Source organism: Theobroma cacao, chromosome 4, assembly GCF_053813885.1.
Source record: "Theobroma cacao isolate CCN51 chromosome 4, ASM5381388v1, whole genome shotgun sequence".
Lineage (NCBI taxonomy): Eukaryota > Viridiplantae > Streptophyta > Magnoliopsida > Malvales > Malvaceae > Theobroma > Theobroma cacao.
Window position 1 is genome coordinate 13,230,232 of NC_142642.1, and position 288,358 is coordinate 13,518,589.

Genomic DNA, 288,358 nt, shown 5'->3' on the forward strand with positions numbered 1-288,358 from the left:
ATTCAAATCAATAATAAGATTATAAAACCATTTAACGTGAGTAATAGGGCTTTCAAAGGCATAGGTGACTATAAATGGACTTTTCTGGTCAATGGATGGCTTTTGCTTCGCGTTTCTCGAGGTAAACATTTATTTATAACCTTTCTTAATCGAAAACATAAAAAAATTTAATGCAAAATCAATAATAAGATTATAAAACCATTTAACGTGAGTAATAAGGCTTTCAAAGGCATAAGTGACTATAAATGGACTTTTCTGGTCAATGGATGGCTTTTGCTTCGCGTTTCTCGAGGTAAACATTTATTTATAACCTTTCTTAACCAAAAACATAAAAAAATTCAACTTAAAATCAATAATGAGATTATAAAACCATTTAAAGCGACTAATAAGGCTTTGAAAGGCATAGGTGACTATAAATTGACTTTTCTTATCAATGGATGGCTTTTGCTTCGCGTTTCTCAAGGTAAACATTTATTTATAACCTTTCTTAACCGAAAACATAAAAAAATTCAACTTAAAATCAATAATGAGATTATAAAACCATTTAAAGCGAGTAATAAGGCTTTCAAAGGCATAGGTGACTATAAATGGACTTTTCTTGTCAATGGATGGCTTTTGCTTCACGTTTCTCGAGGTAAACATTTATTTATAACCTTTCTTATCCGAAAATATAAAAAAATTCAACTTAAAATCAATAATGAGATTATAAAACCATTTAAAGCGAGTAATAAGGCTTTCAAAGGTATAAGTGACTATAAATGGACTTTTCTTGTCAATGGATGGCTTTTGCTTCACGTTTCTCGAGGTAAACATTTATTTATAACCTTTCTTAACCGAAAACATAAAAACATTCAACTTAAAATCAATAATGAGATTATAAAACCATTTAAAGCGAGTAATAAGGCTTTGAAAGGCATAGGTGACTATAAATGGACTTTTCTTGTCAATGGATGGCTTTTGCTTCACGTTTCTCGAGGTAAACATTTATTTATAACCTTTCCTATCCGAAAATATAAAAAAATTCAACTTAAAATCAATAACGAGATTATAAAACCATTTAAAGCGAGTAATAAGGCTTTCAAAGGCATAGGTGACTATAAAAGGACTTTTCTTGTCAATGGATGGCTTTTGCTTCACGTTTCTCGAGGTAAACATTTATTTATAACCTTTCTTATCCGAAAATATAAAAAAAATCAACTTAAAATCAATAATCAGATTATAAAACCATTTAAAGCGAGTAATAAGGCTTTCAAAGGTATAAGTGACTATAAATGGACTTTTCTTGTCAATCGATGGCTTTTGCTTCACGTTTCTCGAGGTAAACATTTATTTATAACCTTTCTTAACCGAAAACATAAAAACATTCAACTTAAAATAAATAATGAGATTATAAAACCATTTAAAGCGAGTAATAAGGCTTTCAAAGGCATAGGTGACTATAAATGGACTCTTCTTGTCAATGGATGGCTTTTGCTTAACATTTCTCGATGTAAACATTTATTTAGAACCTTTCTTAATCGAAAACATAAAAAAATTCAACTGAAAATCAATAACGAGATTATAAAACCATTTAAAGTGACTAATAAGGCTTTGAAAGGCATAGGTGACTATAAATGGACTTTTTTTGTCAATGGATGGCTTTTGCTTCACATTTCTCGAGGTAAACATTTATTTTGAACCTTTCTTAACCAAAAACATAAACAAATTCAACTTAAAATCAATAATGAGATTATAAAACCATTTAAAGCGAGTAATAAGGCTTTCAAAGGTATAAGTGACTATAAATGGACTTTTCTAGTCAATGGATGGCTTTTGCTTCATGTTTCTCAAGGTAAACATTTATTTAGAACCTTTCTTAACTGAAAACATAAAAAAATTCAACTGAAAATCAATAACGAGATTATAAAACCATTTAAAGTGACTAATAAGGCTTTCAAAGGTATAAGTGACTATAAATAGACTTTTCTTGTCAATGGATGGCTTTTGCTTCACGTTTCTCGAGGTAAACATTTATTTATAACCTTTCTTAACCGAAAACATAAAAAAATTCAACTTAAAATCAATAATGAGATTATAAAACCATTTAAAGCGAGTAATAAGGCTTTCAAAGCTATAGGTGACGATAAATGGACTTTTCTTGTCAATGGATGGCTTTTGCTTCACGTTTCTCGAGGTAAACATTTATTTATAACCTTTCTTATCCGAAAATATAAAAAAATTCAACTTAAAATCAATAATGAGATTATAAAACCATTTAAAGCGAGTAATAAGGCTTTCAAAGGTATAGGTGACTATAAATGGACTTTTCTTGTCAATGGATGGCTTTTGCTTCGCGTTTCTCGAGGTAAACATTTATTTATAATCTTTCTTAACAAAAAACATAAAAAAATTCAACTTAAAATCAATAATGAAATTATAAAACCATTGAAAGCGAGTAATAAGGCTTTGAAAGGCATAGGTGACTATAAATAGACTTTTCTTGCCAATGGATGGCTTTTGCTTCGCGTTTCTTAAGGTAAACATTTATTTATAACCTTTCTTAATCGAAAACATAAAAAAATTTAATTCAAATCAATAATAAGTTTATAAAACCATTTAACGTGAGTAATAGAGCTTTCAAAGGCATAGGTGACTATAAATGGACTTTTCTTGTCAATGGATGGCTTTTGCTTCACGTTTCTCGAGGTCAACATTTATTTATAACCTTTCTTAATTGAAAACATAAAAAAATTGAATTCAAAATCAATAATAAGATTATAAAACCATTTAACTTGAGTAATAAGGCTTTCAAAGGCATAGGTGACTATAAATGGACTTTTCTTGTCAATGGATGGCTTTTGCTTGGCGTTTCTCGAGGTAAACATTTATTTATAACCTTTCTTAACCAAAAACATAAAAAAATTCAACTTAAAATCAATAATGAGATTATAAAACCATTTAAAGCGAGTAATAAGGCTTTGAAAGGCATAGGTGACTATAAATTGACTTTTCTTGTCAATGGATGGCTTTTGCTTCACGTTTCTCGAGGTACACATTTATTTATAACCTTTTTTATCCGAAAATATAAAAAAATTCAACTTAAAATCAATAACGAGATTATAAAACCATTTAAAGCGAGTAATAAGGCTTTCAAAGGTATAAGTGACTATAAATGGACTTTTCTTGTCAATGGATGGCTTTTGCTTCACGTTTCTCGAGGTAAACATTTATTTATAACCTTTCTTAACCGAAAACATAAAAACATTCAACTTAAAATCAATAATGAGATTATAAAACCATTTAAAGCGAGTAATAAGGCTTTGAAAGGCATAGGTGACTATAAATGGACATTTCTTGTCAATGGATGGCTTTTGCTTCACGTTTCTCGAGGTAAACATTTATTTATAACCTTTCTTATCCGAAAATATAAAAAAATTCAACTTAAAATCAATAACGAGATTATAAAACCATTTAAAGCGAGTAATAAGGCTTTCAAAGGCATAGGTGACTATAAAAGGACATTTCTTGTCAATGGATGGCTTTTGCTTCACGTTTCTCGAGGTAAACGTTTATTTATAACCTTCTTAACCGAAAACATAAAAAAAATCAACTTAAAATCAATAATGAGATTATAAAACCATTTAAAGCGAGTAATAAGGCTTTCAAAGGTATAAGTGACTATAAATGGACTTTTCTTGTCAATGGATGGCTTTTGCTTCACGTTTCTCGAGGTAAACATTTATTTATAACCTTTCTTAATTGATAACATAAAAAAATTTAATTCAAAATCAATAATAAGATTATAAAACCATTTAAAGCGAGTAATAAGGCTTTCAAAGGTATAAGTGACTATAAATGGACTTTTCTTGTCAATGGATGGCTTTTGCTTCACGTTTCTCAAGGTAAACATTTATTTAGAACCTTTCTTAACCGAAAACATAAAAAAATTCAACTGAAAATCAATAACGAGATTATAAAACCATTTAAAGTGACTAATAAGGCTTTCAAAGGTATAAGTGACTATAAATGGACTTTACTTGTCAACGGAAGGCTTTCGCTTGGCGTTTCTCAAGGTAAACATTTATTTATAACCTTTCTTAACCGAAAACATAAAAAAATTCAACTATAAATCAATAATGAAATTATAAAACCATTTAAAGCGAGTAATAAGGCTTTGAAAGGCATAGGTGACTATAAATGGACTTTTCTTGTCAATGGATGGCTTTTGCTTCACGTTTCTCGAGGTAAACATTTATTTATAACCTTTCTTATCCGAAAATATAAAAAAAATCAACTTAAAATCAATAATCAGATTATAAAACCATTTAAAGCGAGTAATAAGGCTTTCAAAGGTATAAGTGACTATAAATGGACTTTTCTTGTCAATCGATGGCTTTTGCTTCACGTTTCTCGAGGTAAACATTTATTTATAACCTTTCTTAACCGAAAACATAAAAACATTCAACTTAAAATAAATAATGAGATTATAAAACCATTTAAAGCGAGTAATAAGGCTTTCAAAGGCATAGGTGACTATAAATGGACTCTTCTTGTCAATGGATGGCTTTTGCTTCACATTTCTCGATGTAAACATTTATTTAGAACCTTTCTTAATCGAAAACATAAAAAAATTCAACTGAAAATCAATAACGAGATTATAAAACCATTTAAAGTGACTAATAAGGCTTTGAAAGGCATAGGTGACTATAAATGGACTTTTCTTGTCAATGGATGGCTTTTGCTTCACATTTCTCGAGGTAAACATTTATTTAGAACCTTTCTTAACCGAAAACATAAAAAAATTCAACTTAAAATCAATAACGAGATTATAAAACCATTTAAAGTGACTAATAAGGCTTTGAAAGGCATAGGTGACTATAAATGGACTTTTTTTGTCAATGGATGGCTTTTGCTTCACATTTCTCGAGGTAAACATTTATTTTGAACCTTTCTTAACCAAAAACATAAACAAATTCAACTTAAAATCAATAATGAGATTATAAAACCATTTAAAGCGAGTAATAAGGCTTTCAAAGGTATAAGTGACTATAAATGGACTTTTCTAGTCAATGGATGGCTTTTGCTTCATGTTTCTCAAGGTAAACATTTATTTAGAACCTTTCTTAACTGAAAACATAAAAAAATTCAACTGAAAATCAATAACGAGATTATAAAACCATTTAAAGTGACTAATAAGGCTTTCAAAGGTATAAGTGACTATAAATAGACTTTTCTTGTCAATGGATGGCTTTTGCTTCACGTTTCTCGAGGTAAACATTTATTTATAACCTTTCTTAACCGAAAACATAAAAAAATTCAACTTAAAATCAATAATGAGATTATAAAACCATTTAAAGCGAGTAATAAGGCTTTCAAAGCTATAGGTGACGATAAATGGACTTTTCTTGTCAATGGATGGCTTTTGCTTCACGTTTCTCGAGGTAAACATTTATTTATAACCTTTCTTATCCGAAAATATAAAAAAATTCAACTTAAAATCAATAATGAGATTATAAAACCATTTAAAGCGAGTAATAAGGCTTTCAAAGGTATAGGTGACTATAAATGGACTTTTCTTGTCAATGGATGGCTTTTGCTTCGCGTTTCTCGAGGTAAACATTTATTTATAATCTTTCTTAACAAAAAACATAAAAAAATTCAACTTAAAATCAATAATGAAATTATAAAACCATTGAAAGCGAGTAATAAGGCTTTGAAAGGCATAGGTGACTATAAATAGACTTTTCTTGCCAATGGATGGCTTTTGCTTCGCGTTTCTTAAGGTAAACATTTATTTATAACCTTTCTTAATCGAAAACATAAAAAAATTTAATTCAAATCAATAATAAGTTTATAAAACCATTTAACGTGAGTAATAGAGCTTTCAAAGGCATAGGTGACTATAAATGGACTTTTCTTGTCAATGGATGGCTTTTGCTTCACGTTTCTCGAGGTCAACATTTATTTATAACCTTTCTTAATTGAAAACATAAAAAAATTGAATTCAAAATCAATAATAAGATTATAAAACCATTTAACTTGAGTAATAAGGCTTTCAAAGGCATAGGTGACTATAAATGGACTTTTCTTGTCAATGGATGGCTTTTGCTTGGCGTTTCTCGAGGTAAACATTTATTTATAACCTTTCTTAACCAAAAACATAAAAAAATTCAACTTAAAATCAATAATGAGATTATAAAACCATTTAAAGCGAGTAATAAGGCTTTGAAAGGCATAGGTGACTATAAATTGACTTTTCTTGTCAATGGATGGCTTTTGCTTCACGTTTCTCGAGGTACACATTTATTTATAACCTTTTTTATCCGAAAATATAAAAAAATTCAACTTAAAATCAATAACGAGATTATAAAACCATTTAAAGCGAGTAATAAGGCTTTCAAAGGTATAAGTGACTATAAATGGACTTTTCTTGTCAATGGATGGCTTTTGCTTCACGTTTCTCGAGGTAAACATTTATTTATAACCTTTCTTAACCGAAAACATAAAAACATTCAACTTAAAATCAATAATGAGATTATAAAACCATTTAAAGCGAGTAATAAGGCTTTGAAAGGCATAGGTGACTATAAATGGACATTTCTTGTCAATGGATGGCTTTTGCTTCACGTTTCTCGAGGTAAACATTTATTTATAACCTTTCTTATCCGAAAATATAAAAAAATTCAACTTAAAATCAATAACGAGATTATAAAACCATTTAAAGCGAGTAATAAGGCTTTCAAAGGCATAGGTGACTATAAAAGGACATTTCTTGTCAATGGATGGCTTTTGCTTCACGTTTCTCGAGGTAAACGTTTATTTATAACCTTCTTAACCGAAAACATAAAAAAAATCAACTTAAAATCAATAATGAGATTATAAAACCATTTAAAGCGAGTAATAAGGCTTTCAAAGGTATAAGTGACTATAAATGGACTTTTCTTGTCAATGGATGGCTTTTGCTTCACGTTTCTCGAGGTAAACATTTATTTATAACCTTTCTTAATTGATAACATAAAAAAATTTAATTCAAAATCAATAATAAGATTATAAAACCATTTAAAGCGAGTAATAAGGCTTTCAAAGGTATAAGTGACTATAAATGGACTTTTCTTGTCAATGGATGGCTTTTGCTTCACGTTTCTCAAGGTAAACATTTATTTAGAACCTTTCTTAACCGAAAACATAAAAAAATTCAACTGAAAATCAATAACGAGATTATAAAACCATTTAAAGTGACTAATAAGGCTTTCAAAGGTATAAGTGACTATAAATGGACTTTACTTGTCAACGGAAGGCTTTCGCTTGGCGTTTCTCAAGGTAAACATTTATTTATAACCTTTCTTAACCGAAAACATAAAAAAATTCAACTATAAATCAATAATGAAATTATAAAACCATTTAAAGCGAGTAATAAGGCTTTGAAAGGCATAGGTGACTATAAATGGACTTTTCTTGTCAATGGATGGCTTTTGCTTCACGTTTCTCGAGGTAAACATTTATTTATAACCTTTCTTATCCGAAAATATAAAAAAAATCAACTTAAAATCAATAATCAGATTATAAAACCATTTAAAGCGAGTAATAAGGCTTTCAAAGGTATAAGTGACTATAAATGGACTTTTCTTGTCAATCGATGGCTTTTGCTTCACGTTTCTCGAGGTAAACATTTATTTATAACCTTTCTTAACCGAAAACATAAAAACATTCAACTTAAAATAAATAATGAGATTATAAAACCATTTAAAGCGAGTAATAAGGCTTTCAAAGGCATAGGTGACTATAAATGGACTCTTCTTGTCAATGGATGGCTTTTGCTTCACATTTCTCGATGTAAACATTTATTTAGAACCTTTCTTAATCGAAAACATAAAAAAATTCAACTGAAAATCAATAACGAGATTATAAAACCATTTAAAGTGACTAATAAGGCTTTGAAAGGCATAGGTGACTATAAATGGACTTTTCTTGTCAATGGATGGCTTTTGCTTCACATTTCTCGAGGTAAACATTTATTTAGAACCTTTCTTAACCGAAAACATAAAAAAATTCAACTTAAAATCAATAACGAGATTATAAAACCATTTAAAGTGACTAATAAGGCTTTGAAAGGCATAGGTGACTATAAATGGACTTTTTTTGTCAATGGATGGCTTTTGCTTCACATTTCTCGAGGTAAACATTTATTTTGAACCTTTCTTAACCAAAAACATAAACAAATTCAACTTAAAATCAATAATGAGATTATAAAACCATTTAAAGCGAGTAATAAGGCTTTCAAAGGTATAAGTGACTATAAATGGACTTTTCTAGTCAATGGATGGCTTTTGCTTCATGTTTCTCAAGGTAAACATTTATTTAGAACCTTTCTTAACTGAAAACATAAAAAAATTCAACTGAAAATCAATAACGAGATTATAAAACCATTTAAAGTGACTAATAAGGCTTTCAAAGGTATAAGTGACTATAAATGGACTTTTCTTGTCAATGGATGGCTTTTGCTTCACGTTTCTCGAGGTAAACATTTATTTATAACCTTTCTTAACCGAAAACATAAAAAAATTCAACTTAAAATCAATAATGAGATTATAAAACCATTTAAAGCGAGTAATAAGGCTTTCAAAGGTATAGGTGACGATAAATGGACTTTTCTTGTCAATGGATGGCTTTTGCTTCACGTTTCTCGAGGTAAACATTTATTTATAACCTTTCTTATCCGAAAATATAAAAAAATTCAACTTAAAATCAACAATGAGATTATAAAACCATTCAAAGCGAGTAATAAGGCTTTCAAAGGCATAGGTGACAATAAATAGACTTTACTTGTCAACGGAAGGCTTTCGCTTGGCGTTACTCAAGGTAAACATTTATTTATAACCTTTCTTAACTGAAAACATAAAAAAATTCAACTTAAAATCAATAAGGAGATTATAAAACCATTTAAAGTGAGTAATAAGGCTTTCAAAGGCATAGGTGACTATAAATGGACTTTTCTGGTCAATGCATGGCTTTTGCTTCGCGTTTCTCGAGGTAAACATCTATTTATAACCTTTCTTAATTGAGAACATAAAAATATTCAATTCAAAATCAATAATAAGATTATAAAACCATTTAACGTGAGTAATAAGGCTTTCAAAGGCATAGGTGACTATAAATGGACTTTACTTGTCAATGGAAGGCTTTCGCTTGGCGTTTCTCAAGGTAAACATTTATTTATAACCTTTCTTAATCGAAAACATAAAAAAATTCAACTTAAAATCAATAATGAGATTATAAAACCATTTAAAGCGAGTAATAAGGCTTTCAAAGGCATAGGTGACTATAAATGGACTTTTCTGGTCAATGGATGGCTTTTGCTTCGCGTTTCTCGAGGTAAACATTTATTTATAACCTTTCTTAATCGAAAACACAAAAAAATTTAATGCAAAATCAATAATAAGATTATAAAACCATTTAACGTGAGTAATAAGGCTTTCAAAGGCATAGGTGACTATAAATGGACTTTTCTTGTCAATGGATGGCTTTTGCTTCGCGTTTCTCGAGGTAAACATTTATTTATAACCTTTCTTAACCGAAAATATAAAAAAATTTAACTTAAAATCAATAATGAGATTATAAAACCATTTAAAGCGAGTAATAAGGCTTTCAAAGGTATAGGTGACTATAAATGGACTTTTCTTGTCAATGGATGGCTTTTGCTTCGCGTTTCTCAAGGTAAACATTTATTTATAATCTTTCTTAACAAAAAACATAAAAAAATTCAACTTAAAATCAATAATGAAATTATAAAACCATTTAAAGCGAGTAATAAGGCTTTGAAAGGCATAGGTGACTATAAATAGACTTTTCTTGTCAATGGATGGCTTTTGCTTCACGTTTCTCGAGGTAAACATTTATTTACAACCTTGCTTAATCGAAAACGTAAACAAATTCAACTTAAAATAAATAATGAGATTATAAAACCATTTAAAGCGAGTAATAAGGCTTTAAAAGGCATAGGTGACTATAAATGGACTTTACTTGTCAATGGAAGGCTTTCGCTTGGCGTTTCTCAAGGTAAACATTTATTTATAACCTTTCTTAACCGAAAACATAAAAAAATTCAACTTAAAATCAATAATGAAATTATAAAACCATTTAAAGCGAGTAATAAGGCTTTAAAAGGTATAGGTGACTATAAATAGACTTTTCTTGTCAATGGATGGCTTTTGCTTTGCGTTTCTCGAGGTAAACATCTATTTATAACCTTTCTTAATTGAGAACATAAAAATATTCAATTCAAAATCAATAATAAGATTATAAAACCATTTAACGTGAGTAATAAGGCTTTCAAAGGCATAGGTGACTATAAATGGACTTTACTTGTCAATGGAAGGCTTTCGCTTGGCGTTTCTCAAGGTAAACAATTAGTTATAACCTTTCTTAACCGAAAACATAAAAAAATTCAACTATAAATCAATAATGAAATTATAAAACCATTTAAAGCGAGTAATAAGGCTTTCAAAGGCATAGGTGACTATAAATGGACTTTTCTAGTCAATGGATGGCTTTTGCTTCGCGTTTCTCGAGGTAAACATTTATTTATAACCTTTCTTAATCGAAAACATAAAAAAATTTAATTCAAAATCAATAATAAGATTATAAAACCATTTAACGTGAGTAATAAGGCTTTCAAAGGCATAGGTGACTATAAATGGACTTTTCTTGTCAATGGATGGCTTTTGCTTCGCGTTTCACGAGGTAAACATTTATTTATAACCTTTCTTAACCGAAAATATAAAAAAATTCAACTTAAAATCAATAATGAGATTATAAAACCATTTAAAGCGAGTAATAAGGCTTTCAAAGGTATAGGTGACTATAAATGGACTTTTCTTGTCAATGGATGGCTTTTGCTTCGCGTTTCTCGAGGTAAACATTTATTTATAATCTTTCTTAACAAAAAACATAAAAAAATTCAACTTAAAATCAATAATGAAATTATAAAACCATTGAAAGCGAGTAATAAGGCTTTGAAAGGCATAGGTGACTATAAATAGACTTTTCTTGCCAATGGATGGCTTTTGCTTCGCGTTTCTTAAGGTAAACATTTATTTATAACCTTTCTTAATCGAAAACATAAAAAAATTTAATTCAAATCAATAATAAGTTTATAAAACCATTTAACGTGAGTAATAGAGCTTTCAAAGGCATAGGTGACTATAAATGGACTTTTCTTGTCAATGGATGGCTTTTGCTTCACGTTTCTCGAGGTAAACATTTATTTATAACCTTTCTTAATTGAAAACATAAAAAAATTGAATTCAAAATCAATAATAAGATTATAAAACCATTTAACTTGAGTAATAAGGCTTTCAAAGGCATAGGTGACTATAAATGGACTTTTCTTGTCAATGGATGGCTTTTGCTTGGCGTTTCTCGAGGTAAACATTTATTTATAACCTTTCTTAACCAAAAACATAAAAAAATTCAACTTAAAATCAATAATGAGATTATAAAACCATTTAAAGCGAGTAATAAGGCTTTGAAAGGCATAGGTGACTATAAATTGACTTTTCTTGTCAATGGATGGCTTTTGCTTCACGTTTCTCGAGGTACACATTTATTTATAACCTTTTTTATCCGAAAATATAAAAAAATTCAACTTAAAATCAATAACGAGATTATAAAACCATTTAAAGCGAGTAATAAGGCTTTCAAAGGTATAAGTGACTATAAATGGACTTTTCTTGTCAATGGATGGCTTTTGCTTCACGTTTCTCGAGGTAAACATTTATTTATAACCTTTCTTAACCGAAAACATAAAAACATTCAACTTAAATTCAATAATGAGATTATAAAACCATTTAAAGCGAGTAATAAGGCTTTGAAAGGCATAGGTGACTATAAATGGACATTTCTTGTCAATGGATGGCTTTTGCTTCACGTTTCTCGAGGTAAACATTTATTTATAACCTTTCTTATCCAAAAATATAAAAAAATTCAACTTAAAATCAATAACGAGATTATAAAACCATTTAAAGCGAGTAATAAGGCTTTCAAAGGCATAGGTGACTATAAAAGGACATTTCTTGTCAATGGATGGCTTTTGCTTCACGTTTCTCGAGGTAAACATTTATTTATAACCTTTCTTAACCGAAAACATAAAAACATTCAACTTAAAATCAATAATGAGATTATAAAACCATTTAAAGCGAGTAATAAGGCTTTGAAAGGCATAGGTGACTATAAATGGACATTTCTTGTCAATGGATGGCTTTTGCTTCACGTTTCTCGAGGTAAACATTTATTTATAACCTTTCTTATCCGAAAATATAAAAAAATTCAACTTAAAATCAATAACGAGATTATAAAACCATTTAAAGCGAGTAATAAGGCTTTCAAAGGCATAGGTGACTATAAAAGGACATTTCTTGTCAATGGATGGCTTTTGCTTCACGTTTCTCGAGGTAAACGTTTATTTATAACCTTCTTAACCGAAAACATAAAAAAAATCAACTTAAAATCAATAATGAGATTATAAAACCATTTAAAGCGAGTAATAAGGCTTTCAAAGGTATAAGTGACTATAAATGGACTTTTCTTGTCAATGGATGGCTTTTGCTTCACGTTTCTCGAGGTAAACATTTATTTATAACCTTTCTTAATTGATAACATAAAAAAATTTAATTCAAAATCAATAATAAGATTATAAAACCATTTAAAGCGAGTAATAAGGCTTTCAAAGGTATAAGTGACTATAAATGGACTTTTCTTGTCAATGGATGGCTTTTGCTTCACGTTTCTCAAGGTAAACATTTATTTAGAACCTTTCTTAACCGAAAACATAAAAAAATTCAACTGAAAATCAATAACGAGATTATAAAACCATTTAAAGTGACTAATAAGGCTTTCAAAGGTATAAGTGACTATAAATGGACTTTACTTGTCAACGGAAGGCTTTCGCTTGGCGTTTCTCAAGGTAAACATTTATTTATAACCTTTCTTAACCGAAAACATAAAAAAATTCAACTATAAATCAATAATGAAATTATAAAACCATTTAAAGCGAGTAATAAGGCTTTGAAAGGCATAGGTGACTATAAATGGACTTTTCTTGTCAATGGATGGCTTTTGCTTCACGTTTCTCGAGGTAAACATTTATTTATAACCTTTCTTATCCGAAAATATAAAAAAAATCAACTTAAAATCAATAATCAGATTATAAAACCATTTAAAGCGAGTAATAAGGCTTTCAAAGGTATAAGTGACTATAAATGGACTTTTCTTGTCAATCGATGGCTTTTGCTTCACGTTTCTCGAGGTAAACATTTATTTATAACCTTTCTTAACCGAAAACATAAAAACATTCAACCTAAAATAAATAATGAGATTATAAAACCATTTAAAGCGAGTAATAAGGCTTTCAAAGGCATAGGTGACTATAAATGGACTCTTCTTGTCAATGGATGGCTTTTGCTTCACATTTCTCGATGTAAACATTTATTTAGAACCTTTCTTAATCGAAAACATAAAAAAATTCAACTGAAAATCAATAACGAGATTATAAAACCATTTAAAGTGACTAATAAGGCTTTGAAAGGCATAGGTGACTATAAATGGACTTTTCTTGTCAATGGATGGCTTTTGCTTCACATTTCTCGAGGTAAACATTTATTTAGAACCTTTCTTAACCGAAAACATAAAAAAATTCAACTTAAAATCAATAACGAGATTATAAAACCATTTAAAGTGACTAATAAGGCTTTGAAAGGCATAGGTGACTATAAATGGACTTTTTTTGTCAATGGATGGCTTTTGCTTCACATTTCTCGAGGTAAACATTTATTTTGAACCTTTCTTAACCAAAAACATAAACAAATTCAACTTAAAATCAATAATGAGATTATAAAACCATTTAAAGCGAGTAATAAGGCTTTCAAAGGTATAAGTGACTATAAATGGACTTTTCTAGTCAATGGATGGCTTTTGCTTCATGTTTCTCAAGGTAAACATTTATTTAGAACCTTTCTTAACTGAAAACATAAAAAAATTCAACTGAAAATCAATAACGAGATTATAAAACCATTTAAAGTGACTAATAAGGCTTTCAAAGGTATAAGTGACTATAAATGGACTTTTCTTGTCAATGGATGGCTTTTGCTTCACGTTTCTCGAGGTAAACATTTATTTATAACCTTTCTTAACCGAAAACATAAAAAAATTCAACTTAAAATCAATAATGAGATTATAAAACCATTTAAAGCGAGTAATAAGGCTTTCAAAGGTATAGGTGACGATAAATGGACTTTTCTTGTCAATGGATGGCTTTTGCTTCACGTTTCTCGAGGTAAACATTTATTTATAACCTTTCTTATCCGAAAATATAAAAAAATTCAACTTAAAATCAACAATGAGATTATAAAACCATTCAAAGCGAGTAATAAGGCTTTCAAAGGCATAGGTGACAATAAATAGACTTTACTTGTCAACGGAAGGCTTTCGCTTGGCGTTTCTCAAGGTAAACATTTATTTATAACCTTTCTTAACTGAAAACATAAAAAAATTCAACTTAAAATCAATAAGGAGATTATAAAACCATTTAAAGTGAGTAATAAGGCTTTCAAAGGCATAGGTGACTATAAATGGACTTTTCTGGTCAATGCATGGCTTTTGCTTCGCGTTTCTCGAGGTAAACATCTATTTATAACCTTTCTTAATTGAGAACATAAAAATATTCAATTCAAAATCAATAATAAGATTATAAAACCATTTAACGTGAGTAATAAGGCTTTCAAAGGCATAGGTGACTATAAATGGACTTTACTTGTCAATGGAAGGCTTTCGCTTGGCGTTTCTCAAGGTAAACATTTATTTATAACCTTTCTTAATCGAAAACATAAAAAAATTCAACTTAAAATCAATAATGAGATTATAAAACCATTTAAAGCGAGTAATAAGGCTTTCAAAGGCATAGGTGACTATAAATGGACTTTTCTGGTCAATGGATGGCTTTTGCTTCGCGTTTCTCGAGGTAAACATTTATTTATAACCTTTCTTAATCGAAAACATAAAAAAAATTTAATGCAAAATCAATAATAAGATTATAAAACCATTTAACGTGAGTAATAAGGCTTTCAAAGGCATAGGTGACTATAAATGGACTTTTCTTGTCAATGGATGGCTTTTGCTTCGCGTTTCTCGAGGTAAACATTTATTTATAACCTTTCTTAACCGAAAATATAAAAAAATTTAACTTAAAATCAATAATGAGATTATAAAACCATTTAAAGCGAGTAATAAGGCTTTCAAAGGTATAGGTGACTATAAATGGACTTTTCTTGTCAATGGATGGCTTTTGCTTCGCGTTTCTCAAGGTAAACATTTATTTATAATCTTTCTTAACAAAAAACATAAAAAAATTCAACTTAAAATCAATAATGAAATTATAAAACCATTTAAAGCGAGTAATAAGGCTTTGAAAGGCATAGGTGACTATAAATAGACTTTTCTTGTCAATGGATGGCTTTTGCTTCACGTTTCTCGAGGTAAACATTTATTTACAACCTTGCTTAATCGAAAACGTAAACAAATTCAACTTAAAATAAATAATGAGATTATAAAACCATTTAAAGCGAGTAATAAGGCTTTAAAAGGCATAGGTGACTATAAATGGACTTTACTTGTCAATGGAAGGCTTTCGCTTGGCGTTTCTCAAGGTAAACATTTATTTATAACCTTTCTTAACCGAAAACATAAAAAAATTCAACTTAAAATCAATAATGAAATTATAAAACCATTTAAAGCGAGTAATAAGGCTTTAAAAGGTATAGGTGACTATAAATAGACTTTTCTTGTCAATGGATGGCTTTTGCTTTGCGTTTCTCGAGGTAAACATCTATTTATAACCTTTCTTAATTGAGAACATAAAAATATTCAATTCAAAATCAATAATAAGATTATAAAACCATTTAACGTGAGTAATAAGGCTTTCAAAGGCATAGGTGACTATAAATGGACTTTACTTGTCAATGGAAGGCTTTCGCTTGGCGTTTCTCAAGGTAAACAATTAGTTATAACCTTTCTTAACCGAAAACATAAAAAAATTCAACTATAAATCAATAATGAAATTATAAAACCATTTAAAGCGAGTAATAAGGCTTTCAAAGGCATAGGTGACTATAAATGGACTTTTCTAGTCAATGGATGGCTTTTGCTTCGCGTTTCTCGAGGTAAACATTTATTTATAACCTTTCTTAACCGAAAACATAAAAAAATTCAACTTAAAATCAATAATGAGATTATAAAACCATTTAAAGCGAGTAATAAGGCTTTCAAAGGTATAGGTGACGATAAATGGACTTTTCTTGTCAATGGATGGCTTTTGCTTCACGTTTCTCAAGGTAAACATTTATTTATAACCTTTCTTATCCGAAAATATAAAAAAATTCAACTTAAAATCAACAATGAGATTATAAAACCATTCAAAGCGAGTAATAAGGCTTTCAAAGGCATAGGTGACTATAAATAGACTTTACTTGTCAAGGAAGGCTTTCGCTTGGCGTTTCTCAAGGTAAACATTTATTTATAACCTTTCTTAACCGAAAACATAAAAAAATTCAACTTAAAATCAATAAGGGGATTATAAAACCATTTAAAGCGAGTAATAAGGCTTTCAAAGGCATAGGTGACTATAAATGGACTTTTCTGGTCAATGCATGGCTTTTGCTTCGCGTTTCTCGAGGTAAACATCTATTTATAACCTTTCTTAATTGAGAACATAAAAATATTCAATTCAAAATCAATAATAAGATTATAAAACCATTTAACGTGAGTAATAAGCCTTTCAAAGGCATAGGTGACTATAAATGGACTTTACTTGTACATGGAAGGCTTTCGCTTGGCGTTTCTCAAGGTAAACATTTATTTATAACCTTTCTTAATCGAAAACATAAAAAAATTCAACTTAAAATCAATAATGAGATTATAAAACCATTTAAAGCGAGTAATAAGGCTTTCAAAGGCATAGGTGACTATAAATGGACTTTTCTGGTCAATGGATGGCTTTTGCTTCGCGTTTCTCGAGGTAAACATTTATTTATAACCTTTCTTAATCGAAAACATAAAAAAATTTAATGCAAAATCAATAATAAGATTATAAAACCATTTAACGTGAGTAATAAGGCTTTGAAAGGCATAGGTGACTATAAATTGACTTTTCTTATCAATGGATGGCTTTTGCTTCGCGTTTCTCAAGGTAAACATTTATTTATAACCTTTCTTAACCGAAAACATAAAAAAATTCAACTTAAAATCAATAATGAGATTATAAAACCATTTAAAGCGAGTAATAAGGCTTTCAAAGGCATAGGTGACTATAAAAGGACTTTTCTTGTCAATGGATGGCTTTTGCTTCACGTTTCTCGAGGTAAACATTTATTTACAACCTTTCTTATCCGAAAATATAAAAAAAATCAACTTAAAATCAATAATCAGATTATAAAACCATTTAAAGCGAGTAATAAGGCTTTCAAAGGTATAAGTGACTATAAATGGACTTTTCTTGTCAATCGATGGCTTTTGCTTCACGTTTCTCAAGGTAAACATTTATTTATAACCTTTCTTAACCGAAAACATAAAAACATTCAACTTAAAATAAATAATGAGATTATAAAACCATTTAAAGCGAGTAATAAGGCTTTCAAAGGCATAGGTGACTATAAATGGACTCTTCTTGTCAATGGATGGCTTTTGCTTCACATTTCTCGATGTAAACATTTATTTAGAACCTTTCTTAATCGAAAACATAAAAAAATTCAACTGAAAATCAATAACGAGATTATAAAACCATTTAAAGTGACTAATAAGGCTTTGAAAGGCATAGGTGACTATAAATGGACTTTTCTTGTCAATGGATGGCTTTTGCTTCACATTTCTCGAGGTAAACATTTATTTAGAACCTTTCTTAACCGAAAACATAAAAAAATTCAACTTAAAATCAATAACGAGATTATAAAACCATTTAAAGTGACTAATAAGGCTTTGAAAGGCATAGGTGACTATAAATGGACTTTTTTTGTCAATGGATGGCTTTTGCTTCACATTTCTCGAGGTAAACATTTATTTTGAACCTTTCTTAACCAAAAACATAAACAAATTCAACTTAAAATCAATAATGAGATTATAAAACCATTTAAAGCGAGTAATAAGGCTTTCAAAGGTATAAGTGACTATAAATGGACTTTTCTAGTCAATGGATGGCTTTTGCTTCATGTTTCTCAAGGTAAACATTTATTTAGAACCTTTCTTAACTGAAAACATAAAAAAATTCAACTGAAAATCAATAACGAGATTATAAAACCATTTAAAGTGACTAATAAGGCTTTCAAAGGTATAAGTGACTATAAATGGACTTTTCTTGTCAATGGATGGCTTTTGCTTCACGTTTCTCGAGGTAAACATTTATTTATAACCTTTCTTAACCGAAAACATAAAAAAATTCAACTTAAAATCAATAATGAGATTATAAAACCATTTAAAGCGAGTAATAAGGCTTTCAAAGGTATAGGTGACGATAAATGGACTTTTCTTGTCAATGGATGGCTTTTGCTTCACGTTTCTCGAGGTAAACATTTATTTATAACCTTTCTTATCCGAAAATATAAAAAAATTCAACTTAAAATCAACAATGAGATTATAAAACCATTCAAAGCGAGTAATAAGGCTTTCAAAGGCATAGGTGACTATAAATAGACTTTACTTGTCAACGGAAGGCTTTCGCTTGGCGTTTCTCAAGGTAAACATTTATTTATAACCTTTCTTAACCGAAAACATAAAAAAATTCAACTTAAAATCAATAAGGAGATTATAAAACCATTTAAAGTGAGTAATAAGGCTTTCAAAGGCATAGGTGACTATAAATGGACTTTTCTGGTCAATGCATGGCTTTTGCTTCGCGTTTCTCGAGGTAAACATCTATTTATAACCATTCTTAATTGAGAACATAAAAATATTCAATTCAAAATCAATAATAAGATTATAAAACCATTTAACGTGAGTAATAAGGCTTTCAAAGGCATAGGTGACTATAAATGGACTTTACTTGTACATGGAAGGCTTTCGCTTGGCGTTTCTCAAGGTAAACATTTATTTATAACCTTTCTTAATCGAAAACATAAAAAAATTCAACTTAAAATCAATAATGAGATTATAAAACCATTTAAAGCGAGTAATAAGGCTTTCAAAGGCATAGGTGACTATAAATGGACTTTTCTGGTCAATGGATGGCTTTTGCTTCGCGTTTCTCGAGGTAAACATTTATTTATAACCTTTCTTAATCGAAAACATAAAAAAATTTAATGCAAAATCAATAATAAGATTATAAAACCATTTAACGTGAGTAATAAGGCTTTGAAAGGCATAGGTGACTATAAATTGACTTTTCTTATCAATGGATGGCTTTTGCTTCACGTTTCTCGAGGTAAACATTTATTTATAACCTTTCTTATCCGAAAATATAAAAAAAATCAACTTAAAATCAATAATCAGATTATAAAACCATTTAAAGCGAGTAATAAGGCTTTCAAAGGTATAAGTGACTATAAATGGACTTTTCTTGTCAATCGATGGCTTTTGCTTCACGTTTCTCGAGGTAAACATTTATTTATAACCTTTCTTAACCGAAAACATAAAAACATTCAACTTAAAATAAATAATGAGATTATAAAACCATTTAAAGCGAGTAATAAGGCTTTCAAAGGCATAGGTGACTATAAATGGACTCTTCTTGTCAATGGATGGCTTTTGCTTCACATTTCTCGATGTAAACATTTATTTAGAACCTTTCTTAATCGAAAACATAAAAAAATTCAACTGAAAATCAATAACGAGATTATAAAACCATTTAAAGTGACTAATAAGGCTTTGAAAGGCATAGGTGACTATAAATGGACTTTTCTTGTCAATGGATGGCTTTTGCTTCACATTTCTCGAGGTAAACATTTATTTAGAACCTTTCTTAACCGAAAACATAAAAAAATTCAACTTAAAATCAATAACGAGATTATAAAACCATTTAAAGTGACTAATAAGGCTTTGAAAGGCATAGGTGACTATAAATGGACTTTTTTTGTCAATGGATGGCTTTTGCTTCACATTTCTCGAGGTAAACATTTATTTTGAACCTTTCTTAACCAAAAACATAAACAAATTCAACTTAAAATCAATAATGAGATTATAAAACCATTTAAAGCGAGTAATAAGGCTTTCAAAGGTATAAGTGACTATAAATGGACTTTTCTAGTCAATGGATGGCTTTTGCTTCATGTTTCTCAAGGTAAACATTTATTTAGAACCTTTCTTAACTGAAAACATAAAAAAATTCAACTGAAAATCAATAACGAGATTATAAAACCATTTAAAGTGACTAATAAGGCTTTCAAAGGTATAAGTGACTATAAATGGACTTTTCTTGTCAATGGATGGCTTTTGCTTCACGTTTCTCGAGGTAAACATTTATTTATAACCTTTCTTAACCGAAAACATAAAAAAATTCAACTTAAAATCAATAATGAGATTATAAAACCATTTAAAGCGAGTAATAAGGCTTTCAAAGGTATAGGTGACGATAAATGGACTTTTCTTGTCAATGGATGGCTTTTGCTTCACGTTTCTCGAGGTAAACATTTATTTATAACCTTTCTTATCCGAAAATATAAAAAAATTCAACTTAAAATCAACAATGAGATTATAAAACCATTCAAAGCGAGTAATAAGGCTTTCAAAGGCATAGGTGACTATAAATAGACTTTACTTGTCAACGGAAGGCTTTCGCTTGGCGTTTCTCAAGGTAAACATTTATTTATAACCTTTCTTAACCGAAAACATAAAAAAATTCAACTTAAAATCAATAAGGAGATTATAAAACCATTTAAAGTGAGTAATAAGGCTTTCAAAGGCATAGGTGACTATAAATGGACTTTTCTGGTCAATGCATGGCTTTTGCTTCGCGTTTCTCGAGGTAAACATCTATTTATAACCTTTCTTAATTGAGAACATAAAAATATTCAATTCAAAATCAATAATAAGATTATAAAACCATTTAACGTGAGTAATAAGCCTTTCAAAGGCATAGGTGACTATAAATGGACTTTACTTGTCAATGGAAGGCTTTCGCTTGGCGTTTCTCAAGGTAAACATTTATTTATAACCTTTCTTAATCGAAAACATAAAAAAATTCAACTTAAAATCAATAATGAGATTATAAAACCATTTAAAGCGAGTAATAAGGCTTTCAAAGGCATAGGTGACTATAAATGGACTTTTCTGGTCAATGGATGGCTTTTGCTTGGCGTTTCTCGAGGTAAACATTTATTTATAACCTTTCTTAATCGAAAACATAAAAAAATTTAATGCAAAATCAATAATAAGATTATAAAACCATTTAACGTGAGTAATAAGGCTTTCAAAGGCATAGGTGACTATAAATGGACTTTTCTTGTCAATGGATGGCTTTTGCTTCGCGTTTCTCGAGGTAAACATTTATTTATAACCTTTCTTAACCGAAAATATAAAAAAATTTAACTTAAAATCAATAATGAGATTATAAAACCATTTAAAGCGAGTAATAAGGCTTTCAAAGGTATAGGTGACTATAAATGGACTTTTCTTGTCAATGGATGGCTTTTGCTTCACGTTTCTCGAGGTAAACATTTATTTATAACCTTTCTTAACCGAAAACATAAAAAAACTCAACTTAAAATCAATAATGAAATTATAAAACCATTTAAAGCGAGTAATAAGGCTTTCAAAGGTATAAGTGACTATAAATGGACTTTTCTTGTCAATGGATGGCTTTTGCTTCACGTTTCTCGAGGTCAACATTTATTTATAACCTTTCTTAATTGAAAACATAAAAAAATTGAATTCAAAATCAATAATAAGATTATAAAACCATTTAACTTGAGTAATAAGGCTTTCAAAGGCATAGGTGACTATAAATGGACTTTTCTTGTCAATGGATGGCTTTTGCTTCACGTTTCTCGAGGTAAACGTTTATTTATAACCTTCTTAACCGAAAACATAAAAAAAATCAACTTAAAATCAATAATGAGATTATAAAACCATTTAAAGCGAGTAATAAGGCTTTCAAAGGTATAAGTGACTATAAATGGACTTTTCTTGTCAATGGATGGCTTTTGCTTCACGTTTCTCGAGGTAAACATTTATTTATAACCTTTCTTAATTGATAACATAAAAAAATTTAATTCAAAATCAATAATAAGATTATAAAACCATTTAAAGCGAGTAATAAGGCTTTCAAAGGTATAAGTGACTATAAATGGACTTTTCTTGTCAATGGATGGCTTTTGCTTCACGTTTCTCAAGGTAAACATTTATTTAGAACCTTTCTTAACCGAAAACATAAAAAAATTCAACTGAAAATCAATAACGAGATTATAAAACCATTTAAAGTGACTAATAAGGCTTTCAAAGGTATAAGTGACTATAAATGGACTTTACTTGTCAACGGAAGGCTTTCGCTTGGCGTTTCTCAAGGTAAACATTTATTTATAACCTTTCTTAACCGAAAACATAAAAAAATTCAACTATAAATCAATAATGAAATTATAAAACCATTTAAAGCGAGTAATAAGGCTTTGAAAGGCATAGGTGACTATAAATGGACTTTTCTTGTCAATGGATGGCTTTTGCTTCACGTTTCTCGAGGTAAACATTTATTTATAACCTTTCTTATCCGAAAATATAAAAAAAATCAACTTAAAATCAATAATCAGATTATAAAACCATTTAAAGCGAGTAATAAGGCTTTCAAAGGTATAAGTGACTATAAATGGACTTTTCTTGTCAATCGATGGCTTTTGCTTCACGTTTCTCGAGGTAAACATTTATTTATAACCTTTCTTAACCGAAAACATAAAAACATTCAACCTAAAATAAATAATGAGATTATAAAACCATTTAAAGCGAGTAATAAGGCTTTCAAAGGCATAGGTGACTATAAATGGACTCTTCTTGTCAATGGATGGCTTTTGCTTCACATTTCTCGATGTAAACATTTATTTAGAACCTTTCTTAATCGAAAACATAAAAAAATTCAACTGAAAATCAATAACGAGATTATAAAACCATTTAAAGTGACTAATAAGGCTTTGAAAGGCATAGGTGACTATAAATGGACTTTTCTTGTCAATGGATGGCTTTTGCTTCACATTTCTCGAGGTAAACATTTATTTAGAACCTTTCTTAACCGAAAACATAAAAAAATTCAACTTAAAATCAATAACGAGATTATAAAACCATTTAAAGTGACTAATAAGGCTTTGAAAGGCATAGGTGACTATAAATGGACTTTTTTTGTCAATGGATGGCTTTTGCTTCACATTTCTCGAGGTAAACATTTATTTTGAACCTTTCTTAACCAAAGACATAAACAAATTCAACTTAAAATCAATAATGAGATTATAAAACCATTTAAAGCGAGTAATAAGGCTTTCAAAGGTATAAGTGACTATAAATGGACTTTTCTAGTCAATGGATGGCTTTTGCTTCATGTTTCTCAAGGTAAACATTTATTTAGAACCTTTCTTAACTGAAAACATAAAAAAATTCAACTGAAAATCAATAACGAGATTATAAAACCATTTAAAGTGACTAATAAGGCTTTCAAAGGTATAAGTGACTATAAATGGACTTTTCTTGTCAATGGATGGCTTTTGCTTCACGTTTCTCGAGGTAAACATTTATTTATAACCTTTCTTAACCGAAAACATAAAAAAATTCAACTTAAAATCAATAATGAGATTATAAAACCATTTAAAGCGAGTAATAAGGCTTTCAAAGGTATAGGTGACGATAAATGGACTTTTCTTGTCAATGGATGGCTTTTGCTTCACGTTTCTCGAGGTAAACATTTATTTATAACCTTTCTTATCCGAAAATATAAAAAAATTCAACTTAAAATCAACAATGAGATTATAAAACCATTCAAAGCGAGTAATAAGGCTTTCAAAGGCATAGGTGACAATAAATAGACTTTACTTGTCAACGGAAGGCTTTCGCTTGGCGTTTCTCAAGGTAAACATTTATTTATAACCTTTCTTAACTGAAAACATAAAAAAATTCAACTTAAAATCAATAAGGAGATTATAAAACCATTTAAAGTGAGTAATAAGGCTTTCAAAGGCATAGGTGACTATAAATGGACTTTTCTGGTCAATGCATGGCTTTTGCTTCGCGTTTCTCGAGGTAAACATCTATTTATAACCTTTCTTAATTGAGAACATAAAAATATTCAATTCAAAATCAATAATAAGATTATAAAACCATTTAACGTGAGTAATAAGGCTTTCAAAGGCATAGGTGACTATAAATGGACTTTACTTGTCAATGGAAGGCTTTCGCTTGGCGTTTCTCAAGGTAAACATTTATTTATAACCTTTCTTAATCGAAAACATAAAAAAATTCAACTTAAAATCAATAATGAGATTATAAAACCATTTAAAGCGAGTAATAAGGCTTTCAAAGGCATAGGTGACTATAAATGGACTTTTCTGGTCAATGGATGGCTTTTGCTTCGCGTTTCTCGAGGTAAACATTTATTTATAACCTTTCTTAATCGAAAACATAAAAAAAATTTAATGCAAAATCAATAATAAGATTATAAAACCATTTAACGTGAGTAATAAGGCTTTCAAAGGCATAGGTGACTATAAATGGACTTTTCTTGTCAATGGATGGCTTTTGCTTCGCGTTTCTCGAGGTAAACATTTATTTATAACCTTTCTTAACCGAAAATATAAAAAAATTTAACTTAAAATCAATAATGAGATTATAAAACCATTTAAAGCGAGTAATAAGGCTTTCAAAGGTATAGGTGACTATAAATGGACTTTTCTTGTCAATGGATGGCTTTTGCTTCGCGTTTCTCAAGGTAAACATTTATTTATAATCTTTCTTAACAAAAAACATAAAAAAATTCAACTTAAAATCAATAATGAAATTATAAAACCATTTAAAGCGAGTAATAAGGCTTTGAAAGGCATAGGTGACTATAAATAGACTTTTCTTGTCAATGGATGGCTTTTGCTTCACGTTTCTCGAGGTAAACATTTATTTACAACCTTGCTTAATCGAAAACGTAAACAAATTCAACTTAAAATAAATAATGAGATTATAAAACCATTTAAAGCGAGTAATAAGGCTTTAAAAGGCATAGGTGACTATAAATGGACTTTACTTGTCAATGGAAGGCTTTCGCTTGGCGTTTCTCAAGGTAAACATTTATTTATAACCTTTCTTAACCGAAAACATAAAAAAATTCAACTTAAAATCAATAATGAAATTATAAAACCATTTAAAGCGAGTAATAAGGCTTTAAAAGGTATAGGTGACTATAAATAGACTTTTCTTGTCAATGGATGGCTTTTGCTTTGCGTTTCTCGAGGTAAACATCTATTTATAACCTTTCTTAATTGAGAACATAAAAATATTCAATTCAAAATCAATAATAAGATTATAAAACCATTTAACGTGAGTAATAAGGCTTTCAAAGGCATAGGTGACTATAAATGGACTTTACTTGTCAATGGAAGGCTTTCGCTTGGCGTTTCTCAAGGTAAACAATTAGTTATAACCTTTCTTAACCGAAAACATAAAAAAATTCAACTATAAATCAATAATGAAATTATAAAACCATTTAAAGCGAGTAATAAGGCTTTCAAAGGCATAGGTGACTATAAATGGACTTTTCTAGTCAATGGATGGCTTTTGCTTCGCGTTTCTCGAGGTAAACATTTATTTATAACCTTTCTTAACCGAAAACATAAAAAAATTCAACTTAAAATCAATAATGAGATTATAAAACCATTTAAAGCGAGTAATAAGGCTTTCAAAGGTATAGGTGACGATAAATGGACTTTTCTTGTCAATGGATGGCTTTTGCTTCACGTTTCTCAAGGTAAACATTTATTTATAACCTTTCTTATCCGAAAATATAAAAAAATTCAACTTAAAATCAACAATGAGATTATAAAACCATTCAAAGCGAGTAATAAGGCTTTCAAAGGCATAGGTGACTATAAATAGACTTTACTTGTCAAGGAAGGCTTTCGCTTGGCGTTTCTCAAGGTAAACATTTATTTATAACCTTTCTTAACCGAAAACATAAAAAAATTCAACTTAAAATCAATAAGGGGATTATAAAACCATTTAAAGCGAGTAATAAGGCTTTCAAAGGCATAGGTGACTATAAATGGACTTTTCTGGTCAATGCATGGCTTTTGCTTCGCGTTTCTCGAGGTAAACATCTATTTATAACCTTTCTTAATTGAGAACATAAAAATATTCAATTCAAAATCAATAATAAGATTATAAAACCATTTAACGTGAGTAATAAGCCTTTCAAAGGCATAGGTGACTATAAATGGACTTTACTTGTACATGGAAGGCTTTCGCTTGGCGTTTCTCAAGGTAAACATTTATTTATAACCTTTCTTAATCGAAAACATAAAAAAATTCAACTTAAAATCAATAATGAGATTATAAAACCATTTAAAGCGAGTAATAAGGCTTTCAAAGGCATAGGTGACTATAAATGGACTTTTCTGGTCAATGGATGGCTTTTGCTTCGCGTTTCTCGAGGTAAACATTTATTTATAACCTTTCTTAATCGAAAACATAAAAAAATTTAATGCAAAATCAATAATAAGATTATAAAACCATTTAACGTGAGTAATAAGGCTTTGAAAGGCATAGGTGACTATAAATTGACTTTTCTTATCAATGGATGGCTTTTGCTTCGCGTTTCTCAAGGTAAACATTTATTTATAACCTTTCTTAACCGAAAACATAAAAAAATTCAACTTAAAATCAATAATGAGATTATAAAACCATTTAAAGCGAGTAATAAGGCTTTCAAAGGCATAGGTGACTATAAAAGGACTTTTCTTGTCAATGGATGGCTTTTGCTTCACGTTTCTCGAGGTAAACATTTATTTACAACCTTTCTTATCCGAAAATATAAAAAAAATCAACTTAAAATCAATAATCAGATTATAAAACCATTTAAAGCGAGTAATAAGGCTTTCAAAGGTATAAGTGACTATAAATGGACTTTTCTTGTCAATCGATGGCTTTTGCTTCACGTTTCTCAAGGTAAACATTTATTTATAACCTTTCTTAACCGAAAACATAAAAACATTCAACTTAAAATAAATAATGAGATTATAAAACCATTTAAAGCGAGTAATAAGGCTTTCAAAGGCATAGGTGACTATAAATGGACTCTTCTTGTCAATGGATGGCTTTTGCTTCACATTTCTCGATGTAAACATTTATTTAGAACCTTTCTTAATCGAAAACATAAAAAAATTCAACTGAAAATCAATAACGAGATTATAAAACCATTTAAAGTGACTAATAAGGCTTTGAAAGGCATAGGTGACTATAAATGGACTTTTCTTGTCAATGGATGGCTTTTGCTTCACATTTCTCGAGGTAAACATTTATTTAGAACCTTTCTTAACCGAAAACATAAAAAAATTCAACTTAAAATCAATAACGAGATTATAAAACCATTTAAAGTGACTAATAAGGCTTTGAAAGGCATAGGTGACTATAAATGGACTTTTTTTGTCAATGGATGGCTTTTGCTTCACATTTCTCGAGGTAAACATTTATTTTGAACCTTTCTTAACCAAAAACATAAACAAATTCAACTTAAAATCAATAATGAGATTATAAAACCATTTAAAGCGAGTAATAAGGCTTTCAAAGGTATAAGTGACTATAAATGGACTTTTCTAGTCAATGGATGGCTTTTGCTTCATGTTTCTCAAGGTAAACATTTATTTAGAACCTTTCTTAACTGAAAACATAAAAAAATTCAACTGAAAATCAATAACGAGATTATAAAACCATTTAAAGTGACTAATAAGGCTTTCAAAGGTATAAGTGACTATAAATGGACTTTTCTTGTCAATGGATGGCTTTTGCTTCACGTTTCTCGAGGTAAACATTTATTTATAACCTTTCTTAACCGAAAACATAAAAAAATTCAACTTAAAATCAATAATGAGATTATAAAACCATTTAAAGCGAGTAATAAGGCTTTCAAAGGTATAGGTGACGATAAATGGACTTTTCTTGTCAATGGATGGCTTTTGCTTCACGTTTCTCGAGGTAAACATTTATTTATAACCTTTCTTATCCGAAAATATAAAAAAATTCAACTTAAAATCAACAATGAGATTATAAAACCATTCAAAGCGAGTAATAAGGCTTTCAAAGGCATAGGTGACTATAAATAGACTTTACTTGTCAACGGAAGGCTTTCGCTTGGCGTTTCTCAAGGTAAACATTTATTTATAACCTTTCTTAACCGAAAACATAAAAAAATTCAACTTAAAATCAATAAGGAGATTATAAAACCATTTAAAGTGAGTAATAAGGCTTTCAAAGGCATAGGTGACTATAAATGGACTTTTCTGGTCAATGCATGGCTTTTGCTTCGCGTTTCTCGAGGTAAACATCTATTTATAACCATTCTTAATTGAGAACATAAAAATATTCAATTCAAAATCAATAATAAGATTATAAAACCATTTAACGTGAGTAATAAGGCTTTCAAAGGCATAGGTGACTATAAATGGACTTTACTTGTACATGGAAGGCTTTCGCTTGGCGTTTCTCAAGGTAAACATTTATTTATAACCTTTCTTAATCGAAAACATAAAAAAATTCAACTTAAAATCAATAATGAGATTATAAAACCATTTAAAGCGAGTAATAAGGCTTTCAAAGGCATAGGTGACTATAAATGGACTTTTCTGGTCAATGGATGGCTTTTGCTTCGCGTTTCTCGAGGTAAACATTTATTTATAACCTTTCTTAATCGAAAACATAAAAAAATTTAATGCAAAATCAATAATAAGATTATAAAACCATTTAACGTGAGTAATAAGGCTTTGAAAGGCATAGGTGACTATAAATTGACTTTTCTTATCAATGGATGGCTTTTGCTTCACGTTTCTCGAGGTAAACATTTATTTATAACCTTTCTTATCCGAAAATATAAAAAAAATCAACTTAAAATCAATAATCAGATTATAAAACCATTTAAAGCGAGTAATAAGGCTTTCAAAGGTATAAGTGACTATAAATGGACTTTTCTTGTCAATCGATGGCTTTTGCTTCACGTTTCTCGAGGTAAACATTTATTTATAACCTTTCTTAACCGAAAACATAAAAACATTCAACTTAAAATAAATAATGAGATTATAAAACCATTTAAAGCGAGTAATAAGGCTTTCAAAGGCATAGGTGACTATAAATGGACTCTTCTTGTCAATGGATGGCTTTTGCTTCACATTTCTCGATGTAAACATTTATTTAGAACCTTTCTTAATCGAAAACATAAAAAAATTCAACTGAAAATCAATAACGAGATTATAAAACCATTTAAAGTGACTAATAAGGCTTTGAAAGGCATAGGTGACTATAAATGGACTTTTCTTGTCAATGGATGGCTTTTGCTTCACATTTCTCGAGGTAAACATTTATTTAGAACCTTTCTTAACCGAAAACATAAAAAAATTCAACTTAAAATCAATAACGAGATTATAAAACCATTTAAAGTGACTAATAAGGCTTTGAAAGGCATAGGTGACTATAAATGGACTTTTTTTGTCAATGGATGGCTTTTGCTTCACATTTCTCGAGGTAAACATTTATTTTGAACCTTTCTTAACCAAAAACATAAACAAATTCAACTTAAAATCAATAATGAGATTATAAAACCATTTAAAGCGAGTAATAAGGCTTTCAAAGGTATAAGTGACTATAAATGGACTTTTCTAGTCAATGGATGGCTTTTGCTTCATGTTTCTCAAGGTAAACATTTATTTAGAACCTTTCTTAACTGAAAACATAAAAAAATTCAACTGAAAATCAATAACGAGATTATAAAACCATTTAAAGTGACTAATAAGGCTTTCAAAGGTATAAGTGACTATAAATGGACTTTTCTTGTCAATGGATGGCTTTTGCTTCACGTTTCTCGAGGTAAACATTTATTTATAACCTTTCTTAACCGAAAACATAAAAAAATTCAACTTAAAATCAATAATGAGATTATAAAACCATTTAAAGCGAGTAATAAGGCTTTCAAAGGTATAGGTGACGATAAATGGACTTTTCTTGTCAATGGATGGCTTTTGCTTCACGTTTCTCGAGGTAAACATTTATTTATAACCTTTCTTATCCGAAAATATAAAAAAATTCAACTTAAAATCAACAATGAGATTATAAAACCATTCAAAGCGAGTAATAAGGCTTTCAAAGGCATAGGTGACTATAAATAGACTTTACTTGTCAACGGAAGGCTTTCGCTTGGCGTTTCTCAAGGTAAACATTTATTTATAACCTTTCTTAACCGAAAACATAAAAAAATTCAACTTAAAATCAATAAGGAGATTATAAAACCATTTAAAGTGAGTAATAAGGCTTTCAAAGGCATAGGTGACTATAAATGGACTTTTCTGGTCAATGCATGGCTTTTGCTTCGCGTTTCTCGAGGTAAACATCTATTTATAACCTTTCTTAATTGAGAACATAAAAATATTCAATTCAAAATCAATAATAAGATTATAAAACCATTTAACGTGAGTAATAAGCCTTTCAAAGGCATAGGTGACTATAAATGGACTTTACTTGTCAATGGAAGGCTTTCGCTTGGCGTTTCTCAAGGTAAACATTTATTTATAACCTTTCTTAATCGAAAACATAAAAAAATTCAACTTAAAATCAATAATGAGATTATAAAACCATTTAAAGCGAGTAATAAGGCTTTCAAAGGCATAGGTGACTATAAATGGACTTTTCTGGTCAATGGATGGCTTTTGCTTGGCGTTTCTCGAGGTAAACATTTATTTATAACCTTTCTTAATCGAAAACATAAAAAAATTTAATGCAAAATCAATAATAAGATTATAAAACCATTTAACGTGAGTAATAAGGCTTTCAAAGGCATAGGTGACTATAAATGGACTTTTCTTGTCAATGGATGGCTTTTGCTTCGCGTTTCTCGAGGTAAACATTTATTTATAACCTTTCTTAACCGAAAATATAAAAAAATTTAACTTAAAATCAATAATGAGATTATAAAACCATTTAAAGCGAGTAATAAGGCTTTCAAAGGTATAGGTGACTATAAATGGACTTTTCTTGTCAATGGATGGCTTTTGCTTCACGTTTCTCGAGGTAAACATTTATTTATAACCTTTCTTAACCGAAAACATAAAAAAACTCAACTTAAAATCAATAATGAAATTATAAAACCATTTAAAGCGAGTAATAAGGCTTTCAAAGGTATAAGTGACTATAAATGGACTTTTCTTGTCAATGGATGGCTTTTGCTTCACGTTTCTCGAGGTCAACATTTATTTATAACCTTTCTTAATTGAAAACATAAAAAAATTGAATTCAAAATCAATAATAAGATTATAAAACCATTTAACTTGAGTAATAAGGCTTTCAAAGGCATAGGTGACTATAAATGGACTTTTCTTGTCAATGGATGGCTTTTGCTTGGCGTTTCTCGAGGTAAACATTTATTTATAACCTTTCTTAACCAAAAACATAAAAAAATTCAACTTAAAATCAATAATGAGATTATAAAACCATTTAAAGCTAGTAATAAGGCTTTGAAAGGCATAGGTGACTATAAATTGACTTTTCTTGTCAATGGATGGCTTTTGCTTCACGTTTCTCGAGGTACACATTTATTTATAACCTTTTTTATCCGAAAATATAAAAAAATTCAACTTAAAATCAATAACGAGATTATAAAACCATTTAAAGCGAGTAATAAGGCTTTCAAAGGTATAAGTGACTATAAATGGACTTTTCTTGTCAATGGATGGCTTTTGCTTCACGTTTCTCGAGGTAAACATTTATTTATAACCTTTCTTGACCGAAAACATAAAAACATTCAACTTAAAATCAATAATGAGATTATAAAACCATTTAAAGCGAGTAATAAGGCTTTGAAAGGCATAGGTGACTATAAATGGACATTCTTGTCAATGGATGGCTTTTGCTTCACGTTTCTCGAGGTAAACATTTATTTATAACCTTTCTTATCCGAAAATATAAAAAAATTCAACTTAAAATCAATAACGAGATTATAAAACCATTTAAAGCGAGTAATAAGGCTTTCAAAGGCATAGGTGACTATAAAAGGACTTTTCTTGTCAATGGATGGCTTTTGCTTCACGTTTCTCGAGGTAAACATTTATTTATAACCTTTCTTATCCGAAAATATAAAAAAAATCAACTTAAAATCAATAATCATATTATAAAACCATTTAAAGCGAGTAATAAGGCTTTCAAAGGTATAAGTGACTATAAATGGACTTTTCTTGTCAATGGATGGCTTTTGCTTCACGTTTCTCGAGGTAAACATTTATTTATAACCTTTCTTAACCGAAAACATAAAAACATTCAACTTAAAATCAATAATCAGATTATAAAACCATTTAAAGCGAGTAATAAGGCTTTGAAAGGCATAGGTGACTATAAATGGACATTTCTTGTCAATGGATGGCTTTTGCTTCACGTTTCTCGAGGTAAACATTTATTTATAACCTTTCTTATCCGAAAATATAAAAAAATTCAACTTAAAATCAATAACGAGATTATAAAACCATTTAAAGCGAGTAATAAGGCTTTCAAAGGCATAGGTGACTATAAAAGGACATTTCTTGTCAATGGATGGCTTTTGCTTCACGTTTCTCGAGGTAAACGTTTATTTATAACCTTCTTAACCGAAAACATAAAAAAAATCAACTTAAAATCAATAATGAGATTATAAAACCATTTAAAGCGAGTAATAAGGCTTTCAAAGGTATAAGTGACTGTAAATGGACTTTTCTTGTCAATGGATGGCTTTTGCTTCACGTTTCTCGAGGTAAACATTTATTTATAACCTTTCTTAATTGATAACATAAAAAAATTTAATTCAAAATCAATAATAAGATTATAAAACCATTTAAAGCGAGTAATAAGGCTTTCAAAGGTATAAGTGACTATAAATGGACTTTACTTGTCAACGGAAGGCTTTCGCTTGGCGTTTCTCAAGGTAAACATTTATTTATAACATTTCTTAACCGAAAACATAAAAAAATTCAACTATAAATCAATAATGAAATTATAAAACCATTTAAAGCGAGTAATAAGGCTTTGAAAGGCATAGGTGACTATAAATGGACTTTTCTTGTCAATGGATGGCTTTTGCTTCACGTTTCTCGAGGTAAACATTTATTTATAACCTTTCCTATCCGAAAATATAAAAAAATTCAACTTAAAATCAATAACGAGATTATAAAACCATTTAAAGCGAGTAATAAGGCTTTCAAAGGCATAGGTGACTATAAAAGGACTTTTCTTGTGAATGGATGGCTTTTGCTTCACGTTTCTCGAGGTAAACATTTATTTATAACCTTTCTTATCCGAAAATATAAAAAAAATCAACTTAAAATCAATAATCAGATTATAAAACCATTTAAAGCGAGTAATAAGGCTTTCAAAGGTATAAGTGACTATAAATGGACTTTTCTTGTCAATCGATGGCTTTTGCTTCACGTTTCTCGAGGTAAACATTTATTTATAACCTTTCTTAACCGAAAACATAAAAACATTCAACTTAAAATAAATAATGAGATTATAAAACCATTTAAAGCGAGTAATAAGGCTTTCAAAGGCATAGGTGACTATAAATGGACTCTTCTTGTCAATGGATGGCTTTTGCTTCACATTTCTCGATGTAAACATTTATTTAGAACCTTTCTTAATCGAAAACATAAAAAAATTCAACTGAAAATCAATAACGAGATTATAAAACCATTTAAAGTGACTAATAAGGCTTTGAAAGGCATAGGTGACTATAAATGGACTTTTCTTGTCAATGGATGGCTTTTGCTTCACATTTCTCGAGGTAAACATTTATTTAGAACCTTTCTTAACCGAAAACATAAAAAAATTCAACTTAAAATCAATAACGAGATTATAAAACCATTTAAAGTGACTAATAAGGCTTTGAAAGGCATAGGTGACTATAAATGGACTTTTTTTGTCAATGGATGGCTTTTGCTTCACATTTCTCGAGGTAAACATTTATTTTGAACCTTTCTTAACCAAAAACATAAACAAATTCAACTTAAAATCAATAATGAGATTATAAAACCATTTAAAGCGAGTAATAAGGCTTTCAAAGGTATAAGTGACTATAAATGGACTTTTCTAGTCAATGGATGGCTTTTGCTTCATGTTTCTCAAGGTAAACATTTATTTAGAACCTTTCTTAACTGAAAACATAAAAAAATTCAACTGAAAATCAATAACGAGATTATAAAACCATTTAAAGTGACTAATAAGGCTTTCAAAGGTATAAGTGACTATAAATAGACTTTTCTTGTCAATGGATGGCTTTTGCTTCACGTTTCTCGAGGTAAACATTTATTTATAACCTTTCTTAACCGAAAACATAAAAAAATTCAACTTAAAATCAATAATGAGATTATAAAACCATTTAAAGCGAGTAATAAGGCTTTCAAAGGTATAGGTGACGATAAATGGACTTTTCTTGTCAATGGATGGCTTTTGCTTCACGTTTCTCGAGGTAAACATTTATTTATAACCTTTCTTATCCGAAAATATAAAAAAATTCAACTTAAAATCAACAATGAGATTATAAAACCATTCAAAGCGAGTAATAAGGCTTTCAAAGGCATAGGTGACTATAAATAGACTTTACCTGTGAAGGAAGGCTTTCGCTTGGCGTTTCTCAAGGTAAACATTTATTTATAACATTTCTTAACCGAAAACATAAAAAAATTCAACTATAAATCAATAATGAAATTATAAAACCATTTAAAGCGAGTAATAAGGCTTTCAAAGGCATAGGTGACTATAAATGGACTTTACTTGTACATGGAAGGCTTTCGCTTGGCGTTTCTCAAGGTAAACATTTATTTATAACCTTTCTTAATCGAAAACATAAAAAAATTCAACTTAAAATCAATAATGAGATTATAAAACCATTTAAAGCGAGTAATAAGGCTTTCAAAGGCATAGGTGACTATAAATGGACTTTTCTGGTCAATGGATGGCTTTTGCTTCGCGTTTCTCGAGGTAAACATTTATTTATAACCTTTCTTAACCGAAAACATAAAAAAATTCAACTTAAAATCAATAAGGAGATTATAAAACCATTTAAAGTGAGTAATAAGGCTTTCAAAGGCATAGGTGACTATAAATGGACTTTTCTGGTCAATGGATGGCTTTTGCTTCGCGTTTCTCGAGGTAAACATTTATTTATAACCTTTCTTAATCGAAAACATAAAAAAATTTAAAGCAAAATCAATAATAAGATTATAAAACCATTTAACGTGAGTAATAAGGCTTTCAAAGGCATAGGTGACTATAAATGGACTTTTCTTGTCAATGGATGGCTTTTGCTTCGCGTTTCTCGAGGTAAACATTTATTTATAACCTTTCTTAACCGAAAATATAAAAACATTTAACTTAAAATCAATAATGAGATTATAAAACCATTTAAAGCGAGTAATAAGGCTTTCAAAGGTATAGGTGACTATAAATGGACTTTTCTTGTCAATGGATGGCTTTTGCTTCACGTTTCTCGAGGTAAACATTTATTTATAACCATTCTTAACCGAAAACATAAAAAAACTCAACTTAAAATCAATAATGAAATTATAAAACCATTTAAATCGAGTTATAAGGCTTTCAAAGGTATAAGTGACTATAAATGGACTTTTCTTGTCAATGGATGGCTTTTGCTTCACGTTTCTCGAGGTAAACATTTATTTATAACCTTTCTTAATTGAAAACATAAAAAAATTGAATTCAAAATCAATAATAAGATTATAAAACCATTTAAAGCGAGTAATAAGGCTTTCAAAGGTATAGGTGACGATAAATGGACTTTTCTTGTCAATGGATGGCTTTTGCTTCACGTTTCTCGAGGTAAACATTTATTTATAACCTTTCTTATCCGAAAATATAAAAAAATTCAACTTAAAATCAACAATGAGATTATAAAACCATTCAAAGCGAGTAATAAGGCTTTCAAAGGCATAGGTGACTATAAATAGACTTTACTTGTCAAGGAAGGCTTTCGCTTGGCGTTTCTCAAGGTAAACATTTATTTATAACCTTTCTTAACCGAAAACATAAAAAAATTCAACTGAAAATCAATAACGAGATTATAAAACCATTTAAAGTGACTAATAAGGCTTTCAAAGGTATAAGTGACTATAAATGGACTTTTCTTGTCAATGGATGGCTTTTGCTTCACGTTTCTCGAGGTAAACATTTATTTATAACCTTTCTTAACCGAAAACATAAAAAAATTCAACTTAAAATCAATAATGAGATTATAAAACCATTTAAAGCGAGTAATAAGGCTTTCAAAGGTATAGGTGACGATAAATGGACTTTTCTTGTCAATGGATGGCTTTTGCTTCACGTTTCTCGAGGTAAACATTTATTTATAACCTTTCTTATCCGAAAATATAAAAAAATTCAACTTAAAATCAACAATGAGATTATAAAACCATTCAAAGCGAGTAATAAGGCTTTCAAAGGCATAGGTGACTATAAATAGACTTTACTTGTCAACGGAAGGCTTTCGCTTGGCGTTTCTCAAGGTAAACATTTATTTATAACATTTCTTAACCGAAAACATAAAAAAATTCAACTATAAATCAATAATGAAATTATAAAACCATTTAAAGCGAGTAATAAGGCTTTGAAAGGCATAGGTGACTATAAATGGACTTTTCTTGTCAATGGATGGCTTTTGCTTCACGTTTCTCGAGGTAAACATTTATTTATAACCTTTCCTATCCGAAAATATAAAAAAATTCAATTTAAAATCAATAACGAGATTATAAAACCATTTAAAGCGAGTAATAAGGCTTTCAAAGGCATAGGTGACTATAAAAGGACTTTTCTTGTCAATGGATGGCTTTTGCTTCACGTTTCTCGAGGTAAACATTTATTTATAACCTTTCTTATCCGAAAATATAAAAAAAATCAACTTAAAATCAATAATCATATTATAAAACCATTTAAAGCGAGTAATAAGGCTTTCAAAGGTATAAGTGACTATAAATGGACTTTTCTTGTCAATGGATGGCTTTTGCTTGGCGTTTCTCGAGGTAAACATTTATTTATAACCTTTCTTAACCAAAAACATAAAAAAATTCAACTTAAAATCAATAATGAGATTATAAAACCATTTAAAGCGAGTAATAAGGCTTTGAAAGGCATAGGTGACTATAAATTGACTTTTCTTGTCAATGGATGGCTTTTGCTTCACGTTTCTCGAGGTACACATTTATTTATAACCTTTTTTATCCGAAAATATAAAACAATTCAACTTAAAATCAATAACGAGATTATAAAACCATTTAAAGCGAGTAATAAGGCTTTCAAAGGTATAAGTGACTATAAATGGACTTTTCTTGTCAATGGATGGCTTTTGCTTCACGTTTCTCGAGGTAAACATTTATTTATAACCTTTCTTAACCGAAAACATAAAAACATTCAACTTAAAATCAATAATGAGATTATAAAACCATTTAAAGCGAGTAATAAGGCTTTGAAAGGCATAGGTGACTATAAATGGACATTTCTTGTCAATGGATGGCTTTTGCTTCACGTTTCTCGAGGTAAACATTTATTTATAACCTTTCTTATCCGAAAATATAAAAAAATTCAACTTAAAATCAATAACGAGATTATAAAACCATTTAAAGCGAGTAATAAGGCTTTCAAAGGCATAGGTGACTATAAAAGGACATTTCTTGTCAATGGATGGCTTTTGCTTCACGTTTCTCGAGGTAAACGTTTATTTATAACTTTCTTAACCGAAAACATAAAAAAAATCAACTTAAAATCAATAATGAGATTATAAAACCATTTAAAGCGAGTAATAAGGCTTTCAAAGGTATAAGTGACTATAAATGGACTTTTCTTGTCAATGGATGGCTTTTGCTTCACGTTTCTCGAGGTAAACATTTATTTATAACCTTTCTTAATTGATAACATAAAAAAATTTAATTCAAAATCAATAATAAGATTATAAAACCATTTAAAGCGAGTAATAAGGCTTTCAAAGGTATAAGTGACTATAAATGGACTTTTCTTGTCAATGGATGGCTTTTGCTTCACGTTTCTCAAGGTAAACATTTATTTAGAACCTTTCTTAATCGAAAACATAAAAAAATTCAACTGAAAATCAATAACGAGATTATAAAACCATTTAAAGTGACTAATAAGGCTTTCAAAGGTATAAGTGACTATAAATGGACTTTACTTGTCAACGGAAGGCTTTCGCTTGGCGTTTCTCAAGGTAAACATTTATTTATAACATTTCTTAACCGAAAACATAAAAAAATTCAACTATAAATCAATAATGAAATTATAAAACCATTTAAAGCGAGTAATAAGGCTTTGAAAGGCATAGGTGACTATAAATGGACTTTTCTTGTCAATGGATGGCTTTTGCTTCACGTTTCTCGAGGTAAACATTTATTTATAACCTTTCCTATCCGAAAATATAAAAAAATTCAACTTAAAATCAATAACGAGATTATAAAACCATTTAAAGCGAGTAATAAGGCTTTCAAAGGCATAGGTGACTATAAAAGGACTTTTCTTGTCAATGGATGGCTTTTGCTTCACGTTTCTCGAGGTAAACATTTATTTATAACCTTTCTTATCCGAAAATATAAAAAAAATCAACTTAAAATCAATAATCAGATTATAAAACCATTTAAAGCGAGTAATAAGGCTTTCAAAGGTATAAGTGACTATAAATGGACTTTTCTTGTCAATCGATGGCTTTTGCTTCACGTTTCTCGAGGTAAACATTTATTTATAACCTTTCTTAACCGAAAACATAAAAATATTCAACTTAAAATAAATAATGAGATTATAAAACCATTTAAAGCGAGTAATAAGGCTTTGAAAGGCATAGGTGACTATAAATGGACTCTTCTTGTCAATGGATGGCTTTTGCTTCACATTTCTCGATGTAAACATTTATTTAGAACCTTTCTTAATCGAAAACATAAAAAAATTCAACTGAAAATCAATAACGAGATTATAAAACCATTTAAAGTGACTAATAAGGCTTTGAAAGGCATAGGTGACTATAAATGGACTTTTCTTGTCAATGGATGGCTTTTGCTTCACATTTCTCGAGGTAAACATTTATTTAGAACCTTTCTTAACCGAAAACATAAAAAAATTCAACTTAAAATCAATAACGAGATTATAAAACCATTTAAAGTGACTAATAAGGCTTTGAAAGGCATAGGTGACTATAAATGGACTTTTTTTGTCAATGGATGGCTTTTGCTTCACATTTCTCGAGGTAAACATTTATTTTGAACCTTTCTTAACCAAAAACATAAACAAATTCAACTTAAAATCAATAATGAGATTATAAAATCATTTAAAGCGAGTAATAAGGCTTTCAAAGGTATAAGTGACTATAAATGGACTTTTCTAGTCAATGGATGGCTTTTGCTTCATGTTTCTCAAGGTAAACATTTATTTAGAACCTTTCTTAACTGAAAACATAAAAAAATTCAACTGAAAATCAATAACGAGATTATAAAACCATTTAAAGTGACTAATAAGGCTTTCAAAGGTATAAGTGACTATAAATAGACTTTTCTTGTCAATGGATGGCTTTTGCTTCACGTTTCTCGAGGTAAACATTTATTTATAACCTTTCTTAACCGAAAACATAAAAAAATTCAACTTAAAATCAATAATGAGATTATAAAACCATTTAAAGCGAGTAATAAGGCTTTCAAAGGTATAGGTGACGATAAATGGACTTTTCTTGTCAATGGATGGCTTTTGTTTCACGTTTCTCGAGGTAAACATTTATTTATAACCTTTCTTATCCGAAAATATAAAAAAATTCAACTTAAAATCAACAATGAGATTATAAAACCATTCAAAGCGAGTAATAAGGTTTTCAAAGGCATAGATGACTATAAATAGACTTTACTTGTCAAGGAAGGCTTTCGCTTGGCGTTTCTCAAGGTAAACATTTATTTATAACCTTTCTTAACCGAAAACATAAAAAAATTCAACTTAAAATCAATAAGGAGATTATAAAACCATTTAAAGCGAGTAATAAGGCTTTCAAAGGCATAGGTGACTATAAATGGACTTTTCTGGTCAATGCATGGCTTTTGCTTCGCGTTTCTCGAGGTAAACATCTATTTATAACCATTCTTAATTGAGAACATAAAAATATTCAATTCAAAATCAATAATAAGATTATAAAACCATTTAACGTGAGTAATAAGGCTTCCAAAGGCATCGGTGACTATAAATGGACTTTACTTGTACATGGAAGGCTTTCGCTTGGCGTTTCTCAAGGTAAACATTTATTTATAACCTTTCTTAATCGAAAACATAAAAAAATTCAACTTAAAATCAATAATGAGATTATAAAACCATTTAAAGCGAGTAATAAGGCTTTCAAAGGCATAGGTGACTATAAATGGACTTTTCTGGTCAATGGATGGCTTTTGCTTCGCGTTTCTCAAGGTAAACATTTATTTATAACCTTTCTTAATCGAAAACATAAAAAAATTTAATGCAAAATCAATAATAAGATTATAAAACCATTTAACGTGAGTAATAAGGCTTTCAAAGGCATAAGTGACTATAAATGGACTTTTCTGGTCAATGGATGGCTTTTGCTTCGCGTTTCTCGAGGTAAACATTTATTTATAACCTTTCTTAACCAAAAACATAAAAAAATTCAACTTAAAATCAATAATGAGATTATAAAACCATTTAAAGCGACTAATAAGGCTTTGAAAGGCATAGGTGACTATAAATTGACTTTTCTTATCAATGGATGGCTTTTGCTTCGCGTTTCTCAAGGTAAACATTTATTTATAACCTTTCTTAACCGAAAACATAAAAAAATTCAACTTAAAATCAATAATGAGATTATAAAACCATTTAAAGCGAGTAATAAGGCTTTCAAAGGCATAGGTGACTATAAATGGACTTTTCTTGCCAATGGATGGCTTTTGCTTCACGTTTCTCGAGGTAAACATTTATTTATAACCTTTCTTAACCGAAAACATAAAAACATTCAACTTAAAATCAATAATGAGATTATAAAACCATTTAAAGCGAGTAATAAGGCTTTAAAAGGCATAGGTGACTATAAATGGACTTTTCTTGTCAATGGATGGCTTTTGCTTCACGTTTCTCGAGGTAAACATTTATTTATAACCTTTCCTATCCGAAAATATAAAAAAATTCAACTTAAAATCAATAACGAGATTATAAAACCATTTAAAGCGAGTAATAAGGCTTTCAAAGGCATAGGTGACTATAAAAGGACTTTTCTTGTCAATGGATGGCTTTTGCTTCACGTTTCTCGAGGTAAACATTTATTTACAACCTTTCTTATCCGAAAATATAAAAAAAATCAACTTAAAATCAATAATCAGATTATAAAACCATTTAAAGCGAGTAATAAGGCTTTCAAAGGTATAAGTGACTATAAATGGACTTTTCTTGTCAATCGATGGCTTTTGCTTCACGTTTCTCGAGGTAAACATTTATTTATAACCTTTCTTAACCGAAAACATAAAAACATTCAACTTAAAATAAATAATGAGATTATAAAACCATTTAAAGCGAGTAATAAGGCTTTCAAAGGCATAGGTGACTATAAATGGACTCTTCTTGTCAATGGATGGCTTTTGCTTCACATTTCTCGATGTAAACATTTATTTAGAACCTTTCTTAATCGAAAACATAAAACAATTCAACTGAAAATCAATAACGAGATTATAAAACCATTTAAAGTGACTAATAAGGCTTTGAAAGGCATAGGTGACTATAAATGGACTTTTCTTGTCAATGGATGGCTTTTGCTTCACATTTCTCGAGGTAAACATTTATTTAGAACCTTTCTTAACCGAAAACATAAAAAAATTCAACTTAAAATCAATAACGAGATTATAAAACCATTTAAAGCGACTAATAAGGCTTTGAAAGGCATAGGTGACTATAAATTGACTTTTCTTATCAATGGATGGCTTTTGCTTCGCGTTTCTCAAGGTAAACATTTATTTATAACCTTTCTTAACCGAAAACATAAAAAAATTCAACTTAAAATCAATAATGAGATTATAAAACCATTTAAAGCGAGTAATAAGGCTTTCAAAGGCATAGGTGACTATAAATGGACTTTTCTTGTCAATGGATGGCTTTTGCTTCACGTTTCTCGAGGTAAACATTTATTTATAACCTTTCTTATCCGAAAATATAAAAAAATTCAACTTAAAATCAATAATGAGATTATAAAACCATTTAAAGCGAGTAATAAGGCTTTCAAAGGTATAAGTGACTATAAATGGACTTTTCTAGTCAATGGATGGCTTTTGCTTCATCTTTCTCAAGGTAAACATTTATTTAGAACCTTTCTTAACTGAAAACATAAAAAAATTCAACTGAAAATCAATAACGAGATTATAAAACCATTTAAAGTGACTAATAAGGCTTTCAAAGGTATAAGTGACTATAAATAGACTTTTCTTGTCAATGGATGGCTTTTGCTTCACGTTTCTCGAGGTAAACATTTATTTATAACCTTTCTTAACCGAAAACATAAAAAAATTCAACTTAAAATCAATAATGAGATTATAAAACCATTTAAAGCGAGTAATAAGGCTTTAAAAGGTATAGGTGACGATAAATGGACTTTTCTTGTCAATGGATGGCTTTTGCTTCACGTTTCTCGAGGTAAACATTTATTTATAACCTTTCGTATCCGAAAATATAAAAAAATTCAACTTAAAATCAACAATGAGATTATAAAACCATTCAAAGCGAGTAATAAGGCTTTCAAAGGCATAGGTGACTATAAATAGATTTTACTTGTCAAGGAAGGCTTTCGCTTGGCGTTTCTCAAGGTAAACATTTATTTATAACCTTTCTTAACCGAAAACATAAAAAAATTCAACTTAAAATCAATAAGGAGATTATAAAACCATTTAAAGCGAGTAATAAGGCTTTCAAAGGCATAGGTGACTATAAATGGACTTTTCTGGTCAATGCATGGCTTTTGCTTCGCGTTTCTCGAGGTAAACATCTATTTATAACCATTCTTAATTGAGAACATAAAAATATTCAATTCAAAATCAATAATAAGATTATAAAACCATTTAACGTGAGTAATAAGGCTTTCAAAGGCATAGGTGACTATAAATGGACTTTACTTGTACATGGAAGGCTTTCGCTTGGCGTTTCTCAAGGTAAACATTTATTTATAACCTTTCTTAATCGAAAACATAAAAAAATTCAACTTAAAATCAATAATGAGATTATAAAACCATTTAAAGCGAGTAATAAGGCTTTCAAAGGCATAGGTGACTATAAATGGACTTTTCTGGTCAATGGATGGCTTTTGCTTCACGTTTCTCGAGGTAAACATTTATTTATAACCTTTCTTAATCGAAAACATAAAAAAATTTAATGCAAAATCAATAATAAGATTATAAAACCATTTAACGTGAGTAATAAGGCTTTCAAAGGCATAGGTGACTATAAATGGACTTTTCTTGTCAATGGATGGCTTTTGCTTCGCGTTTCTCGAGGTAAACATTTATTTATAACCTTTCTTAACCGAAAATATAAAAAAATTTAACTTAAAATCAATAATGAGATTATAAAACCATTTAAAGCGAGTAATAAGGCTTTCAAAGGTATAGGTGACTATAAATGGACTTTTCTTGTCAATGGATGGCTTTTGCTTCGCGTTTCTCAAGGTAAACATTTATTTATAATCTTTCTTAACAAAAAACATAAAAAAATTCAACTTAAAATCAATAATGAAATTATAAAACCATTTAAAGCGAGTAATAAGGCTTTGAAAGGCATAGGTGACTATAAATAGACTTTTCTTGTCAATGGATGGCTTTTGCTTCACGTTTCTCGAGGTAAACATTTATTTACAACCTTGCTTAATCGAAAACGTAAACAAATTCAACTTAAAATAAATAATGAGATTATAAAACCATTTAAAGCGAGTAATAAGGCTTTAAAAGGCATAGGTGACTATAAATGGACTTTACTTGTCAATGGAAGGCTTTCGCTTGGCGTTTCTCAAGGTAAACATTTATTTATAACCTTTCTTAACCGAAAACATAAAAAAATTCAACTTAAAATCAATAATGAAATTATAAAACCATTTAAAGCGAGTAATAAGGCTTTAAAAGGTATAGGTGACTATAAATGGACTTTTCTTGTCAATGGATGGCTTTTGCTTTGCGTTTCTCGAGGTAAACATCTATTTATAACCTTTCTTAATTGAGAACATAAAAATATTCAATTCAAAATCAATAATAAGATTATAAAACCATTTAACGTGAGTAATAAGGCTTTCAAAGGCATAGGTGACTATAAATGGACTTTACTTGTCAATGGAAGGCTTTCGCTTGGCGTTTCTCAAGGTAAACAATTAGTTATAACCTTTCTTAACCGAAAACATAAAAAAATTCAACTATAAATCAATAATGAAATTATAAAACCATTTAAAGCGAGTAATAAGGCTTTCAAAGGCATAGGTGACTATAAATGGACTTTTCTAGTCAATGGATGGCTTTTGCTTCGCGTTTCTCGAGGTAAACATTTATTTATAACCTTTCTTAATCGAAAACATAAAAAAATTTAATTCAAAATCAATAATAAGATTATAAAACCATTTAACGTGAGTAATAAGGCTTTCAAAGGCATAGGTGACTATAAATGGACTTTTCTTGTCAATGGATGGCTTTTGCTTCGCGTTTCACGAGGTAAACATTTATTTATAACCTTTCTTAACCGAAAATATAAAAAAATTCAACTTAAAATCAATAATGAGATTATAAAACCATTTAAAGCGAGTAATAAGGCTTTCAAAGGTATAGGTGACTATAAATGGACTTTTCTTGTCAATGGATGGCTTTTGCTTCGCGTTTCTCGAGGTAAACATTTATTTATAATCTTTCTTAACAAAAAACATAAAAAAATTCAACTTAAAATCAATACTGAAATTATAAAACCATTGAAAGCGAGTAATAAGGCTTTGAAAGGCATAGGTGACTATAAATAGACTTTTCTTGCCAATGGATGGCTTTTGCTTCGCGTTTCTTAAGGTAAACATTTATTTATAACCTTTCTTAATCGAAAACATAAAAAAATTTAATTCAAAATCAATAATGAGATTATAAAACCATTTAACGTGAGTAATAAGGCTTTCAAAGGCATAGGTGACTATAAATGGACTTTTCTTGTCAATGGATGGCTTTTGCTTCAAATTTCTCGAGGTAAACATTTATTTATAACCTTTCTTAACCGAAAACATAAAAAAATTCAACTTAAAATCAATAATGAGATTATAAAACCATTTAAAGCGAGTAATAAGGCTTTCAAAGGCATAGGTGACTATAAATGGACTTTACTTGTCAATGGAAGGCTTTCGCTTGGCGTTTCTCAAGGTAAACATTTATTTATAACCTTTCTTAACCGAAAACATAAAAAAATTCAACTATAAATCACTAATGAAATTATAAAACCATTTAAAGCGAGTAATAAGGCTTTCGAAGGCATAGGTGACTATAAATGGACTTTTCTTGTCAATGGATGGCTTTTGCTTCACGTTTCTCGAGGTAAACATTTATTTACAACCTTTCTTATCCGAAAATATAAAAAAAATCAACTTAAAATCAATAATCAGATTATAAAACCATTTAAAGCGAGTAATAAGGCTTTCAAAGGAATAAGTGACTATAAATGGACTTTTTTTGTCAATGGATGGCTTTTGCTTCACATTTCTCGAGGTAAACATTTATTTTGAACCTTTCTTAACCAAAAACATAAACAAATTCAACTTAAAATCAATAATGAGATTATAAAACCATTTAAAGCGAGTAATAAGGCTTTCAAAGGTATAAGTGACTATAAATGGACTTTTCTAGTCAATGGATGGCTTTTGCTTCATGTTTCTCAAGGTAAACATTTATTTAGAACCTTTCTTAACTGAAAACATAAAAAAATTCAACTGAAAATCAATAACGAGATTATAAAACCATTTAAAGTGACTAATAAGGCTTTCAAAGGTATAAGTGACTATAAATAGACTTTTCTTGTCAATGGATGGCTTTTGCTTCACGTTTCTCGAGGTAAACATTTATTTATAACCTTTCTTAACCGAAAACATAAAAACATTCAACTTAAAATAAATAATGAGATTATAAAACCATTTAAAGCGAGTAATAAGGCTTTCAAAGGCATAGGTGACTATAAATGGACTCTTCTTGTCAATGGATGGCTTTTGCTTCACATTTCTCGATGTAAACATTTATTTAGAACCTTTCTTAATCGAAAACATAAAAAAATTCAACTGAAAATCAATAACGAGATTATAAAACCATTTAAAGTGACTAATAAGGCTTTGAAAGGCATAGGTGACTATAAATGGACTTTTCTTGTCAATGGATGGCTTTTGCTTCACATTTCTCGAGGTAAACATTTATTTAGAACCTTTCTTAACCGAAAACATAAAAAAATTCAACTTAAAATCAATAACGAGATTATAAAACCATTTAAAGTGACTAATAAGGCTTTGAAAGGCATAGGTGACTATAAATGGACTTTTTTTGTCAATGGATGGCTTTTGCTTCACATTTCTCGAGGTAAACATTTATTTTGAACCTTTCTTAACCAAAAACATAAACAAATTCAACTTAAAATCAATAATGAGATTATAAAACCATTTAAAGCGAGTAATAAGGCTTTCAAAGGTATAAGTGACTATAAATGGACTTTTCTAGTCAATGGATGGCTTTTGCTTCATCTTTCTCAAGGTAAACATTTATTTAGAACCTTTCTTAACTGAAAACATAAAAAAATTCAACTGAAAATCAATAACGAGATTATAAAACCATTTAAAGTGACTAATAAGGCTTTCAAAGGTATAAGTGACTATAAATAGACTTTTCTTGTCAATGGATGGCTTTTGCTTCACGTTTCTCGAGGTAAACATTTATTTATAACCTTTCTTAACCGAAAACATAAAAAAATTCAACTTAAAATCAATAATGAGATTATAAAACCATTTAAAGCGAGTAATAAGGCTTTAAAAGGTATAGGTGACGATAAATGGACTTTTCTTGTCAATGGATGGCTTTTGCTTCACGTTTCTCGAGGTAAACATTTATTTATAACCTTTCTTATCCGAAAATATAAAAAAATTCAACTTAAAATCAACAATGAGATTATAAAACCATTCAAAGCGAGTAATAAGGCTTTCAAAGGCATAGGTGACTATAAATAGATTTTACTTGTCAAGGAAGGCTTTCGCTTGGCGTTTCTCAAGGTAAACATTTATTTATAACCTTTCTTAACCGAAAACATAAAAAAATTCAACTTAAAATCAATAAGGAGATTATAAAACCATTTAAAGCGAGTAATAAGGCTTTCAAAGGCATAGGTGACTATAAATGGACTTTTTTGGTCAATGCATGGCTTTTGCTTCGCGTTTCTCGAGGTAAACATCTATTTATAACCATTCTTAATTGAGAACATAAAAATATTCAATTCAAAATCAATAATAAGATTATAAAACCATTTAACGTGAGTAATAAGGCTTTCAAAGGCATAGGTGACTATAAATGGACTTTACTTGTACATGGAAGGCTTTCGCTTGGCGTTTCTCAAGGTAAACATTTATTTATAACCTTTCTTAATCGAAAACATAAAAAAATTCAACTTAAAATCAATAATGAGATTATAAAACCATTTAAAGCGAGTAATAAGGCTTTCAAAGGCATAGGTGACTATAAATGGACTTTTCTGGTCAATGGATGGCTTTTGCTTCACGTTTCTCGAGGTAAACATTTATTTATAACCTTTCTTAATCGAAAACATAAAAAAATTTAATGCAAAATCAATAATAAGATTATAAAACCATTTAACGTGAGTAATAAGGCTTTCAAAGGCATAAGTGACTATAAATGGACTTTTCTGGTCAATGGATGGCTTTTGCTTCGCGTTTCTCGAGGTAAACATTTATTTATAACCTTTCTTAACCAAAAACATAAAAAAATTCAACTTAAAATCAATAATGAGATTATAAAACCATTTAAAGCGACTAATAAGGCTTTGAAAGGCATAGGTGACTATAAATTGACTTTTCTTATCAATGGATGGCTTTTGCTTCGCGTTTCTCAAGGTAAACATTTATTTATAACCTTTCTTAACCGAAAACATAAAAAAATTCAACTTAAAATCAATAATGAGATTATAAAACCATTTAAAGCGAGTAATAAGCCTTTCAAAGGCATAGGTGACTATAAATGGACTTTTCTTGTCAATGGATGGCTTTTGCTTCACGTTTCTCGAGGTAAACATTTATTTATAACCTTTCTTATCCGAAAATATAAAAAAATTCAACTTAAAATCAATAATGAGATTATAAAACCATTTAAAGCGAGTAATAAGGCTTTCAAAGGTATAAGTGACTATAAATGGACTTTTCTTGTCAATGGATGGCTTTTGCTTCACGTTTCTCGAGGTAAACATTTATTTATAACCTTTCTTAACCGAAAACATAAAAACATTCAACTTAAAATCAATAATGAGATTATAAAACCATTTAAAGCGAGTAATAAGGCTTTAAAAGGCATAGGTGACTATAAATGGACTTTTCTTGTCAATGGATGGCTTTTGCTTCGCGTTTCTCGAGGTAAACATTTATTTATAACCTTTCCTATCCGAAAATATAAAAAAATTCAACTTAAAATCAATAACGAGATTATAAAACCATTTAAAGCGAGTAATAAGGCTTTCAAAGGCATAGGTGACTATAAAAGGACTTTTCTTGTCAATGGATGGCTTTTGCTTCACGTTTCTCGAGGTAAACATTTATTTACAACCTTTCTTATCCGAAAATATAAAAAAAATCAACTTAAAATCAATAATCAGATTATAAAACCATTTAAAGCGAGTAATAAGGCTTTCAAAGGTATAAGTGACTATAAATGGACTTTTCTTGTCAATCGATGGCTTTTGCTTCACGTTTCTCGAGGTAAACATTTATTTATAACCTTTCTTAACCGAAAACATAAAAACATTCAACTTAAAATAAATAATGAGATTATAAAACCATTTAAAGCGAGTAATAAGGCTTTCAAAGGCATAGGTGACTATAAATGGACTCTTCTTGTTAATGGATGGCTTTTGCTTCACATTTCTCGATGTAAACATTTATTTAGAACCTTTCTTAATCGAAAACATAAAAAAATTCAACTGAAAATCAATAACGAGATTATAAAACCATTTAAAGTGACTAATAAGGCTTTGAAAGGCATAGGTGACTATAAATGGACTTTTCTTGTCAATGGATGGCTTTTGCTTCACATTTCTCGAGGTAAACATTTATTTAGAACCTTTCTTAACCGAAAACATAAAAAAATTCAACTTAAAATCAATAACGAGATTATAAAACCATTTAAAGTGACTAATAAGGCTTTGAAAGGCATAGGTGACTATAAATGGACTTTTTTTGTCAATGGATGGCTTTTGCTTCACATTTCTCGAGGTAAACATTTATTTTGAACCTTTCTTAACCAAAAACATAAACAAATTCAACTTAAAATCAATAATGAGATTATAAAACCATTTAAAGCGAGTAATAAGGCTTTCAAAGGTATAAGTGACTATAAATGGACTTTTCTAGTCAATGGATGGCTTTTGCTTCATGTTTCTCAAGGTAAACATTTATTTAGAACCTTTCTTAACTGAAAACATAAAAAAATTCAACTGAAAATCAATAACGAGATTATAAAACCATTTAAAGTGACTAATAAGGCTTTCAAAGGTATAAGTGACTATAAATGGACTTTTCTTGTCAATGGATGGCTTTTGCTTCACGTTTCTCGAGGTAAACATTTATTTATAACCTTTCTTAACCGAAAACATAAAAAAATTCAACTTAAAATCAATAATGAGATTATAAAACCATTTAAAGCGAGTAATAAGGCTTTCAAAGGTATAGGTGACGATAAATGGACTTTTCTTGTCAATGGATGGCTTTTGCTTCACGTTTCTCGAGGTAAACATTTATTTATAACCTTTCTTATCCGAAAATATAAAAAAATTCAACTTAAAATCAACAATGAGATTATAAAACCATTCAAAGCGAGTAATAAGGCTTTCAAAGGCATAGGTGACTATAAATAGACTTTACTTGTCAACGGAAGGCTTTCGCTTGGCGTTTCTCAAGGTAAACATTTATTTATAACCTTTCTTAACCGAAAACATAAAAAAATTCAACTTAAAATCAATAAGGAGATTATAAAACCATTTAAAGTGAGTAATAAGGCTTTCAAAGGCATAGGTGACTATAAATGGACTTTTCTGGTCAATGCATGGCTTTTGCTTCGCGTTTCTCGAGGTAAACATCTATTTATAACCTTTCTTAATTGAGAACATAAAAATATTCAATTCAAAATCAATAATAAGATTATAAAACCATTTAACGTGAGTAATAAGGCTTTCAAAGGCATAGGTGACTATAAATGGACTTTACTTGTCAATGGAAGGCTTTCGCTTGGCGTTTCTCAAGGTAAACATTTATTTATAACCTTTCTTAATCGAAAACATAAAAAAATTCAACTTAAAATCAATAATGAGATTATAAAACCATTTAAAGCGAGTAATAAGGCTTTCAAAGGCATAGGTGACTATAAATGGACTTTTCTGGTCAATGGATGGCTTTTGCTTCGCGTTTCTCGAGGTAAACATTTATTTATAACCTTTCTTAATCGAAAACATAAAAAAATTTAATGCAAAATCAATAATAAGATTATAAAACCATTTAACGTGAGTAATAAGGCTTTCAAAGGCATAGGTGACTATAAATGGACTTTTCTTGTCAATGGATGGCTTTTGCTTCGCGTTTCTCGAGGTAAACATTTATTTATAACCTTTCTTAACCGAAAATATAAAAAAATTTAACTTAAAATCAATAATGAGATTATAAAACCATTTAAAGCGAGTAATAAGGCTTTCAAAGGTATAGGTGACTATAAATGGACTTTTCTTGTCAATGGATGGCTTTTGCTTCGCGTTTCTCAAGGTAAACATTTATTTATAATCTTTCTTAACAAAAAACATAAAAAAATTCAACTTAAAATCAATAATGAAATTATAAAACCATTTAAAGCGAGTAATAAGGCTTTGAAAGGCATAGGTGACTATAAATAGACTTTTCTTGTCAATGGATGGCTTTTGCTTCACGTTTCTCGAGGTAAACATTTATTTACAACCTTGCTTAATCGAAAACGTAAACAAATTCAACTTAAAATAAATAATGAGATTATAAAACCATTTAAAGCGAGTAATAAGGCTTTAAAAGGCATAGGTGACTATAAATGGACTTTACTTGTCAATGGAAGGCTTTCGCTTGGCGTTTCTCAAGGTAAACATTTATTTATAACCTTTCTTAACCGAAAACATAAAAAAATTCAACTTAAAATCAATAATGAAATTATAAAACCATTTAAAGCGAGTAATAAGGCTTTAAAAGGTATAGGTGACTATAAATGGACTTTTCTTGTCAATGGATGGCTTTTGCTTTGCGTTTCTCGAGGTAAACATCTATTTATAACCTTTCTTAATTGAGAACATAAAAATATTCAATTCAAAATCAATAATAAGATTATAAAACCATTTAACGTGAGTAATAAGGCTTTCAAAGGCATAGGTGACTATAAATGGACTTTACTTGTCAATGGAAGGCTTTCGCTTGGCGTTTCTCAAGGTAAACAATTAGTTATAACCTTTCTTAACCGAAAACATAAAAAAATTCAACTATAAATCAATAATGAAATTATAAAACCATTTAAAGCGAGTAATAAGGCTTTCAAAGGCATAGGTGACTATAAATGGACTTTTCTAGTCAATGGATGGCTTTTGCTTCACGTTTCTCGAGGTAAACATTTATTTATAACCTTTCTTAATCGAAAACATAAAAAAATTTAATTCAAAATCAATAATAAGATTATAAAACCATTTAACGTGAGTAATAAGGCTTTCAAAGGCATAGGTGACTATAAATGGACTTTTCTTGTCAATGGATGGCTTTTGCTTCGCGTTTCACGAGGTAAACATTTATTTATAACCTTTCTTAACCGAAAATATAAAAAAATTCAACTTAAAATCAATAATGAGATTATAAAACCATTTAAAGTGAGTAATAAGGCTTTCAAAGGTATAGGTGACTATAAATGGACTTTTCTTGTCAATGGATGGCTTTTGCTTCGCGTTTCTCGAGGTAAACATTTATTTATAATCTTTCTTAACAAAAAACATAAAAAAATTCAACTTAAAATCAATAATGAAATTATAAAACCATTGAAAGCGAGTAATAAGGCTTTGAAAGGCATAGGTGACTATAAATAGACTTTTCTTGCCAATGGATGGCTTTTGCTTCGCGTTTCTTAAGGTAAACATTTATTTATAACCTTTCTTAATCGAAAACATAAAAAAATTTAATTCAAAATCAATAATGAGATTATAAAACCATTTAACGTGAGTAATAAGGCTTTCAAAGGCATAGGTGACTATAAATGGACTTTTCTTGTCAATGGATGGCTTTTGCTTCAAATTTCTCGAGGTAAACATTTATTTATAACCTTTCTTAACCGAAAACATAAAAAAATTCAACTTAAAATCAATAATGAGATTATAAAACCATTTAAAGCGAGTAATAAGGCTTTGAAAGGCATAGGTGACTATAAATTGACTTTTCTTGTCAATGGATGGCTTTTGCTTCACGTTTCTCGAGGTACACATTTCTTTATAACATTTTTTATCCGAAAATATAAAAAAATTCAACTTAAAATCAATAACGAGATTATAAAACCATTTAAAGCGAGTAATAAGGCTTTCAAAGGTATAGGTGACGATAAATGGACTTTTCTTGTCAATGGATGGCTTTTGCTTCATGTTTCTCGAGGTAAACATTTATTTATAACCTTTCTTATCCGAAAATATAAAAAAATTCAACTTAAAATCAATAACGAGATTATAAAACCATTTAAAGCGAGTAATAAGGCTTTCAAAGGCATAGGTGACTATAAAAGGACATTTCTTGTCAATGGATGGCTTTTGCTTCACGTTTCTCGAGGTAAACGTTTATTTATAACCTTCTTAACCGAAAACATAAAAAAAATCAACTTAAAATCAATAATGAGATTATAAAACCATTTAAAGCGAGTAATAAGGCTTTCAAAGGTATAAGTGACTATAAATGGACTTTTCTTGTCAATGGATGGCTTTTGCTTCACGTTTCTCGAGGTAAACGTTTATTTATAACCTTTCTTAACCGAAAACATAAAAAAATTCAACTTAAAATCAATAATGAGATTATAAAACCATTTAAAGCGAGTAATAAGGCTTTCAAAGGTATAAGTGACTATAAATGGACTTTTCTTGTCAATGGATGGCTTTTGCTTCACGTTTCTCAAGGTAAACATTTATTTAGAACCTTTCTTAATCGAAAACATAAAAAAATTCAACTGAAAATCAATAACGAGATTATAAAACCATTTAAAGTGACTAATAAGGCTTTCAAAGGTATAAGTGACTATAAATGGACTTTACTTGTCAACGGAAGGCTTTCGCTTGGCGTTTCTCAAGGTAAACATTTATTTATAACCTTTCTTAACCGAAAACATAAAAAAATTCAACTATAAATCAATAATGAAATTATAAAACCATTTAAAGCGAGTAATAAGGCTTTCAAAGGCATAGGTGACTATAAATGGACTTTTCTTGTCAATGGATGGCTTTTGCTTCGCGTTTCTCGAGGTAAACATTTATTTATAACCTTTCTTAATCGAAAACATAAAAAATTTTAATTCAAAATCAATAATAAGATTATAAAACCATTTAACGTGAGTAATAAGGCTTTCAAAGGCATAGGTGACTATAAATGGACTTTTCCTGTCAATGGATGGCTTTTGCTTCACGTTTCTCAAGGTAAACATTTATTTATAACCTTTCTTAATTCAAAACATAAAAAAATTTAATTCAAAATCAATAATAAGATTATAAAACCGTTTAAAGCGAGTAATAAGGCTTTCAAAGGTATAGGTGACTATAAATGGATATTTCTTGTCAATGGATTGCTTTTGCTTCACGTTTCTCGAGGTAAACATTTATTTATAACCTTTCTTAATTGAAAACATAAAAAAATTTAATTCAAAATCAATAATAAGATTATAAAACAATTTAAAGCGAGTAATAAGGCTTTCAAAGGTATAGGTGACTATAAATGGACATTTCTTGTCAATGGATTGCTTTTGCTTCACGTTTCTCGAGGTAAACATTTATTTATAACCTTTCTTAATTGAAAACATAAAACAATTTAATTCAAAATCAATAATAAGATTATAAAACCATTTAAAGCGAGTAATAAGGCTTTCAAAGGTATAGGTGACTATAAATCGACTTTTCTTGTCAATGGATTGCTTTTGCTTCATGTTTCTCGAGGTAAACATTTATTTATAATCTTTCTTAACGAAAAACATAAAAAAATTCAACTTAAAATCAATAATGAAATTATAAAACCATTTAAAGCAAGTAATATGGCTTTGAAAGGCATATGCGACAATAAATAGACTTTTCTTGTCAATGGATGGCTTTTGCTTCGCGTTTCTCGAGGTAAACATTTATTTATAACCTTTCTTATCCGAAAATATAAAAAAATTCAACTTAAAATCAACAATGAGATTATAAAACCATTCAAAGCGAGTAATAAGGCTTTCAAAGGCATAGGTGACTATAAATGGACTTTACTTGTCAACGGAAGGCTTTCGCTTGGCGTTTCTCAAGGTAAACATTTATTTACAACCTTTCTTAACCGAAAACATAAAAAAATTCAACTATAAATCAATAATGAAATTATAAAACCATTTAAAGCGAGTAATAAGGCTTTCAAAGGCATAGGTGACTATAAATGGACTTTTCTGGTCAATGGATGGCTTTTGCTTCGCGTTTCTCGAGGTAAACATTTATTTATAACCTTTCTTAATCGAAAACATAAAAAATTTTAATTCAAAATCAATAATAAGATTATAAAACCATTTAACGTGAGTAATAAGGCTTTCAAAGGCATAGGTGACTATAAATGGACTTTTCCTTTCAATGGATGGCTTTTGCTTCGCGTTTCCCGAGGTAAATAATTATTTATAACCTTTCTTAATTGAAAACATAAAAAAATTTAATTCAAAATCAATAATAAGATTATAAAACCATTTAAAGCGAGTAATAAGGCTTTCAAAGGTATAGGTGACTATAAATGGATATTTCTTGTCAATGGATTGCTTTTGCTTCACGTTTCTCGAGGTAAACATTTATTTATAACCTTTCTTAATTGAAAACATAAAAAAATTTAATTCAAAATCAATAATAAGATTATAAAACCATTTAAAGCGAGTAATAAGGCTTTCAAAGGTATAGGTGACTATAAATGGATATTTCTTATCAATGGATGGCTTTTGCTTCACGTTTCTCGAGGTAAACATTTATTTATAACCTTTCTTATCCGAAAATATAAAAAAATTCAACTTAAAATAAACAATGAGATTATAAAACCATTCAAAGCGAGTAATAAGGCTTTCAAAGGCATAGGTGACTATAAATAGACTTTACTTGTCAACGGAAGGCTTTCGCTTGGCGTTTCTCAAGGTAAACATTTATTTATAACCTTTGTTAACCGAAAACATAAAAACATTCAACTTAAATTCAATAATGAGATTATAAAACCATTTAAAGCGAGTAATAAGGCTTTGAAAGGCATAGGTGACTATAAATGGACTTTTCTTGTCAATGGATGGCTTTTGCTTCACGTTTCTCGAGGTAAACATTTATTTATAACCTTTCTTATCCGAAAATATAAAAAAATTCAACTTAAAATAAACAATGAGATTATAAAACCATTCAAAGCGAGTAATAAGGCTTTCAAAGGCATAGGTGACTATAAATAGACTTTACTTGTCAACAGAAGGCTTTTGCTTCACGTTTCTGAAGGTAAACATTTATTTATAACCTTTCTTAACCGAAAACATAAAAACATTCAACTTAAAATCAATAATGAGATTATAAAACCATTTAAAGCGAGTAATAAGGCTTTGAAAGGCATAGGTGACTATAAATGGACTTTTCTTGTCAATGGATGGCTTTGCTTCACGTTTCTCGAGGTAAACATTTATTTATAACCTTTCTTATCCGAAAATATAAAAAAATTCAACTTAAAATCAATAACGAGATTATAAAACCATTTAAAGCGAGTAATAAGGCTTTCAAAGGCATAGGTGACTATAAAAGGACTTTTCTTGTCAATGGATGGCTTTTGCTTCACGTTTCTCTTGGTAAATATTTATTTATAACCTTTCTTATCCGAAAATATAAAAAAAATCAACTTAAAATCAATAATCAGATTATAAAACCATTTAAAGCGAGTAATAAGGCTTTCAAAGGTATAAGTGACTATAAATGGACTTTTCTTGTCAATCGATGGCTTTTGCTTCACGTTTCTCGAGGTAAACATTTATTTATAACCTTTCTTAACCGAAAACATAAAAACATTCAACTTAAAATAAATAACGAGATTATAAAACCATTTAAAGCGAGTAATAAGGCTTTCAAAGGCATAGGTGACTATAAATGGACTCTTCTTGTCAATGGATGGCTTTTGCTTCACATTTCTCGATGTAAACATTTATTTAGAACCTTTCTTAATCGAAAACATAAAAAAATTCAACTGAAAATCAATAACGAGATTATAAAACCATTTAAAGTGACTAATAAGGCTTTGAAAGGCATAGGTGACTATAAATGGACTTTTCTTGTCAATGGATGGCTTTTGCTTCACATTTATCGAGGTAAACATTTATTTAGAACCTTTCTTAACCGAAAACATAAAAAAATTCAACTTAAAATCAATAACGAGATTATAAAACCATTTAAAGTGACTAATAAGGCTTTGAAAGGCATAGGTGACTATAAATGGACTTTTTTTGTCAATGGATGGCTTTTGCTTCACATTTCTCGAGGTAAACATTTATTTTGAACCTTTCTTAACCAAAAACATAAACAAATTCAACTTAAAATAAATAATGAGATTATAAAACCATTTAAAGCGAGTAATAAGGCTTTCAAAGGTATAAGTGACTATAAATGGACTTTTCTTGTTAATGGATGGCTTTTGCTTCACGTTTCTCAAGGTAAACATTTATTTATAACCTTTCTTATCCGAAAACATAAAAAAATTCAACTTAAAATCAATAAGGAGATTATAAAACCATTTAAAGTGAGTAATAAGGCTTTCAAAGGCATAGGTGACTATAAATGGACTTTTCTGGTCAATGCATGGCTTTTGCTTCGCGTTTCTCGAGGTAAACATCTATTTATAACCTTTCTTAATTGAGAACATAAAAATATTCAATTCAAAATCAATAATAAGATTATAAAACCATTTAACGTGAGTAATAAGGCTTTCAAAGGCATAGGTGACTATAAATGGACTTTACTTGTCAATGGAAGGCTTTCGCTTGGCGTTTCTCAAGGTAAACATTTATTTATAACCTTACTTAATCGAAAACATAAAAAAATTCAACTTAAAATCAATAATGAGATTATAAAACCATTTAAAGCGAGTAATAAGGCTTTCAAAGGCATAGGTGACTATAAATGGACTTTTCTGGTCAATGGATGGCTTTTGCTTCGCGTTTCTCGAGGTAAACATTTATTTATAACCTTTCTTAATCGAAAACATAAAAAAATTTAATGCAAAATCAATAATAAGATTATAAAACCATTTAACGTGAGTAATAAGGCTTTCAAAGGCATAGGTGACTATAAATGGACTTTTCTTGTCAATGGATGGCTTTTGCTTCGCGTTTCTCGAGGTAAACATTTATTTATAACCTTTCTTAACCGAAAATATAAAAAAATTTAACTTAAAATCAATAATGAGATTATAAAACCATTTAAAGCGAGTAATAAGGCTTTCAAAGGTATAGGTGACTATAAATGGACTTTTCTTGTCAATGGATGGCTTTTGCTTCGCGTTTCTCAAGGTAAACATTTATTTATAATCTTTCTTAACAAAAAACATAAAAAAATTCAACTTAAAATCAATAATGAAATTATAAAACCATTTAAAGCGAGTAATAAGGCTTTGAAAGGCATAGGTGACTATAAATAGACTTTTCTTGTCAATGGATGGCTTTTGCTTCACGTTTCTCGAGGTAAACATTTATTTACAACCTTGCTTAATCGAAAACGTAAACAAATTCAACTTAAAATAAATAATGAGATTATAAAACCATTTAAAGCGAGTAATAAGGCTTTAAAAGGCATAGGTGACTATAAATGGACTTTACTTGTCAATGGAAGGCTTTCGCTTGGCGTTTCTCAAGGTAAACATTTATTTATAACCTTTCTTAACCGAAAACATAAAAAAATTCAACTTAAAATCAATAATGAAATTATAAAACCATTTAAAGCGAGTAATAAGGCTTTAAAAGGTATAGGTGACTATAAATGGACTTTTCTTGTCAATGGATGGCTTTTGCTTTGCGTTTCTCGAGGTAAACATCTATTTATAACCTTTCTTAATTGAGAACATAAAAATATTCAATTCAAAATCAATAATAAGATTATAAAACCATTTAACGTGAGTAATAAGGCTTTCAAAGGCATAGGTGACTATAAATGGACTTTACTTGTCAATGGAAGGCTTTCGCTTGGCGTTTCTCAAGGTAAACAATTAGTTATAACCTTTCTTAACCGAAAACATAAAAAAATTCAACTATAAATCAATAATGAAATTATAAAACCATTTAAAGCGAGTAATAAGGCTTTCAAAGGCATAGGTGACTATAAATGGACTTTTCTAGTCAATGGATGGCTTTTGCTTCACGTTTCTCGAGGTAAACATTTATTTATAACCTTTCTTAATCGAAAACATAAAAAAATTTAATTCAAAATCAATAATAAGATTATAAAACCATTTAACGTGAGTAATAAGGCTTTCAAAGGCATAGGTGACTATAAATGGACTTTTCTTGTCAATGGATGGCTTTTGCTTCGCGTTTCACGAGGTAAACATTTATTTATAACCTTTCTTAACCGAAAATATAAAAAAATTCAACTTAAAATCAATAATGAGATTATAAAACCATTTAAAGTGAGTAATAAGGCTTTCAAAGGTATAGGTGACTATAAATGGACTTTTCTTGTCAATGGATGGCTTTTGCTTCGCGTTTCTCGAGGTAAACATTTATTTATAATCTTTCTTAACAAAAAACATAAAAAAATTCAACTTAAAATCAATAATGAAATTATAAAACCATTGAAAGCGAGTAATAAGGCTTTGAAAGGCATAGGTGACTATAAATAGACTTTTCTTGCCAATGGATGGCTTTTGCTTCGCGTTTCTTAAGGTAAACATTTATTTATAACCTTTCTTAATCGAAAACATAAAAAAATTTAATTCAAAATCAATAATGAGATTATAAAACCATTTAACGTGAGTAATAAGGCTTTCAAAGGCATAGGTGACTATAAATGGACTTTTCTTGTCAATGGATGGCTTTTGCTTCAAATTTCTCGAGGTAAACATTTATTTATAACCTTTCTTAACCGAAAACATAAAAAAATTCAACTTAAAATCAATAATGAGATTATAAAACCATTTAAAGCGAGTAATAAGGCTTTGAAAGGCATAGGTGACTATAAATTGACTTTTCTTGTCAATGGATGGCTTTTGCTTCACGTTTCTCGAGGTACACATTTCTTTATAACATTTTTTATCCGAAAATATAAAAAAATTCAACTTAAAATCAATAACGAGATTATAAAACCATTTAAAGCGAGTAATAAGGCTTTCAAAGGTATAGGTGACGATAAATGGACTTTTCTTGTCAATGGATGGCTTTTGCTTCATGTTTCTCGAGGTAAACATTTATTTATAACCTTTCTTATCCGAAAATATAAAAAAATTCAACTTAAAATCAATAACGAGATTATAAAACCATTTAAAGCGAGTAATAAGGCTTTCAAAGGCATAGGTGACTATAAAAGGACATTTCTTGTCAATGGATGGCTTTTGCTTCACGTTTCTCGAGGTAAACGTTTATTTATAACCTTCTTAACCGAAAACATAAAAAAAATCAACTTAAAATCAATAATGAGATTATAAAACCATTTAAAGCGAGTAATAAGGCTTTCAAAGGTATAAGTGACTATAAATGGACTTTTCTTGTCAATGGATGGCTTTTGCTTCACGTTTCTCGAGGTAAACGTTTATTTATAACCTTTCTTAACCGAAAACATAAAAAAATTCAACTTAAAATCAATAATGAGATTATAAAACCATTTAAAGCGAGTAATAAGGCTTTCAAAGGTATAAGTGACTATAAATGGACTTTTCTTGTCAATGGATGGCTTTTGCTTCACGTTTCTCAAGGTAAACATTTATTTAGAACCTTTCTTAATCGAAAACATAAAAAAATTCAACTGAAAATCAATAACGAGATTATAAAACCATTTAAAGTGACTAATAAGGCTTTCAAAGGTATAAGTGACTATAAATGGACTTTACTTGTCAACGGAAGGCTTTCGCTTGGCGTTTCTCAAGGTAAACATTTATTTATAACCTTTCTTAACCGAAAACATAAAAAAATTCAACTATAAATCAATAATGAAATTATAAAACCATTTAAAGCGAGTAATAAGGCTTTCAAAGGCATAGGTGACTATAAATGGACTTTTCTTGTCAATGGATGGCTTTTGCTTCGCGTTTCTCGAGGTAAACATTTATTTATAACCTTTCTTAATCGAAAACATAAAAAATTTTAATTCAAAATCAATAATAAGATTATAAAACCATTTAACGTGAGTAATAAGGCTTTCAAAGGCATAGGTGACTATAAATGGACTTTTCCTGTCAATGGATGGCTTTTGCTTCACGTTTCTCAAGGTAAACATTTATTTATAACCTTTCTTAATTCAAAACATAAAAAAATTTAATTCAAAATCAATAATAAGATTATAAAACCGTTTAAAGCGAGTAATAAGGCTTTCAAAGGTATAGGTGACTATAAATGGATATTTCTTGTCAATGGATTGCTTTTGCTTCACGTTTCTCGAGGTAAACATTTATTTATAACCTTTCTTAATTGAAAACATAAAAAAATTTAATTCAAAATCAATAATAAGATTATAAAACAATTTAAAGCGAGTAATAAGGCTTTCAAAGGTATAGGTGACTATAAATGGACATTTCTTGTCAATGGATTGCTTTTGCTTCACGTTTCTCGAGGTAAACATTTATTTATAACCTTTCTTAATTGAAAACATAAAACAATTTAATTCAAAATCAATAATAAGATTATAAAACCATTTAAAGCGAGTAATAAGGCTTTCAAAGGTATAGGTGACTATAAATCGACTTTTCTTGTCAATGGATTGCTTTTGCTTCATGTTTCTCGAGGTAAACATTTATTTATAATCTTTCTTAACGAAAAACATAAAAAAATTCAACTTAAAATCAATAATGAAATTATAAAACCATTTAAAGCAAGTAATATGGCTTTGAAAGGCATATGCGACAATAAATAGACTTTTCTTGTCAATGGATGGCTTTTGCTTCGCGTTTCTCGAGGTAAACATTTATTTATAACCTTTCTTATCCGAAAATATAAAAAAATTCAACTTAAAATCAACAATGAGATTATAAAACCATTCAAAGCGAGTAATAAGGCTTTCAAAGGCATAGGTGACTATAAATGGACTTTACTTGTCAACGGAAGGCTTTCGCTTGGCGTTTCTCAAGGTAAACATTTATTTACAACCTTTCTTAACCGAAAACATAAAAAAATTCAACTATAAATCAATAATGAAATTATAAAACCATTTAAAGCGAGTAATAAGGCTTTCAAAGGCATAGGTGACTATAAATGGACTTTTCTGGTCAATGGATGGCTTTTGCTTCGCGTTTCTCGAGGTAAACATTTATTTATAACCTTTCTTAATCGAAAACATAAAAAATTTTAATTCAAAATCAATAATAAGATTATAAAACCATTTAACGTGAGTAATAAGGCTTTCAAAGGCATAGGTGACTATAAATGGACTTTTCCTTTCAATGGATGGCTTTTGCTTCGCGTTTCCCGAGGTAAATAATTATTTATAACCTTTCTTAATTGAAAACATAAAAAAATTTAATTCAAAATCAATAATAAGATTATAAAACCATTTAAAGCGAGTAATAAGGCTTTCAAAGGTATAGGTGACTATAAATGGATATTTCTTGTCAATGGATTGCTTTTGCTTCACGTTTCTCGAGGTAAACATTTATTTATAACCTTTCTTAATTGAAAACATAAAAAAATTTAATTCAAAATCAATAATAAGATTATAAAACCATTTAAAGCGAGTAATAAGGCTTTCAAAGGTATAGGTGACTATAAATGGATATTTCTTATCAATGGATGGCTTTTGCTTCACGTTTCTCGAGGTAAACATTTATTTATAACCTTTCTTATCCGAAAATATAAAAAAATTCAACTTAAAATAAACAATGAGATTATAAAACCATTCAAAGCGAGTAATAAGGCTTTCAAAGGCATAGGTGACTATAAATAGACTTTACTTGTCAACGGAAGGCTTTCGCTTGGCGTTTCTCAAGGTAAACATTTATTTATAACCTTTCTTAACCGAAAACATAAAAACATTCAACTTAAATTCAATAATGAGATTATAAAACCATTTAAAGCGAGTAATAAGGCTTTGAAAGGCATAGGTGACTATAAATGGACTTTTCTTGTCAATGGATGGCTTTTGCTTCACGTTTCTCGAGGTAAACATTTATTTATAACCTTTCTTATCCGAAAATATAAAAAAATTCAACTTAAAATAAACAATGAGATTATAAAACCATTCAAAGCGAGTAATAAGGCTTTCAAAGGCATAGGTGACTATAAATAGACTTTACTTGTCAACAGAAGGCTTTTGCTTCACGTTTCTGAAGGTAAACATTTATTTATAACCTTTCTTAACCGAAAACATAAAAACATTCAACTTAAAATCAATAATGAGATTATAAAACCATTTAAAGCGAGTAATAAGGCTTTGAAAGGCATAGGTGACTATAAATGGACTTTTCTTGTCAATGGATGGCTTTGCTTCACGTTTCTCGAGGTAAACATTTATTTATAACCTTTCTTATCCGAAAATATAAAAAAATTCAACTTAAAATCAATAACGAGATTATAAAACCATTTAAAGCGAGTAATAAGGCTTTCAAAGGCATAGGTGACTATAAAAGGACTTTTCTTGTCAATGGATGGCTTTTGCTTCACGTTTCTCTTGGTAAACATTTATTTATAACCTTTCTTATCCGAAAATATAAAAAAAATCAACTTAAAATCAATAATCAGATTATAAAACCATTTAAAGCGAGTAATAAGGCTTTCAAAGGTATAAGTGACTATAAATGGACTTTTCTTGTCAATCGATGGCTTTTGCTTCACGTTTCTCGAGGTAAACATTTATTTATAACCTTTCTTAACCGAAAACATAAAAACATTCAACTTAAAATAAATAACGAGATTATAAAACCATTTAAAGCGAGTAATAAGGCTTTCAAAGGCATAGGTGACTATAAATGGACTCTTCTTGTCAATGGATGGCTTTTGCTTCACATTTCTCGATGTAAACATTTATTTAGAACCTTTCTTAATCGAAAACATAAAAAAATTCAACTGAAAATCAATAACGAGATTATAAAACCATTTAAAGTGACTAATAAGGCTTTGAAAGGCATAGGTGACTATAAATGGACTTTTCTTGTCAATGGATGGCTTTTGCTTCACATTTATCGAGGTAAACATTTATTTAGAACCTTTCTTAACCGAAAACATAAAAAAATTCAACTTAAAATCAATAACGAGATTATAAAACTATTTAAAGTGACTAATAAGGCTTTGAAAGGCATAGGTGACTATAAATGGACTTTTTTTGTCAATGGATGGCTTTTGCTTCACATTTCTCGAGGTAAACATTTATTTTGAACCTTTCTTAACCAAAAACATAAACAAATTCAACTTAAAATAAATAATGAGATTATAAAACCATTTAAAGCGAGTAATAAGGCTTTCAAAGGTATAAGTGACTATAAATGGACTTTTCTTGTTAATGGATGGCTTTTGCTTCACGTTTCTCAAGGTAAACATTTATTTAGAACCTTTCTTAACTGAAAACATAAAAAAATTCAACTGAAAATCAATAACGAGATTATAAAACCATTTAAAGTGACTAATAAGGCTTTCAAAGGTATAAGTGACTATAAATGGACTTTTCTTGTCAATGGATGGCTTTTGCTTCACGTTTCTCGAGGTAAACATTTATTTATAACCTTTCATAACCGAAAACATAAAAAAATTCAACTTAAAATCAATAATGAGATTATAAAACCATTTAAAGCGAGTAATTAGGCTTTCAAAGGTATAGGTGACGATAAATGGACTTTTCTTGTCAATGGATGGCTTTTGCTTCACGTTTCTCGAGGTAAACATTTATTTATAACCTTTCTTATCCGAAAATATAAAAAAATTCAACTTAAAATAAACAATGAGATTATAAAACCATTCAAAGCGAGTAATAAGGCTTTCAAAGGCATAGGTGACTATAAATAGACTTTACTTGTCAACGGAAGGCTTTCGCTTGGCGTTTCTCAAGGTAAACATTTATTTATAACCTTTCTTAACCGAAAACATAAAAAAATTCAACTTAAAATCAATAATGAGATTATAAAACCATTTAAAGCGAGTAATAAGGCTTTCAAAGGCATAGGTGACTATAAATGGACTTTACTTGTCAACCGAAGGTTTTCGCTTGGCGTTTCTCAAGGTAAACATTTATTTACAACCTTTCTTAACCGAAAACATAAAAAAATTCAACTATAAATCAATAATGAAATTATAAAACCATTTAAAGCGAGTAATAAGGCTTTCAAAGGCATAGGTGACTATAAATGGACTTTTCTGGTCAATGGATGGCTTTTGCTTCGCGTTTCTCGAGGTAAACATTTATTTATAACCTTTCTTAATCGAAAACATAAAAAATTTTAATTCAAAATCAATAATAAGATTATAAAACCATTTAACGTGAGTAATAAGGCTTTCAAAGGCATAGGTGACTATAAATGGACTTTTCCTGTCAATGGATGGCTTTTGCTTCGCGTTTCTCGAGGTAAATATTTATTTATAACCTTTCTTAATTGAAAACATAAAAAAATTTAATTCAAAATCAATAATAAGATTATAAAACCATTTAAAGCGAGTAATAAGGCTTTCAAAGGTATAGGTGACTATAAATGGATATTTCTTGTCAATGGATTGCTTTTGCTACACGTTTCTCGAGGTAAACATTTATTTATAACCTTTCTTAATTGAAAACATGAAAAAATTTAATTCAAAATCAATAATAAGATTATAAAACCATTTAAAGCGAGTAATAAGGCTTTCAAAGGTATAGGTGACTATAAATGGACTTTTCTTTTCAATGGATTGCTTTTGCTTCACGTTTCTCGAGGTAAACATTTATTTATAATCTTTCTTAACGAAAAACATCAAAAAATTCAACTGAAAATCAATAATGAAATTATAAAACCATTTAAAGCAAGTAATATGGCTTTGAAAGGCATATGTGACAATAAATAGACTTTTTTTGTCAATGGATGGCTTTTGCTTCGCGTTTCTCGAGGTAAACATTTATTTATAACCTTTCTTTTCCGAAAATATAAAAAAATTCAACTTAAAATCAACGATGAGATTATAAAACCATTCAAAGCAAGTAATTAGGCTTTCAAAGGCATAGGTGACTATAAATAGACTTTACTTGTCAACGGAAGGCTTTCTCTTGGCGTTTCTCAAGGTAAACATTTATTTATAACCTTTCTTAACCGAAAACATAAAAAAATTCAACTTAAAATCAATAATGAGATTATAAAACCATTTAAAGCGAGTAATAAGGCTTTCAAAGGCATAGGTGACTATAAATGGACTTTACTTGTCAATGGAAGGCTTTCGCTTGGCGTTTCTCAAGGTAAACATTTATTTATAATCTTTCTTAATCGAAAACATAAAAAAATTCAACTATAAATCAATAATGAAATTATAAAACCATTTAAAGCGAGTAATAAGGCTTTCAAAGGCACAGGTGACTATAAATGGACTTTTCTGGTCAGTGGATGGCTTTTGCTTCACGTTTCTCGAGGAAAACATTTATTTATAACCTTTCTTAATCGAAAACATAAAAAAATTTAATTCAAATCAATAATAAGATTATAAAACCATTTAACGTGAGTAATAGGGCTTTCAAAGGCATAGGTGACTATAAATGGACTTTTCTTGTCAATGGATGGCTTTTGCTTCACGTTTCTCGAGGTAAACATTTATTTATAACCTTTCTTATTTGAAAACATAAACAAATTCAATTCAAAATCAATAATAAGATTATAAAACCATTTAACGTGAGTAATAAGGCTTTCAAAGGCATAGGTGACTATAAATGGACTTTTCTGGTCAATGGATGGCTTTTGCTTCGCGTTTCTCGAGGTAAACATTTATTTATAACCTTTCTTAACCAAAAACATAAAAAAATTCAACTTAAAATCAATAATGAGATTATAAAACCATTTAAAGCGACTAATAAGTCTTTGAAAGGCATAGGTGACTATAAATTGACTTTTCTTATCAATGGATGGCTTTTGCTTCGCGTTTCTCAAGGTAAACATTTATTTATAACCTTTCTTAACCGAAAACATAAAAAAATTCAACTTAAAATCAATAATGAGATTATAAAACCATTTAAAGCGAGTAATAAGGCTTTCAAAGGCATAGGTGACTATAAATGGACTTTTCTTGTCAATGGATGGCTTTTGCTTCACGTTTCTCGAGGTAAACATTTATTTATAACCTTTCTTATCCGAAAATATAAAAAAATTCAACTTAAAATCAATAATGAGATTATAAAACCATTTAAAGTGAGTTATAAGGCTTTCAAAGGTATAAGTGACTATAAATGGACTTTTCTTGTCAATGGATGGCTTTTGCTTCACGTTTCTCGAGGTAAACATTTATTTATAACCTTTCTTAACCGAAAACATAAAAACATTCAACTTAAAATCAATAATGAGATTATAAATCCATTTAAAGCGAGTAATAAGGCTTTGAAAGGCATAGGTGACTATAAATGGACTTTTCTTGTCAATGGATGGCTTTTGCTTCACGTTTCTCGAGGTAAACATTTATTTATAACCTTTCTTATCCGAAAATATAAAAAAATTCAACTTAAAATCAATAACGAGATTATAAAACCATTTAAAGCGAGTAATAAGGCTTTCAAAGGCATAGGTGACTATAAAAGGACTTTTCTTGTCAATGGATGGCTTTTGCTTCACGTTTCTCTTGGTAAACATTTATTTATAACCTTTCTTATCCGAAAATATAAAAAAAATCAACTTAAAATCAATAATCAGATTATAAAACCATTTAAAGCGAGTAATAAGGCTTTCAAAGGTATAAGTGACTATAAATGGACTTTTCTTGTCAATCGATGGCTTTTGCTTCACGTTTCTCGAGGTAAACATTTATTTATAACCTTTCTTAACCGAAAACATAAAAACATTCAACTTAAAATAAATAACGAGATTATAAAACCATTTAAAGCGAGTAATAAGGCTTTCAAAGGCATAGGTGACTATAAATGGACTCTTCTTGTCAATCGATGGCTTTTGCTTCACATTTCTCGATGTAAACATTTATTTAGAACCTTTCTTAATCGAAAACATAAAAAAATTCAACTGAAAATCAATAACGAGATTATAAAACCATTTAAAGTGACTAATAAGGCTTTGAAAGGCATAGGTGACTATAAATGGACTTTTCTTGTCAATGGATGGCTTTTGCTTCACATTTCTCGAGGTAAACATTTATTTAGAACCTTTCTTAACCGAAAACATAAAAAAATTCAACTTAAAATCAATAACGAGATTATAAAACTATTTAAAGTGACTAATAAGGCTTTGAAAGGCATAGGTGACTATAAATGGACTTTTTTTGTCAATGGATGGCTTTTGCTTCACATTTCTCGAGGTAAACATTTATTTTGAACCTTTCTTAACCAAAAACATAAACAAATTCAACTTAAAATAAATAATGAGATTATAAAACCATTTAAAGCGAGTAATAAGGCTTTCAAAGGTATAAGTGACTATAAATGGACTTTTCTTGTCAATGGATGGCTTTTGCTTCACGTTTCTCAAGGTAAACATTTGTTTAGAACCTTTCTTAGCTGAAAACATAAAAAAATTCAACTGAAAATCAATAACGAGATTATAAAACCATTTAAAGTGACTAATAAGGCTTTCAAAGGTATAAGTGACTATAAATGGACTTTTCTTGTCAATGGATGGCTTTTGCTTCACGTTTCTCGAGGTAAACATTTATTTATAACCTTTCATAACCGAAAACATAAAAAAATTCAACTTAAAATCAATAATGAGATTATAAAACCATTTAAAGCGAGTAATTAGGCTTTCAAAGGTATAGGTGACGATAAATGGACTTTTCTTGTCAATGGATGGCTTTTGCTTCACGTTTCTCGAGGTAAACATTTATTTATAACCTTTCTTATCCGAAAATATAAAAAAATTCAACTTAAAATCAACAATGAGATTATAAAACCATTCAAAGCGAGTAATAAGGCTTTCAAAGGCATAGGTGACTATAAATAGACTTTACTTGTCAACGGAAGGCTTTCGCTTGGCGTTTCTCAAGGTAAACATTTATTTATAACCTTTCTTAACCGAAAACATAAAAAAATTCAACTTAAAATCAATAATGAGATTATAAAACCATTTAAAGTGAGTAATAAGGCTTTCAAAGGCATAGGTGACTATAAATGGACTTTACTTGTCAACGGAAGGATTTCGCTTGGCGTTTCTCAAGGTAAACATTTATTTACAACCTTTCTTAACCGAAAACATAAAAAAATTCAACTATAAATCAATAATGAAATTATAAAACCATTTAAAGCGAGTAATAAGGCTTTCAAAGGCATAGGTGACTATAAATGGACTTTTCTGGTCAACGGAAGGCTTTCGCTTGGCGTTTCTCAAGGTAAACATTTATTTACAACCTTTCTTAACCGAAAACATAAAAAAATTCAACTATAAATCAATAATGAAATTATAAAACCATTTAAAGCGAGTAATAAGGCTTTCAAAGGCATAGGTGACTATAAATGGACTTTTCTGGTCAATGGATGGCTTTTGCTTCGCGTTTCTCGAGGTAAACATTTATTTATAACCTTTCTTAATCGAAAACATAAAAAATTTTAATTCAAAATCAATAATAAGATTATAAAACCATTTAACGTGAGTAATAAGGCTTTCAAAGGCATAGGTGACTATAAATGGACTTTTCTGGTCAATGGATGGCTTTTGCTTCGCGTTTCTCGAGGTAAATATTTATTTATAACCTTTCTTAATCGAAAACATAAAAAATTTTAATTCAAAATCAATAATAAGATTATAAAACCATTTAACGTGAGTAATAAGGCTTTCAAAGGCATAGGTGACTATAAATGGACTTTTCCTGTCAATGGATGGCTTTTGCTTCGCGTTTCTCGAGGTAAATATTTATTTATAACCTTTCTTAATTGAAAACATAAAAAAATTTAATTCAAAATCAATAATAAGATTATAAAACCATTTAAAGCGAGTTATAAGGCTTTCAAAGGTATAAGTGACTATAAATGGACTTTTCTTGTCAATGGATGGCTTTTGCTTCACGTTTCTCGAGGTAAACATTTATTTATAACCTTTCTTATCCGAAAATATAAAAAAATTCAACTTAAAATCAATAACGAGATTATAAAACCATTTAAAGCGAGTAATAAGGCTTTCAAAGGCATAGGTGACTATAAAAGGACTTTTCTTGTCAATGGATGGCTTTTGCTTCACGTTTCTCTTGGTAAACATTTATTTATAACCTTTCTTATCCGAAAATATAAAAAAAATCAACTTAAAATCAATAATCAGATTATAAAACCATTTAAAGCGAGTAATAAGGCTTTCAAAGGTATAAGTGACTATAAATGGACTTTTCTTGTCAATCGATGGCTTTTGCTTCACGTTTCTCGAGGTAAACATTTATTTATAACCTTTCTTAACCGAAAACATAAAAACATTCAACTTAAAATAAATAACGAGATTATAAAACCATTTAAAGCGAGTAATAAGGCTTTCAAAGGCATAGGTGACTATAAATGGACTCTTCTTGTCAATGGATGGCTTTTGCTTCACATTTCTCGATGTAAACATTTATTTAGAACCTTTCTTAATCGAAAACATAAAAAAATTCAACTGAAAATCAATAACGAGATTATAAAACCATTTAAAGTGACTAATAAGGCTTTGAAAGGCATAGGTGACTATAAATGGACTTTTCTTGTCAATGGATGGCTTTTGCTTCACATTTCTCGAGGTAAACATTTATTTAGAACCTTTCTTAACCGAAAACATAAAAAAATTCAACTTAAAATCAATAACGAGATTATAAAACTATTTAAAGTGACTAATAAGGCTTTGAAAGGCATAGGTGACTATAAATGGACTTTTTTTGTCAATGGATGGCTTTTGCTTCACATTTCTCGAGGTAAACATTTATTTTGAACCTTTCTTAACCAAAAACATAAACAAATTCAACTTAAAATAAATAATGAGATTATAAAACCATTTAAAGCGAGTAATAAGGCTTTCAAAGGTATAAGTGACTATAAATGGACTTTTCTTGTCAATGGATGGCTTTTGCTTCACGTTTCTCAAGGTAAACATTTGTTTAGAACCTTTCTTAGCTGAAAACATAAAAAAATTCAACTGAAAATCAATAACGAGATTATAAAACCATTTAAAGTGACTAATAAGGCTTTCAAAGGTATAAGTGACTATAAATGGACTTTTCTTGTCAATGGATGGCTTTTGCTTCACGTTTCTCGAGGTAAACATTTATTTATAACCTTTCATAACCGAAAACATAAAAAAATTCAACTTAAAATCAATAATGAGATTATAAAACCATTTAAAGCGAGTAATTAGGCTTTCAAAGGTATAGGTGACGATAAATGGACTTTTCTTGTCAATGGATGGCTTTTGCTTCACGTTTCTCGAGGTAAACATTTATTTATAACCTTTCTTATCCGAAAATATAAAAAAATTCAACTTAAAATCAACAATGAGATTATAAAACCATTCAAAGCGAGTAATAAGGCTTTCAAAGGCATAGGTGACTATAAATAGACTTTACTTGTCAACGGAAGGCTTTCGCTTGGCGTTTCTCAAGGTAAACATTTATTTATAACCTTTCTTAACCGAAAACATAAAAAAATTCAACTTAAAATCAATAATGAGATTATAAAACCATTTAAAGCGAGTAATAAGGCTTTCAAAGGCATAGGTGACTATAAATGGACTTTACTTGTCAACGGAAGGATTTCGCTTGGCGTTTCTCAAGGTAAACATTTATTTACAACCTTTCTTAACCGAAAACATAAAAAAATTCAACTATAAATCAATAATGAAATTATAAAACCATTTAAAGCGAGTAATAAGGCTTTCAAAGGCATAGGTGACTATAAATGGACTTTTCTGGTCAACGGAAGGCTTTCGCTTGGCGTTTCTCAAGGTAAACATTTATTTACAACCTTTCTTAACCGAAAACATAAAAAAATTCAACTATAAATCAATAATGAAATTATAAAACCATTTAAAGCGAGTAATAAGGCTTTCAAAGGCATAGGTGACTATAAATGGACTTTTCTGGTCAATGGATGGCTTTTGCTTCGCGTTTCTCGAGGTAAACATTTATTTATAACCTTTCTTAATCGAAAACATAAAAAATTTTAATTCAAAATCAATAATAAGATTATAAAACCATTTAACGTGAGTAATAAGGCTTTCAAAGGCATAGGTGACTATAAATGGACTTTTCTGGTCAATGGATGGCTTTTGCTTCGCGTTTCTCGAGGTAAATATTTATTTATAACCTTTCTTAATCGAAAACATAAAAAATTTTAATTCAAAATCAATAATAAGATTATAAAACCATTTAACGTGAGTAATAAGGCTTTCAAAGGCATAGGTGACTATAAATGGACTTTTCCTGTCAATGGATGGCTTTTGCTTCGCGTTTCTCGAGGTAAATATTTATTTATAACCTTTCTTAATTGAAAACATAAAAAAATTTAATTCAAAATCAATAATAAGATTATAAAACCATTTAAAGCGAGTTATAAGGCTTTCAAAGGTATAAGTGACTATAAATGGACTTTTCTTGTCAATGGATGGCTTTTGCTTCACGTTTCTCGAGGTAAACATTTATTTATAACCTTTCTTATCCGAAAATATAAAAAAATTCAACTTAAAATCAATAACGAGATTATAAAACCATTTAAAGCGAGTAATAAGGCTTTCAAAGGCATAGGTGACTATAAAAGGACTTTTCTTGTCAATGGATGGCTTTTGCTTCACGTTTCTCTTGGTAAACATTTATTTATAACCTTTCTTATCCGAAAATATAAAAAAAATCAACTTAAAATCAATAATCAGATTATAAAACCATTTAAAGCGAGTAATAAGGCTTTCAAAGGTATAAGTGACTATAAATGGACTTTTCTTGTCAATCGATGGCTTTTGCTTCACGTTTCTCGAGGTAAACATTTATTTATAACCTTTCTTAACCGAAAACATAAAAACATTCAACTTAAAATAAATAACGAGATTATAAAACCATTTAAAGCGAGTAATAAGGCTTTCAAAGGCATAGGTGACTATAAATGGACTCTTCTTGTCAATCGATGGCTTTTGCTTCACATTTCTCGATGTAAACATTTATTTAGAACCTTTCTTAATCGAAAACATAAAAAAATTCAACTGAAAATCAATAACGAGATTATAAAACCATTTAAAGTGACTAATAAGGCTTTGAAAGGCATAGGTGACTATAAATGGACTTTTCTTGTCAATGGATGGCTTTTGCTTCACATTTCTCGAGGTAAACATTTATTTAGAACCTTTCTTAACCGAAAACATAAAAAAATTCAACTTAAAATCAATAACGAGATTATAAAACTATTTAAAGTGACTAATAAGGCTTTGAAAGGCATAGGTGACTATAAATGGACTTTTTTTGTCAATGGATGGCTTTTGCTTCACATTTCTCGAGGTAAACATTTATTTTGAACCTTTCTTAACCAAAAACATAAACAAATTCAACTTAAAATAAATAATGAGATTATAAAACCATTTAAAGCGAGTAATAAGGCTTTCAAAGGTATAAGTGACTATAAATGGACTTTTCTTGTCAATGGATGGCTTTTGCTTCACGTTTCTCAAGGTAAACATTTGTTTAGAACCTTTCTTAGCTGAAAACATAAAAAAATTCAACTGAAAATCAATAACGAGATTATAAAACCATTTAAAGTGACTAATAAGGCTTTCAAAGGTATAAGTGACTATAAATGGACTTTTCTTGTCAATGGATGGCTTTTGCTTCACGTTTCTCGAGGTAAACATTTATTTATAACCTTTCATAACCGAAAACATAAAAAAATTCAACTTAAAATCAATAATGAGATTATAAAACCATTTAAAGCGAGTAATTAGGCTTTCAAAGGTATAGGTGACGATAAATGGACTTTTCTTGTCAATGGATGGCTTTTGCTTCACGTTTCTCGAGGTAAACATTTATTTATAACCTTTCTTATCCGAAAATATAAAAAAATTCAACTTAAAATCAACAATGAGATTATAAAACCATTCAAAGCGAGTAATAAGGCTTTCAAAGGCATAGGTGACTATAAATAGACTTTACTTGTCAACGGAAGGCTTTCGCTTGGCGTTTCTCAAGGTAAACATTTATTTATAACCTTTCTTAACCGAAAACATAAAAAAATTCAACTTAAAATCAATAATGAGATTATAAAACCATTTAAAGCGAGTAATAAGGCTTTCAAAGGCATAGGTGACTATAAATGGACTTTACTTGTCAACGGAAGGATTTCGCTTGGCGTTTCTCAAGGTAAACATTTATTTACAACCTTTCTTAACCGAAAACATAAAAAAATTCAACTATAAATCAATAATGAAATTATAAAACCATTTAAAGCGAGTAATAAGGCTTTCAAAGGCATAGGTGACTATAAATGGACTTTTCTGGTCAACGGAAGGCTTTCGCTTGGCGTTTCTCAAGGTAAACATTTATTTACAACCTTTCTTAACCGAAAACATAAAAAAATTCAACTATAAATCAATAATGAAATTATAAAACCATTTAAAGCGAGTAATAAGGCTTTCAAAGGCATAGGTGACTATAAATGGACTTTTCTGGTCAATGGATGGCTTTTGCTTCGCGTTTCTCGAGGTAAACATTTATTTATAACCTTTCTTAATCGAAAACATAAAAAATTTTAATTCAAAATGAATAATAAGATTATAAAACCATTTAACGTGAGTAATAAGGCTTTCAAAGGCATAGGTGACTATAAATGGACTTTTCTGGTCAATGGATGGCTTTTGCTTCGCGTTTCTCGAGGTAAATATTTATTTATAACCTTTCTTAATCGAAAACATAAAAAATTTTAATTCAAAATCAATAATAAGATTATAAAACCATTTAACGTGAGTAATAAGGCTTTCAAAGGCATAGGTGACTATAAATGGACTTTTCCTGTCAATGGATGGCTTTTGCTTCGCGTTTCTCGAGGTAAATATTTATTTATAACCTTTCTTAATTGAAAACATAAAAAAATTTAATTCAAAATCAATAATAAGATTATAAAACCATTTAAAGCGAGTTATAAGGCTTTCAAAGGTATAAGTGACTATAAATGGACTTTTCTTGTCAATGGATGGCTTTTGCTTCACGTTTCTCGAGGTAAACATTTATTTATAACCTTTCTTATCCGAAAATATAAAAAAATTCAACTTAAAATCAATAACGAGATTATAAAACCATTTAAAGCGAGTAATAAGGCTTTCAAAGGCATAGGTGACTATAAAAGGACTTTTCTTGTCAATGGATGGCTTTTGCTTCACGTTTCTCTTGGTAAACATTTATTTATAACCTTTCTTATCCGAAAATATAAAAAAAATCAACTTAAAATCAATAATCAGATTATAAAACCATTTAAAGCGAGTAATAAGGCTTTCAAAGGTATAAGTGACTATAAATGGACTTTTCTTGTCAATCGATGGCTTTTGCTTCACGTTTCTCGAGGTAAACATTTATTTATAACCTTTCTTAACCGAAAACATAAAAACATTCAACTGAAAATAAATAACGAGATTATAAAACCATTTAAAGCGAGTAATAAGGCTTTCAAAGGCATAGGTGACTATAAATGGACTCTTCTTGTCAATGGATGGCTTTTGCTTCACATTTCTCGATGTAAACATTTATTTAGAACCTTTCTTAATCGAAAACATAAAAAAATTCAACTGAAAATCAATAACGAGATTATAAAACCATTTAAAGTGACTAATAAGGCTTTGAAAGGCATAGGTGACTATAAATGGACTTTTCTTGTCAATGGATGGCTTTTGCTTCACATTTCTCGAGGTAAACATTTATTTAGAACCTTTCTTAACCGAAAACATAAAAAAATTCAACTTAAAATCAATAACGAGATTATAAAACTATTTAAAGTGACTAATAAGGCTTTGAAAGGCATAGGTGACTATAAATGGACTTTTTTTGTCAATGGATGGCTTTTGCTTCACATTTCTCGAGGTAAACATTTATTTTGAACCTTTCTTAACCAAAAACATAAACAAATTCAACTTAAAATAAATAATGAGATTATAAAACCATTTAAAGCGAGTAATAAGGCTTTCAAAGGTATAAGTGACTATAAATGGACTTTTCTTGTCAATGGATGGCTTTTGCTTCACGTTTCTCAAGGTAAACATTTGTTTAGAACCTTTCTTAGCTGAAAACATAAAAAAATTCAACTGAAAATCAATAACGAGATTATAAAACCATTTAAAGTGACTAATAAGGCTTTCAAAGGTATAAGTGACTATAAATGGACTTTTCTTGTCAATGGATGGCTTTTGCTTCACGTTTCTCGAGGTAAACATTTATTTATAACCTTTCATAACCGAAAACATAAAAAAATTCAACTTAAAATCAATAATGAGATTATAAAACCATTTAAAGCGAGTAATTAGGCTTTCAAAGGTATAGGTGACGATAAATGGACTTTTCTTGTCAATGGATGGCTTTTGCTTCACGTTTCTCGAGGTAAACATTTATTTATAACCTTTCTTATCCGAAAATATAAAAAAATTCAACTTAAAATCAACAATGAGATTATAAAACCATTCAAAGCGAGTAATAAGGCTTTCAAAGGCATAGGTGACTATAAATAGACTTTACTTGTCAACGGAAGGCTTTCGCTTGGCGTTTCTCAAGGTAAACATTTATTTATAACCTTTCTTAACCGAAAACATAAAAAAATTCAACTTAAAATCAATAATGAGATTATAAAACCATTTAAAGCGAGTAATAAGGCTTTCAAAGGCATAGGTGACTATAAATGGACTTTACTTGTCAACGGAAGGATTTCGCTTGGCGTTTCTCAAGGTAAACATTTATTTACAACCTTTCTTAACCGAAAACATAAAAAAATTCAACTATAAATCAATAATGAAATTATAAAACCATTTAAAGCGAGTAATAAGGCTTTCAAAGGCATAGGTGACTATAAATGGACTTTTCTGGTCAACGGAAGGCTTTCGCTTGGCGTTTCTCAAGGTAAACATTTATTTACAACCTTTCTTAACCGAAAACATAAAAAAATTCAACTATAAATCAATAATGAAATTATAAAACCATTTAAAGCGAGTAATAAGGCTTTCAAAGGCATAGGTGACTATAAATGGACTTTTCTGGTCAATGGATGGCTTTTGCTTCGCGTTTCTCGAGGTAAACATTTATTTATAACCTTTCTTAATCGAAAACATAAAAAATTTTAATTCAAAATCAATAATAAGATTATAAAACCATTTAACGTGAGTAATAAGGCTTTCAAAGGCATAGGTGACTATAAATGGACTTTTCTGGTCAATGGATGGCTTTTGCTTCGCGTTTCTCGAGGTAAATATTTATTTATAACCTTTCTTAATCGAAAACATAAAAAATTTTAATTCAAAATCAATAATAAGATTATAAAACCATTTAACGTGAGTAATAAGGCTTTCAAAGGCATAGGTGACTATAAATGGACTTTTCCTGTCAATGGATGGCTTTTGCTTCGCGTTTCTCGAGGTAAATATTTATTTATAACCTTTCTTAATTGAAAACATAAAAAAATTTAATTCAAAATCAATAATAAGATTATAAAACCATTTAAAGCGAGTTATAAGGCTTTCAAAGGTATAAGTGACTATAAATGGACTTTTCTTGTCAATGGATGGCTTTTGCTTCACGTTTCTCGAGGTAAACATTTATTTATAACCTTTCTTATCCGAAAATATAAAAAAATTCAACTTAAAATCAATAACGAGATTATAAAACCATTTAAAGCGAGTAATAAGGCTTTCAAAGGCATAGGTGACTATAAAAGGACTTTTCTTGTCAATGGATGGCTTTTGCTTCACGTTTCTCTTGGTAAACATTTATTTATAACCTTTCTTATCCGAAAATATAAAAAAAATCAACTTAAAATCAATAATCAGATTATAAAACCATTTAAAGCGAGTAATAAGGCTTTCAAAGGTATAAGTGACTATAAATGGACTTTTCTTGTCAATCGATGGCTTTTGCTTCACGTTTCTCGAGGTAAACATTTATTTATAACCTTTCTTAACCGAAAACATAAAAACATTCAACTTAAAATAAATAACGAGATTATAAAACCATTTAAAGCGAGTAATAAGGCTTTCAAAGGCATAGGTGACTATAAATGGACTCTTCTTGTCAATCGATGGCTTTTGCTTCACATTTCTCGATGTAAACATTTATTTAGAACCTTTCTTAATCGAAAACATAAAAAAATTCAACTGAAAATCAATAACGAGATTATAAAACCATTTAAAGTGACTAATAAGGCTTTGAAAGGCATAGGTGACTATAAATGGACTTTTCTTGTCAATGGATGGCTTTTGCTTCACATTTCTCGAGGTAAACATTTATTTAGAACCTTTCTTAACCGAAAACATAAAAAAATTCAACTTAAAATCAATAACGAGATTATAAAACTATTTAAAGTGACTAATAAGGCTTTGAAAGGCATAGGTGACTATAAATGGACTTTTTTTGTCAATGGATGGCTTTTGCTTCACATTTCTCGAGGTAAACATTTATTTTGAACCTTTCTTAACCAAAAACATAAACAAATTCAACTTAAAATAAATAATGAGATTATAAAACCATTTAAAGCGAGTAATAAGGCTTTCAAAGGTATAAGTGACTATAAATGGACTTTTCTTGTCAATGGATGGCTTTTGCTTCACGTTTCTCAAGGTAAACATTTATTTAGAACCTTTCTTAACTGAAAACATAAAAAAATTCAACTGAAAATCAATAACGAGAATATAAAACCATTTAAAGTGACTAATAAGGCTTTCAAAGGTATAAGTGACTATAAATGGACTTTTCTTGTCAATGGATGGCTTTTGCTTCACGTTTCTCGAGGTAAACATTTATTTATAACCTTTCATAACCGAAAACATAAAAAAATTCAACTTAAAATCAATAATGAGATTATAAAACCATTTAAAGCGAGTAATAAGGCTTTCAAAGGTATAGGTGACGATAAATGGACTTTTCATGTCAATGGATGGCTTTTGCTTCACGTTTCTCGAGGTAAACATTTATTTATAACCTTTCTTATCCGAAAATATAAAAAAATTCAACTTAAAATCAACAATGAGATTATAAAACCATTCAAAGCGAGTAATAAGGCTTTCAAAGGCATAGGTGACTATAAATAGACTTTACTTGTCAACGGAAGGCTTTCGCTTGGCGTTTCTCGAGGTAAACATTTATTTATAACCTTTCTTAACCGAAAACATAAAAAAATTCAACTTAAAATCAATAAGGAGATTATAAAACCATTTAAAGCGAGTAATAAGGCTTTCAAAGGCATAGGTGACTATAAATGAAATTTTCTGGTCAATGCATGGCTTTTGCTTCGCGTTTCTCGAGGTAAACATCTATTTATAACCTTTCTTAATTGGGAACATAAAAATATTCAATTCAAAATCAATAATAAGATTATAAAACCATTTAACGTGAGTAATAAGGATTTCAAAGGCATAGGTGACTATAAATGGACTTTACTTGTCAATGGAAGGCTTTCGCTTGGCGTTTCTCAAGGTAAACATTTATTTATAACCTTTCTTAATCGAAAACATAAAAAAATTCAACTTAAAATCAATAATGAGATTATAAAACCATTTAAAGCGAGTAATAAGGCTTTCAAAGGCATAGGTGACTATAAATGGACTTTTCTGGTCAATGGATGGCTTTTGCTTCGCGTTTCTCGAGGTAAACATTTATTTATAACCTTTCTTAATCGAAAACATAAAAAAATTTAATGCAAAATCAATAATAAGATTATAAAACCATTTAACGTGAGTAATAAGGCTTTCAAACGCATAGGTGACTATAAATGGACTTTTCTTGTCAATGGATGGCTTTTGCTTCGCGTTTCTCGAGGTAAACATTTATTTATAACCTTTCTTAACCGAAAACATAAAAAAATTCAACTTAAAATCAATAATGAGATTATAAAACCATTTAAAGCGAGTAATAAGGCTTTCAAAGGTATAGGTGATCATAAATGGACTTTTCTTGTCAATGGATGGCTTTTGCTTCATGTTTCTCAGAGTAAACATTTATTTACAACCTTTCTTAACCAAAAACATAAAAAAATTCAACTTAAAATCAATAATGAGATTATAAAACCATTTAAAGCGAGTAATAAGGCTTTCAAAGGCATAGGTGACTATAAATGGACTTTTCTTGTCAATGGATGGCTTTTGCTTCACGTTTCTCAGAGTAAACATTTATTTATAACCTTTCTTAACCGAAAACAAAAAAAAATTCAACTTAAAATCAATAATGAGACTATAAAACCATTCAAAGTGAGTAATAAGGCTTTCAAAGGCATAGGTGACTATAAATAGACTTTTCTTGTCAATGGATGGCTTTTGCTTCACGTTTCTCAGAGTAAACATTTATTTATAACCTTTCTTAACTGAAAACATAAAAAAATCCAACTTAAAATCAATAATGAGATTATAAAACCATTTAAAGCGAGTAATAAGGCTTTAAAAGGTATAGGTGACTATAAATGGACTTTTCTTGTCAATGGATGGCTTTTGCTTTGCGTTTCTCGAGGTAAACATCTATTTATAACCTTTTTTAATTGAGAACATAAAAATATTCAATTCAAAATCAATAATAAGATTATAAAACCATTTAACGTGAGTAATAAGGCTTTCAAAGGCATAGGTGACTATAAATGGACTTTACTTGTCAATGGAAGGCTTTCGCTTGGCGTTTCTCAAGGTAAACAATTAGTTATAACCTTTCTTAACCGAAAACATAAAAAAATTCAACTATAAATCAATAATGAAATTATAAAACCATTTAAAGCGAGTAATAAGGCTTTCAAAGGCATAGGTGACTATAAATGGACTTTTCTGGTCAATCGATGGCTTTTGCTTCGCGTTTCTCGAGGTAAACATTTATTTATAACCTTTCTTAATCGAAAACATAAAAAAATTTAATTCAAAATCAATAATAAGATTATAAAACCATTTAACGTGAGTAATAAGGCTTTCAAAGGCATAGGTGACTATAAATGGACTTTTCTTGTCAATGGATGGCTTTTGCTTCGCGTTTCACGAGGTAAACATTTATTTATAACCTTTCTTAACCGAAAATATAAAAAAATTCAACTTAAAATCAATAATGAGATTATAAAACCATTTAAAGCGAGTAATAAGGCTTTCAAAGGTATAGGTGACGATAAATGGACTTTTCTTGTCAATGGATGGCTTTTGCTTCGCGTTTCTCGAGGTAAACATTTATTTATAATCTTTCTTAACAAAAAATATAAAAAAAATCAACTTAAAATCAATAATGAAATTATAAAACCATTGAAAGCGAGTAATAAGGCTTTGAAAGGAATAGGTGACTATAAATAGACTTTTCTTGCCAATGGATGGCATTTGCTTCGCGTTTCTCGAGGTAAACATTTATTTATAACCTTTCGTAATCGAAAACATAAAAAAATTTAATTCAAAATCAATAATGAGATTATAAAACCATTTAACGTGAGTAATAAGGCTTTCAAAGGCATAGGTGACTATAAATGGACTTTTCTTGTCAATGGATGGCTTTTGCTTCAAATTTCTCGAGGTAAACATTTATTTATAACCTTTCTTAACCGAAAACATAAAAAAATTCAACTTAAAATCAATAATGAGATTATAAAACCATTCAAAGCGAGTAATAAGGCTTTCAAAGGCATAGGTGACTATAAATGGACTTTTCTTCTCAATGGATGGCTTTTGCTTCACATTTCTCGATGTAAACATTTATTTAGAACCTTTATTAACCGAAAACATGAAAAAATTCAACTGAAAATCAATAACGAGATTATAAAACCATTTAAAGTGACTAATAAGGCTTTGAAAGGCATAGGTGACTATAAACAGACTTTTCTTGTCAATGGATGGCTTTTGCTTCACATTTCTCGAGGTAAACATTTATTTACAACCTTTCTTAACCAAAAACATAAAAAAATTCAACTTAAAATCAATAATGAGATTATAAAACCATTTAAAGCGAGTAATAAGGCTTTCAAAGGCATAGGTGACTATAAATGGACTTTTCTTGTCAATGGATGGCTTTTGCTTCACATTTCTCGAGGTAAACATTTATTTACAACCTTTCTTAACCAAAAACATAAAAAAATTCAACTTAAAATCAATAATGAGATTATAAAACCATTTAAAGCGAGTAATAAGGCTTTCAAAGGCAAAGGTGACTATAAATGGACTTTTCTTGTCAATGGATGGCTTTTGCTTCATGTTTCTCAGAGTAAACATTTATTTATAACCTTTCTTAACCGAAAACAAAAAAAAATTCAACTTAAAATCAATAATGAGATTATAAAACCATTTAAAGCGAGTGATAAGGCTTTCGAAGGCATAGGTGACTATAAATGGACTTTTCTTGTCAATGGATGGCTTTTGCTTCACATTTCTCGAGGTAAACATTTATTTAGAACCTTTCTTAACCGAAAACATAAAAAAATTCAACTTAAAATCAATAATGAGATTATAAAACCATTTAAAGCGAGTAATAAGGCTTTCAAAGGTATAGGTGATCATAAATGGACTTTTCTTGTCAATGGATAGCTTTTGCTTCACGTTTCTCAGGGTAAATATTTATTTATATCCTTTCTTAACCGAAAACATAAAAAAATTCAACTTAAAATCAATAATGAGTTTAGAAAACCATTTAAAGCGAGTAATAAGGCTTTGAAAGGCATAGGTGACTATAAATGGACTTTTCTTGTCAATGGATGGCTTTCGCTTCACATTTCTCGAGGTAAACATTGATTTAGAACCTTTCTTAACCAAAAACAAAAAAAAATTCAACTTAAAATCAATAATGAGATTATAAAACCATTTAAAGCGAGTGATAAGGCTTTCGAAGGCATAGGTGACTATAAATGGACTTTTCTTGTCAATGGATGGCTTTTGCTTCAGATTTCTCGATGTAAACATTTATTTAGAACCTTTCTTAACAAAAAACATAAAAAAACTCAACTTAAAATCAATAATGAAAATATAAAACCATTTAAAGCGAGTAATAAGGCTTTCAAAGGTATAAGTGACTATAAATGGACTTTTCTTGTCAATGGATGGCTTTTGCTTCACGTTTCTCGAGGTAAACATTTATTTATAACCTTTCTTAACCGAAAACATAAAAAAAGTCAACTGAAAATCAATAACGAGATTATAAAACCATTTAAAGTGACTAATAAGGCTTTGAAAGGCATAGGTGACTATAAATGGACTTTTCTTGTCAATGGATGGCTTTTGCTTCACATTTCTTGAGGTAAACATTTATTTACAACCTTTCTTAACCAAAAACATAAAAAAATTCAACTTAAAATCAATAATGAGATTATAAAACCATTTAAAGCGAGTAATAAGGCTTTCAAAGGCATAGGTGACTATAAATGGACTTTTCTTGTCAATGGATGGCTTTTGCTTCACGTTTCTCAGAGTAAACATTTATTTATAACCTTTCTTAACCGAAAACAAAAAAAAATTCAACTTAAAATCAATAATGAGACTATAAAACCATTCAAAGCGAGTAATAAGGCTTTCAAAGGCATAGGTGACTATAAATAGACTTTTCTTGTCAATGGATGGCTTTTGCTTCACGTTTCTCAGAGTAAACATTTATTTATAACCTTTCTTAACCGAAAACATAAAAAAATTCAACTTAAAATCAATAATGAGATTATAAAACCATTCAAAGCGAGTAATAAGGCTTTCAAAGGCATAGGTGACTATAAATGGACTTTTCTTCTCAATGGATGGCTTTTGCTTCACATTTCTCGATGTAAACATTTATTTAGAACCTTTATTAACCGAAAACATGAAAAAATTCAACTGAAAATCAATAACGAGATTATAAAACCATTTAAAGTGACTAATAAGGCTTTGAAAGGCATAGGTGACTATAAATGGACTTTTCTTGTCAATGGATGGCTTTCGCTTCCCGTTTCTCAGGGTAAACATTTATTTATAACCTTTCTTAACCGAAAACATAAAAAAATTCAACTTAAAATCAATAATGAGATTATAAAACCATTTAAAGCGAGTAATAAGGCTTTCAAAGGCATAGGTGACTATAAATGGACTTTTCTTGTCAATGGATGGCTTTTGCTTCACATTTCTCAGGGTAAACATTTATTTATATCCTTTCTTAACCGAAAACATAAAAAAATTCAACTTAAAATCAATAATGAGTTTAGAAAACCATTTAAAGCGAGTAATAAGGCTTTGAAAGGCATAGGTGACTATAAATGGACTTTTCTTGTCAATGGATGGCTTTCGCTTCACATTTCTCGAGGTAAACATTAATTTAGAACCTTTCTTATCCAAAAACAAAAAAAAAATCAAGTTAAAATCAATAATGAGATTATAAAACCATTTAAAGCGAGTGATAAGGCTTTCGAAGGCATAGGTGACTATAAATGGACTTTTCTTGTCAATGGATGGCTTTTGCTTCAGATTTCTCGATGTAAACATTTATTTAGAACCTTTCTTAACAAAAAACATAAAAAAACTCAACTTAAAATCAGTAATGAAATTATAAAACCATTTAAAGCGAGTAATAAGGCTTTCAAAGGTATAAGTGACTATAAATGGACTTTTCTTGTCAATGGATGGCTTTTGCTTCACGTTTCTCGATGTAAACATTTATTTAGAACCTTTATTAACCGAAAACATGAAAAAATTCAACTGAAAATCAATAACGAGATTATAAAACCATTTAAAGTGACTAATAAGGCTTTGAAAGGCATAGGTGACTATAAATGGACTTTTCTTGTCAATGGATGGCTTTTGCTTCACATTTCTTGAGGTAAACATTTATTTACAACCTTTCTTAACCAAAAACATAAAAAAATTCAACTTAAAATCAATAATGAGATTATAAAACCATTTAAAGCGAGTAATAAGGCTTTCAAAGGCATAGGTGACTATAAATGGACTTTTCTTGTCAATGGATGGCTTTTGCTTCGCATTTCTCGATGTAAACATTTATTTAGAACCTTTATTAACCGAAAACATGAAAAAATTCAACTGAAAATCAATAACGAGATTATAAAACCATTTAAAGTGACTAATAAGGCTTTGAAAGGCATAGGTGACTATAAATGGACTTTTCTTGTCAATGGATGGCTTTTGCTTCACATTTCTTGAGGTAAACATTTATTTACAACCTTTCTTAACCAAAAACATAAAAAAATTCAACTTAAAATCAATAATGAGATTATAAAACCATTTAAAGCGAGTAATAAGGCTTTCAAAGGCATAGGTGACTATAAATGGACTTTTCTTGTCAATGGATGGTTTTTGCTTCATGTTTCTCAGAGTAAACATTTATTTATAACCTTTCTTAACCGAAAACAAAAAAAAATTCAACTTAAAATCAATAATGAGACTATAAAACCATTCAAAGCGAGTAATAAGGCTTTGAAAGGCATAGGTGACTATAAATGGACTTTTCTTGTCAATGGATGGCTTTCGCTTCCCGTTTCTCAGGGTAAACATTTATTTATAACCTTTCTTAACCGAAAACATAAAAAAATTCAACTTAAAATCAATAATGAGATTATAAAACCATTTAAAGCGAGTAATAAGGCTTTCAAAGGCATAGGTGACTATAAATGGACTTTTCTTGTCAATGGATGGCTTTTGCTTCACATTTCTCGAGGTAAACATTTATTTACAACCTTTCTTAATCGAAAACATAAAAAAATTCAACTTAAAATCAATAATGAGATTATAAAACCATTTAAAGCGAGTAATAAGGCTTTCAAAGGTATAGGTGATCGTAAATGGACTTTTCTTGTCAATGGATGGCTTTTGCTTCACGTTTCTCAGGGTAAACATTTATTTATATCCTTTCTTAACCGAAAACATAAAAAAATTCAACTTAAAATCAATAATGAGTTTAGAAAACCATTTAAAGCGAGTAATAAGGCTTTGAAAGGCATAGGTGACTATAAATGGACTTTTCTTGTCAATGGATGGCTTTCGCTTCACATTTCTCGAGGTAAACATTAATTTAGAACCTTTCTTATCCCAAAACAAAAAAAAAATCAAGTTAAAATCAATAATGAGATTATAAAACCATTTAAAGCGAGTGATAAGGCTTTCGAAGGCATAGGTGACTATAAATGGACTTTTCTTGTCAATGGATGGCTTTTGCTTCAGATTTCTCGATGTAAACATTTATTTAGAACCTTTCTTAACAAAAAACATAAAAAAACTCAACTTAAAATCAGTAATGAAATTATAAAACCATTTAAAGCGAGTAATAAGGCTTTCAAAGGTATAAGTGACTATAAATGGACTTTTCTTGTCAATGGATGGCTTTTGCTTCACGTTTCTCGAGGTAAACATTTATTTATAACCTTTCTTAACCGAAAACATAAAAAAAGTCAACTTAAAATCAATAATGAGATTATAAAACCATTCAAAGCGAGTAATAAGGCTTTCAAAGGCATAGGTGACTATAAATGGACTTTTCTTGTCAATGGATGGCTTTTGCTTCACGTTTCTCAGAGTAAACATTTATTTATAACCTTTCTTAACCGAAAACATAAAAAAATTCAACTTAAAATCAATAATGAGATTATAAAACCATTCAAAGCGAGTAATAAGGCTTTCAAAGGCATAGGTGACTATAAATGGACTTTTCTTCTCAATGGATGGCTTTTGCTTCACATTTCTCGATGTAAACATTTATTTAGAACCTTTATTAACCGAAAACATGAAAAAGTTCAACTGAAAATCAATAACGAGATTATAAAACCATTTAAAGTGACTAATAAGGCTTTGAAAGGCATAGGTGACTATAAATGGACTTTTCTTGTCAATGGATGGCTTTTGCTTCACATTTCTCGAGGTAAACATTTATTTACAACCTTTCTTAACCAAAAACATAAAAAAAGTCAACTTAAAATCAATAATGAGATTATAAAACCATTTAAAGCGAGTAATAAGGCTTTCAAAGGCATAGGTGACTATAAATGGACTTTTCTTGTCAATGGATGGCTTTTGCATCACATTTCTCGAGGTAAACATTTATTTAGAACCTTTCTTAACCGAAAACATAAAAAAATTCAACTTAAAATCAATAATGAGATTATAAAACCATTTAAAGCGAGTAATAAGGCTTTCAAAGGCATAGGTGACTATAAATGGACTTTTCTTGTCAATGGATGGCTTTTGCATCACATTTCTCGAGGTAAACATTTATTTAGAACCTTTCTTAACCGAAAACATAAAAAAATTCAACTTAAAATCAATAATGAGATTATAAAACCATTTAAAGCGAGTAATAAGGCTTTCAAAGGCATAGGTGACTATAAATGGACTTTTCTTGTCAATGGATGGCTTTTGCTTCACATTTCTCGAGGTAAACATTTATTTACAACCTTTCTTAACCAAAAACATAAAAAAATTCAACTTAAAATCAATAATGAGATTATAAAACCATTTAAAGCGAGTAATAAGGCTTTCAAAGGCATAGGTGACTATAAATGGACTTTTCTTGTCAATGGATGGCTTTTGCTTCATGTTTCTCAGAGTAAACATTTATTTATAACCTTTCTTAACCGAAAACAAAAAAAAATTCAACTTAAAATCAATAATGAGACTATAAAACCATTTAAAGCGAGTAATAAGGCTTTCAAAGGCATAGGTGACTACAAATAGACTTTTCTTGTCAATGGATGGCTTTTGCTTCACGTTTCTCAGAGTAAACATTTATTTATAACCTTTCTTAACCGAAAACATAAAAAAATTCAACTTAAAATCAATAATGAGATTATAAAACCATTCAAAGCGAGTAATAAGGCTTTCAAAGGCATAGGTGACTATAAATGGACTTTTCTTCTCAATGGATGGCTTTTGCTTCACATTTCTGGAATTAAACATTTATTTAGAACCTTTATTAACCGAAAAGATGAAAAAATTCAACTGAAAATCAATAACGAGATTATAAAACCATTTAAAGTGACTAATAAGGCTTTGAAAGGCATAGGTGACTATAAATGGACTTTTCTTGTCAATGGATGGCTTTTGCTTCACATTTCTCGAGGTAAACATTTATTTACAACCTTTCTTAACCAAAAACATAAAAAAATTCAACTTAAAATCAATAATGAGATTATAAAACCATTTAAAGCGAGTAATAAGGCTTTCAAAGGCATAGGTGACTATAAATGGACTTTTCTTGTCAATGGATGGCTTTTGCTTCGCATTTCTCGATGTAAACATTTATTTAGAACCTTTATTAACCGAAAACATGAAAAAATTCAACTGAAAATCAATAACGAGATTATAAAACCATTTAAAGTGACTAATAAGGCTTTGAAAGGCATAGGTGACTATAAATGGACTTTTCTTGTCAATGGATGGCTTTTGCTTCACATTTCTTGAGGTAAACATTTATTTACAACCTTTCTTAACCAAAAACATAAAAAAATTCAACTTAAAATCAATAATGAGATTATAAAACCATTTAAAGCGAGTAATAAGGCTTTCAAAGGCATAGGTGACTATAAATGGACTTTTCTTGTCAATGGATGGTTTTTGCTTCATGTTTCTCAGAGTAAACATTTATTTATAACCTTTCTTAACCGAAAACAAAAAAAAATTCAACTTAAAATCAATAATGAGACTATAAAACCATTCAAAGCGAGTAATAAGGCTTTGAAAGGCATAGGTGACTATAGATGGACTTTTCTTGTCAATGGATGGCTTTCGCTTCCCGTTTCTCAGGGTAAACATTTATTTATAACCTTTCTTAACCGAAAACATAAAAAAATTCAACTTAAAATCAATAATGAGATTATAAAACCATTTAAAGCGAGTAATAAGGCTTTCAAAGGCATAGGTGACTATAAATGGACTTTTCTTGTCAATGGATGGCTTTTGCTTCACATTTCTCGAGGTAAACATTTATTTACAACCTTTCTTAATCGAAAACATAAAAAAATTCAACTTAAAATCAATAATGAGATTATAAAACCATTTAAAGCGAGTAATAAGGCTTTCAAAGGTATAGGTGATCGTAAATGGACTTTTCTTGTCAATGGATGGCTTTTGCTTCACGTTTCTCAGGGTAAACATTTATTTATATCCTTTCTTAACCGAAAACATAAAAAAATTCAACTTAAAATCAATAATGAGTTTAGAAAACCATTTAAAGCGAGTAATAAGGCTTTGAAAGGCATAGGTGACTATAAATGGACTTTTCTTGTCAATGGATGGCTTTCGCTTCACATTTCTCGAGGTAAACATTAATTTAGAACCTTTCTTATCCCAAAACAAAAAAAAAATCAAGTTAAAATCAATAATGAGATTATAAAACCATTTAAAGCGAGTGATAAGGCTTTCGAAGGCATAGGTGACTATAAATGGACTTTTCTTGTCAATGGATGGCTTTTGCTTCAGATTTCTCGATGTAAACATTTATTTAGAACCTTTCTTAACAAAAAACATAAAAAAACTCAACTTAAAATCAGTAATGAAATTATAAAACCATTTAAAGCGAGTAATAAGGCTTTCAAAGGTATAAGTGACTATAAATGGACTTTTCTTGTCAATGGATGGCTTTTGCTTCACGTTTCTCGAGGTAAACATTTATTTATAACCTTTCTTAACCGAAAACATAAAAAAAGTCAACTTAAAATCAATAATGAGATTATAAAACCATTCAAAGCGAGTAATAAGGCTTTCAAAGGCATAGGTGACTATAAATGGACTTTTCTTGTCAATGGATGGCTTTTGCTTCACGTTTCTCAGAGTAAACATTTATTTATAACCTTTCTTAACCGAAAACATAAAAAAATTCAACTTAAAATCAATAATGAGATTATAAAACCATTCAAAGCGAGTAATAAGGCTTTCAAAGGCATAGGTGACTATAAATGGACTTTTCTTCTCAATGGATGGCTTTTGCTTCACATTTCTCGATGTAAACATTTATTTAGAACCTTTATTAACCGAAAACATGAAAAAGTTCAACTGAAAATCAATAACGAGATTATAAAACCATTTAAAGTGACTAATAAGGCTTTGAAAGGCATAGGTGACTATAAATGGACTTTTCTTGTCAATGGATGGCTTTTGCTTCACATTTCTCGAGGTAAACATTTATTTACAACCTTTCTTAACCAAAAACATAAAAAAAGTCAACTTAAAATCAATAATGAGATTATAAAACCATTTAAAGCGAGTAATAAGGCTTTCAAAGGCATAGGTGACTATAAATGGACTTTTCTTGTCAATGGATGGCTTTTGCATCACATTTCTCGAGGTAAACATTTATTTAGAACCTTTCTTAACCGAAAACATAAAAAAATTCAACTTAAAATCAATAATGAGATTATAAAACCATTTAAAGCGAGTAATAAGGCTTTCAAAGGCATAGGTGACTATAAATGGACTTTTCTTGTCAATGGATGGCTTTTGCATCACATTTCTCGAGGTAAACATTTATTTAGAACCTTTCTTAACCGAAAACATAAAAAAATTCAACTTAAAATCAATAATGAGATTATAAAACCATTTAAAGCGAGTAATAAGGCTTTCAAAGGCATAGGTGACTATAAATGGACTTTTCTTGTCAATGGATGGCTTTTGCTTCACATTTCTCGAGGTAAACATTTATTTACAACCTTTCTTAACCAAAAACATAAAAAAATTCAACTTAAAATCAATAATGAGATTATAAAACCATTTAAAGCGAGTAATAAGGCTTTCAAAGGCATAGGTGACTATAAATGGACTTTTCTTGTCAATGGATGGCTTTTGCTTCATGTTTCTCAGAGTAAACATTTATTTATAACCTTTCTTAACCGAAAACAAAAAAAAATTCAACTTAAAATCAATAATGAGACTATAAAACCATTTAAAGCGAGTAATAAGGCTTTCAAAGGCATAGGTGACTACAAATAGACTTTTCTTGTCAATGGATGGCTTTTGCTTCACGTTTCTCAGAGTAAACATTTATTTATAACCTTTCTTAACCGAAAACATAAAAAAATTCAACTTAAAATCAATAATGAGATTATAAAACCATTCAAAGCGAGTAATAAGGCTTTCAAAGGCATAGGTGACTATAAATGGACTTTTCTTCTCAATGGATGGCTTTTGCTTCACATTTCTGGAATTAAACATTTATTTAGAACCTTTATTAACCGAAAAGATGAAAAAATTCAACTGAAAATCAATAACGAGATTATAAAACCATTTAAAGTGACTAATAAGGCTTTGAAAGGCATAGGTGACTATAAATGGACTTTTCTTGTCAATGGATGGCTTTTGCTTCACATTTCTCGAGGTAAACATTTATTTACAACCTTTCTTAACCAAAAACATAAAAAAATTCAACTTAAAATCAATAATGAGATTATAAAACCATTTAAAGCGAGTAATAAGGCTTTCAAAGGCATAGGTGACTATAAATGGACTTTTCTTGTCAATGGATGGCTTTTGCTTCACATTTCTCGAGGTAAACATTTATTTAGAACCTTTCTTAACCGAAAACATAAAAAAATTCAACTTAAAATCAATAATGAGATTATCAAACCATTTAAAGCGAGTAATAAGGCTTTCAAAGGTATAGGTGATCATAAATGGACTTTTCTTGTCAATGGATGGCTTTTGCTTCACGTTTCTCAGGGTAAACATTTATTTATATCCTTTCTTAACCGAAAACATAAAAAAATTCAACTTAAAATCAATAATGAGTTTAGAAAACCATTTAAAGCGAGTAATAAGGCTTTGAAAGGCATAGGTGACTATAAATGGACTTTTCTTGTCAATGGATGGCTTTCGCTTCACATTTCTCGAGGTAAACATTAATTTAGAACCTTTCTTAACCAAAAACAAAAAAAAATTCAACTTAAAATCAATAATGAGATTATAAAACCATTTAAAGCGAGTGATAAGGCTTTCGAAGGCATAGGTGACTATAAATGGACTTTTCTTGTCAATGGATGGCTTTTGCTTCAGATTTCTCGATGTAAACATTTATTTAGAACCTTTCTTAACAAAAAACATAAAAAAACTCAACTTAAAATCAATAATGAAATTATAAAACCATTTAAAGCGAGTAATAAGGCTTTCAAAGGTATAAGTGACTATAAATGGACTTTTCTTGTCAATGGATGGCTTTTGCTTCACGTTTCTCGAGCTAAACATTTATTTATAACCTTTCTTAACCGAAAACATAAAAAAATTCAACTTAAAATCAATAATGAGATTATAAAACCATTCAAAGCGAGTAATAAGGCTTTCAAAGGCATAGGTGACTATAAATGGACTTTTCTTGTCAATGGATGGCTTTTGCTTCACATTTCTTGAGGTAAACATTTATTTACAACCTTTCTTAACCAAAAACATAAAAAAATTCAACTTAAAATCAATAATGAGATTATAAAACCATTTAAAGCGAGTAATAAGGCTTTCAAAGGCATAGGTGACTATAAATGGACTTTTCTTGTCAATGGATGGCTTTTGCTTCATGTTTCTCAGAGTAAACATTTCTTTATAACCTTTCTTAACCGAAAACAAAAAAAAATTCAACTTAAAATCAATAATGAGACTATAAAACCATTCAAAGCGAGTAATAAGGCTTTCAAAGGCATAGGTGACTACAAATGGACTTTTCTTCTCAATGGATGGCTTTTGCTTCACATTTCTCGATGTAAACATTTATTTAGAACTTTTATTAACCGAAAACATGAAAAAATTCAACTGAAAATCAATAACGAGATTATAAAACCATTTAAAGTGACTAATAAGGCTTTAAAAGGCATAGGTGACTATAAATGGACTTTTCTTGTCAATGGATGGCTTTTGCTTCACATTTCTCGAGGTAAACATTTATTTACAACCTTTCTTAACCAAAAACATAAAAAAATTCAACTTAAAATCAATAATGAGATTATAAAACCATTTAAAGCGAGTAATAAGGCTTTCAAAGGCATAGGTGACTATAAATGGACTTTTCTTGTCAATGGATGGCTTTTGCTTCACATTTCTCGAGGTAAACATTTATTTAGAACCTTTCTTAACCGAAAACATAAAAAAATTCAACTTAAAATCAATAATGAGATTATAAAACCATTTAAAGCGAGTAATAAGGCTTTCAAAGGTATAGGTGATCATAAATGGACTTTTCTTGTCAATGGATGGCTTTTGCTTCACGTTTCTCAGGGTAAACATTTATTTATATCCTTTCTTAACCGAAAACATAAAAAAATTCAACTTAAAATCAATAATGAGTTTAGAAAACCATTTAAAGCTAGTAATAAGGCTTTGAAAGGCATAGGTGACTATAAATGGACTTTTCTTGTCAATGGATGGCTTTCGCTTCACATTTCTCGAGGTAAACATTAATTTAGAACCTTTCTTAACCAAAAACAAAAAAAAATTCAACTTAAAATCAATAATGAGATTATAAAACCATTTAAAGCGAGTGATAAGGCTTTCGAAGGCATAGGTGACTATAAATGGACTTTTCTTGTCAATGGATGGCTTTTGCTTCAGATTTCTCGATGTAAACATTTATTTAGAACCTTTCTTAACAAAAAACATAAAAAAACTCAACTTAAAATCAATAATGAGATTATAAAACCATTCAAAGCGAGTAATAAGGCTTTCAAAGGCATAGGTGACTATAAATGGACTTTTCTTGTCAATGGATGGCTTTTGCTTCACATTTCTTGAGGTAAACATTTATTTACAACCTTTCTTAACCGAAAACATAAAAAAATTCAACTTAAAATCAATAATGAGATTATAAAACCATTCAAAGCGAGTAATAAGGCTTTCAAAGGCATAGGTGACTATAAATGGACTTTTCTTGTCAATGGATGGCTTTTGCTTCACATTTCTTGAGGTAAACATTTATTTACAACCTTTCTTAACCAAAAACATAAAAAAATTCAACTTAAAATCAATAATGAGATTATAAAACCATTTAAAGCGAGTAATAAGGCTTTCAAAGGCATAGGTGACTATAAATGGACTTTTCTTGTCAATGGATGGCTTTTGCTTCATGTTTCTCAGAGTAAACATTTCTTTATAACCTTTCTTAACCGAAAACAAAAAAAAATTCAACTTAAAATCAATAATGAGACTATAAAACCATTCAAAGCGAGTAATAAGGCTTTCAAAGGCATAGGTGACTATAAATAGACTTTTCTTGTCAATAGATGGCTTTTGCTTCACGTTTCTCAGAGTAAACATTTATTTATAACCTTTCTTAACCGAAAACATAAAAAAATTCAACTTAAAATCAATAATGAGATTATAAAACCATTCAAAGCGAGTAATAAGGCTTTCAAAGGCATAGGTGACTATAAATGGACTTTTCTTCTCAATGGATGGCTTTTGCTTCACATTTCTCGATGTAAACATTTATTTAGAACCTTTATTAACCGAAAACATGAAAAAATTCAACTGAAAATCAATAACGAGATTATAAAACCATTTAAAGTGACTAATAAGGCTTTGAAAGGCATAGGTGACTATAAATGGACTTTTCTTGTCAATGGATGGCTTTTGCTTCACATTTCTCGAGGTAAACATTTATTTACAACCTTTCTTAACCAAAAACATAAAAAAATTCAACTTAAAATCAATAATGAGATTATAAAACCATTTAAAGCGAGTAATAAGGCTTTCAAAGGCATAGGTGACTATAAATGGACTTTTCTTGTCAATGGATGGCTTTTGCTTCACATTTCTCGAGGTAAACATTTATTTAGAACCTTTCTTAACCGAAAACATAAAAAAATTCAACTTAAAATCAATAATGAGATTATAAAACCATTTAAAGCGAGTAATAAGGCTTTCAAAGGTATAGGTGATCATAAATGGACTTTTCTTGTCAATGGATGGCTTTTGCTTCACGTTTCTCAGGGTAAACATTTATTTATATCCTTTCTTAACCGAAAACATAAAAAAATTCAACTTAAAATCAATAATGAGTTTAGAAAACCATTTAAAGCGAGTAATAAGGCTTTGAAAGGCATAGGTGACTATAAATGGACTTTTCTTGTCAATGGATGGCTTTCGCTTCACATTTCTCGAGGTAAACATTAATTTAGAACCTTTCTTAACCAAAAACAAAAAAAAATTCAACTTAAAATCAATAATGAGATTATAAAACCATTTAAAGCGAGTGATAAGGCTTTCGAAGGCATAGGTGACTATAAATGGACTTTTCTTGTCAATGGATGGCTTTTGCTTCAGATTTCTCGATGTAAACATTTATTTAGAACCTTTCTTAACAAAAAACATAAAAAAACTCAACTTAAAATCAATAATGAGATTATAAAACCATTCAAAGCGAGTAATAAGGCTTTCAAAGGCATAGGTGACTATAAATGGACTTTTCTTGTCAATGGATGGCTTTTGCTTCACATTTCTTGAGGTAAACATTTATTTACAACCTTTCTTAACCGAAAACATAAAAAAATTCAACTTAAAATCAATAATGAGATTATAAAACCATTCAAAGCGAGTAATAAGGCTTTCAAAGGCATAGGTGACTATAAATGGACTTTTCTTGTCAATGGATGGCTTTTGCTTCACATTTCTTGAGGTAAACATTTATTTACAACCTTTCTTAACCAAAAACATAAAAAAATTCAACTTAAAATCAATAATGAGATTATAAAACCATTTAAAGCGAGTAATAAGGCTTTCAAAGGCATAGGTGACTATAAATGGACTTTTCTTGTCAATGGATGGCTTTTGCTTCATGTTTCTCAGAGTAAACATTTCTTTATAACCTTTCTTAACCGAAAACAAAAAAAAATTCAACTTAAAATCAATAATGAGACTATAAAACCATTCAAAGCGAGTAATAAGGCTTTCAAAGGCATAGGTGACTATAAATAGACTTTTCTTGTCAATAGATGGCTTTTGCTTCACGTTTCTCAGAGTAAACATTTATTTATAACCTTTCTTAACCGAAAACATAAAAAAATTCAACTTAAAATCAATAATGAGATTATAAAACCATTCAAAGCGAGTAATAAGGCTTTCAAAGGCATAGGTGACTATAAATGGACTTTTCTTCTCAATGGATGGCTTTTGCTTCACATTTCTCGATGTAAACATTTATTTAGAACCTTTATTAACCGAAAACATGAAAAAATTCAACTGAAAATCAATAACGAGATTATAAAACCATTTAAAGTGACTAATAAGGCTTTGAAAGGCATAGGTGACTATAAATGGACTTTTCTTGTCAATGGATGGCTTTTGCTTCACATTTCTCGAGGTAAACATTTATTTACAACCTTTCTTAACCAAAAACATAAAAAAATTCAACTTAAAATCAATAATGAGATTATAAAACCATTTAAAGCGAGTAATAAGGCTTTCAAAGGCATAGGTGACTATAAATGGACTTTTCTTGTCAATGGATGGCTTTTGCTTCACATTTCTCGAGGTAAACATTTATTTAGAACCTTTCTTAACCGAAAACATAAAAAAATTCAACTTAAAATCAATAATGAGATTATAAAACCATTTAAAGCGAGTAATAAGGCTTTCAAAGGTATAGGTGATCATAAATGGACTTTTCTTGTCAATGGATGGCTTTTGCTTCACGTTTCTCAGGGTAAACATTTATTTATATCCTTTCTTAACCGAAAACATAAAAAAATTCAACTTAAAATCAATAATGAGTTTAGAAAACCATTTAAAGCGAGTAATAAGGCTTTGAAAGGCATAGGTGACTATAAATGGACTTTTCTTGTCAATGGATGGCTTTCGCTTCACATTTCTCGAGGTAAACATTAATTTAGAACCTTTCTTAACCAAAAACAAAAAAAAATTCAACTTAAAATCAATAATGAGATTATAAAACCATTTAAAGCGAGTGATAAGGCTTTCGAAGGCATAGGTGACTATAAATGGACTTTTCTTGTCAATGGATGGCTTTTGCTTCAGATTTCTCGATGTAAACATTTATTTAGAACCTTTCTTAACAAAAAACATAAAAAAACTCAACTTAAAATCAATAATGAGATTATAAAACCATTCAAAGCGAGTAATAAGGCTTTCAAAGGCATAGGTGACTATAAATGGACTTTTCTTGTCAATGGATGGCTTTTGCTTCACATTTCTTGAGGTAAACATTTATTTACAACCTTTCTTAACCGAAAACATAAAAAAATTCAACTTAAAATCAATAATGAGATTATAAAACCATTCAAAGCGAGTAATAAGGCTTTCAAAGGCATAGGTGACTATAAATGGACTTTTCTTGTCAATGGATGGCTTTTGCTTCACATTTCTTGAGGTAAACATTTATTTACAACCTTTCTTAACCAAAAACATAAAAAAATTCAACTTAAAATCAATAATGAGATTATAAAACCATTCAAAGCGAGTAATAAGGCTTTCAAAGGCATAGGTGACTATAAATGGACTTTTCTTGTCAATGGATGGCTTTTGCTTCATGTTTCTCAGAGTAAACATTTATTTATAACCTTTCTTAACCGAAAACAAAAAAAAATTCAACTTAAAATCAATAATGAGACTATAAAACCATTCAAAGCGAGTAATAAGGCTTTCAAAGGCATAGGTGACTATAAATAGACTTTTCTTGTCAATAGATGGCTTTTGCTTCACGTTTCTCAGAGTAAACATTTATTTATAACCTTTCTTAACCGAAAACATAAAAAAATTCAACTTAAAATCAATAATGAGATTATAAAACCATTCAAAGCGAGTAATAAGGCTTTCAAAGGCATAGGTGACTATAAATGGACTTTTCTTCTCAATGGATGGCTTTTGCTTCACATTTCTCGATGTAAACATTTATTTAGAACCTTTATTAACCGAAAACATGAAAAAATTCAACTGAAAATCAATAACGAGATTATAAAACCATTTAAAGTGACTAATAAGGCTTTGAAAGGCATAGGTGACTATAAATGGACTTTTCTTGTCAATGGATGGCTTTTGCTTCACATTTCTCGAGGTAAACATTTATTTACAACCTTTCTTAACCAAAAACATAAAAAAATTCAACTTAAAATCAATAATGAGATTATAAAACCATTTAAAGCGAGTAATAAGGCTTTCAAAGGCATAGGTGACTATAAATGGACTTTTCTTGTCAATGGATGGCTTTTGCTTCACATTTCTCGAGGTAAACATTTATTTAGAACCTTTCTTAACCGAAAACATAAAAAAATTCAACTTAAAATCAATAATGAGATTATAAAACCATTTAAAGCGAGTAATAAGGCTTTCAAAGGTATAGGTGATCATAAATGGACTTTTCTTGTCAATGGATGGCTTTTGCTTCACGTTTCTCAGGGTAAACATTTATTTATATCCTTTCTTAACCGAAAACATAAAAAAATTCAACTTAAAATCAATAATGAGTTTAGAAAACCATTTAAAGCGAGTAATAAGGCTTTGAAAGGCATAGGTGACTATAAATGGACTTTTCTTGTCAATGGATGGCTTTCGCTTCACATTTCTCGAGGTAAACATTAATTTAGAACCTTTCTTAACCAAAAACAAAAAAAAATTCAACTTAAAATCAATAATGAGATTATAAAACCATTTAAAGCGAGTGATAAGGCTTTCGAAGGCATAGGTGACTATAAATGGACTTTTCTTGTCAATGGATGGCTTTTGCTTCAGATTTCTCGATGTAAACATTTATTTAGAACCTTTCTTAACAAAAAACATAAAAAAACTCAACTTAAAATCAATAATGAGATTATAAAACCATTCAAAGCGAGTAATAAGGCTTTCAAAGGCATAGGTGACTATAAATGGACTTTTCTTGTCAATGGATGGCTTTTGCTTCACATTTCTTGAGGTAAACATTTATTTACAACCTTTCTTAACCGAAAACATAAAAAAATTCAACTTAAAATCAATAATGAGATTATAAAACCATTCAAAGCGAGTAATAAGGCTTTCAAAGGCATAGGTGACTATAAATGGACTTTTCTTGTCAATGGATGGCTTTTGCTTCACATTTCTTGAGGTAAACATTTATTTACAACCTTTCTTAACCAAAAACATAAAAAAATTCAACTTAAAATCAATAATGAGATTATAAAACCATTTAAAGCGAGTGATAAGGCTTTCGAAGGCATAGGTGACTATAAATGGACTTTTCTTGTCAATGGATGGCTTTTGCTTCAGATTTCTCGATGTAAACATTTATTTAGAACCTTTCTTAACAAAAAACATAAAAAAACTCAACTTAAAATCAATAATGAGATTATAAAACCATTCAAAGCGAGTAATAAGGCTTTCAAAGGCATAGGTGACTATAAATGGACTTTTCTTGTCAATGGATGGCTTTTGCTTCACATTTCTTGAGGTAAACATTTATTTACAACCTTTCTTAACCAAAAACATAAAAAAATTCAACTTAAAATCAATAATGAGATTATAAAACCATTTAAAGCGAGTAATAAGGCTTTCAAAGGCATAGGTGACTATAAATGGACTTTTCTTGTCAATGGATGGCTTTTGCTTCATGTTTCTCAGAGTAAACATTTCTTTATAACCTTTCTTAACCGAAAACAAAAAAAAATTCAACTTAAAATCAATAATGAGACTATAAAACCATTCAAAGCGAGTAATAAGGCTTTCAAAGGCATAGGTGACTATAAATAGACTTTTCTTGTCAATAGATGGCTTTTGCTTCACGTTTCTCAGAGTAAACATTTATTTATAACCTTTCTTAACCGAAAACATAAAAAAATTCAACTTAAAATCAATAATGAGATTATAAAACCATTCAAAGCGAGTAATAAGGCTTTCAAAGGCATAGGTGACTATAAATGGACTTTTCTTCTCAATGGATGGCTTTTGCTTCACATTTCTCGATGTAAACATTTATTTAGAACCTTTATTAACCGAAAACATGAAAAAATTCAACTGAAAATCAATAACGAGATTATAAAACCATTTAAAGTGACTAATAAGGCTTTGAAAGGCATAGGTGACTATAAATGGACTTTTCTTGTCAATGGATGGCTTTTGCTTCACATTTCTCGAGGTAAACATTTATTTACAACCTTTCTTAACCAAAAACATAAAAAAATTCAACTTAAAATCAATAATGAGATTATAAAACCATTTAAAGCGAGTAATAAGGCTTTCAAAGGCATAGGTGACTATAAATGGACTTTTCTTGTCAATGGATGGCTTTTGCTTCACATTTCTCGAGGTAAACATTTATTTAGAACCTTTCTTAACCGAAAACATAAAAAAATTCAACTTAAAATCAATAATGAGATTATAAAACCATTTAAAGCGAGTAATAAGGCTTTCAAAGGTATAGGTGATCATAAATGGACTTTTCTTGTCAATGGATGGCTTTTGCTTCACGTTTCTCAGGGTAAACATTTATTTATATCCTTTCTTAACCGAAAACATAAAAAAATTCAACTTAAAATCAATAATGAGTTTAGAAAACCATTTAAAGCGAGTAATAAGGCTTTGAAAGGCATAGGTGACTATAAATGGACTTTTCTTGTCAATGGATGGCTTTCGCTTCACATTTCTCGAGGTAAACATTAATTTAGAACCTTTCTTAACCAAAAACAAAAAAAAATTCAACTTAAAATCAATAATGAGATTATAAAACCATTTAAAGCGAGTGATAAGGCTTTCGAAGGCATAGGTGACTATAAATGGACTTTTCTTGTCAATGGATGGCTTTTGCTTCAGATTTCTCGATGTAAACATTTATTTAGAACCTTTCTTAACAAAAAACATAAAAAAACTCAACTTAAAATCAATAATGAGATTATAAAACCATTCAAAGCGAGTAATAAGGCTTTCAAAGGCATAGGTGACTATAAATGGACTTTTCTTGTCAATGGATGGCTTTTGCTTCACATTTCTTGAGGTAAACATTTATTTACAACCTTTCTTAACCGAAAACATAAAAAAATTCAACTTAAAATCAATAATGAGATTATAAAACCATTCAAAGCGAGTAATAAGGCTTTCAAAGGCATAGGTGACTATAAATGGACTTTTCTTGTCAATGGATGGCTTTTGCTTCACATTTCTTGAGGTAAACATTTATTTACAACCTTTCTTAACCAAAAACATAAAAAAATTCAACTTAAAATCAATAATGAGATTATAAAACCATTTAAAGCGAGTAATAAGGCTTTCAAAGGCATAGGTGACTATAAATGGACTTTTCTTGTCAATGGATGGCTTTTGCTTCATGTTTCTCAGAGTAAACATTTCTTTATAACCTTTCTTAACCGAAAACAAAAAAAAATTCAACTTAAAATCAATAATGAGACTATAAAACCATTCAAAGCGAGTAATAAGGCTTTCAAAGGCATAGGTGACTATAAATAGACTTTTCTTGTCAATAGATGGCTTTTGCTTCACGTTTCTCAGAGTAAACATTTATTTATAACCTTTCTTAACCGAAAACATAAAAAAATTCAACTTAAAATCAATAATGAGATTATAAAACCATTCAAAGCGAGTAATAAGGCTTTCAAAGGCATAGGTGACTATAAATGGACTTTTCTTCTCAATGGATGGCTTTTGCTTCACATTTCTCGATGTAAACATTTATTTAGAACCTTTATTAACCGAAAACATGAAAAAATTCAACTGAAAATCAATAACGAGATTATAAAACCATTTAAAGTGACTAATAAGGCTTTGAAAGGCATAGGTGACTATAAATGGACTTTTCTTGTCAATGGATGGCTTTTGCTTCACATTTCTCGAGGTAAACATTTATTTACAACCTTTCTTAACCAAAAACATAAAAAAATTCAACTTAAAATCAATAATGAGATTATAAAACCATTTAAAGCGAGTAATAAGGCTTTCAAAGGCATAGGTGACTATAAATGGACTTTTCTTGTCAATGGATGGCTTTTGCTTCACATTTCTCGAGGTAAACATTTATTTAGAACCTTTCTTAACCGAAAACATAAAAAAATTCAACTTAAAATCAATAATGAGATTATAAAACCATTTAAAGCGAGTAATAAGGCTTTCAAAGGTATAGGTGATCATAAATGGACTTTTCTTGTCAATGGATGGCTTTTGCTTCACGTTTCTCAGGGTAAACATTTATTTATATCCTTTCTTAACCGAAAACATAAAAAAATTCAACTTAAAATCAATAATGAGTTTAGAAAACCATTTAAAGCGAGTAATAAGGCTTTGAAAGGCATAGGTGACTATAAATGGACTTTTCTTGTCAATGGATGGCTTTCGCTTCACATTTCTCGAGGTAAACATTAATTTAGAACCTTTCTTAACCAAAAACAAAAAAAAATTCAACTTAAAATCAATAATGAGATTATAAAACCATTTAAAGCGAGTGATAAGGCTTTCGAAGGCATAGGTGACTATAAATGGACTTTTCTTGTCAATGGATGGCTTTTGCTTCAGATTTCTCGATGTAAACATTTATTTAGAACCTTTCTTAACAAAAAACATAAAAAAACTCAACTTAAAATCAATAATGAGATTATAAAACCATTCAAAGCGAGTAATAAGGCTTTCAAAGGCATAGGTGACTATAAATGGACTTTTCTTGTCAATGGATGGCTTTTGCTTCACATTTCTTGAGGTAAACATTTATTTACAACCTTTCTTAACCGAAAACATAAAAAAATTCAACTTAAAATCAATAATGAGATTATAAAACCATTCAAAGCGAGTAATAAGGCTTTCAAAGGCATAGGTGACTATAAATGGACTTTTCTTGTCAATGGATGGCTTTTGCTTCACATTTCTTGAGGTAAACATTTATTTACAACCTTTCTTAACCAAAAACATAAAAAAATTCAACTTAAAATCAATAATGAGATTATAAAACCATTCAAAGCGAGTAATAAGGCTTTCAAAGGCATAGGTGACTATAAATGGACTTTTCTTGTCAATGGATGGCTTTTGCTTCATGTTTCTCAGAGTAAACATTTATTTATAACCTTTCTTAACCGAAAACAAAAAAAAATTCAACTTAAAATCAATAATGAGACTATAAAACCATTCAAAGCGAGTAATAAGGCTTTCAAAGGCATAGGTGACTATAAATAGACTTTTCTTGTCAATAGATGGCTTTTGCTTCACGTTTCTCAGAGTAAACATTTATTTATAACCTTTCTTAACCGAAAACATAAAAAAATTCAACTTAAAATCAATAATGAGATTATAAAACCATTCAAAGCGAGTAATAAGGCTTTCAAAGGCATAGGTGACTATAAATGGACTTTTCTTCTCAATGGATGGCTTTTGCTTCACATTTCTCGATGTAAACATTTATTTAGAACCTTTATTAACCGAAAACATGAAAAAATTCAACTGAAAATCAATAACGAGATTATAAAACCATTTAAAGTGACTAATAAGGCTTTGAAAGGCATAGGTGACTATAAATGGACTTTTCTTGTCAATGGATGGCTTTTGCTTCACATTTCTCGAGGTAAACATTTATTTACAACCTTTCTTAACCAAAAACATAAAAAAATTCAACTTAAAATCAATAATGAGATTATAAAACCATTTAAAGCGAGTAATAAGGCTTTCAAAGGCATAGGTGACTATAAATGGACTTTTCTTGTCAATGGATGGCTTTTGCTTCACATTTCTCGAGGTAAACATTTATTTAGAACCTTTCTTAACCGAAAACATAAAAAAATTCAACTTAAAATCAATAATGAGATTATAAAACCATTTAAAGCGAGTAATAAGGCTTTCAAAGGTATAGGTGATCATAAATGGACTTTTCTTGTCAATGGATGGCTTTTGCTTCACGTTTCTCAGGGTAAACATTTATTTATATCCTTTCTTAACCGAAAACATAAAAAAATTCAACTTAAAATCAATAATGAGTTTAGAAAACCATTTAAAGCGAGTAATAAGGCTTTGAAAGGCATAGGTGACTATAAATGGACTTTTCTTGTCAATGGATGGCTTTCGCTTCACATTTCTCGAGGTAAACATTAATTTAGAACCTTTCTTAACCAAAAACAAAAAAAAATTCAACTTAAAATCAATAATGAGATTATAAAACCATTTAAAGCGAGTGATAAGGCTTTCGAAGGCATAGGTGACTATAAATGGACTTTTCTTGTCAATGGATGGCTTTTGCTTCAGATTTCTCGATGTAAACATTTATTTAGAACCTTTCTTAACAAAAAACATAAAAAAACTCAACTTAAAATCAATAATGAGATTATAAAACCATTCAAAGCGAGTAATAAGGCTTTCAAAGGCATAGGTGACTATAAATGGACTTTTCTTGTCAATGGATGGCTTTTGCTTCACATTTCTTGAGGTAAACATTTATTTACAACCTTTCTTAACCGAAAACATAAAAAAATTCAACTTAAAATCAATAATGAGATTATAAAACCATTCAAAGCGAGTAATAAGGCTTTCAAAGGCATAGGTGACTATAAATGGACTTTTCTTGTCAATGGATGGCTTTTGCTTCACATTTCTTGAGGTAAACATTTATTTACAACCTTTCTTAACCAAAAACATAAAAAAATTCAACTTAAAATCAATAATGAGATTATAAAACCATTTAAAGCGAGTAATAAGGCTTTCAAAGGCATAGGTGACTATAAATGGACTTTTCTTGTCAATGGATGGCTTTTGCTTCATGTTTCTCAGAGTAAACATTTATTTATAACCTTTCTTAACCGAAAACAAAAAAAAATTCAACTTAAAATCAATAATGAGACTATAAAACCATTCAAAGCGAGTAATAAGGCTTTCAAAGGCATAGGTGACTATAAATAGACTTTTCTTGTCAATAGATGGCTTTTGCTTCACGTTTCTCAGAGTAAACATTTATTTATAACCTTTCTTAACCGAAAACATAAAAAAATTCAACTTAAAATCAATAATGAGATTATAAAACCATTCAAAGCGAGTAATAAGGCTTTCAAAGGCATAGGTGACTATAAATGGACTTTTCTTCCCAATGGATGGCTTTTGCTTCACATTTCTCGATGTAAACATTTATTTAGAACCTTTATTAACCGAAAACATGAAAAAATTCAACTGAAAATCAATAACGAGATTATAAAACCATTTAAAGTGACTAATAAGGCTTTGAAAGGCATAGGTGACTATAAATGGACTTTTCTTGTCAATGGATGGCTTTTGCTTCACATTTCTCGAGGTAAACATTTATTTACAACCTTTCTTAACCAAAAACATAAAAAAATTCAACTTAAAATCAATAATGAGATTATAAAACCATTTAAAGCGAGTAATAAGGCTTTCAAAGGCATAGGTGACTATAAATGGACTTTTCTTGTCAATGGATGGCTTTTGCTTCACATTTCTCGAGGTAAACATTTATTTAGAACCTTTCTTAACCGAAAACATAAAAAAATTCAACTTAAAATCAATAATGAGATTATAAAACCATTTAAAGCGAGTAATAAGGCTTTCAAAGGCATAGGTGACTATAAATGGACTTTTCTTGTCAATGGATGGCTTTTGCTTCATGTTTCTCAGAGTAAACATTTATTTATAACCTTTCTTAACCGAAAACAAAAAAAAATTCAACTTAAAATCAATAATGAGACTATAAAACCATTCAAAGCGAGTAATAAGGCTTTCAAAGGCATAGGTGACTATAAATAGACTTTTCTTGTCAATAGATGGCTTTTGCTTCACGTTTCTCAGAGTAAACATTTATTTATAACCTTTCTTAACCGAAAACCTAAAAAAATTCAACTTAAAATCAATAATGAGATTATAAAACCATTCAAAGCGAGTAATAAGGCTTTCAAAGGCATAGGTGACTATAAATGGACTTTTCTTCTCAATGGATGGCTTTTGCTTCACATTTCTCGATGTAAACATTTATTTAGAACCTTTCTTAACCGAAAACATAAAAAAATTCAACTTAAAATCAATAATGAGATTATCAAACCATTTAAAGCGAGTAATAAGGCTTTCAAAGGTATAGGTGATCATAAATGGACTTTTCTTGTCAATGGATGGCTTTTGCTTCACGTTTCTCAGGGTAAACATTTATTTATATCCTTTCTTAACCGAAAACAAAAAAAAATTCAACTTAAAATCAATAATGAGTTTAGAAAACCATTTAAAGCGAGTAATAAGGCTTTGAAAGGCATAGGTGACTATAAATGGACTTTTCTTGTCAATGGATGGCTTTCGCTTCACATTTCTCGAGGTAAACATTAATTTAGAACCTTTCTTAGCCAAAAACAAAAAAAAATTCAACTTAAAATCAATAATGAGATTATAAAACCATTTAAAGCGAGTAATAAGGCTTTCAAAGGCATAGGTGACTATAAATGGACTTTTCTTGTCAATGGATGGCTTTTGCTTCACATTTCTCGAGGTAAACATTTATTTAGAACCTTTCTTAACCGAAAACATAAAAAAATTCAACTTAAAATCAATAATGAGATTATAAAACCATTTGAAGCGAGTAATAAGGCTTTCAAAGGTATAGGTGATCATAAATGGACTTTTCTTGTTAATGGATGGCTTTTGCTTCACGTTTCTCAGGGTAAACATTTATTTATATCCTTTCTTAACCGAAAACATAAAAAAATTCAACTTAAAATCAATAATGAGTTTAGAAAACCATTTAAAGCGAGTAATAAGGCTTTGAAAGGCATAGGTGACTATAAATGGACTTTTCCTATCAATGGATGGCTTTCGCTTCACATTTCTCGAGGTAAACATTAATTTAGAACCTTTCTTAACCAAAAACAAAAAAAAAATCAAGTTAAAATCAATAATGAGATTATAAAACCATTTAAAGCGAGTGATAAGGCTTTCGAAGGCATAGGTGACTATAAATGGACTTTTCTTGTCAATGGATGGCTTTTGCTTCAGATTTCTCGATGTAAACATTTATTTAGAACCTTTCTTAACAAAAAACATAAAAAAACTCAACTTAAAATCAATAATGAAATTATAAAACCATTTAAAGCGAGTAATAAGGCTTTCAAAGGTATAAGTGACTATAAATGGACTTTTCTTGTCAATGGATGGCTTTTGCTTCACGTTTCTCGAGGTAAACATTTATTTATAACCTTTCTTAACCGAAAACATAAAAAAAGTCAACTTAAAATCAATAATGAGATTATAAAACCATTCAAAGCGAGTAATAAGGCTTTCAAAGGCATAGGTGACTATAAATGGACTTTTCTTGTCAATGGATGGCTTTTGCTTCACGTTTCTCAGAGTAAACATTTATTTATAACCTTTCTTAACCGAAAACATAAAAAAATTAAACTTAAAATCAATAATGAGATTATAAAACCATTCAAAGCGAGTAATAAGGCTTTCAAAGGCATAGGTGACTATAAATGGACTTTTCTTCTCAATGGATGGCTTTTGCTTCACATTTCTCGATGTAAACATTTATTTAGAACCTTTATTAACCGAAAACATGAAAAAATTCAACTGAAAATCAATAACGATATTATAAAACCATTTAAAGTGACTAATAAGGCTTTGAAAGGCATAGGTGACTATAAATGGACTTTTCTTGTCAATGGATGGCTTTTGCTTCACATTTCTCGAGGTAAACATTTATTTACAACCTTTCTTAACCGAAAACATAAAAAAATTCAACTTAAAATCAATAATGAGATTATAAAACCATTTAAAGCGAGTAATAAGGCTTTCAAAGGCATAGGTGACTATAAATGGACTTTTCTTGTCAATGGATGGCTTTTGCTTCACATTTCTCGAGGTAAACATTTATTTAGAACCTTTCTTAACCGAAAACATAAAAAAATTCAACTTAAAATCAATAATGAGATTATAAATCCATTTAAAGCGAGTAATAAGGCTTTCAAAGGTATAGGTGATCATAAATGGACTTTTCTTGTCAATGGATGGCTTTTGCTTCACGTTTCTCAGGGTAAACATTTATTTATATCCTTTCTTAACCGAAAACATAAAAAAATTCAACTTAAAATCAATAATGAGTTTAGAAAACCATTTAAAGCGAGTAATAAGGCTTTGAAAGGCATAGGTGACTATAAATGGACTTTTCTTGTCAATGGATGGCTTTCGCTTCACATTTCTCGAGGTAAACATTAATTTAGAACCTTTCTTAGCCAAAAACAAAAAAAAATTCAACTTAAAATCAATAATGAGACTATAAAACGATTCAAAGCGAGTAATAAGGCTTTCAAAGGCATAGGTGACTATAAATGGACTTTTCTTGTCAGTGGATGGCTTTTGCTTCACGTTTCTCAGAGTAAACATTTATTTATAACCTTTCTTAACCGAAAACATAAAAAAATTCAACTTAAAATCAATAATGAGATTATAAAACCATTCAAAGCGAGTAATAAGGCTTTCAAAGGCATAGGTGACTATAAATGGACTTTTCTTGTCAATGGATGGCTTTCGCTTCACATTTCTCGAGGTAAACATTAATTTAGAACCTTTCTTAGCCAAAAACAAAAAAAAATTCAACTTAAAATCAATAATGAGACTATAAAACAATTCAAAGCGAGTAATAAGGCTTTCAAAGGCATAGGTGACTATAAATAGACTTTTCTTGTCACTGGATGGCTTTTGCTTCACGTTTCTCAGAGTAAACATTTATTTATAACCTTTCTTAACCGAAAACATAAAAAAATTCAACTTAAAATCAATAATGAGATTATAAAACCATTCAAAGCGAGTAATAAGGCTTTCAAAGGCATAGGTGATCATAAATGGACTTTTCTTGTCAATGGGTGGCTTTTGCTTCATGTTTCTCAGAGTAAACATTTATTTATAACCTTTCTTAACCGAAAACAAAAAAAAATTCAACTTAAAATCAATAATGAGACTATAAAACCATTCAAAGCGAGTAATAAGGCTTTCAAAGGCATAGGTGACTATAAATAGACTTTTCTTGTCAATGGATGGCTTTTGCTTCACGTTTCTCAGAGTAAACATTTATTTATAACCTTTCTTAACCGAAAACATAAAAATATTCAACTTAAAATCAATAATGAGATTATAAAACCATTCAAAGCGAGTAATAAGGCTTTCAAAGGCATAGGTGACTATAAATGGACTTTTCTTGTCAATGGATGGCTTTCGCTTCATGTTTCTCAGAGTAAACATTTATTTATAACCTTTCTTAGCCAAAAACAAAAAAAAATTCAACTTAAAATCAATAATGAGATTATAAAACCATTTAAAGCGAGTGATAAGGCTTTCGAAGGCATAGGTGACTATAAATGGACTTTTCTTGTCAATGGATGGCTTTCGCTTCACATTTCTCGAGGTAAACATTAATTTAGAACCTTTCTTAACCAAAAACAAAAAAAAATTCAACTTAAAATCAATAATGAGATTATAAAACCATTTAAAGCGAGTGATAAGGCTTTCGAAGGCATAGGTGACTATAAATGGACTTTTCTTGTCAATGGATGGCTTTTGCTTCAGATTTCTCGATGTAAACATTTATTTAGAACCTTTCTTAACAAAAAACATAAAAAAACTCAACTTAAAATCAATAATGAGATTATAAAACCATTCAAAGCGAGTAATAAGGCTTTCAAAGGCATAGGTGACTATAAATGGACTTTTCTTGTCAATGGATGGCTTTTGCTTCACATTTCTTGAGGTAAACATTTATTTACAACCTTTCTTAACCGAAAACATAAAAAAATTCAACTTAAAATCAATAATGAGATTATAAAACCATTCAAAGCGAGTAATAAGGCTTTCAAAGGCATAGGTGACTATAAATGGACTTTTCTTGTCAATGGATGGCTTTTGCTTCACATTTCTTGAGGTAAACATTTATTTACAACCTTTCTTAACCAAAAACATAAAAAAATTCAACTTAAAATCAATAATGAGATTATAAAACCATTTAAAGCGAGTAATAAGGCTTTCAAAGGCATAGGTGACTATAAATGGACTTTTCTTGTCAATGGATGGCTTTTGCTTCATGTTTCTCAGAGTAAACATTTATTTATAACCTTTCTTAACCGAAAACAAAAAAAAATTCAACTTAAAATCAATAATGAGACTATAAAACCATTCAAAGCGAGTAATAAGGCTTTCAAAGGCATAGGTGACTATAAATAGACTTTTCTTGTCAATGGATGGCTTTTGCTTCACGTTTCTCAGAGTAAACATTTATTTATAACCTTTCTTAACCGAAAACATAAAAAAATTCAACTTAAAATCAATAATGAGATTATAAAACCATTCAAAGCGAGTAATAAGGCTTTCAAAGGCATAGGTGACTATAAATGGACTTTTCTTCTCAATGGATGGCTTTTGCTTCACATTTCTCGATGTAAACATTTATTTAGAACCTTTATTAACCGAAAACATGAAAAAATTCAACTGAAAATCAATAACGAGATTATAAAACCATTTAAAGTGACTAAAAGGCTTTGAAAGGCATAGGTGACTATAAATGGACTTTTCTTGTCAATGGATGGCTTTTGCTTTACATTTCTCGAGGTAAACATTTATTTACAACCTTTCTTAACCAAAAACATAAAAAAATTCAACTTAAAATCAATAATGAGATTATAAAACCATTTAAAGCGAGTAATAAGGCTTTCAAAGGCATAGGTGACTATAAATGGACTTTTCTTGTCAATGGATGGCTTTTGCTTCACATTTCTCGAGGTCAACATTTATTTAGAACCTTTCTTAACCGAAAACATAAAAAAATTCAACTTAAAATCAATAATGAGATTATAAAACAATTTAAAGCGAGTAATAAGGCTTTCAAAGGTATAGGTGATCATAAATGGACTTTTCTTCTCAATGGATGGCTTTTGCTTCACGTTTCTCAGGGTAAACATTTATTTATATCCTTTCTTAACCGAAAACATAAAAAAATTCAACTTAAAATCAATAATGAGTTTAGAAAACCATTTAAAGCGAGTAATAAGGCTTTCAAAGGCATAGGTGACTATAAATGGACTTTTCTTGTCAATGGATGGCTTTCGCTTCACATTTCTCGAGGTAAACATTAATTTAGAACCTTTCTTAACCAAAAACAAAAAAAAATTCAACTTAAAATCAATAATGAGATTATAAAACCATTTAAAGCGAGTGATAAGGCTTTCGAAGGCATAGGTGACTATAAATGGACTTTTCTTCTCAATGGATGGCTTTTGCTTCACATTTCTCGATGTAAACATTTATTTAGAACCTTTATTAACCGAAAACATGAAAAAATTCAACTGAAAATCAATAACGAGATTATAAAACCATTCAAAGCGAGTAATAAGGCTTTCAAAGGCATAGGTGACTATAAATGGACTTTTCTTCTCAATGGATGGCTTTTGCTTCACATTTCTGGAATTAAACATTTATTTAGAACCTTTATTAACCGAAAAGATGAAAAAATTCAACTGAAAATCAATAACGAGATTATAAAACCATTTAAAGTGACTAATAAGGCTTTGAAAGGCATAGGTGACTATAAATGGACTTTTCTTGTCAATGGATGGCTTTTGCTTCACATTTCTCGAGGTAAACATTTATTTACAACCTTTCTTAACCAAAAACATAAAAAAATTCAACTTAAAATCAATAATGAGATTATAAAACCATTTAAAGCGAGTAATAAGGCTTTCAAAGGCATAGGTGACTATAAATGGACTTTTCTTGTCAATGGATGGCTTTTGCTTCACATTTCTCGAGGTAAACATTTATTTAGAACCTTTCTTAACCGAAAACATAAAAAAATTCAACTTAAAATCAATAATGAGATTATCAAACCATTTAAAGCGAGTAATAAGGCTTTCAAAGGTATAGGTGATCATAAATGGACTTTTCTTGTCAATGGATGGCTTTTGCTTCACGTTTCTCAGGGTAAACATTTATTTATATCCTTTCTTAACCGAAAACATAAAAAAATTCAACTTAAAATCAATAATGAGTTTAGAAAACCATTTAAAGCGAGTAATAAGGCTTTGAAAGGCATAGGTGACTATAAATGGACTTTTCTTGTCAATGGATGGCTTTCGCTTCACATTTCTCGAGGTAAACATTAATTTAGAACCTTTCTTAACCAAAAACAAAAAAAAATTCAACTTAAAATCAATAATGAGATTATAAAACCATTTAAAGCGAGTGATAAGGCTTTCGAAGGCATAGGTGACTATAAATGGACTTTTCTTGTCAATGGATGGCTTTTGCTTCAGATTTCTCGATGTAAACATTTATTTAGAACCTTTCTTAACAAAAAACATAAAAAAACTCAACTTAAAATCAATAATGAAATTATAAAACCATTTAAAGCGAGTAATAAGGCTTTCAAAGGTATAAGTGACTATAAATGGACTTTTCTTGTCAATGGATGGCTTTTGCTTCACGTTTCTCGAGCTAAACATTTATTTATAACCTTTCTTAACCGAAAACATAAAAAAATTCAACTTAAAATCAATAATGAGATTATAAAACCATTCAAAGCGAGTAATAAGGCTTTCAAAGGCATAGGTGACTATAAATGGACTTTTCTTGTCAATGGATGGCTTTTGCTTCACATTTCTTGAGGTAAACATTTATTTACAACCTTTCTTAACCAAAAACATAAAAAAATTCAACTTAAAATCAATAATGAGATTATAAAACCATTTAAAGCGAGTAATAAGGCTTTCAAAGGCATAGGTGACTATAAATGGACTTTTCTTGTCAATGGATGGCTTTTGCTTCATGTTTCTCAGAGTAAACATTTCTTTATAACCTTTCTTAACCGAAAACAAAAAAAAATTCAACTTAAAATCAATAATGAGACTATAAAACCATTCAAAGCGAGTAATAAGGCTTTCAAAGGCATAGGTGACTACAAATGGACTTTTCTTCTCAATGGATGGCTTTTGCTTCACATTTCTCGATGTAAACATTTATTTAGAACTTTTATTAACCGAAAACATGAAAAAATTCAACTGAAAATCAATAACGAGATTATAAAACCATTTAAAGTGACTAATAAGGCTTTAAAAGGCATAGGTGACTATAAATGGACTTTTCTTGTCAATGGATGGCTTTTGCTTCACATTTCTCGAGGTAAACATTTATTTACAACCTTTCTTAACCAAAAACATAAAAAAATTCAACTTAAAATCAATAATGAGATTATAAAACCATTTAAAGCGAGTAATAAGGCTTTCAAAGGCATAGGTGACTATAAATGGACTTTTCTTGTCAATGGATGGCTTTTGCTTCACATTTCTCGAGGTAAACATTTATTTAGAACCTTTCTTAACCGAAAACATAAAAAAATTCAACTTAAAATCAATAATGAGATTATAAAACCATTTAAAGCGAGTAATAAGGCTTTCAAAGGTATAGGTGATCATAAATGGACTTTTCTTGTCAATGGATGGCTTTTGCTTCACGTTTCTCAGGGTAAACATTTATTTATATCCTTTCTTAACCGAAAACATAAAAAAATTCAACTTAAAATCAATAATGAGTTTAGAAAACCATTTAAAGCGAGTAATAAGGCTTTGAAAGGCATAGGTGACTATAAATGGACTTTTCTTGTCAATGGATGGCTTTCGCTTCACATTTCTCGAGGTAAACATTAATTTAGAACCTTTCTTAACCAAAAACAAAAAAAAATTCAACTTAAAATCAATAATGAGATTATAAAACCATTTAAAGCGAGTGATAAGGCTTTCGAAGGCATAGGTGACTATAAATGGACTTTTCTTGTCAATGGATGGCTTTTGCTTCAGATTTCTCGATGTAAACATTTATTTAGAACCTTTCTTAACAAAAAACATAAAAAAACTCAACTTAAAATCAATAATGAGATTATAAAACCATTCAAAGCGAGTAATAAGGCTTTCAAAGGCATAGGTGACTATAAATGGACTTTTCTTGTCAATGGATGGCTTTTGCTTCACATTTCTTGAGGTAAACATTTATTTACAACCTTTCTTAACCGAAAACATAAAAAAATTCAACTTAAAATCAATAATGAGATTATAAAACCATTCAAAGCGAGTAATAAGGCTTTCAAAGGCATAGGTGACTATAAATGGACTTTTCTTGTCAATGGATGGCTTTTGCTTCACATTTCTTGAGGTAAACATTTATTTACAACCTTTCTTAACCAAAAACATAAAAAAATTCAACTTAAAATCAATAATGAGATTATAAAACCATTTAAAGCGAGTAATAAGGCTTTCAAAGGCATAGGTGACTATAAATGGACTTTTCTTGTCAATGGATGGCTTTTGCTTCATGTTTCTCAGAGTAAACATTTATTTATAACCTTTCTTAACCGAAAACAAAAAAAAATTCAACTTAAAATCAATAATGAGACTATAAAACCATTCAAAGCGAGTAATAAGGCTTTCAAAGGCATAGGTGACTATAAATAGACTTTTCTTGTCAATGGATGGCTTTTGCTTCACGTTTCTCAGAGTAAACATTTATTTATAACCTTTCTTAACCGAAAACATAAAAAAATTCAACTTAAAATCAATAATGAGATTATAAAACCATTCAAAGCGAGTAATAAGGCTTTCAAAGGCATAGGTGACTATAAATGGACTTTTCTTCTCAATGGATGGCTTTTGCTTCACATTTCTCGATGTAAACATTTATTTAGAACCTTTATTAACCGAAAACATGAAAAAATTCAACTGAAAATCAATAACGAGATTATAAAACCATTTAAAGTGACTAAAAGGCTTTGAAAGGCATAGGTGACTATAAATGGACTTTTCTTGTCAATGGATGGCTTTTGCTTTACATTTCTCGAGGTAAACATTTATTTACAACCTTTCTTAACCAAAAACATAAAAAAATTCAACTTAAAATCAATAATGAGATTATAAAACCATTTAAAGCGAGTAATAAGGCTTTCAAAGGCATAGGTGACTATAAATGGACTTTTCTTGTCAATGGATGGCTTTTGCTTCACATTTCTCGAGGTAAACATTAATTTAGAACCTTTCTTAACCGAAAACATAAAAAAATTCAACTTAAAATCAATAATGAGATTATAAAACCATTCAAAGCGAGTAATAAGGCTTTCAAAGGCATAGGTGACTATAAATGGACTTTTCTTCTCAATGGATGGCTTTTGCTTCACATTTCTCGATGTAAACATTTATTTAGAACCTTTATTAACCGAAAACATGAAAAAATTCAACTGAAAATCAATAACGAGATTATAAAACCATTCAAAGCGAGTAATAAGGCTTTCAAAGGCATAGGTGACTATAAATGGACTTTTCTTCTCAATGGATGGCTTTTGCTTCACATTTCTGGAATTAAACATTTATTTAGAACCTTTATTAACCGAAAAGATGAAAAAATTCAACTGAAAATCAATAACGAGATTATAAAACCATTTAAAGTGACTAATAAGGCTTTGAAAGGCATAGGTGACTATAAATGGACTTTTCTTGTCAATGGATGGCTTTTGCTTCACATTTCTCGAGGTAAACATTTATTTACAACCTTTCTTAACCAAAAACATAAAAAAATTCAACTTAAAATCAATAATGAGATTATAAAACCATTTAAAGCGAGTAATAAGGCTTTCAAAGGCATAGGTGACTATAAATGGACTTTTCTTGTCAATGGATGGCTTTTGCTTCACATTTCTCGAGGTAAACATTTATTTAGAACCTTTCTTAACCGAAAACATAAAAAAATTCAACTTAAAATCAATAATGAGATTATCAAACCATTTAAAGCGAGTAATAAGGCTTTCAAAGGTATAGGTGATCATAAATGGACTTTTCTTGTCAATGGATGGCTTTTGCTTCACGTTTCTCAGGGTAAACATTTATTTATATCCTTTCTTAACCGAAAACATAAAAAAATTCAACTTAAAATCAATAATGAGTTTAGAAAACCATTTAAAGCGAGTAATAAGGCTTTGAAAGGCATAGGTGACTATAAATGGACTTTTCTTGTCAATGGATGGCTTTCGCTTCACATTTCTCGAGGTAAACATTAATTTAGAACCTTTCTTAACCAAAAACAAAAAAAAATTCAACTTAAAATCAATAATGAGATTATAAAACCATTTAAAGCGAGTGATAAGGCTTTCGAAGGCATAGGTGACTATAAATGGACTTTTCTTGTCAATGGATGGCTTTTGCTTCAGATTTCTCGATGTAAACATTTATTTAGAACCTTTCTTAACAAAAAACATAAAAAAACTCAACTTAAAATCAATAATGAAATTATAAAACCATTTAAAGCGAGTAATAAGGCTTTCAAAGGTATAAGTGACTATAAATGGACTTTTCTTGTCAATGGATGGCTTTTGCTTCACGTTTCTCGAGCTAAACATTTATTTATAACCTTTCTTAACCGAAAACATAAAAAAATTCAACTTAAAATCAATAATGAGATTATAAAACCATTCAAAGCGAGTAATAAGGCTTTCAAAGGCATAGGTGACTATAAATGGACTTTTCTTGTCAATGGATGGCTTTTGCTTCACATTTCTTGAGGTAAACATTTATTTACAACCTTTCTTAACCAAAAACATAAAAAAATTCAACTTAAAATCAATAATGAGATTATAAAACCATTTAAAGCGAGTAATAAGGCTTTCAAAGGCATAGGTGACTATAAATGGACTTTTCTTGTCAATGGATGGCTTTTGCTTCATGTTTCTCAGAGTAAACATTTCTTTATAACCTTTCTTAACCGAAAACAAAAAAAAATTCAACTTAAAATCAATAATGAGACTATAAAACCATTCAAAGCGAGTAATAAGGCTTTCAAAGGCATAGGTGACTACAAATGGACTTTTCTTCTCAATGGATGGCTTTTGCTTCACATTTCTCGATGTAAACATTTATTTAGAACTTTTATTAACCGAAAACATGAAAAAATTCAACTGAAAATCAATAACGAGATTATAAAACCATTTAAAGTGACTAATAAGGCTTTAAAAGGCATAGGTGACTATAAATGGACTTTTCTTGTCAATGGATGGCTTTTGCTTCACATTTCTCGAGGTAAACATTTATTTACAACCTTTCTTAACCAAAAACATAAAAAAATTCAACTTAAAATCAATAATGAGATTATAAAACCATTTAAAGCGAGTAATAAGGCTTTCAAAGGCATAGGTGACTATAAATGGACTTTTCTTGTCAATGGATGGCTTTTGCTTCACATTTCTCGAGGTAAACATTTATTTAGAACCTTTCTTAACCGAAAACATAAAAAAATTCAACTTAAAATCAATAATGAGATTATAAAACCATTTAAAGCGAGTAATAAGGCTTTCAAAGGTATAGGTGATCATAAATGGACTTTTCTTGTCAATGGATGGCTTTTGCTTCACGTTTCTCAGGGTAAACATTTATTTATATCCTTTCTTAACCGAAAACATAAAAAAATTCAACTTAAAATCAATAATGAGTTTAGAAAACCATTTAAAGCGAGTAATAAGGCTTTGAAAGGCATAGGTGACTATAAATGGACTTTTCTTGTCAATGGATGGCTTTCGCTTCACATTTCTCGAGGTAAACATTAATTTAGAACCTTTCTTAACCAAAAACAAAAAAAAATTCAACTTAAAATCAATAATGAGATTATAAAACCATTTAAAGCGAGTGATAAGGCTTTCGAAGGCATAGGTGACTATAAATGGACTTTTCTTGTCAATGGATGGCTTTTGCTTCAGATTTCTCGATGTAAACATTTATTTAGAACCTTTCTTAACAAAAAACATAAAAAAACTCAACTTAAAATCAATAATGAGATTATAAAACCATTCAAAGCGAGTAATAAGGCTTTCAAAGGCATAGGTGACTATAAATGGACTTTTCTTGTCAATGGATGGCTTTTGCTTCACATTTCTTGAGGTAAACATTTATTTACAACCTTTCTTAACCGAAAACATAAAAAAATTCAACTTAAAATCAATAATGAGATTATAAAACCATTCAAAGCGAGTAATAAGGCTTTCAAAGGCATAGGTGACTATAAATGGACTTTTCTTGTCAATGGATGGCTTTTGCTTCACATTTCTTGAGGTAAACATTTATTTACAACCTTTCTTAACCAAAAACATAAAAAAATTCAACTTAAAATCAATAATGAGATTATAAAACCATTCAAAGCGAGTAATAAGGCTTTCAAAGGCATAGGTGACTATAAATGGACTTTTCTTGTCAATGGATGGCTTTTGCTTCATGTTTCTCAGAGTAAACATTTATTTATAACCTTTCTTAACCGAAAACAAAAAAAAATTCAACTTAAAATCAATAATGAGACTATAAAACCATTCAAAGCGAGTAATAAGGCTTTCAAAGGCATAGGTGACTATAAATAGACTTTTCTTGTCAATAGATGGCTTTTGCTTCACGTTTCTCAGAGTAAACATTTATTTATAACCTTTCTTAACCGAAAACATAAAAAAATTCAACTTAAAATCAATAATGAGATTATAAAACCATTCAAAGCGAGTAATAAGGCTTTCAAAGGCATAGGTGACTATAAATGGACTTTTCTTCTCAATGGATGGCTTTTGCTTCACATTTCTCGATGTAAACATTTATTTAGAACCTTTATTAACCGAAAACATGAAAAAATTCAACTGAAAATCAATAACGAGATTATAAAACCATTTAAAGTGACTAATAAGGCTTTGAAAGGCATAGGTGACTATAAATGGACTTTTCTTGTCAATGGATGGCTTTTGCTTCACATTTCTCGAGGTAAACATTTATTTACAACCTTTCTTAACCAAAAACATAAAAAAATTCAACTTAAAATCAATAATGAGATTATAAAACCATTTAAAGCGAGTAATAAGGCTTTCAAAGGCATAGGTGACTATAAATGGACTTTTCTTGTCAATGGATGGCTTTTGCTTCACATTTCTCGAGGTAAACATTTATTTAGAACCTTTCTTAACCGAAAACATAAAAAAATTCAACTTAAAATCAATAATGAGATTATAAAACCATTTAAAGCGAGTAATAAGGCTTTCAAAGGTATAGGTGATCATAAATGGACTTTTCTTGTCAATGGATGGCTTTTGCTTCACGTTTCTCAGGGTAAACATTTATTTATATCCTTTCTTAACCGAAAACATAAAAAAATTCAACTTAAAATCAATAATGAGTTTAGAAAACCATTTAAAGCGAGTAATAAGGCTTTGAAAGGCATAGGTGACTATAAATGGACTTTTCTTGTCAATGGATGGCTTTCGCTTCACATTTCTCGAGGTAAACATTAATTTAGAACCTTTCTTAACCAAAAACAAAAAAAAATTCAACTTAAAATCAATAATGAGATTATAAAACCATTTAAAGCGAGTGATAAGGCTTTCGAAGGCATAGGTGACTATAAATGGACTTTTCTTGTCAATGGATGGCTTTTGCTTCAGATTTCTCGATGTAAACATTTATTTAGAACCTTTCTTAACAAAAAACATAAAAAAACTCAACTTAAAATCAATAATGAGATTATAAAACCATTCAAAGCGAGTAATAAGGCTTTCAAAGGCATAGGTGACTATAAATGGACTTTTCTTGTCAATGGATGGCTTTTGCTTCACATTTCTTGAGGTAAACATTTATTTACAACCTTTCTTAACCGAAAACATAAAAAAATTCAACTTAAAATCAATAATGAGATTATAAAACCATTCAAAGCGAGTAATAAGGCTTTCAAAGGCATAGGTGACTATAAATGGACTTTTCTTGTCAATGGATGGCTTTTGCTTCACATTTCTTGAGGTAAACATTTATTTACAACCTTTCTTAACCCAAAACATAAAAAAATTCAACTTAAAATCAATAATGAGATTATAAAACCATTTAAAGCGAGTAATAAGGCTTTCAAAGGCATAGGTGACTATAAATGGACTTTTCTTGTCAATGGATGGCTTTTGCTTCATGTTTCTCAGAGTAAACATTTATTTATAACCTTTCTTAACCGAAAACAAAAAAAAATTCAACTTAAAATCAATAATGAGACTATAAAACCATTCAAAGCGAGTAATAAGGCTTTCAAAGGCATAGGTGACTATAAATAGACTTTTCTTGTCAATAGATGGCTTTTGCTTCACGTTTCTCAGAGTAAACATTTATTTATAACCTTTCTTAACCGAAAACATAAAAAAATTCAACTTAAAATCAATAATGAGATTATAAAACCATTCAAAGCGAGTAATAAGGCTTTCAAAGGCATAGGTGACTATAAATGGACTTTTCTTCTCAATGGATGGCTTTTGCTTCACATTTCTCGATGTAAACATTTATTTAGAACCTTTATTAACCGAAAACATGAAAAAATTCAACTGAAAATCAATAACGAGATTATAAAACCATTTAAAGTGACTAATAAGGCTTTGAAAGGCATAGGTGACTATAAATGGACTTTTCTTGTCAATGGATGGCTTTTGCTTCACATTTCTCGAGGTAAACATTTATTTACAACCTTTCTTAACCAAAAACATAAAAAAATTCAACTTAAAATCAATAATGAGATTATAAAACCATTTAAAGCGAGTAATAAGGCTTTCAAAGGCATAGGTGACTATAAATGGACTTTTCTTGTCAATGGATGGCTTTTGCTTCACATTTCTCGAGGTAAACATTTATTTAGAACCTTTCTTAACCGAAAACATAAAAAAATTCAACTTAAAATCAATAATGAGATTATAAAACCATTTAAAGCGAGTAATAAGGCTTTCAAAGGCATAGGTGACTATAAATGGACTTTTCTTGTCAATGGATGGCTTTTGCTTCATGTTTCTCAGAGTAAACATTTATTTATAACCTTTCTTAACCGAAAACAAAAAAAAATTCAACTTAAAATCAATAATGAGACTATAAAACCATTCAAAGCGAGTAATAAGGCTTTCAAAGGCATAGGTGACTATAAATAGACTTTTCTTGTCAATAGATGGCTTTTGCTTCACGTTTCTCAGAGTAAACATTTATTTATAACCTTTCTTAACCGAAAACCTAAAAAAATTCAACTTAAAATCAATAATGAGATTATAAAACCATTCAAAGCGAGTAATAAGGCTTTCAAAGGCATAGGTGACTATAAATGGACTTTTCTTCTCAATGGATGGCTTTTGCTTCACATTTCTCGATGTAAACATTTATTTAGAACCTTTCTTAACCGAAAACATAAAAAAATTCAACTTAAAATCAATAATGAGATTATCAAACCATTTAAAGCGAGTAATAAGGCTTTCAAAGGTATAGGTGATCATAAATGGACTTTTCTTGTCAATGGATGGCTTTTGCTTCACGTTTCTCAGGGTAAACATTTATTTATATCCTTTCTTAACCGAAAACAAAAAAAAATTCAACTTAAAATCAATAATGAGTTTAGAAAACCATTTAAAGCGAGTAATAAGGCTTTGAAAGGCATAGGTGACTATAAATGGACTTTTCTTGTCAATGGATGGCTTTCGCTTCACATTTCTCGAGGTAAACATTAATTTAGAACCTTTCTTAGCCAAAAACAAAAAACAATTCAACTTAAAATCAATAATGAGATTATAAAACCATTTAAAGCGAGTAATAAGGCTTTCAAAGGCATAGGTGACTATAAATGGACTTTTCTTGTCAATGGATGGCTTTTGCTTCACATTTCTCGAGGTAAACATTTATTTAGAACCTTTCTTAACCGAAAACATAAAAAAATTCAACTTAAAATCAATAATGAGATTATAAAACCATTTGAAGCGAGTAATAAGGCTTTCAAAGGTATAGGTGATCATAAATGGACTTTTCTTGTTAATGGATGGCTTTTGCTTCACGTTTCTCAGGGTAAACATTTATTTATATCCTTTCTTAACCGAAAACATAAAAAAATTCAACTTAAAATCAATAATGAGTTTAGAAAACCATTTAAAGCGAGTAATAAGGCTTTGAAAGGCATAGGTGACTATAAATGGACTTTTCCTGTCAATGGATGGCTTTCGCTTCACATTTCTCGAGGTAAACATTAATTTAGAACCTTTCTTAACCAAAAACAAAAAAAAAATCAAGTTAAAATCAATAATGAGATTATAAAACCATTTAAAGCGAGTGATAAGGCTTTCGAAGGCATAGGTGACTATAAATGGACTTTTCTTGTCAATGGATGGCTTTTGCTTCAGATTTCTCGATGTAAACATTTATTTAGAACCTTTCTTAACAAAAAACATAAAAAAACTCAACTTAAAATCAATAATGAAATTATAAAACCATTTAAAGCGAGTAATAAGGCTTTCAAAGGTATAAGTGACTATAAATGGACTTTTCTTGTCAATGGATGGCTTTTGCTTCACGTTTCTCGAGGTAAACATTTATTTATAACCTTTCTTAACCGAAAACATAAAAAAAGTCAACTTAAAATCAATAATGAGATTATAAAACCATTCAAAGCGAGTAATAAGGCTTTCAAAGGCATAGGTGACTATAAATGGACTTTTCTTGTCAATGGATGGCTTTTGCTTCAAGTTTCTCAGAGTAAACATTTATTTATAACCTTTCTTAACCGAAAACATAAAAAAATTAAACTTAAAATCAATAATGAGATTATAAAACCATTCAAAGCGAGTAATAAGGCTTTCAAAGGCATAGGTGACTATAAACGGACTTTTCTTCTCAATGGATGGCTTTTGCTTCACATTTCTCGATGTAAACATTTATTTAGAACCTTTATTAACCGAAAACATGAAAAAATTCAACTGAAAATCAATAACGAGATTATAAAACCATTTAAAGTGACTAATAAGGCTTTGAAAGGCATAGGTGACTATAAATGGACTTTTCTTGTCAATGGATGGCTTTTGCTTCACATTTCTCGAGGTAAACATTTATTTACAACCTTTCTTAACCGAAAACATAAAAAAATTCAACTTAAAATCAATAATGAGATTATAAAACCATTTAAAGCGAGTAATAAGGCTTTCAAAGGCATAGGTGACTATAAATGGACTTTTCTTGTCAATGGATGGCTTTTGCTTCACATTTCTCGAGGTAAACATTTATTTAGAACCTTTCTTAACCGAAAACATAAAAAAATTCAACTTAAAATCAATAATGAGATTATAAATCCATTTAAAGCGAGTAATAAGGCTTTCAAAGGTATAGGTGATCATAAATGGACTTTTCTTGTCAATGGATGGCTTTTGCTTCACGTTTCTCAGGGTAAACATTTATTTATATCCTTTCTTAACCGAAAACATAAAAAAATTCAACTTAAAATCAATAATGAGTTTAGAAAACCATTTAAAGCGAGTAATAAGGCTTTGAAAGGCATAGGTGACTATAAATGGACTTTTCTTGTCAATGGATGGCTTTCGCTTCACATTTCTCGAGGTAAACATTAATTTAGAACCTTTCTTAGCCAAAAACAAAAAAAAATTCAACTTAAAATCAATAATGAGACTATAAAACGATTCAAAGCGAGTAATAAGGCTTTCAAAGGCATAGGTGACTATAAATGGACTTTTCTTGTCAGTGGATGGCTTTTGCTTCACGTTTCTCAGAGTAAACATTTATTTATAACCTTTCTTAACCGAAAACATAAAAAAATTCAACTTAAAATCAATAATGAGATTATAAAACCATTCAAAGCGAGTAATAAGGCTTTCAAAGGCATAGGTGACTATAAATGGACTTTTCTTGTCAATGGATGGCTTTCGCTTCACATTTCTCGAGGTAAACATTAATTTAGAACCTTTCTTAGCCAAAAACAAAAAAAAATTCAACTTAAAATCAATAATGAGACTATAAAACCATTCAAAGCGAGTAATAAGGCTTTCAAAGGCATAGGTGACTATAAATAGACTTTTCTTGTCACTGGATGGCTTTTGCTTCACGTTTCTCAGAGTAAACATTTATTTATAACCTTTCTTAACCGAAAACATAAAAAAATTCAACTTAAAATCAATAATGAGATTATAAAACCATTCAAAGCGAGTAATAAGGCTTTCAAAGGCATAGGTGATCATAAATGGACTTTTCTTGTCAATGGGTGGCTTTTGCTTCATGTTTCTCAGAGTAAACATTTATTTATAACCTTTCTTAACCGAAAACAAAAAAAAATTCAACTTAAAATCAATAATGAGACTATAAAACCATTCAAAGCGAGTAATAAGGCTTTCAAAGGCATAGGTGACTATAAATAGACTTTTCTTGTCAATGGATGGCTTTTGCTTCACGTTTCTCAGAGTAAACATTTATTTATAACCTTTCTTAACCGAAAACATAAAAAAATTCAACTTAAAATCAATAATGAGATTATAAAACCATTCAAAGCGAGTAATAAGGCTTTCAAAGGCATAGGTGACTATAAATGGACTTTTCTTGTCAATGGATGGCTTTCGCTTCATGTTTCTCAGAGTAAACATTTATTTATAACCTTTCTTAGCCAAAAACAAAAAAAAATTCAACTTAAAATCAATAATGAGATTATAAAACCATTTAAAGCGAGTGATAAGGCTTTCGAAGGCATAGGTGACTATAAATGGACTTTTCTTGTCAATGGATGGCTTTCGCTTCACATTTCTCGAGGTAAACATTAATTTAGAACCTTTCTTAACCAAAAACAAAAAAAAATTCAACTTAAAATCAATAATGAGATTATAAAACCATTTAAAGCGAGTGATAAGGCTTTCGAAGGCATAGGTGACTATAAATGGACTTTTCTTGTCAATGGATGGCTTTTGCTTCAGATTTCTCGATGTAAACATTTATTTAGAACCTTTCTTAACAAAAAACATAAAAAAACTCAACTTAAAATCAATAATGAGATTATAAAACCATTCAAAGCGAGTAATAAGGCTTTCAAAGGCATAGGTGACTATAAATGGACTTTTCTTGTCAATGGATGGCTTTTGCTTCACATTTCTTGAGGTAAACATTTATTTACAACCTTTCTTAACCGAAAACATAAAAAAATTCAACTTAAAATCAATAATGAGATTATAAAACCATTCAAAGCGAGTAATAAGGCTTTCAAAGGCATAGGTGACTATAAATGGACTTTTCTTGTCAATGGATGGCTTTTGCTTCACATTTCTTGAGGTAAACATTTATTTACAACCTTTCTTAACCAAAAACATAAAAAAATTCAACTTAAAATCAATAATGAGATTATAAAACCATTTAAAGCGAGTAATAAGGCTTTCAAAGGCATAGGTGACTATAAATGGACTTTTCTTGTCAATGGATGGCTTTTGCTTCATGTTTCTCAGAGTAAACATTTATTTATAACCTTTCTTAACCGAAAACAAAAAAAAATTCAACTTAAAATCAATAATGAGACTATAAAACCATTCAAAGCGAGTAATAAGGCTTTCAAAGGCATAGGTGACTATAAATAGACTTTTCTTGTCAATGGATGGCTTTTGCTTCACGTTTCTCAGAGTAAACATTTATTTATAACCTTTCTTAACCGAAAACATAAAAAAATTCAACTTAAAATCAATAATGAGATTATAAAACCATTCAAAGCGAGTAATAAGGCTTTCAAAGGCATAGGTGACTATAAATGGACTTTTCTTCTCAATGGATGGCTTTTGCTTCACATTTCTCGATGTAAACATTTATTTAGAACCTTTATTAACCGAAAACATGAAAAAATTCAACTGAAAATCAATAACGAGATTATAAAACCATTTAAAGTGACTAAAAGGCTTTGAAAGGCATAGGTGACTATAAATGGACTTTTCTTGTCAATGGATGGCTTTTGCTTTACATTTCTCGAGGTAAACATTTATTTACAACCTTTCTTAACCAAAAACATAAAAAAATTCAACTTAAAATCAATAATGAGATTATAAAACCATTTAAAGCGAGTAATAAGGCTTTCAAAGGCATAGGTGACTATAAATGGACTTTTCTTGTCAATGGATGGCTTTTGCTTCACATTTCTCGAGGTCAACATTTATTTAGAACCTTTCTTAACCGAAAACATAAAAAAATTCAACTTAAAATCAATAATGAGATTATAAAACAATTTAAAGCGAGTAATAAGGCTTTCAAAGGTATAGGTGATCATAAATGGACTTTTCTTGTCAATGGATGGCTTTTGCTTCACGTTTCTCAGGGTAAACATTTATTTATATCCTTTCTTAACCGAAAACATAAAAAAATTCAACTTAAAATCAATAATGAGTTTAGAAAACCATTTAAAGCGAGTAATAAGGCTTTCAAAGGCATAGGTGACTATAAATGGACTTTTCTTGTCAATGGATGGCTTTCGCTTCACATTTCTCGAGGTAAACATTAATTTAGAACCTTTCTTAACCAAAAACAAAAAAAAATTCAACTTAAAATCAATAATGAGATTATAAAACCATTTAAAGCGAGTGATAAGGCTTTCGAAGGCATAGGTGACTATAAATGGACTTTTCTTGTCAATGGATGGCTTTTGCTTCAGATTTCTCGATGTAAACATTTATTTAGAACCTTTCTTAACAAAAAACATAAAAAAACTCAACTTAAAATCAATAATGAAATTATAAAACCATTTAAAGCGAGTAATAAGGCTTTCAAAGGTATAAGTGACTATAAATGGACTTTTCTTGTCAATGGATGGCTTTTGCTTCACGTTTCTCGAGGTAAACATTTATTTATAACCTTTCTTAACCGAAAACATAAAAAAAGTCACCTTAAAATCAATAATGAGATTATAAAACCATTCAAAGCGAGTAATAAGGCTTTCAAAGGAATAGGTGACTATAAATGGACTTTTCTTGTCAATGGATGGCTTTTGCTTCACATTTCTCGATGTAAACATTTATTTAGAACCTTTATTAACCGAAAACATGAAAAAATTCAACTGAAAATCAATAACGAGATTATAAAACCATTTAAAGTGACTAATAAGGCTTTGAAAGGCATAGGTGACTATAAATGGACTTTTCTTGTCAGTGGATGGCTTTTGCTTCACATTTCTTGAGGTAAACATTTATTTACAACCTTTCTTAACCAAAAACATAAAAAAATTCAACTTAAAATCAATAATGAGATTATAAAACCATTTAAAGCGAGTAATAAGGCTTTCAAAGGCATAGGTGACTATAAATGGACTTTTCTTGTCAATGGATGGCTTTTGCTTCATGTTTCTCAGAGTAAACATTTATTTATAACCTTTCTTAACCGAAAACAAAAAAAAATTCAACTTAAAATCAATAATGAGACTATAAAACCATTCAAAGCGAGTAATAAGGCTTTCAAAGGCATAGGTGACTATAAATAGACTTTTCTTGTCAATGGATGGCTTTTGCTTCACGTTTCTCAGAGTAAACATTTATTTATAACCTTTCTTAACCGAAAACATAAAAAAATTCAACTTAAAATCAATAATGAGATTATAAAACCATTCAAAGCGAGTAATAAGGCTTTCAAAGGCATAGGTGATCATAAATGGACTTTTCTTGTCAATGGGTGGCTTTTGCTTCATGTTTCTCAGAGTAAACATTTATTTATAACCTTTCTTAACCGAAAACAAAAAAAAATTCAACTTAAAATCAATAATGAGACTATAAAACCATTCAAAGCGAGTAATAAGGCTTTCAAAGGCATAGGTGACTATAAATAGACTTTTCTTGTCAATGGATGGCTTTTGCTTCACGTTTCTCAGAGTAAACATTTATTTATAACCTTTCTTAACCGAAAACATAAAAAAATTCAACTTAAAATCAATAATGAGATTATAAAACCATTCAAAGCGAGTAATAAGGCTTTCAAAGGCATAGGTGACTATAAATGGACTTTTCTTGTCAATGGATGGCTTTCGCTTCACATTTCTCGAGGTAAACATTAATTTAGAACCTTTCTTAGCCAAAAACAAAAAAAAATTCAACTTAAAATCAATAATGAGATTATAAAACCATTTAAAGCGAGTGATAAGGCTTTCGAAGGCATAGGTGACTATAAATGGACTTTTCTTGTCAATGGATGGCTTTCGCTTCACATTTCTCGAGGTAAACATTAATTTAGAACCTTTCTTAACCAAAAACAAAAAAAAATTCAACTTAAAATCAATAATGAGATTATAAAACCATTTAAAGCGAGTGATAAGGCTTTCGAAGGCATAGGTGACTATAAATGGACTTTTCTTGTCAATGGATGGCTTTTGCTTCAGATATCTCGATGTAAACATTTATTTAGAACCTTTCTTAACAAAAAACATAAAAAAACTCAACTTAAAATCAATAATGAAATTATAAAACCATTTAAAGCGAGTAATAAGGCTTTCAAAGGTATAAGTGACTATAAATGGACTTTTCTTGTCAATGGATGGCTTTTGCTTCACGTTTCTCGAGGTAAACATTTATTTATAACCTTTCTTAACCGAAAACATAAAAAAAGTCAACTTAAAATCAATAATGAGATTATAAAACCATTCAAAGCGAGTAATAAGGCTTTCAAAGGCATAGGTGACTATAAATGGACTTTTCTTGTCAATGGATGGCTTTTGCTTCACATTTCTTGAGGTAAACATTTATTTACAACCTTTCTTAACCAAAAACATAAAAAAATTCAACTTAAAATCAATAATGAGATTATAAAACCATTTAAAGCGAGTAATAAGGCTTTCAAAGGCATAGGTGACTATAAATGGACTTTTCTTGTCAATGGATGGCTTTTGCTTCATGTTTCTCAGAGTAAACATTTATTTATAACCTTTCTTAACCGAAAACAAAAAAAAAAATCAACTTAAAATCAATAATGAGACTATAAAACCATTCAAAGCGAGTAATAAAGCTTTCAAAGGCATAGGTGACTATAAATAGACTTTTCTTGTCAATGGATGGCTTTTGCTTCACGTTTCTCAGAGTAAACATTTATTTATAACCTTTCTTAACCGAAAACATAAAAAAATTCAACTTAAAATCAATAATGAGATTATAAAACCATTCAAAGCGAGTAATAAGGCTTTCAAAGGCATAGGTGACTATAAATGGACTTTTCTTCTCAATTGATGGCTTTTGCTTCACATTTCTCGATGTAAACATTTATTTAGAACCTTTATTAACCGAAAACATGAAAAAATTCAACTGAAAATCAATAACGAGATTATAAAACCATTTAAAGTGACTAATAAGGCTTTGAAAGGCATAGGTGACTATAAATGGACTTTTCTTGTCAATGGATGGCTTTTGCTTTACATTTCTCGAGGTAAACATTTATTTACAACCTTTCTTAACCAAAAACATAAAAAAATTCAACTTAAAATCAATAATGAGATTATAAAACCATTTAAAGTGAGTAATAAGGCTTTCAAAGGCATAGGTGACTATAAATGGACTTTTCTTGTCAATGGATGGCTTTTGCTTCACATTTCTCGAGGTCAACATTTATTTAGAACCTTTCTTAACCGAAAACATAAAAAAATTCAACTTAAAATCAATAATGAGATTATAAAACAATTTAAAGCGAGTAATAAGGCTTTCAAAGGTATAGGTGATCATAAATGGACTTTTCTTGTCAATGGATGGCTTTTGCTTTACGTTTCTCAGGGTAAACATTTATTTATATCCTTTCTTAACCGAAAACATAAAAAAATTCAACTTAAAATCAATAATGAGTTTAGAAAACCATTTAAAGCGAGTAATAAGGCTTTCAAAGGCATAGGTGACTATAAATGGACTTTTCTTGTCAATGGATGGCTTTCGCTTCACATTTCTCGAGGTAAACATTAATTTAGAACCTTTCTTAACCAAAAACAAAAAAAAATTCAACTTAAAATCAATAATGAGATTATAAAACCATTTAAAGCGAGTGATAAGGCTTTCGAAGGCATAGGTGACTATAAATGGACTTTTCTTGTCAATGGATGGCTTTTGCTTCAGATTTCTCGATGTAAACATTTATTTAGAACCTTTCTTAACAAAAAACATAAAAAAACTCACCTTAAAATCAATAATGAAATTATAAAACCATTTAAAGCGAGTAATAAGGCTTTCAAAGGTATAAGTGACTATAAATGGACTTTTCTTGTCAATGGATGGCTTTTGCTTCACGTTTCTCGAGGTAAACATTTATTTATAACCTTTCTTAACCGAAAACATAAAAAAAGTCACCTTAAAATCAATAATGAGATTATAAAACCATTCAAAGCGAGTAATAAGGCTTTCAAAGGAATAGGTGACTATAAATGGACTTTTCTTGTCAATGGATGGCTTTTGCTTCACATTTCTCGATGTAAACATTTATTTAGAACCTTTATTAACCGAAAACATGAAAAAATTCAACTGAAAATCAATAACGAGATTATAAAACCATTTAAAGTGACTAATAAGGCTTTGAAAGGCATAGGTGACTATAAATGGACTTTTCTTGTCAGTGGATGGCTTTTGCTTCACATTTCTTGAGGTAAACATTTATTTACAACCTTTCTTAACCAAAAACATAAAAAAATTCAACTTAAAATCAATAATGAGATTATAAAACCATTTAAAGCGAGTAATAAGGCTTTCAAAGGCATAGGTGACTATAAATGGACTTTTCTTGTCAATGGATGGCTTTTGCTTCATGTTTCTCAGAGTAAACATTTATTTATAACCTTTCTTAACCGAAAACAAAAAAAAATTCAACTTAAAATCAATAATGAGACTATAAAACCATTCAAAGCGAGTAATAAGGCTTTCAAAGGCATAGGTGACTATAAATAGACTTTTCTTGTCAATGGATGGCTTTTGCTTCACGTTTCTCAGAGTAAACATTTATTTATAACCTTTCTTAACCGAAAACATAAAAAAATTCAACTTAAAATCAATAATGAGATTATAAAACCATTCAAAGCGAGTAATAAGGCTTTCAAAGGCATAGGTGATCATAAATGGACTTTTCTTGTCAATGGGTGGCTTTTGCTTCATGTTTCTCAGAGTAAACATTTATTTATAACCTTTCTTAACCGAAAACAAAAAAAAATTCAACTTAAAATCAATAATGAGACTATAAAACCATTCAAAGCGAGTAATAAGGCTTTCAAAGGCATAGGTGACTATAAATAGACTTTTCTTGTCAATGGATGGCTTTTGCTTCACGTTTCTCAGAGTAAACATTTATTTATAACCTTTCTTAACCGAAAACATAAAAAAATTCAACTTAAAATCAATAATGAGATTATAAAACCATTCAAAGCGAGTAATAAGGCTTTCAAAGGCATAGGTGACTATAAATGGACTTTTCTTGTCAATGGATGGCTTTCGCTTCACATTTCTCGAGGTAAACATTAATTTAGAACCTTTCTTAGCCAAAAACAAAAAAAAATTCAACTTAAAATCAATAATGAGATTATAAAACCATTTAAAGCGAGTGATAAGGCTTTCGAAGGCATAGGTGACTATAAATGGACTTTTCTTGTCAATGGATGGCTTTCGCTTCACATTTCTCGAGGTAAACATTAATTTAGAACCTTTCTTAACCAAAAACAAAAAAAAATTCAACTTAAAATCAATAATGAGATTATAAAACCATTTAAAGCGAGTGATAAGGCTTTCGAAGGCATAGGTGACTATAAATGGACTTTTCTTGTCAATGGATGGCTTTTGCTTCAGATTTCTCGATGTAAACATTTATTTAGAACCTTTCTTAACAAAAAACATAAAAAAACTCAACTTAAAATCAATAATGAAATTATAAAACCATTTAAAGCGAGTAATAAGGCTTTCAAAGGTATAAGTGACTATAAATGGACTTTTCTTGTCAATGGATGGCTTTTGCTTCACGTTTCTCGAGGTAAACATTTATTGATAACCTTTCTTAACCGAAAACATAAAAAAAGTCAACTTAAAATCAATAATGAGATTATAAAACCATTCAAAGCGAGTAATAAGGCTTTCAAAGGCATAGGTGACTATAAATGGACTTTTCTTGTCAATGGATGGCTTTTGCTTCACATTTCTTGAGGTAAACATTTATTTACAACCTTTCTTAACCAAAAACATAAAAAAATTCAACTTAAAATCAATAATGAGATTATAAAACCATTTAAAGCGAGTAATAAGGCTTTCAAAGGCATAGGTGACTATAAATGGACTTTTCTTGTCAATGGATGGCTTTTGCTTCATGTTTCTCAGAGTAAACATTTATTTATAACCTTTCTTAACCGAAAACAAAAAAAAAAAATCAACTTAAAATCAATAATGAGACTATAAAACCATTCAAAGCGAGTAATAAAGCTTTCAAAGGCATAGGTGACTATAAATAGACTTTTCTTGTCAATGGATGGCTTTTGCTTCACGTTTCTCAGAGTAAACATTTATTTATAACCTTTCTTAACCGAAAACATAAAAAAATTCAACTTAAAATCAATAATGAGATTATAAAACCATTCAAAGCGAGTAATAAGGCTTTCAAAGGCATAGGTGACTATAAATGGACTTTTCTTCTCAATTGATGGCTTTTGCTTCACATTTCTCGATGTAAACATTTATTTAGAACCTTTATTAACCGAAAACATGAAAAAATTCAACTGAAAATCAATAACGAGATTATAAAACCATTTAAAGTGACTAAAAGGCTTTGAAAGGCATAGGTGACTATAAATGGACTTTTCTTGTCAATGGATGGCTTTTGCTTTACATTTCTCGAGGTAAACATTTATTTACAACCTTTCTTAACCAAAAACATAAAAAAATTCAACTTAAAATCAATAATGAGATTATAAAACCATTTAAAGCGAGTAATAAGGCTTTCAAAGGCATAGGTGACTATAAATGGACTTTTCTTGTCAATGGATGGCTTTTGCTTCACATTTCTCGAGGTCAACATTTATTTAGAACCTTTCTTAACCGAAAACATAAAAAAATTCAACTTAAAATCAATAATGAGATTATAAAACAATTTAAAGCGAGTAATAAGGCTTTCAAAGGTATAGGTGATCATAAATGGACTTTTCTTGTCAATGGATGGCTTTTGCTTCACGTTTCTCAGGGTAAACATTTATTTATATCCTTTCTTAACCGAAAACATAAAAAAATTCAACTTAAAATCAATAATGAGTTTAGAAAACCATTTAAAGCGAGTAATAAGGCTTTCAAAGGCATAGGTGACTATAAATGGACTTTTCTTGTCAATGGATGGCTTTCGCTTCACATTTCTCGAGGTAAACATTAATTTAGAACCTTTCTTAACCAAAAACAAAAAAAAATTCAACTTAAAATCAATAATGAGATTATAAAACCATTTAAAGCGAGTGATAAGGCTTTCGAAGGCATAGGTGACTATAAATGGACTTTTCTTGTCAATGGATGGCTTTTGCTTCAGATTTCTCGATGTAAACATTTATTTAGAACCTTTCTTAACAAAAAACATAAAAAAACTCAACTTAAAATCAATAATGAAATTATAAAACCATTTAAAGCGAGTAATAATGCTTTCAAAGGTATAAGTGACTATAAATGGACTTTTCTTGTCAATGGATGGCTTTTGCTTCACGTTTCTCGAGGTAAACATTTATTTATAACCTTTCTTAACCGAAAACATAAAAAAAGTCACCTTAAAATCAATAATGAGATTATAAAACCATTCAAAGCGAGTAATAAGGCTTTCAAAGGAATAGGTGACTATAAATGGACTTTTCTTGTCAATGGATGGCTTTTGCTTCACATTTCTCGATGTAAACATTTATTTAGAACCTTTATTAACCGAAAACATGAAAAAATTCAACTGAAAATCAATAACGAGATTATAAAACCATTTAAAGTGACTAATAAGGCTTTGAAAGGCATAGGTGACTATAAATGGACTTTTCTTGTCAGTGGATGGCTTTTGCTTCACATTTCTTGAGGTAAACATTTATTTACAACCTTTCTTAACCAAAAACATAAAAAAATTCAACTTAAAATCAATAATGAGATTATAAAACCATTTAAAGCGAGTAATAAGGCTTTCAAAGGCATAGGTGACTATAAATGGACTTTTCTTGTCAATGGATGGCTTTTGCTTCATGTTTCTCAGAGTAAACATTTATTTATAACCTTTCTTAACCGAAAACAAAAAAAAATTCAACTTAAAATCAATAATGAGACTATAAAACCATTCAAAGCGAGTAATAAGGCTTTCAAAGGCATAGGTGACTATAAATAGACTTTTCTTGTCAATGGATGGCTTTTGCTTCACGTTTCTCAGAGTAAACATTTATTTATAACCTTTCTTAACCGAAAACATAAAAAAATTCAACTTAAAATCAATAATGAGATTATAAAACCATTCAAAGCGAGTAATAAGGCTTTCAAAGGCATAGGTGATCATAAATGGACTTTTCTTGTCAATGGGTGGCTTTTGCTTCATGTTTCTCAGAGTAAACATTTATTTATAACCTTTCTTAACCGAAAACAAAAAAAAATTCAACTTAAAATCAATAATGAGACTATAAAACCATTCAAAGCGAGTAATAAGGCTTTCAAAGGCATAGGTGACTATAAATAGACTTTTCTTGTCAATGGATGGCTTTTGCTTCACGTTTCTCAGAGTAAACATTTATTTATAACCTTTCTTAACCGAAAACATAAAAAAATTCAACTTAAAATCAATAATGAGATTATAAAACCATTCAAAGCGAGTAATAAGGCTTTCGAAGGCATAGGTGACTATAAATGGACTTTTCTTGTCAATGGATGGCTTTCGCTTCACATTTCTCGAGGTAAACATTAATTTAGAACCTTTCTTAGCCAAAAACAAAAAAAAATTCAACTTAAAATCAATAATGAGATTATAAAACCATTTAAAGCGAGTGATAAGGCTTTCGAAGGCATAGGTGACTATAAATGGACTTTTCTTGTCAATGGATGGCTTTCGCTTCACATTTCTCGAGGTAAACATTAATTTAGAACCTTTCTTAACCAAAAACAAAAAAAAATTCAACTTAAAATCAATAATGAGATTATAAAACCATTTAAAGCGAGTGATAAGGCTTTCGAAGGCATAGGTGACTATAAATGGACTTTTCTTGTCAATGGATGGCTTTTGCTTAAGATTTCTCGATGTAAACATTTATTTAGAACCTTTCTTAACAAAAAACATAAAAAAACTCAACTTAAAATCAATAATGAAATTATAAAACCATTTAAAGCGAGTAATAAGGCTTTCAAAGGTATAAGTGACTATAAATGGACTTTTCTTGTCAATGGATGGCTTTTGCTTCACGTTTCTCGAGGTAAACATTTATTGATAACCTTTCTTAACCGAAAACATAAAAAAAGTCAACTTAAAATCAATAATGAGATTATAAAACCATTCAAAGCGAGTAATAAGGCTTTCAAAGGCATAGGTGACTATAAATGGACTTTTCTTGTCAATGGATGGCTTTTGCTTCACATTTCTTGAGGTAAACATTTATTTACAACCTTTCTTAACCAAAAACATAAAAAAATTCAACTTAAAATCAATAATGAGATTATAAAACCATTTAAAGCGAGTAATAAGGCTTTCAAAGGCATAGGTGACTATAAATGGACTTTTCTTGTCAATGGATGGCTTTTGCTTCATGTTTCTCAGAGTAAACATTTATTTATAACCTTTCTTAACCGAAAACAAAAAAAAAAAATCAACTTAAAATCAATAATGAGACTATAAAACCATTCAAAGCGAGTAATAAAGCTTTCAAAGGCATAGGTGACTATAAATAGACTTTTCTTGTCAATGGATGGCTTTTGCTTCACGTTTCTCAGAGTAAACATTTATTTATAACCTTTCTTAACCGAAAACATAAAAAAATTCAACTTAAAATCAATAATGAGATTATAAAACCATTCAAAGCGAGTAATAAGGCTTTCAAAGGCATAGGTGACTATAAATGGACTTTTCTTCTCAATTGATGGCTTTTGCTTCACATTTCTCGATGTAAACATTTATTTAGAACCTTTATTAACCGAAAACATGAAAAAATTCAACTGAAAATCAATAACGAGATTATAAAACCATTTAAAGTGACTAAAAGGCTTTGAAAGGCATAGGTGACTATAAATGGACTTTTCTTGTCAATGGATGGCTTTTGCTTTACATTTCTCGAGGTAAACATTTATTTACAACCTTTCTTAACCAAAAACATAAAAAAATTCAACTTAAAATCAATAATGAGATTATAAAACCATTTAAAGCGAGTAATAAGGCTTTCAAAGGCATAGGTGACTATAAATGGACTTTTCTTGTCAATGGATGGCTTTTGCTTCACATTTCTCGAGGTCAACATTTATTTAGAACCTTTCTTAACCGAAAACATAAAAAAATTCAACTTAAAATCAATAATGAGACTATAAAACCATTCAAAGCGAGTAATAAGGCTTTCAAAGGCATAGGTGACTATAAATGGACTTTTCTTGTCAATGGATGGCTTTTGCTTCACATTTCTTGAGGTAAACATTGATTTACAACCTTTCTTAACCAAAAACATAAAAAAATTCAACTTAAAATCAATAATGAGATTATAAAACCATTTAAAGCGAGTAATAAGGCTTTCAAAGGCATAGGTGACTATAAATGGACTTTTCTTGTCAATGGATGGCTTTTGCTTCATGTTTCTCAGAGTAAACATTTATTTATAACCTTTCTTAACCGAAAACAAAAAAAAATGCAACTTAAAATCAATAATGAGACTATAAAACCATTCAAAGCGAGTAATAAGGCTTTCAAAGGCATAGGTGACTATAAATAGACTTTTCTTGTCAATGGATGGCTTTTGCTTCACGTTTCTCAGAGTAAACATTTATTTATAACCTTTCTTAACCGAAAACATAAAAAAAGTCAACTTAAAATCAATAATGAGATTATAAAACCATTCAAAGCGAGTAATAAGGCTTTCAAAGGCATAGGTGACTATAAATGGACTTTTCTTGTCAATGGATGGCTTTTGCTTCACATTTCTTGAGGTAAACATTTATTTACAACCTTTCTTAACCAAAAACATAAAAAAATTCAACTTAAAATCAATAATGAGATTATAAAACCATTTAAAGCGAGTAATAAGGCTTTCAAAGGTATAAGTGACTATAAATGGACTTTTCTTGTCAATGGATGGCTTTTGCTTCACGTTTCTCGAGGTAAACATTTATTTATAACCTTTCTTAACCGAAAACGTAAAAAAAGTCAACTTAAAATCAATAATGAGATTATAAAACCATTCAAAGCGAGTAATAAGGCTTTCAAAGGCATAGGTGACTATAAATGGACTTTTCTTGTCAATGGATGGCTTTTGCTTCACATTTCTTGAGGTAAACATTTATTTACAACCTTTCTTAACCAAAAACATAAAAAAATTCAACTTAAAATCAATAATGAGATTATAAAACCATTTAAAGCGAGTAATAAGGCTTTCAAAGGTATAAGTGACTATAAATGGACTTTTCTTGTCAATGGATGGCTTTTGCTTCACGTTTCTCGAGGTAAACATTTATTTATAACCTTTCTTAACCGAAAACATAAAAAAAGTCAACTTAAAATCAATAATGAGATTATAAAACCATTCAAAGCGAGTAATAAGGCTTTCAAAGGCATAGGTGACTATAAATGGACTTTTCTTGTCAATGGATGGCTTTTGCTTCACATTTCTTGAGGTAAACATTTATTTACAACCTTTCTTAACCAAAAACATAAAAAAATTCAACTTAAAATCAATAATGAGATTATAAAACCATTTAAAGCGAGTAATAAGGCTTTCAAAGGCATAGGTGACTATAAATGGACTTTTCTTGTCAATGGATGGCTTTTGCTTTACATTTCTCGAGGTAAACATTTATTTACAACCTTTCTTAACCAAAAACATAAAAAAATTCAACTTAAAATCAATAATGAGATTATAAAACCATTTAAAGCGAGTAATAAGGCTTTCAAAGGCATAGGTGACTATAAATGGACTTTTCTTGTCAATGGATGGCTTTTGCTTCACATTTCTCGAGGTCAACATTTATTTAGAACCTTTCTTAACCGAAAACATAAAAAAATTCAACTTAAAATCAATAATGAGATTATAAAACAATTTAAAGCGAGTAATAAGGCTTTCAAAGGTATAGGTGATCATAAATGGACTTTTCTTGTCAATGGATGGCTTTTGCTTCACGTTTCTCAGGGTAAACATTTATTTATATCCTTTCTTAACCGAAAACATAAAAAAATTCAACTTAAAATCAATAATGAGTTTAGAAAACCATTTAAAGCGAGTAATAAGGCTTTCAAAGGCATAGGTGACTATAAATGGACTTTTCTTGTCAATGGATGGCTTTCGCTTCACATTTCTCGAGGTAAACATTAATTTAGAACCTTTCTTAACCAAAAACAAAAAAAAATTCAACTTAAAATCAATAATGAGATTATAAAACCATTTAAAGCGAGTGATAAGGCTTTCGAAGGCATAGGTGACTATAAATGGACTTTTCTTGTCAATGGATGGCTTTTGCTTCAGATTTCTCGATGTAAACATTTATTTAGAACCTTTCTTAACAAAAAACATAAAAAAACTCAACTTAAAATCAATAATGAAATTATAAAACCATTTAAAGCGAGTAATAAGGCTTTCAAAGGTATAAGTGACTATAAATGGACTTTTCTTGTCAATGGATGGCTTTTGCTTCACGTTTCTCGAGGTAAACATTTATTTATAACCTTTCTTAACCGAAAACATAAAAAAAGTCACCTTAAAATCAATAATGAGATTATAAAACCATTCAAAGCGAGTAATAAGGCTTTCAAAGGAATAGGTGACTATAAATGGACTTTTCTTGTCAATGGATGGCTTTTGCTTCACATTTCTCGATGTAAACATTTATTTAGAACCTTTATTAACCGAAAACATGAAAAAATTCAACTGAAAATCAATAACGAGATTATAAAACCATTTAAAGTGACTAATAAGGCTTTGAAAGGCATAGGTGACTATAAATGGACTTTTCTTGTCAGTGGATGGCTTTTGCTTCACATTTCTTGAGGTAAACATTTATTTACAACCTTTCTTAACCAAAAACATAAAAAAATTCAACTTAAAATCAATAATGAGATTATAAAACCATTTAAAGCGAGTAATAAGGCTTTCAAAGGCATAGGTGACTATAAATGGACTTTTCTTGTCAATGGATGGCTTTTGCTTCATGTTTCTCAGAGTAAACATTTATTTATAACCTTTCTTAACCGAAAACAAAAAAAAATTCAACTTAAAATCAATAATGAGACTATAAAACCATTCAAAGCGAGTAATAAGGCTTTCAAAGGCATAGGTGACTATAAATAGACTTTTCTTGTCAATGGATGGCTTTTGCTTCACGTTTCTCAGAGTAAACATTTATTTATAACCTTTCTTAACCGAAAACATAAAAAAATTCAACTTAAAATCAATAATGAGATTATAAAACCATTCAAAGCGAGTAATAAGGCTTTCAAAGGCATAGGTGATCATAAATGGACTTTTCTTGTCAATGGGTGGCTTTTGCTTCATGTTTCTCAGAGTAAACATTTATTTATAACCTTTCTTAACCGAAAACAAAAAAAAATTCAACTTAAAATCAATAATGAGACTATAAAACCATTCAAAGCGAGTAATAAGGCTTTCAAAGGCATAGGTGACTATAAATAGACTTTTCTTGTCAATGGATGGCTTTTGCTTCACGTTTCTCAGAGTAAACATTTATTTATAACCTTTCTTAACTGAAAACATAAAAAAATTCAACTTAAAATCAATAATGAGACTATAAAACCATTCAAAGCGAGTAATAAGGCTTTCAAAGGCATAGGTGACTATAAATGGACTTTTCTTCTCAATGGATGGCTTTTGCTTCACATTTCTCGATGTAAACATTTATTTAGAAACTTTATTAACCGAAAACATGAAAAAATTCATCTGAAAATCAATAACGAGATTATAAAACCATTTAAAGTGACTAATAAGGATTTGAAAGGCATAGGTGACTATAAATGGACTTTTCTTGTCAGTGGATGGCTTTTGCTTCACATTTCATGAGGTAAACATTTATTTACAACCTTTCTTAACCAAAAACATAAAAAAATTCAACTTAAAATCAATAATGAGATTATAAAACCATTTAAAGCGAGTAATAAGGCTTTCAAAGGCATAGGTGACTATAAATGGACTTTTCTTGTCAATGGATGGCTTTTGCTTCATGTTTCTCAGAGTAAACATTTATTTATAACCTTTCTTAACCGAAAACAAAAAAAAATTCAACTTAAAATCAATAATGAGACTATAAAACCATTCAAAGCGAGTAATAAGGCTTTCAAAGGCATAGGTGACTATAAATAGACTTTTCTTGTCAATGGATGGCTTTTGCTTCACGTTTCTCGGAGTAAACATTTATTTATAACCTTTCTTAACCGAAAACATAAAAAAATTCAACTTAAAATCAATAATGAGATTATAAAACCATTCAAAGCGAGTAATAAGGCTTTCAAAGGCATAGGTGACTATAAATGGACTTTTCTTGTCAATGGGTGGCTTTTGCTTCATGTTTCTCAGAGTAAACATTTATTTATAACCTTTCTTAACCGAAAACAAAAAAAAATTCAACTTAAAATCAATAATGAGACTATAAAACCATTCAAAGCGAGTAATAAGGCTTTCAAAGGCATAGGTGACTATAAATAGACTTTTCTTGTCAATGGATGGCTTTTGCTTCACGTTTCTCAGAGTAAACATTTATTTATAACCTTTCTTAACCGAAAACATAAAAAAATTCAACTTAAAATCAATAATGAGATTATAAAACCATTCAAAGCGAGTAATAAGGCTTTCAAAGGCATAGGTGATCATAAATGGACTTTTCTTGTCAATGGGTGGCTTTTGCTTCATGTTTCTCAGAGTAAACATTTATTTATAACCTTTCTTAACCGAAAACAAAAAAAAATTCAACTTAAAATCAATAATGAGACTATAAAACCATTCAAAGCGAGTAATAAGGCTTTCAAAGGCATAGGTGACTATAAATAGACTTTTCTTGTCAATGGATGGCTTTTGCTTCACGTTTCTCAGAGTAAACATTTATTTATAACCTTTCTTAACTGAAAACATAAAAAAATTCAACTTAAAATCAATAATGAGACTATAAAACCATTCAAAGCGAGTAATAAGGCTTTCAAAGGCATAGGTGACTATAAATGGACTTTTCTTCTCAATGGATGGCTTTTGCTTCACATTTCTCGATGTAAACATTTATTTAGAAACTTTATTAACCGAAAACATGAAAAAATTCATCTGAAAATCAATAACGAGATTATAAAACCATTTAAAGTGACTAATAAGGATTTGAAAGGCATAGGTGACTATAAATGGACTTTTCTTGTCAGTGGATGGCTTTTGCTTCACATTTCATGAGGTAAACATTTATTTACAACCTTTCTTAACCAAAAACATAAAAAAATTCAACTTAAAATCAATAATGAGATTATAAAACCATTTAAAGCGAGTAATAAGGCTTTCAAAGGCATAGGTGACTATAAATGGACTTTTCTTGTCAATGGATGGCTTTTGCTTCATGTTTCTCAGAGTAAACATTTATTTATAACCTTTCTTAACCGAAAACAAAAAAAAATTCAACTTAAAATCAATAATGAGACTATAAAACCATTCAAAGCGAGTAATAAGGCTTTCAAAGGCATAGGTGACTATAAATAGACTTTTCTTGTCAATGGATGGCTTTTGCTTCACGTTTCTCGGAGTAAACATTTATTTATAACCTTTCTTAACCGAAAACATAAAAAAATTCAACTTAAAATCAATAATGAGATTATAAAACCATTCAAAGCGAGTAATAAGGCTTTCAAAGGCATAGGTGACTATAAATGGACTTTTCTTGTCAATGGGTGGCTTTTGCTTCATGTTTCTCAGAGTAAACATTTATTTATAACCTTTCTTAACCGAAAACAAAAAAAAATTCAACTTAAAATCAATAATGAGACTATAAAACCATTCAAAGCGAGTAATAAGGCTTTCAAAGGCATAGGTGACTATAAATAGACTTTTCTTGTCAATGGATGGCTTTTGCTTCACGTTTCTCAGAGTAAACATTTATTTATAACCTTTCTTAACCGAAAACAAAAAAAAATTCAACTTAAAATCAATAATGAGACTATAAAACCATTCAAAGCGAGTAATAAGGCTTTCAAAGGCATAGGTGACTATAAATGGACTTTTCTTGTCAATGGATGGCTTTTGCTTCATGTTTCTCAGAGTAAACATTTATTTATAACCTTTCTTAACCGAAAACAAAAAAAAATTCAACTTAAAATCAATAATGAGACTATAAAACCATTCAAAGCGAGTAATAAGGCTTTCAAAGGCATAGGTGACTATAAATAGACTTTTCTTGTCAATGGATGGCTTTTGCTTCACGTTTCTCGGAGTAAACATTTATTTATAACCTTTCTTAACCGAAAACATAAAAAAATTCAACTTAAAATCAATAATGAGATTATAAAACCATTCAAAGCGAGTAATAAGGCTTTCAAAGGCATAGGTGATCATAAATGGACTTTTCTTGTCAATGGGTGGCTTTTGCTTCATGTTTCTCAGAGTAAACATTTATTTATAACCTTTCTTAACCGAAAACAAAAAAAAATTCAACTTAAAATCAATAATGAGACTATAAAACCATTCAAAGCGAGTAATAAGGCTTTCAAAGGCATAGGTGACTATAAATAGACTTTTCTTCTCAATGGATGGCTTTTGCTTCACGTTTCTCAGAGTAAACATTTATTTATAACCTTTCTTAACCGAAAACATAAAAAAATTCAACTTAAAATCAATAATAAGATTATAAAACCATTCAAAGCGAGTAATAAGGCTTTCAAAGGCATAGGTGACTATAAATGGACTTTTCTTCTCAATGGATGGCTTTTGCTTCACATTTCTCGAGGTCAACATTTATTTAGAACCTTTCTTAACCGAAAACATAAAAAAATTCAACTTAAAATCAATAATGAGATTATAAAACCATTTAAAGCGAGTAATAAGGCTTTCAAAGGTATAGGTGATCATAAATGGACTTTTCTTGTCAATGGATGGCTTTTGCTTCACGTTTCTCAAGGTAAACATTTATTTAGAACCTTTCTTAACCGAAAACATAAAAAAATTCAACTTAAAATCAATAATGAGATTATAAAACCATTTAAAGCGAGTAATAAGGCTTTCAAAGGTATAGGTGATCATAAATGGACTTTTCTTGTCAATGGATGGCTTTTGCTTCACGTTTCTCAAGGTAAACATTTATTTATATCCTTTCTTAACCGAAAACATAAAAAAATTCAACTTAAAATCAATAATGAGTTTAGAAAACCATTTAAAGCGAGTAATAAGGCTTTGAAAGGCATAGGTGACTATAAATGGACTTTTCTTGTCAATGGATGGCTTTCGCTTCACATTTCTCGTGGTAAACATTAATTTAGAACCTTTCTTAACCAAAAACAAAAAAAAATTCAACTTAAAATCAATAATGAGATTATAAAACCATTTAAAGCGAGTGATAAGGCTTTCGAAGGCATAGGTGACTATAAATGGACTTTTCTTGTCAATGGATGGCTTTTGCTTCAGATTTCTCGATGTAAACATTTATTTAGAACCTTTCTTAACAAAAAACATAAAAAAACTCAACTTAAAATCGATAATGAAATTATAAAACCATTTAAAGCGAGTAATAAGGCTTTCAAAGGTATAAGTGACTATAAATGGACTTTTCTTGTCAATGGATGGCTTTTGCTTCATGTTTCTCGAGGTAAACATTTATTTAGAACCTCTCTTAACCGAAAACATAAAAAAAGTCAACTTAAAATCAATAATGAGATTATAAAACCATTCAAAGCGAGTAATAAGGTTTCAAAGGCATAGGTGACTATAAATGGACTATTCTTCTCAATGGATGGCTTTTGCTTCACATTTCTCGATGTAAACATTTATTTAGAACCTTTATTAACCGAAAACATGAAAAAATTCAACTGAAAATCAATAACGAGATTATAAAACCATTTAAAGTGACTAATAAGGCTTTGAAAGGCATAGGTGACTATAAATGGACTTTTCTTGTAAGTGGATGGCTTTTGCTTCACATTTCTTGAGGTAAACATTTATTTACAACCTTTCTTAACCAAAAATATAAAAAAATTCAACTTAAAATCAATAATGAGATTATAAAACCATTTAAAGCGAGTAATAAGGCTTTCAAAGGCATAGGTGACTATAAATGGACTTTTCTTGTCAATGGATGGCTTTTGCTTCATGTTTCTCAGAGTAAACATTTATTTATAACCTTTCTTAACCGAAAACAAAAAAAAATTCAACTTAAAATCAATAATGAGACTATAAAACCATTCAAAGCGAGTAATAAGGCTTTCAAAGGCATAGGTGACTATAAATAGACTTTTCTTGTCAATGGATGTCTTTTGCTTCACGTTTCTCAGAGTAAACATTTGTTTATAACCTTTCTTAACCGAAAACATAAAAAAATTCAACTTAAAATCAATAATGAGATTATAAAACCATTCAAAGCGAGTAATAAGGCTTTCAAAGGCATAGGTGACTATAAATGGACTTTTCTTCTCAATGGATGGCTTTTGCTTCACATTTCTCGATGTAAACATTTATTTAGAACCTTTATTAACCGAAAACATAAAAAAATTCAACTGAAAATCAATAACGAGATTATAAAACCATTTAAAGTGACTAATAAGGCTTTGAAAGGCATAGGTGACTATAAATGGACTTTTCTTGTCAATGGATGGCTTTTGCTTCACATTTCTCGAGGTAAACATTTATTTACAACCTTTCTTAACCAAAAACATAAAAAAATTCAACTTAAAATCAATAATGAGATTATAAAACCATTTAAAGCGAGTAATAAGGCTTTCAAAGGCATAGGTGACTATAAATGGACTTTTCTTGTCAATGGATGGCTTTTGCTTCACATTTCTAGAGGTAAACATTTATTTAGAACCTTTCTTAACCGAAAACATAAAAAAATTCAACTTAAAATCAATAATGAGATTATAAAACCATTTAAAGCGAGTAATAAGGCTTTCAAAGGTATAGGTGATCATAAATGGACTTTTCTTGTCAATGGATGGCTTTTGCTTCACGTTTCTCAAGGTAAACATTTATTTATATCCTTTCTTAACCGAAAACATAAAAAAATTCAACTTAAAATCAATAATGAGTTTAGAAAACCATTTAAAGCGAGTAATAAGGCTTTGAAAGGCATAGGTGACTATAAATGGACTTTTCTTGTCAATGGATGGCTTTCGCTTCACATTTCTCGTGGTAAACATTAATTTAGAACCTTTCTTAACCAAAAACAAAAAAAAATTCAACTTAAAATCAATAATGAGATTATAAAACCATTTAAAGCGAGTGATAAGGCTTTCGAAGGCATAGGTGACTATAAATGGACTTTTCTTGTCAATGGATGGCTTTTGCTTCAGATTTCTCGATGTAAACATTTATTTAGAACCTTTCTTAACAAAAAACATAAAAAAACTCAACTTAAAATCGATAATGAAATTATAAAACCATTTAAAGCGAGTAATAAGGCTTTCAAAGGTATAAGTGACTATAAATGGACTTTTCTTGTCAATGGATGGCTTTTGCTTCATGTTTCTCGAGGTAAACATTTATTTAGAACCTTTCTTAACCGAAAACATAAAAAAGTCAACTTAAAATCAATAATGAGATTATAAAACCATTCAAAGCGAGTAATAAGGTTTCAAAGGCATAGGTGACTATAAATGGACTTTTCTTCTCAATGGATGGCTTTTGCTTCACATTTCTCGATGTAAACATTTATTTAGAACCTTTATTAACCGAAAACATGAAAAAATTCAACTGAAAATCAATAACGAGATTATAAAACCATTTAAAGTGACTAATAAGGCTTTGAAAGGCATAGGTGACTATAAATGGACTTTTCTTGTAAGTGGATGGCTTTTGCTTCACATTTCTTGAGGTAAACATTTATTTACAACCTTTCTTAACCAAAAATATAAAAAAATTCAACTTAAAATCAATAATGAGATTATAAAACCATTTAAAGCGAGTAATAAGGCTTTCAAAGGCATAGGTGACTATAAATGGACTTTTCTTGTCAATGGATGGCTTTTGCTTCATGTTTCTCAGAGTAAACATTTATTTATAACCTTTCTTAACCGAAAACAAAAAAAAATTCAACTTAAAATCAATAATGAGACTATAAAACCATTCAAAGCGAGTAATAAGGCTTTCAAAGGCATAGGTGACTATAAATAGACTTTTCTTGTCAATGGATGTCTTTTGCTTCACGTTTCTCAGAGTAAACATTTGTTTATAACCTTTCTTAACCGAAAACATAAAAAAATTCAACTTAAAATCAATAATGAGATTATAAAACCATTCAAAGCGAGTAATAAGGCTTTCAAAGGCATAGGTGACTATAAATTGACTTTTCTTCTCAATGGATGGCTTTTGCTTCACATTTCTCGATGTAAACATTTATTTAGAACCTTTATTAACCGAAAACATAAAAAAATTCAACTGAAAATCAATAACGAGATTATAAAACCATTTAAAGTGACTAATAAGGCTTTGAAAGGCATAGGTGACTATAAATGGACTTTTCTTGTCAATGGATGGCTTTTGCTTCACATTTCTCGAGGTAAACATTTATTTACAACCTTTCTTAACCAAAAACATAAAAAAATTCAACTTAAAATCAATAATGAGATTATAAAACCATTTAAAGCGAGTAATAAGGCTTTCAAAGGCATAGGTGACTATAAATGGACTTTTCTTGTCAATGGATGGCTTTTGCTTCACATTTCTAGAGGTAAACATTTATTTAGAACCTTTCTTAACCGAAAACATAAAAAAATTCAACTTAAAATCAATAATGAGATTATAAAACCATTTAAAGCGAGTAATAAGGCTTTCAAAGGTATAGGTGATCATAAATGGACTTTTCTTGTCAATGGATGGCTTTTGCTTCACGTTTCTCAAGGTAAACATTTATTTATATCCTTTCTTAACCGAAAACATAAAAAAATTCAACTTAAAATCAATAATGAGTTTAGAAAACCATTTAAAGCGAGTAATAAGGCTTTGAAAAGCATAGGTGACTATAAATGGACTTTTCTTGTCAATGGATGGCTTTCGCTTCACATTTCTCGTGGTAAACATTAATTTAGAACCTTTCTTAACCAAAAACAAAAAAAAATTCAACTTAAAATCAATAATGAGATTATAAAACCATTTAAAGCGAGTGATAAGGCTTTCGAAGGCATAGGTGACTATAAATGGACTTTTCTTGTCAATGGATGGCTTTTGCTTCAGATTTCTCGATGTAAACATTTATTTAGAACCTTTCTTAACAAAAAACATAAAAAAACTCAACTTAAAATCGATAATGAAATTATAAAACCATTTAAAGCGAGTAATAAGGCTTTCAAAGGTATAAGTGACTATAAATGGACTTTTCTTGTCAATGGATGGCTTTTGCTTCATGTTTCTCGAGGTAAACATTTATTTAGAACCTTTCTTAACCGAAAACATAAAAAAAGTCAACTTAAAATCAATAATGAGATTATAAAACCATTCAAAGCGAGTAATAAGGTTTCAAAGGCATAGGTGACTATAAATGGACTTTTCTTCTCAATGGATGGCTTTTGCTTCACATTTCTCGATGTAAACATTTATTTAGAACCTTTATTAACCGAAAACATGAAAAAATTCAACTGAAAATCAATAACGAGATTATAAAACCATTTAAAGTGACTAATAAGGCTTTGAAAGGCATAGGTGACTATAAATGGACTTTTCTTGTAAGTGGATGGCTTTTGCTTCACATTTCTTGAGGTAAACATTTATTTACAACCTTTCTTAACCAAAAATATAAAAAAATTCAACTTAAAATCAATAATGAGATTATAAAACCATTTAAAGCGAGTAATAAGGCTTTCAAAGGCATAGGTGACTATAAATGGACTTTTCTTGTCAATGGATGGCTTTTGCTTCATGTTTCTCAGAGTAAACATTTATTTATAACCTTTCTTAACCGAAAACAAAAAAAAATTCAACTTAAAATCAATAATGAGACTATAAAACCATTCAAAGCGAGTAATAAGGCTTTCAAAGGCATAGGTGACTATAAATAGACTTTTCTTGTCAATGGATGTCTTTTGCTTCACGTTTCTCAGAGTAAACATTTGTTTATAACCTTTCTTAACCGAAAACATAAAAAAATTCAACTTAAAATCAATAATGAGATTATAAAACCATTCAAAGCGAGTAATAAGGCTTTCAAAGGCATAGGTGACTATAAATGGACTTTTCTTCTCAATGGATGGCTTTTGCTTCACATTTCTCGATGTAAACATTTATTTAGAACCTTTATTAACCGAAAACATAAAAAAATTCAACTGAAAATCAATAACGAGATTATAAAACCATTTAAAGTGACTAATAAGGCTTTGAAAGGCATAGGTGACTATAAATGGACTTTTCTTGTCAATGGATGGCTTTTGCTTCACATTTCTCGAGGTAAACATTTATTTACAACCTTTCTTAACCAAAAACATAAAAAAATTCAACTTAAAATCAATAATGAGATTATAAAACCATTTAAAGCGAGTAATAAGGCTTTCAAAGGCATAGGTGACTATAAATGGACTTTTCTTGTCAATGGATGGCTTTTGCTTCACATTTCTAGAGGTAAACATTTATTTAGAACCTTTCTTAACCGAAAACATAAAAAAATTCAACTTAAAATCAATAATGAGATTATAAAACCATTTAAAGCGAGTAATAAGGCTTTCAAAGGTATAGGTGATCATAAATGGACTTTTCTTGTCAATGGATGGCTTTTGCTTCACGTTTCTCAAGGTAAACATTTATTTATATCCTTTCTTAACCGAAAACATAAAAAAATTCAACTTAAAATCAATAATGAGTTTAGAAAACCATTTAAAGCGAGTAATAAGGCTTTGAAAAGCATAGGTGACTATAAATGGACTTTTCTTGTCAATGGATGGCTTTCGCTTCACATTTCTCGTGGTAAACATTAATTTAGAACCTTTCTTAACCAAAAACAAAAAAAAATTCAACTTAAAATCAATAATGAGATTATAAAACCATTTAAAGCGAGTGATAAGGCTTTCGAAGGCATAGGTGACTATAAATGGACTTTTCTTGTCAATGGATGGCTTTTGCTTCAGATTTCTCGATGTAAACATTTATTTAGAACCTTTCTTAACAAAAAACATAAAAAAACTCAACTTAAAATCGATAATGAAATTATAAAACCATTTAAAGCGAGTAATAAGGCTTTCAAAGGTATAAGTGACTATAAATGGACTTTTCTTGTCAATGGATGGCTGTTGCTTCATGTTTCTCGAGGTAAACATTTATTTAGAACCTTTCTTAACCGAAAACATAAAAAAAGTCAACTTAAAATCAATAATGAGATTATAAAACCATTCAAAGCGAGTAATAAGGTTTCAAAGGCATAGGTGACTATAAATGGACTTTTCTTCTCAATGGATGGCTTTTGCTTCACATTTCTCGATGTAAACATTTATTTAGAACCTTTATTAACCGAAAACATGAAAAAATTCAACTGAAAATCAATAACGAGATTATAAAACCATTTAAAGTGACTAATAAGGCTTTGAAAGGCATAGGTGACTATAAATGGACTTTTCTTGTAAGTGGATGGCTTTTGCTTCACATTTCTTGAGGTAAACATTTATTTACAACCTTTCTTAACCAAAAATATAAAAAAATTCAACTTAAAATCAATAATGAGATTATAAAACCATTTAAAGCGAGTAATAAGGCTTTCAAAGGCATAGGTGACTATAAATGGACTTTTCTTGTCAATGGATGGCTTTTGCTTCATGTTTCTCAGAGTAAACATTTATTTATAACCTTTCTTAACCGAAAACAAAAAAAAATTCAACTTAAAATCAATAATGAGACTATAAAACCATTCAAAGCGAGTAATAAGGCTTTCAAAGGCATAGGTGACTATAAATAGACTTTTCTTGTCAATGGATGTCTTTTGCTTCACGTTTCTCAGAGTAAACATTTGTTTATAACCTTTCTTAACCGAAAACATAAAAAAATTCAACTTAAAATCAATAATGAGATTATAAAACCATTCAAAGCGAGTAATAAGGCTTTCAAAGGCATAGGTGACTATAAATTGACTTTTCTTCTCAATGGATGGCTTTTGCTTCACATTTCTCGATGTAAACATTTATTTAGAACCTTTATTAACCGAAAACATAAAAAAATTCAACTGAAAATCAATAACGAGATTATAAAACCATTTAAAGTGACTAATAAGGCTTTGAAAGGCATAGGTGACTATAAATGGACTTTTCTTGTCAATGGATGGCTTTTGCTTCACATTTCTCGAGGTAAACATTTATTTACAACCTTTCTTAACCAAAAACATAAAAAAATTCAACTTAAAATCAATAATGAGATTATAAAACCATTTAAAGCGAGTAATAAGGCTTTCAAAGGCATAGGTGACTATAAATGGACTTTTCTTGTCAATGGATGGCTTTTGCTTCACATTTCTAGAGGTAAACATTTATTTATAACCTTTCTTAACCGAAAACATAAAAAAAGTCAACTTAAAATCAATAATGAGATTATAAAACCATTCAAAGCGAGTAATAAGGCTTTCAAAGGCATAGGTGACTATAAATGGACTTTTCTTATCAATGGATGGCTTTTGCTTCACATTTCTCGATGTAAACATTTATTTAGAACCTTTATTAACCGAAAACATGAAAAAATTCAACTGAAAATCAATAACGAGATTATAAAACCATTTAAAGTGACTAATAAGGCTTTGAAAGGCATAGGTGACTATAAATGGACTTTTCTTGTCAGTGGATGGCTTTTGCTTCACATTTCTTGAGGTAAACATTTATTTACAACCTTTCTTAACCAAAAACATAAAAAAATTCAACTTAAAATCAATAATGAGATTATAAAACCATTTAAAGCGAGTAATAAGGCTTTCAAAGGCATAGGTGACTATAAATGGACTTTTCTTGTCAAAGGATGGCTTTTGCTTCATGTTTCTCAGAGTAAACATTTATTTATAACCTTTCTTAACCGAAAACAAAAAAAAATTCAACTTAAAATCAATAATGAGACTATAAAACCATTCAAAGCGAGTAATAAGGCTTTCAAAGGCATAGGTGACTATAAATAGACTTTTCTTGTCAATGGATGGCTTTTGCTTCACGTTTCTCAGAGTAAACATTTATTTATAACCTTTCTTAACCGAAAACATAAAAAAATTCAACTTAAAATCAATAATGAGATTATAAAACCATTCAAAGCGAGTAATAAGGCTTTCAAAGGCATAGGTGACTATAAATGGACTTTTCTTCTCAATGGTTGGCTTTTGCTTCACATTTCTCGATGTAAACATTTATTTAGAACCTTTATTAACCGAAAACATGAAAAAATTCAACTGAAAATCAATAACGAGATTATAAAACCATTTAAAGTGACTAATAAGGCTTTGAAAGGCATAGGTGACTATAAATGGACTTTTCTTGTCAATGGATGGCTTTTGCTTCACATTTCTCGAGGTAAACATTTATTTACAACCTTTCTTAACCAAAAACATAAAAAAATTCAACTTAAAATCAATAATGAGATTATAAAACCATTTAAAGCGAGTAAGAAGGCTTTCAAAGGCATAGGTGACTATAAATGGACTTTTCTTGTCAATGGATGGCTTTTGCTTCACATTTCTCGAGGTAAACATTTATTTAGAACCTTTCTTAACCGAAAACATAAAAAAATTCAACTTAAAATCAATAATGAGATTATAAAACCATTTAAAGCGAGTAATAAGGCTTTCAAAGGTATAGGTGATCATAAATGGACTTTTCTTGTCAATGGATGGCTTTTGCTTCACGTTTCTCAGGGTAAACATTTATTTATAACCTTTCTTAACCGAAAACATAAAAAAATTCAACTTAAAATCAATAATGAGTTTAGAAAACCATTTAAAGCGAATAATAAGGCTTTCAAAGGCATAGGTGACTATAAATGGACTTTTCTTGTCAATGGATGGCTTTCGCTTCACATTTCTCGAGGTCAACATTAATTTAGAACCTTTCTTAACCAAAAACAAAAAAAAATTCAACTTAAAATCAATAATGAGATTATAAAACCATTTAAAGCGAGTGATAAGGCTTTCGAAGGCATAGGTGACTATAAATGGACTTTTCTTGTCAATGGATGGCTTTTGCTTCACATTTCTCGATGTAAACATTTATTTAGAACCTTTATTAACCGAAAACATGAAAAAATTCAACTGAAAATCAATAACGAGATTATAAAACCATTTAAAGTGACTAATAAGGCTTTGAAAGGCATAGGTGACTATAAATGGACTTTTCTTGTCAATGGATGGCTTTTGCTTCACATTTCTTGAGGTAAACATTTATTTACAACCTTTCTTAACCAAAAACATAAAAAAATTCAATTTAAAATCAATAATGAGATTATAAAACCATTTAAAGCGAGTAATAAGGCTTTCAAAGGCATAGGTGACTATAAATGGACTTTTCTTGTCAATGGATGGCTTTTGCTTCACGTTTCTCAGAGTAAACATTTATTTATAACCTTTCTTAACCGAAAACATAAAAAAATTCAACTTAAAATCAATAATGAGATTATAAAACCATTCAAAGCGAGCAGTAAGGCTTTCAAAGGCATAGGTGACTATAAATGGACTTTTCTTGCCAACGCATGGCTTTCGCTTCACATTTCTCGAGGTAAACATTTATTTAGAACCTTTATTAACCGAAAACATGAAAAAATTCAACTGAAAATCAATAACGAGATTATAAAACCATTTAAAGTGACTAATAAGGCTTTGAAAGGCATAGGTGACTATAAATGGACTTTTCTTGTCAATGGATGGCTTTTGCTTCACATTTCTGGAGGTAAACATTTATTTACAACCTTTCTTAACCAAAAACATAAAAAAATTCAATTTAAAATCAATAATGAGATTATAAAACCATTTAAAGCGAGTAATAAGGCTTTCAAAGGCATAGGTGACTATAAATGGACTTTTCTTTTCAATGGATGGCTTTTGCTTCACATTTCTCGATGTAAACGTTTATTTAGAACCATTATTAACCGAAAACATGAAAACATTCAACTGAAAATCAATAACGAGATTATAAAACCATTTAAAGTGACTAATAAGGCTTTGAAAGGCATAGGTGACTATAAATGGACTTTTCTTGTCAATGGATGGCTTTTGCTTCACATTTCTCGAGGTAAACATTTATTTACAACCTTTCTTAACCCAAAACATAAAAAAATTCAACTTAAAATCAATAATGAGATTATAAAACCATTTAAAGCGAGTAATAAGGCTTTCAAAGGCATAGGTGACTATAAATGGACTTTTCTTGTCAATGGATGGTTTTGCTTCACGTTTCTCAGGGTAAACATTTATTTATAACCTTTCTTAACCGAAAACATAAAAAAATTCAACTTAAAATCAATAATGAGTTTAGAAAACCATTTAAAGCGAGTAATAAGGCTTTCAAAGGCATAGGTGACTATAAATGGACTTTTCTTGTCAATGGATGGCTTTCGCTTCACATTTCTCGAGGTAAACATTAATTTAGAACCTTTCTTAACCAAAAACAAAAAAAAATTCAACTTAGAATCAATAATGAGATTATAAAACCATTTAAAGCGAGTGATAAGGCTTTCGATGGCATAGGTGACTATAAATGGACTTTTCTTGTCAATGGATGGCTTTTGCTTCACATTTCTCGATGTAAACATTTATTTAGAACCTTTCTTAACAAAAAACATAAAAAAACTCAACTTAAAATCAATAATGAAATGATAAAACCATTTAAAGCGAGTAATAAGGCTTTCAAAGGTATAAGTGACTATAAATGGACTTTTCTTGTCAATGGATGGCTTTTGCTTCACGTTTCTCGAGGTAAACATTTATTTATAACCTTTCTTAACCGAAAACATAAAAAAAGTCAACTTAAAATCAATAATGAGATTATAAAACCATTCAAAGCGAGTAATAAGGCTTTCAAAGGCATAGGTGACTATAAATGGACTTTTCTTGTCAATGGATGGCTTTTGCTTCACATTTCTCGATGTAAACATTTATTTAGAACCTTTATTAACCGAAAACATGAAAAAATTCAACTGAAAAATCAATAACGAGATTATAAAACCATTTAAAGTGACTAATAAGGCTTTGAAAGGCATAGGTGACTATAAATGGACTTTTCTTGTCAATGGGTGGCTTTTGCTTCACATTTCTTGAGGTAAACATTTATTTACAACCTTTCTTAACCAAAAACATAAAAAAATTCAATTTAAAATCAATAATGAGATTATAAAACCATTTAAAGCGAGTAATAAGGCTTTCAAAGGCATAGGTGACTATAAATGGACTTTTCTTGTCAATGGATGGCTTTTGCTTCACGTTTCTCAGAGTAAACATTTATTTAGAACCTTTCTTAACCGAAAACATAAAAAAATTCAACTTAAAATCAATAATGAGTTTATAAAACCATTTAAAGCGAGTAATAAGGCTTTCAACGGTATAAGTGAATATGAATGGACTTTTCTTGTCAATGGATGGCTTTTGCTTCACATTTCTCAAGGTAAACATTTATTTAGAACCTTTCTTAACCAAAAACATAAAAAAAGTCAACTTAAAATCAATAATGAGATTATAAAACCATTTAAAGCGAGTAATAAGGCTTTCAAAGGCATAGGTGACTATAAATGGACTTTTCTTGTCAATGGAGGGCTTTTGCTTCACATTTCTCGAGGTAAACATTTATTTAGAACCTTTCTTAGCCGAAAACATAAAAAAATTCAATTGAAAATCAATAATGAGATTATAAAACCATTTAAAGCGAGTAATAAGGCTTTATAAGGCATAGGTGACTATTAATGGACTTTTCTTGTCAATGGATGGCTTTTGCTTCACATTTCTCGAGGTAAACATTTATTTAGAACCTTTCTTAACCGAAAATATAAAAGAATTCAACTTAAAATCAATAATGAGATTATAAAACCATTTAAAGCGAGTAATAAGGCTTTCAAAGGTATAGGTGACTATAAATGGACTTTTCTTGTCAATGGATGGCTTTTGCTTCACGTTTCTCGAGGTAAACATTTATTTATAACCTTTCTTATCCAAAAATATAAAAAAATTCAACTTAAAATCAATAATGAGATTATAAAACCATTTAAAGCGAGTAATAAGGCTTTCAAAGGTATAGGTGACTATAAATGGACTTTTCTTGTCAATGACGGCTTTTGCTTCACGTTTATCGAGGTAAACATTTATTTATAACCTTTCTTAACCGAAAACATAAAAACATTCAACTTAAAATCAATAATGAGATTATAAAATCATTTGAAGCGAGTAATAAGGCTTTCAAAGGCATAGGTGACTATAAATGGACTTTTCTTGTCAATGACGGCTTTTGCTTCACGTTTATCGAGGTAAACATTTATTTATAACCTTTCTTAACCGAAAACATAAAAACATTCAACTTAAAATCAATAATGAGATTATAAAACCATTTGAAGCGAGTAATAAGGCTTTCAAAGGCATAGGTGACTATAAATGGACTTTTCTTGTCAGTGGATGGCTTTTGCTTCACATTTCTCAATGTAAACATTTATTTAGAACCTTTCTTAATCGAAAACATAAAAAAATTCAACTTAAAATCAATAATGAGATTATAAAACCATTTAAAGCGAGTAATAAGGCTTTCAAAGGCATAGGTGACTATAAATGGACTTTTCTTGTCAATGGAAGGATTTCGCTTGGCGTTTCTCAGGGTAAACATTTATTTATAACCTTTCTTAACCGAAAACATAAAAAAATTCAACTTAAAATCAATAATGAGATTATAAAACCATTCAAAGCGAGTAGTAAGGCTTTGAAAGGCATAGGTGACTATAAATGGACTTTTCTTGTCAATGGATGGCTTTTGCTTCACATTTCTCGAGGTAAACATTTATTTAGAACCTTTCTTAACCGAAAATATAAAAAAATTCAACTTAAAATCAATAATGAGATTATAAAACCATTTAAAGCGAGTAATAAGGCTTTCGAAGGCATAGGTGACTATAAATGGACTTTTCTTGTCAATGGATGGCTTTTGCTTCACGTTTCTCGAGGTAAACATTTATTTATAACCTTTCTTAACCGAAAATATAAAAAAAGTCAACTTAAAATCAATGATGAGGTTATAAAACCATTCAAAGCGAGTAATAAGGCTTTCAAAGGCATAGGTGACTATAAATGGAATTTTCTTGTCAATGGATGGCTTTTGCTTCACATTTCTCGATGTAAACATTTATTTAGAACCTTTATTAACCGAAAACATGAAAAAATTCAACTGAAAAATCAATAACGAGATTATAAAACCATTTAAAGTGACTAATAAGGCTTTGAAAGGCATAGGTGACTATAAATGGACTTTTCTTGTCAATGGGTGGCTTTTGCTTCACATTTCTTGAGGTAAACATTTATTTACAACCTTTCTTAACCAAAAACATAAAAAAATTCAATTTAAAATCAATAATGAGATTATAAAACCATTTAAAGCGAGTAATAAGGCTTTCAAAGGCATAGGTGACTATAAATGGACTTTTCTTGTCAATGGATGGGTTTTGCTTCACGTTTCTCAGAGTAAACATTTATTTAGAACCTTTCTTAACCGAAAACATAAAAAAATTCAACTTAAAATCAATAATGAGTTTATAAAACCATTTAAAGCGAGTAATAAGGCTTTCAACGGTATAAGTGAATATGAATGGACTTTTCTTGTCAATGGATGGCTTTTGCTTCACATTTCTCAAGGTAAACATTTATTTAGAACCTTTCTTAACCAAAAACATAAAAAAAGTCAACTTAAAATCAATAATGAGATTATAAAACCATTTAAAGCGAGTAATAAGGCTTTCAAAGGCATAGGTGACTATAAATGGACTTTTCTTGTCAATGGAGGGCTTTTGCTTCACATTTCTCGAGGTAAACTTTTATTTAGAACCTTTCTTAGCCGAAAACATAAAAAAATTCAATTGAAAATCAATAATGAGATTATAAAACCATTTAAAGCGAGTAATAAGGCTTTATAAGGCATAGGTGACTATTAATGGACTTTTCTTGTCAATGGATGGCTTTTGCTTCACATTTCTCGAGGTAAACATTTATTTAGAACCTTTCTTAACCGAAAATATAAAAAAATTCAACTTAAAATCAATAATGAGATTATAAAACCATTTAAAGCGAGTAATAAGGCTTTCAAAGGTATAGGTGACTATAAATGGACTTTTCTTGTCAATGGATGGCTTTTGCTTCACGTTTCTCGAGGTAAACATTTATTTATAACCTTTCTTATCCAAAAATATAAAAAAATTCAACTTAAAATCAATAATGAGATTATAAAACCATTTAAAGCGAGTAATAAGGCTTTCAAAGGTATAGGTGACTATAAATGGACTTTTCTTGTCAATGACGGCTTTTGCTTCACGTTTATCGAGGTAAACATTTATTTATAACCTTTCTTAACCGAAAACATAAAAACATTCAACTTAAAATCAATAATGAGATTATAAAATCATTTGAAGCGAGTAATAAGGCTTTCAAAGGCATAGGTGACTATAAATGGACTTTTCTTGTCAATGACGGCTTTTGCTTCACGTTTATCGAGGTAAACATTTATTTATAACCTTTCTTAACCGAAAACATAAAAACATTCAACTTAAAATCAATAATGAGATTATAAAACCATTTGAAGCGAGTAATAAGGCTTTCAAAGGCATAGGTGACTATAAATGGACTTTTCTTGTCAGTGGATGGCTTTTGCTTCACATTTCTCAATGTAAACATTTATTTAGAACCTTTCTTAATCGAAAACATAAAAAAATTCAACTTAAAATCAATAATGAGATTATAAAACCATTTAAAGCGAGTAATAAGGCTTTCAAAGGCATAGGTGACTATAAATGGACTTTTCTTGTCAATGGATGGCTTTTGCTTCACATTTCTCGAGGTAAACATTTATTTATAACCTTTCTTATCCGAAAATATAAAAAAATTCAACTTAAAATCAATAATGAGTTTATAAAACCATTTAAAGCGAGTAATAAGGCTTTCAACGGTATAAGTGAATATAAATGGACTTTTCTTGTAAATGGATGGCTTTTGCTTCGTGTTTCTCAAGGTAAACATTTATTTATAACCTTTCTTAACCGAAAACATAAAGAATTTCGACTTAAAACCAATAATGAGATTATAAAACCATTTAAAGTGACTAATAAAGCTTTGAAAGGCATAGGTGACTGTAAATGGACTTTTTTTGTCAATGGATGGCTTTTGCTTCACATTTCTCGAGGTAAACATTTATTTAGAACCTTTCTTAACCAAAAACATAAAAAAATTCAACATAAAATAAATAATGAGATTATAAAACGATTTAAAGCGAGTAATAAGGCTTTGAAAGGCATAGGTGACTATAAATGGACTTTTCTTGTCAATGGATGGCTTTTGCTACACATTTCTCGAGGTAAACAATTATTTATAACCTTTCTTAACCGAAAACATAAAAAAATTCAACTTAAAATCAATAATGAGATTATAAAACCATTTAAAGCGAGTAATAAGGCTTTCAAAGGTATAGGTGACCATAAATGGACTTCTCTTGTCAATGGATGGCTTTTGCTTCACATTTCTCGAGGTAAACATTTATTTAGAACCTTTCTTAACCAAAAACATAAAAAAATTCAACTTAAAATCAATAATGAGGTTATAAAACCATTTAAAGCGAGTAATAAGGCTTTCAAAGGCATAGGTGACTATAAATGGACTTTTCTGGTCAATGGATGGCTTTTGTTTCGCGTTGCTCGAGGTAAACATTTATTTATAACCTTTCTTAATCGAAAACATAAAAAAATTTAATTCAAAATCAATAATAAGATTATAAAACCATTTAACATGAGTAATAAGGCTTTGAAAGGCATAGGTGACTATAAATGGACTTTTCTTGTCAATGGATGGCTTTTGCTTCAAATTTCTCGATGTAAACTTTTATTTAGAACCTTTCTTAACCGAAAAAATAAAAAAATTCAACTGAAAATCAATAACGAGATTATAAAACCATTTAAAGTGACTAATAAGGCTTTGAAAGGCATAGGTCACTATAAATGGACTTTTCTTGTCAATGGATGGCTTTCGCTTCACATTTCTCGAGGTAAACATTAATTTAGAACCTTTCTTAACCAAAAACAAAAAAAAATTCAACTTAAAATCAATAATGAGATTATAAAACCATTTAAAGCGAGTGATAAGGCTTTCGAAGGCATAGGTGACTATAAATGGTCTTTTCTTGTCAATGGATGGCTTTTGCTTCACATTTCTCGATGTAAACATTTATTTAGAACCTTTCTTAACAAAAAACATAAAAAAACTCAACTTAAAATCAATAATGAAATTATAAAACCATTTAAAGCGAGTAATAAGGCTTTCAAAGGTATAAGTGACTATAAATGGACTTTTCTTGTCAATGGATGGCTTTTGCTTCACGTTTCTCGAGGTAAACATTTATTTATAACCTTTCTTAACCGAAAACATAAAAAAATTCAACTTAAAATCAATAATGAGATTATAAAACCATTCAAAGCGAGTAGTAAGGCTTTGAAAGGCATAGGTGACTATAAATGGACTTTTCTTGTCAATGGATGGCTTTTGCTTCACATTTCTCGAGGTAAACATTTATTTAGAACCTTTCTTAACCGAAAATATAAAAAAATTCAACTTAAAATCAATAATGAGATTATAAAACCATTTAAAGCGAGTAATAAGGCTTTCGAAGGCATAGGTGACTATAAATGGACTTTTCTTGTCAATGGATGGCTTTTGCTTCACGTTTCTCGAGGTAAACATTTATTTATAACCTTTCTTAACCGAAAATATAAAAAAAGTCAACTTAAAATCAATGATGAGGTTATAAAACCATTCAAAGCGAGTAATAAGGCTTTCAAAGGCATAGGTGACTATAAATGGAATTTTCTTGTCAATGGATGGCTTTTGCTTCACATTTCTCGATGTAAACATTTATTTAGAACCTTTATTAACCGAAAACATGAAAAAATTCAACTGAAAAATCAATAACGAGATTATAAAACCATTTAAAGTGACTAATAAGGCTTTGAAAGGCATAGGTGACTATAAATGGACTTTTCTTGTCAATGGGTGGCTTTTGCTTCACATTTCTTGAGGTAAACATTTATTTACAACCTTTCTTAACCAAAAACATAAAAAAATTCAATTTAAAATCAATAATGAGATTATAAAACCATTTAAAGCGAGTAATAAGGCTTTCAAAGGCATAGGTGACTATAAATGGACTTTTCTTGTCAATGGATGGCTTTTGCTTCACGTTTCTCAGAGTAAACATTTATTTAGAACCTTTCTTAACCGAAAACATAAAAAAATTCAACTTAAAATCAATAATGAGTTTATAAAACCATTTAAAGCGAGTAATAAGGCTTTCAACGGTATAAGTGAATATGAATGGACTTTTCTTGTCAATGGATGGCTTTTGCTTCACATTTCTCAAGGTAAACATTTATTTAGAACCTTTCTTAACCAAAAACATAAAAAAAGTCAACTTAAAATCAATAATGAGATTATAAAACCATTTAAAGCGAGTAATAAGGCTTTCAAAGGCATAGGTGACTATAAATGGACTTTTCTTGTCAATGGAGGGCTTTTGCTTCACATTTCTCGAGGTAAACTTTTATTTAGAACCTTTCTTAGCCGAAAACATAAAAAAATTCAATTGAAAATCAATAATGAGATTATAAAACCATTTAAAGCGAGTAATAAGGCTTTATAAGGCATAGGTGACTATTAATGGACTTTTCTTGTCAATGGATGGCTTTTGCTTCACATTTCTCGAGGTAAACATTTATTTAGAACCTTTCTTAACCGAAAATATAAAAAAATTCAACTTAAAATCAATAATGAGATTATAAAACCATTTAAAGCGAGTAATAAGGCTTTCAAAGGTATAGGTGACTATAAATGGACTTTTCTTGTCAATGGATGGCTTTTGCTTCACGTTTCTCGAGGTAAACATTTATTTATAACCTTTCTTATCCAAAAATATAAAAAAATTCAACTTAAAATCAATAATGAGATTATAAAACCATTTAAAGCGAGTAATAAGGCTTTCAAAGGTATAGGTGACTATAAATGGACTTTTCTTGTCAATGACGGCTTTTGCTTCACGTTTATCGAGGTAAACATTTATTTATAACCTTTCTTAACCGAAAACATAAAAACATTCAACTTAAAATCAATAATGAGATTATAAAATCATTTGAAGCGAGTAATAAGGCTTTCAAAGGCATAGGTGACTATAAATGGACTTTTCTTGTCAATGACGGCTTTTGCTTCACGTTTATCGAGGTAAACATTTATTTATAACCTTTCTTAACCGAAAACATAAAAACATTCAACTTAAAATCAATAATGAGATTATAAAACCATTTGAAGCGAGTAATAAGGCTTTCAAAGGCATAGGTGACTATAAATGGACTTTTCTTGTCAGTGGATGGCTTTTGCTTCACATTTCTCAATGTAAACATTTATTTAGAACCTTTCTTAATCGAAAACATAAAAAAATTCAACTTAAAATCAATAATGAGATTATAAAACCATTTAAAGCGAGTAATAAGGCTTTCAAAGGCATAGGTGACTATAAATGGACTTTTCTTGTCAATGGATGGCTTTTGCTTCACGTTTCTCGAGGTAAACATTTATTTATAACCTTTCTTATCCGAAAATATAAAAAAATTCAACTTAAAATCAATAATGAGTTTATAAAACCATTTAAAGCGAGTAATAAGGCTTTCAACGGTATAAGTGAATATAAATGGACTTTTCTTGTAAATGGATGGCTTTTGCTTCGTGTTTCTCAAGGTAAACATTTATTTATAACCTTTCTTAACCGAAAACATAAAGAATTTCGACTTAAAATCAATAATGAGATTATAAAACCATTTAAAGTGACTAATAAAGCTTTGAAAGGCATAGGTGACTATAAATGGACTTTTTTTGTCAATGGATGGCTTTTGCTTCACATTTCTCGAGGTAAACATTTATTTAGAACCTTTCTTAACCAAAAACATAAAAAAATTCAACATAAAATAAATAATGAGATTATAAAACGATTTAAAGCGAGTAATAAGGCTTTCAAAGGCATAGGTGACTATAAATGGACTTTTCTTGTCAATGGATGGCTTTTGCTACACATTTCTCGAGGTACACAATTATTTATAACCTTTCTTAACCGAAAACATAAAAAAATTCAACTTAAAATCAATAATGAGATTATAAAACCATTTAAAGCGAGTAATAAGGCTTTCAAAGGTATAGGTGACCATAAATGGACTTTTCTTGTCAATGGATGGCTTTTGCTTCACATTTCTCGAGGTAAACATTTATTTAGAACCTTTCTTAACCAAAAACATAAAAAAATTCAACTTAAAATCAATAATGATGTTATAAAACCATTTAAAGCGAGTAATAAGGCTTTCAAAGGCATAGGTGACTATAAATGGACTTTTCTAGTCAATGGATGGCTTTTGTTTCGCGTTGCTCGAGGTAAACATTTATTTATAACCTTTCTTAATCGAAAACATAAAAAAATTTAATTCAAAATCAATAATAAGATTATAAAACCATTTAACATGAGTAATAAGGCTTTGAAAGGCATAGGTGACTATAAATGGACTTTTCTTGTCAATGGATGGATTTTGCTTCAAATTTCTCGATGTAAACTTTTATTTAGAACCTTTCTTAACCGAAAAAATAAAAAAATTCAACTGAAAATCAATAACGAGATTATAAAACCATTTAAAGTGACTAATAAGGCTTTGAAAGGCATAGGTCACTATAAATGGACTTTTCTTGTCAATGGATGGCTTTCGCTTCACATTTCTCGAGGTAAACATTAATTTAGAACCTTTCTTAACCAAAAACAAAAAAAAATTCAACTTAAAATCAATAATGAGATTATAAAACCATTTAAAGCGAGTGATAAGGCTTTCGAAGGCATAGGTGACTATAAATGGTCTTTTCTTGTCAATGGATGGCTTTTGCTTCACATTTCTCGATGTAAACATTTATTTAGAACCTTTCTTAACAAAAAACATAAAAAAAAACTCAACTTAAAATCAATAATGAAATTATAAAACCATTTAAAGCGAGTAATAAGGCTTTCAAAGGTATAAGTGACTATAAATGGACTTTTCTTGTCAATGGATGGCTTTTGCTTCACGTTTCTCGAGGTAAACATTTATTTATAACCTTTCTTAACCGAAAACATAAAAAAATTCAACTTAAAATCAATAATGAGATTATAAAACCATTCAAAGCGAGTAGTAAGGCTTTGAAAGGCATAGGTGACTATAAATGGACTTTTCTTGTCAATGGATGGCTTTTGCTTCACATTTCTCGAGGTAAACATTTATTTAGAACCTTTCTTAACCGAAAATATAAAAAAATTCAACTTAAAATCAATAATGAGATTATAAAACCATTTAAAGCGAGTAATAAGGCTTTCGAAGGCATAGGTGACTATAAATGGACTTTTCTTGTCAATGGATGGCTTTTGCTTCACGTTTCTCGAGGTAAACATTTATTTATAACCTTTCTTAACCGAAAATATAAAAAAAGTCAACTTAAAATCAATGATGAGATTATAAAACCATTCAAAGCGAGTAATAAGGCTTTCAAAGGCATAGGTGACTATAAATGGACTTTTCTTGTCAATGGATGGCTTTTGCTTCACATTTCTCGATGTAAACATTTATTTAGAACCTTTATTAACCGAAAACATGAAAAAATTCAACTGAAAATCAATAACGAGATTATAAAACCATTTAAAGTGACTAATAAGGCTTTGAAAGGCATAGGTGACTATAAATGGACTTTTCTTGTCAATGGATGGCTTTTGCTTCACATTTCTTGAGGTAAACATTTATTTACAACCTTTCTTAACCAAAAACATAAACAAATTCAATTTAAAATCAATAATGAGATTATAAAACCATTTAAAGCGTGTAATAAGGCTTTCAACGGTATAAGTGAATATGAATGGACTTTTCTTGTCAATGGATGGCTTTTGCTTCACATTTCTCAAGGTAAACATTTATTTAGAACCTTTCTTAACCAAAAACATAAAAAAAGTCAACTTAAAATCAATAATGAGATTATAAAACCATTTAAAGCGAGTAATAAGGCTTTCAAAGGCATAGGTGACTATAAATGGACTTTTCTTGTCAATGGATGGCTTTTGCTTCACATTTCTCGAGGTAAACATTTATTTAGAACCTTTCTTAGCCGAAAACATAAAAAAATTCAATTTAAAATCAATAATGAGATTATAAAACCATTTAAAGCGAGTAATAAGGCTTTCAAAGGCATAGGTGACTATTACTGGACTTTTCTTGTCAATGGATGGCTTTTGCTTCACATTTCTCGAGGTAAACATTTATTTAGAACCTTTCTTAATCGAAAACATAAAACAATTCAACTTAAAATCAATAATGAGATTATAAAACCATTTAAAGCGAGTAATAAGGCTTTCAAAGGCATAGGTGACTATAAATGGACTTTTCTTGTCAATGGATGGCTTTTGCTTCACGTTTCTCGAGGTAAACATTTATTTATAACCTTTCTTATCCAAAAATATAAAAAAATTCAACTTAAAATCAATAATGAGATTATAAAACCATTCAAAGCGAGTAGTAAGGCTTTGAAAGGCATAGGTGACTATAAATGGTCTTTTCTTGTCAATGACGGCTTTTGCTTCACGTTTATCGAGGTAAACATTTATTTATAACCTTTCTTAACCGAAAACATAAAAACATTCAACTTAAAATCAATAATGAGATTATAAAACCATTTGAAGCGAGTAATAAGGCTTTCGAAGGCATAGGTGACTATAAATGGTCTTTTCTTGTCAATGGATGGCTTTTGCTTCACATTTCTCGATGTAAACATTTATTTAGAACCTTTCTTAACAAAAAACATAAAAAAAAACTCAACTTAAAATCAATAATGAAATTATAAAACCATTTAAAGCGAGTAATAAGGCTTTCAAAGGTATAAGTGACTATAAATGGACTTTTCTTGTCAATGGATGGCTTTTGCTTCACGTTTCTCGAGGTAAACATTTATTTATAACCTTTCTTAACCGAAAACATAAAAAAATTCAACTTAAAATCAATAATGAGATTATAAAACCATTCAAAGCGAGTAGTAAGGCTTTGAAAGGCATAGGTGACTATAAATGGACTTTTCTTGTCAATGGATGGCTTTTGCTTCACATTTCTCGAGGTAAACATTTATTTAGAACCTTTCTTAACCGAAAATATAAAAAAATTCAACTTAAAATCAATAATGAGATTATAAAACCATTTAAAGCGAGTAATAAGGCTTTCGAAGGCATAGGTGACTATAAATGGACTTTTCTTGTCAATGGATGGCTTTTGCTTCACGTTTCTCGAGGTAAACATTTATTTATAACCTTTCTTAACCGAAAATATAAAAAAAGTCAACTTAAAATCAATGATGAGATTATAAAACCATTCAAAGCGAGTAATAAGGCTTTCAAAGGCATAGGTGACTATAAATGGACTTTTCTTGTCAATGGATGGCTTTTGCTTCACATTTCTCGATGTAAACATTTATTTAGAACCTTTATTAACCGAAAACATGAAAAAATTCAACTGAAAATCAATAACGAGATTATAAAACCATTTAAAGTGACTAATAAGGCTTTGAAAGGCATAGGTGACTATAAATGGACTTTTCTTGTCAATGGATGGCTTTTGCTTCACATTTCTTGAGGTAAACATTTATTTACAACCTTTCTTAACCAAAAACATAAACAAATTCAATTTAAAATCAATAATGAGATTATAAAACCATTTAAAGCGTGTAATAAGGCTTTCAACGGTATAAGTGAATATGAATGGACTTTTCTTGTCAATGGATGGCTTTTGCTTCACATTTCTCAAGGTAAACATTTATTTAGAACCTTTCTTAACCAAAAACATAAAAAAAGTCAACTTAAAATCAATAATGAGATTATAAAACCATTTAAAGCGAGTAATAAGGCTTTCAAAGGCATAGGTGACTATAAATGGACTTTTCTTGTCAATGGATGGCTTTTGCTTCACATTTCTCGAGGTAAACATTTATTTAGAACCTTTCTTAGCCGAAAACATAAAAAAATTCAATTTAAAATCAATAATGAGATTATAAAACCATTTAAAGCGAGTAATAAGGCTTTCAAAGGCATAGGTGACTATTACTGGACTTTTCTTGTCAATGGATGGCTTTTGCTTCACATTTCTCGAGGTAAACATTTATTTAGAACCTTTCTTAATCGAAAACATAAAACAATTCAACTTAAAATCAATAATGAGATTATAAAACCATTTAAAGCGAGTAATAAGGCTTTCAAAGGCATAGGTGACTATAAATGGACTTTTCTTGTCAATGGATGGCTTTTGCTTCACGTTTCTCGAGGTAAACATTTATTTATAACCTTTCTTATCCAAAAATATAAAAAAATTCAACTTAAAATCAATAATGAGATTATAAAACCATTTAAAGCGAGTAATAAGGCTTTCAAAGGTATAAGTGACTATAAATGGACTTTTCTTGTCAATGACGGCTTTTGCTTCACGTTTATCGAGGTAAACATTTATTTATAACCTTTCTTAACCGAAAACATAAAAACATTCAACTTAAAATCAATAATGAGATTATAAAACCATTTGAAGCGAGTAATAAGGCTTTCAAAGGCATAGGTGACTATAAATGGACTTTTCTTGTCAATGGATGGCTTTTGCTTCACGTTTATCGAGGTAAACATTTGTTTATAACCTTTCTTAACCGAAAACATAAAAAAATTCAACTTAAAATCAATAATGAGATTATAAAACCATTTAAAGCGAGTAATAAGGCTTTGAAAGGCATAGGTGACTATAAATGGACTTTTCTTGTCAATGGATGGCTTTTGCTTCACATTTCTTGAGGTAAACATTTATTTACAACCTTTCTTAACCAAAAACATAAACAAATTCAATTTAAAATCAATAATGAGATTATAAAACTATTTAAAGCGTGTAATAAGGCTTTCAACGGTATAAGTGAATATGAATGGACTTTTCTTGTCAATGGATGGCTTTTGCTTCACATTTCTCAAGGTAAACATTTATTTAGAACCTTTCTTAACCGAAAACATAAAAAAATTCAACTTAAAATCAATAATGAGATTATAAAACCATTTAAAGCGAGTAATAAGGCTTTCAAAGGTATAGGTGACCATAAATGGACTTTTCTTGTCAATGGATGGCTTTTGCTTCACATTTCTCGAGGTAAACATTTATTTAGAACCTTTCTTAACCAAAAACATAAAAAAATTCAACTTAAAATCAATAATGAGGTTATAAAACCATTTAAAGCGAGTAATAAGGCTTTCAAAGGCATAGGTGACTATAAATGGACTTTTCTGGTCAATGGATGGCTTTTGTTTCGCGTTGCTCGAGGTAAACATTTATTTATAACCTTTCTTAATCGAAAACATAAAAAAATTTAATTCAAAATCAATAATAAGATTATAAAAGCATTTAACATGAGTAATAAGGCTTTGAAAGGCATAGGTGACTATAAATGGACTTTTCTGGTCAATGGATGGCTTTTGTTTCGCGTTGCTCGAGGTAAACATTTATTTATAACCTTTCTTAATCGAAAACATAAAAAAATTTAATTCAAAATCAATAATAAGATTATAAAAGCATTTAACATGAGTAATAAGGCTTTCAAAGGCATAGGTGACTATAAATGGACTTTTCTTGTCAATGGATGGCTTTTGCTTCACATTTCTCGATGTAAACATTTATTTAGAACCTTTATTAACCGAAAACATGAAAAAATTCAACTGAAAATCAATAACGAGATTATAAAACCATTTAAAGTGACTAATAAGGCTTTGAAAGGCATAGGTGACTATAAATGGACTTTTCTTGTCAATGGATGGCTTTTGCTTCACATTTCTTGAGGTAAACATTTATTTACAACCTTTCTTAACCAAAAACATAAACAAATTCAATTTAAAATCAATAATGAGATTATAAAACTATTTAAAGCGTGTAATAAGGCTTTCAACGGTATAAGTGAATATGAATGGACTTTTCTTGTCAATGGATGGCTTTTGCTTCACATTTCTCAAGGTAAACATTTATTTAGAACCTTTCTTAACCGAAAACATAAAAAAATTCAACTTAAAATCAATAATGAGATTATAAAACCATTTAAAGCGAGTAATAAGGCTTTCAAAGGTATAGGTGACCATAAATGGACTTTTCTTGTCAATGGATGGCTTTTGCTTCACATTTCTCGAGGTAAACATTTATTTAGAACCTTTCTTAACCAAAAACATAAAAAAATTCAACTTAAAATCAATAATGAGGTTATAAAACCATTTAAAGCGAGTAATAAGGCTTTCAAAGGCATAGGTGACTATAAATGGACTTTTCTGGTCAATGGATGGCTTTTGTTTCGCGTTGCTCGAGGTAAACATTTATTTATAACCTTTCTTAATCGAAAACATAAAAAAATTTAATTCAAAATCAATAATAAGATTATAAAAGCATTTAACATGAGTAATAAGGCTTTCAAAGGTATAAGTGACTATAAATGGACTTTTCTTGTCAATGACGGCTTTTGCTTCACGTTTATCGAGGTAAACATTTATTTATAACCTTTCTTAACCGAAAACATAAAAACATTCAACTTAAAATCAATAATGAGATTATAAAACCATTTGAAGCGAGTAATAAGGCTTTCAAAGGCATAGGTGACTATAAATGGACTTTTCTTGCCAATGACGGCTTTTGCTTCACGTTTATCGAGGTAAACATTTGTTTATAACCTTTCTTAACCGAAAACATAAAAAAATTCAACTTAAAATCAATAATGAGATTATAAAACCATTTAAAGCGAGTAATAAGGCTTTCAAAGGCATAGGTGACTATAAATGGACTTTTCTTGTCAATGGATGGCTTTTGCTTCACGTTTCTCGAGGTAAACATTTATTTATAACCTTTCTTATCCGAAAATATAAAAAAATTCAACTTAAAATCAATAATGAGATTATAAAACCTTTTAAAGCGAGTAATAAGGCTTTAAAAGGCATAGGTGACTATAAACTGACTTTTCTTGTCAATGGATGGCTTTTGCTTCACGTTTCTCAGGGTAAACATTTATTTATAACCTTTTTTAATCGAAAACATAAAAAAATTCAACTTAAAATCAATAATGAGTTTATAAAACCATTTAAAGCGAGTAATAAGGCTTTCAACGGTATAAGTGAATATAAATGGACTTTTCTTGTCAATGGATGGCTTTTGCTTCGTGTTTCTCAAGGTAAACATTTATTTATAACCTTTCTTAACCGAAAACATAAAGAATTTCGACTTAAAATCAATAATGAGATTATAAAACCATTTAAAGTGACTAATAAAGCTTTGAAAGGCATAGGTGACTATAAATGGACTTTTTTTGTCAATGGATGGCTTTTGCTTCACATTTCTCGAGGTAAACATTTATTTAGAACCTTTCTTAACCAAAAACATAAAAAAATTCAACATAAAATAAATAATGAGATTATAAAACCATTTAAAGCGAGTAATAAGGCTTTCAAAGGCATAGGTGACTATAAATGGACTTTTCTTGTCAATGGATGGCTTTTGCTACACATTTCTCGAGGTAAACAATTATTTAGAACCTTTCTTAACCGAAAACATAAAAAAATTCAACTTAAAATCAATAATGAGATTATAAAACCATTTAAAGCGAGTAATAAGGCTTTCAAAGGTATAGGTGACCATAAATGGACTTTTCTTGTCAATGGATGGCTTTTGCTTCACATTTCTCGAGGTAAACATTTATTTAGAACCTTTCTTAACCAAAAACATAAAAAAATTCAACTTAAAATCAATAATGAGGTTATAAAACCATTTAAAGCGAGTAATAAGGCTTTCAAAGGCATAGGTGACTATAAATGGACTTTTCTGGTCAATGGATGGCTTTTGTTTCGCGTTGCTCGAGGTAAACATTTATTTATAACCTTTCTTAATCGAAAACATAAAAAAATTTAATTCAAAATCAATAATAAGATTATAAAAGCATTTAACATGAGTAATAAGGCTTTGAAAGGCATAGGTGACTATAAATGGACTTTTCTGGTCAATGGATGGCTTTTGTTTCGCGTTGCTCGAGGTAAACATTTATTTATAACCTTTCTTAATCGAAAACATAAAAAAATTTAATTCAAAATCAATAATAAGATTATAAAAGCATTTAACATGAGTAATAAGGCTTTCAAAGGCATAGGTGACTATAAATGGACTTTTCTTGTCAATGGATGGCTTTTGCTTCACATTTCTCGATGTAAACATTTATTTAGAACCTTTATTAACCGAAAACATGAAAAAATTCAACTGAAAATCAATAACGAGATTATAAAACCATTTAAAGTGACTAATAAGGCTTTGAAAGGCATAGGTGACTATAAATGGACTTTTCTTGTCAATGGATGGCTTTTGCTTCACATTTCTTGAGGTAAACATTTATTTACAACCTTTCTTAACCAAAAACATAAACAAATTCAATTTAAAATCAATAATGAGATTATAAAACTATTTAAAGCGTGTAATAAGGCTTTCAACGGTATAAGTGAATATGAATGGACTTTTCTTGTCAATGGATGGCTTTTGCTTCACATTTCTCAAGGTAAACATTTATTTAGAACCTTTCTTAACCGAAAACATAAAAAAATTCAACTTAAAATCAATAATGAGATTATAAAACCATTTAAAGCGAGTAATAAGGCTTTCAAAGGTATAGGTGACCATAAATGGACTTTTCTTGTCAATGGATGGCTTTTGCTTCACATTTCTCGAGGTAAACATTTATTTAGAACCTTTCTTAACCAAAAACATAAAAAAATTCAACTTAAAATCAATAATGAGGTTATAAAACCATTTAAAGCGAGTAATAAGGCTTTCAAAGGCATAGGTGACTATAAATGGACTTTTCTGGTCAATGGATGGCTTTTGTTTCGCGTTGCTCGAGGTAAACATTTATTTATAACCTTTCTTAATCGAAAACATAAAAAAATTTAATTCAAAATCAATAATAAGATTATAAAAGCATTTAACATGAGTAATAAGGCTTTCAAAGGTATAAGTGACTATAAATGGACTTTTCTTGTCAATGACGGCTTTTGCTTCACGTTTATCGAGGTAAACATTTATTTATAACCTTTCTTAACCGAAAACATAAAAACATTCAACTTAAAATCAATAATGAGATTATAAAACCATTTGAAGCGAGTAATAAGGCTTTCAAAGGCATAGGTGACTATAAATGGACTTTTCTTGCCAATGACGGCTTTTGCTTCACGTTTATCGAGGTAAACATTTGTTTATAACCTTTCTTAACCGAAAACATAAAAAAATTCAACTTAAAATCAATAATGAGATTATAAAACCATTTAAAGCGAGTAATAAGGCTTTCAAAGGCATAGGTGACTATAAATGGACTTTTCTTGTCAATGGATGGCTTTTGCTTCACGTTTCTCGAGGTAAACATTTATTTATAACCTTTCTTATCCGAAAATATAAAAAAATTCAACTTAAAATCAATAATGAGATTATAAAACCTTTTAAAGCGAGTAATAAGGCTTTAAAAGGCATAGGTGACTATAAACTGACTTTTCTTGTCAATGGATGGCTTTTGCTTCACGTTTCTCAGGGTAAACATTTATTTATAACCTTTTTTAATCGAAAACATAAAAAAATTCAACTTAAAATCAATAATGAGTTTATAAAACCATTTAAAGCGAGTAATAAGGCTTTCAACGGTATAAGTGAATATAAATGGACTTTTCTTGTCAATGGATGGCTTTTGCTTCGTGTTTCTCAAGGTAAACATTTATTTATAACCTTTCTTAACCGAAAACATAAAGAATTTCGACTTAAAATCAATAATGAGATTATAAAACCATTTAAAGTGACTAATAAAGCTTTGAAAGGCATAGGTGACTATAAATGGACTTTTTTTGTCAATGGATGGCTTTTGCTTCACATTTCTCGAGGTAAACATTTATTTAGAACCTTTCTTAACCAAAAACATAAAAAAATTCAACATAAAATAAATAATGAGATTATAAAACCATTTAAAGCGAGTAATAAGGCTTTCAAAGGCATAGGTGACTATAAATGGACTTTTCTTGTCAATGGATGGCTTTTGCTACACATTTCTCGAGGTAAACAATTATTTAGAACCTTTCTTAACCGAAAACATAAAAAAATTCAACTTAAAATCAATAATGAGATTATAAAACCATTTAAAGCGAGTAATAAGGCTTTCAAAGGTATAGGTGACCATAAATGGACTTTTCTTGTCAATGGATGGCTTTTGCTTCACATTTCTCGAGGTAAACATTTATTTAGAACCTTTCTTAACCAAAAACATAAAAAAATTCAACTTAAAATCAATAATGAGGTTATAAAACCATTTAAAGCGAGTAATAAGGCTTTCAAAGGCATAGGTGACTATAAATGGACTTTTCTGGTCAATGGATGGCTTTTGTTTCGCGTTGCTCGAGGTAAACATTTATTTATAACCTTTCTTAATCGAAAACATAAAAAAATTTAATTCAAAATCAATAATAAGATTATAAAAGCATTTAACATGAGTAATAAGGCTTTGAAAGGCATAGGTGACTATAAATGGACTTTTCTTGTCAATGGATGGCTTTTGCTTCAAATTTCTCGATGTAAACTTTTATTTAGAACCTTTCTTAACCGAAAAAATAAAAAAATTCAACTGAAAATCAATAACGAGATTATAAAACCATTTAAAGTGACTAATAAGGCTTTGAAAGGCATAGGTCACTATAAATGGACTTTTCTTGTCAATGGATGGCTTTCGCTTCACATTTCTCGAGGTAAACATTAATTTAGAACCTTTCTTAACCAAAAACAAAAAAAAATTCAACTTAAAATCAATAATGAGATTATAAAACCATTTAAAGCGAGTGATAAGGCTTTCGAAGGCATAGGTGACTATAAATGGACTTTTCTTGTCAATGGATGGCTTTTGCTTCACATTTCTCGATGTAAACATTTATTTAGAACCTTTCTTAACAAAAAACATAAAAAAACTCAACTTAAAATCAATAATGAAATTATAAAACCATTTAAAGCGAGTAATAAGGCTTTCAAAGGTATAAGTGACTATAAATGGACTTTTCTTGTCAATGGATGGCTTTTGCTTCACGTTTCTCGAGGTAAACATTTATTTATAACCTTTCTTAACCGAAAACATAAAAAAATTCAACTTAAAATCAATAATGAGATTATAAAACCATTCAAAGCGAGTAGTAAGGCTTTGAAAGGCATAGGTGACTATAAATGGACTTTTCTTGTCAATGGATGGCTTTTGCTTCACATTTCTCGAGGTAAACATTTATTTAGAACCTTTCTTAACCGAAAATATAAAAAAATTCAACTTAAAATCAATAATGAGATTATAAAACCATTTAAAGCGAGTAATAAGGCTTTCGAAGGCATAGGTGACTATAAATGGACTTTTCTTGTCAATGGATGGCTTTTGCTTCACGTTTCTCGAGGTAAACATTTATTTATAACCTTTCTTAACCGAAAACATAAAAAAAGTCAACTTAAAATCAATAATGAGATTATAAAACCATTCAAAGCGAGTAATAAGGCTTTCAAAGGCATAGGTGACTATAAATGGACTTTTCTTGTCAATGGATGGCTTTTGCTTCACATTTCTCGATGTAAACATTTATTTAGAACCTTTATTAACCGAAAACATGAAAAAATTCAACTGAAAATCAATAACGAGATTATAAAACCATTTAAAGTGACTAATAAGGCTTTGAAAGGCATAGGTGACTATAAATGGACTTTTCTTGTCAATGGATGGCTTTTGCTTCACATTTCTTGAGGTAAACATTTATTTACAACCTTTCTTAACCAAAAACATAAACAAATTCAATTTAAAATCAATAATGAGATTATAAAACTATTTAAAGCGTGTAATAAGGCTTTCAACGGTATAAGTGAATATGAATGGACTTTTCTTGTCAATGGATGGCTTTTGCTTCACATTTCTCAAGGTAAACATTTATTTAGAACCTTTCTTAACCAAAAACATAAAAAAAGTCAACTTAAAATCAATAATGAGATTATAAAACCATTTAAAGCGAGTAATAAGGCTTTCAAAGGCATAGGTGACTATAAATGGACTTTTCTTGTCAATGGATGGCTTTTGCTTCACATTTCTCGAGGTAAACATTTATTTAGAACCTTTCTTAGCCGAAAACATAAAAAAATTCAATTTAAAATCAATAATGAGATTATAAAACCATTTAAAGCGAGTAATAAGGCTTTCAAAGGCATAGGTGACTATTAATGGACTTTTCTTGTCAATGGATGGCTTTTGCTTCACGTTTATCGAGGTAAACATTTGTTTATAACCTTTCTTAACCGAAAACATAAAAAAATTCAACTTAAAATCAATAATGAGATTATAAAACCATTTAAAGCGAGTAATAAGGCTTTGAAAGGCATAGGTGACTATAAATGGACTTTTCTTGTCAATGGATGGCTTTTGCTTCACATTTCTTGAGGTAAACATTTATTTACAACCTTTCTTAACCAAAAACATAAACAAATTCAATTTAAAATCAATAATGAGATTATAAAACTATTTAAAGCGTGTAATAAGGCTTTCAACGGTATAAGTGAATATGAATGGACTTTTCTTGTCAATGGATGGCTTTTGCTTCACATTTCTCAAGGTAAACATTTATTTAGAACCTTTCTTAACCGAAAACATAAAAAAATTCAACTTAAAATCAATAATGAGATTATAAAACCATTTAAAGCGAGTAATAAGGCTTTCAAAGGTATAGGTGACCATAAATGGACTTTTCTTGTCAATGGATGGCTTTTGCTTCACATTTCTCGAGGTAAACATTTATTTAGAACCTTTCTTAACCAAAAACATAAAAAAATTCAACTTAAAATCAATAATGAGGTTATAAAACCATTTAAAGCGAGTAATAAGGCTTTCAAAGGCATAGGTGACTATAAATGGACTTTTCTGGTCAATGGATGGCTTTTGTTTCGCGTTGCTCGAGGTAAACATTTATTTATAACCTTTCTTAATCGAAAACATAAAAAAATTTAATTCAAAATCAATAATAAGATTATAAAAGCATTTAACATGAGTAATAAGGCTTTGAAAGGCATAGGTGACTATAAATGGACTTTTCTGGTCAATGGATGGCTTTTGTTTCGCGTTGCTCGAGGTAAACATTTATTTATAACCTTTCTTAATCGAAAACATAAAAAAATTTAATTCAAAATCAATAATAAGATTATAAAAGCATTTAACATGAGTAATAAGGCTTTCAAAGGCATAGGTGACTATAAATGGACTTTTCTTGTCAATGGATGGCTTTTGCTTCACATTTCTCGATGTAAACATTTATTTAGAACCTTTATTAACCGAAAACATGAAAAAATTCAACTGAAAATCAATAACGAGATTATAAAACCATTTAAAGTGACTAATAAGGCTTTGAAAGGCATAGGTGACTATAAATGGACTTTTCTTGTCAATGGATGGCTTTTGCTTCACATTTCTTGAGGTAAACATTTATTTACAACCTTTCTTAACCAAAAACATAAACAAATTCAATTTAAAATCAATAATGAGATTATAAAACTATTTAAAGCGTGTAATAAGGCTTTCAACGGTATAAGTGAATATGAATGGACTTTTCTTGTCAATGGATGGCTTTTGCTTCACATTTCTCAAGGTAAACATTTATTTAGAACCTTTCTTAACCGAAAACATAAAAAAATTCAACTTAAAATCAATAATGAGATTATAAAACCATTTAAAGCGAGTAATAAGGCTTTCAAAGGTATAGGTGACCATAAATGGACTTTTCTTGTCAATGGATGGCTTTTGCTTCACATTTCTCGAGGTAAACATTTATTTAGAACCTTTCTTAACCAAAAACATAAAAAAATTCAACTTAAAATCAATAATGAGGTTATAAAACCATTTAAAGCGAGTAATAAGGCTTTCAAAGGCATAGGTGACTATAAATGGACTTTTCTGGTCAATGGATGGCTTTTGTTTCGCGTTGCTCGAGGTAAACATTTATTTATAACCTTTCTTAATCGAAAACATAAAAAAATTTAATTCAAAATCAATAATAAGATTATAAAAGCATTTAACATGAGTAATAAGGCTTTCAAAGGTATAAGTGACTATAAATGGACTTTTCTTGTCAATGACGGCTTTTGCTTCACGTTTATCGAGGTAAACATTTATTTATAACCTTTCTTAACCGAAAACATAAAAACATTCAACTTAAAATCAATAATGAGATTATAAAACCATTTGAAGCGAGTAATAAGGCTTTCAAAGGCATAGGTGACTATAAATGGACTTTTCTTGCCAATGACGGCTTTTGCTTCACGTTTATCGAGGTAAACATTTGTTTATAACCTTTCTTAACCGAAAACATAAAAAAATTCAACTTAAAATCAATAATGAGATTATAAAACCATTTAAAGCGAGTAATAAGGCTTTCAAAGGCATAGGTGACTATAAATGGACTTTTCTTGTCAATGGATGGCTTTTGCTTCACGTTTCTCGAGGTAAACATTTATTTATAACCTTTCTTATCCGAAAATATAAAAAAATTCAACTTAAAATCAATAATGAGATTATAAAACCTTTTAAAGCGAGTAATAAGGCTTTAAAAGGCATAGGTGACTATAAACTGACTTTTCTTGTCAATGGATGGCTTTTGCTTCACGTTTCTCAGGGTAAACATTTATTTATAACCTTTTTTAATCGAAAACATAAAAAAATTCAACTTAAAATCAATAATGAGTTTATAAAACCATTTAAAGCGAGTAATAAGGCTTTCAACGGTATAAGTGAATATAAATGGACTTTTCTTGTCAATGGATGGCTTTTGCTTCGTGTTTCTCAAGGTAAACATTTATTTATAACCTTTCTTAACCGAAAACATAAAGAATTTCGACTTAAAATCAATAATGAGATTATAAAACCATTTAAAGTGACTAATAAAGCTTTGAAAGGCATAGGTGACTATAAATGGACTTTTTTTGTCAATGGATGGCTTTTGCTTCACATTTCTCGAGGTAAACATTTATTTAGAACCTTTCTTAACCAAAAACATAAAAAAATTCAACATAAAATAAATAATGAGATTATAAAACCATTTAAAGCGAGTAATAAGGCTTTCAAAGGCATAGGTGACTATAAATGGACTTTTCTTGTCAATGGATGGCTTTTGCTACACATTTCTCGAGGTAAACAATTATTTAGAACCTTTCTTAACCGAAAACATAAAAAAATTCAACTTAAAATCAATAATGAGATTATAAAACCATTTAAAGCGAGTAATAAGGCTTTCAAAGGTATAGGTGACCATAAATGGACTTTTCTTGTCAATGGATGGCTTTTGCTTCACATTTCTCGAGGTAAACATTTATTTAGAACCTTTCTTAACCAAAAACATAAAAAAATTCAACTTAAAATCAATAATGAGGTTATAAAACCATTTAAAGCGAGTAATAAGGCTTTCAAAGGCATAGGTGACTATAAATGGACTTTTCTGGTCAATGGATGGCTTTTGTTTCGCGTTGCTCGAGGTAAACATTTATTTATAACCTTTCTTAATCGAAAACATAAAAAAATTTAATTCAAAATCAATAATAAGATTATAAAAGCATTTAACATGAGTAATAAGGCTTTGAAAGGCATAGGTGACTATAAATGGACTTTTCTGGTCAATGGATGGCTTTTGTTTCGCGTTGCTCGAGGTAAACATTTATTTATAACCTTTCTTAATCGAAAACATAAAAAAATTTAATTCAAAATCAATAATAAGATTATAAAAGCATTTAACATGAGTAATAAGGCTTTCAAAGGCATAGGTGACTATAAATGGACTTTTCTTGTCAATGGATGGCTTTTGCTTCACATTTCTCGATGTAAACATTTATTTAGAACCTTTATTAACCGAAAACATGAAAAAATTCAACTGAAAATCAATAACGAGATTATAAAACCATTTAAAGTGACTAATAAGGCTTTGAAAGGCATAGGTGACTATAAATGGACTTTTCTTGTCAATGGATGGCTTTTGCTTCACATTTCTTGAGGTAAACATTTATTTACAACCTTTCTTAACCAAAAACATAAACAAATTCAATTTAAAATCAATAATGAGATTATAAAACTATTTAAAGCGTGTAATAAGGCTTTCAACGGTATAAGTGAATATGAATGGACTTTTCTTGTCAATGGATGGCTTTTGCTTCACATTTCTCAAGGTAAACATTTATTTAGAACCTTTCTTAACCGAAAACATAAAAAAATTCAACTTAAAATCAATAATGAGATTATAAAACCATTTAAAGCGAGTAATAAGGCTTTCAAAGGTATAGGTGACCATAAATGGACTTTTCTTGTCAATGGATGGCTTTTGCTTCACATTTCTCGAGGTAAACATTTATTTAGAACCTTTCTTAACCAAAAACATAAAAAAATTCAACTTAAAATCAATAATGAGGTTATAAAACCATTTAAAGCGAGTAATAAGGCTTTCAAAGGCATAGGTGACTATAAATGGACTTTTCTGGTCAATGGATGGCTTTTGTTTCGCGTTGCTCGAGGTAAACATTTATTTATAACCTTTCTTAATCGAAAACATAAAAAAATTTAATTCAAAATCAATAATAAGATTATAAAAGCATTTAACATGAGTAATAAGGCTTTCAAAGGTATAAGTGACTATAAATGGACTTTTCTTGTCAATGACGGCTTTTGCTTCACGTTTATCGAGGTAAACATTTATTTATAACCTTTCTTAACCGAAAACATAAAAACATTCAACTTAAAATCAATAATGAGATTATAAAACCATTTGAAGCGAGTAATAAGGCTTTCAAAGGCATAGGTGACTATAAATGGACTTTTCTTGCCAATGACGGCTTTTGCTTCACGTTTATCGAGGTAAACATTTGTTTATAACCTTTCTTAACCGAAAACATAAAAAAATTCAACTTAAAATCAATAATGAGATTATAAAACCATTTAAAGCGAGTAATAAGGCTTTCAAAGGCATAGGTGACTATAAATGGACTTTTCTTGTCAATGGATGGCTTTTGCTTCACGTTTCTCGAGGTAAACATTTATTTATAACCTTTCTTATCCGAAAATATAAAAAAATTCAACTTAAAATCAATAATGAGATTATAAAACCTTTTAAAGCGAGTAATAAGGCTTTAAAAGGCATAGGTGACTATAAACTGACTTTTCTTGTCAATGGATGGCTTTTGCTTCACGTTTCTCAGGGTAAACATTTATTTATAACCTTTTTTAATCGAAAACATAAAAAAATTCAACTTAAAATCAATAATGAGTTTATAAAACCATTTAAAGCGAGTAATAAGGCTTTCAACGGTATAAGTGAATATAAATGGACTTTTCTTGTCAATGGATGGCTTTTGCTTCGTGTTTCTCAAGGTAAACATTTATTTATAACCTTTCTTAACCGAAAACATAAAGAATTTCGACTTAAAATCAATAATGAGATTATAAAACCATTTAAAGTGACTAATAAAGCTTTGAAAGGCATAGGTGACTATAAATGGACTTTTTTTGTCAATGGATGGCTTTTGCTTCACATTTCTCGAGGTAAACATTTATTTAGAACCTTTCTTAACCAAAAACATAAAAAAATTCAACATAAAATAAATAATGAGATTATAAAACCATTTAAAGCGAGTAATAAGGCTTTCAAAGGCATAGGTGACTATAAATGGACTTTTCTTGTCAATGGATGGCTTTTGCTACACATTTCTCGAGGTAAACAATTATTTAGAACCTTTCTTAACCGAAAACATAAAAAAATTCAACTTAAAATCAATAATGAGATTATAAAACCATTTAAAGCGAGTAATAAGGCTTTCAAAGGTATAGGTGACCATAAATGGACTTTTCTTGTCAATGGATGGCTTTTGCTTCACATTTCTCGAGGTAAACATTTATTTAGAACCTTTCTTAACCAAAAACATAAAAAAATTCAACTTAAAATCAATAATGAGGTTATAAAACCATTTAAAGCGAGTAATAAGGCTTTCAAAGGCATAGGTGACTATAAATGGACTTTTCTGGTCAATGGATGGCTTTTGTTTCGCGTTGCTCGAGGTCAACATTTATTTATAACCTTTCTTAATCGAAAACATAAAAAAATTTAATTCAAAATCAATAATAAGATTATAAAAGCATTTAACATGAGTAATAAGGCTTTGAAAGGCATAGGTGACTATAAATGGACTTTTCTTGTCAATGGATGGCTTTTGCTTCAAATTTCTCGATGTAAACTTTTATTTAGAACCTTTCTTAACCGAAAAAATAAAAAAATTCAACTGAAAATCAATAACGAGATTATAAAACCATTTAAAGTGACTAATAAGGCTTTGAAAGGCATAGGTCACTATAAATGGACTTTTCTTGTCAATGGATGGCTTTCGCTTCACATTTCTCGAGGTAAACATTAATTTAGAACCTTTCTTAACCAAAAACAAAAAAAAATTCAACTTAAAATCAATAATGAGATTATAAAACCATTTAAAGCGAGTGATAAGGCTTTCGAAGGCATAGGTGACTATAAATGGACTTTTCTTGTCAATGGATGGCTTTTGCTTCACATTTCTCGATGTAAACATTTATTTAGAACCTTTCTTAACAAAAAACATAAAAAAACTCAACTTAAAATCAATAATGAAATTATAAAACCATTTAAAGCGAGTAATAAGGCTTTCAAAGGTATAAGTGACTATAAATGGACTTTTCTTGTCAATGGATGGCTTTTGCTTCACGTTTCTCGAGGTAAACATTTATTTATAACCTTTCTTAACCGAAAACATAAAAAAATTCAACTTAAAATCAATAATGAGATTATAAAACCATTCAAAGCGAGTAGTAAGGCTTTGAAAGGCATAGGTGACTATAAATGGACTTTTCTTGTCAATGGATGGCTTTTGCTTCACATTTCTCGAGGTAAACATTTATTTAGAACCTTTCTTAACCGAAAATATAAAAAAATTCAACTTAAAATCAATAATGAGATTATAAAACCATTTAAAGCGAGTAATAAGGCTTTCGAAGGCATAGGTGACTATAAATGGACTTTTCTTGTCAATGGATGGCTTTTGCTTCACGTTTCTCGAGGTAAACATTTATTTATAACCTTTCTTAACCGAAAACATAAAAAAAGTCAACTTAAAATCAATAATGAGATTATAAAACCATTCAAAGCGAGTAATAAGGCTTTCAAAGGCATAGGTGACTATAAATGGACTTTTCTTGTCAATGGATGGCTTTTGCTTCACATTTCTCGATGTAAACATTTATTTAGAACCTTTATTAACCGAAAACATGAAAAAATTCAACTGAAAATCAATAACGAGATTATAAAACCATTTAAAGTGACTAATAAGGCTTTGAAAGGCATAGGTGACTATAAATGGACTTTTCTTGTCAATGGATGGCTTTTGCTTCACATTTCTTGAGGTAAACATTTATTTACAACCTTTCTTAACCAAAAACATAAACAAATTCAATTTAAAATCAATAATGAGATTATAAAACTATTTAAAGCGTGTAATAAGGCTTTCAACGGTATAAGTGAATATGAATGGACTTTTCTTGTCAATGGATGGCTTTTGCTTCACATTTCTCAAGGTAAACATTTATTTAGAACCTTTCTTAACCAAAAACATAAAAAAAGTCAACTTAAAATCAATAATGAGATTATAAAACCATTTAAAGCGAGTAATAAGGCTTTCAAAGGCATAGGTGACTATAAATGGACTTTTCTTGTCAATGGATGGCTTTTGCTTCACATTTCTCGAGGTAAACATTTATTTAGAACCTTTCTTAGCCGAAAACATAAAAAAATTCAATTTAAAATCAATAATGAGATTATAAAACCATTTAAAGCGAGTAATAAGGCTTTCAAAGGCATAGGTGACTATTAATGGACTTTTCTTGTCAATGGATGGCTTTTGCTTCACGTTTATCGAGGTAAACATTTGTTTATAACCTTTCTTAACCGAAAACATAAAAAAATTCAACTTAAAATCAATAATGAGATTATAAAACCATTTAAAGCGAGTAATAAGGCTTTGAAAGGCATAGGTGACTATAAATGGACTTTTCTTGTCAATGGATGGCTTTTGCTTCACATTTCTTGAGGTAAACATTTATTTACAACCTTTCTTAACCAAAAACATAAACAAATTCAATTTAAAATCAATAATGAGATTATAAAACTATTTAAAGCGTGTAATAAGGCTTTCAACGGTACAAGTGAATATGAATGGACTTTTCTTGTCAATGGATGGCTTTTGCTTCACATTTCTCAAGGTAAACATTTATTTAGAACCTTTCTTAACCGAAAACATAAAAAAATTCAACTTAAAATCAATAATGAGATTATAAAACCATTTAAAGCGAGTAATAAGGCTTTCAAAGGTATAGGTGACCATAAATGGACTTTTCTTGTCAATGGATGGCTTTTGCTTCACATTTCTCGAGGTAAACATTTATTTAGAACCTTTCTTAACCAAAAACATAAAAAAATTCAACTTAAAATCAATAATGAGGTTATAAAACCATTTAAAGCGAGTAATAAGGCTTTCAAAGGCATAGGTGACTATAAATGGACTTTTCTGGTCAATGGATGGCTTTTGTTTCGCGTTGCTCGAGGTAAACATTTATTTATAACCTTTCTTAATCGAAAACATAAAAAAATTTAATTCAAAATCAATAATAAGATTATAAAAGCATTTAACATGAGTAATAAGGCTTTGAAAGGCATAGGTGACTATAAATGGACTTTTCTGGTCAATGGATGGCTTTTGTTTCGCGTTGCTCGAGGTAAACATTTATTTATAACCTTTCTTAATCGAAAACATAAAAAAATTTAATTCAAAATCAATAATAAGATTATAAAAGCATTTAACATGAGTAATAAGGCTTTCAAAGGCATAGGTGACTATAAATGGACTTTTCTTGTCAATGGATGGCTTTTGCTTCACATTTCTCGATGTAAACATTTATTTAGAACCTTTATTAACCGAAAACATGAAAAAATTCAACTGAAAATCAATAACGAGATTATAAAACCATTTAAAGTGACTAATAAGGCTTTGAAAGGCATAGGTGACTATAAATGGACTTTTCTTGTCAATGGATGGCTTTTGCTTCACATTTCTTGAGGTAAACATTTATTTACAACCTTTCTTAACCAAAAACATAAACAAATTCAATTTAAAATCAATAATGAGATTATAAAACTATTTAAAGCGTGTAATAAGGCTTTCAACGGTATAAGTGAATATGAATGGACTTTTCTTGTCAATGGATGGCTTTTGCTTCACATTTCTCAAGGTAAACATTTATTTAGAACCTTTCTTAACCGAAAACATAAAAAAATTCAACTTAAAATCAATAATGAGATTATAAAACCATTTAAAGCGAGTAATAAGGCTTTCAAAGGTATAGGTGACCATAAATGGACTTTTCTTGTCAATGGATGGCTTTTGCTTCACATTTCTCGAGGTAAACATTTATTTAGAACCTTTCTTAACCAAAAACATAAAAAAATTCAACTTAAAATCAATAATGAGGTTATAAAACCATTTAAAGCGAGTAATAAGGCTTTCAAAGGCATAGGTGACTATAAATGGACTTTTCTGGTCAATGGATGGCTTTTGTTTCGCGTTGCTCGAGGTAAACATTTATTTATAACCTTTCTTAATCGAAAACATAAAAAAATTTAATTCAAAATCAATAATAAGATTATAAAAGCATTTAACATGAGTAATAAGGCTTTCAAAGGTATAAGTGACTATAAATGGACTTTTCTTGTCAATGACGGCTTTTGCTTCACGTTTATCGAGGTAAACATTTATTTATAACCTTTCTTAACCGAAAACATAAAAACATTCAACTTAAAATCAATAATGAGATTATAAAACCATTTGAAGCGAGTAATAAGGCTTTCAAAGGCATAGGTGACTATAAATGGACTTTTCTTGCCAATGACGGCTTTTGCTTCACGTTTATCGAGGTAAACATTTGTTTATAACCTTTCTTAACCGAAAACATAAAAAAATTCAACTTAAAATCAATAATGAGATTATAAAACCATTTAAAGCGAGTAATAAGGCTTTCAAAGGCATAGGTGACTATAAATGGACTTTTCTTGTCAATGGATGGCTTTTGCTTCACGTTTCTCGAGGTAAACATTTATTTATAACCTTTCTTATCCGAAAATATAAAAAAATTCAACTTAAAATCAATAATGAGATTATAAAACCTTTTAAAGCGAGTAATAAGGCTTTAAAAGGCATAGGTGACTATAAACTGACTTTTCTTGTCAATGGATGGCTTTTGCTTCACGTTTCTCAGGGTAAACATTTATTTATAACCTTTTTTAATCGAAAACATAAAAAAATTCAACTTAAAATCAATAATGAGTTTATAAAACCATTTAAAGCGAGTAATAAGGCTTTCAACGGTATAAGTGAATATAAATGGACTTTTCTTGTCAATGGATGGCTTTTGCTTCGTGTTTCTCAAGGTAAACATTTATTTATAACCTTTCTTAACCGAAAACATAAAGAATTTCGACTTAAAATCAATAATGAGATTATAAAACCATTTAAAGTGACTAATAAAGCTTTGAAAGGCATAGGTGACCATAAATGGACTTTTTTTGTCAATGGATGGCTTTTGCTTCACATTTCTCGAGGTAAACATTTATTTAGAACCTTTCTTAACCAAAAACATAAAAAAATTCAACATAAAATAAATAATGAGATTATAAAACCATTTAAAGCGAGTAATAAGGCTTTCAAAGGCATAGGTGACTATAAATGGACTTTTCTTGTCAATGGATGGCTTTTGCTACACATTTCTCGAGGTAAACAATTATTTAGAACCTTTCTTAACCGAAAACATAAAAAAATTCAACTTAAAATCAATAATGAGATTATAAAACCATTTAAAGCGAGTAATAAGGCTTTCAAAGGTATAGGTGACCATAAATGGACTTTTCTTGTCAATGGATGGCTTTTGCTTCACATTTCTCGAGGTAAACATTTATTTAGAACCTTTCTTAACCAAAAACATAAAAAAATTCAACTTAAAATCAATAATGAGGTTATAAAACCATTTAAAGCGAGTAATAAGGCTTTCAAAGGCATAGGTGACTATAAATGGACTTTTCTGGTCAATGGATGGCTTTTGTTTCGCGTTGCTCGAGGTAAACATTTATTTATAACCTTTCTTAATCGAAAACATAAAAAAATTTAATTCAAAATCAATAATAAGATTATAAAAGCATTTAACATGAGTAATAAGGCTTTGAAAGGCATAGGTGACTATAAATGGACTTTTCTTGTCAATGGATGGCTTTTGCTTCAAATTTCTCGATGTAAACTTTTATTTAGAACCTTTCTTAACCGAAAAAATAAAAAAATTCAACTGAAAATCAATAACGAGATTATAAAACCATTTAAAGTGACTAATAAGGCTTTGAAAGGCATAGGTCACTATAAATGGACTTTTCTTGTCAATGGATGGCTTTCGCTTCACATTTCTCGAGGTAAACATTAATTTAGAACCTTTCTTAACCAAAAACAAAAAAAAATTCAACTTAAAATCAATAATGAGATTATAAAACCATTTAAAGCGAGTGATAAGGCTTTCGAAGGCATAGGTGACTATAAATGGACTTTTCTTGTCAATGGATGGCTTTTGCTTCACATTTCTCGATGTAAACATTTATTTAGAACCTTTCTTAACAAAAAACATAAAAAAACTCAACTTAAAATCAATAATGAAATTATAAAACCATTTAAAGCGAGTAATAAGGCTTTCAAAGGTATAAGTGACTATAAATGGACTTTTCTTGTCAATGGATGGCTTTTGCTTCACGTTTCTCGAGGTAAACATTTATTTATAACCTTTCTTAACCGAAAACATAAAAAAATTCAACTTAAAATCAATAATGAGATTATAAAACCATTCAAAGCGAGTAGTAAGGCTTTGAAAGTCATAGGTGACTATAAATGGACTTTTCTTGTCAATGGATGGCTTTTGCTTCACATTTCTCGAGGTAAACATTTATTTAGAACCTTTCTTAACCGAAAATATAAAAAAATTCAACTTAAAATCAATAATGAGATTATAAAACCATTTAAAGCGAGTAATAAGGCTTTCGAAGGCATAGGTGACTATAAATGGACTTTTCTTGTCAATGGATGGCTTTTGCTTCACGTTTCTCGAGGTAAACATTTATTTATAACCTTTCTTAACCGAAAACATAAAAAAAGTCAACTTAAAATCAATAATGAGATTATAAAACCATTCAAAGCGAGTAATAAGGCTTTCAAAGGCATAGGTGACTATAAATGGACTTTTCTTGTCAATGGATGGCTTTTGCTTCACATTTCTCGATGTAAACATTTATTTAGAACCTTTATTAACCGAAAACATGAAAAAATTCAACTGAAAATCAATAACGAGATTATAAAACCATTTAAAGTGACTAATAAGGCTTTGAAAGGCATAGGTGACTATAAATGGACTTTTCTTGTCAATGGATGGCTTTTGCTTCACATTTCTTGAGGTAAACAGTTATTTACAACCTTTCTTAACCAAAAACATAATCAAATTCAATTTAAAATCAATAATGAGATTATAAAACTATTTAAAGCGTGTAATAAGGCTTTCAACGGTATAAGTGAATATGAATGGACTTTTCTTGTCAATGGATGGCTTTTGCTTCACATTTCTCAAGGTAAACATTTATTTAGAACCTTTCTTAACCAAAAACATAAAAAAAGTCAACTTAAAATCAATAATGAGATTATAAAACCATTTAAAGCGAGTAATAAGGCTTTCAAAGGCATAGGTGACTATAAATGGACTTTTCTTGTCAATGGATGGCTTTTGCTTCACATTTCTCGAGGTAAACATTTATTTAGAACCTTTCTTAGCCGAAAACATAAAAAAATTCAATTTAAAATCAATAATGAGATTATAAAACCATTTAAAGCGAGTAATAAGGCTTTCAAAGGCATAGGTGACTATTAATGGACTTTTCTTGTCAATGGATGGCTTTTGCTTCACATTTCTCGAGGTAAACATTTATTTAGAACCTTTCTTAACCGAAAACATAAAACAATTCAACTTAAAATCAATAATGAGATTATAAAACCATTTAAAGCGAGTAATAAGGCTTTCAAAGGCATAGGTGACTATAAATGGACTTTTCTTGTCAATGGATGGCTTTTGCTTCACGTTTCTCGAGGTAAACATTTATTTATAACCTTTCTTATCCAAAAATATAAAAAAATTCAACTTAAAATCAATAATGAGATTATAAAACCATTTAAAGCGAGTAATAAGGCTTTCAAAGGTATAAGTGACTATAAATGGACTTTTCTTGTCAATGACGGCTTTTGCTTCACGTTTATCGAGGTAAACATTTATTTATAACCTTTCTTAACCGAAAACATAAAAACATTCAACTTAAAATCAATAATGAGATTATAAAACCATTTGAAGCGAGTAATAAGGCTTTCAAAGGCATAGGTGACTATAAATGGACTTTTCTTGTCAATGACGGCTTTTGCTTCACGTTTATCGAGGTAAACATTTGTTTATAACCTTTCTTAACCGAAAACATAAAAAAATTCAACTTAAAATCAATAATGAGATTATAAAACCATTTAAAGCGAGTAATAAGGCTTTCAAAGGCATAGGTGACTATAAATGGACTTTTCTTGTCAATGGATGGCTTTTGCTTCACGTTTCTCGAGGTAAACATTTATTTATAACCTTTCTTATCCGAAAATATAAAAAAATTCAACTTAAAATCAATAATGAGATTATAAAACCTTTTAAAGCGAGTAATAAGGCTTTAAAAGGCATAGGTGACTATAAACTGACTTTTCTTGTCAATGGATGGCTTTTGCTTCACGTTTCTCAGGGTAAACATTTATTTATAACCTTTTTTAATCGAAAACATAAAAAAATTCAACTTAAAATCAATAATGAGTTTATAAAACCATTTAAAGCGAGTAATAAGGCTTTCAACGGTATAAGTGAATATAAATGGACTTTTCTTGTCAATGGATGGCTTTTGCTTCGTGTTTCTCAAGGTAAACATTTATTTATAACCTTTCTTAACCGAAAACATAAAGAATTTCGACTTAAAATCAATAATGAGATTATAAAACCATTTAAAGTGACTAATAAAGCTTTGAAAGGCATAGGTGACTATAAATGGACTTTTTTTGTCAATGGATGGCTTTTGCTTCACATTTCTCGAGGTAAACATTTATTTAGAACCTTTCTTAACCAAAAACATAAAAAAATTCAACATAAAATAAATAATGAGATTATAAAACCATTTAAAGCGAGTAATAAGGCTTTCAAAGGCATAGGTGACTATAAATGGACTTTTCTTGTCAATGGATGGCTTTTGCTACACATTTCTCGAGGTAAACAATTATTTAGAACCTTTCTTAACCGAAAACATAAAAAAATTCAACTTAAAATCAATAATGAGATTATAAAACCATTTAAAGCGAGTAATAAGGCTTTCAAAGGTATAGGTGACCATAAATGGACTTTTCTTGTCAATGGATGGCTTTTGCTTCACATTTCTCGAGGTAAACATTTATTTAGAACCTTTCTTAACCAAAAACATAAAAAAATTCAACTTAAAATCAATAATGAGGTTATAAAACCATTTAAAGCGAGTAATAAGGCTTTCAAAGGCATAGGTGACTATAAATGGACTTTTCTGGTCAATGGATGGCTTTTGTTTCGCGTTGCTCGAGGTAAACATTTATTTATAACCTTTCTTAATCGAAAACATAAAAAAATTTAATTCAAAATCAATAATAAGATTATAAAAGCATTTAACATGAGTAATAAGGCTTTGAAAGGCATAGGTGACTATAAATGGACTTTTCTTGTCAATGGATGGCTTTTGCTTCAAATTTCTCGATGTAAACTTTTATTTAGAACCTTTCTTAACCGAAAAAATAAAAAAATTCAACTGAAAATCAATAACGAGATTGTAAAACCATTTAAAGTGACTAATAAGGCTTTGAAAGGCATAGGTCACTATAAATGGACTTTTCTTGTCAATGGATGGCTTTCGCTTCACATTTCTCGAGGTAAACATTAATTTAGAACCTTTCTTAACCAAAAACAAAAAAAAATTCAACTTAAAATCAATAATGAGATTATAAAACCATTTAAAGCGAGTGATAAGGCTTTCGAAGGCATAGGTGACTATAAATGGACTTTTCTTGTCAATGGATGGCTTTTGCTTCACATTTCTCGATGTAAACATTTATTTAGAACCTTTCTTAACAAAAAACATAAAAAAACTCAACTTAAAATCAATAATGAAATTATAAAACAATTTAAAGCGAGTAATAAGGCTTTCAAAGGTATAAGTGACTATAAATGGACTTTTCTTGTCAATGGATGGCTTTTGCTTCACGTTTCTCGAGGTAAACATTTATTTATAACCTTTCTTAACCGAAAACATAAAAAAATTCAACTTAAAATCAATAATGAGATTATAAAACCATTCAAAGCGAGTAGTAAGGCTTTGAAAGGCATAGGTGAATATAAATGGACTTTTCTTGTCAATGGATGGCTTTTGCTTCACATTTCTCGAGGTAAACATTTATTTAGAACCTTTCTTAACCGAAAATATAAAAAAATTCAACTTAAAATCAATAATGAGATTATAAAACCATTTAAAGCGAGTAATAAGGCTTTCGAAGGCATAGGTGACTATAAATGGACTTTTCTTGTCAATGGATGGCTTTTGCTTCACGTTTCTCGAGGTAAACATTTATTTATAACCTTTCTTAACCGAAAACATAAAAAAAGTCAACTTAAAATCAATAATGAGATTATAAAACCATTCAAAGCGAGTAATAAGGCTTTGAAAGGCATAGGTGACTATAAATGGACTTTTCTTGTCAATGGATGGCTTTCGCTTCACATTTCTCGAGGTAAACATTAATTTAGAACCTTTCTTAACCAAAAACAAAAAAAAATTCAACTTAAAATCAATAATGAGATTATAAAACCATTTAAAGCGAGTGATAAGGCTTTCGAAGGCATAGGTGACTATAAATGGACTTTTCTTGTCAATGGATGGCTTTTGCTTCACATTTCTCGATGTAAACATTTATTTAGAACCTTTCTTAACAAAAAACATAAAAAAACTCAACTTAAAATCAATAATGAAATTATAAAACAATTTAAAGCGAGTAATAAGGCTTTCAAAGGTATAAGTGACTATAAATGGACTTTTCTTGTCAATGGATGGCTTTTGCTTCACGTTTCTCGATGTAAACATTTATTTAGAACCTTTATTAACCGAAAACATGAAAAAATTCAACTGAAAATCAATAACGAGATTATAAAACCATTTAAAGTGACTAATAAGGCTTTGAAAGGCATAGGTGACTATAAATGGACTTTTCTTGTCAATGGATGGCTTTTGCTTCACATTTCTCGATGTAAACATTTATTTAGAACCTTTCTTAACAAAAAACATAAAAAAACTCAACTTAAAATCAATAATGAAATTATAAAACCATTTAAAGCGAGTAATAAGGCTTTCAAAGGTATAAGTGACTATAAATGGACTTTTCTTGTCAATGGATGGCTTTTGCTTCACGTTTCTCGAGGTAAACATTTATTTATAACCTTTCTTAACCGAAAACATAAAAAAATTCAACTTAAAATCAATAATGAGATTATAAAACCATTCAAAGCGAGTAGTAAGGCTTTGAAAGGCATAGGTGACTATAAATGGACTTTTCTTTTCAATGGATGGCTTTTGCTTCACGTTTCTCGAGGTAAACATTTATTTATAACCTTTCTTAACCGAAAACATAAAAAAATTCAACTTAAAATCAATAATGAGATTATAAAACCATTCAAAGCGAGTAGTAAGGCTTTGAAAGGCAAAGGTGACTATAAATGGACTTTTCTTTTCAATGGATGGCTTTTGCTTCACATTTCTCGATGTAAACATTTATTTAGAACCTTTATTAACCGAAAACATGAAAAAATTCAACTGAAAATCAATAACGAGATTATAAAACCATTTAAAGTGACTAATAAGGCTTTGAAAGGCATAGGTGACTATAAATGGACTTTTCTTGTCAATGGATGGCTTTTGCTTCACATTTCTCGAGGTAAACATTTATTTACAACCTTTCTTAACCAAAAACATAAAAAAATTCAACTTAAAATCAATAATGAGATTATAAAACCATTTAAAGCGAGTAATAAGGCTTTCAAAGGCATAGGTGGCTATAAATGGACTTTTCTTGTCAATGGATGGCTTTTGCTTCACGTTTCTCGAGGTAAACATTTATTTATAACCTTTCTTAACCGAAAACATAAAAAAATTCAACTTAAAATCAATAATGAGATTATAAAACCATTCAAAGCGAGTAGTAAGGCTTTCAAAGGCATAAGTGACTATAAATGGACTTTTCTTTTCAATGGATGGCTTTTGCTTCACATTTCTCGATGTAAACATTTATTTAGAACCTTTATTAACCGAAAACATGAAAAACTTCAACTGAAAATCAATAACGAGATTATAAAACCATTTAAAGTGACTAATAAGGCTTTGAAAGGCATAGGTGACTATAAATGGACTTTTCTTGTCAATGGATGGCTTTTGCTTCACATTTCTCGAGGTAAACATTTATTTACAACCTTTCTTAACCAAAAACATAAAAAAATTCAACTTAAAATCAATAATGAGATTATAAAACCATTTAAAGCGAGTAATAAGGCTTTCAAAGGCATAGGTGACTATAAATGGACTTTTCTTGTCAATGGATGGCTTTTGCTTCACGTTTCTCGAGGTAAACATTTATTTATAACCTTTCTTAACCGAAAACATAAAAAAATTCAACTTAAAATCAATAATGAGATTATAAAACCATTCAAAGCGAGTAGTAAGGCTTTCAAAGGCATAGGTGACTATAAATGGACTTTTCTTTTCAATGGATGGCTTTTGCTTCACATTTCTCGATGTAAACATTTATTTAGAACCTTTATTAACCGAAAACATGAAAAAATTCAACTGAAAATCAATAACGAGATTATAAAACCATTTAAAGTGACTAATAAGGCTTTGAAAGGCATAGGTGACTATAAATGGACTTTTCTTGTCAATGGATGGCTTTTGCTTCACATTTCTTGAGGTAAACATTTATTTACAACCTTTCTTAACCAAAAACATAAAAAAATTCAACTTAAAATCAATAATGAGATTATAAAACCATTTAAAGCGAGTAATAAGGCTTTCAAAGGCATAGGTGACTATAAATGGACTTTTCTTGTCAATGGATGGCTTTTGCTTCACGTTTCTTAGAGTAAACATGTATTTATAATTTTTCTTAACCGAAAACATAAAAAAATTCAACTTAAAATCAATAATGAGTTTAGAAAACCATTTAAAGCGAGTAATAAGGCTTTCAAAGGCATAGGTGACTATAAATGGACTTTTCTTGTCAATGGATGGCTTTCGCTTCACATTTCTCGAGGTAAACATTAATTTAGAACCTTTCTTAACCAAAAACAAAAAAAAATTCAACTTAAAATCAATAATGAGATTATAAAACCATTTAAAGCTAGTGATAAGGCTTTCGAAGGCATAGGTGACTATAAATGGACTTTTCTTGTCAATGGATGGCTTTTGCTTCAGATTTCTCGGTGTAAACATTTATTTAGAACCTTTCTTAACCAAAAACATAAAAAAATTCAACTTAAAATCAATAATGAGATTATAAAACCATTTAAAGCGAGTAATAAGGCTTTCAAAGGTATAAGTGACTGTAAATGGACTTTTCTTGTCAATGGATGGCTTTTGCTTCACGTTTCTCGAGGTAAACATTTATTTAGAACCTTTCTTAACCGAAAACATAAAAAAATTCAACTTAAAATCAATAATGAGATTATAAAACCATTTAAAGCGAGTAATAACGCTTTCAAAGGTATAGGTGATCATAAATGGACTTTTCTTGTCAATGGATGGCTTTTGCTTCACGTTTCTCAGGGTAAACATTTATTTATAACCTTTCTTAACCGAAAACATAAAAAAATTCAACTTAAAATCAATAATGAGTTTAGAAAACCAGTTAAAGCGAGTAATAAGGCTTTCAAAGGCATAGGTGACTATAAATGGACTTTTCTTGCCAACGCATGGCTTTCACTTCACATTTCTCGAGGTAAACATTAATTTAGAACCTTTCTTAACCAAAAACAAAAAAAAATTCAACTTAAAATCAATAATGAGATTATAAAACCATGTAAAGCGAGTGATAAGGCTTTCAAAGGCATAGGTGACTATAAATGGACTTTTCTTGTCAATGGATGGCTTTTGCTTCACACTTCTCGATGTAAACAATTATTTAGAACCTTTCTTAACAAAAAACATAAAAAAACTCAACTTAAAATCAATAATGAAATTATAAAACCATTTAAAGCGAGTAATAAGGCTTTCAAAGGTATAAGTGACTATAAATGGACTTTTCTTGTCAATGGATGGCTTTTGCTTCACGTTTCTCGAGATAAACATTTATTTATAACCTTTCTTAACCGAAAACATAAAAAAATTCAACTTAAAATCAATAATGAGTTTAGAAAACCATTTAAAACGAGTAATAAGGCTTTCAAAGGCATAGGTGACTATAAATGGACTTTTCTTGTCAATGGATGGCTTTCGCTTCACATTTCTCGAGGTAACCATTAATTTAGAACCTTTCTTAACCAAAAACAAAAAAAAATTCAACCTAAAATCAATAATGAGATTATAAAACCATGTAAAGCGAGTGATAAGGCTTTCAAAGGCATAGGTGACTATAAATGGACTTTTCTTGTCAATGGATGGCTTTTGCTTCACACTTCTCGATGTAAACAATTATTTAGAACCTTTCTTAACAAAAAACATAAAAAAACTCAACTTAAAATCAATAATGAAATTATAAAACCATTTAAAGCGAGTAATAAGGCTTTCAAAGGTATAAGTGACTATAAATGGACTTTTCTTGTCAATGGATGGCTTTTGCTTCACGTTTCTCGAGATAAACATTTATTTATAACCTTTCTTAACCGAAAACATAAAAAAATTCAACTTAAAATCAATAATGAGTTTAGAAAACCATTTAAAACGAGTAATAAGGCTTTCAAAGGCATAGGTGACTATAAATGGACTTTTCTTGTCAATGGATGGCTTTTGCTTCACATTTCTCGATGTAAACATTTATTTAGAACCTTTCTTAACAAAAAACATAAAAAAACTCAACTTAAAATCAATAATGAAATTATAAAACAATTTAAAGCGAGTAATAAGGCTTTCAAAGGTATAAGTGACTATAAATGGACTTTTCTTGTCAATGGATGGCTTTTGCTTCACGTTTCTCGAGGTAAACATTTATTTATAACCTTTCTTAACCGAAAACATAAAAAAATTCAACTTAAAATCAATAATGAGATTATAAAACCATTTAAAGCGAGTAGTAAGGCTTTGAAAGGCATAGGTGACTATAAATGGACTTTTCTTGTCAATGGATGGCTTTTGCTTCACATTTCTCGAGGTAAACATTTATTTAGAACCTTTCTTAACCGAAAATATAAAAAAATTCAACTTAAAATCAATAATGAGATTATAAAACCATTTAAAGCGAGTAATAAGGCTTTCGAAGGCATAGGTGACTATAAATGGACTTTTCTTGTCAATGGATGGCTTTTGCTTCACGTTTCTCGAGGTAAACATTTATTTATAACCTTTCTTAACCGAAAACATAAAAAAAGTCAACTTAAAATCAATAATGAGATTATAAAACCATTCAAAGCGAGTAATAAGGCTTTGAAAGGCATAGGTGACTATAAATGGACTTTTCTTGTCAATGGATGGCTTTCGCTTCACATTTCTCGAGGTAAACATTAATTTAGAACCTTTCTTAACCAAAAACAAAAAAAAATTCAACTTAAAATCAATAATGAGATTATAAAACCATTTAAAGCGAGTGATAAGGCATTCGAAGGCATAGGTGACTATAAATGGACTTTTCTTGTCAATGGATGGCTTTTGCTTCACATTTCTCGATGTAAACATTTATTTAGAACCTTTCTTAACAAAAAACATAAAAAAACTCAACTTAAAATCAATAATGAAATTATAAAACCATTTAAAGCGAGTAATAAGGCTTTCAAAGGTATAAGTGACTATAAATGGACTTTTCTTGTCAATGGATGGCTTTTGCTTCACGTTTCTCGAGGTAAACATTTATTTATAACCTTTCTTAACCGAAAACATAAAAAAAATTCAACTTAAAATCAATAATGAGATTATAAAACCATTCAAAGCGAGTAGTAAGGCTTTGAAAGGCATAGGTGACTATAAATGGACTTTTCTTTTCAATGGATGGCTTTTGCTTCACGTTTCTCGAGGTAAACATTTATTTATAACCTTTCTTAACCGAAAACATAAAAAAATTCAACTTAAAATCAATAATGAGATTATAAAACCATTCAAAGCGAGTAGTAAGGCTTTGAAAGGCATAGGTGACTATAAATGGACTTTTCTTTTTAATGGATGGCTTTTGCTTCACATTTCTCGATGTAAACATTTATTTAGAACCTTTATTAACCGAAAACATGAAAAAATTCAACTGAAAATCAATAACGAGATTATAAAACCATTTAAAGTGACTAATAAGGCTTTGAAAGGCATAGGTGACTATAAATGGACTTTTCTTGTCAATGGATGGCTTTTGCTTCACATTTCTCGAGGTAAACATTTATTTACAACCTTTCTTAACCAAAAACATAAAAAAATTCAACTTAAAATCAATAATGAGATTATAAAACCATTTAAAGCGAGTAATAAGGCTTTCAAAGGCATAGGTGGCTATAAATGGACTTTTCTTGTCAATGGATGGCTTTTGCTTCACGTTTCTCGAGGTAAACATTTATTTATAACCTTTCTTAACCGAAAACATAAAAAAATTCAACTTAAAATCAATAATGAGATTATAAAACCATTCAAAGCGAGTAGTAAGGCTTTCAAAGGCATAAGTGACTATAAATGGACTTTTCTTTTCAATGGATGGCTTTTGCTTCACATTTCTCGATGTAAACATTTATTTAGAACCTTTATTAACCGAAAACATGAAAAACTTCAACTGAAAATCAATAACGAGATTATAAAACCATTTAAAGTGACTAATAAGGCTTTGAAAGGCATAGGTGACTATAAATGGACTTTTCTTGTCAATGGATGGCTTTTGCTTCACATTTCTCGAGGTAAACATTTATTTACAACCTTTCTTAACCAAAAACATAAAAAAATTCAACTTAAAATCAATAATGAGATTATAAAACCATTTAAAGCGAGTAATAAGGCTTTCAAAGGTATAGGTGACTATAAATGGACTTTTCTTGTCAATGGATGGCTTTTGCTTCACGTTTCTCGAGGTAAACATTTATTTACAACCTTTCTTAACCGAAAACATAAAAAAATTCAACTTAAAATCAATAATGAGATTATAAAACCATTTAAAGCGAGTAATAAGGCTTTCAAAGGCATAGGTGACTATAAATGGACTTTTCTTGTCAATGGATGGCTTTTGCTTCACGTTTCTTAGAGTAAACATGTATTTATAATTTTTCTTAACCGAAAACATAAAAAAATTCAACTTAAAATCAATAATGAGTTTAGAAAACCATTTAAAGCGAGTAATAAGGCTTTCAAAGGCATAGGTGACTATAAATGGACTTTTCTTGTCAATGGATGGCTTTCGCTTCACATTTCTCGAGGTAAACATTAATTTAGAACCTTTCTTAACCAAAAACAAAAAAAAATTCAACTTAAAATCAATAATGAGATTATAAAACCATTTAAAGCTAGTGATAAGGCTTTCGAAGGCATAGGTGACTATAAATGGACTTTTCTTGTCAATGGATGGCTTTTGCTTCAGATTTCTCGGTGTAAACATTTATTTAGAACCTTTCTTAACCAAAAACATAAAAAAATTCAACTTAAAATCAATAATGAGATTATAAAACCATTTAAAGCGAGTAATAAGGCTTTCAAAGGTATAAGTGACTGTAAATGGACTTTTCTTGTCAATGGATGGCTTTTGCTTCACGTTTCTCGAGGTAAACATTTATTTAGAACCTTTCTTAACCGAAAATATAAAAAAATTCAACTTAAAATCAATAATGAGATTATAAAACCATTTAAAGCGAGTAATAACGCTTTCAAAGGTATAGGTGATCATAAATGGACTTTTCTTGTCAATGGATGGCTTTTGCTTCACGTTTCTCAGGGTAAACATTTATTTATAACCTTTCTTAACCGAAAACATAAAAAAATTCAACTTAAAATCAATAATGAGTTTAGAAAACCAGTTAAAGCGAGTAATAAGGCTTTCAAAGGCATAGGTGACTATAAATGGACTTTTCTTGCCAACGCATGGCTTTCACTTCACATTTCTCGAGGTAAACATTAATTTAGAACCTTTCTTAACCAAAAACAAAAAAAAATTCAACTTAAAATCAATAATGAGATTATAAAACCATGTAAAGCGAGTGATAAGGCTTTCAAAGGCATAGGTGACTATAAATGGACTTTTCTTGTCAATGGATGGCTTTTGCTTCACACTTCTCGATGTAAACAATTATTTAGAACCTTTCTTAACAAAAAACATAAAAAAACTCAACTTAAAATCAATAATGAAATTATAAAACCATTTAAAGCGAGTAATAAGGCTTTCAAAGGTATAAGTGACTATAAATGGACTTTTCTTGTCAATGGATGGCTTTTGCTTCACGTTTCTCGAGATAAACATTTATTTATAACCTTTCTTAACCGAAAACATAAAAAAATTCAACTTAAAATCAATAATGAGTTTAGAAAACCATTTAAAACGAGTAATAAGGCTTTCAAAGGCATAGGTGACTATAAATGGACTTTTCTTGTCAATGGATGGCTTTCGCTTCACATTTCTCGAGGTAAACATTAATTTAGAACCTTTCTTAACCAAAAACAAAAAAAAATTCAACTTAAAATCAATAATGAGATTATAAAACCATTTAAAGCGAGTGATAAGGCTTTCGAAGGCATAGGTGACTATAAATGGACTTTTCTTGTCAATGGATGGCTTTTGCTTCACATTTCTCGATGTAAACATTTATTTAGAACCTTTCTTAACAAAAAACATAAAAAAACTCAACTTAAAATCAATAATGAAATTATAAAACCATTTAAAGCGAGTAATAAGGCTTTCAAAGGTATAAGTCACTATAAATGGACTTTTCTTGTCAATGGATGGCTTTTGCTTCACGTTTCTCGAGGTAAACATTTATTTATAACCTTTCTTAACCGAAAACATAAAAAAATTCAACTTAAAATCAATAATGAGATTATAAAACCATTCAAAGCGAGTAGTAAGGCTTTCAAAGGCATAGGTGACTATAAATGGACTTTTCTTTTCAATGGATGGCTTTTGCTTCACATTTCTCGATGTAAACATTTATTTAGAACCATTATTAACCGAAAACATGAAAAAATTCAACTGAAAATCAATAACGAGATTATAAAACCATTTAAAGTGACTAATAAGGCTTTGAAAGGCATAGGTGACTATAAATGGACTTTTCTTGTCAATGGATGGCTTTTGCTTCACATTTCTCGAGGTAAACGTTTATTTACAACCTTTCTTAACCAAAAACATAAAAAAATTCAACTTAAAATCAATAATGAGATTATAAAACCATTTAAAGCGAGTAATAAGGCTTTCAAAGGCATAGGTGACTATAAATGGACTTTTCTTGTCAATGGATGGTTTTGCTTCACGTTTCTCAGGGTAAACATTTATTTATAACCTTTCTTAACCGAAAACATAAAAAAATTCAACTTAAAATCAATAATGAGTTTAGAAAACCATTTAAAGCGAGTAATAAGGCTTTCAAAGGCATAGGTGACTATAAATGGACTTTTCTTGTGAATGGATGGCTTTCGCTTCACATTTCTCGAGGTAAACATTAATTTAGAACCTTTCTTAACCAAAAACAAAAAAAAATTCAACTTAAAATCAATAATGAGATTATAAAACCATTTAAAGCTAGTGATAAGGCTTTCGAAGGCATAGGTGACTATAAATGGACTTTTCTTGTCAATGGATGGCTTTTGCTTCAGATTTCTCGGTGTAAACATTTATTTAGAACCTTTCTTAACCAAAAACATAAAAAAATTCAACTTAAAATCAATAATGAGATTATAAAACCATTTAAAGCGAGTAATAAGGCTTTCAAAGGTATAAGTGACTGTAAATGGACTTTTCTTGTCAATGGATGGCTTTTGCTTCACGTTTCTCGAGGTAAACATTTATTTAGAACCTTTCTTAACCGAAAACATAAAAAAATTCAACTTAAAATCAATAATGAGATTATAAAACCATTTAAAGCGAGTAATAACGCTTTCAAAGGTATAGGTGATCATAAATGGACTTTTCTTGTCAATGGATGGCTTTTGCTTCACGTTTCTCAGGGTAAACATTTATTTATAACCTTTCTTAACCGAAAACATAAAAAAGTTCAACTTAAAATCAATAATGAGTTTAGAAAACCAGTTAAAGCGAGTAATAAGGCTTTCAAAGGCATAGGTGACTATAAATGGACTTTTCTTGCCAACGCATGGCTTTCACTTCACATTTCTCGAGGTAAACATTAATTTAGAACCTTTCTTAACCAAAAACAAAAAAAAATTCAACTTAAAATCAATAATGAGATTATAAAACCATGTAAAGCGAGTGATAAGGCTTTCAAAGGCATAGGTGACTATAAATGGACTTTTCTTGTCAATGGATGGCTTTTGCTTCACACTTCTCGATGTAAACAATTATTTAGAACCTTTCTTAACAAAAAACATAAAAAAACTCAACTTAAAATCAATAATGAAATTATAAAACCATTTAAAGCGAGTAATAAGGCTTTCAAAGGTATAAGTGACTATAAATGGACTTTTCTTGTCAATGGATGGCTTTTGCTTCACGTTTCTCGAGATAAACATTTATTTATAACCTTTCTTAACCGAAAACATAAAAAAATTCAACTTAAAATCAATAATGAGTTTAGAAAACCATTTAAAACGAGTAATAAGGCTTTCAAAGGCATAGGTGACTATAAATGGACTTTTCTTGTCAATGGATGGCTTTCGCTTCACATTTCTCGAGGTAAACATTAATTTAGAACCTTTCTTAACCAAAAACAAAAACAAATTCAACTTAAAATCAATAATGAGATTATAAAACCATTTAAAGCTAGTGATAAGGCTTTCGAAGGCATAGGTGACTATAAATGGACTTTTCTTGTCAATGGATGGCTTTTGCTTCAGATTTCTCGGTGTAAACATTTATTTAGAACCTTTCTTAACCAAAAACATAAAAAAATTCAACTTAAAATCAATAATGAGATTATAAAACCATTTAAAGCGAGTAATAAGGCTTTCAAAGGTATAAGTGACTGTAAATGGACTTTTCTTGTCAATGGATGGCTTTTGCTTCACGTTTCTCGAGGTAAACATTTATTTAGAACCTTTCTTAACCGAAAACATAAAAAAATTCAACTTAAAATCAATAATGAGATTATAAAACCATTTAAAGCGAGTAATAACGCTTTCAAAGGTATAGGTGATCATAAATGGACTTTTCTTGTCAATGGATGGCTTTTGCTTCACGTTTCTCAGGGTAAACATTTATTTATAACCTTTCTTAACCGAAAACATAAAAAAATTCAACTTAAAATCAATAATGAGTTTAGAAAACCAGTTAAAGCGAGTAATAAGGCTTTCAAAGGCATAGGTGACTATAAATGGACTTTTCTTGCCAACGCATGGCTTTCACTTCACATTTCTCGAGGTAAACATTAATTTAGAACCTTTCTTAACCAAAAACAAAAAAAAATTCAACTTAAAATCAATAATGAGATTATAAAACCATGTAAAGCGAGTGATAAGGCTTTCAAAGGCATAGGTGACTATAAATGGACTTTTCTTGTCAATGGATGGCTTTTGCTTCACACTTCTCGATGTAAACAATTATTTAGAACCTTTCTTAACAAAAAACATAAAAAAACTCAACTTAAAATCAATAATGAAATTATAAAACCATTTAAAGCGAGTAATAAGGCTTTCAAAGGCATAGGTGACTATAAATGGACTTTTCTTGTCAATGGATGGCTTTCGCTTCACATTTCTCGAGGTAAACATTAATTTAGAACCTTTCTTAACCAAAAACAAAAAAAAATTCAACTTAGAATCAATAATGAGATTATAAAACCATTTAAAGCGAGTGATAAGGCTTTCGAAGGCATAGGTGACTATAAATGGACTTTTCTTGTCAATGGATGGCTTTTGCTTCAGATTTCTCGATGTAAACATTTATTTAGAACCTTTCTTAACAAAAAACATAAAAAAACTCAACTTAAAATCAATAATGAAATGATAAAACCATTGAAAGCGAGTAATAAGGCTTTCAAAGGTATAAGTGACTATAAATGGACTTTTCTTGTCAATGGATGGCTTTTGCTTCACGTTTCTCGAGGTAAACATTTATTTATAACCTTTCTTAACTGAAAACATAAAAAAAGTCAACTTAAAATCAATAATGAGATTATAAAACCATTCAAAGCTAGTAATAAGGCTTTCAAAGGCATAGGTGACTATAAATGGACTTTTCTTGTCAATGGATGGCTTTTGCTTCACATTTCTCGATGTAAACATTTATTTAGAACCTTTATTAACCGAAAACATGAAAAAATTCAACTGAAAATCAATAACGAGATTATAAAACCATTTAAAGTGACTAATAAGGCTTTGAAAGGCATAGGTGACTATAAATGGACTTTTCTTGTCAATGGATGGCTTTTGCTTCACATTTCTTGAGGTAAACATTTATTTACAACCTTTCTTAACCAAAAACATAAAAAAATTCAATTTAAAATCAATAATGAGATTATAAAACCATTTAAAGCGAGTAATAAGGCTTTCAACGGTATAAGTGAATATGAATGGACTTTTCTTGTCAATGGATGGCTTTTGCTTCACATTTCTCAAGGCAAACATTTATTTAGAACCTTTCTTAACCAAAAACATAAAAAAAGTCAACTTAAAATCAATAATGAGATTATAAAACCATTTAAAGCGAGTAATAAGGCTTTCAAAGGCATAGGTGACTATAAATGGACTTTTCTTGTCAATGGATGGCTTTTGCTTCACATTTCTCGAGGTAAACATTTATTTAGAACCTTTCTTAGCCGAAAACATAAAAAAATTCAATTTAAAATCAATAATGAGATTATAAAACCATTTAAAGCGAGTAATAAGGCTTTCAAAGGCATAGGTGACTATTAATGGACTTTTCTTGTCAATGGATGGCTTTTGCTTCACATTTCTCGAGGTAAACATTTATTTAGAACCTTTCTTAACCGAAAACATAAAACAATTCAACTTAAAATCAATAATGAGATTATAAAACCATTTAAAGCGAGTAATAAGGCTTTCAAAGGCATAGGTGACTATAAATGGACTTTTCTTGTCAATGGATGGCTTTTGCTTCACGTTTCTCGAGGTAAACATTTATTTATAACCTTTCTTATCCAAAAATATAAAAAAATTCAACTTAAAATCAATAATGAGATTATAAAACCATTTAAAGCGAGTAATAAGGCTTTCAAAGGTATAAGTGACTATAAATGGACTTTTCTTGTCAATGACGGCTTTTGCTTCACGTTTATCGAGGTAAACATTTATTTATAACCTTTCTTAACCGAAAACATAAAAACATTCAACTTAAAATCAATAATGAGATTATAAAACCATTTGAAGCGAGTAATAAGGCTTTCAAAGGCATAGGTGACTATAAATGGACTTTTCTTGTCAATGACGGCTTTTGCTTCACGTTTATCGAGGTAAACATTTATTTATAACCTTTCTTAACCGAAAACATAAAAACATTCAACTTAAAATCAATAATGAGATTATAAAACCATTTGAAGCGAGTAATAAGGCTTTCAAAGGCATAGGTGACTATAAATGGACTTTTTTTGTCAGTGGATGGCTTTTGCTTCACATTTCTCAATGTAAACATTTATTTAGAACCTTTCTTAATCGAAAACATAAAAAAATTCAACTTAAAATCAATAATGAGATTATAAAACCATTTAAAGCGAGTAATAAGGCTTTCAAAGGCATAGGTGACTATAAATGGACTTTTCTTGTCAATGGATGGCTTTTGCTTCACGTTTCTCGAGGTAAACATTTATTTATAACCTTTCTTATCCGAAAATATAAAAAAATTCAACTTAAAATCAATAATGAGATTATAAAACCATTTAAAGCGAGTAATAAGGCTTTAAAAGGCATAGGTGACTATAAACGGACTTTTCTTGTCAATGGATGGCTTTTGCTTCACGTTTCTCAGGGTAAACATTTATTTATAACCTTTTTTAATCGAAAACATAAAAAAATTCAACTTAAAATCAATAATGAGTTTATAAAACCATTTAAAGCGAGTAATAAGGCTTTCAACGGTATAAGTGAATATAAATGGACTTTTCTTGTCAATGGATGGCTTTTGCTTCGTGTTTCTCAAGGAAAACATTTATTTATAACCTTTCTTAACCGAAAACATAAAGAATTTCGACTTAAAATCAATAATGAGATTATAAAACCATTTAAAGTGACTAATAAAGCTTTGAAAGGCATAGGTGACTATAAATGGACTTTTTTTGTCAATGGATGGCTTTTGCTTCACATTTCTCGAGGTAAACATTTATTTAGAACCTTTCTTAACCAAAAACATAAAAAAATTCAACATAAAATAAATAATGAGATTATAAAACCATTTAAAGCGAGTAATAAGGCTTTCAAAGGCATAGGTGACTATAAATGGACTTTTCTTGTCAATGGATGGCTTTTGCTACACATTTCTCGAGGTAAACAATTATTTAGAACCTTTCTTAACCGAAAACATAAAAAAATTCAACTTAAAATCAATAATGAGATTATAAAACCATTTAAAGCGAGTAATAAGACTTTCAAAGGTATAGGTGACCATAAATGGACTTTTCTTGTCAATGGATGGCTTTTGCTTCACATTTCTCGAGGTAAACATTTATTTAGAACCTTTCTTAACCAAAAACAAAAAAAAATTCAACTTAAAATCAATAATGAGGTTATAAAACCATTTAAAGCGAGTAATAAGGCTTTCAAAGGCATAGGTGACTATAAATGGACTTTTCTGGTCAATGGATGGCTTTTGTTTCGCGTTGCTCGAGGTAAACATTTATTTATAACCTTTCTTAATCGAAAACATAAAAAAATTTAATTCAAAATCAATAATAAGATTATAAAACCATTTAACATGAGTAATAAGGCTTTGAAAGGCATAGGTGACTATAAATGGACTTTTCTTGTCAATGGATGGCTTTTGCTTCAAATTTCTCGATGTAAACTTTTATTTAGAACCTTTCTTAACCGAAAAAATAAAAAAATTCAACTGAAAATCAATAACGAGATTATAAAACCATTTAAAGTGACTAATAAGGCTTTGAAAGGCATAGGTGACTATAAATGGACTTTTCTTGTCAATGGATGGCTTTCGCTTCACATTTCTCGAGGTAAACATTAATTTAGAACCTTTCTTAACCAAAAACAAAAAAAAATTCAACTTAAAATCAATAATGAGATTATAAAACCATTTAAAGCGAGTGATAAGGCTTTCGAAGGCATAGGTGACTATAAATGGACTTTTCTTGTTAATGGATGGCTTTTGCTTCACATTTCTCGATGTAAACATTTATTTAGAACCTTTCTTAACAAAAAACATAAAAAAACTCAACTTAAAATCAATAATGAAATTATAAAACCATTTAAAGCGAGTAATAAGGCTTTCAAAGGTATAAGTGACTATAAATGGACTTTTCTTGTCAATGGATGGCTTTTGCTTCACGTTTCTCGAGGTAAACATTTATTTATAACCTTTCTTAACCGAAAACATAAAAAAATTCAACTTAAAATCAATAATGAGATTATAAAACCATTCAAAGCGAGTAGTAAGGCTTTCAAAGGCATAGGTGACTATAAATGGACTTTTCTTTTCAATGGATGGCTTTTGCTTCACATTTCTCGATGTAAACATTTATTTAGAACCTTTATTAACCGAAAACATGAAAAAATTCAACTGAAAATCAATAACGAGATTATAAAACCATTTAAAGTGACTAATAAGGCTTTGAAAGGCATAGGTGACTATAAATGGACTTTTCTTGTCAATGGATGGCTTTTGCTTCACATTTCTTGAGGTAAACATTTATTTACAACCTTTCTTAACCAAAAACATAAAAAAATTCAACTTAAAATCAATAATGAGATTATAAAACCATTTAAAGCGAGTAATAAGGCTTTCAAAGGCATAGGTGACTATAAATGGACTTTTCTTGTCAATGGATGGCTTTTGCTTCACGTTTCTTAGAGTAAACATGTATTTATAACCTTTCTTAACCGAAAACATAAAAAAATTCAACTTAAAATCAATAATGAGTTTAGAAAACCATTTAAAGCGAGTAATAAGGCTTTCAAAGGCATAGGTGACTATAAATGGACTTTTCTTGTCAATGGATGGCTTTCGCTTCACATTTCTCGAGGTAAACATTAATTTAGAACTTTTCTTAACCAAAAACAAAAAAAAATTCAACTTAAAATCAATAATGAGATTATAAAACCATTTAAAGCGAGTGATAAGGCTTTCGAAGGCATAGGTGACTATAAATGGACTTTTCTTGTCAATGGATGGCTTTTGCTTCAGATTTCTCGGTGTAAACATTTATTTAGAACCTTTCTTAACCAAAAACATAAAAAAATTCAACTTAAAATCAATAATGAGATTATAAAACCATTTAAAGCGAGTAATAAAGCTTTCAAAGGTATAGGTGATCATAAATGGACTTTTCTTGTCAATGGGTGGCTTTTGCTTCACGTTTCTCAGAGTAAACATTTATTTATAACCTTTCTTAACCGAAAACATAAAAAAATTCAACTTAAAATCAATAATGAGTTTAGAAAACCATTTAAAGCGAGTAATAAGGCTTTCAAAGGCATAGGTGACTATAAATGGACTTTTCTTGCCAACGCATGGCTTTCGCTTCACATTTCTCGAGGTAAACATTAATTTAGAACCTTTCTTAACCAAAAACAAAAAAAAATTCAACTTAAAATCAATAATGAGATTATAAAACCATGTAAAGCGAGTGATAAGGCTTTCGAAGGCATAGGAGACTATAAATGGACTTTTCTTGTCAATGGATGGCTTTTGCTTCACATTTCTCGATGTAAACATTTATTTAGAACCTTTCTTAACAAAAAACATAAAAAAACTCAACTTAAAATCAATAATGAAATTATAAAACCATTTAAAGCGAGTAATAAGGCTTTCAAAGGTATAAGTGACTATAAATGGACTTTTCTTGTCAATGGATGGCTTTTGCTTCACGTTTCTCGAGATAAACATTTATTTATAACCTTTCTTAACCGAAAACATAAAAAAATTCAACTTAAAATCAATAATGAGATTATAAAACCATTCAAAGCGAGTAATAAGGCTTTCAAAGGCATAGGTGACTATAAATGGACTTTTCTTGTCAATGGATGACTTTTGCTTCACATTTCTCGATGTAAACATTTATTTAGAACCTTTATTAACCGAAAACATGAAAAAATTCAACTGAAAATCAATAACGAGATTATAAAACCATTTAAAGTGACTAATAAGGCTTTGAAAGGCATAGGTGACTATAAATGGACTTTTCTTGTCAATGGATGGCTTTTGCTTCACATTTCTTGAGGTAAACATTTATTTACAACCTTTCTTAACCAAAAACATAAAAAAATTCAACTTAAAATCAATAATGAGATTATAAAACCATTTAAAGCGAATAATAAGGCTTTCAAAGGCATAGGTGACTATAAATGGACTTTTCTTGTCAATGGATGGCTTTTGCTTCACGTTTCTCAGAGTAAACATTTATTTCTAACCTTTCTTAACCGAAAACATAAAAAAATTCAACTTAAAATCAATAATGAGTTTATAAAACCATTTAAAGCGAGTAATAAGGCTTTCAACGGTATAAGTGAATATGAATGGACTTTTCTTGTCAATGGATGGCTTTTGCTTCACATTTCTCAAGGTAAACATTAATTTAGAACCTTTCTTAACCAAAAACCAAAAAAAATGTCAACTTAAAATTAATAATGAGATTATAAAACCATGTAAAGCGAGTGATAAGGCTTTCGAAGGCATAGGTGACTATAAATGGACTTTTCTTGTCAATGGATGGCTTTTGCTTCACATTTCTCGAGGTAAACATTTATTTAGAACCTTTCTTAACCAAAAACATAAAAAAAAGTCAACTTAAAATCAATAATGAGATTATAAAACCATTTAAAGCGAGTAATAAGGCTTTCAAAGGCATAGGTGACTATAAATGGACTTTTCTTGTCAATGGATGGCTTTTGCTTCACATTTCTCGAGGTAAACATTTATTTAGAACCTTTCTTAGCCGAAAACATAAAAAAATTCAATTTAAAATCAATAATGAGATTATAAAACCATTTAAAGCGAGTAATAAGGCTTTCAAAGGCATAGGTGACTATTAATGGACTTTTCATGTCAATGGATGGCTTTTGCTTCACATTTCTCGAGGTAAACATTTATTTAGAACCTTTCTTAACCGAAAACATAAAAAAATTCAACTTAAAATCAATAATGAGATTATAAAACCATTTAAAGCGAGTAATAAGGCTTTCAAAGGCATAGGTGACTATAAATGGACTTTTCTTGTCAATGGATGGCTTTTGCTTCACGTTTCTCGAGGTAAACATTTATTTATAACCTTTCTTATCCGAAAATATAAAAAAATTCAACTTAAAATCAATAATGAGATTATAAAACCATTTAAAGCGAGTAATAAGGCTTTCAAAGGTATAAGTGACTATAAATGGACTTTTCTTGTCAATGACGGCTTTTGCTTCACGTTTATCGAGGTAAACATTTATTTATAACCTTTCTTAACCGAAAACATAAAAACATTCAACTTAAAATCAATAATGAGATTATAAAACCATTTAAAGCGAGTAATAAGGCTTTCAAAGGCATAGGTGACTATAAATGGACTTTTCTTGTCAGTGGATGGCTTTTGCTTCACATTTCTCGATGTAAACATTTATTTAGAACCTTTATTAACCGAAAACATGAAAAAATTCAACTGAAAATCAATAACGAGATTATAAAACCATTTAAAGTGACTAATAAGGCTTTGAAAGGCATAGGTGACTATAAATGGACTTTTCTTGTCAATGGATGGCTTTTGCTTCACATTTCTTGAGGTAAACATTTATTTACAACCTTTCTTAACCAAAAACATAAAAAAATTCAACTTAAAATCAATAATGAGATTATAAAACCATTTAAAGCGAGTAATAAGGCTTTCAAAGGCATAGGTGACTATAAATGGACTTTTCTTGTCAATGGATGGCTTTTGCTTCACGTTTCTTAGAGTAAACATGTATTTATAACCTTTCTTAACCGAAAACATAAAAAAATTCAACTTAAAATCAATAATGAGATTATAAAACCATTTAAAGCGAGTAATAAGGCTTTCAAAGGCATAGGTGACTATAAATGGACTTTTCTTGTCAATGGATGGCTTTTGCTTCACGTTTCTCGAGGTAAACATTTATTTATAACCTTTCTTATCCGAGAATATAAAAAAATTCAACTTAAAATCAATAATGAGATTATAAAACCATTTAAAGCGAGTAATAAGGCTTTCAAAGGTATAAGTGACTATAAATGGACTTTTCTTGTCAATGACGGCTTTTGCTTCACGTTTATCGAGGTAAACATTTATTTATAACCTTTCTTAACCGAAAACATAAAAACATTCAACTTAAAATCAATAATGAGATTATAAAACCATTTAAAGCGAGTAATAAGGCTTTCAAAGGCATAGGTGACTATAAATGGACTTTTCTTGTCAGTGGATGGCTTTTGCTTCACATTTCTCGATGTAAACATTTATTTAGAACCTTTATTAACCGAAAACATGAAAAAATTCAACTGAAAATCAATAACGAGATTATAAAACCATTTAAAGTGACTAATAAGGCTTTGAAAGGCATAGGTGACTATAAATGGACTTTTCTTGTCAATGGATGGCTTTTGCTTCACATTTCTTGAGGTAAACATTTATTTACAACCTTTCTTAACCAAAAACATAAAAAAATTCAACTTAAAATCAATAATGAGATTATAAAACCATTTAAAGCGAGTAATAAGGCTTTCAAAGGCATAGGTGACTATAAATGGACTTTTCTTGTCAATGGATGGCTTTTGCTTCACGTTTCTTAGAGTAAACATGTATTTATAACCTTTCTTAACCGAAAACATAAAAAAATTCAACTTAAAATCAATAATGAGTTTAGAAAACCATTTAAAGCGAGTAATAAGGCTTTCAAAGGCATAGGTGACTATAAATGGACTTTTCTTGTCAATGGATGGCTTTCGTTTCACATTTCTCGAGGTAAACATTAATTTAGAACTTTTCTTAACCAAAAACAAAAAAAAATTCAACTTAAAATCAATAATGAGATTATAAAACCATTTAAAGCGAGTGATAAGGCTTTCGAAGGCATAGGTGACTATAAATGGACTTTTCTTGTCAATGGATGGCTTTTGCTTCAGATTTCTCGGTGTAAACATTTATTTAGAACCTTTCTTAACCAAAAACATAAAAAAATTCAACTTAAAATCAATAATGAGATTATAAAACCATTTAAAGCGAGTAATAACGCTTTCAAAGGTATAGGTGATCATAAATGGACTTTTCTTGTCAATGGGTGGCTTTTGCTTCACGTTTCTCAGGGTAAACATTTATTTATAACCTTTCTTAACCGAAAACATAAAAAAATTCAACTTAAAATCAATAATGAGTTTAGAAAACCATTTAAAGCGAGTAATAAGGCTTTCAAAGGCATAGGTGACTATAAATGGACTTTTCTTGCCAACGCATGGCTTTCGCTTCACATTTCTCGAGGTAAACATTAATTTATAACCTTTCTTAACCAAAAACAAAAAAAAATTCAACTTAAAATCAATAATGAGATTATAAAACCATGTAAAGCGAGTGATAAGGCTTTCGAAGGCATAGGAGACTATAAATGGACTTTTCTTGTCAATGGATGGCTTTTGCTTCACATTTCTCGATGTAAACATTTATTTAGAACCTTTCTTAACAAAAAACATAAAAAAACTCAACTTAAAATCAATAATGAAATTATAAAACCATTTAAAGCGAGTAATAAGGCTTTCAAAGGTATAAGTGACTATAAATGGACTTTTCTTGTCAATGGATGGCTTTTGCTTCACGTTTCTCGAGATAAACATTTATTTATAACCTTTCTTAACCGAAAACATAAAAAAATTCAACTTAAAATCAATAATGAGATTATAAAACCATTCAAAGCGAGTAATAAGGCTTTGAAAGGCATAGGTGACTATAAATGGACTTTTCTTGTCAATGGATGACTTTTGCTTCACATTTCTCGATGTAAACATTTATTTAGAACCTTTATTAACCGAAAACATGAAAAAATTCAATTGAAAATCAATAACGAGATTATAAAACCATTTAAAGTGACTAATAAGGCTTTGAAAGGCATAAATGACTATAAATGGACTTTTCTTGTCAATGGATGGCTTTTGCTTCACATTTCTTGAGGTAAACATTTATTTACAACCTTTCTTAACCAAAAACATAAAAAAATTCAACTTAAAATCAATAATGAGATTATAAAACCATTTAAAGCGAATAATAAGGCTTTCAAAGGCATAGGTGACTATAAATGGACTTTTCTTGTCAATGGATGGCTTTTGCTTCACGTTTCTCAGAGTAAACATTTATTTCTAACCTTTCTTAACCGAAAACATAAAAAAATTCAACTTAAAATCAATAATGAGTTTATAAAACCATTTAAAGCGAGTAATAAGGCTTTCAACGGTATAAGTGAATATGAATGGACTTTTCTTGTCAATGGATGGCTTTTGCTTCACATTTCTCAAGGTAAACATTAATTTAGAACCTTTCTTAACCAAAAACAAAAAAAAATGTCAACTTAAAATTAATAATGAGATTATAAAACCATGTAAAGCGAGTGATAAGGCTTTCGAAGGCATAGGTGACTATAAATGGACTTTTCTTGTCAATGGATGGCTTTTGCTTCACATTTCTCGAGGTAAACATTTATTTAGAACCTTTCTTAACCAAAAACATAAAAAAAAGTCTACTTAAAATCAATAATGAGATTATAAAACCATTTAAAGCGAGTAATAAGGCTTTCAAAGGCATAGGTGACTATAAATGGACTTTTCTTGTCAATGGATGGCTTTTGCTTCACATTTCTCGAGGTAAACATTTATTTAGAACCTTTCTTAGCCGAAAACATAAAAAAATTCAATTTAAAATCAATAATGAGATTATAAAACCATTTAAAGCGAGTAATAAGGCTTTCAAAGGCATAGGTGACTATTAATGGACTTTTCTTGTCAATGGATGGCTTTTGCTTCACATTTCTCGAGGTAAACATTTATTTAGAACCTTTCTTAACCGAAAACATAAAAAAATTCAACTTAAAATCAATAATGAGATTATAAAACCATTTAAAGCGAGTAATAAGGCTTTCAAAGGCATAGGTGACTATAAATGGACTTTTCTTGTCAATGGATGGCTTTTGCTTCACGTTTCTCGAGGTAAACATTTATTTATAACCTTTCTTATCCGAAAATATAAAAAAATTCAACTTAAAATCAATAATGAGATTATAAAACCATTTAAAGCGAGTAATAAGGCTTTCAAAGGTATAAGTGACTATAAATGGACTTTTCTTGTCAATGACGGCTTTTGCTTCACGTTTATCGAGGTAAACATTTATTTATAACCTTTCTTAACCGAAAACTTAAAAACATTCAACTTAAAATCAATAATGAGATTATAAAACCATTTAAAGCGAGTAATAAGGCTTTCAAAGGCATAGGTGACTATAAATGGACTTTTCTTGTCAGTGGATGGCTTTTGCTTCACATTTCTCGATGTAAACATTTATTTAGAACCTTTCTTAACCAAAAACATAAAAAAATTCAACTTAAAATCAATAATGAGATTATAAAACCATTTAAAGCGAGTAATAACGCTTTCAAAGGTATAGGTGATCATAAATGGACTTTTCTTGTCAATGGGTGGCTTTTGCTTCACGTTTCTCAGAGTAAACATTTATTTATAACCTTTCTTAACCGAAAACATAAAAAAATTCAACTTAAAATCAATATTGAGTTTAGAAAACCATTTAAAGCGAGTAATAAGGCTTTCAAAGGCATAGGTGACTATAAATGGACTTTTCTTGCCAACGCATGGCTTTCGCTTCACATTTCTCGAGGTAAACATTAATTTAGAACCTTTCTTAACCAAAAACAAAAAAAAATTCAACTTAAAATCAATAATGAGATTATAAAACCATGTAAAGCGAGTGATAAGGCTTTCGAAGGCATAGGAGACTATAAATGGACTTTTCTTGTCAATGGATGGCTTTTGCTTCACATTTCTCGATGTAAACATTTATTTAGAACCTTTCTTAACAAAAAACATAAAAAAACTCAACTTAAAATCAATAATGAAATTATAAAACCATTTAAAGCGAGTAATAAGGCTTTCAAAGGTATAAGTGACTATAAATGGACTTTTCTTGTCAATGGATGGCTTTTGCTTCACGTTTCTCGAGATAAACATTTATTTATAACCTTTCTTAACCGAAAACATAAAAAAATTCAACTTAAAATCAATAATGAGATTATAAAACCATTTAAAGCGAGTAATAAGGCTTTAAAAGGCATAGTTGACTATAAACGGACTTTTCTTGTCAATGGATGGCTTTTGCTTCACGTTTCTCAGGGTAAACATTTATTTATAACCTTTTTTAATCGAAAACATAAAAAAATTCAACTTAAAATCAATAATGAGTTTATAAAACCATTTAAAGCGAGTAATAAGGCTTTCAACGGTATAAGTGAATATAAATGGACTTTTCTTGTCAATGGATGGCTTTTGCTTCGTGTTTCTCAAGGTAAACATTTATTTATAACCTTTCTTAACCGAAAACATAAAGAATTTCGACTTAAAATCAATAATGAGATTATAAAACCATTTAAAGTGACTAATAAAGCTTTGAAAGGCATAGGTGACTATAAATGGACTTTTTTTGTCAATGGATGGCTTTTGCTTCGCATTTCTCGAGGTAAACATTTATTTAGAACCTTTCTTAACCAAAAACATAAAAAAATTCAACATAAAATAAATAATGAGATTATAAAACCATTTAAAGCGAGTAATAAGGCTTTCAAAGGCATAGGTGACTATAAATGGACTTTTCTTGTCAATGGATGGGTTTTGCTACACATTTCTCGAAGTAAACAATTATTTAGAACCTTTCTTAACCGAAAACATAAAAAAATTCAACTTAAAATCAATAATGAGATTATAAAACCATTTAAAGCGAGTAATAAGGCTTTCAAAGGTATAGGTGACCATAAATGGACTTTTCTTGTCAATGGATGGCTTTTGCTTCACATTTCTCGAGGTAAACATTTATTTAGAACCTTTCTTAACCAAAAACATAAAAAAATTCAACTTAAAGTCAATAATGAGGTTATAAAACCATTTAAAGCGAGTAATAAGGCTTTCAAAGGCATAGGTGACTATAAATGGACTTTTCTGGTCAATGGATGGCTTTTGTTTCGCGTTGCTCGAGGTAAACATTTATTTATAACCTTTCTTAATCGAAAACATAAAAAAATTTAATTCAAAATCAATAATAAGATTATAAAACCATTTAACATGAGTAATAAGGCTTTGAAAGGCATAGGTGACTATAAATTGACTTTTCTTGTCAATGGATGGCTTTTGCTTCAAATTTCTCGATATAAACTTTTATTTAGAACCTTTCTTAACCGAAAAAATAAAAAAATTCAACTGAAAATCAATAACGAGATTATAAAACCATTTAAAGTGACTAATAAGGCTATGAAAGGCATAGGTGACTATAAATGGACTTTTCTTGTCAATGGATGGCTTTCGCTTCACATTTCTCGAGGTAAACATTAATTTAGAACCTTTCTTAACCAAAAACAAAAAAAAATTCAACTTAAAATCAATAATGAGATTATAAAACCATTTAAAGCGAGTGATAAGGCTTTCGAAGGCATAGGTGACTATAAATGGACTTTTCTTGTCAACGGATGGCTTTTGCTTCACATTTCTCGATGTAAACATTTATTTAGAACCTTTCTTAACAAAAAACATAAAAAAACTCAACTTAAAATCAATAATGAAATTATAAAACCATTTAAAGCGAGTAATAAGGCTTTCAAAGGTATAAGTGACTATAAATGGACTTTTCTTGTCAATGGATGGCTTTTGCTTCACGTTTCTCGAGGTAAACATTTATTTATAACCTTTCTTAACCGAAAACATAAAAAAATTCAACTTAAAATCAATAATGAGATTATAAAACCATTCAAAGCGAGTAGTAAGGCTTTCAAAGGCATAGGTCATAAATGGACTTTTCTTTTCAATGGATGGCTTTTGCTTCACATTTCTCGATGTAAACATTTATTTAGAACCTTTATTAACCGAAAACATGAAAAAATTCAACTGAAAATCAATAACGAGATTATAAAACCATTTAAAGTGACTAATAAGGCTTTGAAAGGCATAGGTGACTATAAATGGACTTTTCTTGTCAATGGATGGCTTTTGCTTCACATTTCTCGAGGTAAACATTTATTTACAACCTTTCTTAACCAAAAACATAAAAAAATTCAACTTAAAATCAATAATGAGATTATAAAACCATTTAAAGCGAGTAATAAGGCTTTCAAAGGCATAGGTGACTATAAATGGACTTTTCTTCTCAATGGATGGCTTTTGCTTCACGTTTCTCGAGGTAAACATTTATTTATAACCTTTCTTAACCGAAAACATAAAAAAATTCAACTTAAAATCAATAATGAGATTATAAAACCATTCAAAGCGAGTTGTAAGGCTTTCAAAGGCATAAGTGACTATAAATGGACTTTTCTTTTCAATGGATGGCTTTTGCTTCACATTTCTCGATGTAAACATTTATTTAGAACCTTTATTAACCGAAAACATGAAAAAATTCAATTGAAAATCAATAACGAGATTATAAAACCATTTAAAGTGACTAATAAGGCTTTGAAAGGCATAGGTGACTATAAATGGACTTTTCTTGTCAATGGATGGCTTTTGCTTCACATTTCTCGAGGTAAACATTTATTTACAACCTTTCTTAACCAAAAACATAAAAAAATTCAACTTCAAATCAATAATGAGATTATAAAACCATTTAAAGCGAGTAATAAGGCTTTCAAAGGCATAGGTGACTATAAATGGACTTTTCTTGTCAATGGACGGCTTTTGCTTCACGTTTCTCGAGGTAAACATTTATTTATAACCTTTCTTAACCGAAAACATAAAAAAATTCAACTTAAAATCAATAATGAGATTATAAAACCATTCAAAGCAAGTAGTAAGGCTTTCAAAGGCATAGGTGACTATAAATGGACTTTTCTTTTCAATGGATGGCTTTTGCTTCACATTTCTCGATGTAAACATTTATTTAGAACCTTTATTAACCGAAAACATGAAAAAATTCAACTGAAAATCAATAACGAGATTATAAAACCATTTAAAGTGACTAATAAGGCTTTGAAAGGCATAGGTGACTATAAATGGACTTTTCTTGTCAATGGATGGCTTTTGCTTCACATTTCTTGAGGTAAACATTTATTTACAACCTTTCTTAACCAAAAACATAAAAAAATTCAACTTAAAATCAATAATGAGATTATAAAACCATTTAAAGCGAGTAATAAGGCTTTCAAAGGCATAGGTGACTATAAATGGACTTTTCTTGTCAATGGATGGCTTTTGCTTCACGTTTCTTAGAGTAAACATGTATTTATAACCTTTCTTAACCGAAAACATAAAAAAATTCAACTTAAAATCAATAATGAGTTTAGAAAACCATTTAAAGCGAGTAATAAGGCTTTCAAAGGCATAGGTGACTATAAATGGACTTTTCTTGTCAATGGATGGCTTTCGCTTCACATTTCTCGAGGTAAACATTAATTTAGAACTTTTCTTAACCAAAAACAAAAAAAAATTCAACTTAAAATCAATAATGAGATTATAAAACCATTTAAAGCGAGTGATAAGGCTTTCGAAGGCATAGGTGACTATAAATGGACTTTTCTTGTCAATGGATGGCTTTTGCTTCAGATTTCTCGGTGTAAACATTTATTTAGAACCTTTCTTAACCAAAAACATAAAAAAATTCAACTTAAAATCAATAATGAGATTATAAAACCATTTAAAGCGAGTAATAACGCTTTCAAAGGTATAGGTGATCATAAATGGACTTTTCTTGTCAATGGGTGCCTTTTGCTTCACGTTTCTCAGAGTAAACATTTATTTATAACCTTTCTTAACCGAAAACATAAAAAAATTCAACTTAAAATCAATAATGAGTTTAGAAAACCATTTAAAGCGAGTAATAAGGCTTTCAAAGGCATAGGTGACTATAAATGGACTTTTCTTGCCAACGCATGGCTTTCGCTTCACATTTCTCGAGGTAAACATTAATTTAGAACCTTTCTTAACCAAAAACAAAAAAAAATTCAACTTAAAATCAATAATGAGATTATAAAACCATGTAAAGCGAGTGATAAGGCTTTCGAAGGCATAGGAGACTATAAATGGACTTTTCTTGTCAATGGATGGCTTTTGCTTCACATTTCTCGATGTAAACATTTATTTAGAACCTTTCTTAACAAAAAACATAAAAAAACTCAACTTAAAATCAATAATGAAATTATAAAACCATTTAAAGCGAGTAATAAGGCTTTCAAAGGTATAAGTGACTATAAATGGACTTTTCTTGTCAATGGATGGCTTTTGCTTCACGTTTCTCGAGATAAACATTTATTTATAACCTTTCTTAACCGAAAACATAAAAAAATTCAACTTAAAATCAATAATGAGATTATAAAACCATTCAAAGCGAGTAATAAGGCTTTCAAAGGCATAGGTGACTATAAATGGACTTTTCTTGTCAATGGATGACTTTTGCTTCACATTTCTCGATGTAAACATTTATTTAGAACCTTTATTAACCGAAAACATGAAAAAATTCAACTGAAAATCAATAACGAGATTATAAAACCATTTAAAGTGACTAATAAGGCTTTGAAAGGCATAGGTGACTATAAATGGACTTTTCTTGTCAATGGATGGCTTTTGCTTCACATTTCTTGAGGTAAACATTTATTTACAACCTTTCTTAACCAAAAACATAAAAAAATTCAACTTAAAATCAATAATGAGATTATAAAACCATTTAAAGCGAATAATAAGGCTTTCAAAGGCATAGGTGACTATAAATGGACTTTTCTTGTCAATGGATGGCTTTTGCTTCACGTTTCTCAGAGTAAACATTTATTTCTAACCTTTCTTAACCGAAAACATAAAAAAATTCAACTTAAAATCAATAATGAGTTTATAAAACCATTTAAAGCGAGTAATAAGGCTTTCAACGGTATAAGTGAATATGAATGGACTTTTCTTGTCAATGGATGGCTTTTGCTTCACATTTCTCAAGGTAAACATTAATTTAGAACCTTTCTTAACCAAAAACAAAAAAAAATGTCAACTTAAAATTAATAATGAGATTATAAAACCATGTAAAGCGAGTGATAAGGCTTTCGAAGGCATAGGTGACTATAAATGGACTTTTCTTGTCAATGGATGGCTTTTGCTTCACATTTCTCGAGGTAAACATTTATTTAGAACCTTTCTTAACCAAAAACATAAAAAAAAGTCTACTTAAAATCAATAATGAGATTATAAAACCATTTAAAGCGAGTAATAAGGCTTTCAAAGGCATAGGTGACTATAAATGGACTTTTCTTGTCAATGGATGGCTTTTGCTTCACATTTCTCGAGGTAAACATTTATTTAGAACCTTTCTTAGCCGAAAACATAAAAAAATTCAATTTAAAATCAATAATGAGATTATAAAACCATTTAAAGCGAGTAATAAGGCTTTCAAAGGCATAGGTGACTATTAATGGACTTTTCTTGTCAATGGATGGCTTTTGCTTCACATTTCTCGAGGTAAACATTTATTTAGAACCTTTCTTAACCGAAAACATAAAAAAATTCAACTTAAAATCAATAATGAGATTATAAAACCATTTAAAGCGAGTAATAAGGCTTTCAAAGGCATAGGTGACTATAAATGGACTTTTCTTGTCAATGGATGGCTTTTGCTTCACGTTTCTCGAGGTAAACATTTATTTATAACCTTTCTTATCCGAAAATATAAAAAAATTCAACTTAAAATCAATAATGAGATTATAAAACCATTTAAAGCGAGTAATAAGGCTTTCAAAGGTATAAGTGACTATAAATGGACTTTTCTTGTCAATGACGGCTTTTGCTTCACGTTTATCGAGGTAAACATTTATTTATAACCTTTCTTAACCGAAAACATAAAAACATTCAACTTAAAATCAATAATGAGATTATAAAACCATTTAAAGCGAGTAATAAGGCTTTCAAAGGCATAGGTGACTATAAATGGACTTTTCTTGTCAGTGGATGGCTTTTGCTTCACATTTCTCGATGTAAACATTTATTTAGAACCTTTATTAACCGAAAACATGAAAAAATTCAACTGAAAATCAATAACGAGATTATAAAACCATTTAAAGTGACTAATAAGGCTTTGAAAGGCATAGGTGACTATAAATGGACTTTTCTTGTCAATGGATGGCTTTTGCTTCACATTTCTTGAGGTAAACATTTATTTACAACCTTTCTTAACCAAAAACATAAAAAAATTCAACTTAAAATCAATAATGAGATTATAAAACCATTTAAAGCGAGTAATAAGGCTTTCAAAGGCATAGGTGACTATAAATGGACTTTTCTTGTCAATGGATGGCTTTTGCTTCACGTTTCTTAGAGTAAACATGTATTTATAACCTTTCTTAACCGAAAACATAAAAAAATTCAACTTAAAATCAATAATGAGTTTAGAAAACCATTTAAAGCGAGTAATAAGGCTTTCAAAGGCATAGGTGACTATAAATGGACTTTTCTTGTCAATGGATGGCTTTCGCTTCACATTTCTCGAGGTAAACATTAATTTAGAACTTTTCTTAACCAAAAACAAAAAAAAATTCAACTTAAAATCAATAATGAGATTATAAAACCATTTAAAGCGAGTGATAAGGCTTTCGAAGGCATAGGTGACTATAAATGGGCTTTTCTTGTCAATGGATGGCTTTTGCTTCAGATTTCTCGGTGTAAACATTTATTTAGAACCTTTCTTAACCAAAAACATAAAAAAATTCAACTTAAAATCAATAATGAGATTATAAAACCATTTAAAGCGAGTAATAACGCTTTCAAAGGTATAGGTGATCATAAATGGACTTTTCTTGTCAATGGGTGGCTTTTGCTTCACGTTTCTCAGGGTAAACATTTATTTATAACCTTTCTTAACCGAAAACATAAAAAAATTCAACTTAAAATCAATAATGAGTTTAGAAAACCATTTAAAGCGAGTAATAAGGCTTTCAAAGGCATAGGTGACTATAAATGGACTTTTCTTGCCAACGCATGGCTTTCGCTTCACATTTCTCGAGGTAAACATTAATTTAGAACCTTTCTTAACCAAAAACAAAAAAAAATTCAACTTAAAATCAATAATGAGATTATAAAACCATGTAAAGCGAGTGATAAGGCTTTCGAAGGCATAGGAGACTATAAATGGACTTTTCTTGTCAATGGATGGCTTTTGCTTCACATTTCTCGATGTAAACATTTATTTAGAACCTTTCTTAACAAAAAACATAAAAAAACTCAACTTAAAATCAATAATGAAATTATAAAACCATTTAAAGCGAGTAATAAGGCTTTCAAAGGTATAAGTGACTATAAATGGACTTTTCTTGTCAATGGATGGCTTTTGCTTCACGTTTCTCGAGATAAACATTTATTTATAACCTTTCTTAACCGAAAACATAAAAAAATTCAACTTAAAATCAATAATGAGATTATAAAACCATTCAAAGCGAGTAATAAGGCTTCCAAAGGCATAGGTGACTATAAATGGACTTTTCTTGTCAATGGATGACTTTTGCTTCACATTTCTCGATGTAAACATTTATTTAGAACCTTTATTAACCGAAAACATGAAAAAATTCAACTGAAAATCAATAACGAGATTATAAAACCATTTAAAGTGACTAATAAGGCTTTGAAAGGCATAAATGACTATAAATGGACTTTTCTTGTCAATGGATGGCTTTTGCTTCACATTTCTTGAGGTAAACATTTATTTACAACCTTTCTTAACCAAAAACATAAAAAAATTCAACTTAAAATCAATAATGAGATTATAAAACCATTTAAAGCGAATAATAAGGCTTTCAAAGGCATAGGTGACTATAAATGGACTTTTCTTGTCAATGGATGGCTTTTGCTTCACGTTTCTCAGAGTAAACATTTATTTCTAACCTTTCTTAACCGAAAACATAAAAAAATTCAACTTAAAATCAATAATGAGTTTATAAAACCATTTAAAGCGAGTAATAAGGCTTTCAACGGTATAAGTGAATATGAATGGACTTTTCTTGTCAATGGATGGCTTTTGCTTCACATTTCTCAAGGTAAACATTAATTTAGAACCTTTCTTAACCAAAAACAAAAAAAAATGTCAACTTAAAATTAATAATGAGATTATAAAACCATGTAAAGCGAGTGATAAGGCTTTCGAAGGCATAGGTGACTATAAATGGACTTTTCTTGTCAATGGATGGCTTTTGCTTCACATTTCTCGAGGTAAACATTTATTTAGAACCTTTCTTAACCAAAAACATAAAAAAAAGTCTACTTAAAATCAATAATGAGATTATAAAACCATTTAAAGCGAGTAATAAGGCTTTCAAAGGCATAGGTGACTATAAATGGACTTTTCTTGTCAATGGATGGCTTTTGCTTCACATTTCTCGAGGTAAACATTTATTTAGAACCTTTCTTAGCCGAAAACATAAAAAAATTCAATTTAAAATCAATAATGAGATTATAAAACCATTTAAAGCGAGTAATAAGGCTTTCAAAGGCATAGGTGACTATTAATGGACTTTTCTTGTCAATGGATGGCTTTTGCTTCACATTTCTCGAGGTAAACATTTATTTAGAACCTTTCTTAACCGAAAACATAAAAAAATTCAACTTAAAATCAATAATGAGATTATAAAACCATTTAAAGCGAGTAATAAGGCTTTCAAAGGCATAGGTGACTATAAATGGACTTTTCTTGTCAATGGATGGCTTTTGCTTCACGTTTCTCGAGGTAAACATTTATTTATAACCTTTCTTATCCGAAAATATAAAAAAATTCAACTTAAAATCAATAATGAGATTATAAAACCATTTAAAGCGAGTAATAAGGCTTTCAAAGGTATAAGTGACTATAAATGGACTTTTCTTGTCAATGACGGCTTTTGCTTCACGTTTATCGAGGTAAACATTTATTTATAACCTTTCTTAACCGAAAACATAAAAACATTCAACTTAAAATCAATAATGAGATTATAAAACCATTTAAAGCGAGTAATAAGGCTTTCAAAGGCATAGGTGACTATAAATGGACTTTTCTTGTCAGTGGATGGCTTTTGCTTCACATTTCTCGATGTAAACATTTATTTAGAACCTTTATTAACCGAAAACATGAAAAAATTCAACTGAAAATCAATAACGAGATTATAAAACCATTTAAAGTGACTAATAAGGCTTTGAAAGGCATAGGTGACTATAAATGGACTTTTCTTGTCAATGGATGGCTTTTGCTTCACATTTCTTGAGGTAAACATTTATTTACAACCTTTCTTAACCAAAAACATAAAAAAATTCAACTTAAAATCAATAATGAGATTATAAAACCATTTAAAGCGAGTAATAAGGCTTTCAAAGGCATAGGTGACTATAAATGGACTTTTCTTGTCAATGGATGGCTTTTGCTTCACGTTTCTTAGAGTAAACATGTATTTATAACCTTTCTTAACCGAAAACATAAAAAAATTCAACTTAAAATCAATAATGAGTTTAGAAAACCATTTAAAGCGAGTAATAAGGCTTTCAAAGGCATAGGTGACTATAAATGGACTTTTCTTGTCAATGGATGGCTTTCGCTTCACATTTCTCGAGGTAAACATTAATTTAGAACTTTTCTTAACCAAAAACAAAAAAAAATTCAACTTAAAATCAATAATGAGATTATAAAACCATTTAAAGCGAGTGATAAGGCTTTCGAAGGCATAGGTGACTATAAATGGGCTTTTCTTGTCAATGGATGGCTTTTGCTTCAGATTTCTCGGTGTAAACATTTATTTAGAACCTTTCTTAACCAAAAACATAAAAAAATTCAACTTAAAATCAATAATGAGATTATAAAACCATTTAAAGCGAGTAATAACGCTTTCAAAGGTATAGGTGATCATAAATGGACTTTTCTTGTCAATGGGTGGCTTTTGCTTCACGTTTCTCAGGGTAAACATTTATTTATAACCTTTCTTAACCGAAAACATAAAAAAATTCAACTTAAAATCAATAATGAGTTTAGAAAACCATTTAAAGCGAGTAATAAGGCTTTCAAAGGCATAGGTGACTATAAATGGACTTTTCTTGCCAACGCATGGCTTTCGCTTCACATTTCTCGAGGTAAACATTAATTTAGAACCTTTCTTAACCAAAAACAAAAAAAAATTCAACTTAAAATCAATAATGAGATTATAAAACCATGTAAAGCGAGTGATAAGGCTTTCGAAGGCATAGGAGACTATAAATGGACTTTTCTTGTCAATGGATGGCTTTTGCTTCACATTTCTCGATGTAAACATTTATTTAGAACCTTTCTTAACAAAAAACATAAAAAAACTCAACTTAAAATCAATAATGAAATTATAAAACCATTTAAAGCGAGTAATAAGGCTTTCAAAGGTATAAGTGACTATAAATGGACTTTTCTTGTCAATGGATGGCTTTTGCTTCACGTTTCTCGAGATAAACATTTATTTATAACCTTTCTTAACCGAAAACATAAAAAAATTCAACTTAAAATCAATAATGAGATTATAAAACCATTCAAAGCGAGTAATAAGGCTTCCAAAGGCATAGGTGACTATAAATGGACTTTTCTTGTCAATGGATGACTTTTGCTTCACATTTCTCGATGTAAACATTTATTTAGAACCTTTATTAACCGAAAACATGAAAAAATTCAACTGAAAATCAATAACGAGATTATAAAACCATTTAAAGTGACTAATAAGGCTTTGAAAGGCATAAATGACTATAAATGGACTTTTCTTGTCAATGGATGGCTTTTGCTTCACATTTCTTGAGGTAAACATTTATTTACAACCTTTCTTAACCAAAAACATAAAAAAATTCAACTTAAAATCAATAATGAGATTATAAAACCATTTAAAGCGAATAATAAGGCTTTCAAAGGCATAGGTGACTATAAATGGACTTTTCTTGTCAATGGATGGCTTTTGCTTCACGTTTCTCAGAGTAAACATTTATTTCTAACCTTTCTTAACCGAAAACATAAAAAAATTCAACTTAAAATCAATAATGAGTTTATAAAACCATTTAAAGCGAGTAATAAGGCTTTCAACGGTATAAGTGAATATGAATGGACTTTTCTTGTCAATGGATGGCTTTTGCTTCACATTTCTCAAGGTAAACATTAATTTAGAACCTTTCTTAACCAAAAACAAAAAAAAATGTCAACTTAAAATTAATAATGAGATTATAAAACCATGTAAAGCGAGTGATAAGGCTTTCGAAGGCATAGGTGACTATAAATGGACTTTTCTTGTCAATGGATGGCTTTTGCTTCACATTTCTCGAGGTAAACATTTATTTAGAACCTTTCTTAACCAAAAACATAAAAAAAAGTCTACTTAAAATCAATAATGAGATTATAAAACCATTTAAAGCGAGTAATAAGGCTTTCAAAGGCATAGGTGACTATAAATGGACTTTTCTTGTCAATGGATGGCTTTTGCTTCACATTTCTCGAGGTAAACATTTATTTAGAACCTTTCTTAGCCGAAAACATAAAAAAATTCAATTTAAAATCAATAATGAGATTATAAAACCATTTAAAGCGAGTAATAAGGCTTTCAAAGGCATAGGTGACTATTAATGGACTTTTCTTGTCAATGGATGGCTTTTGCTTCACATTTCTCGAGGTAAACATTTATTTAGAACCTTTCTTAACCGAAAACATAAAAAAATTCAACTTAAAATCAATAATGAGATTATAAAACCATTTAAAGCGAGTAATAAGGCTTTCAAAGGCATAGGTGACTATAAATGGACTTTTCTTGTCAATGGATGGCTTTTGCTTCACGTTTCTCGAGGTAAACATTTATTTATAACCTTTCTTATCCGAAAATATAAAAAAATTCAACTTAAAATCAATAATGAGATTATAAAACCATTTAAAGCGAGTAATAAGGCTTTCAAAGGTATAAGTGACTATAAATGGACTTTTCTTGTCAATGACGGCTTTTGCTTCACGTTTATCGAGGTAAACATTTATTTATAACCTTTCTTAACCGAAAACATAAAAACATTCAACTTAAAATCAATAATAAGATTATAACACCATTTAAAGCGAGTAATAAGGCTTTCAAAGGCATAGGTGACTATAAATGGACTTTTCTTGTCAGTGGATGGCTTTTGCTTCACATTTCTCGATGTAAACATTTATTTATAACCTTTCTTATCCGAAAATATAAAAAAATTCAACTTAAAATCAATAATGAGATTATAAAACCATTTAAAGCGAGTAATAAGGCTTTCAAAGGTATAAGTGACTATAAATGGACTTTTCTTGTCAATGACGGCTTTTGCTTCACGTTTATCGAGGTAAACATTTATTTATAACCTTTCTTAACCGAAAACATAAAAACATTCAACTTAAAATCAATAATGAGATTATAAAACCATTTAAAGCGAGTAATAAGGCTTTCAAAGGCATAGGTGACTATAAATGGACTTTTCTTGTCAGTGGATGGCTTTTGCTTCACATTTCTCGATGTAAACATTTATTTAGAACCTTTCTTAACCAAAAACATAAAAAAATTCAACTTAAAATCAATAATGAGATTATAAAACCATTTAAAGCGAGTAATAACGCTTTCAAAGGTATAGGTGATCATAAATGGACTTTTCTTGTCAATGGGTGGCTTTTGCTTCACGTTTCTCAGAGTAAACATTTATTTATAACCTTTCTTAACCGAAAACATAAAAAAATTCAACTTAAAATCAATATTGAGTTTAGAAAACCATTTAAAGCGAGTAATAAGGCTTTCAAAGGCATAGGTGACTATAAATGGACTTTTCTTGCCAACGCATGGCTTTCGCTTCACATTTCTCGATGTAAACATTTATTTAGAACCTTTATTAACCGAAAACATGAAAAAATTCAACTGAAAATCAATAACGAGATTATAAAACCATTTAAAGTGACTAATAAGGCTTTGAAAGGCATAGGTGACTATAAATGGACTTTTCTTGTCAATGGATGGCTTTTGCTTCACATTTCTTGAGGTAAACATTTATTTACAACCTTTCTTAACCAAAAACATAAAAAAATTCAACTTAAAATCAATAATGAGATTATAAAACCATTTAAAGCGAATAATAAGGCTTTCAAAGGCATAGGTGACTATAAATGGACTTTTCTTGTCAATGGATGGCTTTTGCTTCACGTTTCTCAGAGTAAACATTTATTTCTAACCTTTCTTAACCGAAAACATAAAAAAATTCAACTTAAAATCAATAATGAGTTTATAAAACCATTTAAAGCGAGTAATAAGGCTTTCAACGGTATAAGTGAATATGAATGGACTTTTCTTGTCAATGGATGGCTTTTGCTTCACATTTCTCAAGGTAAACATTAATTTAGAACCTTTCTTAACCAAAAACAAAAAAAAATGTCAACTTAAAATTAATAATGAGATTATAAAACCATGTAAAGCGAGTGATAAGGCTTTCGAAGGCATAGGTGACTATAAATGGACTTTTCTTGTCAATGGATGGCTTTTGCTTCACATTTCTCGAGGTAAACATTTATTTAGAACCTTTCTTAACCAAAAACATAAAAAAAAGTCTACTTAAAATCAATAATGAGATTATAAAACCATTTAAAGCGAGTAATAAGGCTTTCAAAGGCATAGGTGACTATAAATGGACTTTTCTTGTCAATGGATGGCTTTTGCTTCACATTTCTCGAGGTAAACATTTATTTAGAACCTTTCTTAGCCGAAAACATAAAAAAATTCAATTTAAAATCAATAATGAGATTATAAAACCATTTAAAGCGAGTAATAAGGCTTTCAAAGGCATAGGTGACTATTAATGGACTTTTCTTGTCAATGGATGGCTTTTGCTTCACATTTCTCGAGGTAAACATTTATTTAGAACCTTTCTTAACCGAAAACATAAAAAAATTCAACTTAAAATCAATAATGAGATTATAAAACCATTTAAAGCGAGTAATAAGGCTTTCAAAGGCATAGGTGACTATAAATGGACTTTTCTTGTCAATGGATGGCTTTTGCTTCACGTTTCTCGAGGTAAACATTTATTTATAACCTTTCTTATCCGAAAATATAAAAAAATTCAACTTAAAATCAATAATGAGATTATAAAACCATTTAAAGCGAGTAATAAGGCTTTCAAAGGTATAAGTGACTATAAATGGACTTTTCTTGTCAATGACGGCTTTTGCTTCACGTTTATCGAGGTAAACATTTATTTATAACCTTTCTTAACCGAAAACATAAAAACATTCAACTTAAAATCAATAATGAGATTATAAAACCATTTAAAGCGAGTAATAAGGCTTTCAAAGGCATAGGTGACTATAAATGGACTTTTCTTGTCAGTGGATGGCTTTTGCTTCACATTTCTCGATGTAAACATTTATTTAGAACCTTTATTAACCGAAAACAAGAAAAAATTCAACTGAAAATCAATAACGAGATTATAAAACCATTTAAAGTGACTAATAAGGCTTTGAAAGGCATAGGTGACTATAAATGGACTTTTCTTGTCAATGGATGGCTTTTGCTTCACATTTCTTGAGGTAAACATTTATTTACAACCTTTCTTAACCAAAAACATAAAAAAATTCAACTTAAAATCAATAATGAGATTATAAAACCATTTAAAGCGAGTAATAAGGCTTTCAAAGGCATAGGTGACTATAAATGGACTTTTCTTGTCAATGGATGGCTTTTGCTTCACGTTTCTTAGAGTAAACATGTATTTATAACCTTTCTTAACCGAAAACATAAAAAAATTCAACTTAAAATCAATAATGAGTTTAGAAAACCATTTAAAGCGAGTAATAAGGCTTTCAAAGGCATAGGTGACTATAAATGGACTTTTCTTGTCAATGGATGGCTTTCGCTTCACATTTCTCGAGGTAAACATTAATTTAGAACTTTTCTTAACCAAAAACAAAAAAAAATTCAACTTAAAATCAATAATGAGATTATAAAACCATTTAAAGCGAGTGATAAGGCTTTCGAAGGCATAGGTGACTATAAATGGGCTTTTCTTGTCAATGGATGGCTTTTGCTTCAGATTTCTCGGTGTAAACATTTATTTAGAACCTTTCTTAACCAAAAACATAAAAAAATTCAACTTAAAATCAATAATGAGATTATAAAACCATTTAAAGCGAGTAATAACGCTTTCAAAGGTATAGGTGATCATAAATGGACTTTTCTTGTCAATGGGTGGCTTTTGCTTCACGTTTCTCAGGGTAAACATTTATTTATAACCTTTCTTAACCGAAAACATAAAAAAATTCAACTTAAAATCAATAATGAGTTTAGAAAACCATTTAAAGCGAGTAATAAGGCTTTCAAAGGCATAGGTGACTATAAATGGACTTTTCTTGCCAACGCATGGCTTTCGCTTCACATTTCTCGAGGTAAACATTAATTTAGAACCTTTCTTAACCAAAAACAAAAAAAAATTCAACTTAAAATCAATAATGAGATTATAAAACCATGTAAAGCGAGTGATAAGGCTTTCGAAGGCATAGGAGACTATAAATGGACTTTTCTTGTCAATGGATGGCTTTTGCTTCACATTTCTCGATGTAAACATTTATTTAGAACCTTTCTTAACAAAAAACATAAAAAAACTCAACTTAAAATCAATAATGAAATTATAAAACCATTTAAAGCGAGTAATAAGGCTTTCAAAGGTATAAGTGACTATAAATGGACTTTTCTTGTCAATGGATGGCTTTTGCTTCACGTTTCTCGAGATAAACATTTATTTATAACCTTTCTTAACCGAAAACATAAAAAAATTCAACTTAAAATCAATAATGAGATTATAAAACCATTCAAAGCGAGTAATAAGGCTTCCAAAGGCATAGGTGACTATAAATGGACTTTTCTTGTCAATGGATGACTTTTGCTTCACATTTCTCGATGTAAACATTTATTTAGAACCTTTATTAACCGAAAACATGAAAAAATTCAACTGAAAATCAATAACGAGATTATAAAACCATTTAAAGTGACTAATAAGGCTTTGAAAGGCATAAATGACTATAAATGGACTTTTCTTGTCAATGGATGGCTTTTGCTTCACATTTCTTGAGGTAAACATTTATTTACAACCTTTCTTAACCAAAAACATAAAAAAATTCAACTTAAAATCAATAATGAGATTATAAAACCATTTAAAGCGAATAATAAGGCTTTCAAAGGCATAGGTGACTATAAATGGACTTTTCTTGTCAATGGATGGCTTTTGCTTCACGTTTCTCAGAGTAAACATTTATTTCTAACCTTTCTTAACCGAAAACATAAAAAAATTCAACTTAAAATCAATAATGAGTTTATAAAACCATTTAAAGCGAGTAATAAGGCTTTCAACGGTATAAGTGAATATGAATGGACTTTTCTTGTCAATGGATGGCTTTTGCTTCACATTTCTCAAGGTAAACATTAATTTAGAACCTTTCTTAACCAAAAACAAAAAAAAATGTCAACTTAAAATTAATAATGAGATTATAAAACCATGTAAAGCGAGTGATAAGGCTTTCGAAGGCATAGGTGACTATAAATGGACTTTTCTTGTCAATGGATGGCTTTTGCTTCACATTTCTCGAGGTAAACATTTATTTAGAACCTTTCTTAACCAAAAACATAAAAAAAAGTCTACTTAAAATCAATAATGAGATTATAAAACCATTTAAAGCGAGTAATAAGGCTTTCAAAGGCATAGGTGACTATAAATGGACTTTTCTTGTCAATGGATGGCTTTTGCTTCACATTTCTCGAGGTAAACATTTATTTAGAACCTTTCTTAGCCGAAAACATAAAAAAATTCAATTTAAAATCAATAATGAGATTATAAAACCATTTAAAGCGAGTAATAAGGCTTTCAAAGGCATAGGTGACTATTAATGGACTTTTCTTGTCAATGGATGGCTTTTGCTTCACATTTCTCGAGGTAAACATTTATTTAGAACCTTTCTTAACCGAAAACATAAAAAAATTCAACTTAAAATCAATAATGAGATTATAAAACCATTTAAAGCGAGTAATAAGGCTTTCAAAGGCATAGGTGACTATAAATGGACTTTTCTTGTCAATGGATGGCTTTTGCTTCACGTTTCTCGAGGTAAACATTTATTTATAACCTTTCTTATCCGAAAATATAAAAAAATTCAACTTAAAATCAATAATGAGATTATAAAACCATTTAAAGCGAGTAATAAGGCTTTCAAAGGTATAAGTGACTATAAATGGACTTTTCTTGTCAATGACGGCTTTTGCTTCACGTTTATCGAGGTAAACATTTATTTATAACCTTTCTTAACCGAAAACATAAAAACATTCAACTTAAAATCAATAATAAGATTATAACACCATTTAAAGCGAGTAATAAGGCTTTCAAAGGCATAGGTGACTATAAATGGACTTTTCTTGTCAGTGGATGGCTTTTGCTTCACATTTCTTGAGGTAAACATTTATTTACAACCTTTCTTAACCAAAAACATAAAAAAATTCAACTTAAAATCAATAATGAGATTATAAAACCATTTAAAGCGAATAATAAGGCTTTCAAAGGCATAGGTGACTATAAATGGACTTTTCTTGTCAATGGATGGCTTTTGCTTCACATTTCTTGAGGTAAACATTTATTTACAACCTTTCTTAACCAAAAACATAAAAAAATTCAACTTAAAATCAATAATGAGATTATAAAACCATTTAAAGCGAATAATAAGGCTTTCAAAGGCATAGGTGACTATAAATGGACTTTTCTTGTCAATGGATGGCTTTTGCTTCACGTTTCTCAGAGTAAACATTTATTTCTAACCTTTCTTAACCGAAAACATAAAAAAATTCAACTTAAAATCAATAATGAGTTTATAAAACCATTTAAAGCGAGTAATAAGGCTTTCAACGGTATAAGTGAATATGAATGGACTTTTCTTGTCAATGGATGGCTTTTGCTTCACATTTCTCAAGGTAAACATTAATTTAGAACCTTTCTTAACCAAAAACAAAAAAAAATGTCAACTTAAAATTAATAATGAGATTATAAAACCATGTAAAGCGAGTGATAAGGCTTTCGAAGGCATAGGTGACTATAAATGGACTTTTCTTGTCAATGGATGGCTTTTGCTTCACATTTCTCGAGGTAAACATTTATTTAGAACCTTTCTTAACCAAAAACATAAAAAAAAGTCTACTTAAAATCAATAATGAGATTATAAAACCATTTAAAGCGAGTAATAAGGCTTTCAAAGGCATAGGTGACTATAAATGGACTTTTCTTGTCAATGGATGGCTTTTGCTTCACATTTCTCGAGGTAAACATTTATTTAGAACCTTTCTTAGCCGAAAACATAAAAAAATTCAATTTAAAATCAATAATGAGATTATAAAACCATTTAAAGCGAGTAATAAGGCTTTCAAAGGCATAGGTGACTATTAATGGACTTTTCTTGTCAATGGATGGCTTTTGCTTCACATTTCTCGAGGTAAACATTTATTTAGAACCTTTCTTAACCGAAAACATAAAAAAATTCAACTTAAAATCAATAATGAGATTATAAAACCATTTAAAGCGAGTAATAAGGCTTTCAAAGGCATAGGTGACTATAAATGGACTTTTCTTGTCAATGGATGGCTTTTGCTTCACGTTTCTCGAGGTAAACATTTATTTATAACCTTTCTTATCCGAAAATATAAAAAAATTCAACTTAAAATCAATAATGAGATTATAAAACCATTTAAAGCGAGTAATAAGGCTTTCAAAGGTATAAGTGACTATAAATGGACTTTTCTTGTCAATGACGGCTTTTGCTTCACGTTTATCGAGGTAAACATTTATTTATAACCTTTCTTAACCGAAAACATAAAAACATTCAACTTAAAATCAATAATAAGATTATAACACCATTTAAAGCGAGTAATAAGGCTTTCAAAGGCATAGGTGACTATAAATGGACTTTTCTTGTCAGTGGATGGCTTTTGCTTCACATTTCTCGATGTAAACATTTATTTATAACCTTTCTTATCCGAAAATATAAAAAAATTCAACTTAAAATCAATAATGAGATTATAAAACCATTTAAAGCGAGTAATAAGGCTTTCAAAGGTATAAGTGACTATAAATGGACTTTTCTTGTCAATGACGGCTTTTGCTTCACGTTTATCGAGGTAAACATTTATTTATAACCTTTCTTAACCGAAAACATAAAAACATTCAACTTAAAATCAATAATGAGATTATAAAACCATTTAAAGCGAGTAATAAGGCTTTCAAAGGCATAGGTGACTATAAATGGACTTTTCTTGTCAGTGGATGGCTTTTGCTTCACATTTCTCGATGTAAACATTTATTTAGAACCTTTCTTAACCAAAAACATAAAAAAATTCAACTTAAAATCAATAATGAGATTATAAAACCATTTAAAGCGAGTAATAACGCTTTCAAAGGTATAGGTGATCATAAATGGACTTTTCTTGTCAATGGGTGGCTTTTGCTTCACGTTTCTCAGAGTAAACATTTATTTATAACCTTTCTTAACCGAAAACATAAAAAAATTCAACTTAAAATCAATATTGAGTTTAGAAAACCATTTAAAGCGAGTAATAAGGCTTTCAAAGGCATAGGTGACTATAAATGGACTTTTCTTGCCAACGCATGGCTTTCGCTTCACATTTCTCGATGTAAACATTTATTTAGAACCTTTCTTAATCAAAAACATAAAAAAATTCAACTTAAAATCAATAATGAGATTATAAAACCATTTAAAGCGAGTAATAAGGCTTTCAAAGGCATAGGTGACTATAAATGGACTTTTCTTGTCAATGGATGGCTTTTGCTTCACGTTTCTCGAGGTAAACATTTATTTATAACCTTTCTTATCCGAAAATATAAAAAAATTCAACTTAAAGTCAATAATGAGATTATAAAACCATTTAAAGCGAGTAATAAGGCTTTCAAAGGCATAGGTGACTATAAACTGACTTTTCTTGTCAATGGATGGCTTTTGCTTCACGTTTCTCAATGTAAACATTTATTTATAACCTTTTTTTAACCGAAAACATAAAAAAATTCAACTTAAAATCAATAATGAGTTTATAAAACCATTTAAAGCGAGTATTAAGGCTTTCAACGGTATAAGTGAATATAAATGGACTTTTCTTGTCAATGGATGGCTTTTGCTTCGTGTTTCTCAAGGTAAACATTTATTTATAACCTTTCTTAACCGAAAACATAAAGAATTTCGAATTAAAATCAATAATGAGATTATAAAACCATTTAAAGTGACTAATAAGGCTTTGAAAGGCATAGGTGACTATAAATGGACTTTTTTTATCAATGGATGGCTTTTGCTTCACATTTCTCGAGGTAAACATTTATTTAGAACCTTTCTTAACCAAAAACATAAAAAAATTCAACATAAAATCAATAATGAGATTATAAAACCATTTAAAGCGAGTAATAAGGCTTTCAAAGGCATAGGTGACTATAAATGGACTTTTCTTGTCAATGGATGGCTTTTGCTACACATTTCTCGAGGTAAACAATTATTTAGAACCTTTCTTAACCGAAAACATAAAAAAATCCAACTTAAAATCAATAATGAGATTATAAAACCATTTAAAGCGAGTAATAAGGCTTTCAAAGGTATAGGTGACCATAAATGGACTTTTCTTGTCAATGGATGGCTTTTGCTTCACATTTCTCGAGGTAAACATTTATTTAGAACCTTTCTTAACCAAAAACATAAAAAAATTCAACTTAAAATCAATAATGAGGTTATAAAACCATTTAAAGCGAGTAATAAGGCTTTCAAAGGTATAGGTGACTATAAATGGACTTTTCTGGTCAATGGATGGCTTTTGTTTCGCGTTGCTCGAGGTAAACATTTATTTATAACCTTTCTTAATCGAAAACATAAAAAAATTTAATTCAAAATCAATAATAAGATTATAAAACCATTTAACGTGAGTAATAAGGCTTTGAAAGGCATAGGTGACTATAAATGGACTTTTCTTGTCAATGGATGGCTTTTGCTTCAAATTTCTCGATGTAAACTTTTATTTAGAACCTTTCTTAACCGAAAAAATAAAAAAATTCAACTGAAAATCAATAACGAGATTATAAAACCATTTAAAGTGACTAATAAGGCTTTGAAAGGCATAGGTGACTATAAATGGACTTTTCTTGTCAATGGATGGCTTTCGCTTCCCGTTTCTCAGGGTAAACATTTATTTATAACCTTTCTTAACCGAAAACATAAAAAAATTCAACTTAAAATCAATAATGAGTTTATAAAACCATTTAAAGCGAGTAATAAGGCTTTCAAAGGCATAGGTGACTATAAATGGACTTTTCTTGTCAATGGATGGCTTTTGTTTCGCGTTGCTCGAGGTAAACATTTATTTATAACCTTTCTTAATCGAAAACATAAAAAAATTTAATTCAAAATCAATAATAAGATTATAAAACCATTTAACGTGAGTAATAAGGCTTTGAAAGGCATAGGTGACTATAAATGGACTTTTCTTGTCAATGGATGGCTTTTGCTTCAAATTTCTCGATGTAAACTTTTATTTAGAACCTTTCTTAACCGAAAAAATAAAAAAATTTAACTGAAAATCAATAACGAGATTATAAAACCATTTAAAGTGACTAATAAGGCTTTGAAAGGCATAGGTGACTATAAATGGACTTTTCTTGTCAATGGATGGCTTTCGCTTCCCGTTTCTCAGGGTAAACATTTATTTATAACCTTTCTTAACCGAAAACATAAAAAAATTCAACTTAAAATCAATAATGAGTTTATAAAACCATTTAAAGCGAGTAATAAGGCTTTCAAAGGCATAGGTGACTATAAATGGACTTTTCTTGTCAATGGATGGCTTTTGTTTCGCGTTGCTCGAGGTAAACATTTATTTATAACCTTTCTTAATCGAAAACATAAAAAAATTTAATTCAAAATCAATAATAAGATTATAAAACCATTTAACGTGAGTAATAAGGCTTTGAAAGGCATAGGTGACTATAAATGGACTTTTCTTGTCAATGGATGGCTTTTGCTTCAAATTTCTCGATGTAAACTTTTATTTAGAACCTTTCTTAACCGAAAAAATAAAAAAATTCAACTGAAAATCAATAACGAGATTATAAAACCATTTAAAGTGACTAATAAGGCTTTGAAAGGCATAGGTGACTATAACTGGACTTTTCTTGTCAATGGATGGCTTTCGCTTCCCGTTTCTCAAGGTAAACATTTATTTATAACCTTTCTTAACCGAAAACATAAAAAAATTCAACTTAAAATCAATAATGAGTTTATAAAACCATTTAAAGCGAGTAATAAGGCTTTCAAAGGCATAGGTGACTATAAATGGACTTTTCTTATCAATGGATGGCTTTTGTTTCGCGTTGCTCGAGGTAAACATTTATTTATAACCTTTCTTAATCGAAAACATAAAAAAATTTAATTCAAAATCAATAAAAAGATTATAAAACCATTTAAAGTGACTAATAAGGCTTTGAAAGGCATAGGTGACTATAAATGGACTTTTCTTGTCAATGGATGGCTTTTGCTTCAAATTTCTCGATGTAAACTTTTATTTAGAACCTTTCTTAACCGAAAAAATAAAAAAATTCAACTGAAAATCAATAACGAGATTATAAAACCATTTAAAGTGACTAATAAGGCTTTGAAAGGCATAGGTGACTATAAATGGACTTTTCTTGTCAATGGATGGCTTTCGCTTCCCGTTTCTCAGGGTAAACATTTATTTATAACCTTTCTTAACCGAAAACATAAAAAAATTCAACTTAAAATCAATAATGAGTTTATAAAACCATTTAAAGCGAGTAATAAGGCTTTCAAAGGCATAGGTGACTATAAATGGACTTTTCTTGTCAATGGATGGCTTTTGTTTCGCGTTGCTCGAGGTAAACATTTATTTATAACCTTTCTTAATCGAAAACATAAAAAAATTTAATTCAAAATCAATAATAAGATTATAAAACCATTTAACGTGAGTAATAAGGCTTTGAAAGGCATAGGTGACTATAAATGGACTTTTCTTGTCAATGGATGGCTTTTGCTTCAAATTTCTCGATGTAAACTTTTATTTAGAACCTTTCTTAACCGAAAAAATAAAAAAATTCAACTGAAAATCAATAACGAGATTATAAAACCATTTAAAGTGACTAATAAGGCTTTGAAAGGCATAGGTGACTATAAATGGACTTTTCTTGTCAATGGATGGCTTTCGCTTCCCGTTTCTCAGGGTAAACATTTATTTATAACCTTTCTTAACCGAAAACATAAAAAAATTCAACTCAAAATCAATAATGAGTTTATAAAACCATTTAAAGCGAGTAATAAGGCTTTCAAAGGCATAGGTGACTATAAATGGACTTTTCTTGTCAATGGATGGCTTTTGTTTCGCGTTGCTCGAGGTAAACATTTATTTATAACCTTTCTTAATCGAAAACATAAAAAAATTTAATTCAAAATCAATAATAAGATTATAAAACCATTTAAAGTGACTAATAAGGCTTTGAAAGGCATAGGTGACTATAAATGGACTTTTCTTGTCAATGGATGGCTTTTGTTTCGCGTTGCTCGAGGTAAACATTTATTTATAACCTTTCTTAATCGAAAACATAAAAAAATTTAATTCAAAATCAATAATAAGATTATAAAACCATTTAACGTGAGTAATAAGGCTTTCAAAGGCATAGGTGACTATAAATGGACTTTTCTTGTCAATGGATGGCTTTTGTTTCGCGTTGCTCGAGGTAAACATTTATTTATAACCTTTCTTAATCGAAAACATAAAAGAATTTAATTCAAAATCAATAATAAGATTATAAAACCATTTAAAGTGACTAATAAGGCTTTGAAAGGCATAGGTGACTATAAATGGACTTTTCTTGTCAATGGATGGCTTTTGCTTCACATTTCTCGAGGTAAATATTTATTTAGAACCTTTCTTAATCGAAAACATAAAAAAATTCAACTGAAAATCAATAACGAGATTATAAAACCATTTAAAGTGACTAATAAGGCTTTGAAAGGCATAGGTGACTATAAATGGAGTTTTCTTGTCAATGGATGGCTTTTGCTTCCCATTTCTCGAGGTAAATATTTATTTAGAACCTTTCTTAACCAAAAACATAAAAAAATTCAACTTAAAATCAATAATAAGATTATAAAACCATTTAAAGCGAGTAATAAGGCTTTCAAAGGCATAGGTGACTATAAATGGACTTTTCTTGTCAATGGATGGCTTTTGCTTCACGTTTCTCAGGGTAAACATTTATTTATAACCTTTCTTAACAAAAAACATAAAAAAATTCAACTGAAAATCAATAACGAGATTATAAAACCATTTAAAGTGACTAATAAGGCTTTGAAAGGCATAGGTGACTATAAATGGACTTTTCTTGTCAATGGATGGCTTTCGCTTCCCGTTTCTCAGGGTAAACATTTATTTATAACCTTTCTTAACCGAAAACATAAAAAAATTCAACTTAAAATCAATAATGAGATTATAAAACCATTTAAAGCGAGTAATAAGGCTTTCGAAGGCATAGGTGACTATAAATGGACTTTTCTTGTCAATGGATGGCTTTTGCTTCACGTTTCTCGAGGTAAACATTTATTTATAACCTTTCTTAACCGAAAACAAAAAAAAATTCAACTTAAAATCAATAATGAGACTATAAAACCATTCAAAGCGAGTAATAAGGCTTTCAAAGGCATAGGTGACTATAAATAGACTTTTCTTGTCAATGGATGGCTTTTGCTTCACGTTTCTCAGAGTAAACATTTATTTATAACCTTTCTTAACCGAAAACATAAACAAATTCAACTTAAAATCAATAATGAGATTATAAAACCATTCAAAGCGAGTAGTAAGGCTTTCAAAGGCATAGGTGACTATAAATGGACTTTTCTTTTCAATGGATGGCTTTTGCTTCACATTTCTCGATGTAAACATTTATTTAGAACCTTTATTAACCGAAAACATGAAAAAATTCAACTGAAAATCAATAACGAGATTATAAAACCATTTAAAGTGACTAATAAGGCTTTGAAAGGCATAGGTGACTATAAATGGACTTTTCTTGTCAATGGATGGCTTTTGCTTCACATTTCTCCAGGTAAACATTTATTTACAACCTTTCTTAACCAAAAACATAAAAAAATTCAACTTAAAATCAATAATGAGATTATAAAACCATTTAAAGCGAGTAATAAGGCTTTCAAAGGCATAGGTGACTATAAATGGACTTTTTTTGTCAATGGATGGCTTTTGCTTCACATTTCTCGATGTAAACATTTATTTAGAACCTTTCTTAACAAAAAACATAAGAAAACTCAACTTAAAATCAATAATGAAATTATAAAACCATTTAAAGCGAGTAATAAGGCTTTCAAAGGTATAAGTGACTATAAATGGACTTTTCTTGTCAATGGATGGCTTTTGCTTCACGTTTCTCGAGGTAAACATTTATTTATAACCTTTCTTAATCGAAAACAAAAAAAAAATCAACTTAAAATCAATAATGAGACTATAAAACCATTCAAAGCGAGTAATAAGGCTTTCAAAGGCATAGGTGACTATAAATAGACTTTTCTTGTCAATGGATGGCTTTTGCTTCACGTTTCTCAGAGTAAACATTTATTTATAACCTTTCTTAACCGAAAACATAAAAAAATTCAACTTAAAATCAATAATGAGATTATAAAACCATTCAAAGCGAGTAGTAAGGCTTTCAAAGGCATAGGTGACTATAAATGGACTTTTCTTTTCAATGGATGGCTTTTGCTTCACATTTCTCGATGTAAACATTTATTTAGAACCTTTATTAACCGAAAACATGAAAAAATTCAACTGAAAATCAATAACGAGATTATAAAACCATTTAAAGTGACTAATAAGGCTTTGAAAGGCATAGGTGACTATAAATGGACTTTTCTTGTCAATGGATGGCTTTTGCTTCAAATTTCTCGATGTAAACTTTTATTTAGAACCTTTCTTAACCGAAAAAATAAAAAAATTTAACTGAAAATCAATAACGAGATTATAAAACCATTTAAAGTGACTAATAAGGCTTTGAAAGGCATAGGTGACTATAAATGGACTTTTCTTGTCAATGGATGGCTTTCGCTTCCCGTTTCTCAGGGTAAACATTTATTTATAACCTTTCTTAACCGAAAACATAAAAAAATTCAACTTAAAATCAATAATGAGTTTATAAAACCATTTAAAGCGAGTAATAAGGCTTTCAAAGGCATAGGTGACTATAAATGGACTTTTCTTGTCAATGGATGGCTTTTGTTTCGCGTTGCTCGAGGTAAACATTTATTTATAACCTTTCTTAATCGAAAACATAAAAAAATTTAATTCAAAATCAATAATAAGATTATAAAACCATTTAACGTGAGTAATAAGGCTTTGAAAGGCATAGGTGACTATAAATGGACTTTTCTTGTCAATGGATGGCTTTTGCTTCAAATTTCTCGATGTAAACTTTTATTTAGAACCTTTCTTAACCGAAAAAATAAAAAAATTCAACTGAAAATCAATAACGAGATTATAAAACCATTTAAAGTGACTAATAAGGCTTTGAAAGGCATAGGTGACTATAACTGGACTTTTCTTGTCAATGGATGGCTTTCGCTTCCCGTTTCTCAAGGTAAACATTTATTTATAACCTTTCTTAACCGAAAACATAAAAAAATTCAACTTAAAATCAATAATGAGTTTATAAAACCATTTAAAGCGAGTAATAAGGCTTTCAAAGGCATAGGTGACTATAAATGGACTTTTCTTATCAATGGATGGCTTTTGTTTCGCGTTGCTCGAGGTAAACATTTATTTATAACCTTTCTTAATCGAAAACATAAAAAAATTTAATTCAAAATCAATAAAAAGATTATAAAACCATTTAAAGTGACTAATAAGGCTTTGAAAGGCATAGGTGACTATAAATGGACTTTTCTTGTCAATGGATGGCTTTTGCTTCAAATTTCTCGATGTAAACTTTTATTTAGAACCTTTCTTAACCGAAAAAATAAAAAAATTCAACTGAAAATCAATAACGAGATTATAAAACCATTTAAAGTGACTAATAAGGCTTTGAAAGGCATAGGTGACTATAAATGGACTTTTCTTGTCAATGGATGGCTTTCGCTTCCCGTTTCTCAGGGTAAACATTTATTTATAACCTTTCTTAACCGAAAACATAAAAAAATTCAACTTAAAATCAATAATGAGTTTATAAAACCATTTAAAGCGAGTAATAAGGCTTTCAAAGGCATAGGTGACTATAAATGGACTTTTCTTGTCAATGGATGGCTTTTGTTTCGCGTTGCTCGAGGTAAACATTTATTTATAACCTTTCTTAATCGAAAACATAAAAAAATTTAATTCAAAATCAATAATAAGATTATAAAACCATTTAACGTGAGTAATAAGGCTTTGAAAGGCATAGGTGACTATAAATGGACTTTTCTTGTCAATGGATGGCTTTTGCTTCAAATTTCTCGATGTAAACTTTTATTTAGAACCTTTCTTAACCGAAAAAATAAAAAAATTCAACTGAAAATCAATAACGAGATTATAAAACCATTTAAAGTGACTAATAAGGCTTTGAAAGGCATAGGTGACTATAAATGGACTTTTCTTGTCAATGGATGGCTTTCGCTTCCCGTTTCTCAGGGTAAACATTTATTTATAACCTTTCTTAACCGAAAACATAAAAAAATTCAACTCAAAATCAATAATGAGTTTATAAAACCATTTAAAGCGAGTAATAAGGCTTTCAAAGGCATAGGTGACTATAAATGGACTTTTCTTGTCAATGGATGGCTTTTGTTTCGCGTTGCTCGAGGTAAACATTTATTTATAACCTTTCTTAATCGAAAACATAAAAAAATTTAATTCAAAATCAATAATAAGATTATAAAACCATTTAAAGTGACTAATAAGGCTTTGAAAGGCATAGGTGACTATAAATGGACTTTTCTTGTCAATGGATGGCTTTTGTTTCGCGTTGCTCGAGGTAAACATTTATTTATAACCTTTCTTAATCGAAAACATAAAAAAATTTAATTCAAAATCAATAATAAGATTATAAAACCATTTAACGTGAGTAATAAGGCTTTCAAAGGCATAGGTGACTATAAATGGACTTTTCTTGTCAATGGATGGCTTTTGTTTCGCGTTGCTCGAGGTAAACATTTATTTATAACCTTTCTTAATCGAAAACATAAAAGAATTTAATTCAAAATCAATAATAAGATTATAAAACCATTTAAAGTGACTAATAAGGCTTTGAAAGGCATAGGTGACTATAAATGGACTTTTCTTGTCAATGGATGGCTTTTGCTTCACATTTCTCGAGGTAAATATTTATTTAGAACCTTTCTTAATCGAAAACATAAAAAAATTCAACTGAAAATCAATAACGAGATTATAAAACCATTTAAAGTGACTAATAAGGCTTTGAAAGGCATAGGTGACTATAAATGGAGTTTTCTTGTCAATGGATGGCTTTTGCTTCCCATTTCTCGAGGTAAATATTTATTTAGAACCTTTCTTAACCAAAAACATAAAAAAATTCAACTTAAAATCAATAATAAGATTATAAAACCATTTAAAGCGAGTAATAAGGCTTTCAAAGGCATAGGTGACTATAAATGGACTTTTCTTGTCAATGGATGGCTTTTGCTTCACGTTTCTCAGGGTAAACATTTATTTATAACCTTTCTTAACAAAAAACATAAAAAAATTCAACTGAAAATCAATAACGAGATTATAAAACCATTTAAAGTGACTAATAAGGCTTTGAAAGGCATAGGTGACTATAAATGGACTTTTCTTGTCAATGGATGGCTTTCGCTTCCCGTTTCTCAGGGTAAACATTTATTTATAACCTTTCTTAACCGAAAACATAAAAAAATTCAACTTAAAATCAATAATGAGATTATAAAACCATTTAAAGCGAGTAATAAGGCTTTCGAAGGCATAGGTGACTATAAATGGACTTTTCTTGTCAATGGATGGCTTTTGCTTCACGTTTCTCGAGGTAAACATTTATTTATAACCTTTCTTAACCGAAAACAAAAAAAAATTCAACTTAAAATCAATAATGAGACTATAAAACCATTCAAAGCGAGTAATAAGGCTTTCAAAGGCATAGGTGACTATAAATAGACTTTTCTTGTCAATGGATGGCTTTTGCTTCACGTTTCTCAGAGTAAACATTTATTTATAACCTTTCTTAACCGAAAACATAAACAAATTCAACTTAAAATCAATAATGAGATTATAAAACCATTCAAAGCGAGTAGTAAGGCTTTCAAAGGCATAGGTGACTATAAATGGACTTTTCTTTTCAATGGATGGCTTTTGCTTCACATTTCTCGATGTAAACATTTATTTAGAACCTTTATTAACCGAAAACATGAAAAAATTCAACTGAAAATCAATAACGAGATTATAAAACCATTTAAAGTGACTAATAAGGCTTTGAAAGGCATAGGTGACTATAAATGGACTTTTCTTGTCAATGGATGGCTTTTGCTTCACATTTCTCCAGGTAAACATTTATTTACAACCTTTCTTAACCAAAAACATAAAAAAATTCAACTTAAAATCAATAATGAGATTATAAAACCATTTAAAGCGAGTAATAAGGCTTTCAAAGGCATAGGTGACTATAAATGGACTTTTTTTGTCAATGGATGGCTTTTGCTTCACATTTCTCGATGTAAACATTTATTTAGAACCTTTCTTAACAAAAAACATAAGAAAACTCAACTTAAAATCAATAATGAAATTATAAAACCATTTAAAGCGAGTAATAAGGCTTTCAAAGGTATAAGTGACTATAAATGGACTTTTCTTGTCAATGGATGGCTTTTGCTTCACGTTTCTCGAGGTAAACATTTATTTATAACCTTTCTTAATCGAAAACAAAAAAAAAATCAACTTAAAATCAATAATGAGACTATAAAACCATTCAAAGCGAGTAATAAGGCTTTCAAAGGCATAGGTGACTATAAATAGACTTTTCTTGTCAATGGATGGCTTTTGCTTCACGTTTCTCAGAGTAAACATTTATTTATAACCTTTCTTAACCGAAAACATAAAAAAATTCAACTTAAAATCAATAATGAGATTATAAAACCATTCAAAGCGAGTAGTAAGGCTTTCAAAGGCATAGGTGACTATAAATGGACTTTTCTTTTCAATGGATGGCTTTTGCTTCACATTTCTCGATGTAAACATTTATTTAGAACCTTTATTAACCGAAAACATGAAAAAATTCAACTGAAAATCAATAACGAGATTATAAAACCATTTAAAGTGACTAATAAGGCTTTGAAAGGCATAGGTGACTATAAATGGACTTTTCTTGTCAATGGATGGCTTTTGCTTCAAATTTCTCGATGTAAACTTTTATTTAGAACCTTTCTTAACCGAAAAAATAAAAAAATTTAACTGAAAATCAATAACGAGATTATAAAACCATTTAAAGTGACTAATAAGGCTTTGAAAGGCATAGGTGACTATAAATGGACTTTTCTTGTCAATGGATGGCTTTCGCTTCCCGTTTCTCAGGGTAAACATTTATTTATAACCTTTCTTAACCGAAAACATAAAAAAATTCAACTTAAAATCAATAATGAGTTTATAAAACCATTTAAAGCGAGTAATAAGGCTTTCAAAGGCATAGGTGACTATAAATGGACTTTTCTTGTCAATGGATGGCTTTTGTTTCGCGTTGCTCGAGGTAAACATTTATTTATAACCTTTCTTAATCGAAAACATAAAAAAATTTAATTCAAAATCAATAATAAGATTATAAAACCATTTAACGTGAGTAATAAGGCTTTGAAAGGCATAGGTGACTATAAATGGACTTTTCTTGTCAATGGATGGCTTTTGCTTCAAATTTCTCGATGTAAACTTTTATTTAGAACCTTTCTTAACCGAAAAAATAAAAAAATTCAACTGAAAATCAATAACGAGATTATAAAACCATTTAAAGTGACTAATAAGGCTTTGAAAGGCATAGGTGACTATAACTGGACTTTTCTTGTCAATGGATGGCTTTCGCTTCCCGTTTCTCAAGGTAAACATTTATTTATAACCTTTCTTAACCGAAAACATAAAAAAATTCAACTTAAAATCAATAATGAGTTTATAAAACCATTTAAAGCGAGTAATAAGGCTTTCAAAGGCATAGGTGACTATAAATGGACTTTTCTTATCAATGGATGGCTTTTGTTTCGCGTTGCTCGAGGTAAACATTTATTTATAACCTTTCTTAATCGAAAACATAAAAAAATTTAATTCAAAATCAATAAAAAGATTATAAAACCATTTAAAGTGACTAATAAGGCTTTGAAAGGCATAGGTGACTATAAATGGACTTTTCTTGTCAATGGATGGCTTTTGCTTCAAATTTCTCGATGTAAACTTTTATTTAGAACCTTTCTTAACCGAAAAAATAAAAAAATTCAACTGAAAATCAATAACGAGATTATAAAACCATTTAAAGTGACTAATAAGGCTTTGAAAGGCATAGGTGACTATAAATGGACTTTTCTTGTCAATGGATGGCTTTCGCTTCCCGTTTCTCAGGGTAAACATTTATTTATAACCTTTCTTAACCGAAAACATAAAAAAATTCAACTTAAAATCAATAATGAGTTTATAAAACCATTTAAAGCGAGTAATAAGGCTTTCAAAGGCATAGGTGACTATAAATGGACTTTTCTTGTCAATGGATGGCTTTTGTTTCGCGTTGCTCGAGGTAAACATTTATTTATAACCTTTCTTAATCGAAAACATAAAAAAATTTAATTCAAAATCAATAATAAGATTATAAAACCATTTAACGTGAGTAATAAGGCTTTGAAAGGCATAGGTGACTATAAATGGACTTTTCTTGTCAATGGATGGCTTTTGCTTCAAATTTCTCGATGTAAACTTTTATTTAGAACCTTTCTTAACCGAAAAAATAAAAAAATTCAACTGAAAATCAATAACGAGATTATAAAACCATTTAAAGTGACTAATAAGGCTTTGAAAGGCATAGGTGACTATAAATGGACTTTTCTTGTCAATGGATGGCTTTCGCTTCCCGTTTCTCAGGGTAAACATTTATTTATAACCTTTCTTAACCGAAAACATAAAAAAATTCAACTTAAAATCAATAATGAGTTTATAAAACCATTTAAAGCGAGTAATAAGGCTTTCAAAGGCATAGGTGACTATAAATGGACTTTTCTTGTCAATGGATGGCTTTTGTTTCGCGTTGCTCGAGGTAAACATTTATTTATAACCTTTCTTAATCGAAAACATAAAAAAATTTAATTCAAAATCAATAATAAGATTATAAAACCATTTAACGTGAGTAATAAGGCTTTGAAAGGCATAGGTGACTATAAATGGACTTTTCTTGTCAATGGATGGCTTTTGCTTCAAATTTCTCGATGTAAACTTTTATTTAGAACCTTTCTTAACCGAAAAAATAAAAAAATTCAACTGAAAATCAATAACGAGATTATAAAACCATTTAAAGTGACTAATAAGGCTTTGAAAGGCATAGGTGACTATAACTGGACTTTTCTTGTCAATGGATGGCTTTCGCTTCCCGTTTCTCAAGGTAAACATTTATTTATAACCTTTCTTAACCGAAAACATAAAAAAATTCAACTTAAAATCAATAATGAGTTTATAAAACCATTTAAAGCGAGTAATAAGGCTTTCAAAGGCATAGGTGACTATAAATGGACTTTTCTTATCAATGGATGGCTTTTGTTTCGCGTTGCTCGAGGTAAACATTTATTTATAACCTTTCTTAATCGAAAACATAAAAAAATTTAATTCAAAATCAATAAAAAGATTATAAAACCATTTAAAGTGACTAATAAGGCTTTGAAAGGCATAGGTGACTATAAATGGACTTTTCTTGTCAATGGATGGCTTTTGCTTCAAATTTCTCGATGTAAACTTTTATTTAGAACCTTTCTTAACCGAAAAAATAAAAAAATTCAACTGAAAATCAATAACGAGATTATAAAACCATTTAAAGTGACTAATAAGGCTTTGAAAGGCATAGGTGACTATAAATGGACTTTTCTTGTCAATGGATGGCTTTCGCTTCCCGTTTCTCAGGGTAAACATTTATTTATAACCTTTCTTAACCGAAAACATAAAAAAATTCAACTTAAAATCAATAATGAGTTTATAAAACCATTTAAAGCGAGTAATAAGGCTTTCAAAGGCATAGGTGACTATAAATGGACTTTTCTTGTCAATGGATGGCTTTTGTTTCGCGTTGCTCGAGGTAAACATTTATTTATAACCTTTCTTAATCGAAAACATAAAAAAATTTAATTCAAAATCAATAATAAGATTATAAAACCATTTAACGTGAGTAATAAGGCTTTGAAAGGCATAGGTGACTATAAATGGACTTTTCTTGTCAATGGATGGCTTTTGCTTCAAATTTCTCGATGTAAACTTTTATTTAGAACCTTTCTTAACCGAAAAAATAAAAAAATTCAACTGAAAATCAATAACGAGATTATAAAACCATTTAAAGTGACTAATAAGGCTTTGAAAGGCATAGGTGACTATAAATGGACTTTTCTTGTCAATGGATGGCTTTCGCTTCCCGTTTCTCAGGGTAAACATTTATTTATAACCTTTCTTAACCGAAAACATAAAAAAATTCAACTTAAAATCAATAATGAGTTTATAAAACCATTTAAAGCGAGTAATAAGGCTTTCAAAGGCATAGGTGACTATAAATGGACTTTTCTTGTCAATGGATGGCTTTTGTTTCGCGTTGCTCGAGGTAAACATTTATTTATAACCTTTCTTAATCGAAAACATAAAAAAATTTAATTCAAAATCAATAATAAGATTATAAAACCATTTAACGTGAGTAATAAGGCTTTGAAAGGCATAGGTGACTATAAATGGACTTTTCTTGTCAATGGATGGCTTTTGCTTCAAATTTCTCGATGTAAACTTTTATTTAGAACCTTTCTTAACCGAAAAAATAAAAAAATTCAACTGAAAATCAATAACGAGATTATAAAACCATTTAAAGTGACTAATAAGGCTTTGAAAGGCATAGGTGACTATAACTGGACTTTTCTTGTCAATGGATGGCTTTCGCTTCCCGTTTCTCAAGGTAAACATTTATTTATAACCTTTCTTAACCGAAAACATAAAAAAATTCAACTTAAAATCAATAATGAGTTTATAAAACCATTTAAAGCGAGTAATAAGGCTTTCAAAGGCATAGGTGACTATAAATGGACTTTTCTTATCAATGGATGGCTTTTGTTTCGCGTTGCTCGAGGTAAACATTTATTTATAACCTTTCTTAATCGAAAACATAAAAAAATTTAATTCAAAATCAATAAAAAGATTATAAAACCATTTAAAGTGACTAATAAGGCTTTGAAAGGCATAGGTGACTATAAATGGACTTTTCTTGTCAATGGATGGCTTTTGCTTCAAATTTCTCGATGTAAACTTTTATTTAGAACCTTTCTTAACCGAAAAAATAAAAAAATTCAACTGAAAATCAATAACGAGATTATAAAACCATTTAAAGTGACTAATAAGGCTTTGAAAGGCATAGGTGACTATAAATGGACTTTTCTTGTCAATGGATGGCTTTCGCTTCCCGTTTCTCAGGGTAAACATTTATTTATAACCTTTCTTAACCGAAAACATAAAAAAATTCAACTTAAAATCAATAATGAGTTTATAAAACCATTTAAAGCGAGTAATAAGGCTTTCAAAGGCATAGGTGACTATAAATGGACTTTTCTTGTCAATGGATGGCTTTTGTTTCGCGTTGCTCGAGGTAAACATTTATTTATAACCTTTCTTAATCGAAAACATAAAAAAATTTAATTCAAAATCAATAATAAGATTATAAAACCATTTAACGTGAGTAATAAGGCTTTGAAAGGCATAGGTGACTATAAATGGACTTTTCTTGTCAATGGATGGCTTTTGCTTCAAATTTCTCGATGTAAACTTTTATTTAGAACCTTTCTTAACCGAAAAAATAAAAAAATTCAACTGAAAATCAATAACGAGATTATAAAACCATTTAAAGTGACTAATAAGGCTTTGAAAGGCATAGGTGACTATAAATGGACTTTTCTTGTCAATGGATGGCTTTCGCTTCCCGTTTCTCAGGGTAAACATTTATTTATAACCTTTCTTAACCGAAAACATAAAAAAATTCAACTCAAAATCAATAATGAGTTTATAAACCCATTTAAAGCGAGTAATAAGGCTTTCAAAGGCATAGGTGACTATAAATGGACTTTTCTTGTCAATGGATGGCTTTTGTTTCGCGTTGCTCGAGGTAAACATTTATTTATAACCTTTCTTAATCGAAAACATAAAAAAATTTAATTCAAAATCAATAATAAGATTATAAAACCATTTAAAGTGACTAATAAGGCTTTGAAAGGCATAGGTGACTATAAATGGACTTTTCTTGTCAATGGATGGCTTTTGTTTCGCGTTGCTCGAGGTAAACATTTATTTATAACCTTTCTTAATCGAAAACATAAAAAAATTTAATTCAAAATCAATAATAAGATTATAAAACCATTTAACGTGAGTAATAAGGCTTTCAAAGGCATAGGTGACTATAAATGGACTTTTCTTGTCAATGGATGGCTTTTGTTTCGCGTTGCTCGAGGTAAACATTTATTTATAACCTTTCTTAATCGAAAACATAAAAGAATTTAATTCAAAATCAATAATAAGATTATAAAACCATTTAAAGTGACTAATAAGGCTTTGAAAGGCATAGGTGACTATAAATGGACTTTTCTTGTCAATGGATGGCTTTTGCTTCACATTTCTCGAGGTAAATATTTATTTAGAACCTTTCTTAATCGAAAACATAAAAAAATTCAACTGAAAATCAATAACGAGATTATAAAACCATTTAAAGTGACTAATAAGGCTTTGAAAGGCATAGGTGACTATAAATGGAGTTTTCTTGTCAATGGATGGCTTTTGCTTCCCATTTCTCGAGGTAAATATTTATTTAGAACCTTTCTTAACCAAAAACATAAAAAAATTCAACTTAAAATCAATAATAAGATTATAAAACCATTTAAAGCGAGTAATAAGGCTTTCAAAGGCATAGGTGACTATAAATGGACTTTTCTTGTCAATGGATGGCTTTTGCTTCACGTTTCTCAGGGTAAACATTTATTTATAACCTTTCTTAACAAAAAACATAAAAAAATTCAACTGAAAATCAATAACGAGATTATAAAACCATTTAAAGTGACTAATAAGGCTTTGAAAGGCATAGGTGACTATAAATGGACTTTTCTTGTCAATGGATGGCTTTCGCTTCCCGTTTCTCAGGGTAAACATTTATTTATAACCTTTCTTAACCGAAAACATAAAAAAATTCAACTTAAAATCAATAATGAGATTATAAAACCATTTAAAGCGAGTAATAAGGCTTTCGAAGGCATAGGTGACTATAAATGGACTTTTCTTGTCAATGGATGGCTTTTGCTTCACGTTTCTCGAGGTAAACATTTATTTATAACCTTTCTTAACCGAAAACAAAAAAAAATTCAACTTAAAATCAATAATGAGACTATAAAACCATTCAAAACGAGTAATAAGGCTTTCAAAGGCATAGGTGACTATAAATAGACTTTTCTTGTCAATGGATGGCTTTTGCTTCACGTTTCTCAGAGTAAACATTTATTTATAACCTTTCTTAACCGAAAACATAAACAAATTCAACTTAAAATCAATAATGAGATTATAAAACCATTCAAAGCGAGTAGTAAGGCTTTCAAAGGCATAGGTGACTATAAATGGACTTTTCTTTTCAATGGATGGCTTTTGCTTCACATTTCTCGATGTAAACATTTATTTAGAACCTTTATTAACCGAAAACATGAAAAAATTCAACTGAAAATCAATAACGAGATTATAAAACCATTTAAAGTGACTAATAAGGCTTTGAAAGGCATAGGTGACTATAAATGGACTTTTCTTGTCAATGGATGGCTTTTGCTTCACATTTCTCCAGGTAAACATTTATTTACAACCTTTCTTAACCAAAAACATAAAAAAATTCAACTTAAAATCAATAATGAGATTATAAAACCATTTAAAGCGAGTAATAAGGCTTTCAAAGGCATAGGTGACTATAAATGGACTTTTTTTGTCAATGGATGGCTTTTGCTTCACATTTCTCGATGTAAACATTTATTTAGAACCTTTCTTAACAAAAAACATAAGAAAACTCAACTTAAAATCAATAATGAAATTATAAAACCATTTAAAGCGAGTAATAAGGCTTTCAAAGGTATAAGTGACTATAAATGGACTTTTCTTGTCAATGGATGGCTTTTGCTTCACGTTTCTCGAGGTAAACATTTATTTATAACCTTTCTTAATCGAAAACAAAAAAAAAATCAACTTAAAATCAATAATGAGACTATAAAACCATTCAAAGCGAGTAATAAGGCTTTCAAAGGCATAGGTGACTATAAATAGACTTTTCTTGTCAATGGATGGCTTTTGCTTCACGTTTCTCAGAGTAAACATTTATTTATAACCTTTCTTAACCGAAAACATAAAAAAATTCAACTTAAAATCAATAATGAGATTATAAAACCATTTAAAGCGAGTAATAAGGCTTTCGAAGGCATAGGTGACTATAAATGGACTTTTCTTGTCAATGGATGGCTTTTGCTTCACGTTTCTCGAGGTAAACATTTATTTATAACCTTTCTTAACCGAAAACAAAAAAAAATTCAACTTAAAATCAATAATGAGACTATAAAACCATTCAAAGCGAGTAATAAGGCTTTCAAAGGCATAGGTGACTATAAATAGACTTTTCTTGTCAATGGATGGCTTTTGCTTCACGTTTCTCAGAGTAAACATTTATTTATAACCTTTCTTAACCGAAAACATAAACAAATTCAACTTAAAATCAATAATGAGATTATAAAACCATTCAAAGCGAGTAGTAAGGCTTTCAAAGGCATAGGTGACTATAAATGGACTTTTCTTTTCAATGGATGGCTTTTGCTTCACATTTCTCGATGTAAACATTTATTTAGAACCTTTATTAACCGAAAACATGAAAAAATTCAACTGAAAATCAATAACGAGATTATAAAACCATTTAAAGTGACTAATAAGGCTTTGAAAGGCATAGGTGACTATAAATGGACTTTTCTTGTCAATGGATGGCTTTTGCTTCACATTTCTCCAGGTAAACATTTATTTACAACCTTTCTTAACCAAAAACATAAAAAAATTCAACTTAAAATCAATAATGAGATTATAAAACCATTTAAAGCGAGTAATAAGGCTTTCAAAGGCATAGGTGACTATAAATGGACTTTTTTTGTCAATGGATGGCTTTTGCTTCACATTTCTCGATGTAAACATTTATTTAGAACCTTTCTTAACAAAAAACATAAGAAAACTCAACTTAAAATCAATAATGAAATTATAAAACCATTTAAAGCGAGTAATAAGGCTTTCAAAGGTATAAGTGACTATAAATGGACTTTTCTTGTCAATGGATGGCTTTTGCTTCACGTTTCTCGAGGTAAACATTTATTTATAACCTTTCTTAATCGAAAACAAAAAAAAAATCAACTTAAAATCAATAATGAGACTATAAAACCATTCAAAGCGAGTAATAAGGCTTTCAAAGGCATAGGTGACTATAAATAGACTTTTCTTGTCAATGGATGGCTTTTGCTTCACGTTTCTCAGAGTAAACATTTATTTATAACCTTTCTTAACCGAAAACATAAAAAAATTCAACTTAAAATCAATAATGAGATTATAAAACCATTCAAAGCGAGTAGTAAGGCTTTCAAAGGCATAGGTGACTATAAATGGACTTTTCTTTTCAATGGATGGCTTTTGCTTCACATTTCTCGATGTAAACATTTATTTAGAACCTTTATTAACCGAAAACATGAAAAAATTCAACTGAAAATCAATAACGAGATTATAAAACCATTTAAAGTGACTAATAAGGCTTTGAAAGGCATAGGTGACTATAAATGGACTTTTCTTGTCAATGGATGGCTTTTGCTTCAAATTTCTCGATGTAAACTTTTATTTAGAACCTTTCTTAACCGAAAAAATAAAAAAATTCAACTGAAAATCAATAACGAGATTATAAAACATTTAAAGTGACTAATAAGGCTTTGAAAGGCATAGGTGACTATAAATGGACTTTTCTTGTCAATTGATGGCTTTCGCTTCCCGTTTCTCAGGGTAAACATTTATTTATAACCTTTCTTAACCGAAAACATAAAAAAATTCAACTTAAAATCAATAATGAGTTTATAAAACCATTTAAAGCGAGTAATAAGGCTTTCAAAGGCATAGGTGACTATAAATGGACTTTTCTTGTCAATGGATGGCTTTTGTTTCGCGTTGCTCTAGGTAAACATTTATTTATAACCTTTCTTAATCGAAAACATAAAAAAATTTAATTCAAAATCAATAATAAGATTATAAAACCATTTAACGTGAGTAATAAGGCTTTGAAAGGCATAGGTGACTATAAATGGACTTTTCTTGTCAATGGATGGCTTTTGCTTCAAATTTCTCGATGTAAACTTTTATTTAGAACCTTTCTTAACCGAAAAAATAAAAAAATTCAACTGAAAATCAATAACGAGATTATAAAACCATTTAAAGTGACTAATAAGGCTTTGAAAGGCATAGGTGACTATAAATGGACTTTTCTTGTCAATGGATGGCTTTCGCTTCCCGTTTCTCAGGGTAAACATTTATTTATAACCTTTCTTAACCGAAAACATAAAAAAATTCAACTTAAAATCAATAATGAGTTTATAAAACCATTTAAAGCGAGTAATAAGGCTTTCAAAGGCATAGGTGACTATAAATGGACTTTTCTTGTCAATGGATGGCTTTTGTTTCGCGTTGCTCGAGGTAAACATTTATTTATAACCTTTCTTAATCGAAAACATAAAAAAATTTAATTCAAAATCAATAATAAGATTATAAAACCATTTAACGTGAGTAATAAGGCTTTGAAAGGCATAGGTGACTATAAATGGACTTTTCTTGTCAATGGATGGCTTTTGCTTCAAATTTCTCGATGTAAACTTTTATTTAGAACCTTTCTTAACCGAAAAAATAAAAAAATTCAACTGAAAATCAATAACGAGATTATAAAACCATTTAAAGTGACTAATAAGGCTTTGAAAGGCATAGGTGACTATAACTGGACTTTTCTTGTCAATGGATGGCTTTCGCTTCCCGTTTCTCAAGGTAAACATTTATTTATAACCTTTCTTAACCGAAAACATAAAAAAATTCAACTTAAAATCAATAATGAGTTTATAAAACCATTTAAAGCGAGTAATAAGGCTTTCAAAGGCATAGGTGACTATAAATGGACTTTTCTTATCAATGGATGGCTTTTGTTTCGCGTTGCTCGAGGTAAACATTTATTTATAACCTTTCTTAATCGAAAACATAAAAAAATTTAATTCAAAATCAATAAAAAGATTATAAAACCATTTAAAGTGACTAATAAGGCTTTGAAAGGCATAGGTGACTATAAATGGACTTTTCTTGTCAATGGATGGCTTTTGCTTCAAATTTCTCGATGTAAACTTTTATTTAGAACCTTTCTTAACCGAAAAAATAAAAAAATTCAACTGAAAATCAATAACGAGATTATAAAACCATTTAAAGTGACTAATAAGGCTTTGAAAGGCATAGGTGACTATAAATGGACTTTTCTTGTCAATGGATGGCTTTCGCTTCCCGTTTCTCAGGGTAAACATTTATTTATAACCTTTCTTAACCGAAAACATAAAAAAATTCAACTTAAAATCAATAATGAGTTTATAAAACCATTTAAAGCGAGTAATAAGGCTTTCAAAGGCATAGGTGACTATAAATGGACTTTTCTTGTCAATGGATGGCTTTTGTTTCGCGTTGCTCGAGGTAAACATTTATTTATAACCTTTCTTAATCGAAAACATAAAAAAATTTAATTCAAAATCAATAATAAGATTATAAAACCATTTAACGTGAGTAATAAGGCTTTGAAAGGCATAGGTGACTATAAATGGACTTTTCTTGTCAATGGATGGCTTTTGCTTCAAATTTCTCGATGTAAACTTTTATTTAGAACCTTTCTTAACCGAAAAAATAAAAAAATTCAACTGAAAATCAATAACGAGATTATAAAACCATTTAAAGTGACTAATAAGGCTTTGAAAGGCATAGGTGACTATAAATGGAGTTTTCTTGTCAATGGATGGCTTTTGCTTCCCATTTCTCGAGGTAAATATTTATTTAGAACCTTTCTTAACCAAAAACATAAAAAAATTCAACTTAAAATCAATAATAAGATTATAAAACCATTTAAAGCGAGTAATAAGGCTTTCAAAGGCATAGGTGACTATAAATGGACTTTTCTTGTCAATGGATGGCTTTTGCTTCACGTTTCTCAGGGTAAACATTTATTTATAACCTTTCTTAACAAAAAACATAAAAAAATTCAACTGAAAATCAATAACGAGATTATAAAACCATTTAAAGTGACTAATAAGGCTTTGAAAGGCATAGGTGACTATAAATGGACTTTTCTTGTCAATGGATGGCTTTCGCTTCCCGTTTCTCAGGGTAAACATTTATTTATAACCTTTCTTAACCGAAAACATAAAAAAATTCAACTTAAAATCAATAATGAGATTATAAAACCATTTAAAGCGAGTAATAAGGCTTTCGAAGGCATAGGTGACTATAAATGGACTTTTCTTGTCAATGGATGGCTTTTGCTTCACGTTTCTCGAGGTAAACATTTATTTATAACCTTTCTTAACCGAAAACAAAAAAAAATTCAACTTAAAATCAATAATGAGACTATAAAACCATTCAAAGCGAGTAATAAGGCTTTCAAAGGCATAGGTGACTATAAATAGACTTTTCTTGTCAATGGATGGCTTTTGCTTCACGTTTCTCAGAGTAAACATTTATTTATAACCTTTCTTAACCGAAAACATAAACAAATTCAACTTAAAATCAATAATGAGATTATAAAACCATTCAAAGCGAGTAGTAAGGCTTTCAAAGGCATAGGTGACTATAAATGGACTTTTCTTTTCAATGGATGGCTTTTGCTTCACATTTCTCGATGTAAACATTTATTTAGAACCTTTATTAACCGAAAACATGAAAAAATTCAACTGAAAATCAATAACGAGATTATAAAACCATTTAAAGTGACTAATAAGGCTTTGAAAGGCATAGGTGACTATAAATGGACTTTTCTTGTCAATGGATGGCTTTTGCTTCACATTTCTCCAGGTAAACATTTATTTACAACCTTTCTTAACCAAAAACATAAAAAAATTCAACTTAAAATCAATAATGAGATTATAAAACCATTTAAAGCGAGTAATAAGGCTTTCAAAGGCATAGGTGACTATAAATGGACTTTTTTTGTCAATGGATGGCTTTTGCTTCACATTTCTCGATGTAAACATTTATTTAGAACCTTTCTTAACAAAAAACATAAGAAAACTCAACTTAAAATCAATAATGAAATTATAAAACCATTTAAAGCGAGTAATAAGGCTTTCAAAGGTATAAGTGACTATAAATGGACTTTTCTTGTCAATGGATGGCTTTTGCTTCACGTTTCTCGAGGTAAACATTTATTTATAACCTTTCTTAACCGAAAACATAAAAAAATTCAACTTAAAATCAATAATGAGATTATAAAACCATTCAAAGCGAGTAGTAAGGCTTTCAAAGGCATAGGTGACTATAAATGGACTTTTCTTTTCAATGGATGGCTTTTGCTTCACATTTCTCGATGTAAACATTTATTTAGAACCTTTATTAACCGAAAACATGAAAAAATTCAACTGAAAATCAATAACGAGATTATAAAACCATTTAAAGTGACTAATAAGGCTTTGAAAGGCATAGGTGACTATAAATGGACTTTTCTTGTCAATGGATGGCTTTTGCTTCAAATTTCTCGATGTAAACTTTTATTTAGAACCTTTCTTAACCGAAAAAATAAAAAAATTCAACTGAAAATCAATAACGAGATTATAAAACATTTAAAGTGACTAATAAGGCTTTGAAAGGCATAGGTGACTATAAATGGACTTTTCTTGTCAATTGATGGCTTTCGCTTCCCGTTTCTCAGGGTAAACATTTATTTATAACCTTTCTTAACCGAAAACATAAAAAAATTCAACTTAAAATCAATAATGAGTTTATAAAACCATTTAAAGCGAGTAATAAGGCTTTCAAAGGCATAGGTGACTATAAATGGACTTTTCTTGTCAATGGATGGCTTTTGTTTCGCGTTGCTCTAGGTAAACATTTATTTATAACCTTTCTTAATCGAAAACATAAAAAAATTTAATTCAAAATCAATAATAAGATTATAAAACCATTTAACGTGAGTAATAAGGCTTTGAAAGGCATAGGTGACTATAAATGGTCTTTTCTTGTCAATGGATGGCTTTTGCTTCAAATTTCTCGATGTAAACTTTTATTTAGAACCTTTCTTAACCGAAAAAATAAAAAAATTCAACTGAAAATCAATAACGAGATTATAAAACCATTTAAAGTGACTAATAAGGCTTTGAAAGGCATAGGTGACTATAAATGGACTTTTCTTGTCAATGGATGGCTTTCGCTTCCCGTTTCTCAGGGTAAACATTTATTTATAACCTTTCTTAACCGAAAACATAAAAAAATTCAACTTAAAATCAATAATGAGTTTATAAAACCATTTAAAGCGAGTAATAAGGCTTTCAAAGGCATAGGTGACTATAAATGGACTTTTCTTGTCAATGGATGGCTTTTGTTTCGCGTTGCTCGAGGTAAACATTTATTTATAACCTTTCTTAATCGAAAACATAAAAAAATTTAATTCAAAATCAATAATAAGATTATAAAACCATTTAACGTGAGTAATAAGGCTTTGAAAGGCATAGGTGACTATAAATGGACTTTTCTTGTCAATGGATGGCTTTTGCTTCAAATTTCTCGATGTAAACTTTTATTTCGAACCTTTCTTAACAAAAAAAATAAAAAAATTCAACTGAAAATCAATAACGAGATTATAAAACCATTTAAAGTGACTAATAAGGCTTTGAAAGGCATAGGTGACTATAAATGGACTTTTCTTGTCAATGGATGGCTTTCGCTTCCCGTTTCTCAGGGTAAACATTTATTTATAACCTTTCTTAACCGAAAACATAAAAAAATTCAACTTAAAATCAATAATGAGTTTATAAAACCATTTAAAGCGAGTAATAAGGCTTTCAAAGGCATAGGTGACTATAAATGGACTTTTCTTGTCAATGGATGGCTTTTGTTTCGCGTTGCTCGAGGTAAACATTTATTTATAACCTTTCTTAATCGAAAACATAAAAAAATTTAATTCAAAATCAATAATAAGATTATAAAACCATTTAACGTGAGTAATAAGGCTTTGAAAGGCATAGGTGACTATAAATGGACTTTTCTTGTCAATGGATGGCTTTTGCTTCAAATTTCTCGATGTAAACTTTTATTTAGAACCTTTCTTAACCGAAAAAATAAAAAAATTCAACTGAAAATCAATAACGAGATTATAAAACCATTTAAAGTGACTAATAAGGCTTTGAAAGGCATAGGTGACTATAAATGGAGTTTTCTTGTCAATGGATGGCTTTTGCTTCCCATTTCTCGAGGTAAATATTTATTTAGAACCTTTCTTAACCAAAAACATAAAAAAATTCAACTTAAAATCAATAATAAGATTATAAAACCATTTAAAGCGAGTAATAAGGCTTTCAAAGGCATAGGTGACTATAAATGGACTTTTCTTGTCAATGGATGGCTTTTGCTTCACGTTTCTCAGGGTAAACATTTATTTATAACCTTTCTTAACAAAAAACATAAAAAAATTCAACTGAAAATCAATAACGAGATTATAAAACCATTTAAAGTGACTAATAAGGCTTTGAAAGGCATAGGTGACTATAAATGGACTTTTCTTGTCAATGGATGGCTTTCGCTTCCCGTTTCTCAGGGTAAACATTTATTTATAACCTTTCTTAACCGAAAACATAAAAAAATTCAACTTAAAATCAATAATGAGATTATAAAACCATTTAAAGCGAGTAATAAGGCTTTCGAAGGCATAGGTGACTATAAATGGACTTTTCTTGTCAATGGATGGCTTTTGCTTCAAATTTCTCGATGTAAACTTTTATTTAGAACCTTTCTTAACCGAAAAAATAAAAAAATTCAACTGAAAATCAATAACGAGAATATAAAACCATTTAAAGTGACTAATAAGGCTTTGAAAGGCATAGGTGACTATAAATGGACTTTTCTTGTCAATGGATGGCTTTCGCTTCCCGTTTCTCAGGGTAAACATTTATTTATAACCTTTCTTAACCGAAAACATAAAAAAATTCAACTGAAAATCAATAACGAGATTATAAAACCATTTAAAGCGAGTAATAAGGCTTTCAAAGGCATAGGTGACTATAAATGGACTTTTCTTGTCAATGGATGGCTTTTGTTTCGCGTTGCTCGAGGTAAACATTTATTTATAACCTTTCTTAATCGAAAACATAAAAAAATTTAATTCAAAATCAATAATAAGATTATAAAACCATTTAACGTGAGTAATAAGGCTTTCAAAGGCATAGGTGACTATAAATGGACTTTTCTTGTCAATGGATGGCTTTTGTTTCGCGTTGCTCGAGGTAAACATTTATTTATAACCTTTCTTAATCGAAAACATAAAAGAATTTAATTCAAAATCAATAATAAGATTATAAAACCATTTAAAGTGACTAATAAGGCTTTGAAAGGCATAGGTGACTATAAATGGACTTTTCTTGTCAATGGATGGCTTTTGCTTCACATTTCTCGAGGTAAATATTTATTTAGAACCTTTCTTAACCGAAAACATAAAAAAATTCAACTGAAAATCAATAACGAGATTATAAAACCATTTAAAGTGACTAATAAGGCTTTGAAAGGCATAGGTGACTATAAATGGAGTTTTCTTGTCAATGGATGGCTTTTGCTTCCCATTTCTCGAGGTAAATATTTATTTAGAACCTTTCTTAACCAAAAACATAAAAAAATTCAACTTAAAATCAATAATAAGATTATAAAACCATTTAAAGCGAGTAATAAGGCTTTCAAAGGCATAGGTGACTATAAATGGACTTTTCTTGTCAATGGATGGCTTTTGCTTCACGTTTCTCAGGGTAAACATTTATTTATAACCTTTCTTAACAAAAAACATAAAAAAATTCAACTGAAAATCAATAACGAGATTATAAAACCATTTAAAGTGACTAATAAGGCTTTGAAAGGCATAGGTGACTATAAATGGAGTTTTCTTGTCAATGGATGGCTTTCGCTTCCCGTTTCTCAGGGTAAACTTTTATTTATAACCTTTCTTAACCGAAAACATAAAAAAATTCAACTTAAAATCAATAATGAGATTATAAAACCATTTAAAGCGAGTAATAAGGCTTTCGAAGGCATAGGTGACTATAAATGGACTTTTCTTGTCAATGGATGGCTTTTGCTTCACATTTCTCGATGTAAACATTTATTTAGAACCTTTCTTAACAAAAAACATAAGAAAACTCAACTTAAAATCAATAATGAAATTATAAAACCATTTAAAGCGAGTAATAAGGCTTTCAAAGGTATAAGTGACTATAAATGGACTTTTCTTGTCAATGGATGGCTTTTGCTTCACGTTTCTCAAGGTAAACATTTATTTATAACCTTTCTTAATCGAAAACAAAAAAAAATTCAACTTAAAATCAATAATGAGACTATAAAACCATTCAAAGCGAGTAATAAGGCTTTCAAAGGCATAGGTGACTATAAATAGACTTTTCTTGTCAATGGATGGCTTTTGCTTCCCGTTTCTCAGAGTAAACCTTTATTTATAACCTTTCTTAACCGAAAACATAAAAAAATTCAACTTAAAATCAATAATGAGATTATAAAACCATTCAAAGCGAGTAGTAAGGCTTTCAAAGGCATAGGTGACTATAAATGGACTTTTCTTTTCAATGGATGGCTTTTGCTTCACATTTCTCGATGTAAACATTTATTTAGAACCTTTATTAACCGAAAACATGAAAAAATTCAATTGAAAATCAATAACGAGATTATAAAACCATTTAAAGTGACTAATAAGGCTTTGAAAGGCATAGGTGACTATAAATGGACTTTTCTTGTCAATGGATGGCTTTTGCTTCACATTTCTCGAGGTAAACATTTATTTACAACCTTTCTTAACCAAAAACATAAAAAAATTCAACTTAAAATCAATAATGAGATTATAAAACCATTTAAAGCGAGTAGTAAGGCTTTCAAAGGCATAGGTGACTATAAATGGACTTTTCTTGTCAATGGATGGCTTTCGCTTCACATTTCTCGAGGTAAACATTAATTTAGAACCTTTCTTAACCAAAAACAAAAAAAAATTCAACTTAAAATCAATAATGAGATTATAAAACCATTTAAAGCGAGTGATAAGGCTTTCGAAGGCATTGGTGACTATAAATGGACTTTTCTTGTCAATGGATGGCTTTTGCTTCACATTTCTCGATGTAAACATTTATTTAGAACCTTTCTTAACAAAAAACATAAAAAAACTCAACTTAAAATCAATAATGAAATTATAAAACCATTTAAAGCGAGTAATAAGACTTTCAAAGGTATAGGTGACTATAAATGGACTTTTCTTGTCAATGGATGGCTTTTGCTTCACGTTTCTCGAGGTAAACATTTATTTATAACCTTTCTTAACCGAAAACATAAAAAAATTCAACTTAAAATCAATAATGAGATTATAAAACCATTCAAAGCGAGTAATAAGGCTTTCAAAGGCATAGGTGACTATAAATGGACTTTTCTTGTCAATGGATGGCTTTTGCTTCACATTTCTCGAGGTAAATATTTATTTAGAACCTTTCAAAACCAAAAACATAAAAAAATTCAACTTAAAATCAATAATAAGATTATAAAACCATTTAAAGCGAGTAATAAGGCTTTCAAAGGCATAGGTGACTATAAATGGACCTTTCTTGTCAATGGATGGCTTTTGCTTCACGTTTCTCAGGGTAAACATTTTTTATAACCTTTCTTAACAAAAAACATAAAAAAATTCAACTTAAAATCAATAATGAGATTATAAAACCATTTAAGGCGAGTAATAAGGCTTTCAAAGGTATAAGTGACTATAAATGGACTTTTTTTGTCAATGGATGGCTGTTGCTTCACGTTTCTCGAGGTAAACATTTATTTATAACCTTTCTTAACCGAAAACAAAAAAAAATTCAACTTAAAATCAATAATGAGACTATAAAACCATTCAAAGCGAGTAATAAGGCTTTCAAAGGCATAGATGACTATAAATAGACTTTTCTTGTCAATGGATGGCTTTTGCTTCACGTTTCTCAGAGTAAACATTTATTTATAACCTTTCTTAACCGAAAACATAAAAAAATTCAACTTAAAATCAATAATGAGATTATAAAACCATTCAAAGCGAGTAGTAAGGCTTTCAGAGGCATAGGTGACTATAAATGGACTTTTCTTTTCAATGGATGGCTTTTGCTTCACATTTCTCGATGTAAACATTTATTTAGAACCTTTATTAACCGAAAACATAAAAAAATTCAACTGAAAATCAATAACGAGATTATAAAACCATTTAAAGTGACTAATAAGGCTTTGAAAGGCATAGGTGACTATAAATGGACTTTTCTTGTCAATGGATGGCTTTTGCTTCACATTTCTCGAGGTAAACATTTATTTACAACCTTTCTTAACCAAAACATAAAAACATTCAACTTAAAATCAATAATGAGATTATAAAACCATTTAAAGCGAGTAATAAGGCTTTCAAAGGCATAGGTGACTATAAATGGACTTTTCCTGTCAATGGATGGCTTTTGCTTCACGTTTCTCAGGGTAAACATTTATTTATAACCTTTCTTAACCGAAAACATAAAAAAATTCAACTTAAAATCAATAATGAGTTTAGAAAACCATTTAAAGCGAGTAATAAGGCTTTCAAAGGCATAGGTGACTATAAATGGACTTTTCTTGTCAATGGATGGCTTTCGCTTCACATTTCTCGAGGTAAACATTAATTTAGAACCTTTCTTAACCAAAAACAAAAAAAAATTCAACTTAAAATCAATAATGAGATTATAAAACCATTTAAAGCGAGTGATAAGGCTTTCGAAGGCATTGGTGACTATAAATGGACTTTTCTTGTCAATGGATGGCTTTTGCTTCATATTTCTCGATGTAAACATTTATTTAGAACCTTTCTTAACAAAAAACATAAAAAAACTCAACTTAAAATCAATAATGAAATTATAAAACCATTTAAAGCGAGTAATAAGGCTTTCAAAGGTATAAGTGACTATAAATGGACTTTTCTTGTCAATGGATGGCTTTTGCTTAACGTTTCTCGAGGTAAACATTTATTTATAACCTTTCCTAACCGAAAACATAAAAAAATTCAACTTAAAATCAATAATGAGATTATAAAACCATTCAAAGCGAGTAGTAAGGCTTTTAAAGGCATAGGTGACAATAAATGGACTTTTCTTGTCAATGGATGGCTTTTGCTTCACATTTCTCGATGTAAACATTTATTTAGAACCTTTATTAACCGAAAACATGAAAAAATTCAACTGAAAATCAATAACGAGAATATAAAACCATTTAAAGGGACTAATAAGGCTTTGAAAGGCATAGGTGACTATAAATGGACTTTTCTTGTCAATGGATGGCTTTTGCTTCACATTTCTCGAGGTAAACATTTATTTACAACCTTTCTTAACCAAAAACATAAAAAAATTCAACTTAAAATCAATAATGAGATTATAAAACCATTTAAAGCGAGTAATAAGGCTTTCAAAGGCATAGGTGACTATAAATGGACTTTTCTTGTCAATGGATGGCTTTTGCTTCACATTTCTCGAGGTAAACATTTATTTAGAACCTTTCTTAACCGAAAACATAAAAAAATTCAACTTAAAATCAATAATGAGATTATAAAACCATTTAAAGCGAGTAATAAGGCTTTCAAAGGTATAGGTGACCACAAATGGATTTTTCTTGTCAATGGATGGCTTTTGCTTCACGTTTCTCAGGGTAAACATTTATTTATAACCTTTCTTAACCGAAAACATAAAAAAATTTAACTTAAAATGAATAATGAGTTTATAAAACCATTTAAAGCGAGTAATAAGGCTTCCAAAGGCATCGGTGACTATAAATGGACTTTTCTTGTCAATGGATGGCTTTTGCTTCGCGTTTCTTGAGGTAAACTTTTATTTATAACCTTTCTCAACTGAAAACATAGAAAAATTCAACCTAAACCACATAATGAGATTATAAAACCATTTAAAGCGAGTAATAAGGCTTTGAAAGGCATAGGTGACTATAAATTGACTTTTCTTGTCAGTAGATGGCTTTTGCTTCATGTTTCTCGAGGTAAACATTTATTTACAACCTTTCTTATCCAAAAATATAAAAAAATTCAACTTAAAATCAATAATGAGATTATAAAACCATTTAAAGCGAGTAATAAGGCTTTCAAAGGCATAGGTGACTATAAATGGACTTTTCTTGTCAATGGATGGCTTTTGCTTCACATTTCTCGAGGTAAACATTTATTTAGAACCTTTCTTAACCGAAAACATAAAAAAATTCAACTTAAAGTCAATAATGAGATTATAAAATCATTTGAAGCGAGTAATAAGGCTTTCAAAGGTATAGGTGATCATAAATGGACTTTTCTTGTCAATGGATGGCTTTTGCTTCACGTTTCTCAGGGTAAACATTTATTTATAACCTTTCTTAACCGAAAACATAAAAAAATTCAACTTAAAATCAATAATGAGTTTATAACACCATTTAAAGCGAGTAATAAGGCTTTCAAAGGCATAGGTGACAATAAATGGACTTTTCTTGTCAATGGATGGCTTTCGCTTCACATTTCTCGAGGTAAACATTAATTTAGAACCTTTCTTAACCAAAAACAAAAAAAAATTCAACTTAAAATCAATAATGAGATTATAAAACCATTTAAAGCGAGTGATAAGGCTTTCGAGGCATAGATGACTATAAACGGACTTTTCTTGTCAATGGATGGCTTTTGCTTCACATTTCTCGATGTAAACATTTATTTAGAACCTTTCTTAACAAAAAACATAAAAAAACTCAACTTAAAATCAATAATGAAATTATAAAACCATTTAAAGCGAGTAATAAGGCTTTCAAAGGTATAAGTGACTATAAATGGACTTTTCTTGTCAATGGATGGCTTTTGCTTCACGTTTCTCGAGGTAAACATTTATTTATAACCATTCTTAACCGAAAACATAAAAAAATTCAACTTAAAATCAATAATGAGATTATAAAACCATTCAAAGCGAGTAGTAAGGCTTTCAAAGGCATAGGTGACTATAAATGGACTTTTCTTTTCAATGGATGGCTTTTGCTTCACATTTCTCGATGTAAACATTTATTTAGAACCTTTATTAGCCGAAAACATGAAAAAATTCAACTGAAAATCAATAACGAGATTATAAAACCATTTAAAGTGACTAATAAGGCTTTGAAAGGCATAGGTGACTATAAATGGACTTTTCTTGTCAATGGATGGCTTTTGCTGCACATTTCTCGAGGTAAACATTTATTTAGAACCTTTCTTAACCAAAAACAAAAAAAAATTCAACCTAAAATCAATAATGAGATTATAAAACCATTTAAAGCGACTAATAGGGCTTTGAAAGGCATAGGTGACTATAAATTGACTTTTCTTATCAATGGATGGCTTTTCCTTCACGTTTCTCAAGGTAAACATTTATTTATAACCTTTCTTAACCGAAAACATAAAAAAATTCAACTTAAAATCAATAATGAGATTATAAAACCATTTAAAGCGAGTAATAAGGCTTTCAAAGGTATAGGTGATCATAAATGGACTTTTCTTGTCAATGGATGGCTTTTGCTTCACGTTTCTCAGGGTAAACATTTATTTATAACCTTTCTTAACCGAAAACATAAAAAAATTCAACTTAAAATCAATAATGAGTTTAGAAAACCATTTAAAGCGAGTAATAAGGCTTTCAAAGGCATAGGTGACTATAAATGGACTTTTCTTGTCAATGGATGGCTTTCGCTTCACATTTCTCGAGGTAAACATTAATTTAGAACCTTTCTTAACCAAAAAAAAAAAAAAATTCAACTTAAAATCAATAATGAGATTATAAAACCATTTAAAGCGAGTGATAAGGCTTTCAAACGCATAGGTGACTATAAATGGACTTTTCTTGTCAATGGATGGCTTTTGCTTCACATTTCTCGATGTAAACATTTATTTAGAACCTTTCTTAACAAAAAACATAAAAAAACTCAACTTAAAATCAATAATGAAATTATAAAACCATTTAAAGCGAGTAGTAAGGCTTTCAAAGGTATAAGTGACTATAAATGGACTTTTCTTGTCAATGGATGGCTTTTGCTTCACGTTTCTCGAGGTAAACATTTATTTATAACCTTTCTTAACCGAAAACATAAACAAATTCAACTTAAAATCAATAATGAGATTATAAAACCATTCAAAGCGAGTAGTAAGGCTTTCAAAGGCATAGGTGACTATAAATGGACTTTTCTTTTCAATGGATGGCTTTTGCTTCACATTTCTCGATGTAAACATTTATTTAGAACCTTTATTAACCGAAAACATGAAAAAATTCAACTGAAAATCAATAACAAGATTATAAAACCATTTAAAGTGACTAATAAGGCTTTGAAAGGCATAGGTGACTATAAATGGACTTTTCTTGTCAATGGATGGCTTTTGCTTCACATTTCTCGAGGTAAACATTTATTTACAACCTTTCTTAACCAAAAACATAAAAAAATTCAACTTAAAATCAATAATGAGATTATAAAACCATTTAAAGCGAGTAATAAGGCTTTCAAAGGCATAGGTGACTATAAATGGACTTTTCTTGTCAATGGATGGCTTTTGCTTCACGTTTCTCAGGGTAAAAATTTATTTATAACCTTTCTTAACCGAAAACATAAAAAAATTCAACTTAAAATCAATAATGAGTTTAGAAAACTATTTAAAGCGAGTAATAAGGCTTTCAAAGGCATAGGTGACTATAAATGGACTTTTCTTGTCAATGGAAGGCTTTCGCTTCACATTTCTCGAGGTAAACATTAATTTAGAACCTTTCTTAACCCAAAACAAAAAAAAATTCAACTTAAAATCAATAATGAGATTATAAAACCATTTAAAGCGAGTGATAAGGCTTTCGAACGCATAGGTGACTATAAATGGACTTTTCTTGTCAATGGATGGCTTTTGCTTCACATTTCTCGATGTAAACATTTATTTAGAACCTTTCTTAACAAAAAACATAAAAAAACTCAACTTAAAATCAATAATGAAATTAAAAAACCATTTAAAGCGAGTAGTAAGGCTTTCAAAGGTATAAGTGACTATAAATGGACTTTTCTTGTCAATGGATGGCTTTTGCTTCACGTTTCTCGAGGTAAACATTTATTTATAACCTTTCTTAACCGAAAACATAAAAAAATTCAACTTAAAATCAATAATGAGATTATAAAACCATTCAAAGCGAGTAGTAAGGCTTTCAAAGGCATAGGTGACTGTAAATGGACTTTTCTTTTCAATGGATGGCTTTTGCTTCACATTTCTCGATGTAAACATTTATTTAGAACCTTTATTAACCGAAAACATGAAAAAATTCAACTGAAAATCAATAACGAGATTATAAAACCATTTAAAGTGACTAATAAGGCTTTGAAAGGCATAGGTGACTATAAATGGACTTTTCTTGTCAATGGATGGCTTTTGCTTCACATTTCTCGAGGTAAACATTTATTTACAACCATTCTTAACCAAAAACATAAAAAAATTCAACTTAAAATCAATAATGAGATTATAAAGCCATTTAAAGCGAGTAATAAGGCTTTCAAAGGCATAGGTGACTATAAATGGACTTTTCTTGTCAATGGATGGCTTTTGCTTCACATTTCTCGAGGTAAACATTTATTTAGAACCTTTCTTAACCGAAAACATAAAAAAAATTCAACTTAAAATCAATAATGAGATTATAAAACCATTTAAAGCGAGTAATAAGGCTTTCAAAGGTATAGGTGATCATAAATGGACTTTTCTTTTCAATGGATGGCTTTTGCTTCACGTTTCTCAGGGTAAACATTTATTTATAACCTTTCTTAACCGAAAACATAAAAAAATTCAACTTAAAATCAATAATGAGTTTAGAAAACCATTTAAAGCGAGTAATCAGGCTTTCAAAGGCATAGGTGACTATAAATGGACTTTTCTTATCAATGCATGGCTTTCGCTTCACATTTCTCGAGGTAAACATTAATTTAGAACCTTTCTTAACCAAAAACAAAAAAAAATTCAACTTAAAATCAATAATGAGATTATAAAACCATGTAAAGCGAGTGATAAGGCTTTCGAAGGCATAGGTGACTATAAATGGACTTTTCTTGTCAATGGATGGCTTCTGCTTCACATTTCTCGATGTAAACATTTATTTAGAACCTTTCTTAACAAAAAACATAAAAAAACTCAACTTAAAATCAATAATGAAATTATAAAACCATTTAAAGCGAGTAATAAGGCTTTCAAAGGTATAAGTGACTATAAATGGACTTTTCTTGTCAATGGATGGCTTTTGCTTCACGTTTCTCGAGATAAACATTTATTTATAACCTTTCTTAACCGAATACATAAAAAAATTCAACTTAAAATCAATAATGAGATTATAAAACCATTCAAAGCGAGTAATAAGGCTTTCAAAGGCATAGGTGACTATAAATGGACTTTTCTTGTCAATGGATGGCTTTTGCTTCACATTTCTCGATGTAAACATTTATTTAGAACCTTTATTAACCGAAAACATGAAAAAATTCAACTGAAAATCAATAACGAGATTATAAAACCATTTAAAGTGACTAATAAGGCTTTGAAAGGCATAGGTGACTATAAATGGACTTTTCTTGTCAATGGATGGCTTTTGCTTCACATTTCTTGAGGTAAACATTTATTTACAACCTTTCTTAACCAAAAACATAAAAAAATTCAACTTAAAATCAATAATGAGATTATAAAACCATTTAAAGCGAGTGATAAGGCTTTCGAACGCATAGGTGACTATAAATGGACTTTTCTTGTCAATGGATGGCTTTTGCTTCACATTTCTCGATGTAAACATTTATTTAGAACCTTTCTTAACAAAAAACATAAAAAAACTCAACTTAAAATCAATAATGAAATTAAAAAACCATTTAAAGCGAGTAGTAAGGCTTTCAAAGGTATAAGTGACTATAAATGGACTTTTCTTGTCAATGGATGGCTTTTGCTTCACGTTTCTCGAGGTAAACATTTATTTATAACCTTTCTTAACCGAAAACATAAAAAAATTCAACTTAAAATCAATAATGAGATTATAAAACCATTCAAAGCGAGTAGTAAGGCTTTCAAAGGCATAGGTGACTGTAAATGGACTTTTCTTTTCAATGGATGGCTTTTGCTTCACATTTCTCGATGTAAACATTTATTTAGAACCTTTATTAACCGAAAACATGAAAAAATTCAACTGAAAATCAATAACGAGATTATAAAACCATTTAAAGTGACTAATAAGGCTTTGAAAGGCATAGGTGACTATAAATGGACTTTTCTTGTCAATGGATGGCTTTTGCTTCACATTTCTCGAGGTAAACATTTATTTACAACCATTCTTAACCAAAAACATAAAAAAATTCAACTTAAAATCAATAATGAGATTATAAAGCCATTTAAAGCGAGTAATAAGGCTTTCAAAGGCATAGGTGACTATAAATGGACTTTTCTTGTCAATGGATGGCTTTTGCTTCACATTTCTCGAGGTAAACATTTATTTAGAACCTTTCTTAACCGAAAACATAAAAAAAATTCAACTTAAAATCAATAATGAGATTATAAAACCATTTAAAGCGAGTAATAAGGCTTTCAAAGGTATAGGTGATCATAAATGGACTTTTCTTTTCAATGGATGGCTTTTGCTTCACGTTTCTCAGGGTAAACATTTATTTATAACCTTTCTTAACCGAAAACATAAAAAAATTCAACTTAAAATCAATAATGAGTTTAGAAAACCATTTAAAGCGAGTAATCAGGCTTTCAAAGGCATAGGTGACTATAAATGGACTTTTCTTATCAATGCATGGCTTTCGCTTCACATTTCTCGAGGTAAACATTAATTTAGAACCTTTCTTAACCAAAAACAAAAAAAAATTCAACTTAAAATCAATAATGAGATTATAAAACCATGTAAAGCGAGTGATAAGGCTTTCGAAGGCATAGGTGACTATAAATGGACTTTTCTTGTCAATGGATGGCTTCTGCTTCACATTTCTCGATGTAAACATTTATTTAGAACCTTTCTTAACAAAAAACATAAAAAAACTCAACTTAAAATCAATAATGAAATTATAAAACCATTTAAAGCGAGTAATAAGGCTTTCAAAGGTATAAGTGACTATAAATGGACTTTTCTTGTCAATGGATGGCTATTGCTTCACGTTTCTCGAGATAAACATTTATTTATAACCTTTCTTAACCGAATACATAAAAAAATTCAACTTAAAATCAATAATGAGATTATAAAACCATTCAAAGCGAGTAATAAGGCTTTCAAAGGCATAGGTGACTATAAATGGACTTTTCTTGTCAATGGATGGCTTTTGCTTCACATTTCTCGATGTAAACATTTATTTAGAACCTTTATTAACCGAAAACATGAAAAAATTCAACTGAAAATCAATAACGAGATTATAAAACCATTTAAAGTGACTAATAAGGCTTTGAAAGGCATAGGTGACTATAAATGGACTTTTCTTGTCAATGGATGGCTTTTGCTTCACATTTCTTGAGGTAAACATTTATTTACAACCTTTCTTAACCAAAAACATAAAAAAATTCAACTTAAAATCAATAATGAGATTATAAAACCATTTAAAGCGAGTAATAAGGCTTTCAAAGGCATAGGTGACTATAAATGGACTTTTCTTGTCAATGGATGGCTTTTGCTTCACGTTTCTCAGAGTAAACATTTATTTATAACCTTTCTTAACCGAAAACATAAAAAAATTCAACTTAAAATCAATAATGAGATTATAAAACCATTTAAAGCGAGTGATAAGGCTTTCGAAGGCATTGGTGACTATAAATGGACTTTTCTTGTCAATGGATGGCTTTTGCTTCACATTTCTCGATGTAAACATTTATTTAGAACCTTTCTTAACAAAAAACATAAAAAAACTCAACTTAAAATCAATAATGAAATTATAAAACCATTTAAAGCGAGTAATAAGGCTTTCAAAGGTATAAGTGACTATAAATGGACTTTTCTTGTCAATGGATGGCTTTTGCTTCACGTTTCTCGAGGTAAACATTTATTTATAACCTTTCTTAACCGAAAACATAAAAAAATTCAACTTCAAATCAATAATGAGATTATAAAACCATTCAAAGCGAGTAGTAAGGCTTTCAAAGGCATAGGTGACAATAAATGGACTTTTCTTGTCAATGGATGGCTTTTGCTTCACATTTCTCGATGTAAACATTTATTTAGAACCTTTATTAACCGAAAACATGAAAAAATTCAACTGAAAATCAATAACGAGATTATAAAACCATTTAAAGTGACTAATAAGGCTTTGAAAGGCATAGGTGACTATAAATGGACTTTTCTTGTCAATGGATGGCTTTTGCTTCACATTTCTTGAGGTAAACATTTATTTACAACCTTTCTTAACCAAAAACATAAAAAAATTCAACTTAAAATCAATAATGAGATTATAAAACCATTTAAAGCGAGTAATAAGGCTTTCAAAGGCATAGGTGACTATAAATGGACTTTTTTTGTCAATGGATGGCTTTTGCTTCACGTTTCTCAGAGTAAACATTTATTTATAACCTTTCTTAACCGAAAACATAAAAAAATTCAACTTAAAATCAATAATGAGTTTATAAAACCATTTAAAGCGAGTAATAAGGCTTTCAACGGTATAAGTGAATATGAATGGACTTTTCTTGTCAATGGATGGCTTTTGCTTCACATTTCTCAAGGTAAACATTTATTTAGAACCTTTCGTAACCAAAAACATAAAAAAAGTCAACTTAAAATCAATAATGAGATTATAAAACCATTTAAAGCTAGTAATAAGGCTTTCAAAGGCATAGGTGACTATAAATGGACTTTTCTTGTCAATGGATGGCTTTTGCTTCACATTTCTCGAGGTAAACATTTATTTAGAACCTTTCTTAGCCGAAAACATAAAAAAATTCAACTTAAAATCAATAATGAGATTATAAAACCATTTAAAGCGAGTAATAAGGCTTTCAAAGGCATAGGTGACTATAAATGGACTTTTCTTGTCAATGGATGGCTTTTGCTTCACATTTCTCGAGGTAAACATTTATTTAGAACCTTTCGTAACCAAAAACATAAAAAAACTCAACTTAAAATCAATAATGAAATTATAAAACCATTTAAAGCGAGTAATAAGGCTTTCAAAGGTATAAGTGACTATAAATGGACTTTTCTTGTCAATGGATGGCTTTTGCTTCACGTTTCTCGAGATAAACATTTATTTATAACCTTTCTTAACCGAATACATAAAAAAATTCAACTTAAAATCAATAATGAGATTATAAAACCATTCAAAGCGAGTAATAAGGCTTTCAAAGGCATAGGTGACTATAAATGGACTTTTCTTGTCAATGGATGGCTTTTGCTTCACATTTCTCGATGTAAACATTTATTTAGAACCTTTATTAACCGAAAACATGAAAAAATTCAACTGAAAATCAATAACGAGATTATAAAACCATTTAAAGTGACTAATAAGGCTTTGAAAGGCATAGGTGACTATAAATGGACTTTTCTTGTCAATGGATGGCTTTTGCTTCACATTTCTTGAGGTAAACATTTATTTACAACCTTTCTTAACCAAAAACATAAAAAAATTCAACTTAAAATCAATAATGAGATTATAAAACCATTTAAAGCGAGTAATAAGGCTTTCAAAGGCATAGGTGACTATAAATGGACTTTTCTTGTCAATGGATGGCTTTTGCTTCACGTTTCTCAGAGTAAACATTTATTTATAACCTTTCTTAACCGAAAACATAAAAAAATTCAACTTAAAATCAATAATGAGATTATAAAACCATTTAAAGCGAGTGATAAGGCTTTCGAAGGCATTGGTGACTATAAATGGACTTTTCTTGTCAATGGATGGCTTTTGCTTCACATTTCTCGATGTAAACATTTATTTAGAACCTTTCTTAACAAAAAACATAAAAAAACTCAACTTAAAATCAATAATGAAATTATAAAACCATTTAAAGCGAGTAATAAGGCTTTCAAAGGTATAAGTGACTATAAATGGACTTTTCTTGTCAATGGATGGCTTTTGCTTCACGTTTCTCGAGGTAAACATTTATTTATAACCTTTCTTAACCGAAAACATAAAAAAATTCAACTTCAAATCAATAATGAGATTATAAAACCATTCAAAGCGAGTAGTAAGGCTTTCAAAGGCATAGGTGACAATAAATGGACTTTTCTTGTCAATGGATGGCTTTTGCTTCACATTTCTCGATGTAAACATTTATTTAGAACCTTTATTAACCGAAAACATGAAAAAATTCAACTGAAAATCAATAACGAGATTATAAAACCATTTAAAGTGACTAATAAGGCTTTGAAAGGCATAGGTGACTATAAATGGACTTTTCTTGTCAATGGATGGCTTTTGCTTCACATTTCTTGAGGTAAACATTTATTTACAACCTTTCTTAACCAAAAACATAAAAAAATTCAACTTAAAATCAATAATGAGATTATAAAACCATTTAAAGCGAGTAATAAGGCTTTCAAAGGCATAGGTGACTATAAATGGACTTTTCTTGTCAGTGGATGGCTTTTGCTTCACATTTCTCGATGTAAACATTTATTTAGAACCTTTCTTAATCGAAAACATAAAAAAATTCAACTTAAAATCAATAATGAGATTATAAAACCATTTAAAGCGAGTAATAAGGCTTTCAAAGGCATAGGTGACTATATATGGACTTTTCTTTTCAATGGATGGCTTTTGCTTCACGTTTCTCGAGGTAAACATTTATTTATAACCTTTCTTATCCGAAAATATAAAAAAATTCAACTTAAAATCAATAATGAGATTATAAAACCATTTAAAGCGAGTAATAAGGCTTTCAAAGGCATAGGTGACTATAAATGGACTTTTCTGGTCAATGGATGGCTTTTGTTTCGCGTTTCTCGAGGTAAACATTTATTTATAACCTTTCTTAATCTAAAACATAAAACAATTTAATTCAAAATCGATAATAAGATTATAAAACCATTTAACGTGAGTAATAAGGCTTTCAAAGGCATAGGTGATTATAAATGGACTTTTCTTGTCAATGGATGGCTTTTGCTTCGCGTTTCTTGAGGTAAACATTTATTTATAACCTTTCTCAACTGAAAACATAGAAAAATTCAACCTAAACTACATAATGAGATTATAAAACCATTTAAAGCGAGTAATAAGGCTTTCAAAGGCATAGGTGACTATAAATGGACTTTTCTTGTCAATAGATGGCTTTTGCTTCGCGTTTCTCGAGGTAAACATTTATTTACAACCTTTCTTATCCGAAAATATAAAAAAATTCAACTTAAAATCAATAATGAGATTATAAAACCATTTAAAGCGAGTAATAAGGCTTTCAAAGGCATAGGTAACTATAAATGGACTTTACTTGTCAATGGAAGGCTTTCGCTTGGCGTTTCTCAAGGTAAACATTTATTTATAACCTTTCTTAACCGAAAACATAAAAAAATTCAACTTAAAATCAATAATGAGATTATAAAACCATTTAAAGCGAGTAATAAGGCTTTCAAATGCATAGGTGACGATAAATGGACTTTACTTGTCAATGGAAGGCTTTCGCTTGGCGTTTCTCAAGGTAAGCATTTATTTATAACCTTTCTTAACCGAAAACATAAAAAAATTCAACTTAAAATCAATAATGAAATTATAAAACCATTTAAAGCGAGTAATAAGGCTTTAAAAGGTATAGGTGACTATAAATGGACTTTTCTTGTCAATGGATGGCTTTTGCTTCGCGTTTCTCGAGGTAAACATCTATTTATAACCTTTCTGATTTGTGAACATAAAAATATTCAATTCAAAATCAATAATAAGATTATAAAACCATTTAACGTGAGTAATAAGGCTTTCAAAGGCATAGGTGACTATAAATGGACTTTTCTTGTCAATGGATGGCTTTTGCTTCGCGTTTCTCGAGGTAAACATTTATTTATAACCTTTCTTAACCGAAAACATAAAAAAATTCAGCTTAAAATCAATAATGAGATTATAAAACCATTTAAAGCGAGTAATAAGGCTTTCAAAGGCATAAGTGACTATAAATGGACTTTTCTTGTCAATGGATGGCTTTTGCTTCACATTTCTCGATGTAAACATTTATTTAGAACCTTTCTTAATCGAAAACATAAAAAACTTCAACTGAAAATCAATAACGAGATTATAAAACCATTTAAAGTGACTAATAAGGCTTTGAAAGGCATAGGTGACTATAAATGGACTTTTCTTGTCAATGGATGGCTTTTGCTGCACATTTCTCGAGGTAAACATTTATTTAGAACCTTTCTTAACCAAAAACAGAAAAAAATTCAACCTAAAATCAATAATGAGATTATAAAACCATTTAAAGCGACTAATAGGGCTTTGAAAGGCATAGGTGACTATAAATTGACTTTTCTTATCAATGGATGGCTTTTCCTTCACGTTTCTCAAGGTAAACATTTATTTATAACCTTTCTTAACCGAAAACATAAAAAAATTCAACTTAAAATCAATAATGAGTTTATAAAACCATTTAAAGCGAGTAATAAGGCTTTCAAAGGCATAGGTGCCTATAAATGGACTTTTCTTGTCAATGGATGGCTTTTGCTTCACGTTTCTCGAGGTAAACATTTATTTATAACCTTTCTGATCCGAAAATATAAAAAAATTCAACTTAAAATCAATAACGAGATTATAAAACCATTTAAAGTGACTAATAAGGCTTTCAAAGGTATAAGTGACTATAAATGGACTTTTCTTGTCAATGGATTGCTTTTGCTTCACGTTTCTCGAGGTAAACATTTATTTATAACCTTTCTTAACCGAAAACATAAAAAAATTCAACTTAAAATCAATAATGAGATTATAAAACCATTCAAAGCGAGTAGTAAGGCTTTCAAAGGCATAGGTGACTATAAATGGACTTTTCTTTTCAATGGATGGCTTTTGCTTCACATTTCTCGATGTAAACATTTATTTAGAACCTTTATTAACCGAAAACATGAAAAAATTCAACTGAAAATCAATAACGAGATTATAAAACCATTTAAAGTGACTAATAAGGCTTTGAAAGGCATAGGTGACTATAAATGGACTTTTCTTGTCAATGGATGGCTTTTGCTTCACATTTCTCGAGGTAAACATTTATTTACAACCTTTCTTAACCAAAAACATAAAAAAATTCAACTTAAAATCAATAATGAGATTATAAAACCATTTAAAGCGAGTAATAAGGCTTTCAAAGGCATAGGTGACTATAAATGGACTTTTCTTGTCAATGGATGGCTTTTGCTTCACATTTTTCGAGGTAAACATTTATTTAGAACCTTTCTTAACCGAAAACATAAAAAAATTCAACTTAAAATCAATAATGAGATTATAAAACCATTTAAAGCGAGTAATAAGGCTTTCAAAGGTATAGGTGATCATAAATGGACTTTTTTTTTCAATGTATGGCTTTTGCTTCACGTTTCTCAGGGTAAACATTTATTTAGAACCTTTCTTAACCGAAAACATAAAAAAATTCAACCTAAAATCAATAATAAGATTATAAAACCATTTAAAGCGATTAATAAGGCTTTCAAAGGCATAGGTGACTATAAATGGACTTTTCTTGTCAATGGATGGCTTTTGCTTCACGTTTCTCGAGGTAAACATTTATTTATAACCTTTCTTATCCGAAAATATAAAAAAATTCAACTTAAAATCAATAATGAGATTATAAAACCATTTAAAGCGAGTAATAAGGCTTTCAAAGGTATAAGTGACTATAAATGGACTTTTCTTGTCAATGGATGGCTTTTGCTTCACGTTTCTCGAGGTAAACATTTATTTATAACCTTTCTTAACCGAAAACATAAAAAAATTCAACTTAAAATCAATAATGAGATTATAAAACCATTCAAAGCGAGTAATAAGGCTTTCAAAGGCATAGGTGAGTATAAATGGACTTTTCTTGTCAATGGATGGCTTTTGCTTCACATTTCTCGATGTAAACATTTATTTAGAACCTTTCTTAACAAAAAACATAAAAAAACTCAACTTAAAATCAATAATGAAATTATAAAACCATTTAAAGCGAGTAATAAGGCTTTCAAAGGTATAAGTGACTATAAATGGACTTTTCTTGTCAATGGATGGCTTTTGCTTCACGTTTCTCGAGGTAAACATTTATTTAGAACCTTTCTTAATCGAAAACATAAAAAAATTCAACTTAAAATCAATAATGAGATTATAAAACCATTTAAAGCGAGTAATAAGGCTTTCAAAGGCATAGGTGACTATATATGGACTTTTCTTGTCAATGGATGGCTTTTGCTTCACGTTTCTCGAGGTAAACATTTATTTATAACCTTTCTTATCCGAAAATATAAAAAAATTCAACTTAAAATCAATAATGAGATTATAAAACCATTTAAAGCGAGTAATAAGGCTTTCAAAGGCATAGGTGACTATAAATGGACTTTTCTGGTCAATGGATGGCTTTTGTTTCGCGTTGCTCGAGGTAAACATTTATTTATAACCTTTCTTAATCGAAAACATAAAAAAATTTAATTCAAAATCAATAATAAGATTATAAAACCATTTAACGTGAGTAATAAGGCTTTCAAAGGCATAGGTGACTATAAATGGACTTTTATTGTCAATGGATGGCTTTTGCTTCGCGTTTCTTGAGGTAAACATTTATTTATAACCTTTCTCAACTGAAAACATAGAAAAATTCAACCTAAACTACATAATGAGATTATAAAACCATTTAAAGCGAGTAATAAGGCTTTGAAAGGCATAGGTGACTATAAATGGACTTTTCTTGTCAATAGATGGCTTTTGCTTCGCGTTTCTCGAGGTAAACATTTATTTACAACCTTTCTTATCCGAAAATATAAAAAAATTCAACTTAAAATCAATAATGAGATTATAAAACCATTTAAAGCGAGTAATAAGGCTTTCAAAGGCATAGGTGACTATAAATGGACTTTTCTGGTCAATGGATGGCTTTTCTTTCTCGTTGCTCGAGGTAAACATTTATTTATAACCTTTCTTAATCGAAAACATAAAAAAATTTAATTCAAAATCAATAATAAGATTATAAAACCATTTAACGTGAGTAATAAGGCTTTCAAAGGCATAGGTGACTATAAATGGACTTTTCTTGTCAATGGAAGGCTTTTGCTTCACATTTCTCGATGTAAAGATTTATTTAGAACCTTTCTTAATCGAAAACATAAAAAAATTCAACTGAAAATCAATAACGAGATTAGAAAACCATTTAAAGTGACTAATAAGGCTTTGAAAGGCATAGGTGACTATAAATGGACTTTTCTTGTCAATGGATGGCTTTTGCTTCACATTTCTCGAGGTAAACATTTATTTAGATCCTTTCTTAACCAAAAACAGAAAAAAATTCAACCTAAAATCAATAATGAGATTATAAAACCATTTAAAGCGACTAATAGGGCTTTGAAAGGCATAGGTGACTATCAATTGACTTTTCTTATCAATGGATGGCTTTTCCTTCGCGTTTCTCAAGGTAAACATTTATTTATAACCTTTCTTAACCAAAAACATAAAAAAATTCAACTTAAAATCAATAATGAGTTTATAAAACCATTTAAAGCGAGCAATAAGGCTTTCAAAGGCATAGGTGACTATAAATGGACTTTTCTTGTCAATGGATGGCTTTTGCTTCACGTTTCTCGAGGTAAACATTTATTTATAACCTTTCTTATCCGAAAATATAAAAAAATTCAACTTAAAATCAATAATGAGATTATAAAACCATTTAAAGCGAGTAATAAGGCTTTCAAAGGTATAAGTAACTATAAATGGACTTTTCTTGTCAATGATGGCTTTTGCTTCACGTTTATCGAGGTAAACATTTATTTATAACCTTTCTTAACCGAAAACATAAAAACATTCAACTTAAAATCAATAATGAGATTATAAAACCATTTAAAGCGAGTAATAAGGCTTTCAAAGGCATAGGTGACTATAAATGGACTTTTCTTGTCAGTGGATGGCTTTTTCTTGACATTTCTCGATGTAAACATTTATTTAGAACCTTTCTTAATCGAAAACATAAAAAAATTCAACTTAAAATCAATAATGAGATTATAAAACCATTTAAAGCGAGTAATAAGGCTTTCAAAGGCATAGGTGACTATAAATGGACTTTTCTTGTCAATGGATGGCTTTTGCTTCGCGTTTCTTGAGGTAAACATTTATTTATAACCTTTCTCAACTGAAAACATAGAAAAATTCAACCTAAACTACATAATGAGATTATAAAACCATTTAAAGCGAGTAATAAGGCTTTGAAAGGCATAGGTGACTATAAATGGACTTTTCTTGTCAGTAGATGGCTTTTGCTTCGCGTTTCTCGAGGTAAACATTTATTTACAACCTTTCTTATCCGAAAATATAAAAAAATTCAACTTAAAATTAATAATGAGATTATAAAACCATTTAAAGCGAGTAATAAGGCTTTCAAAGGCATAGGTGACTATAAATGGACTTTTCTTATCAACGGATGGCTTTTGCTTCACGTTTCTCAGGGTAAACATTTATTTATAACCTTTCTTAACCGAAAACATAAAAAAATTCAACTTAAAATCAATAATGAGCTTATAAAACCATTTAAAGCGAGTAATAAGGCTTTCAAAGGCATAGGTGACTATAAATGGACTTTTCTTGTCAGTGGATGGCTTTTGCTTCACATTTCTCGAGGTAAACATTTATTTAGAACCTTTCATAACTGAAAACATAAAAAAATTCAACTTAAAATCAATAATGAGATTATAAAACCATTTAAAGCGAGTAATAAGGCTTTGAAAGGCATAGGTGACTATAAATGGACTTTTCTTGTCAATAGATGGCTTTTGCTTCGCGTTTCTCGAGGTAAACATTTATTTACAACCTTTCTTATCCGAAAATATAAAAAAATTCAACTTAAAATCAATAATGAGATTATAAAACCATTTAGAGCGAGTAATAAGGCTTTCAAAGGCATAGGTGACTATAAATGGACTTTACTTGTCAATGGAAGGCTTTCGCTTGGCGTTTCTCAAGGTAAACATTTATTTATAACCTTTCTTAACCGAAAACATAAAAAAATTAAACTTAAAATCAATAATGAGATTATAAAACCATTTAAAGCGAGTAATAAGGCTTTCAAAGGCATAGGTGACTATAAATGGACTTTTCTTATCAATGGATGGCTTTTGCTTCACGTTTCTCAGGGTAAACATTTATTTATAACCTTTCTTAACCGAAAACATAAAAAAATTCAACTTAAAATCAATAATGATTTTATAAAACCATTTAAAGCGAGTAATAAGGCTTTCAAAGGCATAGGTGACTATAAATGGACTTTTCTTGTCAGTGGATGGCTTTTGCTTCACATTTCTCGAGGTAAACATTTATTTAGAACCTTTCATAACCGAAAACATAAAAAAATTCAACTTAAAATCAATAATGAGATTATAAAACCATTTAAAGCGAGTAATAAGGCTTTCAAAGGTATAGGTGACCATAAATGGACTTTTCTTGTCAATGGATGGCTTTTGCTTCACGTTTTTCGAGGTAAACATTTATTTATACCCTTTCTTATCCAAAAATATAAAAAAATTCAACTTAAAATCAACAATGAGATTATAAAACCATTCAAAGCGAGTAATAAGGCTTTCAAGGGCATAGGTGACTATAAATAGACTTTACTTGTGGACGGAAGGCTTTCGCTTGCCGTTTCTCAAGGTAAACATTTATTTATAACCTTTCTTAACCGAAAACATAAAAAAATTCAACTTAAAATCAATAATGAGATTATAAAACCATTTAAAGTGACTAATAAGGCTTTCAAAGGCATAGGTGACTATAAATGGACTTTACTTGTCAATGGAAGGCTTTCGCTTGGCGTTTCTCAGGGTAAACATTTATTTAGAACCTTTCTTAATCGAAAACATAAAAAAATTCAACTTAAAATCAATAATGAGATTATAAAACCATTTAAAGCGAGTAATAAGGCTTTCAAAGGCATAGGTGACTATATATGGACTTTTCTTTTCAATGGATGGCTTTTGCTTCACGTTTCTCGAGGTAAACATTTATTTATAACCTTTCTTATCCGAAAATATAAAAAAATTCAACTTAAAATCAATAATGAGATTATAAAACCATTTAAAGCGAGTAATAAGGCTTTCAAAGGCATAGGTGACTATAAATGGACTTTTCTGGTCAATGGATGGCTTTTGTTTCGCGTTGCTCGAGGTAAACATTTATTTATAACCTTTCTTAATCTAAAACATAAAACAATTTAATTCAAAATCAATAATAAGATTATAAAACCATTTAACGTGAGTAATAAGGCTTTCAAAGGCATAGGTGATTATAAATGGACTTTTCTTGTCAATGGATGGCTTTTGGTTCGCGTTTCTTGAGGTAAACATTTATTTATAACCTTTCTCAACTGAAAACATAGAAAAATTCAACCTAAACTACATAATGAGATTATAAAACCATTTAAAGCGAGTAATAAGGCTTTGAAAGGCATAGGTGACTATAAATGGACTTTTCTTGTCAATAGATGGCTTTTGCTTCGCGTTTCTCGAGGTAAACATTTATTTACAACCTTTCTTATCCGAAAATATAAAAAAATTCAACTTAAAATCAATAATGAGATTATAAAACCATTTAAAGCGAGTAATAAGGCTTTCAAAGGCATAGGTGACTATAAATGGACTTTACTTGTCAATGGAAGGCTTTCGCTTGGCGTTTCTCAAGGTAAACATTTATTTATAACCTTTCTTAACCGAAAACATAAAAAAATTCAACTTAAAATCAATAATGAGATTATAAAACCATTTAAAGTGACTAATAAGGCTTTCAAAGGCATAGGTGACTATAAATGGACTTTACTTGTTAATGGAAGGCTTTCGCTTGGCGTTTCTCAGGGTAAACATTTATTTATAACCTTTCTTAACCGAAAACATAAAAAAATTCAACTTAAAATCAATAATGAGATTATAAAACCATTTAAAGCGAGTAATAAGGCTTTCAAAGGCATAGGTGACTATATATGGACTTTTCTTTTCAATGGATGGCTTTTGCTTCACGTTTCTCGAGGTAAACATTTATTTATAACCTTTCTTATCCGAAAATATAAAAAAATTCAACTTAAAATCAATAATGAGATTATAAAACCATTTAAAGCGAGTAATAAGGCTTTCAAAGGCATAGGTGACTATAAATGGACTTTTCTTGTCAGTGGATGGCTTTTTCTTGACATTTCTCGATGTAAACATTTATTTAGAACCTTTCTTAATCGAAAACATAAAAAAATTCAACTTAAAATCAATAATGAGATTATAAAACCATTTAAAGCGAGTAATAAGGCTTTCAAAGGCATAGGTGACTATAAATGGACTTTTCTTGTCAATGGATGGCTTTTGCTTCGCGTTTCTTGAGGTAAACATTTATTTATAACCTTTCTCAACTGAAAACATAGAAAAATTCAACCTAAACTACATAATGAGATTATAAAACCATTTAAAGCGAGTAATAAGGCTTTGAAAGGCATAGGTTTGAAAGGCATAGGTGACTATAAATGGACTTTTCATGTCAGTAGATGGCTTTTGCTTCGCGTTTCTCGAGGTAAACATTTATTTACAACCTTTCTTATCCGAAAATATAAAAAAATTCAACTTAAAATTAATAATGAGATTATAAAACCATTTAAAGCGAGTAATAAGGCTTTCAAAGGCATAGGTGACTATAAATGGACTTTTCTTATCAACGGATGGCTTTTGCTTCACGTTTCTCAGGGTAAACATTTATTTATAACCTTTCTTAACCGAAAACATAAAAAAATTCAACTTAAAATCAATAATGAGCTTATAAAACCATTTAAAGCGAGTAATAAGGCTTTCAAAGGCATAGGTGACTATAAATGGACTTTTCTTGTCAGTGGATGGCTTTTGCTTCACATTTCTCGAGGTAAACATTTATTTAGAACCTTTCATAACCGAAAACATAAAAAAATTCAACTTAAAATCAATAATGAGATTATAAAACCATTTAAAGCGAGTAATAAGGCTTTCAAAGGTATAGGTGACCATAAATGGACTTTTCTTGTCAATGGATGGCTTTTGCTTCACGTTTTTCGAGGTAAACATCTATTTATACCCTTTCTTATCCGAAAATATAAAAAAATTCAACTTAAAATCAACAATGAGATTATAAAACCATTCAAAGCGAGTAATAAGGCTTTCAAGGGCATAGGTGACTATAAATAGACTTTACTTGTCGACGGAAGGCTTTCGCTTGCCGTTTCTCAAGGTAAACATTTATTTATAACCTTTCTTAAACGAAAACATAAAAAAATTCAACTTAAAATCAATAATGAGATTATAAAACCATTCAAAGTGACTAATAAGGCTTTCAAAGGCATAGGTGACTATAAATGGACTTTACTTGTCAATGGAAGGCTTTCGCTTGGCGTTTCTCAGGGTAAACATTTATTTAGAACCTTTCTTAATCGAAAACATAAAAAAATTCAACTTAAAATCAATAATGAGATTATAAAACCATTTAAAGCGAGTAATAAGGCTTTCAAAGGCATAGGTGACTATATATGGACTTTTCTTTTCAATGGATGGCTTTTGCTTCACGTTTCTCGAGGTAAACATTTATTTATAACCTTTCTTATCCGAAAATATAAAAAAATTCAACTTACAATCAATAATGAGATTATAAAACCATTTAAAGCGAGTAATAAGGCTTTCAAAGGCATAGGTGACTATAAATGGACTTTTCTGGTCAATGGATGGCTTTTGTTTCGCGTTGCTCGAGGTAAACATTTATTTATAACCTTTCTTAATCTAAAACATAAAACAATTTAATTCAAAATCAATAATAAGATTATAAAACCATTTAACGTGAGTAATAAGGCTTTCAAAGGCATAGGTGATTATAAATGGACTTTTCTTGTCAATGGATGGCTTTTGCTTCGCGTTTCTTGAGGTAAACATTTATTTATAACCTTTCTCAACTGAAAACATAGAAAAATTCAACCTAAACTACATAATGAGATTATAAAACCATTTAAAGCGAGTAATAAGGCTTTGAAAGGCATAGGTGACTATAAATGGACTTTTCTTGTCAATAGATGGCTTTTGCTTCGCGTTTCTCGAGGTAAACATTTATTTACAACCTTTCTTATCCGAAAATATAAAAAAATTCAACTTAAAATCAATAATGAGATTATAAAACCATTTAGAGCGAGTAATAAGGCTTTCAAAGGCATAGGTGACTATAAATGGACTTTACTTGTCAATGGAAGGCTTTCGCTTGGCGTTTCTCAAGGTAAACATTTATTTATAACCTTTCTTAACCGAAAACATAAAAAAATTAAACTTAAAATCAATAATGAGATTATAAAACCATTTAAAGCGAGTAATAAGGCTTTCAAAGGCATAGGTGACTATAAATGGACTTTTCTTATCAATGGATGGCTTTTGCTTCACGTTTCTCAGGGTAAACATTTATTTATAACCTTTCTTAACCGAAAACATAAAAAAATTCAACTTAAAATCAATAATGAGTTTATAAAACCATTTAAAGCGAGTAATAAGGCTTTCAAAGGCATAGGTGACTATAAATGGACTTTTCTTGTCAGTGGATGGCTTTTGCTTCACATTTCTCGAGGTAAACATTTATTTAGAACCTTTCATAACCGAAAACATAAAAAAATTCAACTTAAAATCAATAATGAGATTATAAAACCATTTAAAACGAGTAATAAGGCTTTCAAAGGTATAGGTGACCATAAATGGACTTTTCTTGTCAATGGATGGCTTTTGCTTCACGTTTTTCGAGGTAAACATTTATTTATACCCTTTCTTATCCGAAAATATAAAAAAATTCAACTTAAAATCAACAATGAGATTATAAAACCATTCAAAGCGAGTAATAAGGCTTTCAAGGGCATAGGTGACTATAAATAGACTTTACTTGTCGACGGAAGGCTTTCGCTTGCCGTTTCTCAAGGTAAACATTTATTTATAACCTTTCTTAACCGAAAACATAAAAAAATTCAACTTAAAATCAATAATGAGATTATAAAACCATTTAAAGTGACTAATAAGGCTTTCAAAGGCATAGGTGACTATAAATGGACTTTACTTGTCAATGGAAGGCTTTCGCTTGGCGTTTCTCAGGGTAAACATTTATTTAGAACCTTTCTTAATCGAAAACATAAAAAAATTCAACTTAAAATCAATAATGAGATTATAAAACCATTTAAAGCGAGTAATAAGGCTTTCAAAGGCATAGGTGACTATATATGGACTTTTCTTTTCAATGGATGGCTTTTGCTTCACGTTTCTCGAGGTAAACATTTATTTATAACCTTTCTTATCCGAAAATATAAAAAAATTCAACTTAAAATCAATAATGAGATTATAAAACCATTTAAAGCGAGTAATAAGGCTTTCAAAGGCATAGGTGACTATAAATGGACTTTTCTGGTCAATGGATGGCTTTTGTTTCGCGTTGCTCGAGGTAAACATTTATTTATAACCTTTCTTAATCTAAAACATAAAACAATTTAATTCAAAATCAATAATAAGATTATAAAACCATTTAACGTGAGTAATAAGGCTTTCAAAGGCATAGGTGATTATAAATGGACTTTTCTTGTCAATGGATGGCTTTTGCTTCGCGTTTCTTGAGGTAAACATTTATTTATAACCTTTCTCAACTGAAAACATAGAAAAATTCAACCTAAACTACATAATGAGATTATAAAACCGTTTAAAGCGAGTAATAAGGCTTTGAAAGGCATAGGTGACTATAAATGGACTTTTCTTGTCAATAAATGGCTTTTGCTTCGCGTTTCTCGAGGTAAACATTTATTTACAACCTTTCTTATCCGAAAATATAAAAAAATTCAACTTAAAATCAATAATGAGATTATAAAACCATTTCAAGCGAGTAATAAGGCTTTCAAAGGCATAGGTGACTATAAATGGACTTTACTTGTCAATGGAAGGCTTTCGCTTGGCGTTTCTCAAGGTAAACATTTATTTATAACCTTTCTTAACCGAAAACATAAAAAAATTCAACTTAAAATCAATAATGAGATTATAAAACCATTTAAAGTGACTAATAAGGCTTTCAAAGGCATAGGTGACTATAAATGGACTTTACTTGTTAATGGAAGGCTTTCGCTTGGCGTTTCTCAGGGTAAACATTTATTTATAACCTTTCTTAACCGAAAACATAAAAAAATTCAACTTAAAATCAATAATGAGATTATAAAACCATTTAAAGCGAGTAATAAGGCTTTCAAAGGCATAGGTGACTATATATGGACTTTTCTTTTCAATGGATGGCTTTTGCTTCACGTTTCTCGAGGTAAACATTTATTTATAACCTTTCTTATCCGAAAATATAAAAAAATTCAACTTAAAATCAATAATGAGATTATAAAACCATTTAAAGCGAGTAATAAGGCTTTCAAAGGCATAGGTGACTATAAATGGACTTTTCTGGTCAATGGATGGCTTTTGTTTCGCGTTGCTCGAGGTAAACATTTATTTATAACCTTTCTTAATCTAAAACATAAAACAATTTAATTCAAAATCAATAATAAGATTATAAAACCATTTAACGTGAGTAATAAGGCTTTCAAAGGCATAGGTGATTATAAATGGACTTTTCTTGTCAATGGATGGCTTTTGCTTCGCGTTTCTTGAGGTAAACATTTATTTATAACCTTTCTCAACTGAAAACATAGAAAAATTCAACCTAAACTACATAATGAGATTATAAAACCATTTAAAGCGAGTAATAAGGCTTTGAAAGGCATAGGTGACTATAAATGGACTTTTCTTGTCAATAGATGGCTTTTGCTTCGCGTTTCTCGAGGTAAACATTTATTTACAACCTTTCTTATCCGAAAACATAAAAAAATTCAACTTAAAATCAATAATGAGATTATAAAACCATTTAAAGCGAGTAATAAGGCTTTCAAAGGCATAGGTGACTATAAATGGACTTTACTTGTCAATGGAAGGCTTTCGCTTGGCGTTTCTCAAGGTAAACATTTATTTATAACCTTTCTTAACCGAAAACATAAAAAAATTCAACTTAAAATCAATAATGAGATTATAAAACCATTTAAAGCGAGTAATAAGGCTTTCAAAGGCATAGGTGACGATAAATGGACTTTACTTGTCAATGGAAGGCTTTCGCTTGGCGTTTCTCAAGGTAAACATTTATTTATAACCTTTCTTAACCGAAAACATAAAAAAATTCAACTTAAAATCAATAATGAAATTATAAAACCATTTAAAGCGAGTAATAAGGCTTTAAAAGGTATAGGTGACTATAAATGGACTTTTCTTGTCAATGGATGGCTTTTGCTTCGCGTTTCTCGAGGTAAACATCTATTTATAACCTTTCTTATTTGTGAACATAAAAATATTCAATTCAAAATCAATAATAAGATTATAAAACCATTTAACGTGAGTAATAAGGCTTTCAAAGGCATAGGTGACTATAAATGGACTTTTCTTGTCAATGGATGGCTTTTGCTTCGCGTTTCTCGAGGTAAACATTTATTTATAACCTTTCTTAACCGAAAACATAAAAAAATTCAACTTAAAATCAATAATGAGATTATAAAACCATTTAAAGCGAGTAATAAGGCTTTCAAAGGCATAAGTGACTATAAATGGACTTTTCTTGTCAATGGATGGCTTTTGCTTCACATTTCTCGATGTAAACATTTATTTAGAACCTTTCTTAATCGAAAACATAAAAAACTTCAACTGAAAATCAATAACGAGATTATAAAACCATTTAAAGTGACTAATAAGGCTTTGAAAGGCATAGGTGACTATAAATGGACTTTTCTTGTAAATGGATGGCTTTTGCTGCACATTTCTCGAGGTAAACATTTATTTAGAACCTTTCTTAACCAAAAACAGAAAAAAATTCAACCTAAAATCAATAATGAGATTATAAAACCATTTAAAGCGACTAATAGGGCTTTGAAAGGCATAGGTGACTATAAATTGACTTTTCTTATCAATGGATGGCTTTTCCTTCACGTTTCTCAAGGTAAACATTTATTTATAACCTTTCTTAACCGAAAACATAAAAAAATTCAACTTAAAATCAATAATGAGTTTATAAAACCATTTAAAGCGAGTAATAAGGCTTTCAAAGGCATAGGTGCCTATAAATGGACTTTTCTTGTCAATGGATGGCTTTTGCTTCACGTTTCTCGAGGTAAACATTTATTTATAACCTTTCTGATCCGAAAATATAAAAAAATTCAACTTAAAATCAATAACGAGATTATAAAACCATTTAAAGTGACTAATAAGGCTTTCAAAGGTATAAGTGACTATAAATGGA